General features: G+C 34.6%; 2 protein-coding genes and 3 pseudogenes across 6 annotated transcripts; 2 read left to right on the top strand and 3 right to left on the bottom strand.

Moving 5' to 3' along the window:
* Positions 1-136: 136 nt before the first annotated feature.
* LOC147908793 (uncharacterized) lies at positions 137-1,459 on the bottom strand. Its single transcript, XM_087408757.1, has one exon. It carries the CDS (start codon positions 1,457-1,459, stop codon positions 137-139), a length of 1,323 nt encoding a protein of 440 aa, XP_087264883.1.
* Positions 1,460-48,566: 47,107 nt separating this feature from the next.
* Positions 48,567-49,833, bottom strand: LOC147908792 (uncharacterized; annotated as a pseudogene).
* Positions 49,834-54,141: 4,308 nt separating this feature from the next.
* Positions 54,142-191,989, bottom strand: LOC105152576 (dual specificity calcium/calmodulin-dependent 3',5'-cyclic nucleotide phosphodiesterase 1). 5 transcript variants are annotated; one of them, XM_087409085.1, is made up of 13 exons: positions 191,962-191,989; positions 189,267-189,434; positions 112,298-112,502; positions 111,525-111,638; positions 108,506-108,658; positions 105,960-106,013; positions 102,597-102,846; positions 102,027-102,284; positions 100,091-100,260; positions 99,539-99,784; positions 98,898-99,124; positions 63,640-63,735; positions 54,142-63,429 (listed from the first exon to the last, which is right to left on the bottom strand). In XM_087409085.1, the coding sequence occupies exons 1-13, from the start codon at positions 191,972-191,974 to the stop codon at positions 63,338-63,340; spliced, it is 2,046 nt and encodes a 681-aa protein (XP_087265211.1). In that variant the 5' UTR covers positions 191,975-191,989; the 3' UTR covers positions 54,142-63,337. The 5 variants fall into 5 exon arrangements, with proteins under 5 accessions (XP_087265211.1, XP_011065249.1, XP_087265212.1 ...); XM_011066947.2 differs by lacking the exon at positions 105,960-106,013; XM_087409086.1 differs by lacking the exon at positions 108,506-108,658.
* Positions 180,847-189,247, top strand: LOC147908791 (uncharacterized; annotated as a pseudogene).
* A 37,898-nt stretch (positions 191,990-229,887) lies between the features above and the next one.
* LOC147908790 (uncharacterized) lies at positions 229,888-235,324 on the top strand (annotated as a pseudogene).
* Positions 235,325-258,691: the final 23,367 nt, after the last annotated feature.

Below are 258,691 nucleotides of genomic sequence, written 5' to 3'. Positions count from 1 at the left end.
TTCTTGCGCCAAAATTCCCATGTGACCTTGATCCTCGTATTCCTTCAGGAAGGCGCGGTAGAGATCGCCGAATCGTACGTCTCTCTCACAGCGTCGCTCCATGGCGATTAAGAGTCGTTCAGCAGATCTTCGCGTCTCAACCAGCGTCGTCGGCGGAGATGCAAAAGATAGTCGCTACGTATCGTCCTTCGGCAGTGCGTTGGTGCTGCAGCGCGAAAATGTCTTCGCATTGCTGCTCTTTTGGCGTGAGTGCGACGGGAGCAGGCACCTCTCGTTCCTGCTCCCAGAAGAGGTGCACAAGGTCGGCTAGCTCATGATCTGCGGTGCACTGAAGCGAGTGGCGCTGTGCTGAGTTGGTTACTTGATCGCAACCTCCCGATAAGATCCAGCCGAGCAGTGTCTTTTGAGCGATAGGCGCTTGGGGGCCTCCTTTGCGAAGACCATCCTGGAGAATGATCGAGCATACTTCCGCTCCAAACAGTAGCTCAATAGAGTCGTTTGCTACGTAGTCTGGATCAGCCAATTGGAGCCCCTTTAGATGTGGCCACTCCATTCTGATCCTTGCGTGAGAGCCTTGGTAAAGCGAAAGATGTGGCAGAATGAAGGCTCCGACTGTGAAGTCGGTCCCTGTGGTTAACGAGGTCACCTTGAGCGTCACCTTTCCCCTGCTGGGCCCGGAGCTTTTGCCGCTGATGCCGATGACTTCGATTGCGGATCGAGAACGTGGCAGGCGTAAGCGCTGGACCAGAGCCTCGGAAATCAGAGAAATTTCCGAACCTTGGTCGATGAGCACGCGTGCGGTATGCTGATTGCCGTGACGATCAGCGATGGAAACTCGCGCAGTTGCGAGCAAAATAGCCATGTGGTTGTTGTCGCGGCGCATTGCCGACAGTGAGCTGACCTCTTGAGGTTTCGGTGAAGCGTACGCGTCGTGTAACATTGAGTGGTGACGAGACTTGCACGTGGCACACGTCCTCGTCGAATGGCACTTCGCAAATGTATGAGAGCCGAGGCAGTTGAAGCACAGCTTGTGAGTTTCGGCGACGGCCTTGCGGTCGACCGCGGATTTTTTCTTGAATTCTTCACACACCATCACGTGGTGCTTACCCTTGCATAGGACGCATTGTGAAGATTCGGTGTATTTCTTGACGTAATGCGACTTGGCAGATCGCGACGGGTTGTCGGAGACCTTGAGCGATTTTGATTTGGCGGCTTTGAGAGTTAGCGTTCTCCTTGTGATGAAGTCCAGCAACGTGTCGTGGTTTGGCAAGTCCGTGGAATTGCTCATGTGCGATTCCCACTCGAGACGCGTTTTCGGGTCGAAAAGCTCGATGACTAGGTGATTCAAAAGGTCGAATCCATGTGAGTCAATTGGTCTCTCAATACTTCCTTGGCCGTTCACGACATTGATTGCGGCGTTGTAGATGCGGCTAAGTTCCTCGGCGGTATCGTTTTTCATTTTCTGCACTGAGGTGAACGTGCAAAATTGGAGCGCGACAACTCCCGTTTGTTCTCATAATGCTTGCAGGGCAGCGCCCACGCGCGCGAATAGTTGTCTCCGGTTACGGCCAGCGGGCGTATCAACGCTTCCGCGGCCTTCCAGGCAATGCTTTAAATGGTGAAATCTCTCTACGTTTGAGATAGACGGATTGTTGCCAACGACAGACAAGAAAGAAGAATATCCCGAAACGATGGCCAGTCTTCAAACGCGCCCGAAAACGATCGGATTTTTAAGCGCGGCAGTGCCGACTTGGTAGAACAATCGGTTCCCGATTCACTTGGAGGAGCTGTACTTGATTTCTCAGCTTTGAGCTTTGTCCGGTAATCGTCCAGCAGACTTTGCTGCTGCACGCACGTGTTTTCGGTGGAATCGGCAAATTGAGACATGTTGTACTCACTCTGATTGAAGGCTTCCTTGTAAAGTGCTCTAATAAGCTTGTGTTGCTTTTCGAATTCCACCCACATCTGGTCAAGAAGCGTCGAGCGGATTTCGACAGCGCGGAGGGTGATGTTGGCTATCCCCATTTTCCTTAAATTGGTCACTGACCTGGCCATGCGACCGTGGAGGTCACTCTGGGCAGTCAGCAAGGCGGCTATTTCGTCACTCATGATTTCACTTGCGAATTCTTCTCTCTCTGCTTTTCTTGATAATACGTGCACTGAACGCGATGCCCTCGACACTGCGGATGCCGGCGAGTATTCGGCTCGAAGGACCAGAAAATGTGCGAGAGCGAATCAGAGCGAGAGCGCTGGCGTGAAATTTTTAAAGTGATGCGGCGTTTGTCTAACAATATTTCTCGCTGGTTCAAATCCGGCTCGAAGGACCAGAAAATGTGCGAGAATGCACCGCGCGGAAAGATTCGAGTGAGAGAACGGCACACGGTTGATATGACACACGACAGTAAAGAGAACTCCGTTTCTTTGTAATTTAACAAAAGAATTTTCTTTAATATGCTCAGTTACAAAGTCAGAAAATATAATTAATTAAATATTAGATTAACAGAATATCAAATGCGGTCACCTTTTCCAAATTGTAGTTGGAATCGCGGTGATGGAAAATCTCGGCGATTTTCTCGGCACTTCTCGAAAAGATTCGTTTTATATCGGTTTTCACTAAGCGGTTAGCACAGCGGTTTTACGAAGCGATATAGTAGCGAGACTATGACTCTAAGAACTCTAAGAACTTTTAGAAGTAAGAACTCTAAGAAGTCTAAGAACTCTAAGCGGTGTAAACGGTCTAAGCGGTGTAAACGATCTAAGCAATCTGCCCGGGAGGAACGGCGAGATCGAAGCATTTATTGCTTTCTTCTTGGGAGAAATCCAATGAAATTTTGGCACAATCGTAATTATTACGTAGCATTGGTTGTACAAAATTGATTGGCGCTTTCGATTCTTTTCTAACGACGTTCAACGTAACAGTCATGCGCGACAGAAAATCCGTACGCGGGATTGGTGACAGCGCGTGACGTATTCGTCGGAGCGCGGCGCTCGCGTGCGCGAATTGAATTGTTCTAGAACTTTCGATTGTCCATTGCCGGTGCCTGTTTGCGTGTACCGAATTGTTTTGAAAAGACTAAAGAACGATGAATCCCTGACTTTGACGAGGCTTAATGTCAGGCTCGAGATGAAATCACGAGCTCGCCTTGTGCGTGCGTTCAATAACAATTACTGTCGGTCGATCGAAGGAGCTCTTACTCTTTTTTTTGAATTACCGATCTCAAAAACAGTGTACAATGTATTTACGTACTGACAATACATCCTAAGTTAAAATGGCATTAGGTATACAGAAAAAAGTGCTATTACATTACATATATACATGTGTATACATGTATTACAAATACATGGTTGCATCCGAAGATATATCTAAGTCACAGTCAGAATGTTGATTTAGTAAAAATATACTTATTGTAACTTGCTGTTAGTCAACGTACACATTGACCTATAAGTGTATACATTTGCTAAAACACTTTGAATATGATATACTTATATACATTTCATAAACGTACAGCATCGTACGAAAATTATGCATATGACTATTGATTGTGTAATGTATTATATTCCGGGTGTCTCAGAGCACCCGTACTACCCTTTTAAAAGGTAGGGATGTGTTTGTACAAAAAAATGGTTCAGACAAAATTTGCAGGATTTCGGGAGATCTATCTGATGGTGACCTTGAATTTGACCTTGAGGTCGATCTTGGGCATAACTCAAGGTCAAAGTATCGTTTTACAAATGTAAACCCTTATTCATGACATCACAAATGAAAATAGCGGAAAATTTTACGTCCGAATACGTTATCAAGCCTAGGTCAAAATTACCCTTAGAGGTCATGTGGAGGTCAAGTTACTTTTAGAGCACCCGTCAGTTCAGTTCAGTTTAGTTTAGTTTAGTGTAGTTTAATTCAGTTTAGTCGATTTACTCGAAAACGAACTCCCACGTTTACTTGAAGATATTCCACTTCAACTACGTCTAAATATGTGGTTTCAACAGGATGGATGTCCAGCCCACACGTCTGTCATTGCTCGTCAACAACTGAACCGCATATTTCGCGGCCAATGGATAGGTAAATATGGTCCACATAACTGGCCACCACGATCACCGGATCTTACAATTTTGGATTTTTATTTGTAGGGAAGAATAAAAGACCTCGTATACCGCGAACGACCTACGACTTCAAAAGACATGAAGAACAGAATTCGAGAAGCCATTCAGTCTCTAGATCCTGTCGAAATTCGTCGGGTGACGGATGATTTTTCAACGAAGAATAACAGCCTGCATACATGCACGTGGAGGACACTTCGAAAATCTAGACTGAACACATGCGTACGAACAAAGGTGACGGCAAGGGGAACCACCTTAAAAAAGCACCCCGACGAGGTGTAAGTCCGACCTTGTGACCTCCACGTGGTACATCTTGGGTAACGCTGACACAGGCGGCATCGACTGTTCAAGATCTTGATAATTAGGAATCTTTAAAAATCGATGTACACGACTACAAATGAATCTAAAGGTAGAATTCAAATTCACCAGCAGATGGATGCATCATAGCTATGTAAATACCTAGTATTGTTTGAACTATTTTTTGTACAAACACATCCATATCTTTTAGAAGGTTGGTACGGGCTGCTCTAAAAGTAACTTGATCTCCACATGACCTCTAAGGGTAATTTTGACCTAGGCTTGATAACGTATTCGGACGTAAAATTTTCCGCTATTTTCATTTGTGATGTCATGAATAAGGGTTTACATTTGTAAAACGGTACTTTGACCTTGAGTTATGCCCAAGATCGACCTCAAGGTCAAATTCAAGGTCACCATCAGATAGATCTCCCGAAATCCTGCAAATTTTGTCTGAACCATTTTTTTGTATAAACACATCCCTACCTTTTAAATGGGTGGTACGGGTGCTCTGAGACACCCTGTATATGTATAACATATATATTATATAGGGTGTCCAAAAAGATCCCGGATTTAGGAGCTAAACATAAAGGTGACTATAATCATAAAGGAATGTGAATTGTACTTGTATCGGTATACATAATACGCCAAAATATAATGCGTTGACGTATGACTATGATTCACGTCCTATGATTCAATTATGGCCATCCTTGTGCTATAAGGCCATTACATAACGTTTTTAGAAAAAACGCTACAGACAAAAGTTGTAAGGTTTCAAAGAAACTGTTTACTGATATTCAGTTTTTTTTTTCTTTATTAGTTTCTTTGTTTCGGTCATGTCAAGCAATCAGCTTTTGATTCCATCATGGCAATGTATCTATTCACATTTTTTTAATTGCAGACGCAAAATTCTATAAATTGGTTCCGTAATTGTATGTCATCAAATTTGATAATTGAATGCCTCTGCCAAATTAAAAATAGTCAGCCCATTATGAACGCTTCTGACATTTGTCTATAACTAGCCAAAGCACAATTTACGGCTATGACATTTTGTTATAGCTAGCCAGTTCACAATTAACGCCTCTGGCAGTAAATTAAAAATAGTCAGCCCACGATGAACGCCTCTGACATTGGATCATAATTAGGCAAACCACAATTTATTGTTATAACATTTAACCATATCATTTGTATGATAAATAAAAGTGATATTTTCAGGAATGACATAAAGATGCTAACCTTTCCCCTGGCTTTATAGGGTGTCTTCCAACAAGAAACACACATCACAATAACCAATTTTGGCCTTATAGAGTGCCTTCCAACAAGAGACACAGTGTGATATGGTGCATCATTACAATCTTGTTCGCCAATACAAGGATGAGATAATTACTGTATTGTACTGAGTGAGTCGCTTGTTAGAAAACACCCATAACCTTCTCTTACCAAAGGCAATCAATTTTCTGCACTATATTTTTCCTATTTTGTAGACACAAAACACTATCTATACACACACACACACACACACACACACACACACACACACACACACATATGGTTGTGTGTAAAACACTACTACACTGAATTGATAGTACTGTTGCGCGGCAACGATACTGTGAACGCGGGTCATATGGGTTACAGCTGATTGATTCGTATAACGTCGTTGTTTTCTATACATACAGCGTCACGCAAAACAATATATGTGTGCATATTGATATATACATATACATACAAAAAAATTTTAATTTTTCACTCTAAGAAAAAAGATACATAATCGATATCATGGTCACATTATCTTCTCCTTAGCAACTAATTAAGAAAAGGCATTTATCGTAAATCTAAATCCATATTATTGTAAAAACTGTCTATTATCTTTGAAATTCTATTATTAATATGTCATTTAAGTCCATTCTCCAGGTTTATTCCACAAAAAAAAAATACAAATAGATGACCAGATATATGATGCGATAAAATAAAATTCTATATTACATTCTGCACAAAAACGTGATCAGTAGCTCTTTGAAACTGAATGTATCATAAAAATAATAAAATAATATTTTAAAAGTACATTACATTCAGTAAAATGCATTTAGTTATTAATATGATGTTCAATCACCATTATTAAGAAAATACAATATTATGTAGGAAGGAAAATATTTTCATGATAATTTGCTGGAAGGTATGGTCGTGCGGATCACCTCGACGAACGCGAAGTAGTAAACTATTGTATATTTCGTCAACTATCACGTTTTGAAATCATTTTTGCCATTATACATTAATGAGAAAGGTATATGATTAACTCTTTCACTTACAATATCCTGTGAGACTCGTGGTAAAGAAATAGGATCAAACATAAACAACACGTTTCAGACTGTTAATTATGGCACGCGCCATCGTAACTTAAATCGTAGAGTAAAGGGTTAATATAATTTAATAAAAATTAGATATAGTTTATGATTTTCCGTATATTTTATGTACTATGTTCATAGAGGCGATCCGCAAGAACTCGGCGTGATCTCGGGCATTAAGTGCGAGATCAAAATGTTGAGGATCCTATGTTCGATCCTGCTTTTTCCTTTTTTTCATAATTTTCTTTTAAATAAATAATGTTATTAATGAACATATTACTCCAAATATATTTTTATAAAATTATAGAAATTATATGTGTACTTCAGTGTACTCAGAACTAGTTACACATTTCGAGCCAATTTCTGAAGTGCTGCCTATTTTTCCTTTACAACCGCTCAACGATCGACGACTAAACCGCTGGATCGCGGACGTGCATCTCAGGAGCGTCATAGTATAAGAAACATGCTGCTATCATATCTTCCAGCATGAAAATTATCATGATAACATGACAACGTTTTAGCATGAAATTATTATGAAAATATTTTCCTTCCTACATAATTGTTATTTTCTTATAATAATAGTGATTGAACATCATATTAATATGTAAATATATTTTACTGAATATAATATACTTTTAAAATATTACTTTATTATTTTTATGATACATTTCTTTCAAAGAGCTACTGACCACGCTTATGTGCCACAAAATATAATATCTTTTAATATAGAATACTGATAATATCAATTTAAGGCTAATAAGAGTCGATACAGAACGAGATGCGTAATTTTAAACTGAAATGATGACTTAACTCCAATAATTCCGCGATGTCTTCTTTATTCAACATGTGGATAAAGAAGGCATGTTGAACAAAGAAGACATCACAAAAGACTAAAGAAAATATATGGTTGATAATTTACTGGAAGGTACGGTCGCAGCATATTTCTTGGTGCAACGCTCCTGAGATACACATCCGCGCGCGATCCGGTGCGGCTTAGCCATCGAGCATTGAGCGGCGGCGGCGGGGGAAAGAAGGCGACGCTTCAAAAGTCGGCCCAAAATTTAACACTGTACTCCAATAACTATAGGAAGAATACCGAATCACTTCAATAGATAAATAAAAAATTATTTGTATATTGCATATAAAGGCACATATAAAGGCTTTTTGATTTGTTAATTATAAAATTATATTGACATCATCCTTATAATTATATTAATCATCGCATTTTTGCGATTTGATTGATTATCAAAATTTTCATACATTCGGATGATAGTTATAAAAAAAACATTTCACAGAAAGTACTAATCGACAAACGTAACATTATTACAGAAACATGATTTCTTTTCGGATTTTTTTCTAAAGATAAGCAGATCTCACATATATCTTTACATATAAAAATGGTTTTCTATCTATTCGATGCATACTACGTCGAATTATTTTTTGCTACAATTGTCGGTTTAAAACTTTTAGAAATACACATATAATTTCAATAATTAAATAAAAATAGATTTAGCCTGTAATATGTGTTTATTATTAGGTGTTGGAATTAATTCGTAGCGTTTTTAATGAAAGAATGTTATTTATTTCACATGAGCATTAAAAAATACATTAATGAAAGTACTTCCCATCACTTGTAAAACGCTATGAATTAATTCCAACACCTAATAATAATGTCACTTATTTAAAAAAAAAATTATGAAAAAAGAAAAAAGGAATTTATCATGGGATCTCTAACATTCAGATCTCGCACCTTACGCGCAAGACCATGCCGAGGTCATGCAAATCATTTCTATGAACGTGGTATATAACGCTCATGGAAAATCATGGAAATATCAATATCTCGTAAATTATCGTGTTTTGAAATTATTTTTGCTATTATACATAAATTGGAGGGATATAGGATTAGCATAATTTATTAAAACTTATGTTACGTCCAAACCCTTGAAAATTTGGTCAAGGAGACAATGAGGGAGAATGGAGAGGATATGGAAGGACGGTTAGAATCAATCTCACAGGCATCTCACGCGCGGATGCGAACATTTGTGAGTCGTACGCACCTTTTTAGTCCTGGAATGTGGGTCAACGTCCGAAGGGACGCTATGACACGTGTTCCGCTGGACAGAGCGAACGTCGGTCCTACTATTTGGGTCAAGGAACTTAATCCCTTTGACTCGAGACTGGACCTCGTGCGATTTCAGATATTCGAGGGAAGTGAATGCGACAGGTGATTTTAATAAAAGACAGGGGAATACTTTAGATTACATTTATTAATAAAATGAAAAATAATGAAACAAAAGAATTTTATACATTATAAAACTTCTCTTTATAAAAAAATATGTATATACATTTTATGGATGTATGGTGTGTGTGTGTGTGTGTGTGTGTGTGTGTGTGTGTGTGTGTGTGTGTGTGTAGGGGAGAAAGGCGAGTATGGGCGGCGAGGAAAGTGTTGTAGGAGCATCGGGATGAGGTGCTTATAAAGGACGGTATAAGGTGCGGGATTTCCGAAGATATACACGGTGACTAATCTGTCCCCTTCGTCGGAGGGGGACGTAAAGAACCGGAACATCCGATCCCAGTCGATCGGCTCGGAATTTATTATAATTAAATGGGAGGGGCGGGAGTTGATCTGAAGGAGAAAGAGGGAGTGGGAATTCTTCTTCATGAGGAGGAGAGGCAGGAAATCGTGCCTCGAAAGGAGGAAGGGGAGGGAATTGTTCCTCGAGAGGAGGATGAGGAGGGAATCGTTCCTCGAGAGGAGGAGGGGAATAACTGAGGATTTCTCGGATGGCGGGGTCGACAGGAGGAGAGGTGAGATCTAAAGGTTGTGTCTGTAATGTTGGTGAGTAAGAGATCTCGCTAAATTGCTCGTCGGTCGGTTGAAGCGGCGCGATTGTGAGTGGCCCAAGGGAATGGTTCCGCCTACTCCTCCAGCATAGAGAGTTCTTCGCGTTTTCGAATGATACGCACTATAAACCGAAGGGTTAAAATGACGTGCATGTATATTCTTGGAACGGACGCAAGTGTATATATAAGTATTCACATATATATGTGTTCCCATGAGGGGAAATGAGGGGATCGACTGGAAGGACTTACTGTTAGTTGCCCAAGATATCGAGTAAGTTCTGGTGGGTGACTCGTGGAAGGAGATCCGTCGTTTGCGGAAAGCGTCAGAAGGGCAGTCGCAGTGGCGTACGCCCAATGATTCGGTGCCGATTTGTCCAGAACTTCGCACTCGTATGGAACCACGAACTGGCGTAATTAGCTCGAGTTTTAGTAAGGAGTTCCCGCACTCCCCGCGATAATAGGTCAACTCGTAGACTGCACGTGAACTGACGCGAACCGAGTTAGCTTGATCTTTTTACTGACACTCTGCGCTTCCGCGGGACCTCTATTTATCCGGAAAAAGGGCATTGTGCCCTTTGTCTAGGATGCAAAAGTTAGTTGTAATGTCACGCGAGATTTACGATTTTTATGATGTAAATTTTTTATAACGTTGTTGATCTAGAGTACATCGTTAAAGTAGTTTCGAGAAGAAAAGAAAGTGATTTACGGTTTTCCTTAAAGAGCCAAGATTGCTCCAAGACGGATGACGAATTCTGTTATTTTCGCGGAAAATACGGCTAAATAAACGGATGGTTACCATGCACAAATAGGGCTACCATTGTCAGTTGCGAGTCTGGTTTCAGATAACACTCCTGTTGGAAGTTATTCTATGCGTTTACGATTTTTTTAAGTGCGACGTGGCGCCTGTTTTCTAAGATGAAATTGTTAGTCAGTCTCGGATGACAAAGCCTAGATTTTTACTATTGCGTGACTTCGGTGCATTTATAATGTCTTTTGCAATCTTGTCTCTTTTCGGGCCTATATTAAGGTTGTTATTCTTTCCGGGTTGATTGGCATTTACGAGTTTTCGCTGAGCCTGTCCGGTCCCGCTTTTCAATTCTGTCAGACCGTTATCAGAAGGCGCCGCTCGGATCTCGCAGACGTCAACGATAGTCGCAACGTGGAGCCGAAGAAAAAAAAATCGTGGCGTCTGTAGGACGTAACACTTATATGTTATCTATAATGTTCCTTCTCCTCTTAATTATATATGTTGAGCGGCCGAAATTTCACAGAAAACATTTTCGGTTGCTGAGAGCGAGAGAGAGAGAGAGAGACACTCTGAAGGATAGATTCGCTGTTTCGTTCGACGAGCCCAGCTCTTTCGTGCGGAGCCGATTACAATCGGAATTTCTATCCTTTTTTGTTTTTTCTCTGTCTCACACTGTTGTACTTCTCTTTCAATAATTCGTTCTGCAATTCAAGAATATGATTTCTATCGATTCTGGTTTGGCATCATTGCTGATGCAGTAAGGACGCATGATTCCTTTTCTAAACAATGATCCTGATATATATTTCTATATATACAAAAATATATTATTGTTATAGCGTTTCTAATCGATAATATTATATATTACTGGTTTATACAACGATTCAATCCATTTCTGTAATTAAATAGCGTCCTCTTACTTCGCTTGTGCGCGATAAAAGGAATGGCGCTTCTTACTAACAACATTTCGACATCCGAGTCGAATAAAAAATGTGCTATATACAATAATTTCAGACCTTGCACGTTTAAAAGAAGCTAGCGATTTACAGAAAACAAAGAATAATACTATGCTTGCAGAAACGAGTTATGAGCTTTAATATAAGAGCAATGAGTATTTGAAAATTTTATTGATACGTCTTGTTGTTTCGACATCCGAGCAGAATCGAAGTTCAATCGAAACACACATCGCGTTCTGAGCCATGATATATGTATGTATAAATAATTCAGTAAATAAAAGTTTAGACATGTATATATGTACACACACACATACACACACACACACACACACACACACACACACACACACACATGCGCGCGCGCGCACGTACGTACGCATACGCATACATACGCACACGCATGTGCGTTTATATATATACATATAATGTCTATTATATATATATATATATATATATATATATATATATATATACACAATATATATACGTACATATACGTATATATATATATATATAAATGTGTGTTATTTTATACATATATATCAATAATGTACTAAATAAAATGTATGTAAAAGATAGAACAGTGCAATTAAAATAATTATCTTCATTTGCATTCATATGTAAATAATATGGTATGTTTCTTGTTTAGGAAAAAATTATTTCAACAAAATTGAAATAATTAATATCATATTTATGTTATTATTATTTTTCCTTTCAAAAGAAAAAACTTTGACCAAGGCACATAAGAACATTTATTGATATGGGCCTGAGTAAGTCGATAATTCCGATCATTTCTATGGTTTTATTTCAGCGACGTACTTTTCATGACAGCGCCGCTATCGCGGAACTAAAATACTGCTTGGTCTTCAATACTTTCATGGCTTCACGTCAATTTCACTCGTAATATACAAACGAAATTTTCGGATACTCTTTTCTCTTATACTAAAACTCCTACTTTGTTTCTAAAAGCATAGGATTGTTCGTTTAAGTTTTCCGCAATTCGCTAGCTATTTTTTATGAACGTACAAGATCTGAAACTCTTACATGCAGCACATATTGTATGACGTGTTGACTACAGAAGCCGATAACAAAACTGTAAATCTTCAATTTTCTTTCGTTTTTCGTATTCAAATGTAGCTGGCGTTGTTGTCGATACTTCAGTTGTGGAGAAGGATTTTTCAATCCATAAACACAATTAAGAGAAAAGAGTCTTTAATAATTAATGATAAAACAGGGCATTCCAGCATTCCCTTAAAAACTGATCAGAAACTAGCCATAAATTGCTTTGAAAATGGTCATCAACTGCTTAAAAACTGTTCCTAAAATAAAAAAAATTAGATAGAAACTAGATAGAAACTCTTTAAAAAATAATCAAAAAGTGATGAGATACTAATCAAAATCTTATTACAAATTGATTAGTTTTATTGTCCAATTTGTTAACTTTTAAGCCTATTCTACAATGTACTTTTTTTTTCTTGTTTCTTGTTATTTGTCTCTTGTTTTATTGACCAAAAAGGCAAGAGACAAACAGAGACAAACAGCAAGAAACATGAAACAAAGAGCGCATTGTAGAATTAGCCTAAGCCTCTGAACTAGAGATGGGAGATCCGTATCGATACATTGAAAATCGATTGCATCGATTCGAAATAACCTTCCTTGTTAAAAAAGAAGCATGTACAAGGATATTGGTTTAAATAACTCTTTTTAATTGCAAGAATTGATTTTTCGGCAAAATAAGTTAGGTTAATTAGTAAATGATTATTTAGCATATCGATATATCTATCGTTTATTCTTATCGTAATTGTGAGCCACTCATGTAGCAATGCCTGAGCACTTGAATCAGATGAACGCCGTCACCTTGTAAATCACTTGTACACACCTTTGATGATATTTAATGAACTCTTGAAACGTGCGAAACCGCAGTCACCGAACGAATGGCGGAATGACCCGATTCGTAACCCGATTCGTAAATTTTCGGCAATTCTTGATTGATGACGATCTCAAAACTGCTCGAATTTTATTTTTATCAGCGATCCAAAGAACGCAGGAATCATGAATCTCGCAATATACAAGTATATACGATGTAATGTACCTCGGTCTCGCCGAATTTTCAATCGATTTATGTATGAATGGTCGCGCTCAGCAGAGAACAGATTCAACTGTTGCAAAGCGGATCCCTGAGCGCTCACTGCTATTGATGTATTCTTGTACAGATCATCCAATAACAGCGAGCGCTCATGGATAAGTAACGATAAAATAACGATAAATAAAATAACGATTTGATAAGTAACGATAAAACTTTCACATAGAAGTAGAGCGGACTAAACTGAGTCGAAAAGTTCTCAACCATTTTAAAATTTTCACAATAATTAACAAGATATTAATTACTAAAAATCGCTGAATATTGGTTTTCAATAATTTTTTATTCAGATACTATAAATTTAATAAAAACAGCAAATAACAAAAATTGTTTATTTTCTTCTCCTAGAGTTTTGAGAATTTTTTTCAGAATTTTTTAGTGCCACATTTTCTTATGTTGATAAAAATAATTGCCAATAAGAAAATGCAGTACTAAAAAGTTGATAAAAAATTCTGAAAAAATTCTCAGAACTCTATGAGAAGAAAATAAACAATTTTTGTCTCTTGCTGTTTTTTTATAAAGTTGATAGTAGAAATGATTAAAAACCAATTTATTAATATTCGCTGATTTTTAGTAATTGATATCTCGTTAATTATCGTGAAAATTGCAAAATGATACAAGATTTTTCGATTCAATTTAGTCCGCTTTATCTCTATGCGAGAGTTTTATCGTTACTTATCAAACACTCTGCATTGTGTGTGTGCATGTAAGTTTAAAAAACTATTCTGCATGCTTTATATATTATATAATCAATACGTTATATTTTAAATATTTTTCTATTAATTTCTTTCAATTAAGAAATCTTGTAAGAAAACTGATTTTTTCATGTCAAGAAATTTGTCTAGTGACTGCCTGGTAAATAAGGTGTAGATAAGGTCATAATTACTAGACAGTCATTAGACAGATTTTTCATGTCAAGAAATCTGTCTAGTGGCTGCCTAGTAAATAAAATGTAGGTGTAAGATCATAATTACTAGGCAGTCACTAGACAGATTTTTTCAAGTCAAGAAATCTGTCTAGTGGCTGCCTAGTAAATAAGATGTAGGTGTAACATCGTAATTACTAGGCAGTCATTAGACAGATTTATATTATGAAATATACAGCTAGTGACTACCCAGTGACGAGTAGAAAACTTATCTAGTCGGTACTATCTAGTTACTAAGTATTAAATCATATTTGTGCCGAATAACATATATAGACAATTCAAAACATCTCTATCGAAAAAATAGTAATGAAACAGTACATTAGGTGAGCGACTCAGAAATCTGGACTAGCCTAGACTATGGATGGAATCACGAGTTCAAATCCCATCAGATGTTAAAAGTTTTTTCCTAAGTATTAGTGACCCATTCAGCACTTAAAGAGGACACAACAAAAAATGGAGAGGAAATATAAAAATTATCTCTAGAAATTAGGTACAAAATATAATTTTAAAAAATCTAATTGAAAAAATGTTTTTTTTTCTATTTAGTTGCTGTTCAATGTAGGATAGACAGCTTCTAGATAATTTTTCTTATACAGCTGCTAGGAGAACATTACTATCTAGTAGCTATAATTTTTCACGTCATGACTGTGTAACATTTTATGTCTAATTATTAGTTAATTTTTCTTGTATAGCTACTGGGAGAAGTGAGCATTACATTATTAGTTAGTAGCTAGCTAGAGTTTTCCACGCTATGACTAACAATTTCTGTCTAGCTATTAGCTAATTTTTCTTGTACAGCTACTAGGAGAAGTGAGTGTTAACTAGCTAGTAATTAGCCAGAAATACTAGACAGCAGTTATCTAAGACACAACTTTTCTATCTCATGACTAGCTAGCTATGAGGTTCATTTTCTGTTCGGGTAGACGTAATGAGTAGTATCCTCGGGAAAAATATACGTTCGGAATTGATACTCGTTCAGGATTGATTATTTCAGATTGAACAGTAAATAGTCGTGAGGCCTCGATGTAGCATCGTAGTAGTTCCTCTTCTAGGAATTTTAGATCGTCGAAATAGATCTGACGCACAAAAATAACGAATCTGAGCGCAATCACATGGATTTTTGAAAACGACGATGTAATTTGCATTGAATGATATATCGTACTAACCACGCCCGTGGAAGAGGTTCTGCGAGATGAAAATAATATTGAGATTCTTGTGATGATTACTTTTGGTAAAAAGATCCACGATTGCATTGCACGACGACGATTCTCTCATAAGATCGTCGATTATTACTAATTTTGGAGAAATCGGATCGTTCGAATAATCTTCTGGACGGAGTAAAAAACCCTTGCAAAATTCAATTATATTCTTCTTCTTCTTCTTCGTTACTTTAGTAATGTTGCATTCCCAACTCTGTTCTTCAAGCTCTTTTATATGAGTGTCATATTGTATTATAATTGACGATAGACTTCTTGCCATTCCGCGAAATAAAACAAAACTTTCTCGAAACATACGTCGGACATGAGAAATAAATGCTGGAGAAAATTCTTTACAAAAATCGTTTTCCCACATCTAGTTGGATCGCATACGATCGATGTCCATAGATGTTTCCAGCGTCCATTTTACGAAATGCTACTCGATTAGCGTGTAAGACTTCAAAAGCAAAAAAAAATAAAAGAAAAAATGGCATTTAATATTTTTAAGAATACAGAAGGAAAAAATTTAAGGAAATAAGCTGATCAACGCAGAGGGCCCCACGTGGCGCGTGTACGTTCGTGCCAGTGTATCTCCGCGTAGGTTAGCCAACGAGAGCACTGTTGCCAACAAATAGCTGATCGCGCCAGTGCGAGGAGCTTATCTTCGCGCGAGAATGAGTTTATCTTCGCGCGAAAATAAGCTTATCTTTGTGTGTCGATAGACTCGCGATCGGCTTTCGATTGCAGAGCGTGGCATCGCCATCGATGAGCTTACACGCGATGCCACCGCTGAAAAAAAACTTATATCGAAAAAGGAATGGGATTATATAATATAACACCTTTGTTCGAGATAAAGCCGAGACAGACAGATTTTTGCAAATTCGGTGTACGTGCGACATGCAGATCGGAAGCTTCTAGAAGAATTCCAAACGTCTTTAGAGGTTTCCAAAACACAAACTTCGTCCATAAAGTCGAAAAACCATCACCTCGTCAATAAAGTCGAAAAACATAAGCTAAGCCGCATGTCGTACGTACACAAATTTCAATTGCTATAACGGCAAGCTAACTCAGATCGGTCGCAACGCACGCCCGCTCGCATGACGCGAAACGCGTATACTCCAATCAGGATTCCTGATTTAGCGGGCGCGCATGGCAATAGCGTACCGCTTGGCCATCGCGCTCGAAAATCGCCGTCCGAAATAGGGGGTCACCTCAAATTTTTCAATTTTGCGAGAATCTCATAGGAGATTGTAAAAGGAAGCTTTTGTTCTTCAAAGAGGATAAAAGGCAAAATCGAGCAGCAACGTTCTCTCTTCGCTGTTCTCGGTCAGAGTCAACGCTTCGCTACAAGTGCAATCGCCTGGGAGACGCTCTGCCGCCAGAAAACCGCCGCATTAGATTCGCGATCGAGAATTCGCGTAAATCGAACTTCAGCTAAAACGCCATCTCACTCAAAATTTTCTCTCTGTCGTTCTCGCTTTAACTCGCTCTCGAACACTTTTTTCCGTGTTTCAAGTACAAAATACTTTTATTTTATATTCATTATTTTCAAAAGGAGAAAGAAAAAAAAATATATATATTTCGTTTATAAATCATATTTCGTTATATTTTAATAACAATTTTACATACATTTTAATACAACTTCTTAAACTAATAATTAATTTTATTACACATTCTCTTTTAACTTAACGAGTAAAAGTACAAACTTTTACTAAAATATATTATACATATATTATACAAAATAATAAACGTTTTTATTACATTTTTTTCTAACTTTTAAACTATGAGTATAAGTTGATTTAAATTTTTACAAAAACATTGTATTATATTCCGCAGTTTTTATGTACAAATTCGTCGGGAGGAAAAAATCCGTAACTTATTCTCTAGCTTAAATGAATTATATTACTGTTACGTCCAGATTCTTTTATTTAAAAAATATAATACAGATTTAAGGGGGCTACTTTGGAATTTATATAAAACATGTTGTAATGAAACTTAAAAATCGCCATATGTTCTTAACTGTTTCACGTCTAAGAATGTAATAAACAAGATATTTTTAAGATAAATACTGAAAGGACATATAACGGTGTTGTGTAAGTTGAATCTAAATTTATTTACGTTCATTAAGAATGTCATTATATGTTCGATCTAAACCATCTGTGTCTTTTTGAAGAAGAGACCATTTGTTTGTCGTTTTATATAAATGTCGTTTTAAAACGTGTTTTATATAAATCTTTTTCATTTACTCAATATTGTAACTTAACTGCAGTGTTATACAGGATTAAGGTAAGCACTTGTCTTTGTACAATTTCAATGTTAACTTTACGTAATTTTAACTCTTAACTTTATTAGAACGCAATCACTTAACCAAGAAGACAGGCAACTTCTTTGTACGATGTCTGTGCTCTTCTCACTTTCCGACTGGATAGAAGATATTCTTTGTTAATGTATTAAGTATTTACTGAAGATTCGGCTAAAACCGATAGCCGAAACGTTCAAACTAACATCTTTTAATACACATTATATTAATGATTATATTGTATAACTGTAGATTGCGCACCTCTTACCGCGCTGACTTCAAAGTAGCCCCCTTAAATCTGTATTATATTTTTACGATTATTAGGAGTCCTATTTTATATATATATATATATATATATATTCTTTATTCTAAATTGTTCTTTTATTTCGATGGGAAAAAGGAATTAGGGCCAAGGAAGGACTGATATCGCTCTTGTGATTATCACTCTGAGGCGGGTGCCACAAGTCGGAAGCACTTGATTATGTCTCAGATGTGAGTCAACGTCGATACGCGACGCTATTATCCAATTCGAGATTGTGCATCCATCGATCCCTTTTTAGGTCAAGGAACTTAACCTCTTGATCAGGAATTGGATCTGTATGATCTTTGTTAAAACGCAGCGCATCGGAAGGATGTCAAAATAAAATTTAGGCAATCATTTATATATATATATATATATATATATATATATATATATATATATATATACGTAGGCTGGAAAATACATAATACACAATAATTCTACAATCTAATACTTCCAGTGGCGCCAACGTTCTGCTATTATCATATCCGTAAAATTAGATGTTTTTAACCTATAATTCAGTTGACAGTTGTACCCAAGCCAACTAATTTTGTTTGCATAGTATTTTAAAAGAAGTTATTTTATGAGAAAATGGAAATTTCGCGTGAAAATTTTCGGGCAATAATTTTTTACAATTACAAATGTAATCTAATTCCGAAACAATGCATCGATCGACTTCATTTGGCTTTTGGGGATGAAGCACCATCCAATAGAACTATTTATAATTGGTTTGCCGAATTCCAGCATGGATGTACCTTTCTTTGTGATGAATTCCGTAAATGTTGTCTATCCACGTCTGTTGTTGCTACTAATGTTGATGTTGTGCGTGAAATGATTGAGCGAAACCGGCATATGACGTACCGCGAGATTCAGGCATCCTTAAGCATTGGCATGAAAGCAATACATACGATTTTGCATGATCACTTGAGCGTACGGAAACTTTGCAGTCGTTGGATCCCACACAAATTGACCGAAGCTCCAAAACAGACTCGTATTAAATGGAGCAAAGAAATGCTCAAGAAATTCAACCGAGGTCAGTCAAATTTGGTCTACAACATCGTTACTGGGGACGAAACATGGATTTATTCGTATGAACCCGAAAGTAAACAACAATCCACTTTGGGTATTTCAAAATGAACCGAAACCAACAAAAGTTGTTCGTTCACGCAGTGCTGCTAAGCAAATGATTGCTTGTTTCTTCAGTTATACCGGACATGTGGCAACCGTGGCTTTAGAGGATCGAAGAACTGTAAATACTGATTGGTATACAACAATTTGTTTGTCAGAAGTCATATCATGTATTGCGTAGAACAAACCGAAATCGTCGCATCATCTTTCATCATGACAACGCCAGTTATCACACAGCACGTCAAATCGTTGATTTTTTGTCCAGTAAAAATGTCGAATTGATACGGACTCATTGTCCATATTCACCTGATTTATCACCTAATGACTTCTTTTTGTTCCCAAATATTAAAAAGAAAATGCGTGGTGAGCGATTTGAGTCGCTTGAAGCAGCTGTTGAAACTATTTCGTATATTGATTTCTGAAGTTACAGCCTCAGAGTGGAAAAAATGCTTCGAAAATTGGTTCGAGCGTATGCAAAAATGTGTCGATCTTAAAGACGAATATTTCGAAAAACAATAAAGCCATTTATCGAATTTTACATGTTTTTTTTCATATTGTTTGCAGAAACTTTTCCAGCAGCCTACGTATACATGTTTATTTGATTTAAGTGTATATCGTTATAAACGCTTGTTTAGATATTTGTGTATAAATGTATGTATATATATATATATATATACATACATTTATACACAAATATATATATATATATATATATTAGGTGTACAAATAAGTTTCCGCCGTTTTTTATCAAAAATTAAGCATTTATTGAGAAAGAACGATACATAATGTTTTATTGATGTAAATCAAAATGTAAGTGCAAGTTCTTTTTGCGTTTGGCACGAATCTTCATTCAATAATGCTTCCAATTCCGCGTCTTCATACACTTTCGGCCTTTCGCTACGTTCTTTGTCTTCGACGTCAAATTCACCGTTCTTAAATTTTTGAAACCATTCGCGACAACTTCTTTCACTTAAGGCAGCCTCACCATATGCTTCTACAAGCAATCGATGAGCCTCAGCTGCAGATTTCTTCAAATTAAAGAAGTAAATCAAACGTTCCCGCAAATGACGCTTATTCGGCACAAAACTCGGCATTTTCGCACAAAAAAAATATATGATACTGATACAAAATCGCTAGTATTTCAAGGTTATGTTGTTGACAGGTGCCCAACCTTACGATATAATGTTTTACATCAGACAATTTTAACCATAGATTGCTAATGGTACCGTCTTTTGTCAAACGGCGGAAACTTATTTGTACATCTAATATATATATATATATATATGGCTCCGGATGTACGCTTTACAAGTTGCAATAACTGTGTGTGTGTGTAATACACGTCGTTTTTATAAAAATCGATGCTAGAGAAAAATATAATAGGTTTTTGTGTGGGTGTGTGTGTGAGTTTGTGTATTAAAGGACGAGGAGAGGAACTTTTTATATAGAGGAACTGCAATAATCAACTATTTCTCGTTGAAATCGAATATGGTATTTTTTTCTTGCATGCCATGCAAGAAAACGTTCGCGTTCCTCTGTTTGCATTTCGGATGCATAATAACTAACATGAGGCAGCGGACCAACGTACGTTTGATTATCGCGAGTATTAAATAGATGCGGAAAGATGCCTTTGTCGCAGGTTTCCGGCAACCCGAAGGCCTTCGGTAATTCCGACAATTGCATCAACATATTGGGAGTACAAATTAGTTCGGTCCGTTTTCCAAAAGACTGCTCCAGCTGTTGTGAATGGTTCATAGTGACAGCTGATTTTGGTGTTTTCAAAGAAGTTAGACATCTAATAATATTCAGTTTATATCGCTTCGAGTTTCATACAAAAACCTTGATTTTTACTGTGTTTGAAATGTCGAATTTTATTTTAACCAAGCAGCATTTGCGGGAGATTCTAATTTTCTGCTTTAATTGGAAGAAAAGTACAGCTGAAGCCCATCGAATGCTTGTTGAAGTTTATGGTGACACTGCTCCAACTGATAAATCATGTAGGGAATGGTTTCGACATTTCAAGGATGGAAATTTCAACGTTGAAGACAAGCCTTGCTCTGGACAGCCAAAAAAATTCGAAGACAAAGAATTAGAGGCATTACTTGAAGAAGATCAGAGTCAAACGCAAGAGGAGCTTGCAGAATCATTGGGAGTAACTCAACAAGCCGTTTCTGCATGATTGAGAGCCATGGGAATAATTCAAAAACAAGGAAATTGGATGTCTTATGAACTGAAACCAAGAGACGTTGAAAGACGCGATTTTTTTTTGCAAATAGCTGATTCAAAGACAACAAAGAAAAGGTTTTTTTGCATCGGATTATGATTGGAGATGAGAAGTGGATATTCTACGACAATCCCAAGAAGAAAAAATACTACGCTAAGCTCGGTTAATTGTTGCCATCGACCTCAACATCAACACCAAAGCCAAACATTCATGGTTCGAAGATCATGCTCTCTATCTGGTGGGACCAAAAGGGTGTTGTTTAGGCGATTGGTATCGGCTACAATTGTTTCGTTTGAGCCGTGCATTGCGAGAAAAACGGCCGGAATACGAGCAAAGACATGATAAAGTTATTTTTCTTCATGACAACACTCGGCCTCATGTCGCAAAAGTCGTAAAAAAATATTTGGAAACGCTCAAATGGGATGTTTTACCGCACCCGCCGTATTCTCCGGACATTGCTTCTTCTGATTACTTGTTGCGAAAGATGCAGCACGTCACCGGTTGACTTCTTTCGCAGAAATCGAAAATTGGCTCCAAAATTGGATCGCCTCCAAAGACGAGTCATTTTATCGAGATGGAATTCGAAAATTGCCTGAGAGATGGAAAAAAGTAATAGCCAATACTTTAATTAATCTGTTCATTCATTTTGTTTTGAAATAAATGCATTTTTGAACACAAAAAAAACGGACCGAACTAATTTGTCCTAATATAATTAATACTATCGATAAATTTTGTATGTCCTACTTAAAACGATAATTTTTGTGCTATTTTAAATCATTCGAGGTTCTAATCTAACGGTGATTTTCGACGATGTATTGGAGAATGAACTGTGCGTGAAAGCTTTCGCGTTGTGCGCTATACAAACAATTCGAGTGAAATTTTTCGTGGGGCATGTTACGAATTCAACAAATTCTTTTACAGGATCATGACGAAAAGCAAATTCATGCGTTTCGCACCAACGACAAAGTTGCGATAAATCTAATACTTTCGCGCATGAATCGTAAATTTGTTGAGCGACGTAGAATATTGGGATGTGAATTTTTATGTCAGTATCATTAAGCGAATTATCTTGATGCGTCTCAAAATCATAAAACACGAATGCGGTTCGTCCTTTCTTACGTTTTGTTCGCTTGCATCGGTGTTACTTTGTTCACTCGCGATTACGGAAGAATCTCCATCGTCAACGGAGGATCTACCTTCATGAGAGAGAGGTTGCATGTAACACAAATGGTTACAAATGAATTGCAAATTTTGCAAAAGAAAACATCACATTCGTGTTCTTTCGTTGAATTTATTATATGTTCGCAACCCTCGCAAAATTTAATCACGCTGCAAACACTCCATGCCAGTATGTCATTTTCCTGTCGTAGAATTTTATCGCTCGATGATGTTCGAAACCATGTATTTTCGAAGAACAAACGTTTACATATTTCGCACTTAACAGTATTTAAATCCTACTGTTCGCAGGACGATATATTGTTGCAACGCGGACGCTTATTCGAACAGCGATGTTCCTCTCTCCTCGCGGTAACCGATATTACACGGAATGCAATATTTCCCTCCCCCCACTTCCCGCGGCTGCTTTTAAATTTAAAATCGGCCTATAGTGACGTTCACCCTCGTAATACATAATATAGATCCGATACGAAGACTCACGTCCTAGCGCGGTAAGTACATCAGCTCCGTCGAATAAAGGCCTATATTCTTTCGGACAACGTCCGAAATTATTAAAATCGTAAACTATAATCGCGACATGTGGCGAAAAAAACGGAAACATTCGATTTCTCGAATCCCACAACCCTCCGGTGATATGGTGACACCAGCTCTTCGTGTTAAATCTTGCGTAAAATTTCATTGTAAGACCGAATTTTCTTACCGTTTCCCATCGACGATGAAGTTCCCCCACTTGTAAATTTTCGCGTTTATGGTAAATTTGAGCACATAGAAGAGATCGGGGAAGCATAGATTATCGGAATTGGAGATTGTTAAATCGAACGTTTCCTAACGTCTTCCCGCGTAAGTTTATTCGCAGCATGTCCACGACCTCTCGATACCGTGACATTGAAAACGCATACGTTGAAATTTTGCGCGGTATTGAGACTATCGACACTTTGTGTTACCGAACTTATAAGACGCCAAATGTTTTCGTGAGTGAAGTCGCGTGCCAGATGAAATGATAATTCTGCCAGGTCATGCGTTAAATCCGCCGAATTAAGCGAAAATCCTAGATAATCATCTGGCTCGGAGGTATGTAACGTGTAAGCATGAATTTCGCGAAACGCGTTTTCAAGCCATGAATATCGATACCTTGTGATAACGGACACAAACCTCTGAACGTCGCCTTTCTTTCTAACAGCGCAAAATTTTAAATCAGATGCGAATTTTTTCCAATTAAATGTAAATAATTAAAATCCCCGATCTCATTTTCGTAATTTTCTTGGGGGATGCCTTTCTCCTCTTCCTTAGGGCACCTTCCTCCTCCTCCTCCTTCTCTTCAGGGACATCCTTTTTCGTCGGATTTTCCACGAGTATTTCCTCTTCCTCTTTCTCTGCTAACGATTCCTCTTGAGACTCGTCCACCTCCACATTGTGGCTCCTCGACAATATGCGCTTCTATACAAAGACATAAAAAATAATCGATAAATTTTTTTATTTCATGAAAGAATATAGCAAACTTTCTTTGAATATATTATCCTTGTACTTAATTTAATAGGAGTACAAACGTAATACTTTCCGATAAGGTTACTAACCTTTAATACCCTTCCGTGACGCCGTAAGGAAAGTTTTCTTACCGCTCGCAGAACAGAAGACGAAGGAATTCCTAATAATGATATTCGTTATATATAAATTAAATTAGCATAAGAATTAAGAAATAGTAAAAAACAAAAATAAGGATTATACCTGTAGGAAGAGTTTCTCTTTGAATCTCCTCTTCCTCCCGATTTTGCGTCTCTTCCTCCTGATCTTCGTGCTCTTCCATACATTCTCCTTCTTCTTCTCCCTCTTAGGCTCCTCCCTCCCTTCCTCTCATTCCACCCTCATCCTCCCCTCCCCTCCCCTCTTCAGATATTTGAACTTTTTTTCCTCTTCAATCACCTTACCCTTTCATCTCCAGTCCACCTTATTGCTCCTGCTCTCTCCCTTCCCGAATCTCATTATTTTTGTTTTTTCTCTATTTAGCTTTAATCTCTTCTTTTCAATATATCTCTCTAACTTCTCAATCATACTCCTCATTCTCCCTTCATCCTTCACCAGTAATGCCATATCATCTGCGTAAGCCAAACCGTATACTTTCTCCTAGCTTCACTCCCCCACCTCTATTTAACTTTTCCCATCTCTTCCTCCCTCTGCCGTCAGTATTTTAAATAATAAGGGACTCAACAGATATTCCTGCCTTGCCCCCCTTGCCGTCCAAAAAAGCTTTCTTTTAATCCCCCTCCCCCCAACTCTCACTCTTTGTTTCCCATCATAACATCTCTTCCTTTCAATCACCTTCCCTTACCTTTCTTTGCCTCAATGCCTTTACCAATATTCTCCTATCCACCGAACCAAATGCCGCTTTCAAATTTACAAATAATGCTATTAATTTCATATTCTCCAATTTTATATTCCCATTTAAAATTGATCATTCCTTCTCTCTTAAATCCTACATATTTCCATTCTTGTTTTTCTTTCTGATTAATTTGCTTCCTTTTTTCTTCTCTCTTTCATTCTCTTTCCTTATTCTTCTTCCCTCTCTCCCTGTTCTTGCATTAAAATCTCCTCCTATCACTGTTTTAATTCCCTCTTCTTTTCCTTCCATCAATTCCGCAGGATTCTCCAACTTTTTCCATATCCATGTTAACATACATCCCTACCATCCTTACCCTCTTTCTACTTTCAGTCTTCCCATCATCATCCTCTCTTCTTCTTTCTACCCCTTCTACCCCATTACAAATCCCTTTTAATACTCATCACCAATCCTCCCATTGCTCTTCCTTTTTTCTTTTTTTTTGCACTCTGCATCCTCCATACATATCCATCTGATAATTTCTCTCTTACATAATGCCCTCTCTTCCACTCATGTTTCCATCAATACCTTGGCGTCTCACTTTTTCAAACTTGCCCAAAAGTCCCTACCCACCTCATTTTTCTATCCATCTCATTTTCCTCTCTTATCAAGTCAAATCTTTCTCAATCCATACATTCCTTCCCTTCAGCTTCCATTTATTTCTTATTATATTTCTGTTATCTTCCAAACTCCCCAACGTTACCATCATCCATCCCCTCTCCTGCCTACCCGCCTATATCTTTCTTATCTTCTCTATCTTCACTTCTATTCTTCCCGTTATTTCTTTAATCTTCTCCTCTTTTTCCCTTCTCTTACATTTAACTCTTATAATAATATTTCTTTTTCTTTCAACTCTTTCTCCCTCCATTCACTGCTCACCAATCTTCTTATTTCTTCCATCCATCTTTCATTCCCTTCCCCAATTCTTCACCATTGTCACTCCTTTTTATGTCCCATCCTCTTTCTAGTCTCTTGTCCTTACTTTCACTTTATCCAATTTCCTTTCCAACGTCTTTATCTTCTCCACCATCTCCTCCTTTTCTTTCTTTCATCTTTCCTTCCTCTTCCTCAACTTCTCTTTTATCTTCTCCACTTCCTTTCTAGTAGGTAAACAAGGGGTTTTAACAGGAGGATCTTCGGGGGGAGGGGGGTAGGAGGTACCCGCGGCGTAGAGAGGTCCATGGAGAGGGGAAGGGGGTGATGTCATTAGGCGAGGGAGATAACGTGACAGAGTGGGAGAGGAGGGGTGCATGACGTCACAGTGGAAGGGGAGATGGAAAATGACGCAGGGATGGCGGTGCAGTGGGACGAGGATGTCCAGGAGTACGGGAAATTACGTAACCGGAAATTACATAGCGAGAAATTACGTAGCGGAGGTATGCTGAAACTTGCTTCTGCGTCGCGGGGTCAATGGCCGCCGAGCGCGGACCGACGCCGCTGCCGCCGATCCCCGCCGCCGCCGTCGGACACGGTCCGCCGGTCTTTTCCATCACCAGGAGCGGTCTCCATCGCGCGCTATACTAGGTAAATATACTTTCCATGTATATTTACCTTCTTTCAAGTGTCGCCATCTTTTTCTTACGTAATCTTTCCTTCAGAGTTTATTACATGCAATTATTCAGAAATATTTTTTATTCTGCCGAATTATATTATTATTTTAGAGAGCGCGATGGTACAGTCGCGTGCGATGGTATCGCATGTGATGACGCGCGCGTAATACGATACCACAAAGAAGGACGACTGATTGTAGAGATATTTTTATTTTACATATTTATTCATGCCATATTTACTATTTATATTTACTGTATTTCCTTTACAGCTTCTTAATCATTTCTGGTACGGATCATTTTCACAATTGATTAGATCTAAAGATCTTAAATCTATCGCAGTAACATTATGATACGCACGATGTAACATAATGCCGCTGAGGTTAGAAGAAGGGATGGGAGAAAATGAATAAATATTAAGGTAAATTAATATTTTATATATATATATATATATACAGGGTATAAAAAAAAGTCCTGGATCCCTTAAATGTCTTGAAAAGTAATCATTTTTGAGAAAAATGTTTTATACAAAAGTTGTAAGGTTGAAAATGATCTATTGACTGACCTTATCAATGGCGCCACCAAGGTTAAGTCAAGATCAAATCGATTTTTTTTAAACGATCCTATTTTTGGTTTCAGAATTTAATAGCTGAGGTAGGGAGCTTTCCAAATATATAATACTATAATAAACCCTCTTTTTAATTAGTACTTTTCAAGTTATGAGAGTTGAAAATTATGGAACCGCTGGCATTAGCATTATCTAAGGTATTACGTAGAGATTGTCCGATTGGATTTATGAATCATGTACGTGCCCGCGTATATGTATATCTCTATCTGCTCCTTCCTCCTATCCTTTCCTTCTTCTTCTCCCCTCCCCTTTTCCACCTACTCTTTTCCATCCCTTTTCCTCCTTCTTACCCTTTCAATAAAGCTGGAGACTACATAAGCTAAAGATCTCTCCTGTCAAGTTCACTCTTTCTGTGACCTGCGATTGAGAAGGTATATTTTTTCGCGATACTCCGTTCTGAGATTGCTTATCGCCACATAGTTATCTTTGTTTATAAAGTATTTATTAAAAATATTTTATAATGCTTACTGAACAGCAGCGTATATCCCTTTTAATGATGCGAGGATGGGATGATCGTAGGAAGTCTTATGCACATGTGACAGAACTTTTCAATCAAACTTTTAGGAATGAGGACAATGGTATATCTAAATTGACTCTTATTTGTACTGTACAATGTTTTAAAGAAATGGGTTTTGTAAAAGACCATAATAGACAAGGTAGATCTGCATTAGCGACAAAACCTGATAAAAGATTAAATGTTCTACAGTCTTTTATCGAAGATCCGCGTAATTCAATTCGCAAAATTGCACAACAACACGACATCCTATGCCAGTTCATAAAATTTTAAAAAAGGAGAAATTTCATCCATATAAGATCCATCTGGCGCAGGAACTATGTGAAGATGATTTTGATCGTCGCATTTGAATTTTGTGAAAGTATGATGTTAAATATCGATAGAAATCTTTTATTTGTAGTCAACATTATTTTTCCAGATGAAGCTACTTTTGAGCTAACTGGGAATGTAAATCGACATAATTGCAGATATTGGAATGATGAAAATTCTCATTGGATGTACGAGGAACATACTCAGAATCAGCAAAAAGTCAACGTATGGGCTGGAATTTTAAATGAAGCCATTATTGGGCTTTCTTTATTGAAGGTAATTTAAACGCTGACAATTACTTAGCCATGCTTCAAGATGAAATAGTTCCGACAATCCGAAACATCGCTCGTTAAAACTTTAATGACATTTGGTTCCAGCAAAATGGGACGCCACCTCACTACGGTTTACGAGTACGCTAATATCTAAATGAAGTTTTTTCGAATAGATGGATAGAAAGAAGGGATTACATTGAATAGCCAGCACGATCGCCTGATCTAAATTCACTCGACTATTTTTTGTGGGGATATTTAAAGGGAAAAATTTATAATACTAAACCTCAAAATCTTAATGATTACGTCAACGAATAATAAATGAATTTAGAATCGTGCCGCGAATTCTGTAAAAATGCAGTCTTAAATTTTTATAATCGTCTAGCACATTGTCAGACTGTGGAGGGACGCCAATTTGAATATTTGCTATGTAATATTCTTTTAACCCTAGCTCGCTATATTGAGATAAGACGTATAATGCGATTTTTCACATTGCAATTCGGACTTTAACTTTTTATGATATAATTTAAGAATAAAATATTTTTTGTTTTATCTTTGTTTATTTGTTCTTGTCTTACTCTAGAGATATCAATTTTGCATGTAATAAGTTAAAAATAAATGTTTTCTATTCAGAGATATAATTTGACGAAGTTCCAAATCCCGGTGGGGATTTGGAACTTCTCTAATCGAGAAAACTAAAAACTGGTAGGTAAGGCGAGCTGGGTTAAAGGAATGACAAATGCTCAAACGAATGACAGTTGATTTAGATATACCATTGACTTTATTTCTAAAAGATTGATTGAAAAGTTTTGTCGCTTGCGTAAGACCTCCTGACCACCCCATTAAAAGAGATACGAGCACCTTAGCTTAGGTAATGCCACGTTGGTTCCATAACTTTCAACTCTCCTAACTTGAAAAATATTAATTAAAAAGAAGCTTTATTATATAGTGTTTTGGAATGTTCCCGACCTTAGCTATTAGATTATAAAATCAAAAATAGGATGTTTCGTTTAAAAAAATCGATTTGACCTTGATTTGACCTTGGTGGCGCCATCCAAGAAAATTAAATGAAATGAATCAAATTAATATGATAAGGTCAGTCAATAGATTTTCAACCCTACAACTTTTGTATAAAACATTTTTCTCAAAAATGATTACTTTTCAAGATATTTAAGGGGTCCGGGATTTTTTGCTATACCCTGTATATATTAGACTGATAAGAAAAAAAATTTTTTTTTTAATCGTCCTCTCAGCTCAAAAATTTCCATTTCAGACTAAAAGAACACCCCCAAAATTTTTGTTAAAAAGTATTAAGATTTAGAGGTCGCTAGTGAGTAATTTTTAAATTAAAATTTCGATTTTCTTTAATACATGTTTGATTTGATGCAAAAATGGCTTAATCCGGATTTTAAATATGGTACTATATGTCTTTTTGATCGTAACACGATACAATAATTTATTTAGCTCTATGATGTACTTTAAGAAATACTGTCCGATTAAATGTGAAAAAAATGACCAAATTTCGAGTTCAGTTGATTTTAACAAGGTTCTAAGTGTTCAAATGGATTGTTACTTCTCTTAAATTGTAGGTCTGTTCACCCAGAACAAGATCCAGTTGGAATTTTCCCGGAATCTCCTACAGGGTCTTTAAAAGTTTCATATAACTGGATTATTAATACGTTTTTAAGGATGGAAAAAATTTTTTTACAAGTTTTATTGTATATCACTTTGGTCTTGACATCCTCAAATGAAATGCCTCAATTTGACAACAAAAAATTATTTATTAGAAAATAAAATGAGGTAGTTTATTTCAGTTAATTAAATCATATTTTTATTATTATGTACTCATTCCATTTTCTTACAACAATTTGTTACAATTTTAAAATGTATTTGACTCTTATTTTGCCCTTTATTTATTGTTATTTATTTTGTATATGAAGAGTCCTTCTATTTGTTAAATGATATATTCGAGCGCAGGCTGTAAAAATGCGTAGAGAGAACACATATTTCATATTTCAAGTTTATATCTAAATACTGCGATTTTCATGCGGTTAAATGTCTCAAATTATGAATTAAGTATCACAGAAAAATTATTACGAATTATCTAATAAATATTTTAAATACATTTTCCAAACCACAATTCCTTGCCATCTGTTTTTCACATCATATAGCATTACAATCATCCAGATTAATTAAAGATTCCATGTCTTCGTAAACAGGTCTTCATGTATATGCATCATTTAAGGTCTTGATGTATATGCGTCTTGATGTACATCTCATCCTCTCATCGCAATCCATGGTGATAAGCATTCCATTATGCAATAAATAGCGTTACAACATACATTATTATAATCTGCAGCAGTGTACTCGTCACTGTCTTTGTATTCACCGTATACTGGAATTCGCGCAATCTGCATGGCTACGCAATTATATAGAACTAAATATATAGAACAATTATATAAAAATAAAAAAATTTAGAACTTTGGCCAAAATGATTTTGAAAAAATTTATACAAACTTATGAATAACGCGATATTTGGCAAAACCATGGAGAACGTACGCAATCGCGTCGACATAAAGGTATTAACACAATGGAAAAGCAGATACGGTGCCGAGGCAATGATCGCGAAATCAAATTTACACAGCCGTAACGTCTTTTCAGAGAATCTGGTCACGATAGAACTGCAAATAGCTCGAGGTGAAGTTTGACAAACCGATATATGTGGGTATGTGTATTCTCGACATATCCAAGACATGTTTGTACGAATTTCACCACAAGTACATAGCACCGCTGTTTCGCGAAAAATGCAAAATTATGTATACTGATATTGATAGCCTTATATACCATATAGAATGTGATGATGTCTACGATATCATGAAACGCGATATAAGTAGACACTAGTGATTACTCCAGCGACAATGCGTACAACATTCGGCTCGCAAATAAAAAAGTTCCTGGCCTTATGAAAGACGAGAACAACGGTGCCATCATGACCGAATTCGTTAGGCTTAGATCGAAAATATATGCCTTGTATTTAGAAAAAAAGAAGAATACGAAGAAGGCAAAGGACGCCAAGAGCAACGTTATAGCGAGGTCTAACGTTCGAAGATTACACGCGATGTTCGAATGACGCGATCGAAATGACGTGTAGACAGTCATGCATAAGATCCAATTTGCACGAGGTGTACACGATATCAGAAACAAAAATCGCTCTAAGTCCGCACGATGATAAGCAGTATATCGTACCAGATTCTGACACACTGCCATGGGGGCATTACCGATGTAAATAAAATTACACATTTGTATTATATAGTATGATTAATATGTATTGTGACGTGACGTTTTCCGTCCATCACAAAGGCCGCGCGGCCCGACCAAACAGTGCAGCCTCGCGTTCTGAGTCCTTCCACATTTTAGAGGGCGGACGCATCTGCGCTTTTTCTGCGACATTATTTGCGTGTCTCACGCGTTTCGCGTTACCGTTTTCGTTTCTTTTTTTTGTGAATTTCCGTACCGAGAGTTATAGAGGCTGGCGACTCCCGCGATCTGGACAGATTGACGCCGTCTCATCGGACCGTGAAGAGAGAAGAAGAAAGACGGCCAGGAAGTCGAGTAACGATTCCTGCCGACGGATTCGTCGGGACACACGACACCCTGTCCCCCGGATCGTACGCAGGTGATATCATTCATTATTACGCCCTTTTGCTGTCACAAGGCACCTTCTATTGCATCATCTTCCCAGGCGGAAATGAGGCCCCAGGCGGAATGAGGATTGGAATGGCAGGACGGGGGTGGCCACTCTACGCTCAAGGACGACGAGATCCCCAAGCGAGGCCACGAGGCAGCCCGAAAAGATCCTGCGGCCTCTCGAATTTCGCGCGCCAGAACATGCGACACGGGCATGATGCGGTTCCCGTGATTAGCGGAGCCGCGGAGTCACGCACCAATAAGGCATGATAAGGCTCCCTCGCGGGGATAACAAGCCCTGGGAGGATCAGCGCCCGGCACTTGTGGCCAGCGAAGCGAGGAAGGACGCAGGACATAACGAAGAGATAAGAATCGACCGAGCAAGGAGCGACCAGGACGAGCACCAATGGGAGGTCACGGTGAGACGAACGTCACAAGCTGTAAAGTCGCTGGTTTCCGAATCCGGGAGGCACGATCTTATCGCATTCTTATCGGGCCAATTGTAGGGAATACACGTGGCATTGCAGTGCATTAGATTTCCGTGGAATTCGGGTACACGTGTCGCCTCCCGGGACGGCCAATCATAGTCGAGGAAATTCTATTGCGTCCGCCAAGGCCACAACCTTGTCATTTATTGTAAACTTTTGTCGCGGGTCATGTTTTGAACCGTAACATGTCAAAGTTCCGTACTGTAATATTGGCGCGTATCTTGTCGTTTCGGAAGCTTGTAGTGTAAGATCTGTCTGTCTATTAGAGCGTCGGCACTCTGTGTCATAGCAATTAATAATAATTTATTATAGCAATTAGTAATTGCGCGTATTCTATCGTATCGAGATTGTGTAGTGTCGAGTTTGCGTATATTCTGTCTTTCTCTGAACTTCGGCTGAGCGGCGCGAAGCCCCGCGGGCGCGCACGAGGTCACGCCGTGTCTACGCTACAATCGTTGCCGAATTCCATCGTTTTTTTGAGGCGGCGGAGTCTTGTTCGTATAATTCGCGAGTAGCCCTGTGTGGCGTGAGCCCGTGCCGCGAGAGTCTAACGAAATTTATACGTCTAGCGCAAAGCATCGGGGCTTGTGTGGAGCCGTTATCTCTCGATTAGAGCTTATCGATGCTTTGCACTAGACGTATTTTGTCAGATGTAAATGCAAGAAGACTTATTCAATATTGTTATCTTTGCTATTGTTAATTCGGGTGTGCTTTATTATCGTCCCTGCTCGCTCCTCCAAACGATCCTCGACACGAACCACCCCCTCTGCCATTTCCGAGGCTGAGCTACCGGATGAGAGCCCGTCGACATTCACAGCTTGTTAGAATATTGTAAGTAAATATCGCGTAATTTCGAGAAAGAGTGGCACACTCGCTCGCGCCCAACTACTGTTTTGCGATTGTATGTCGCCTTCAAGAGCGGCCGCGCGAAGATACATTTCTGTCGCGTTTCATTTAACGTCACCCGTTATCCGATTGCATAAGAAAATCTTAGCTGTGAATGCGCGACGAAGTTGCGCCACGCTCGTGAGTGTGTTTATATATAATATGTATAATATGTATATGTATAATATATGTATATATGTATAATATGTAAAATATTGGGTCATCTAAAAAATATCCGCGGTTTTTTGTTCAATTTTTAAATGAAATTTTTCTTTATTGAAAATCAATTTTAATCAAGTATATATTGGCCATTATTATTTATAACCTTTTGCCATTTTTCGGGTAATTTCATAATTCCATCCGTGTAGAACTTTTGTGGTTTATCGGCGAAAAATTTTTTCAAGTGATTTTCGGCAGCTCTTTTGTCGGCCAATGTTTTTCCATCAAGAGAGTTCTGCAAAGATCGAAACAAATGATAGTCGGTGCAAGGTCCGGGCTATACGGTGGATGCATCAAAACTTCCCAACCAAGCTCCCTCAATTTTTGGCGCGTCATCAAAGATGTGTGTGGTCTAGCGTTGTCATGATAGAAGACAACACCTTTTCTGTTAATCAATTATGGTCGTTTTTCCTTAATCGCTTCCTGTAATCTATGCAGTTGTGAACAGTAGAGTTCTGAATTAATCGTTAGGCCATGTGGTAACACCTCATGATGGATGACTCCCTTCCAATCCCACCATACACACAGCATCACCTTATTTGCCATCAATCCAGGCTTTGAAGTCGTTTATGGTGGTTCGCCGCGCTTATTCCATGATCTTTTACGAACAATATTCTTGTATTTCACCCATTTTTCATCGCCTGTGATGATTTGCTTCAGAAATGGGTCGATTTCGTTGCGTTTTAGTAGTGTTTCGCTGATGGAAATTCAATCAATCAAATTTCTTTGCGTTAATTCATGTGGCACCCAAACATCGAGTTTCTTTGCGTAGCCAGCCTTTTTCAAATGATTCCAAACTGTCATATGGTTGATTCTTAGTGCATTGGCTATCTCCTGACAGCTCACATGCCGGTCTTGCTTGACTAGTTGCAAAATTTCATCGACTTTTTCAATGACTGGCCGACCAGAGCGAGATCGATCTTTGACATCAAAATTTCCAGAACGAAATCAAACAAATCACTTCTGCGTCCTGCGTTCACTTACAGCATCCGCGCCGTATCTTCACAAATTTGTGTTGCGTTTTTGCCTTTTTTGTAGTAAAAAAGCATCACATAACGTATTTCTTCAGATATTTTACTCATTTTCAAACCAATATAACTTTTGACACGATTGATGAATCAAATTTTGTTTACAAAAAATGTAACCTAAAATGTTATCTTTCAGACGCGCGTTCGTTTGACACAATCGGAATAGTGTTGCCCGATATATGACCATCAACACCATAGTAGTGACAAAAAACCGCGGATACTTTTTAGATGAGCCAATATAATATGTATAATATAGTATGTATAATATGTAAATACAATATGTATATGATGTTTATAATATGTTTAATAGGTATTTATATTGTAAATATAAATTTTACAACACCTTGTCTTTATGTATCCACGAATTGTGCGAATTATCAAATCCCAATTTTTTCACGTAAACCTCGTTTCCTCTCTTGCGCAACACCTTTTCAACGAGATATATATCGAAGTTAGCGATGTTATGCAATTCATATTCATAGAATCCTCCCTCAATAGACTCTCCGCAAGAATCTTCCAAAAGATACGTCACTGAATTAGGTTGTTGCATTTTGATAATTTTAAACACCTCCGTGCTCCAATTCGGCGTGTAACTTTTATCAAAAACTGTTTTGAATTTGCTCACGCGTATCGATTCAATCACTTTGTATCGCGCGGGTGCTGCAATCTTTACGATAGTAAACTGTGGTTAAAAGCCTGTCGGCTATCGCGAGAGTAACGTCGACGGGACGCGTATCAATATTTCGATGCTTGCGCGCGTTGTAATTTGATACAAGATGCGGTAGAATATTAACTCATTTATAATTTCCATTGTGTAAATTATTTCCACATATCGTTCTTCAACGGTTGAATCGTTTGATGACTGAGGCCTTCATTACGGAATATGTAGAATAATGGTTGATGTTGTGCTTCTTCAAGAGTTTCTGCGCATCCGAGTTGTAAAATTCTTTTCTGCTGTCAGTAAAAATTTTTCGGACATCGTCTTGAATTATCTTTGCAATCGCCTTCATCACCTCATTCCTGCTCTTGGCTTTGAGCGGTTCAGTCCATGCGTGCTTACTCAGTACATCGATAAAAGTGAAAATATAGTAATCTCTGTTGAATCGCGTATAAGGACGCATCTCGACCACATCCGCTTGCCAGGTCATTGTATCCGTGTACTGTGACGTGTCTTCGCAGAAAATTTCTTCTCGCCGGAACGCAATTCATCAACCAGTAGACGTTTCTCAGGCATTGCGGATAATTATTCGGTAGGATGCACTTCTCAAATCATTTTTTCAAGTTCGTTTGCATAACCTGCACATTATTTTGTAAGGTTATAATCTTCCTTTCAATTTCATTCAGACGATCTTTCAAATCTTGAACACTCTGCTACATGTATCGTTTGTTTGCATCATCACCGGTTGCGCTATTCGTCGAATCATGCGCGACTTTGCGTCAAAGTCGACTGAATCTGTGCAAAAAGCGTTATCACGCACGTAATTTCTGAGCAATCCATGCCACTGATAATGCGATTCGCTTCTTCCTCCAAGCGGTAGTCCAAACTTGTTGATTTGCAATGTTGCAGCATTGCAATGTCAACTGAACAACATGTGTAAAACAAGGTTAATTTATAATCAGACCGGTTTCACAAAGCTCTTCGATAATCGATAGAATTTCGTTGTCGCGACAATTGTGACCCGCCTGATGCGAAGCCTCGAGCAATCGCAGACGATCCACAATTTCGTTGGGATCGTCCCAATGGATATAGTCAATCTTATTATCGTTTAGCGTCATCATACGCGGTAAATCCACTCTTTCGTTTATTCCTGTTCCAATTTTTTTACTCGACACCAATGGCGCTATTATGTTCTTATCTGTATCCCTTACCCATTAATTGATTATTCGGGCTATGACTACGCCGGTGAGTATTTGTCGTCAGCAGAATGCTCCTGTAAGTTTGTACGTCGTCATTCGTATAGATACTTTCATTGAAAATTAACTCATACAAGCCCGGTGTTCCATCGTATCTTTTCCCATAATTTCTATAATTATAGATCATTTTTGTGCAAGGTGATACGTTTGTCTTTGCTTTCAGATATTTCTGTTGCAACGGACCATAGTTTGCGTGCAGCTTTTCTTGCCCCTCGGATGTTTGAAGCATGTGTCGAATAAATGTTACGAGCGGTTCATCGGCAACCTCAAAAATTTTTTCGACGGTGGGATTATACGATAAATCGCGCGGTTCGAAACACTTCGTTCAAAGTGGATAGTATGGTTTTCGATTGACGCAACATTGATTTCACAGGCGTGGAAACCTGTATAGGATCGTTGTACAAAGCACTCGATTGTTTTCTTTTCAGTTTTGGTTCGTCGTTTTCTCTCGAAAAGAATGTTTCAGTCATAATAACATCCTTGAAGGATTCAACAGTATTTTCAACAATCTGTTTGGGTCGATAATAGGTTTGCAGTGTCTCTTCAATGCGATATCCATTTTATCAGTCTTCAAAGCACGGTACTTTTTTAAATCGAATCGCTCGTTTTCGCAATCTCCTTAGCTATCTTTTCACGATCTTTGCTGTTGTCTATGTCAATATATCGAGGTCACATCACGGTATTGCAAAGTCATTAAATCTTTTTCTGTATCGTCCATCGGTAAGGGCACTGTCCTTGTTAATCACTAGAAATCCATACTTTTGCTGCCAACATTTATGGCATAAATCGCAGAAATCCTCATAGTACATATTCACGTGATCTTTGTTCGCGTTCCAAATTGATACTATCCTGTTTGAACAGGATCAACAGATTGCATCAATAAAATTTGCATTGTCGCGTATAAGGTACTTCGGTATCTTTGCGTACGTCTGATAGAGATAGAAGTCGATGTCGTCCCATTGCAAAGTATTCTCTCATCGCATCCTGCTTGTCGCATGCCACGTCATCAAAGATAAAGAGAAAATTCGAAAGCGTCATCGCTCGGTGGAATAAGGTCGCTGTTATTGGAGAATGTAAAATAACCGATTTCCTCGATCGGTGCTAATAAATTCGCCAGGTATCGATATTTATTGTTGCAGCGTTTTCGAATACACGTACACCTTCTCGAATCGTACGACGTGCGAACTTTTCAACAGGCTTACCAACACGTTCGTCTTGTCGCAATTTGACAATATTTATTTGTAGACGACAGCACGTATAGATGCCGGTAGCATGTTGCCATTTGTGCATCTTTTTATCGGTTTGCACTTTGCCGTCAAGATTCGTCATTTTGATCGCCCGCGACTGGCGCGAACCGCATATTTTCTCTTTCCACAAAATACTGAAAACGATATCGCGAGCGGACCTATTTATAAAGCTGCGTAGAGCGAAATCGATCAGTAATCAAAATGTTTCTCGTAGTGTCGGATGATCTCTCATAGTTTAACCAAAAGAATTACATACCGAAAATTGTACTGCTGCGAAAGTTTGAAAATTGCATAGATCTATTGTGGGACAGATTACCTGAACATATACGAGCAGATTCAAAGGTACGACGATACCGTCGGTGCCTGAAGCATTACAATTTACCGAGTCATCAACGCATATCGACAATCCAGCGCCATTGATAAAAAATTACAGCGAATGTCGTCGAGAGACTTGTTAAATCGTGCGATAAACATAATGTACTTCCTTTTGAACTACATATTCCTGGATGTCAGTTTCGCGATTTGGGAACGCGATTGGAGAAACGATTGGCTAGAGGTAATCAAGGAATTCATTCATTGGATGCTGCGTGTTGCGAGCACGACATAGCGTATTCGCACAGCAACGAATTACACCTCGCTGAATTACACGCGACTGACAATATACTCGCTGAGAAGATGCGGAACCGTATTACCGCGAGTGATTCGACTCTCAGAGAGAAAGCCGCAGCCACAGCAGTTTGGGCCACTATGAAGGCCAAAATGAAGATTGAGTGTGAAAACAAGAAAGAAGAAGAAGAGCAAGCGGATACTTCCGACAGCGAAACGCGGCGGAATCCTGCCTATTCTATCACTGCTCAGCATTCTCGGGTCATTGGTGATGCTGCAGGAATCACCAAGGCAGTAAATGATAACAAAGCAGCGTCAGCTGAAAGAACTGCAACGTCATAATCGCATCATGGAAGATCGCGGGATTTATCTCACTCGCTAGAAGTGCGGACAAGACGTCGCGCGTAAAAAAAAAATCGATGAAATGATAAAAATGTTGAAGGGAGTAACTACCGATATGCAATTGCAACAACTTGCAAACTATATGTACATTCCATATTATAGAGGCATTTTTATGCGTGCTACATTGTCACATCAAAACGAGAGTGTAAATCTGGATGCCGAGGGACCTGGTACGCATTGAGTAGCGTATGAGAAAAGAGGGAATCGCGTCATGTACTTTGACAATTTTGGCAATCTTCGACCGCCGAAGGAACTTAAACGGTATCTAACAAACAGTGTAATCAAGTACAATTGCACGCTTTATCAATATTACAATCAGAACAATTGCGGACAGCTTTGTCTACAGTTTCTAACGGTTAACAAGCAATTTAAGGATCGACATTGCGCTGTTTAAATCAGTGCTCGTTTGAAACATGTCACTAACGTTTACGCTGATCGGCAAAAGCAGCGTCCTCGCCGTGAGCTACTTTCCAGCGATAGATTTAGGTGACGGCGATTATGAGCTCAATCTGACGGACTTTGAAACGTACTATACTCCAGCCAATGTAAATTCAACAAACAACAAGTTTTACTATGGAGGAAATTCCCGAAGGATCTGCATGATATAGAGCGGTATATGAAGCGTGAAATTTTATGTTCTCACGATGCGAAGGGCAAGGAGGATAAAGAGTTCGCGCTGGTTATTCGCGCCAACAACAATACGATGAGAAGTGAGATCAAATGCGCCTATCGGATAAATTTTGCAAAATCTCACAACATTGGCTCGCTGCTGGGATTTTCGTCGAATCGCGTGCTGGAGCCGCGACAGTGGCACGAATCGAACATGCCGATAAATATCAACGTGAACATCATATGTATCGAGTTCAACGTGACCGCGAGTGCGTACAGCAACAACAGGTGCGTGCACACGATACATGAATTTTCGCCGAGCGTGCCGCCGAGATATCGGAAAGACCAACGCCGATCATTTACCTTCCGACCATTGTACGGAGTATTACGGATCTGACGATTCGCGTGGTGGACCAAGACGGTAGATTGCTTGATTTTCGAAGAGAACAGATAATTAGGTTTCATGTACGGCGGTGCTAACGTGAGTGCTAATGCTTATGTTAAACGAACAGCCGAAACAGACGGAGAAATACACTTTTTATTGTAAAGGCTACATCTGAAAAGAAACTCAGTCAGAAAGAATAATAAAGATAGTATCACTTGGGTTTTATTTTTGATTTTGATAGTAGAATTTAACTTAGCACCGCAGTTGATATCAATTCTTTTATACAAATGATACATATCATTATCTTAAAATTCATTATTTATTTAATTTGGCATGGTATAAAGAAATGGTATTTAACTTTGCGCTAGTTCTTGATCAAATCTTTTAAAGGAATGGTACATATCATTAAAGTTAATATTATTTATATAATTTTTGGTATCCGAATTACATGGAATTTAACTTGGCGCCAATTGTTGATATCAAATCTTTTATACGAATGATACATATAATTAGAGTTAAGTAAATAACAAGAGACAATAGCATTTGTGTTTTACTTTTTAATTTGATAGAATTTAACTTGATTAATATTGGGATTTTTATTGCTGAATAAGATAAAAATACAGAGCTTGGTTTCTGGCGCGTGCGAACAATAATAAAACAAAAGGTTAGGTTGGTACGAGAAGGGTGCTCACGCCATCTGTCAGGTAACTGATATAATAATAAACAAGAACACGTGATATACATATAGTGGGACTAACGGCATACAATCAACAATTAGTTAAGATTGTAGCATCTAGGTTTTAATTTTTCATTTGATATATTAATTTTTTTCGAAGAATAATAATTTTTCAGAGAGAATTAAAGTTGTCATTACTTAGGTTGGAATAAGAAGCCCTTCAATAAAAATATCCTTGAAGAAAAAATCTCAATTGGATGACCCGTCTCTTCCTTGACTTCCTGAATCACTTTCTTGAATTCTTCGACAAGTTCCTTCTTTTTCAGCATAGCAACTTTCTTGTATCCTGAGCTCTCGTCAACAAAGACAGCAAAATATTTGCAACCACCTGCCGATTCAATTGAAACCTTCCCACTAAGGTCGCAGTGAATTTTTGCACTTGGCTTGAAATCCTTATTAACGATTTCCTTGTATGGTCCTTTGGTCATTTTTCCAAAAATACAGGCTTCGCAGAAGAAATCTTCTTTTCCAGTTGCACAATATCCTTTAGATTCTAATAGAGCTTTGACCTTGTTTTTTCCTGCATGTCCAAGTCGACGGTGCCAAGTTTCCCATGATGCGGAGATCTCCTTCTGAGCCGTGCAAACCTTAGCTGGTTTCTCGACTTTGATCAGCATCTGATACGTCGAGTGTCCTTTTTTAATACCACGGACAATCACCTCGCCTTTTGAATTCTTTACAACAACCTCTGACTTACTAAAAAGTACTTCGTAACCAAGGTCAGTCGTGGCTACAATAAAGAAAAGATTGAATGGTCCAAAATCAGGAACTAACCTTACATCCTTGAGACATCTCGGCACCCACTCTTTACCGTTATGGACTGTTACATTTATTTTGCCAATAGCCGTCGCCATTAGAATCCTGCCATCCCCTATTTTCACTTCTTCCGGAGGATCCAATGCCTTTGATTCTACAAACCAATCACTATTACGAGTAATATGGCTGTACGCACCTGAATCACCGATCCACTCATCAATATCTCCTAATTGTTGTTTTGCTGGCATTGCCACACGATTGCTAGACGAACGTCCTTCTGAGCTCGTGTCTTTCTTCTCGGATGGGCAGTCACGAGCAAAATGTCCAAAACCTTTGCAGTTGTGACATTGTAGCTTCTTTCGGTCCTTTTTCCAGCCTGCTTTCTTCTTACCTTTGAAAACTTCTCGATCTTTCTGATCTTTCTGACCAGATAACGCTACACCATGATTTCTGGATGACGTCACGTTAACGTCACGTTCGACATCTAACAATTTTGCTTGTAATTGTTCCACCGTAATGTCCTTCGTAGGACAAATCCGCCATACTTGCTTGAAGTTATCAAACTTTTGCGGTAGACCACGAACAATTTTTGTAATAATCATTTACTTTTCGATGTTTAATTTTTGTGCCTTGAGCTTATTTTCAATGAGCATAAGCCCTGAAATATACGACGTCACAGTCATATCGTCTTTCCAGTGATAGTCGTTGTATGCTTCCAATGCAGCTAGCTTCGTCGTGTTTGAAACCTCGTCATAATGTCCCACGAGAGTCTTTCACATATCAGCGGATGATTTACAGGCGACCACCAAATTAAAATGTGCATCATCGAGAGATTTACTTAACAAAGACCTCGCCAAAGCGTCCTTCTTTTTCCAATCAGCCAGTGTGGCATCCGTTGGTTGCTCTCTCGATCCATCAGCCACATCAAACACATCGTTTGCTTCAAGATGAGCCTGAATTTCAAAACGCCAACGAACGTAACTGCAGTTGCGTAACAGACTTCAAGTTTATTTCCATCCTTGCAGATTCAAGCGATGTTACTTGGACCTCTGTCTTCCTTGCACACTATCACTCTCCTTTTTTTTTATTTATTATTATAGCCGTTCACACTCCTGGGCCCATAACCTATTGGGATTTTTATTGCTGAATAAGATAAAAATACAGAGCTTGGTTTCTGGCGCGTGCGAACAATAATAAAACAAAAGGTTAGGTTAGTACGAGAAGGGTGCTCACGCCATCTGTCAGGTAACTGATATAATAATAAACAAGAACACGTGATATACATATAGTGGGACTAACGGCATACAATCAACAATTAGTTAAGATTGTAGCATCTAGGTTTTAATTTTTCATTTGATATATTAATTTTTTTCGAAGAATAATAATTTTTCAGAGAGAATTAAAGTTGTCATTACTTAGGTTGGAATAAGAAGCCCTTCAATAAAAATATCCTTGAAGAAAAATTAAAACTTCTGTTAATTGAATTGGATACTTAGTATTATATACAAAGAGCCGGTTTCACCTCAATTAAGCCGAATCGGTGATTAACTGTCAATCATAAGTGAACTAAACAGCAAACATAAACACACTTAGTTAGTTTTACGGCCAATTATGTAATTGGCGTTAGTGAAAATCGGCCCAAATGATTCTTCACAAAAAGCATGCATGCTTTGTTTACTTTTTTTTAAAAAGGTAAGTTCGTACAAATAACAAGAAATAGTACCATTTGTGTTTTACTTTTTAACTTGAACTTAACTTGATTAATTAAGGTTATAGCTTGGTTTTAATTTTTCGTTAAATACATTCACTTTTTTTGAAGAGTAATAATTTTTTACAGAGAATTAAAATTGCCATTACTTAAATTGGAATAAGAAGACTTTTAATATAAATATCCTTGGAGAAAAATTAAAACTATTATTAATTAGGTTGGATACTTAAATTTTATTCGAGAAGCATATTTTTAGCGCCTTTTTTTTATCTTTTCTTAAAAAGGTTTTCTGTTACATTAAAAAGTAATTTTATAAAAGAAAGGGAGATATTTGAATATGTATGACATATATCATATATTTATAAATGTTTATAAATATTTATACATATTAATGTGTGAAAAAGTTTTTACTAGATGTTGAAACATGCAACGCAAACCGTGTATAAATATATATGTGTGTGTGTGTGTGCGTGTGCGTGTGTGCGCGCGTGTGTGCGCGCGTGCGTGCGTGTGTGCGTGCGTATGTGTGTGTGTGTGTGTGTGTGTGTGTGTGTGTGTATACATGTATATATATACACATATATATATATATATATAATTTTTATAAATAATAGTATAATAAAAATGTATGGGAACGGATTATACAATATATTAATTCCGAATTCTTCTCAGGCGCATATATTTGCGATTTTATTTCTGTAGAGTTTGTTTCATTGACCTTTTCTATTCTCTGAGTCTTCATTCTATAATTCTATTCTTGCTTTTTTACGCAATGGTCCCTGATTAATTTTACTGATCATTGTGTCGTCTACAGGAACGTTAATTGTAGTTTTAATAGTGAAAATGTCATTTTTATTTTTGTGTAAAATAGGCAGGATAATATTAGCAGAATAATCGATGAACAGGGCTACACCAATTTAAACAAGAAAATTTTTATAATTCAATAAAGAATAACGATTTAAAATTCAGCATTAATGTTCTGGCATTACATCTCAGAGTTCTACTGTTTTAAGAATCTTTGTGATATCGCTGGATTTTATAATTGTATTTAGTACTCAATTTTTTCAATTAATTTGAAAAATTTGGATGATCTAACTTTAGATAGCAGTAAAAGAAACATGAAGCGTGTATATATCTTTTTTACATTGAATTCACTGTATCAATCTATTGTATATTTGAGAAAAAATTCACGGTATGATAGACCTCATATGATTATTATGTGACTTATGAATTCGACTAACATTAAGTTTTGATATGAAGCTGTTTGTATCTAGGCCATTTCCTGCTGCAATTCCTTATGTAATTGTCAACGTGCAAGTACAACATGCGTTTTTTATATTTTAATTTGTGAACATCTTGCATAGTTATTGTAATATTTTTAAATTTATTATTCAACATTGAAAATGATCCAATAGGGGTCGAAACGTCTGTACAAAATTTATAATTAGATTGTTGAAAGTAGTTTTATTCATATAATAACTTGAGTTCATAACCTATATTATATTATTTAAGAAAATTTTTCAATCAAATAACAGAATATTAAATTTCTATAAAATGTCAGTTTGTTTGTAATATGCAAATGCAATAATTAAATATAATATATTTTTCGTACCGTGTTCTACTTTTGGATTGACATTCTCAAAAATTTGATTAACAATATTGATTCTTTTATGTATCATAACCATCAATCTTAACCGATTTCCTAAATCTTGTACTTGAGCAAAAGTTCCAATCAGATAAATCATCTAAGCTTTATTTAAGCTATCATTTAAGCTTTGAATATCAACTCCATTTCTGTATGAATAAATGACATATTAGAACTGAAATAATTTACACTACATATACCATTCACATAATTATTAATTTTGACATTTATGTCAATATAAATTAATGCTAGAGAATGATTTGAGGGAACTTACTCTTCGATTTTTTTCAAGACGACTCTCACATAAGATTGATTTAGTCTCTTATCATGCGACGCTGAAACGCTTGTTTTCTAGCATCAAGAAATATCGAACCTAACTTTGTAATCTGTAGAGAAGAGACAATAGATTTCTGCCATGTATTACTATGTACTACATGTTATTTATTTTGGAATTTAAAATTCAACATATTTAATTATTCACATAATATTATTTAGAATAAAATCTTAATAAAATGTACTCATTCGACGCGTTTTTACTCAACACGAAAGAAGCTGGCAAAAAAAATGCGGCGGTTTGCTTTATACAAATTCACTGCTTTAAAAATAAAAATCTATTGCTTTAAACACACAAATTCTTTGCATTAGCAGTGAATTTGTGTTCCGAAACCCATCGAAGAAAAAATGTTGCGATCTTTCTATGACCAGCTGTACAGTGCGTTACACGAATGCTTGGGGTTTGATTTTAGTCATTTATCCGTATTCATAGTTAGGTCTTATATTTAAGGCTTTCTTAAATTTATCTTCACTGTACGAATTATTCCATTGGCTGTTGAGCATCTAAAAATAAATTTAAGGAAGTACCCAGTAAACGAGAATGGATTCAAATGAATTGATATGGATTTAGATATTCAGAAATATTGATTCATTTAAAATAAATGCTTTTCAGTTCTGAATGCATTTTTATTCATTTATAAGAATTGCATAGAGCATATTTCTATACCTTTCAATCTAAAAATAATATTAGCTTTTTCTGTGGACACAAACACAATTGTGAATACTGTTCAAGTCAAAATTTTGAATAGGAAAGCAGTTTTTCCATCCAATTACATCCAATTGAATCTAATTGAATCCAATTGAATCCAATTAAATAAAGAAAAAAAGTATTCGTTATATACGAGGTCTGTTCAAAAAGTATCGCGAATTTTGAATTTCCGCGGGTTACGTATATTCGATTTTCGATTTTTTTGTGGCGTTATGTTGGTACTCATGTCTCTCACTTATGCCGACAAGTTCGGCCATTTTGAATGTTCAATTAATTTTTGACAGCTGCTTTGCTTGCACGTGTTTTGGCTCGTCTTCGATTTTTGCCTATTCCAAAAAATGGATCAAAGAATCTGTATCAAATTTTGTGTGAAAAACAAAATTAAGTGCGCGGACGCATTCCGAATGTTGACTGTGGCATATGGTGAAGCTACCTTGGACCGAAGCAACGTTTATCGGTGGTACAAAATGTTCTCAGAGGGCCGAGAAGATGTGAACGACGAAGAGCGTGCCGGACGCCCGAGCACGTCAACAATAGACGAAAACATTGATGAAGTGAAGAAAATAGTATTGGCCGTCGAATCACCGTTAGAGAAGTTGCTGAGGACCTAAACATATCGATTGGCTCATGCCATTCGATTTTTACCAATGATTTGTGTATGAGACGGGTCGCCGCGAAATTCGTACCAAAATTGCTCAATTTCGACCAAAAACAGCATTGCATTAACATTGCTAAGGAGCTGTTGGACTCTGTCCGCGACGACCCAAATGTGCTCCAGAGGGTCATAACTGGTGACGAATCATGGGTTTATGGTTATGACGTGGAAACCAAAGCTCAATCATCCCAATAGAAGCTGCCGCACGAGCCAAGACCGAAAAAAGCGCGCCAAGTTCGGTCGAATGTAAAGGTTTTGCTTACAGTTTTCTTCGATTGCAAGAGCGTGGTGCATCATGAGTTCTTGACACAGGGTAGAACGGTCAATAAGGAATATTACCTGCAAGTTATGCGCAATTTGCGCGAAGCAATCCGCCAGAAACGCCCGGATTTGTGGAAGAACAAAAATTGGCTTTTGCACCATGATAACATCGTTGCTTATGCGCGAATTTTTGGCCAAAAACAACACTAATAATGCCGCAGCCACCGTATTCCCCAGATCTGGCCCCCTGTGACTTTTTCTTGTTCCCGAAACTGAAGAGGCCCATGAAAGGACGACGCTACGCTACGATTGAGGAGGTAAAGACGGATATAAGACGGTCGAAGGAGGAGCTGAACAAGATCACAAAAAATAATTTTTTTAAGTGCTTCGAGGATTGGAAAAAACGTTGGCACAAGTGTATAATATCTGATGGGGATTACTTTGAAGGGGAAAATAGATATTCATGAATAAATAAATAATTTTTGAAAAAACACAAAATTCGCGATAGTTTTTGAACAGTTTTTGACCTCGTATATATTTAAAATACGCATTCGGACAGAAAAAAATTTCAATTCATTTTAATCCATTCTCGATTGCTGGGCATCAATTTAATTCTACTGACCTTATTCTTAACATGGTGCCCTGAAATACTTTATGATTAGACATCTGGGATTATTTTTTTGTGCATGTACTCCAATAAACTCCACTTCTCGTCACAAACACTGCGTTGTTAACTATTCTTTCGCTTATATTTTATTGCCTCTGTAAGAAAAACGGACCACAAAGTATATTTTCTTATTGGCATAAATGAATAAAAATGCATTCAGCATTGAAAATTTATTTTAACATTTGTGAATCAATATTTCTGAAAATCTGAATTCATTTTAATTCATTTCAATCTCGTTTGCTGGGAGGAAAGTAAATCATAAGTTGATGTAGGTTTTTCTTATTAACTCGAGACGCATTAGTCCAACACGTAAACAACGTATGGAACAGATTTCGCGACCGATCTGAAATATGCCAGCACCAAGCTCAGTCAATGAAAATCAGATTACAACGGGTGATTGATAACAATGGCTTCTGAATTAATTGTTCTATTGTGTTATAAAGACGTTATGTGTTATATGTGTTATGTTTATTTATGTAAATAAAAATATTATGTGTTATATTACATTTATTACAGGATGTATCTGAAATAATGCCCTAATCATACAGTACTATTCCTAATAAAAAATTGAATTGAAAAGTTCTCTATTATTTTGCAATTTTCGCAATATTTTTTTTAGTTATCCAATGAGCAAAATATCTAAAAATCGTCGTATAAGTCAACTTTAAGACATCTATAAGAGTTCTTTAAGAAACATCTTCAAAATATTTCACAAAGAATACTGAATGATATCTTAAAATTGTCATATATCGATTTTATCCGTTTATTCGACAATCTTTCGAAATTAATATCTCGTTAACTATTGCGAAAATTGCAAAATGGTAGAGGACTTTTCGATTTAGTTTTTTATTAGGAATAGCACTATATGATTAGTGAGTGTTATTTCAGATATACATCCTATATATCATATTATATTATATGAAATTGATTCATATTTTAAATATATCTATCCATCAACTTGTATCTCCAATGTCTGTTATCAAACATATAATATATATAAATATGTATAAATTACATCTTTATACAAATCTTTATTCAGCAATAAGAAAAACCTACGTCGACTTATGATTTACTCTCCTAAGCATCAATTTAATTTAAGAAAACATCAATTTAATTTGAAAATTGATTTATTGTATTCATTAAAAAAGATTTATTTCGATAAGATGATACGAGTACATTTCATATGTAAAAAGGAAAGAGAAAAAAATTAGATATTCTTTAACTTTTCTATTTTCCTTTAAAATATTATATTGTAGTTTATAAAGTTTCTAAAGTTTAAAAAAATGTTATAAAAAAATGTTATAAAGAAACTTGAAAAATATATTATGCATAATATAAAGAAAGTATATAGAATGTTTTATATAATAATAATTACTATCAAAGATTAAGGAACAATGTTTTTATTTCGCTTCGTGTGAATAAAATTTATTATCTTTAATTATTGGTGCAATCAATTACAAGATTTGCAAGAACACAAATAATGTTAAAAATTTCATCGGCTTTACTTATGAGATAGATGCAGGCATTGTAAATCTCCTAAGATTTGAAAGTTTTTAATCTCTGATTGCTCCTTTCAAAGCACTCGTGCTGTTGCAATATTACGGATTAATAATGCATTCGCTTTTAAAAATTGTTTTTGTCTTTTAGAAAAAGAGGTCTGACAAGTTTTATATCATTTAGTTTACAAATATCGTCAATTAAAAACCCTTTATCTGTCATAATTGCAACTGTTTTATTTAATTGTTTAATGATTTTATTTTGCTCGAATATTGATTTATCAGAAGCACGTCCACCACATTTACTCACAAATGAGATCAAACCAGCTGATGTTACACCAGTTATAAATTTAATTGTGTAATTACTTTTGTAACGCGAGAAAGTCTATTTTTAGAGGTTTCCTTGTGCACAGATTTTACAAGAGTTTCAATTATATTGAGCAAATCAAAACTATAAATGCCAGTTAATGTACTTAATTCTTTATCAGAAGTGATAATACTTGAAAATTTTTTTGACAAACATGTGATCACTTTGAACTTATACTTCTACATCCTTTAAATTTATTAAGGAAGTTTTGACACTATTTTCTTCTACTATAACTTCTACAGAACGTTCAGGTTTATCAATTAGTCTAATTACAGGCATTGCTTCTTGTTGTTCTTGGATTTTGATTATCAGTTGTTTTTTCGAAAGCAGTAATCCGCATTGTCATGTCTTTTTTCGATCATGAATTTTTTACTAATAATAGTTTTATACGAGATCTTTTAAGTCATCTTTCTTCTCTGCATTTTGCTTGAATTATTTTTTGCGGACTGACGTCTTTTTTCGTTAATCTAATGAATAGATTAAGCAATGGAATGCTTGTTTTTTTTAAATGATATAAACTTGCATCTTCTAAAAAAATATGTTATAATAAGACTAGTTTTTTAATAATTTAAATACTGAAGAATAATAACGTTACAAAAATGACAATTATAATGATACTTACTTGATGATATAAAGTCTTCTTTCGTAAAATGAAGAGAACACACCTTCCATGAAAATAGAAACTTTTTTTCCTATTTTTAATACTTTGATTCATGTTCGATGATCAATTGCTTCTTCTGTATCAAACTTATTTTAACCTAACGAGATTTTTGTTCTCTTGAGAAAAATGAAAAAACTCTAACAGTGCTATAGAACCGAGACTGATGTAGCCAAAGACACAACAAAAAACTTTACTTGTTCGCGGTGAAAATTTCATGATTTACTCACTTTGCAATTTGTATTGCAATTTTACTAAAATTCAACTAACAAAGTTACCTATCCGCACTAATTTCGATATCTCCCGCCAAGTAGCATAACGACACATCGAATTTTCCAATACTTAGCATTGTTGTATTACAGAAACATGCCAGTTTTTGAGAATGTCTCTCCGTCACAAATCTTAATGAATAGGAAACTAAAGATTACAATTCCTGATAGCGATAAAAACTTAAAATCTAAATTAATAGACAAAAGAAAGTACAATAAAATATTGAGTAAAAAATCAAGAAAGTCAACAACAAATAAAAGAGAAGTAAAGAGGTTGACAGAATTGTAAAATGGCAATACAGTTAAAACCTAAAGGTAATTGGATACTAAGAATTGTAGTACAAAAAATTAGAGATAGGACATATCTTGTAAAAACAGACAGTGAATCTGAGTATGTAAGAAACAGAATATTTATTAAAGCAAATAAGCAGGGTGAAAGCAAAGATACAGAAAAGAAGCACTGTCTATTTCAATAAAAAAGACTGTCTAAATCAATAAAAAAGACAAAGTCGAAATAGAATCTAAAAAATATTATATCTAGAAGAAACAAGAAATGACAAAGTAAATGGGCGATGACTCGGATACAGAATATGATAGAATATATCAGGGGGAGAATCAATGGCTAGTGAAATAGAAGTTAACTTGGAGATAACAGATGTGACCGCGCAAATCCTCATTAAGATAAGAAGTGATAGATCTGTCAAACAATAGGCTGAATTTGTGAGTCAGAATAGAAAAAGGAGGATGTTAGGGAGTATCTATGTAAGTGGAGGTCCCTGTAGGCAATACTCCATCTGGTGTGTGTGTAACTTATGGCGCATAGAAAAAATAAATGAAGTCTCAAAAGCTCACTATACTAATTTATTCGACTCCTCTCCTGTTACAACATCGATACAACTACGATACATAAAAAGTACGCTTAACAGTTGTCACTTTTATAATTGTCATAACTATGAATTTTTCTCTTAGTGCACCTAATATGCATAATTACTCATTTTTTTAACTCATGAATCAATTTTTCTAGTTTGAATAAAGCTCTTCTTTTTTCATTTTTCAGACATTAATAATTCACCTAATTGTTTAAACGAAACGTATAAGGTCTCAAAAGATGTGAAAAAGCAAGATATACGAGGTGTGGCTATTAAACAACGAAACTGTAAAACATTTTATTTTGATTTCATACATATTTACTTATTATCACCTTCAATATACACCCCTCCTCTATCCCTACAACGCTCCATGCGAATCTTCCATTGTTTGAAACAGTGCTGAAAGTCTTCTTCTGTCAGCTCCTTCAGAACGCGTGCCGCTTTCTCTTTCACAGCTTCAACGGACTCAAATCTTGTTCCTTTTAATTTTATGTTATTTTAATTTAATGTTATTATCTTTTCCAATAAGTTGGGGTCATTTTCAATGGCATTCAAAGTGTCAGTACAAAAATTTTTGCGAGCTTCTTGTTGTTCAAACGTGAGAATTTTACCATTTTGACACACACTTTTTTCATGTTAAAATTGTTATGTAAAATTTGCCGTACACATTCTTTGTCAATTCCTATAGTTTCACCAATCGCACGAATACTTAACCTACGGTCGGATTGAACCAGATTACCGATTGTTTCGATATTGTCATCCGTTTTTGACGTGGAAGGGCGACCCGGGCGTGAATCATCTTCAACGTCTTCTCGGCAGTCTTGGAAACGCTTAAACCACTCAAAAACACGTGCACGCGATAAACATTCATGGCCATACACTTCTTTCAATAAATTATAAATTTCAGTAGCGGTTTTTCCAAGTTTCACGTGAAATTTCACAACAATTCGTTGCTCTATTGTTACACTTATCATTTTTCCGGTGAAACAAAAAACAACTCTAATGTGAAAGAAGATTACGGCTATACGGATTTGTTTACAGAAGAGGTACTGCATTCGAAAGAGAAGGCTTCACGCTAAACAGCTGTCGGTCGCTGGCGTTTGGCGCATGCGTACTTCTTCTATAGCAACCTCAGTCTCGTTATTTAATAGCCATACCTCATATTTTAAAAAAAAGTAAGCCGACTTTTGTAAAAAAGAACGCTATAAAAACCAATGCTGATAGTGTAACGACACAAAAATTAAGCCGGGAGCACGAGTTGCCGATATCCGGGTTAAAATTTGAGTTAAAATTTTACAGAAATTATTTTTTTGTCAATTAAAACCATTTTAAGAGGTAAAGAGAAAAAAATTAGAAAAAATTAGAAAAATAAGAACCACTCTGATATACATATAAAAGATTTAATCTGGCAGAATTAACACAGAAGCTTTTGATGATATTGTAATCCCAATAAGGTAAGGAAGCGAGGGGATTGAAACCCTTCGTTATATTGGAATTCAACGAAAGTATAAATAAAGTATGCTGTTTGTTCTCGAAGAACAATTCTACGAGACCTATATTCCTCCTTAATTGATAAAGCTACGCATGACTCGTTGCGTCGTCCCGATAGATTGAGAATTTTCACAACAGAATATCCTTGCTTAGGAATATCTTATAAGATGCATATATTACATATTTTTCTGTCGTTCCGCATTTTGTACAATTCTTAGCAACAAATGGAAGATATTTCTTGACATATGTAAACGTTAAATATACCATTTGATGCAAAACGGTCACGCACTTTGCGTAAAAAATATGCTGGTATTACATCAGCATATTTCACATATAATTTGTTATTTTAAATTATTGCATATCCTATACAATTATTAATACTTTTTCATTTTTGAGCTATAAGGTGAAAAGATGTAATAAATCCCGTTTTCCTAAGTATGATGACTCGCACTTACAATTTGTTAAACAACTAATTGACTATTACACATTCCAAATTTGAGAGACTTTTCATGCTGTACTTTGTTATTATTTTTACAATTACTTGATATTGTTCCAAGAATTCAAAAATTTGCAAAACTGCTAAAAATGATTCGAATTGAGCCAAAACGTTCGGTCATTATATCTATGTAAAAACTGAAACTTTATTGATAATATAATCGATTACTTTAAGGCTTTTAATTGCCCGATTTTTCCTTTTGATGTTGTTTTAACATCTCAAGAATCCAACTCTGTTTATCTCTTTTTTTATAGATTTCCTGCTTTAAAAACAAAAATTTTATTTGAAAACATTATTTTCTTATATAATTTTTGTTTTTATATAAGATGCGATCTCACTTCACGCTGTAAATACTTTGAAGTGATCAATTCTAAAATTCTTTCTGTTTGTTCTTATAGATTGGTCAATGAAGTATTTGCAGCGTTAAGTGGATCACACTCGTAGCAGAGGAGGAGATGGGGTGGAAGTCGCTTCGCATGGACAGTTGTAAAATATATTTTAAAGCAGAAAATTTTTGTTCTATATGGTAAAAAAAGATATAATTTTTCAAGCTTTCCTTCTTAATAATTTTTTAATGAGTAACGAGCGATGGCTAGAACTTGTTAGAAGTTACTTCGGATCATGACCTTGACAACATATATCAAAGTTAAGGTCATTGGAGGGGATTCTCCTACAGATAAACAGGATATTTACCTAAATCTTAATTAATTTCTGCCTAAATTTTAAATATCATCATGTCAAACTAAATATTATCATGTCATCCAATTATAGTTTATTCATTTCAAATGTCAGAAATTATACAGACAATACACGAAGCTATATTTATATGGAAAATAATAAACGACAGAGTAATACGTACGTGCATTTAAAATGACACTTTTTTAGCAGTCACATCTTCTTCTAAAATAAATATAATCAAAAAAAATTCTCATTTTTCATTGCAAATTCTTATAATAAAAACATAAGATAAAAAAATAAAAATTTTTGTCATAAATAAGTTTTTTAACAGCATATGATAACATATTTTATTCATTATAAAAATCGAAAAAAATGCGAGCTAATTAACAGCAGCATTGTAATTTTGATATCGATTAATTACAGTTATGACTTCTGTCAAACCGTATTTGAAAAGTTATAAGCTAAATTAATTGAAAAAAGTTCTCCGTTATAGACTACTTGTAGAAATAAGATGATTTTTGCTTCTGTGTAACAAGTATTAGATTTAATAAATTATAAAAAGTTAATTAAAATCACTTTATTCTTAAACATATATATATATATTCGAATTAAATCGATTATATTTAAGTAATCGATATTTTTATTTCTTTGTAAAGTTACGCAGAGTACAATGCTAATTATACACGTATCTTTGTGGTATAATATATTAATGTCTCATTATACGTTTACATTTCATTACATCACATCGAATGGACATGGTGCTGAAGTTGCTGTTGTTGGTTATGTACACACGCTTGTATTAAATTGTGCTGAGAAATGAACTGAGAATGAATGTACAATCATTATAATATTCGCAATGACACATTTAGAAACGAGCATTTAGCATCAATGTAATGGCACGAACATATCGTTCTGAGATTTATAATAATTATAATCAAGACTAAAAGGATTTATACATAGTATACAGGGACGTACTAATTTGAGAGAAGTAAAGACTGACTTGAGAAAAGAAGATTTACGTATGCATTTTTATCTTAAATGTTAATAATATTGGTCGAGTATTATTGAACCGCCTTGTTATCCCGAGCGATATTGCAAAATTCTCGCTCGTTCTCGTCGAACTATCTGATTATAACTTATTATTTGCTTATACCAAATATATTTGGAAAGTGCTTCATCTCAAGCGTAATATGCTTGCGACACCGTTAAATGTCAACGTTGTTTTATTTATTCTTTCTCTCTCTTCTTTCTTGTGTATGATTTAAATTTTCTTGTATTATCGCATATATCGTATAAGGAAAGGCCAGTATTAAGTTTAAAAGTTTCTAGACGATCAAATGACCAAGTCACGTGAATAAACGTGTGTGTCTAACGTAGAACAGATTTAACCTATGATCTGTCAAGTTTAACGTCTAGCAATGCATTTCATTATTCATTTATTAAGAGCGACGAGTGCCACGCGAATCTAATTAACGTTACATTATAACCGACTAATTTTATTTACGTGACTGGTCAATAATTCTTTTAATCTAATTTGATTTCAATGTATTTTAATTCTATTGCGCGTTTTGGCCCCTCGTCCGCTGCAAAAAAAAATTTATATACTACTGGCATACAGCCCTCGATTAAAGTCTGATTTTATGAAACAATTAAGTCAATTTTACAATGTGTACTTACAATAATATACAACGTGTATTATTTGTATCCTTGTAATAAGAAATAAAGTAAACGGTTTGAATAGAAAACATTTTGCTCATTTAAATTTTGCATAAAAGTATCCAAATAATACCGAAAAAATTGAATTTAAAACAAGATTTAGTCGAGCATAGTTAATTTTTTTGAATCTGCTCGGTTTTTAAGTTAATAATATCTATGCTAAATTTTTAATTTAGCTGATTTGGTCAAACTACATTGCAAGATGATAATAAGAAGAGGATAAACATTATCTATTATATTATGTTAATAGCTTGAAACATCTGCTTCATAGTAATAACGTGAATTCTTAAATGAGGGAAATTAAATAAATACAGGACGGATATGTTCAATCTCGAAATAGTGAGATTATTCTATACTATACATCTATATATTAATATATGTGTATATTAGAGCTCGGAAAAGGAACAGGTAACGTAAAATTCAGGTACCCTCCCGCAGATCCGTTACTCACCCATGTATATGACTCTGGATCAATTCTCGCTAATTCGGATATCCGCAGAACCGCGTACGATGCAAGTACCCGCGGAACTGTTTGCGATACAGGTATCCGCAGAATCATGGGCAATACAGATACTCGTTTCAATACGGATATCCGCTATATGCTACAGATACCTGCATGTAATTTTATCAATTTTAAAGATGTTTTAGAATTGTTTATATTAATTTTCATTTTTTTGTAGTTAAACAGTTTGAATTAAGGATGTACAGTTCCTGCAAAGCAAATTAAATTTGAAACGTGTTTAATATGTAACATCCATAATGCGAAAACAAAATAGTTTATATAGTTTCGGAATATTTAATTACAAACGGAATGAGAATCATTGCAAACAATTGTTAAACACATACCTTTAAAATTGACAAAATTACACGCAAATATTTGTAGCATCATATCACTCACGATTCCTCCACGAGTATCCGTACGGTTCTGCGAATTCGTTTCGTACAAGGTTCTGCAAGTATCCGAATAACCGGTCCAGGACCCCTATTCTTGAAAAGAAACGTATACGAAAGTCTAGAGAAATACTACAATATACATTACGTATATTATAGTATTTTGCTAAAATTTCGCATACATTTCTTTTCAAAAATAGAAGCCCAGATCCGTATATACAGATAACGAATACTCGGATACTTCAGGTATTCCGAGTTCTAATACATATACGTGTGTATATGTGTATATACGTATCATACATACATATTTGCACACACGCACGCACGCACGCACATTTCTCTCTTTAACAATAAAACGTTTCACTCGACAAGTCTGCTAGCTTTGTTCTATTTTACATTTTATATATATATATATATATATATATATATATATATATATATATATATATACATTTACATATACAGGGTATTTCTTTATTTCTTAAGATGAGTCGGGGTCACTTGGAAACGAAGAATGGATCAAAGGGAACAACAAATTCTTATACTATTTTGAGATATTCGCTGTAGTTTTCGAATTTGAAAAGAAAATGTATAAGCCAATATGTGGTTAAGCCGCACCGCACGAATTCGTAGGACGGCCCACACTCGAGTGGCGATGAAGCGTTCCTTGCCTCTCCCTGTGCGCCGCCGCCGCCGCCGCCGCCGCCGCTCGAGTGTCAGCCTACGAATTCGCGCGGCACGGTTTAACCGCATATTGGCTTAGACATTTCCTTTCCTAATTCAAAAACTACAGCGAGTATCTCAAAATGGTATAAAAATTTTTTGTTCCCTTTGATTCATTTTCCACCCCCGACTCATCTTAAGAGACACCCTGTATATATATATATATATATATATATTACATATACACTCGTCAACAAAATTATTGCGTAGGTAAAAATTTCGCATAAATTCATTTCGCGAAAAATGGTTGCACTTAAATGTTTTTTTTTCCATTTTCAAAGGTAAAGTCTGCACTTCATGAAGCTTTTAATGGATTTTGGATCTATTCTTATCTCTACTTGGCATCTTTTCAAAAATAAGGACGTGTTTTTTTTTTAAGAAATTTGTATAGTTTAACACTCTCTACTCTAGGGTGGAGTTTTTGGAGAAATTTTTCACGTAAATGTTATAATAACCGTCATAAAGTATAGACTTTTTTCTTACAAATTAAAAACAAATAAACTTTATATGATTTTTTTTCGAGGACATACAGTGTATCAAACTTACCTATGCATTTTATTCAATTATCGCCAGCATTAGCATTACCCGATACGCACCACGGGAAGATTGCTGGACTAATTTTACATGCACGCGCGCCTGTGTGTGTGTGTGTGTGTGTGTATGTGTGTAGAGGGAGGTGAAGATATGTGGTGGTATATTTGCTCTTTAAAATTATGTATTTCTGCCTCGTCTTCCGATAACCTCTTGTAAACGTGCACTCTCTAATTAAAGCTTGAGAAATTTTTATATTCGATGCAATGGTGCTTCCAGTTGCTGCTCCTCTAATCTTCGTAATTTTCTTCCTACCATATTCCATGTATACTTAATGGGATTCAAATCCGTGCCCATTGGTGCAGGATGTGGTGGCACCTTGATATTTTATCCTGATATAAGACAACGCTTGCTCACATATAGCAAAATTACAATTAACTTCTTCAAAGAAAACAGCATCGAGATGCTATGAAATTCACCAAGTGCAGATTTGAATCCCATTGAACATGTATGGGATATGATGGGAAGAAGACTATGAAGATTAGAAAAATTGCTCACAAATCTGCAGCAAGGAAGCAGCGGGTGTTTTCCAATTGCTTAACACAAACGTACACAGGAATGCACAGAATATAATATTGTCCACGAATTGGAATAGGATGTGTACGCTGTGCGTACACACGGTTGAGATCCGTTTCGGACAGAGTTAGATTAAATGTAGCTTTTTCCACCTATATTAAGTAAAAATGCTGGTCACGTCTTCCAATCTCATTTATATTAATCGCCGCAGTCAGTAACATGTAATCGTCACTAGAAAACACAAGTTTACACAGCACTCGACTGAGTACAGATGTGTAGTGTTGTGTCGACAATAACGGATAATTAGAACGCAACTTGTGTTGCCGTGTGCACAAAAGTGTCTAGGGATATTGCAATTGGAAAGCACTCAGTATTGCATCGAATATAATACGAAATTCCTCAGACTTCGATTAGAGAGCTTGCATGAGTACATGTTTACAAGAGATCATCCGAAGACGAGGAGGAAATACACAATTTTAAAGAGTAATATACTTTCACATATCTCCACCCTCACACACACACGCGCGCATACACAAAATCAGATTAGCAATCTCTGCGTGATGCGCATAGGGTAATGCTAATGCTAGCGGTAATTGAACAAAATGTATAGATAAGTTTGATATATCGTATCTTCTCAAAAAAAATCATACAATATAAAGCTTAATTTTTTTTTAATTTGTAAGAGAAAAATCCGTACTTTATGATGATATCGTGAAATTTACGAGAAAAATTTACTCCACCCCGTAAAATGCATCAAACTATGCAAATTTAAAAAAAAAACACGTCCTTATTTTTGAAAAGATGCCAGATAGAGGCAAGAATAGATTCAAAATCCATTGAAAGCTTCGTAAAGTACAGATTTTACCTTTGAAAATTAAAAAAAAACTTTTTCAAATGCAACCATTTTTCGCGAAGTTATGCTTATTTATGCGAAATTTTGTTATAAATTTATCTATACAATAATTTTGTTGACGAATGATGTGTATGTATGATAATGACTGCATAATCTCTTGTAAGCTAATAGAGCAAACTAAACTGAGTCGAAAAGTCCTCTACCATTTTGCAATTTTCGCAATTTTTTTTAGTTACCTAATAAGCAGAATGTCTAAAATCGACATAAGACAACTTTAAAACATTCTTAAGAGCTCTTAAGAAACATCTTTATGATATTTCAAAAAGAATTCTGAAAAATATCCTAAACTTCTCTTATTATATGCGTCGATTTTATCCTTATTTGATAGTTTTTATAGAAATTAATATCTTATTAATGAAAATTGCAAAAATTGCAAAATAGTAGGAGACTTTTCAATTCAGTTTAATTCACTCTACCTGTCTACAAGAGATTATGTGATTATTACACTGTGTTATAGATATACATATATATAACATGTTTTCTATAGAGTTTTATTTCAAATTATTGCCACGTACACAGAATCAGATTCAATTTCGGTAAATACTTTCATTTCTTTTATCATTTGTTATAAATTTAATAAACAAATAAGAATTATTCAATTAAAACGTTCTCTTGTATAATATAATGATTGTGGAAAAGGTAAATTACTACTTTTTTATTACAAATTACTTAATATAGCACAAATTATTAATAAGGAACACTACCCAATATACACGCTAATTTTGATGAAATTACTATTTGATGAAAAATTACATTTGATGAGATTCTTTTATTAAAATTCTATTACTTGCAAATGATGAATAATAATGAATGTTTTATCAATAATATTTAATAGAGAAAATAGAAATGTTTATGGAAAATTGAAAAAAATATAAAAAATAATGATGCTCTGATGAAGTGAACGATAAAGTTCATAAAACAATGTTGGCAATGTTTGCATTAGCAATGAATCACGACACGGCGATAACTCGTGAATCCTTTGATATTTCTGAAATTATGAAAACATTATAATGTCCAACATTATTTTGCCACATAAGTATAAATGGTCATTTTCGATGTATTTTCAAAAACTTGCGGAATACGAATATGGTGTTCAAATTGGCTATCATATCACAATTTTGAGAAAAACAAACATTAAAGAGATAAAAATGATACCTTTGAAGGTTTTTATGACGTCATATAGCATTGATAAAAACTTTTCTAAATTTTGTTAATGTCACGCGAAAATATCAACTTTTAACTTTAAAATGAATTTTATTTAATTTCGATATAATATTTCATTTTTAAAATATAGCAATTTGAAAATAATTCTCTTCTCTTTTCAAATAATGGAAAGGCTTTTTATTCTATCTTGATCTCAGACAGCATAGAATATTTATGATAAATATTTATTATTATTCATTTTTTGAAATGTTATATAAATATTTTATACATATTTTATATAAAGCTTCATTCGAAATATTATTAAAAGATAGACTTATTATTTAATGTAATATTTATGGCAAGTATAAATAAATATTTCTATTAAATATTTTTTATTTAAATCATAATGGCTTATCAAGTATTTTCATAGAATTCGCTACAAGATTTATATTAAATATTTCATAATATTTATAATAAATGTTTATAATAAATGTTTGATCTATGCTAATCTATCTAAGACTAAACAAAATTATTTACAAATTATTAAAAGTAAGCCTTATAAACATTTATAAATATTTGTAAATATTTTATAAACATTGTGTTGTCTGGGATATTGCGTTATGTGGAAAGTAAGTGCTTTAGTACATGTAAATTAAAAAAGAATATAAAATTTTGACAAAATATAATGATTGTCAAATGAAGATTATGATATTGTTACCATATTGTATTTGTCAATTTCATATTCGTTTTTTATTTAATATAATCCGATTGTAATGTATATATACCCTAGCGGAAAAACTTTTACGAAAAACTACATAGAGATAAGATTTTAGAAATTATTAGTTTTTTTATAAATATTCGTAATGGGTTGAAAAGCCGTGTTGTTTGTTTGAAAAATCTAGAAAATCCTCTGCCCTCAAACAATGCCACTATATGACCCACTACGAATATCTACGAAAAACTAAGAATTTCTAAAACAAACCTCACAGTGTAATTTTCTATTTTTTTATTTTCATCAATTTTCTATAAACATATATATATTCCTTATCAAATATTGACGATTGTCAATAAAATGGGCATTTTGTACTCTAAGCAAAGAAACTTCATTAAAATCAGCGTGTATATATTAGACAATATTTTTTGTAACATGCGAATGTGTTGAAAATAATATATTTATACACATTTATAAATCGTGAAATAAAATTTATAATAGCAGCAATATTTTCTCTGCTTAATAAGAAGTAAAAAAGAGATAAAAAGTTATCAATCTTTTATTGCACCGATGTTTCCAATTCCTTTACGCGTATAACGTAGGATAATGATGCACTGATACAATGGCAACTGTCCATCATTATATCAAGATTTATGCGTTTTATAATGCGCACTCGTTCATGGATTATTAATTACAAACTTAAATACAGACATGTACGTTGCTAATATGCGTTAACATATATATTCTACAATCTCGATATTGCAAGGAGTTCAACAAAATAATCTTTCCTTTTTCCTTTTTTTGTATATATACATAATACATACGTATAATATGTACATATATGTATATATGTACATATATGTATACGGAATATATATCATACGTGTACATTGATAAAATAGTAGCCATATCTTGTTATTTGTTTTTTTTTTATACATTAGATACACATACATTAAAGCAATGAATCAGTATGTGTATACGTGTATATATCTAACAAATGTACAAGAATACTTTGCTCCTCTTTTCGCCGTGAATAATTAATAAACATGTGAGAGGAATCAACGCTTCCAAATCTTCAAGTATCTGTCATAAACAATATTTTGCACTCTACATTTGCAAAGATCGGATTGAAAACTCCATGTTCCATATTATATGCAAAGAATCTCTTTTTTGTTAATAAAAATAAATAGATTATAAGAAAAATAGATTATGAGAAAAATTCAATATCTTGTGTAAAGATGGAGTCGTGTGATTCTATCTTAATATTCATATTTTTGTGTGGCATGTATTAGTAATTAATAGCAAAAAACTGTTACGTTCTGATTTTTATCTAAAATAAATAAATTTTACATCTTGAACCAATATTATAATCACCATCGATTATAATATTGATTAAAAAATATATATAGTATAAATAGAAGTAGGAGAAGATAGATTATGAATTACGATTGTAACATTATACATGTCAAACATTCCATATACTACATCTTTGCCATTAAATTTTTTTTAAGTTTTGAAAAAAAATATTGTTTACTATTTAAACTCCTAAAATAATTTAAATATATTTTTTGCTCTTTAGAAGATACACGATTTAATTATATCATTTGATATCAACAAACTGGACAGCAAATCTCACTCGATTAATTAAATAACATTTACTTACATAGCATTGAAAAAAAGCAAATATGATTTGAAATAGTCTTCTAACAAATAGAATAGAATCTTTAAATTTATTGATATCAACAATTATAAATAAGTTTTTTTCTTTTGACACTCTGCATGCTTGTGTTTTGAGGATGCTCATTCTTTTTAAAAAGTGTACACCTTTTGCAATATACTTGTAAGTATATTGTAGTAACTTTAGATTGTATTATTATATATCAATTCTTGCACCGTATAATTAAAAATAGTGAAACAAATAATTCACATTCTTGTGCAAAATAATTGCAACATAATTTGGGATTTATAGTTTATGTTGTTCTTTTATCGATTTTTCTACCGTATACATATTGTATTATGTATTACATATTTACTTATTTATATTTATTTAAACAATTTAAAATAAGATATTAAATCATTGATATAAAAAATATCTCACTTAAAAATTAGAAACTTTTACAAAAAGTTCTTAAAAACCCTTTAAAATTGACAAGACATGTCTAATCTAATTGCAATAGCGACGATTATCTTGAGGAGCACTGTAACTAATGTATGAGATCAAGCAATATATGAAACTGTAGAAAACAATCAGTTAAAATATATTATCTGAATATTCTACAGAAATAGCGGGATAAATACATAATTTGAGTCTTTGGTATCAATTCAAACAAAGTATTCCCCAACATAACTTGTGTATGTGTATTTTTGTGTACATCGCCATAACCACTCATATTCGTGTATCCATTTGTACTACCGAATGACGCTTGGCTATCATTTGTAAGCGTAATAAGAAGTTCGTAAATTTATGATAGATGCCACCTAATGTGATCACAAACTTCCTCGTAATCTAAAGTTGCAGAGATTCTTAAAAAATATAATTGTCCGGTGTATCTTTCATTCTTCGGCCGCAGATTGTGCTGCCCCACCGTCTTCACGATTGTTGCTAGCCTTTTGTTCTTGTTCTTTTTGTGCTTTGATTTCTGCATCTGCGGATAAAATATTAATCCGTTATATTTCTTATTATTAAAAATCTTATTATTAAAAAATTAATTATATAAATAAACTGCATGTATAATGCTAAAGTATAAACAAAATTTTCATAATTATGTTAAAAATTCTTTGCTAAAAATGATTAACTCTAAGATTACAACTGATTAAATGATCTCAATTTAATTGTGATAACATTTATAACATGCCTCGGACTGCTTGTTCCTTCCAGATTTTTTTATTATCTGCAAGACAGGAAATCCAAGGTTTGCCAATTTTGAATCTTCTATTTTCTCCTCCCGAACCTGCAACATTATTATTGGATAAAGGTTCGTACAAACGAACGACTTTGTAGTGCCACAATTGAAAACGCCAATCCGTTTATACGAAGTTATTTTCTGGTGCTACAGAAAAATGTCATGAATATGTTCATATTGACCAATTCATAGCGTGACAAAACATTATGGATGCGTTCAGATGGGTGAATTTGCAGTGCTTCTTTGTTTACCACTCTAAACGCATCCGCAATGTTTCTTGTCCCGTTATAAATTGACCCATATGAAGATATTCGCGGCTTTTCTGTAGCGCCAGAAATTGTGATATTACAAAGTCGCTCGTCTGTACGAGCCCTAACTGTTAATAAATCCATAAAAAAATAAAAAGGTATAGTTCCGATTGACTTCCGCTCGCGATTGAAATTTTACATATAAGTTGTTTTTGGTGTAAGAAATGAAAAACTTATAGTCTCAATTTCGGGAAATAGAAAAAAGATTTTTTTTATGTGACAATACTTATCGACTAAAATTCGGACTGATTAAGGAAATACGACTTTCCACGCGAAGCAACTCCCACTCCAAGGAGCGTAAGACTTTCCAGACAAAATCACTTCATTCCACCTGCTTAGGGGAGTACAACTTCCACGCGAAGTAATTTCCATCGCATCTCCCTCCTGCTTATGCTTAGTTCAGACTGCTTAGTTCAGACTTCGGACATAGCAAGTATCAAACAGCGGAGCAGCAATCAACTAACGAGCCGATATTTTTTACGCTATAATATCGCTTCGCTGATTGGTCTGAATTAGGCATTAGGGGCTCACAACTTCCACGCGAAGCTATTTCCACCCCATCCCTCCCCTCTCCTGACTAGAGGCGCACGACTTCCATATGAAGCGACTTCCATCTCCTCCCTTCCAAGGAGCACACGACTTTCCACGCAAAGCAAATCTATCTGAATGAAAAGTCATAAAACAAAAAAATTTTTTTTTCATTTCCCGAAGTTAAGACTATGTGTTTTTTATTTCTCATATTGAGTTGAATTTATGCGCGAAATTTCAAGTTAATCGCGAGCGGGGATCATTCGGAATTATATCCAAATAAAATTTCGAAAAACAGTTATTTACAGTAATATAATTAAATTACAAATATACATATATTTATATACATATATAGAGTAGAATCGGGTGTTATGAGCACTTTAAGTAATATGAGCACTTTATATTTCTGTAACGATTGATATTAATAGCGCCAACTGTTGTAAAAAGATCTGTATCTGTTTTCGCGATATTCCAATATGCTACGAAGTTTGATCTACATAAACTTATATACTTGGGATATTTATCATATTAAATAAATAGGTACTATTAAATAAATAGATACTAGAAAGGAACTATTGAGAACTATTGTGTACTATTCAGATTTCTGTGTAGTTACTATTCAATTTCTATAGTTATTTGAATAATAACTATTAGCGAATAGTTCTGAAAAGTAACTATTTGCAACTACGTAATTAAATAGTAACTACGACTATTGGCGAATAGTTTTTAAAAGTAACTATTCGTAATTGAACAAAACGGACCCATGTAATGTTGACCTTACCAAGTTGACATCAATTATTGTGTTTTAATATTTTATATTTAAAAACATTTAAGAATTTTAAGCACGATCGCATGTGTGATACATCAAATACGATAAAGAAAGCCAAAAATGATCAAAGATAGATGTTTCAAATAATACATTATATATTCTTATATTAAATTAATTTATTTCAGATATGATTGAGAGCCGAAAAACTTTCGGTTTCAATACAATCATTCTGAAATGCTAATAACCCCCCTAAATTAGAATAAACAGAAAGAAAGTAAAAAACTTATTGCGAAAAATATTACCTCAGCCAAAATTCGAACCTGGGACTTCTTAACTTTCCGAAAAGAATGTCTTAGCTAGCTCGACTACTGAGGTTTCAAAAATATTCTTCGCAATAATTGATATGTATAGAGAAAACGTATTATATGGCCGCATAAACATTTAAAAATTTTAAACACAATCGTATGTATGAATACATTAAATAAGATAAAGAAAGCGAAGAACGGTCAAAGTTGGATGTTTCAAATAATACATTATATATTCTTATATTAAAGATAAAATATCCAAGATATTCGCGACCTGGTGTATCTCTTGGGAAAATTTATTTTAAAAAACTTAAAAAATTTATTTTAGACTACTTAAAATTTACTGTAGAGAAAGTCTAAGAGATAAAGGTAAATTTGAACACTGTAATCTTTTTTTTAAAGTATAATAACTTTAAAATTAAATTTACTTAAGGACAAAAGAAACTATCGCGCTGTGCCGATTATATTGTATTTAAGTCATCTTTGAAAAACTTAAAAATTTTAGGTTATTTTGGCCTAACCTTTCACACACTTTAAATTAATTAAAAATTTTTTAAGTAAACTCTTAATTACTTTTAAAAACTTTAACTTCGTTAAAAGTAAATTTTCTTAAGGCATCTAATATTACTAAATTTTCATGAAAATCGCTAAGATGTAATCACTACTTGTACTTACTATTTGTTTCAATAGTAAACTATTCATGATTCTAATACGTAATAATGAATGATAAATTCCTGTAGTTACTATTCGCCCAATATAATATATATAATGGTACTTGTTAATAATAATGAATAGTAAATGGATAAATAATTACTATTCGTTTCAACAGTAATGAATAGTGATGTCCCATAATACTACATGACATTACATATATAGTTCTCTGAATAGTTATATTTCACAATAGTCTTCAATAGCTCCTTGAAACTATTGAAAACTATTGAGGTATATAACTAATCAGAACCATTCAAAAATCTATGTATTGACAATAATAGATTGCCAATTTTTTCGAATTGGCTTTATAGATCATCAAATCTTTTTACACAATAAAAGTACACATGAAAAAAACACCGGCCATACTAAATTTGACGAGAAAATCGGGGAAAAAATTAAAAGTTCATTTTATTTCACTTCTCACGGCTGTCACCTCAGGTTATAATGCCTTCAATATAAAAATTCTGTAGGTCGTACATATCAAATGATACTTTTCCTGGAAGCGTATAATAAACAACGCATAAACAATGAATTTGTGATCAAAGGCCTAACAAAAAAGATTTTCCAAAATTAATGTCGTATTTTTTGTATAACAATTACTTTTTTTCTCTTTTACAGATTCGACCCAGTAAGTAAGAAACATTTCAGCAACAGCGCAGCAACGTTGTAACATATACATAGCTGCAATTTACTAAAATGTTTCAAAATGTTTCTTATTTACTGGGGACTTTTCCAGGATTAAAGTATACGCATTAATACGTATCTATGGAGTCAAAAGCAACAGAAAATTTTGAAATTGAATTCTTAAGAAAAGATAAATTTTTTGTCGTTCTCGGCATAAACTCCACTTCACAGACATATAATATTAATGCATATACTTTAATTCTGGAAAGGATTTCCGAATCTGTAAAAGAGGAAAAAGTAATTGTTAAATAAAAATCATGATTAGTTGATAATACAAACGGCTTTAGAATCCTCTTAATATTTGTAAAGTAAACAATATTGTGCTATTCAAATCATAAAGTCCCGAGATCATTATTGATTTATTAGACATGGAAGTTTTTCGGATAGATGTACATGGTCGTTTATAATGAGTCTTCATTATTCCTTATTGTACACTAAAAAAAAAAAGTCTGGCGAGAGGTCAACCGCTATGGCAATCAGTACATTTTTTTTTTAATATATTGCGATAGTACGATAATAAAACAGGCAATATTAGCAGTAGCAGTACTAGCAATACGCTAGCAATATACTAGCAATACATAGTAGTACATAACAATACATTAACAATACTTGTCAATATTGCGCGTAATAGATGGCAATACATAAAATAACATATAATAATATTAATACAATGTATTGTATTAACAATACCATAGTAATGCTATCAATAAAGTGTGTTATATTATCATAATTAACAATTATTGTACATTAGTGCACATTTTTTTAGCAGAGTACAGGTTAACCCTTTTAGATCTTTGGTAGTAACTATTAAATGTAATAATGTCACGATGAAATAATGTCAATCAAATGTTTGATTAATATAACCAAAAATAATATTACTTTTATAAACGTTTAATAAATATTATATTACCAAACTTATTATTTGGTAATACTTATTGTTAAATATTTGTAAAAGTAACATTATTTTTGAATATATTAATCAAATATTTGATGGGAATTTGTTCTAATAAAATGTTTCTTATACATATACTACATGAGCTGAAAAGTCCCGGGATTTTTCAATAGATGGTGCCACTAGAAAATGGACATGATTCATTTCGAGAGATTCATCTGTCACTAGTTTATGTATAAAGTTTCATAACATTTCGTTCATTCGTTCACAAGCTACAGTCGTTTAAGTGGCGTTACTTTCGCCTTCGTAAAAAAAATGGAAAAACAGGAATATCGCATCTTGATCAAACATTGTTTGTTAATGGGAAAAACTTCTGAACAATCATTGAAATGGTTGCAGAAATGTTATCCCACATCTGCTCCTTCGAGAACAACAGTTTATCGGTGGTTTAGTGAATTTAAAATGGGTCGTACAAGCACCGAAGACGCACCTCGCTCTGGAAGGCCAAAAGAGGCTACGAATGCGAAAATCGCAAAGCAAGTGCATCGAATCATTTTGAGTGAAGTTACGCGAGTTAACTGAGGCCGTGGGCATCTCAAAAGAACGGGTGGGATACATTTTGCACGATGTTTTGGAGATGAAAAAGCTATCGGCATGATGGGTGCTGCGTTTGCTGACCAAAAACATCAGCGCGTTGATGATTCAACGGTCGGTTTGGCATTGTTGCAGCGTAATCGAGCGGACTTTTTTCGACGTTTTGTGACGGTGGATGAAACGTGGGTCCATTACCATACGCCTGAGTCCAATAGGCAGTCTGCAGAGTGGCTGAAAAGCCACGAAAGCCGACCAAAGCGGCCAAAAGACCAACGCTCGGCCGGGAAGGTTATGGCCTCCGTTTTTTGGGATGCGCATGGCACAATCTTCATCGATTACCTGCAGAAGGGAAGAACAGTTACGGGAGAGTATTATGCAGCGTTATTGGATAAACTGAACGACGAAATAAAGAAAAAACGGCCCCATATGGCGAAGAAAAAAGTTCTGTACCATCACGATAACGCACCGTCACACACGTCCTTGAAAGCGACGGTCAAATTGGACCAATTACGATTCGAATTGGTTGCTCACCCACCGTATTCTCCAGACTTGGCCCCCAGCAACTATTATCTGTTCTCAAACAGTGGCCTCAAGCGGTGGCTCCAGGGAAAGAGATTCACATCGAATGAGGAAGTCATCGCGGAAACCGAGGCGTATTTCGAAGGTTTGGACGTTTCGTACTACAGAAAGGGCATCGAAATGTTGGAAAATCGCTATACCAAGTGTATCGCCCTCGAAGGCAACTATGTTGAGGAATAAATATAACTTTGCACAAAAAACGCTTGTTTTCATTAAAAATCCCGGGACTTTTCAGCCCATGTAGTATATATTAGGTATACAAATAAGTTTCTGCCGTTTGACAAAAGACGGCGCCACTAGCAAGCTATGATTAAAATTATCTGATGTAAAACATTATATCGTAAAGTTGGACATCTGTCAACAACATAATCTTGAAATACTAGCGATTTTGTATCAGCATCATATATTTTTTTTGTGCGAAAATGCCGAGTTTTGAGCCGAATAAGCGTCATTTGCGGGAACTTTTGATTTACTTCTTTAATTTGAAGAAATCTGTAGCTGAGGCTCATCGATTGCTTGTATAGAAGCATATGGTGAGGCTGCCTTAAGTGAGAGAAGTGTCGTGAATGGTTTTAAAAATTTAAGAACGGTGAATTTGACGTCGAAAACAAAGAACGTAGCGGAAGGCCGAAAGTGTACGAAGACTCGGAATTGGAAGCATTATTGAATGAAGATTCGTGCCAAACGCAAAAAGTAGTGGCTAGCGATGGACAATACTTTCAATAAAACATTATGTATCGTTCTTTCACAATAAATGCTTAATTTTTGATTAAAAACGGCGGAAACTTATTTGTATACATAATATATATATATAGGATGTCTCTTAAGATGGGTCGGGGCTTCATTGGGGGCGGAGAATGAATCAAAAGGAACAAAAAATTCTTATACCATTTTGAGGTATTCGCTGTAGTTTTCGAATTAGAAAAGAAAATGTCTAAGCCAATATGCGGTTAAGTCGCGACGAAGCGGTCTTTCCCCCTTCTTGCGCACCGCCGTCGCCACCACTCGACTGTGAGCCTACGAATTCGCGCGGCGCGGCTTAACCGCATATTGGCTTAGACGTTTCCTTTTTTAATTCGAAAATTACAGCGAGTATCTCAAAATATATACAGGATGCGGCGCCAAAATCCGGACAAATTATACATTTTTTTCTAAACATGTTTTATTGCTACAATGAAAAGGTTTATAAAATTTGTTTACCTCCATTGTTTGTAAGGCCATAAAGAACATATTCACTCAATATATCCCCCGCTTGCTTGAATGACCGCCTCCATTTTCGGTCTGAAGCGTGCGCAGGCACGCTTTAATGAGTCACGGTCCATATCGGTGAATGCCGCTTCAATAGCGGCTCTCAATGATGCGACGTTTGGATGTCTGGACTTGTTCGTGACCCTTTCAACCACGCCCCATACGTAGAAGTCCAAAGGATTCAAATCTGGGCTGTTGGGAGGCTAGAATTCTTTCGACCAAAACATGTCGACGTTGTCCGACAATCAATTTTGCACCAAATGACTTGTGTGGGCGGGTGCACCGTCCTGCTGGAAAACATATGACTTTCCAGACGACACAGTTTCAACAACCGACGACAATTTTCGGATCGACTGCCCTGGATCCTCAAAAATCAGCTCCTGAGCCCGTTGAATGATGTCGGGCGTCCTGACAACGCGCTCCTTCAAGTGGAATTTCCTCGCCGGTGTTGCAGAACCTTCGTTGGACTTCTCCGACTCATGATACTTTGAAGACATCATACACAGTCTCGAATACCCGAAGAACCGAATGATTTCTGTCGCCGGGCGCCCGGCGCGAATACTTTCGATAATCGCGGCTCTTCGGTTATACTCCGCACTTGGTTTCAACATTGCGACTGTTTCGAGGTTATGATGGTTTAGTACATGCGTCAAGCTATTTGAATGCCAATCGCGACATCTATCAACGGTATTGAACGGAGGGAATTTCAATTTGAAATTTGTCCGGATTTTGGCATCGCACCCTGTATATATATGATAGAATGGGATAGGGAATACCTTAAGGAAACATTTTGATATATCTAGCATTGAAGAATAAAAAATCTGATGCATACTATTTAATAGATTTGTTGATGTTTTATGTATATTAGTATTGAAATTATATTCTAATGCAAATGTTGAAATGGTAGCGAATGCTTTTATTATCCGCCCAGTGCTCATATTATCTAAGCAGGCTAATATGAGCATCATTAGGAGTAATATGAACACAGGAAACTTTTTGTAAGGAATTATGCAGAAATAAAATATTGAAATATATATATTGTGACGTGACATTTTCCGACAAGGGTCATATGACCCGAAAAGCGCAACTCTAGCGTCCTGTATCCTTCCATTTTTAGAAGCCATATTTGTGCACCTTTTTTTTAATGTTATTCCGTCTATTTCGCGTCTGTTTCGTGTATTCATGCGTCCCGCAGATTTTTTTGTGTCGGTTTTTGTCATTCTTTTCCGTACGCTATCGTATTGCAAGTTTTTACAGGATAATTGGAGACTCTTTATGATCTTGTGAATTTTGTGTCTCATCGAGTGAAGAGAGAAGATTATAAGGACCGAGATGAAGAAGGAGAGAGATTAAGGACGAACTGGCGGAGGCGCTCAGCATCCTACAAGGAGAGTAGTGTACAGGTGATGTCGCTTCATATTTTAATATGTTTCGCTTTGTTTCGAAACCTGTCCGTTCTATCACCACATTACAGACAAGCATTGCAGAAGAATAACAAGGGCAGGGGATGGCCACTCTGCCAAGAGTGACCCCACAACGGAACTTTTGGAGACCTCCCTTAAGAGGACGGAACTAAGGTTGAAAGTGAAGACACCCGACTACTGATATGCCACAACAGAAATGCAAGTCTCCCGCATAACGAAAACGCGGGAAAGTCTCCTTAGTGGCCGAAAGGAATCCTGCTGCTTGGGTTGAATATCGCGCGTCAGGACACAGGATACATGGATGACATGGCTCGCGTTATTCGCCCGCAGGGCCACGCGCCAATTAAGCGACGATAAGCCTCCCTCCCCCGCCCCTCGGTGGAAATCACGATCACCAGCATGCCCCCCGGAAGGATTAGCACCGGCACTTGTACTGTAGCGAGCGAGCAGAGAGTACGCGCGAGGGACTCAGGATGCCCAAAAAATAGATCACAAAGTATCGTGTCAAGGAATCCAGGAGGCTTATCCTAATAGTGAGACGAGCGTCATTGAACTGTAAGATCGCCAGAGAGGCGATCCAATTCCGTATCAGACAGGCGCGTGTAACTTTTGTCGTCGTATGTAGACGAACATGATGCTGTAATTGTATCAGATTTCTCGCGTTGTGTAATCGCGCTGCCTCCCTCGACAATTCGTTATGATATTCTCGAGATAATAACTTTCCCCGTCCACCAATACCACAACCTGGTCATTTTCGTTGAATATTATCGCGTAATAATTTGTCTCGTCTCTATCGGAATTCTGTATTGTCGGCTTTTTACGTTTTCTGTTACTTTCCGAAATTCTGTAAGATGATTCGAGACCCTCGCGGAGCACGAAGTCACGTGTTTACGGTCACAATAACCATTCTCTTGTCTCGATTATCAAAGTATCGAACTATTACATGCAATATTGCAAGAATTGCTACGTGGCATGAGCTCGTGTTATCGAGAATTAGTGTAATCATTATGCATTATTGAGAGCGTGCATAAGGAAACGTGCGAGGTTAATTTAACGCATTTCTACTAACGTATGCTATTATGGTATTCCTATCGAACGTATACGAATGAGAGTCGGAGATTAATAGAATATATTTGTTATTTTTCTTGTTATTAATTATTGTGTCATTTATTGCAGTCGCCATTCTAAATTATCCTCTATTTTCGGCAACGAACGTCTCCTGTGCCATTACCAGAGCTCAACAGTCAGTTACGAGAGCCGTCAAAGCTCATAGCTCGTAAGAATACAGTTTGAGTAACGTTTCGATTAATTCTAAGAAAGAGGGGCACGCTCACTTGTGCCTGGCGCTTAAATTTGTCTCGCGATCTGAAATTGTGAAACGAAATATTTTCTGCCGCGTCACGTTTGAAACTCAGGCTAATTCTATTCGCGATACCAGAGGATAACGAGAGGATATCAGCTGTGAGCACTCGACGAAGTTACACCATGCTCGTGAGTGCGGTAACAATATCTATTGTGATGTGACGTTTACACCGTCCGTAAGGGACCGTCGTTTGACTTGACCGAAAATAGCACGGCATTTTCTATGCCGTCTCCTCCCATCGAGGAAGGCGAGCGTGCCAACGCTCACGGTTTTTGGGTGATTTTTGCTAGGATGTTTCGTCAGATATTATTTTCTTTTAAGCAATTCTTTAGAATTTTATAATTGGCGGCTATGAAAAACAGTATTATGATGGAGCTGCGTCTCACCATTCCTAGCGGACGTCGAGGAAGAAGACCGGAGACATCAGCGAAAGCACGAGGTCACTACAGAAAGGGAGAATGTGCAGATGACACCGCTTTACTCTTTATCATAAAATTTTGTTGCAAGCGTATGACCCTCTTGACGGATCCTTTCTAGATAACTGTCCTAAAAGGGAACGAGACATGCAGCATGAAGGATGGTACCATCTCTTGCCATTACCCGAGGATGGAGATTCCACTGCCGATGCCGCGAGGAGGACTCTGCAGGACAAGAAAAACTTCCCGCTGCGAAAGAGAGAATCGTACGGCGGAGGATTACATTCGAGACGCCCTTGAGTCCGAATGACGCAGAAGAAGGTCCTGCGAGCAGCCGCAAAAGATGCCTATCATAAGTCATATCCCAGCGCCAAATCCAGGGCGCGCGACACGACAGCGAAAACGTACGAGGGCTCGCAATCAATCAAGCGCGGTAAGACTTATCACGTGAGTCTGTGGGCTTCCAGAAGGATCCCGGGCACTTGTGCTGTAGCAAGCGATAGGAAAAAATAGATGCAAAGCAAGAATAGCCTAAGCCAATAACGACGATGAGCAGAGAGATCGAGAGAGAGCCGCTAAGGAAGAATCCTGTGGTGAGACGAGCGCAGCGTACAGTATTGTAAAGCCGCTGATTTCTCGATCGGAGGGATCACGAATTCACGAATTGATTATTTAATTTCGTTGAGTTTGAGATCGTTGAGAGGGACGGCGCCGCAATAACAGGCGCAGCGCGTGATCGTGCCATCCCGCCCAATACCATTTGGATTTTGTTAATGTCGAATCAGTTTTCTACACGCCCGCCGCGGCAACAGCCAATCATTTCGTATTATTGCGTTATATTTTGTATAACGTTTAAGTGCCGGAATTGCATTAAATTTCGGATAGTATTCTTGCATAGATCGTAGTGTCATACCGTTCGTCGTGCTTTTGTATCACGCTTTATTGTTCCGAGAGTGTGAGATTCCAGATAATATTCGTATACGCTCTGTAATTTCGTCAGTTTCCGTTAGGACAGATATTATCATTTTCGCAGTCGCGCTCGAAGTCAGAATTGTGTACGCGTTAAGCACGGTCAAGCGCCACTGCGATTGTCGTTGCTGGTTATCTTACATCGTCAACGATTCGTAGAGTGATTTTGAAACTTAAAGTTTGCACCGTCAAGACAATTCTTGTATCTAACAATTTCTTGTATCTAACATCGCGAGTCGAGAACGTCGCTTCCGAGGGCAATTCAGCCTCCTTCCCCCCTCGCTTTACGTAATGCATGAGCGACCATTTAACATCTAGCGTGTACGACATCGTATAAACAAGTGACTGAATATATTTGTTATCTTTTATTGTTATAAATTCTGCATATTTTATTATGTATCGCCCGATTTGTTCTCCAAGACATTCTCCATTCCCGTCCACGAAACATCCCTTCCCCCTACCAATCTCTCGCTGAGCAGTCGGTTATTCGAATCGTCCGTGTTCGTGATCTTGTAGAAGTCTTTGCGATTCGAATGAAATCTTCGAGCTAATTCCGAGAAAGAGTGGCACGCTCTCTCATGCCTGGCGCCTAATATTTGGTGTTGAGAATAAGAATAATTGGAATCTATTACATTAATTGATATTACCAACTTTGAGTAGAGAGTGGTGAAACTGTAAAGAATTACGATCCCGAATGCACGATGAAGATTTTGCACCACGTTCATGAGTGCATCGCAAAAATTTGGCGTCTAACGTGCGAGACCCTGACATATTGAAAAATTTCTTTTTCTTTCCTTTTTCCTCTCCCATTAGCGGAGAAGTTGGAGAATGAGAACGACATATTGTGCATGTCATATTAGATTGGTGCGTATGAAATGTCGGATTTTTAAGTGAATATATAAAACTGCATATCTTTTTTCAAAAGCTGTTTATTTAATCAAAATATGCTCCATTTGTTTCAATACACTTTTCCCAACGAGATTTTAATGCATAGATGCCTGTCTTAAAGAAATTCTGATCTTTAGAATCAATAAACTCTGATATGGAATTTTTCAGTCTTCATTTTCTGTCTTCATTTTCATACTGTTTAGCCCGTAAAAACTGTTCTAAATGTTAAAAAAATGAAAGTCGGTTGGCGAAAGATCCGGTGAATAAGCTGGGTGCTGCAAAATTTCATATTTTAATTCATTTAATGTCGCAATTGTTTTGTACGACGTATGCGGCCGAGCATTGTCGTGGAGAAGTATTGGGCTATGCCGATTAATAAGTAATGGGCGTATAATTTTCAATTTTTCATGCATTTCATCAATGTAGTGGCAGTACTTTTCGGCTGTAATTATCTCTCCAGTTCGAAGGAATGAGTAATGAATTATTCCAGTCACATTCCACCAAACTGTTATTAAAATTTTCCGTGGATGAAGTGACCTTGGAGTATGAGCACAAACCTCATTCCTATCAAGCCACCAAGCACACCTTTTCTTATTGTCGTAAAGAACCCATTTTTCGTCACAAGTAATAATCCGATCGAAAAATGGCTCTCGATAAAATCGGATTAGTAATGATGAGCATACGTTCAATCGATCCAGCTTATTTCGCTAGGTTAGTTCATGCGGTACCCATTTATCCATTTTTTTCACCTTGCCAATTTCAGAAAGGTGTCGCAATATCGTTGTATGGTCAACTTTCATTTTGATAGCAAGTTCCCTTGTAGATACAGTTGGATTCGTTTCCACCAATGCTTTCAGAGCATCATTTTTCACAGACGTTTTGAGTCTTCCACGCGGAAATTTTGTAGGGAAAAATCACCAGACCGAAATTTTTTAAACCAATGCTGCACTTTTCGATCGTTAACAGTATTCTCCTCAAATGCCTGGTTTATATTGCGTGCAGCTTTTGCAGCATTATTACCAAGTTTATACTCATATAAAAAAATTACATGAATATCGGTTAAATTCATATCCTTACGAAATTCAAAACAAATAACAAAATGGAACACTTTTGAGAAAATCTTTGTTGAAATGTGACTCTGGCAATGGACAATACGACTATAAACGAGGTTATGCCAAAAACAAAAGCATAACGAAAACAGGGAGACAAACGTTCATATGTAAAGAAAATCCGACATTTCATATGCAACCTAATATTATTGCTTTGCTGTTTGCTATTTGTATTATATCTGTTGTTTTCTATGTCTCCCCCTGCCATTTGGATTTCCTGTGAATATTTATGTGCTAATCCCGTTTCTTTTCAGCAATGTAAATTGTGCGCGGGTAATTAGTGAAAGATGGAAAAATTTTCAGTCAATCCTAAAATTTCGTGCTAACTTTCATATTATATCTCGTATTATATTTTGCGTCGTGGCGTTTAGAATTTTCGCGAGTGTTTCGAGTAGCTATTGTCATTTTTCGAATTTGGGAGGTTTTTTTTTCTGCGTGTCGAGTCCATGGTCTATTGTTTCGTCGACTTACGGGTGACCGTATTTGTTGTTTTCGCTCGGTACGTGCTCGATACGAGCTTCTCAAATATTGTTGTCGCGTATAAATCGTTTCCAGCGATCGCGTTCGATAATAGGCTGTTTCAAGGACCACTCTCGGCGATCGCTTGTTATTGTCTTCCTCTTGCTATTGCATGCCGATAACAAGAGTCGTGAGGGGAAATCCACAACAGGGAAAAACAGTTCGATTTTTGTACGACAAAATTAATGATCTTTTGCCGTTTGTAAACCATCTGATTCTTTCAATTCGATATCATCGTGCTGTACCATCAGATTCCGGGATTAATTGAGAATGTCTGAGAGAGGTTCACGATTTGCATGGATTTATGCGTTATCGGTCGAGTAATTAAAGAACTATCGCGTAGGGGGCAGAGTACAAAGGATGATACCATCAACCTACAGAATCGCTTGCTGCGGTACGAGTTAGGTGCACCGGAAACCGTGGATTCTTCACAACGAGCAGGGGATGCCGCTCTAGTGATTCTGCGTCCTCCATGCAACCTGGGGCCCACTCTGCACGATTATTCGAGAGATCGTTTGGACACTCGCGGACCCTTCTTCTGTCGCATCGTCATCCTTGCGTGTTGCTGGCATACTAGACGCTATGCAGATTTTGATTTTGGAGATTATAAATGCGCTATGTAAATGGCATTTGAGATGCTCGGGCGCGCGGAGCAGAGAAGCGAAAGCTTTCTTGATTCGAATCGAAGAGGGACGTGAGTTATTATTCGTCAGCCATGCAAATCTCTTCTGATGCTTGCCTTTCTTTTTATCGGGTACCGCGCTTTTCTGGTTGCATTTGCAACGTCCAGAATAGTAGACCTGGAACTAATTTGTTATTGCGTGGCGCGAAGTGAGCCACAAGGCTAACACCACGTGTCGAGTTCCGCCCGCATCGGAAAAATCTTTGTTAGCTTTTTAAGCCGGCTTATCGTCCACATAAAGCCAAGCAAGGCAGTCAGATGGGCGCGACCGAGTTTTCGGCTCCGGCGATCGCCGGAGGTAAGAAGACCGCGAATCGCAATCGAGCTAATGCTGCTCCCAAAGGGGGCAGAAACGACTGCGGCGTCAGAGACTCCCGCCCCTTCAACCTCGACGGGAAACTTCTGCGTAGGCAGTTCAGTTAAGTGTGGAACTGTGAAAAAATTGGCCATATTGCGCAAGAATGTGGAGAACGCCGACGCGTGTATTGTTTCCGCTGCGATAAATCGAATATAACAGTAAAAACGTATCCTGCTTGGAAAACGCGAAGGAGGGTCGCTAGGTCAGGTCGAGGCTGCCCCCGCAAAATCGGTTAAGACCCGCGCCGAGTCTTTCTCTCACATAGAAAAACTGAAGTACTTGTCAACTTTCTATGCTTCCGAATTACCCCCACTGCGTTTTTTCCGTCTTAATGTTGGAAGTCATTCGTTAACGGCCTTGGTAGACTTCGGATCGAGCCGGATGATTTTCGGTGACAAGGGGATCGAAATTGTGCAGCAATTAGATTAGTCAACGACCTTCATCCAAAATTTTCATATTCGCACTGCGAACGGACAAATGATGAGAATTCGGGAGGAAATTAATTTACCGTTGCGCTTAGATGGAGTGCAGCGAAAAATCACTGTCTGCTTACTTCCGAATTTTGTTGTTCCGTATATTGTAGATTTTCTGTGCGCATTTGGTATCGGATTAGATTTCGCGAATCGCCTGGGGATGACATTCTTTCGACAGTATTAAGGAAAGTAACCCGAGTACCTGCTGTGAATTCCCTGACCCCCAGGAGAAACGTTTAACGAAATTTTTGGAGAATAAAATATCGGAAACTGTCGAGAATCCTGGTGTCACTTCTCTTACCGAACATAAGATAAATGTGACGCGCCTATTAAGCAGCATTGTTATTTAGTTTCGTCTAAAGTTCAGAAGACGGCGAGGATGTTGACAAAATGTTAATAGCTGCAATAATAGAGCTATCGTTTAGTCAAGACCTATCGTGATGGTGAAGAAATCTGAAAAATATCGGTTTTGCTTAGATTTTCGGAAAGTAAATAGTGTATTGAAAAAGAATGCATATCCGATGCCCAATATGAAAGGTATCTTAGATAAATTACGATCGATGCGATATATTTCAACGATAGATCTGAACCAGGCATACTTTCAAATACTTCTGGCAAAAGATAGTGGCGAGATAACTGTGTTTAACGTCCTGGGTAAAGATCCTTTACCATTTTATGCGAATGTCATAACGGGTTAACGGGAGCGCCCGCGACTTTTAGACAAAATAATCGGGCCAAAGATGAAACCACACGCGTTTGCGTGGACGACATAGTTTTTGTAACGCCTACCTTTGAAGAGCACTTAGAATGAACGTGTTTTAAATAAAATCTTTACTGCTGACCTCACTGTGAATCCCGAAAAATGCGAATTTTATTGTTCGTAAGTTCGTTATTCATACTTGTAGTACAAAGAGGCTTAACCGTTGACCCAAATAAAGCGCAGCCAATTTTAAAAAATATCCCGCTCCGCATAACCTTAAACAATTGCGTAGATTTTTGGGCTGGATGTCGTCCTGGTACCATCACTTTATATCGCAATTCGCTACCGTTAGCGAACCGCTCACGCGACTGTTGAGGAAGAATCATCGTTGAGAATGAAGTGACGAACAGCATCACGCCTTTGAGCAAATTCACGCAAAATTATTGTAGTATCAACTCCTTATTGTGTTCCAATTTCAGTATTCCGCTCATCTTACAGACCGATGCCGATTCCGTTGGCATCGGTGCCGTTTTATCGTAAACTATCGACCGTGTAGAGAATGTTATCGTGTTCGCGATTCAAACCCAGAAAAGAAATACTCAGTTACTGAACAGGAGTGTTTGGGTTGTTTGGGCAATTCAGAAATTTCGACCATACTTGGAGGTTTATAAATTCGCCATGATAACCGATCACAGTAGCTTACGCTGGCTTCACTGTCTGAAAAATCCAATTAGTCGACTAGCGCGTTGAGCCTTAGAATTAGAATACGACTACGAGATAATGCATCGGAAGGATGCCTTGCACTACATATCGGATACGCTGTCGCGTGCATTTGAGAGTAACATTAGTGAGAGTGACAATGTCATTGTCTCTTTGGTAGCCACGGCAGACGCACCTATCGTCGATAATACCGACGATCCGTAATATCGTAAACGTTTTCGGAAGATTGCGGACAAGAAGAAATTATTCACAGATTGAAAGATCGTAGATGGGCAACTATATCTCAAACTGCGAGCCGTGACATCGACGGATCTCGATCGTTGGAAGCTCGTGTTACCGCATGAAATGAAAATAGAAGCCCTAAGCGTCTCACGATGACCCGCAGACGGATCACTTAGGTATCGATAAAACATTTCAGCGTTTATCTGTCGCGTATTACTGGCCAAATATATTTCGTGATGTGATAAAGTGCATTCGCGTGTGCGACATTTATCAGCGCACGAAGATAGGTAGGCGAATCCATGGGCGGGATTCATGAGTCATAGGATAGCGGAGGCTCCGTGGATGGTAGTCGCGATCGATATTATCGGACCTGTTGCTGCGGTAAAACCGGTTTTGCTTACGTCCTGGTAATACAAGATCTATTTATGAAATGGGTAGAGTTGTACGATAAGAGCCGCGAATGGCAAAACGATATGTGAGGCGTTAGAGGAGCTTGATATTTCGCAATGGAGTACATCGAAATTTTTGCTAACGGATAACAGTACGAAGTTTGTCAATAGGACCTTGCGAGCGTTTTACCGAAGAGCAAGGCATCACACACACTACCATTCTGCCGTATCACCCCCAAGTTAACCCCATCGAAAGAGTTAATCGCGTACTTAAAACCATGATTATAGCCTTTCTCGATCATAACTATTGTGAATGAGATGGTCACCTAAAGAATTTTGGTCTACAATACCTCATATCATTCAGTCGGTACCTCACCTACTTTTCTGAATCTAGATCGCAAATTAGAGCTAACGCACTTGCTACGTCGACAGTGTCAGGGAGCGGCCGAAATGAAATCGCGAGACGCGTGATGGGAGGAATGCATGGGGGAATTGCAGTCACTGCATCAGTGGGTTAGAGAGAATTTAAGTCTAGTCCACCAGCAAGCTAAATATTATAATTTCCATAGGCATGGAGATGAGGATCTAAGACGATTTTGAGACGACAGCATATCTTATTATATCGTCTGCGGTTCAGAATGTTGCCGCCAAGCTTTCATCGAAATTCCAGGGATCCTTTAAAGTTAATAGAATTTTTTCTCCCGTAGTATGAGCTTGTGAGTCTCGAATGCCACCTCTGGAAAGACGCACATTAAAGATTTTAAACTCTACCTCCTTCTATAACCCTATCTGATGTGTTGTGCGCTGTTTCTGCTTCTTCGACCGGTGATGGTTCATTTCCGCTTTCTCCCATTCTAGACTGTGAACAGAGTATGACCGACTGTGCGGCGAAAACGTTACGATGTAAAAACAAAAATTTCTTTCCTTTTCGCTATTCCTTTTTTACGTGGATTTTTTTTGAGTTAGCGGTACCGTTTCTCCGACGAAGATTTTGGGAAGGGGGGGACTCTCGGGCAAGTTGCTTATCGGAAGCCAGAATTTTTGTTTAAGTTTGCGAATTTCGTGCGTTGAGAGACCAAAGGATTAGTAGAAAGCCCAAAAAGTTTTTTTTCCTCTCCTTTCATTTTCCTTCTCACTCCCCGTATTGCGTTCAAGAAATCAAGCGACTGGAAAATACGTGAGAGTGCTTTGGCATATTCGAGTATTTTATACTTGAGCGTAAGAGATGCTAGCGCTTATCATGGTTTTTGGGCGATTTTCGCTAGATATATTTTTTTGAGCGTTTTCTTTAGAATTTTATAGTCGACGGCTGCGAAAAACAGTGTTACGATGAAGCTGCGTCTCACTACTCTCGGACGTCGAGGAAGAGGACTAGAGACGCACCTGCAGAGTGCGGGAGGTAACTACAAGAAAAGTGACACCACTATACTCTTTATCATAAAATTCTGTTGCGAGTGTGTGATCTTCTTGTCTCTTGCTTGTCTGATTCTTTCTAGGAAATTGTTCCAAAAGGAAACAAGACATGCGGCATAAGGGGATGATACCCATCCCTTGCCATCAACTGAGTATGGGGACTCCGGTGTCGCGAGGAGGATTTTGCAGGACAAAGACTTCCCGCTGGAAGAGAGAACCGTACGGCGGAGGATTATTGCCATTACATCCGAGAAGTCCTTGAGCTCGGATGACGCAGAGGAAGATCCTGCGAGCAGCCGCAAAAGATGCCCACCATTAGTTTCGCGCGCCGAATCTAAAGCACACGACGCAACAGCGACTCGCGAGGAATCCACGGAAGAGCTCGCAACCAATCAGACGCGATAAGACTTATCACAATAAGACTTATCCTGCGATGCCGAAAGGACCCCGGGCCCGGCATTTGTGCTGTGGCGAGCAACAGGGACAGACATACGAAGCGAGCCAATAACGACGTTAAGCAGAGAGATCGAGAGAGAGAGAGAGAGAGAGAGCCACTAAGGGAAAATGTGATGAAAGCGTAGCATACGGTATTATAAAGCCGCCGATTTCCCGATTGGAGAGATCGCACGAATCCGCGAATAGATTATTATTTAGTTTTATTAAGCTTGAGATCGTTGTGAGGGACGGCGCCGCCATAGCAGACGCAGCGTGTGATCGTCCATCTCGCCCAATACCGTTCGAATTTTATTAATGTCGAGTTAGTTTTCTATACGCCGCGGGCACAGCCAGGTCATTTCGTTTGTATTGTTGCGTCATATTTTGTATCGCGTTTGAGTGCGGAAATTGCATTAAATTTCGGATAGTATTCTCGCGTCATAGTGTCATACCGTCCGTCATGCTTTTGTATCTCGCTTTATTGTTCCGAGAGTGTGAGATTCCAGATAATATTTGTGTACGCTCTTTAATTCTGTCATTTTCCGTCGGATATCATCATTCTCGCGGTCGAGCACGAAGTCAGAATTATGTATGCAATAGACACGGTCAAATGCCACTGCAATTATCGCTGTCTTATTTTATGTCGATTCCTAGAATGATTTGAAAACTTAAAGCTCGCACCGTGACAAGAATTTCTTATATCTAACATCGCGAGATGAAATCCAGAACGCTGTTTACGAAGGCAATTCAGCCACCCCCCCCCCTCCAACGCCTTATGTAATGCATTTAACAACTAGTGTGTACGACATTGTGTAAACAAATGACCGAATATATTTGTTATCTTTTGTTGTTATAAATTCTGCATATTTTGTATATCGCCCGGCTCGTTCTCCAAGACATCTTCCGTTCCCAGTCTCAAAACACTCCTTCTATCAATCTTATGGTTGAGCAGTCGGTTATTCGGACCGTCCGTGTTCTTGTAGAGGTCTTTGCGATTCGAGTAAAATCTTCAAGCTAATTTCGAGAATGAATGATATGCTCTGCTCTCGTGCCTGGCGCCTAATATTTAGTGTTGAGAGTAAGAATAATTGGAATCTGTTGGATTAATTCATATTACCAGTTCTGAGTGGAGAATAGTGAATTCCGGACAAACTGTAAAGAATATGATCACGAATGCGCGACGAATATTTTGTACCACGCTCGTGAGTGTCGCAATATATACAGATTGTCAAGGAAAAGGAACAACGCTTAAGGACAGATTCCTAAGATCATTTTGAGATGAAAATTCTAGTCTCAAAATGTTGGGGCTATAATAATTTTTGAGTTATAAGTGTTTAAAATTAACAAATCATATTGTCTAAAGTTGGCGCTCTCAGGAGTGGCACAATGCAAAAACTTATCACTTCTTTTGTTAATATTGATTTTAGGATTACGTATGTGAATATAAAGTTTTATCTGTTATTTACGCATTGTACAATAACCATTGTGCGACATTTTTTAAAAATAAAAATACGAGGGCAAGTCAATACGTTCTTAGAAAATCAGTCAGTGGGCATTCGCAGTGTCATGTCACATTATTTTTTGAAAAGTAGTATCTTTCAGCTGATTACTGTCAAATTTTGAGCGGAATTCATCGCGTGGTTTCATTTTTGTAGACGATTAAAGCGAACAATCTTTGTATTTTTTGCATAATGGAAAAAAACGAGTTTCGTGCAGTGATCAAATATCTATATATGAAAGATTTAACGCCGAAAGAAATCGAGTTGGATAATGTTCATAGCACATCTGCACCAGGATTTACGAATTGAGTGCTGTATACAATTGCTGTATACAATTGGGTGAATTTAAACGTGGTCGTACATCCACATGTGATGCACCTCGTTCGGGACGTCCAATTGATTTCCTACGCCAGAAATCATCGATAAAGTCCACGATATTGTTTTGACTGATCGATGAATGAAAGTGTGCGAGCTTGTTGAGGCATATCACATGGCACAGTGATTTCAATTTTACACAATTGGGTATGAAAAAGCTATCGGTAAGATGTGCCGCGCTTGCTCACTGTGGACCATAAGCGCGATCGTGTGATGATTTCAAAACAATGTTTGGAGATGTTTCAACGTAATCCAGATGAATTTCTGCGTCGATTCATTACTTTGAACGAAACATGGATCCATTACTTCACACCCGAGACGAAGGAACAGTAAAAACAATGGACTTTACCGAGTGAACCAGCTCCGAAGAAGGCTAAGATCATGAAGTCGGCCGAAAAGGTGATAGCCACAGTTTTTTGGGATGCACACGATATAATTCATATCGATTATCTTCCGTCAAAGCAAACGATCAATGGCGATTACTACGCAGCCTTATTAGATCATCAACAACAGTTTCAACAGTTTTAAAGAAAAAACGTTCCCATTTGGAAGAAGAAAGTACTCTTCCATCAAGACAATTCACACATTTTGCCGTGTCCGGGACTGATGGCCAAATTGAACGAATTCCGCTACGAATTGCTTCCTTATCCAACATATTCGCCAAATTTAGCCCCCTGCGATTACGAGGTGTCTGTTCAAAAACTATCGCGAATTTTGTGTTTTTTCAAAAATTATTTATTTATTCATGAATATTTATTTTGTCCCCTTCAAAGTAATCCCCATCAGATATTATACACTTGTACCAACGTTTTTTCCAATCCTCGAAGCACTTCAAAAAATTATTTTTTGTGATCTTGTTCAGCTCCTCCTTCGATACCGTCTTTATCTCCTCAATCGTAGCGTAGCGTCGTTCTTTCATGGGTCTCTTCAGTTTCGGGAACAAGAAAAAGTCACAGGGGGCCAGATCTGGGGAATACGGTGGCTGCGGCATCATTAGTGTGTTGTTTTTGGCCAAAAATTCGCGCACAAGCAACGATGTGTGAGCAGGGACGTTATCATGGTGCAAAAGCCAATTTTTGTTCTTCCACAAATCCGGGCGTTTCTGGCGGATTGCTTCGCGCAAATTGCGCATAACTTGCAGGTAATATTCCTTATTGACCGTTCTACCCTGTGGCAAGAACTCATGATGCACCACGCCCTTGCAATCGAAGAAAACTGTAAGCAAAACCTTCACATTCGACCGAACTTGGCACACTTTTTTCGGTCTTGACTCGTGCGGCAGCTTCCATTGGGATGATTGAGTTTTGGTTTCCACGTCATAACCATAAACCCATGATTCGTCACCAGTTATGACCTTCTGGAGCACATTTGTTTTTCACACAAAATTTGATACAGATTCTTTGATCCATTTTTTGGAATAGACAAAAATCGAAGACGAGCCAAAACACGTGCAAGCAAAGCAGCTGTCAAAAATTAATTGAACATTCAAAATGGCCGAACTTGTCGGCATAAGTGAGAGACATGAGTACCAACATAACGCCACAAAAAAATCGAAAATCGAATATACATAACCCGCGGAAATTCAAAATTCGCGATACTTTTTGAACAGACCTCGTATTTCCTGTTTCCAAACCTGAAGAAATGGTTCGGAGGAAAGAGATTCACCACCAGAAAACAGCTCATCGTCGAAACAAAGGCTTATTTTGAAGGGTTGGACAAATCGTATTATTCGGACGGCTTGGAAAAAGTTGGAGAATCGTTGGATCAAGTATATTTAAAAGGAGACTATGTTGAGAAATAAAAATAAATCGATTAAAAAAAATGTTTTACTATGTTTTTCTAAAAACTTATTGACTTGCCCTCGTATTTTTTATCTTTACACGCAGAATGCAAGCTGTCAGATAACAATTCTTTGAGCAATCTGCTATCAATTTCATATTTTAATTAATAGAAATTAGTAACTTATGTAGAATTATGTGCTGTTGTAAATATTCAATTAAAACTCATTCAAATATACTTTAAACATTTTATTAAAAGAATCCGGAGAAACTAGAAAATTATATGAATGTTATAAAATCACTATTGGAGTTAAATCGAGCGATCCAATATTGCGGTCCATAGCGTTCTGTCCATTTATTCGGATAAGTTGTATCTAAAAATACATCGAACATTTCTGGATGTGTGCATACGTGCATCATGTTGAAAAATCATATTCCTTCTAAAATGCAGACGGAACATTCTCTAACAGAATCGGTAAATACTTGTTGCAGCATCCACTCACAAAAATTTCTTCTTTGTCCGTAATCCTGCGGCATCAAATGTTGTACTTTTCTTGTGACACGCATGTAATTGGTTTTCCTTTTTCTGCCTCTTCATTATATTACGGACATTAAATCAATCGCATTATTGAAGCAGCAAACGTATCACCCGATAATTAATGCGTAACAAAGTTTATTGAGACGCGCAAGATTGTGCATAGATGTAAATGGAATACAATTCAAACATTTATTATTATGTACATAATTCATTTTGTAAATTAATTGTTCTGTATTAATTAATAATTTATTAATTGTTCTTTATTAATCATAAATTTATTGTTCATAATTAATAATTTTATAATATTTTATGCACATATAAATTTCTAGTTTCTGGAGTCTTTTAATAAAAATGTTTAAAGTGTATTTGAATGAATTTTAATTGAATATTAACAATAGCTCATAATTCTACATAAAAAGTTACTAATTTCTGCTAATTAAAATATGAAATTGATAGCAGATTGCTCAAAGAACTGTTATTTGACATCTTGTGTTATGCGTATCGTGTAAAGGTAAAAAATATTATTATAAAAAGAAAAATGTTGTCGCACAATAGTTATTGTACAATGCGTTTGTAAAAATAATAGATACAAAATCTCATATTCACATACATAATCCTAAAATCAATATTAACAAAAGAAGTGATAAGTTTTCACATTTAGTACTTTGCATTGTGCCGCTCCTGAGCGCGCCAACTTTAGAATATGATTCGTTAATTTTAAACGCTTATAATTCAAAAGTTATTATAGCCTCAACATTTTGATAGGGTAGCTCCAGTATATACGCCGCACCTATCAAAAACTTAATTTATTAAGTATTATTTACTATGTTTAAGATAAACGAATTATATCAGTAAAATTTTTGTACTATCTATTATTATAAAAAAAATATTGGAAATCTGAAATATTTATATTTCATATTAAAAAATAAACTTTTTTAAATCCTTGTATTTTTGCCATATATCTCATAGAGGTAGGATATATGACTACTCATAGGAGAAGGGGGGATGTACGGTTCATGAAAAATTTGAAAATAATGCATATAAATATTGTAAATCATAAAATGACATAATAACTTATAAAATGCGTTTATAAAGTTTTATTAAGGAATAAGAATGATAAATATGTATATGAATAATAATTACGATCCTCCTACATACTATATATTAGGTGTAGTAAAAAGAAATTCATTATTTTTCCAATAGATGGCTTTAGTAATCTGTATCACGCGTAGATGAGATACAGATTACTAAAGCCATCTATTGGAAAAATAATGGATTTCTTTTTACTACACCTAATATTACAAGTGTTATGACATGAGGTACATATTTCATATAATGCATTTAGTGCACTGAATTCAATCTGCGCACTTTGTATGTTTTGAGCATAAATGCTCGTTAACAATGCCATATATCCTAAACAGGTAGGATATACAAAACAACAAACTAAACAAAAAATACGAAAGCAAAGTATTTGTATTTTTACTATATACTACATATATGTATCATGAAATAACCACTAAGTTTTTTACGCCCTACAATAATCATTTTATGTAGATTATAATTTATGATGGTGTTACTTATTACAGACAAATCAATTCAACTCACAATAATTTCATTAATATTAACAGTAAGAAGCTGAAATTATACAATAAGACAATACTAATATAACATAAAAGCATGTAACAGAGTAATTGCAGGAAAATTATCTCTATTCCTTCTATTTTTTCTATTTTTTTTTGCGGCGTAAATTCCAGCGCGGTGTATTTGTCGAAATGACCCTAATCAAAAAATAATGTTACATTTAAAAATATTTAGTAAGTATTACCAAATAATAACAATTTGATAATACTTATTAAATATTTGTAAAAGTAACATTATTTTTGGTTATATTAATAAAATATTTGATTGGTATTATTATGCCGTACATTTAATAGCTATTATCAAATTATAAGAGGGTTGCCTTTTGGGACAACAGTATATATATATATATATATATATAGAGAGAGAGAGAGAGCAATCTGCTCTCTCTCCCCTCCCCTCCCTCTCTCTCTCTCTACTGTTAAAAAAATGTACACTGATGTACAGTGATTGCTAGTTATGGCAATACAACACACTTTATTGCTAGCATTGCTGTTGTATTGTTTTCCTATGTATTGCCATCTATTGCGCGTAATATTGCCAATATTATTAATGTATTGCTATGTACTACTATGTATTGCTAGCATAATAATTGCTAGCGTATTGCTAGTATTGCTACTACTAGCATTGCCTGTTTGATTACTGTACTGCCAGAGTCTGTGTCGCCAGAGCCGGTTTTAGATGCAGCGCATGCGGCCCCGCGTTTTGATCAGCCCCGCGTTTTTTATTTATTGTAACGACATGACAACGAGATAGAGAATAATTGGATCTCTCACTTCCACATGGATAAGATTAGATCTGTTCTTTATTCCTGCACCGTATACACTAATTCAGACAGTGCAGGAATAAAAAAAAGATTATAGGTTAGGAACGCGTGCATGCGTATTGAAGTTTCAAATATTATTTAATGGCTCCTGCACACTGGACGCGGAAATGCTTATCGCGCGACAAAATGTGACGCGGTAGCCAATAAGCTTACAACTCCTAATGGCTCCAGCACACCAGCGCGATTTGCGACGGGATATGCGATATGCGACGCGCGATACCCAATCAACATACTGCTTTTCCAAAAGTACTGTACATTTATTAGATATCGCGCATCGCATATTACATATCGTGTCGCGCATCGCGCTGGTGTACAGGAGCTATAACATGTTCATTGGTTACCACGTATTTTGCCGCGCGGCAAACGTTTCCGCGTCCAGTATGCAGGAGCCAAATGAGGCGAATTTACATGCTATCCGACGCTCTACCGTATAAAGGTGCATTCATATGCAACCGTCAAACGTCAAACAGCGGAAGCAGCAACTAATTAGCGAGGCGATATGAGCAGGCGTAAAAAATATTTTCTTCGCCATTTTAACACTCTGCAATCATAAAACAGGATTTTGTCTCGTATCAACGAACCGTTTGTCATTCGTCATTGTCACAACAATTAGTCTGTTTTCTGTGACTGAACTACATTTTTGGAACTTGAAGTGAGATACGTATATGTTTGATATTTGTTTTGAAAGCGAGAAAGAGAGTTCTAATGCAGTCTAATACAGAAACAGAAAACAGACCGAATGTCAACAATGACAACTGAATATACCAATCAGATGAAAGAATTCACTGAGTGCTTAGTGAGCGATTGTTCTGAATGTACCTAATATGTAATATATGGCTGTGATACTCATCTATGATGAGTAATGATTGTAGTGAAAAAATAAATACTATTTAAAATAGTCTATTTTAAACAGAAGAAAAAGATTCAACATTGTTTATAAGAACAACTAAGGAACAGATCATCATGAGAAAAAGAGATATTGAGAGAAAGAAAATAAGTAAGTGGCGCAGAGAAGGAGAGAAAGCGCAAAACAAATTTATTAATAGCTAAAAAGACTCCATGCATAAATTTCTGAAAAGAGATAATAATACAGAAGAAAACAAGCCTACTCAAGAAACATGTGGTACAGATTTGCAAAATGATAAATTTCTGGAATATACAAATTGGAATAACAATAATGTAAGGTTATTACACTAAAAACAAAAAATAATTTAAAATAATTTAAAAGAATTATAAATAAAGTTATAGTTTTTATATAAAATTTTTAACATTGATAATGGGTCAACATAGGTCGAAACGTTTGTTTAAATGTTTCTTTGATGATTAAATATTTTTGGCTCGTAGCCCTTGAATTTTAATTGATTTCAAAAGAATTTTTTTACAGGATACTCGAAAGAAAGAAAAAAATATTAATTGAATACATAGATGAATATTAAAAACTTGAGGATATAGGCACATGGCCAATAAATCTCATAGTAGCTGAAAAAAATGTTTTAATGGAAAAAGGATCCTGTAAAATTTGTTTAAATTATTATCCAAAAGATCATAAAAATATAAATTTTTCGAAAGTATATTATACAAGGAAAATGAGCAATGGTGAGCTAATTGAATGATAGATAATGATTAGTGTATTCAAAGGAGAAAAATGCTTTCTGTTTTTCTCTGCAAATTGTTTTAAATGGATTAGGCTGTTGAAACACGTGAATTTAATGATTGGCAGCATACATCCGAGAAATTAAAACGACACAAAGGATTCAAAACATACTTTAAAGCAATGGATTGAAGCTCGTTTTAGTGCTACAAATCATTCTAATGTTGTTCATTTGTCTGAAAAACGTTGTATTAAAGAAAAATGTATGTTATATTAAAGAAATGGAGAAATATTTTGGAAAGAATAATAATCATTATTCAATATTTAGCCGAATATAATATGGCATTAAGAAGTTCATCTGATTTGCTGAATATATAAAATAATGGGAATTTTTTAGGCCTTGTAGAACTTATGGCTCTATGATTCTATCTTGGAACTGTGGCGGATTCTATCTTAATAGAACATGTAAGTCGTGTTAAAGTAGCAAGACATGAAGTTACCTATTTAAGCAAAGATATACAAAACGAACTTATATCTCTGATGGGTAATCAAATCAGAAATACTGATCGATCGAATAAAAGCTGCTAAGTACTTTTCTGTTCTTTTGGATTGCACATTTCTCATGAGGAGCAACTTTCCTGCATCATACGACATATACACAACGGTGAAGTACAAATATGTGAAAGTTTTACTGGGTTTTTGGTGGTTATAGATAGCGGATTAGGATTGACTACAATTCTAAAACAACATCTGAATGATTGTGGACTTAATTTTACAAATTGCAGGGGACAAGGATATGATAATGGAACAAACATGAAGGGATTCAAATCCGGTGTGCAAGCCCAACTTTTATAAGAGAACCGAAAAGTTTTTTTTACATCATGTGGCTGTCATAATCTCGTGTCGGCAAATATTGCTAACGTTTCTCCGAAGGCTGTTACATTTTTTTGGTGTAATTCAACGACTTTACACATTTTTGTCAGCTTCTAATTATAGATATGATATAGCCAAGAAACATTTAAAGCTTACACCAAAAACACTATCTGATACTCAATGGGAATGCCGCGTAGAAAGTGTAAAAACTGTAAGTTCTCAATCAAAGAGTTTGTACAAATATTTGATGAAATTTTAATCGAATCTAAAGATGCAAAAGCTTCTACCGAAGCTACTTCTTTATTGAAGGAAATTCAATCTTTTCCATTCATATTATCAACCATTATATGGTATGAATTACTTGTAAAAGTTAACAGAGTAAGTAAAATATTTTAGCAAAAGGATATGCAAATGGATGTAGTTATATCATTTCTTGATAATTTACTCAAAGAATTATCAACTTTTAGAGAAAATGGATATCACGAGTGTATGAGAACTGCGAAAGTTATTGCAGAAAAAAATAATATAATTCCTCATTTCCCTCAAAGATGAGTTACTAGATCGAAACGACAATTTTATTATGAAAGCGTCGATGAATCAATAACAAATAAAGAAAAACAATTCCGCATAGAATATTTTCACCTCGTTATCGACCAAGCCATTGAATCATTTAAGGATCATTTTAAGCTGTATGAAAATGTCAGGAATAATTTTGGATTTTTCTATAATTTAAAAAAAAATTAAAAATTAATTTAAAGAGAACTTGTTAAAAAACTACAATAACTTTCATATTCTTTTACAAGATGGACAGATTTCAGATATAAATGGAACAGATCTATTTGAAGAATTGCTATCTTTTATTCAAGTATTATAGTTCCAGAAAACAATCAAAGTTGTCTTTTAGATATACTGAAATATCTGATTGAATTAACACTAAATCTAGTCTATCCAAATATTTATATTGCAATTAGAATTTTATTAACTCCAGTAACAATTGCTACTGCTGAAAGGAACTTCTCAAAACTAAAACTGATAAAAAACTACTTACGCTCAAATACATCGCAAGTGAGACTAGCGATGATGTCAATAGAAAGAGAAATATCATATGAGACTGATTTTTCCAATGTGATTAACGACTTTGCTTCAGCAAAAGCGAGAAAAGTTTATTTTTAAAATTATTATTTTATCTTCAAAGGTTTTATTATAGAATATTTTATTATAAAAGATTTTATTCTAAATTTTATTATAAAACATAAAACTTTTATATTTATTTTATGTTATTTTATGTTTATTTTATATATTTGAAATAAAATAATTATTATTATTTGAAATAAATTATTCTATTTTCAATTTTTCAAGAATCAGTTTCGCATTTTTATGCATTCAGCCCCGCATTAACTAGAGCCGGTTCTGACTGTCGCAATATACAATATTTCTAAAGAAATGTACATTGATTGCCATAGTAGTTGACGCCTTGCCAGACTCTTTTTTTTCAATATACTATTGTATAAGGAATAATGAAGATGCTCATAATACACGACTACGAATACCTATCCGAAAAACGTTCGTGTCTAATAAATCAATAATGGTCTCGAAACTTTATGAAGTTAGAATGACTTAATATTGTTTACTTTACAAATATTAACATGCAGAATAAAATATCTTATCTGAATGTAGATTGGGGACTTTATGAAGTTAGAGGAAAAACATAAGAAATAAAAAAATAACGTACCTACTTATTTAATATGATAAATACCTGAAGTACATAAATAAATATAAATATAAATATAAGTATAAATTTAGATCAAACATATTGGAATATATATCGCGAAGACAGAGGCATCTTTTTATAATAATTGGCACTACTAGTGCGAACCATTACAAAAATATAAAGGGTGCTTATATTACCTGCAGTGCTCATAATACCCCTACTCAGGGACGGCGGAACACAATAAGCGAATTCAGTACGACGGAGGGGAGCGCCATGTTTTAAGGGCGCCTGATATCATGTATCTGAGATTGAAATACATTTTTTTAATAAATTGCGAAATACATAAAAGTCGTGAACTATGCAGCGTTATAAAGCAAATAGTTATAATTTTTGACCCTTTTATGCATTTCGAAATTCTTAAAAAGATCTCAATTTTAATATATAATAACATCAAGTGTATATCGATATACATCTTTAGATTTTTGCAATTCTTTTTCATAACACTTTTCTTTTTGTCCTTTACATAATATGCCATTATTTTTTAATGATTCTTCCACGAGATTTGGGTAGAGATATAATCTCGAAAAGTCTCGATGAATAGTCGAATGCAACTTTCTTTTTTTTTTGTGTAATTCTTCACATTGAAAATTTAATTTTTCGAAAAATATTTAACAAATATTTTATACAAGTAGAAATTACTGTGTAAAGAAATATATGCAATGTTTGATAACATTTTTGTATCTAGAAAATAAATTTTTTTATTATTATAGATATTGGATCATCATGTCGAATGTTCAAAATAGTGTAAATCCTGTACAACTGTTTTTGAATCGTGAATCACGCGCATAGTCTGACGTACTTTAAAAGTTTTGAACATCTGAACAAAAGAAGACTTAGACTTTATAAGCACGTTATTTTCTCCAAGTACTATCTACATATATAAATCGTATAAAAAAAAAAGTTCTCAGAACATCCGTTAGTTTTGGGTTGTAAATCGTAGGTTTGATAACTAATTAGAAACCTTATATGTTTATAGGCGTTTAAAATTTGCGAGGGAGCGCCAAATACTCTAACGCAGTCCCTGATCTTACCCTCTATATATATATACATATATATATATGTACAGGGTGAATGTTAATGGGTGTCGCAACCATTGACGCAGCTATGATTATTTAAATGGTGGTATAGTCGATAACTCACTTCCCATGATAAAAAATTGGGATATTCATTAACATTCACTCTGTATATATCAGAGTTGATCAATGTGTCAATATGAACTAACACAAAAAGGTATATATGTATATGTTTTATTATCCCTAGCGGAAAAATTTCTATGCTGAAGTACGCTAAAAATTATTCCTAAATATATGGTAACACGAAAGTAGTTGAGCATAGAATTCTACTCCTATGCCAAAGTAAGCCGATTCATGGCTTTGTACCCCAAACAACGCTAAATTGCGGCAAACTGCGCTAGAAAGTACGCCTAATTACTTCATGTAAGAAATGCTGTGCTCCTATATTCTTTCTCAGGTGATTCTTATTTTCAAGTTTATGCATCTCCGCCGTCGGCAGTCCTCTGTCGGCATATTAAGATAATGACGTCATCTTTTTTGACCAATTAATGACGTCATTTATTTATGATGTCTTTATAATGTTATACTTAATGACATCGAATAAATGGTTAATTATCGACGTACTAGTAACATTATTAGTGATCAATTAATAACGTCATACAGTTATTCCTTTAATAACACGAAAATAATGATGCATTTTTTTATGTCAGTTTAAAACATTGTGTGAGTAATAAGAAATATAAGAATTCACGTCATTTTTACAATGTTTGGACGACATTTTAAACATCACATTCGTCATAAGAATGACTAATTAATGACGTTAAATAGACGACATCTTGCTATCTGGGATATTTTCTCCGAATATTTACGAAAAAATAAAAACCAGTTTAGAGAAGTTCTGCACAGAAATGTAGTTCAGAAAGTAATGATCATTAGTTGCGCGTACTTTGACGTACTTTCTGCGCTTAATTAGGTCCAAGTACGCTATTTAACATTTTTCACATAAAAATGCGTAGTTTGCCGTTATTTTTATGCCCAACTATATATCAGATTGTAAAGTGTAATTCCGCACAAAAAAACGTAGAATGGCATACTTTCTTCAAATACTATGAAAGAATAAAAATTAGTTTGGCGTAGTTCGACATAAAAACGAATAATTCAGAAAGTAATGATTAGTTGCGTGTACTTTGACGTACTTTCTGTGCCTAATTAGATCCAAATACGCCATTTTATATTTTTCACATAAAATCGCGTAGCTTGGCGTAATTATGTTTTAACAACGCGATTCTATGTCATGGAAGTAGAAATACGTATTTTTTCGCCAGGGATCTATAAGAATAATCTATATCATTCACAAAAATATATTTCGACCCTTGGTTTCGGATCTTCTTCAATGTAGAGTCCTTCACAAATATTCATCTACTGTAGTATATTATAAAACCGCCATAAAGTTAATTTTTTTAATAGTACAATTAAAAAATATAAACGAACGAGACATTAAATTTTCATAACTCGTCTAAAACCTCATTAAATTATCTGATTTACTATATAAAAAATATAATATCGAATAAATTACGAACATTACGAACATTCATTTATACTTTTCAGTTGTACTATTAAAAAGAATTAACAGCGATTCTATGTCATGGGCAAAAAAGTAGCGACACTTTTTTTTCTACGATTTTCGGAATACTCAAATATTTTCAGAGTCACCATCGAGTCTATCGATGTATGTAACGAACGGTTAGGACAGCAGTTATGTCAAAGTCATACCGAATAGAAATACATGGTAAAGTTAATCCTGGTATAGTATTACTATTTTTGGTTTTTTTCCCGCTAATACTAGGATTTGTGAAACTCTGCAACTTTGTCATGCTATCTTTGGACTGAAATACGTATTTTTTAGCTCAAAATGTGTGAAATTCATACTTTAGAGTCAAACGAAGGTAGATAAATATCAAATAAATATTTTATTTTTAGTTAATTACAATGCTTCAAAAAAATTTTATTGAAAAAATTCACAAAAAATGAATACTTTGAATAAAAAATTCTCAAATTTTTAAATTTAATGTTCAAACAAAAACCAATAGGATTTTTTTAGTTGACTCTTTGGACTATCAAAAAAAAATAGTACGATATGAATCGCTCAAAAAGGTATAACTATTTAAACTATCGAAAATCGACATTTTTGAAAAATCTACATATTATATAACATTACTTTAAATCCGAAGCGCCACTACGGTCTAAGTATTAAGATGTTGAACTAATATATATATTTTTCAAACGAATGAATGAATTTCAGAAATGATAATTACGTGTCGATATGGTTGTCGACATTAACGCAATTGATCTGAAATGTTAATAATCCCCCCTAAAACATATCTACATATTATAATTTTACAATTAATAAATAAAATGTTATTATTTGAACAGTATAAAATGATAGGTAAAGGATTGTACATGTATAAATATTATTATAGTATATATAATTAAGTTTATTAGGATTTAGTTTAGAGGATGATGCATTCACTCTAAAGCAAATCCGCCCCAGCCAAACGATCTCTGAAGTCTGAAATTATAAAATTCTTACTATTTATTATATTGAAATATAATTTTTTTTAGTTCTACATTTTCGTATACTTACTTTTATATTATCCGAAACTCAATAAATGTATATTTAATAAAAAATAAAAAAGTACCCAGAACGCCAAAAACTACAAGCTAATTACATGTTATGGGTCCTCTTTGAACTTTCATTCTCACATTTTTGCATTCTCACATCGAGAATAATGCAAAAAAAAACCTTTGCAGACTTATCATATCTATGAACAATTAAAGTTTTTTTTCAGCCTCAATCGTTCAAATTATATTATAAAAAAGTTACAGCAATGTAAAAAAATCACATAGGGTACGTTGAACCCATACCCATACGATGAATACCATACTAGAGTAGAAACATATCTTGTGCGCTGTGGAAAAATACCAATTGGCAATTGGATATGGTTTAGGAGATATGATATATATAGCAGAAGTAAGACGTTATTTTCGAAACTTTTTTTTGTTCATCACTTTTTAACGAAGGACGACTAAAACTTGTTGGAGATCACTCATGACCTTGATAACATATATCAAACTCAAGGTCATCGAAAAGGGTTCTCCTAAACAGGAATTTTACCATAATTTTTCATGCAAACTGTTTTTAACCGGGATTCTAAATACAAAATATTTTCATTTTAAGGACATTTTTGTAGAGGTGGCTACTCAGTTGAGTTTTATCCTGATTTGCAGTCTTGTCATAAATCTTCCTGTTTTAAAATATTCGCGTCTAAATCCATCTCAAGCGTATTTATACTTAAATATATATTAATATAATAATTATAATTAATAAAAACATTATTGATTAAATAAAGATAATCATAGGGGCTACAATCCAAATTTTTTGTATTTCGAATTCTTAGAATGTTTCAACCTTATTATTAGATTATCCTCAGTGTATGTGTAAAGAAATATAAATTTAACAAAATTAATAAAACGGTTAAGTACAATTTATAGTTACGCAAAGTTGGTAGTATTACTTCGTAACTTTATCTTCCGCAACAATGCAATACTACTTGTATTTAGTCTGATAATATTATCGGTTATATTTTTTGAAACGTATGTTCTAAGAATTTGAAATACATAAAAATTCATTTGTAACCATTTCTTGTTATTTATGTTTGATTATATGATACTGATTAATATAAAATTTAAACTAGAAAAATTATAATATTAACGTATAATTTAAGTATAAATACGCTTGATTAAGTATAAATACGCTTGAGATAGATTTATACATGAGCATTTAAAAACAGGAAGATTTATGACAAAGCTGCAAATTAGGTTGAAATGTTGCCAAGTAGTCGTCTCTATATATTATCCGCAAAAATGTTCTGAAAATGAAAATACTATTCTATATTCAGAATCCCAAACAGTTATCTTTTGCATAAAAAATTATTAAAATTATTATATTTATTACGTATTATAATTTCATTTTTTATATGTTATCTTATATTAATTTTTAATGTTAAACTCGCGTAAAAGATGCAAATAAATTTACAAAATAAATTTATCTAATTGGTTTTACTCTTTACGCTGATCTTGCGATATTCAAATATTTTATTGCGGCGCATAAGATACGTTTCTTAAGTTCACCATGTATACTTTGATTTTGTATGACTTTGACAGTTGTCATATAATCGCTCGTCACACGCATCGATAGATAGTAAATCGCATTCTGAAAATTTTTGCGTATTCCAAAAATCATCGAAAAAAAAGTGTCGCTACTTTTCAGTCCATAATTGTACAGTAGATAAATACTTGTAAAGAAATTTACACTGAAGAGGATCCGAATGAAGAATCGAAACGTTTGTGAGTGAGACATAGATTATTCCCAATAATTAATAAAGTATATACACATCAACTTCCCGTATCGCGTGGTTTATATTGGCATGTTCCAATTTTGATTTAATTCATCTGAGCTTGAAAAATTCTTAATATATATATATATATATATATATATATATATATATTATATATATATATTTATGTATATAACTAAAGAGAAGTTTTACCATTGTTAGGTTCATCCGTAGTGTCCTTGACATTGAGTGGCGCAAGAATGGTTTCCAGCATGTCACTACATACTTGCATACTAGGCTCGACAATGAATTCTATGAATCCTATTTGAGATTCAGCTACCAACGTATTATTGCGATCGCATAGAGGAGAAAATGGCAATCCAAGCTTTCTCTCTTTATCACCTTGTCTGAAAAACTCTTCAAGAAGTTGCATTGTCCATCTGTATGAATTGAAAATTACAAATATTATTTTAATATATCGCTTTATTTCTGTTTTTATTAGAATATAAATTAATAAAAGAGAAATCTTTATTACAATTTATCAGTTTACTAGCAAGAAATCTTTTTTCCAACTTTTCTTTTATCTTTTTACTTAGCTTTAAAAATATATGTAAAAATTTTGTAAAAATTATTACTTTCTAATATTAGGTGTTGGAATTAATTCGTAGCGTTTTACAAGTGATGGGAAGTACTTTCATTAATGTATTTTTTAATGCTCATGTGAAATAAATAACATTCTTTCATTAAAAAACGCTACGAATTAATTCCAACACCTAATAATTTCTAACAGGCCATATTGTATCAAATTAAAAGAGAAAAAATATTAACATTCTCTCTGAGCAATAAAGCTTCACCTATTATGAAGATCCCATCTTTTGGCAGGATGCGAGATATCGCAACAATGGAGGACCAAGCTAACGGCTTTGCTCTTATCCACGCTTGGCTCTGCCAAACTTAGTAAATTTTTCATATTTTTTAGCTGTTGAAAATGAAAACTCATGTCGGTGGCAAGAACCATGTCAATCACAAGTGATCGAAATTCTCGAAATTCCTCTCTTGACAAGTTCTGTAGTATGTTACAATCATCTTCTCTCAGTATCCTAAAACATGCAATTTTATGAGATATTAATGTAATCTCTATAATGATAATATCTAAATATCTAAATAATGATAATATTATTTTGTTCTATAAAGCTATAATATTTAAATAAAAATAGATTTTGAAAAAAGAAAGAAAAACGAAAAGAAAAAAATTAAATATTGATCGATATTACAAAATATTTAAAGATATTTAAAATTTTACTTTAACATTTGTATAAACTAATTTTTAAAGATTACTTAAAATCCGTTAAACTGCGAACTGTTCGAGACTGCAATAATTATCGCAAAATAGAATTTGTATATACCGAAAGCTGGCCGAAATGTGATGATTTTCTAGCACAGCTCGGTCGTTATATAGGAGTGCTGTATCACTACCGGACATTACGTGGAAATTGTTTGTGGTCCCAGTATGCTCGTAATCATGAATAATCGCTGCCACAAGGGTAGCGAAAATCTCGAGATCGGTCAACCAATTCTGCAACGAATAATATCAACCTGAAGCTATCTCGTGTACAATGCATATCGAACAAAGAATCATCAAAGAAATGGCAGGCTCAAACTGAATAGAAGGGATCCTTTCTTTTTATCAAACTCATCAACAATTCGAACCAATAAAACTTTTTTTTATTATTTGCAGTTATCTTATACCTATGATTTCTTTCCTTTTTTTTCGATATAAAGAAAAATATATAAAGAAGATTATATTAACTCTTTTTTTCAAAAGTATATATTTATACACGCTAATAGTCTAGATTATATATTTATTAGGTGATAAACTTAATTCCTGCCGCTCGCTACTAGAGGGTGCTGGCTCCAACACTGGCGAATTTCGAGTCGAAACTTTCGACGGTGAAGTCGCAATTCGTCTTTTGTATAGTTCAGACATTGTTGAAAGTAGACCTGTTCTTTTTGACTGAATTTTTGCACAAGTTCATTTTTTTTCTGCAAGAGGAAAGAAGAGGAAGAAAGATGAACTGGTACAAAAATTCAATCAAAAAGAAACAGGTCTATTGATTCAGTCTTCACAAGCAATGTTGCAGTTTTTTGGTGATTTTTCATTAATTTAATGATTTTTAAGGTCTTTTGGTGGATTTAGTAAACTTTCTTTATTTAGTGAATTTTTATATCAGCGTCCTCTACTCTTCTTGTTTTCAGTTCCTCATTGGATCTAAATTATTGATCCATATTAACATAAACTAACCAAGAATCTTAAAGTTGCGTTTTCTAGTTAAACGCAGTCAATTTAGTCATATGATTTATAGGTTTCATTTTAAATTTCACAGACTAAAGTATAATGAGTTGTTTTGTCAATGATTCTATAATTGATTTATTATAGTTATTTTTTAAAAAATATAGTCGATAATGGTACATGGAGAAAGATTGTTATAATCTTATTATATATTAAGACCGGTTGTTCCACTTCTTTTGGCAAATTTTACGCATTAAGTAAATAACAAAATCATTCAATCGCATTTCTAGAGACTTATCTAATACGTGAAATTTACCGAAAGATGGTAACTTTTGAGATCTTTTAGTGACTTTTGAAGCAGGGACTTAGTGAAATTATTTTTTGATCCGCGGTAACACTGCTCACAGGTTAGATTTCTCGATACTAAAGAGATTTTCCAATCGACTGAAAATGAAGCGCGATAAGCTGTTTTTCCAACATATGCTTCTTCACTATTTCGACCTTAAGAAAATCGCAGCTGAAACATCACTTATTATCCGAAGTGTATAAAACTTCTTCCAAAAGAACATGTAGAGTTCAGTTTGAACGCTAAAACAGTGATTTTGTCGTGAGAAATAAAGAATATTCAGACAGCCAAAAAATTTAAAGATGTGCTGCAAGAATTGCTCGATGAGAATCCAGTTCAAATGCTTTGTATTCATTTATTTTAGGTATTCATTCACCTTCCCTTTGAAACAAATCAATTTTGGAGACGGCAGGAATTAAGTTTACTACTTAATATGTATCCTAATATGTTAAATACAAATACATATATGCTAATAATAATGAGAATTCAACAAAACTCATGAAAATAAATTATTAATTAATTAAGTACTAGCTCGTTATATAATCAAGAAATATCTTTATTGTTTTTTTAATTTTACCACAAGTAAATAAATACAAAGTAAGTCATAAAAGTACTATGTACATATTTTCCTCTTCCTCTCTTCTACCCTCTTTTTTTCTCCCTCCCCCCCCCCCTCTCTCTCTCTCTCTCTTAGAAAAGTACTCACCATCAAACCAGTTTGACACAAGATGTAATGCATCGTTTGCGCAACATCAGCAGCGTGGAGGTTGTTGTGATATGGGTTTCGATGCCTGCAATAACCCTCTTCAACTCTTCCGAGGAAGCACTCCAAAACTGCAGGAGGTACTTTAAACTTGTGAATCATACCATATCGATTGAGCAGGTCATAGCCCAGATATTTCACTGGCGTCCCCAGAGCGGCTTCGTTCAAAGAAAATACATCGAACGACCAATCATCTAAAGTCTTGAACGATAAAGAAAGCAATTTGAACACTTAAAATTTCAAGAATTCTCGAGCTTAATAATAGCCTGATCGATCTTTCGATTAAAAATTTGTTTTGTTGATTAATAGTCAATAGTAGACAAGTAATTTTTGATTGAAAACGAAGATATATAAATTAAAGTTTCCAAAGTATAAAAAACGCATGTAAGTTGTAGCTAGACGTGTGTTCTGAATCTTTCTGAGTGTAATATTTATGCTTACGCCATAATATATTTATTGTTAAATCACATCATATAAAGATACACATATTTTCTTAGCTGCGCGACAGATTACCTTAAGTACTTTCACGACTTCCGGCGGAAATTGCATGAGGGCGGTGTTTGTAACTCTCCTATAGATTCGATCGACGAATATGCCTGCCCTGATAGCATGAGCGACCGAGCGGAATTTTGGTTTCTCATCAGCTTTCCGTCTAGTGGTGGCGAGTTGCCTAGTGAAAGTCGATGCCAGCCATTCACGCACTTCTGGTGGTACCGCATCTGGCTGCACCTCTGATAGCTCGTCATCTTCATCCGCTAGTCGTCTATAGGCGAAAATTGGAAAGTGACGTTATAGATCACTGACGAACTAACTCAGTTCGTCGTTGATACATGAACAAAACGCCTACCTTTGCTATACATGATCGAGTATCAAGATACTTGGTGTTTTCAAAAATCATTGATCATTGTACTGACTTGTTTAAAATCCGTATTTGGGTTTGCTTCACATCATTATGACCGAGAAGGAAAGACTGATGTATTCTTTCATATTGGCTTATGTTATTTGACTTAATGTATTGGATTGGAGGAAAAAAAGGTTCTGTGGTATTTTGTTAACTCACAAAATTATATATACAATATTTTCATTAAAAATAATAAAAATTTAAAAAAAGGGTTTTAAGCTTAAAATCTCTACTTTTGAATGATTACTATATTTTTTTTAATTATATGAGTTTTATAATTTTTATATATAAAAAACTATAAGAAAAAAAGGGAAATTTTTCTTCTCACTTTGTGGATCTGTCACATGCCAAAAAAATTTGCGAAAATTTTCGACTATCTAGGTATATCGTGAAAGTTTGGAGTTTTCCTTACAAAATCATTTTTAAAAACGTTTCTACAAAATGATTTTTGTTCTTGGGTTATTTGCGAGTTAAGTGAAAAAGAGTATTCTGACTTTGATTGCTCATAACTTTATTAAAAATCTATACTATCTATACTATCTAAAATATACTATCTATACTATCTATACTATCTAAATCTATACTATCATCAACACTGCAATTAAAAAAGATTCTTAAAACTGAACGTTACTCTATCTAATAATATCATGCTAATTTTTTTAAGTATAAAATACATAGAAATTTGAGTTAAAAATGTGATATTACTATCCTTAGTAATATCACATTTTTGTCTCAAATGTGCATATATTCTACTTTTAAAAAAATTTTTTTAACAATTACATCACTTGATAGAGCAACGTTTCAGCTTTAAAAATCTGTTTTATTAATTACAGTACAATGATTTTTAACGGAGTAATGAGCAATCACAATGTTCTTTCATTTTATCCGCATATAACTTAGTAACAAAAAGTCGTAAAAACATTTTTTAAAAACAAGCATTTAGGAAAAATTTTAAGCTTTTACGTCAGATAGTCGAAAATTTTGCAACAAATATATTCTGTATATAATTTTGAGCTAACAAAATTCCGCAGAACTTTTTCTCCAACCCAATAATTTGCGTTATCTAGCTATTTAAGTTCTTTTTACGTTATAAATGTCGTGAATTGATAGATAGCCAGAAATGTAATTTGTTTAAAAGATTATCATGTTATGACTCGTAAATCAATTCTGTATATGTGATAAAATAATTTTTTATTGTTCGCGAATCATAAAAACAAATTATAATAAATTGCGATATACATCCGGAAAGTAATCGATATTCTATTATATTCTACATTATATTGTACATATTACACTCTATAAGAGTATAATATATAATATATTTACAGTTACAAAAAAAAATTTTAAGAGCAAATTTTCTAATATACATATTATTAAAGTATTTTTTTACTGTTTCATATATAAACCATCTTATATCGAATTTTCTAAACGTATCAAAATTCTATATATTCTATTCTATTATATAATCCTAACTCACTCACTAAAATTAATACCTTAATTAAATTAATGTTAAAGTATTATATCGACAAATTTTTAATTAAGTTATTAATATTTTAATATACTTTATACAATTTCATCATTTCACTGAGGAAGTTAAGTGTGCGAGTTATAAGTGTGCGAATTGGAGAGGAATATTGCATTAAGAAAAGCGAATTGTGATGGGAATGAGGATGTGTAAGAACTAAAATTTAAATAAACCACTGTGATCTTTCAAGCATGTTTTATGTCTTCTTGATCTCAAACCTGATTCGATGCACAGATCGCAGCAGTGATTTGATAATACAATAGATTTGACCAAAACTCTACAACAATTAAGTCAATTATCTTGCCAAATAATTTTGAAAGTGTTCCTCAGTGCCAACATTAATGTGACTGCAATAACGATGTTGCAATAATACTGCAATACGTGAAATATATTGTATTGAAATGTATTGTATAAAAGTACATTTTCGACGTATATATTGATCTTAGGTGTGAATTATAAAAATATAGAATACTTTGTAGAAATTATCGCCAGTGATCAGGTGTAGAAATTTGGATTGATTGGTGTTACTAAATGAAAATAACAAATAATTAAAAACAAAAAAATACAATTACGTAAAATGTATCATAATTGTATATAAAGTTAACTAATTATAATAAATAATATAATTAAAATTTCAGACTAAGTATTAAGTAACTAATAGATTTCAGTTATATGCAAAAAAGCTTTGTGTTTGCATGCGCATCATACGCTATTAAAAGTTGTGTTGGGTGTAAAATTTCAGAACCAATGTAAACAATACATACATAACACACACCCACACACTCAAATAAGTTTTTTCTATTCACAAATTTCATAACTTTCAAATGAATTTTCCCTTAATACATGTACACTACTTTGCGGAAAATGAACATTAGTCATTTTTAATGTATTAAGAAATATCTATAATATAGTAATATATATTTAAATATATCTAAATATATATATACATAAATCTTGATATAATATTTAAATCTTGAATATCAACTCTTAAATATCAATTCTTAAATTTAATCAAGTAAATCTGCGTTAAACTTAAAACATTGCCATGTAATATCTTTCTTATTTATTAAATTTTAGAGATGCTTAATTAATAAAAATTTTTTAATTTCAATTAAAAACTTTTAAAAATTTTTAATTTCAGTTAAAAACTCTGCTCTACTTTAATACTTTTTTATTGATCATCAAAATAATCATCTTAGCCTATCCTGTAATAATATTCATAACATGAAAGAATATAGGTTTCTAGAACATCTATGTAGTACGTATACGTATATATACATATACAAAGATAGCATCGTTGTATATAGTGAGAGTTAAAGTGTGCACTAGCGATTTTTCATGCAAAAAGAGCTTGATGGCGCCAAGCTCAAAATGTGAAATGTAAAAAATGTATCCTCGTACGCATTTTCGTAATTCGTGTTCGAAAATGGAAATTTTAGGAGAAACGAACCTATGGTGTATACTTGGACGACACGTGATGGTTGATTCCATATGCTCGGCATCTCTATAATATGAAATACGAAGGGAAAACATGTATCACATTAAAAGGTTTCACATTGATCTATACGCCTTGCTACATCCAAGCAAACATCCCTGCATGCCAGCAGTGCGTGGGATGATTTGAAAATATTTCTTCTTTTTTTTTGCTCGCCCTTCAGTAAGGTAAGTTTCTCTAGCTGAACGTTTCTCTAGCTGAAAATAATTTCGAGCCATTCTTGTAATCATTCTCGCAGCTTTTTCGAATCTTTTATATGCACAGTTATACATATCCACATATACACAAATTCCACACGACGCGATAAATTTATAGGGGATGCTTGAGGACCACCCGGCGATAAACGTCCTACATATATGTATACATGCACTTTTCTCGGGCAAGAATAGTGCCAGTAGGAAACGGTCGATTATCATGAGAACGATGCATGTTGCACGGCAGGCAGATACGTCCAACAAATTGAGCAAGTTACACCTAGAAGGAATCTAGAAAAGATGTAAACTAGAAACAAAAACAGTGTGAGAGAGACAGAGAGAGAGAGAGAGAGAGAGAGAGAGAGAGAGCGAGAGAAAGAGAAGACAAGAAAAACATTTCCATGCTGTGTTAAAAAATGTCATTTAATCCTCATAGTCGATCAATCCTTATCGATTTAGCCTCTTAGCAAGACTCAACGATCGTATATGAGATGCAGAAATAAAAATAAATAAATTGATAAACGTAATTCGGTAACTATGGTTATAGGATTGATTTTTCTTGTTATATTGTGTGTATCCAATTATTCGTTACATGTTGCGAAACAAATGTTTTCGTAGTAAATACTTTCATGGTAAAAATGCAAAACAATTAAATATAATTGTCTCTGTATTTATTCATATGTAACATACGCAAAGTTCTTTGATTAAATATTAACAATACTGTAATAATATACATCAATAATCCTAAAAAACTGACAAATGTCTGTGTAATCTTTAATAATATTGTTTAAGAAAATCGTCTACTCACAACAATTTATATAAACATGCGAATTTTATATTGTGAGACTATCAGATATAAAATAATTAAAATAATAATAAGTTCTTGAACTACGAAGATGCTTATTAAAGAACTAATTAAAGTCACTAGCATGACTATTTTATGTGTTTCAGTTTTTGTGCTAACATCAACTAATCTAGAAACGTTCGAAAGAACTACCAATTAAAAGATCAAGAAATGTTAACGCGTTCCACTTAGTAATCGATATTTTTACAGGGGAGAGCGACATCTTGAATTCTTCACAAAAAATATCTTAAAATATCGGCCTAAAAAAGAAAATGTAAGATAAGATATTATAAAGATTATGCGTTTCGCAGGTTTTCTCTGTGTCCAGATTCATTCTTAGAATGCCAACATAAAATAAGATATTTTTATATAACTTGTTAAAACAATTTGTTTAATAAAAATCTATCAATTATTATAATTTTAATTACATTTTTTTATTTGATTTAGCCCGAAGAAAAGATATAACTCGAAATGTAATATCTTGAAAATCATCGCCACTTCTCTATGACACTGATTAATTGTTAATCGTGTGTGAACAAAATTCATGCCAATGATGAATATTGGCAGATTGACATTCAGCGGTTAATTGAATACTGAGAACGATCGATAAAGAGCAAATAAAATGTTATATAAAATATTAAATGTGATGTAAAATAAAATATTGGAAATAACAAATAGAAGATTTTTATTACAGTGAATAATAAAATATGTATGTATCGAACTTGTTTTTGTTTTAATTCTCTGTATATTCTCAAAGTTTTATAATCAATTCGCTATAGATTATAGATAACAAAAAATTTAATTACTGAATTATAATATAATAAATTGTTCGTTTTTCCAAGTTTAAGAATTTTTACCCGCTATCAATATTCAGTATTAACATTTTGATATTTAAATAATCTTTGATATCTGCAAACATTTCAAAATTACTTAAAAATATCACTTGTAATAATAATAATAGAAACAGAATCGTGTAATTTTATTTACGCTTGTAATAAAAATTGTATTAATTAATTATCATTTATATCACTAATGATCGTCCATATCGCTGCTTTAAATGATTAAAGGGAAGAAAATATCCATTAGATGCTAAAAATAACATTCCTAATATACAAAAAGTATTTAAAAATTTGGCACTTATGTTGTTCATTGATTTTAAATGTTATAAATATTATAGAACAATTATCTCAATATTACATATTTCTATATTACATAGACAAAATTCATGATTGTCGCTCGCCGCCGTGATTACCAACGTTTATTCTCAAGAAAGAGAACATCTAACTTCTTAAGACAAAAATCTATCGTTCGAAAAAGAGGACGACAAAGAGCGGCACGGTACGGTGCGAACTGTGGGAAAATCGACAAATAGGGCAAATAGAAAACGAAGAAGAATCAGAGGATCGTATTGTATGGAATCGAACATGGATCGTAAAGGGTTGGAAATGTGAATGTTTCGCAACCTTGCCCATACGGGGGTGCGAAGTTTCCGTTTCTGGGTTACCACCGCATGGCCCTGTGGTCCATCTGGGTCCAAGCCGCCCCCTAGGGATGAAGACGTCAGGCCCGCCCCCCTACGTGATGACCGAGCGCACTCATTCCCGCCTGAACTCACCCTGCGGTAGTGCTTGTTAGTTCATGTGTAAAAAAGATTAGAATAATACAAAATTACAGTGTTTTAATTTTTTTTACTTTCTTTTTCTCATTTATTTCATGTGTTTTTTTTTATATTATGCTACGGCATCGCACTGCTGCATTCTCATCGATTCTTGTCTTTTATGTTGTAATAAATTTAGGAATTTGTTGCAATAAAGCTAGTTAGAATAAAATAAGATATTACTCGATGCGTCGTGCTTCATGGCTGGATAGTATCGTTGCTGAAAATAAAGGATATGCGAGATATATAAGCGAACTAATCACTTTTTTTTTGTATGTACACATTGTCGCAATTGTGTGAGCAAAAAATTAGAAAAAAGATCAAGCATTTAGCTTCAATTTCGAAATCTTCAACTCGAAGATTTCTTCATAATCTTCGAGACGGAGAGATGTATATAAAGATGCAAGTACATCACGCATTTGATGTATGTACATATCGCACATATCTTGTACAATAGGCATCATTGATGCCTTCCGGCTTGAAATTGATAATTTCCTCCGATCATACATATCATATACTATTAAAATAAAAAAAGAGTGATGGCGTGTTTTTTCGCCCATTTTTTGGATCTCGAATTTCAAACTTTTTTTTATGCCAAATAGTACTTCATGATGTAATATTAATCCTAGAGAAATTTTAAGATGAGCATAGGCACGGTTCCGGAGATATGAAGGGATGAAAGTGATGGTTTCTCATAACCCATGAAAGTACACGAAACTCTTCAAGTGTCCATACCAAGGAATAAATAAAATATATATTTAATGAAGTGAACATATCATTTTTTATAGATTTTTTTTATACCGGATTCAAATATGACCTTAGTTTTCGTCTCGAAAATTTCCTGAGATAGATGAAGTTGAAAAGTGACACTTGACGTAGCCTCTCACAAATCGGAATGCTTTTTTAATGTGAGTCCCCTTGTCTCTCGCTATGCAACTATTGTTTTGTAAATCGTGATAGATACATTGCATATTTCAGAATTGGGTATTTTTATCCCATAGTATTGAGCAAATCCAAGGAATCACAATTGTTATTACATGACTGCAATAATCCGAGCACTACTTTCACAAGCATAATAGTACTCACGAATAGAATCCCGTTCAATTTTTGCTTTATCTATCAAAACAAGTATGTAGTGATATTTACTATCATGGTAACGAGCTTTCATATGCGCCTTAATTAATATAGGTTCTTTAACGGAAATGCCATACTTCTCATAGTTGAAAGCTGCTGACGGGTGCTTCAGCTTTGGATTGAACTTTTGCATCAAAAATGATCCATTCGACAGAATATTATCAATAAATTTCAGCCACACATTCTTCCTTATGTCCTGACTAGAAATCATCACTTTCGCCCCCTTGTATCTCCGGAACCGTACCTATGCTCATCTTTAAATTTTACTGGGATTAATGTGTTTCATCTAATAATACTATTTACCATAAAAAAAATTTGAAATTCGAAGTCCAAAAAAAATAGACAAAATTTGCCACCACTCTTTGTTTCCTTTATATAATGGAAGTAAATTTCTTTTTTTTTTAATAGATATGTGTACGATCGGAGAAAACTATAAATTTTAAGCCGGAAGACATCAATGACGCTTACTATACAATGCGTGACGCTTAAAACAAATAACATATCATAGATAGAAATTTTTCAAGCATGTTAGAAAAATGAAATAAAACTGTGTGTTCATTTAGACAAATATAATTTTAAGCATAAAAACGCGCATCTTAATTGAAATTATTAGGCAAATTTGTAGAAATTTTAAAATCATGCGATTCAGCCGTACAAATAACAAAGTAAGAGGTCGAAATGACAAATCATCAAAAGTAGTGAGTACAGTGCGCTTAATTCAGACTCTATGAAATGCATAAAACGAGCTGTAATAACACGTAAAACTGTAGTAGAAGAAAATTTATTTGTGAAGAGTGAACTTACAACCCCTGATTTACAAGATCAGTGATTTACCATGAGCTTACTAAAGAGGCAATTTTTCTTAGGCGAATCTACAGGAGGGATCCGAGGAAGAATTCTGATGGATAATATTACGTGCGATTTGTCGAAGCTAAAAAACACATGGACTCTCTAATATCGCATTCGAAGATTTACCGCTTATATGCCTTATACAATTGATCCCTCAGGGAAATAGCTTTTGATCTTTATGGTTAGCTAAATCTTTGGTCGTTCAATAATTGAACAGGGGTTGTGAGTTTCATCTGACACGACGCATCGCGAAAACAAAAAGTTCTCAATGTTTTCATTACGAAATTAACATGAAACATTGAATTTCAGTTGTACCTAGCAAATGGGAAGAAATAGTGTCGTGTTGAAGGTCATGACTCCATAATAAATAACGAAATAGACCGATAATTAATATAGTCAACTCCGCTGCAAACATGTTTCGTGAAATCGAATCAATCAACAATTACTAATCGCGTAAAATGCGAAAACAGTTGACTATACATATGCGTTCATGTATCGACATCCAAATGCTACCGCATTAATAAATTATATTATTTAATATAACAATATATTATACTAATCAACTACAATATATTATACTAATAAATTAATATATATTAATCTTATTTTTGTCAGATATTCAACAACTATGGTATAGACAATGTTGTCTACAAAAGAGATTTATTATTAATCGCAAGATTTAGGATAGTGAAATCATTATGTAGAATGCTGTCAGTGCCTGCAAATTTTGGTAAAAAAGCAGGAATACTTGAAATAATTACAGATTATGATTAGTACAGAGACTATTGCTTTCCATTCGCGTACATGAGAGGTTTGAAATTCTCACTCGAAAAGAAACTTACTTGGTCTCATCGATAAAAACAGCTTCGAGTACGCGAGCTGCGTAGTGCAAATTTCGTTGAAGTAATTCAGCGGATATCTCCCCATGTTGTAATTGCCTCAATAAACACCTCAATCTACAAAAGAGAGATATCACGGAGTCGTTTCCTGTGCATCAATAGCGTGTCTTTTAAACTAAACGTTATTTCCATCGCTTTTCAATAATTACACGACAAATCGGGATTGCGAATGCAATTATGTAAGTCTATTTAATCCTTAGAGGAGGAATTAAAGGAATATTTTCTTTGACGTGCGAGTCTAATCTTACATTAAATACAAAATATTTAGCGCGCGATAGTTACAAAACGTTATAAATATATCTTGCAAAAAAATCATAATTAACATGCAATTGATAATTAAAATTATACATGATTAAATTTAATAAGCTAACAATAAATAGTTATCATATTATTTATATAATTTATAAATCACAATTGCTAATAATTGCGATATATTAGCGCTCGAATATTGTAAAAATGTGCTCTAATTATGATTATTCAATACGAAACATTGATATATAAATTACAATCGCGTAAAGGAGCACGGCAGTATCTCGCGCTTCGTTTATTTTAGCGCCATTATCATGTCTCCAGATATTCTGTGCATTAATGATCAGAAAATTGCGGATTATCTATATCCAAAATTAATAAATCTCTATCCCTAGATCTAAAATATTAAACATTAGCAAAACTATTAATATTAGCATAACATTACATTATATTTTATAATAGAATACCTAAGGGCAGCTTTATCGCATGCATCGGGTGTGTCAACCGCAGGAAGAGAATCCGTCGTGAGATCGACGTTATCGAGAATCTCTTCAAGATCGACAGATTGGCTCGATAAATACGAAGTATCAGGATTGTGCGGTGGTGAATTTTCGAAATTCCCGCTTTTGCTTTTGCTGGAACTTCGACGTACTATCGTCAAGGTGCCCTGTTCTGAAATAAAATAATCGTAATCGCTTCTATTAATGCGATAGAAAGTGGAAGGATATATTGAATCATTAAAAAAAACCTTAAAAAAATCTGACATATTATAAAAAATGATTATGACTATTTTAAAAAATAAAACAGGAAAAAGTTTATAATTACTTATCTTAACTGTATAATAATATAATATATAACAAATAATATAATATATACACAAATACAAAATATTCAAAAAAGTCGGGACCCTGGATTTATTCGGGAGGATGACGTTTTTGAAAGAAATGTTTCAGACAAAAGTTGTAAGGTATAAAAAGATTTATTTACAAATCTTATCAGTTTGATCTTGGGCGTCGTCAAGGTCAAGTCAAGATCAATCGATTTTTTTTAATCGAGGACACTCTATTTGTCCACTCAAGTGTCCGTATGTGTGAAATTCCACGGACGATATTCGTTAGGATATCCGAGGAACTCCATGAAATATCATAAATATATACGTATATATATGTATAATTATATATATATATATATATATATATATATATTTACATACATATACATATATATGTAATAAAATTGTTTATTTTCTTCTGAAAGAGCTGTAAAAATCTAGAAGTTTTTCAGAATTTTTTAATACCGTATTTTCTCTGTTGGTAAAAATAAGAAAATGCAGTACTAAAAAGTTGATAAAAAGTTCTAAAAAAATACTTAGAGCTCTATCAGAAGGAAATAATTTTTGTCTCTTGCAGTTTTTTTGTAAAGTTGATAGTATTTGAGTTAAAAAAGTTATTGAAGCCAATTTTCAGCCATTTTTAGCAATTAATATTTTGTTAACTATTGCGAAAATTACAAAATAGAGGATTTTTCTTCTCAATTTAGTCCATTCTACTCCTTTGCAAAAGATTTATCATTATTTTTAGAACACCCTATATATTACTCAAAAAAATTATGACAGAAAAATTTTGGGCCAAAATTGATTAACTTTGATTGACAATAACTTCGCGAAAAATTATCGTAGAATAATGATTTTTCCTTCTATTTCATTATCACGGGAGGGTGTATTCCGTCAAATTTTGCAATTTTCAATATGACAAGCACACCCTCAGAGTTACAGTGGTAGGGGTACGTTAAACTTAAAATCTGGCTATAGCGTCTTAAAGAAAATTTCAAGCTTCAATTAAAAAGAGAACCTTATTCTACGATAATTTATCACAAAGTTATCGTCAGTCAAAGTTGATCAATTTACGTATTAATTTTTCTATGTCATAATTGTTTTGAGCAGTATATATTGTATGCCCACCTACAGGGTTGGCCATATTCGTCGGAAAGATCTGGCAACACTGTAACTTTTGACAGAGATGTTAGATCGAGTAACGACGTTTCCCATGATTGAAAAAAAAAACATCTTTCCGTCGAATATGACCAACCCTGTATATGTAAGGGAAAATCCTGTACTATCGATCACCTTAAGTTTTTAAAATATCTTAGGCTGAACTTAACGAAAATTAAAACAAAATTATTTGTAGTTCTTAAGGACGAAAACGTGCTTAAAGGACGAAAGTCATTTTATCAAAATGTGGATAATAATTAGCAAAAAGGAAAAGGTTAGAATATGAAGTTGGAGAAAAATCGTTCTGTAATATCGACCAGCTATAAGTTTAGTTCATTTTTAGGTGAAAATGTCTAATAATGTAACGAAAAGTTCATTTGAATTGTAGAATTGTAGATAAAAGTTAAATGAACATATTTTATTTTAATTTTAATTACTAATAGATAAATCCTTAAACTATAACGTCGATCTCATAGATCGATGTTAAAACTTAACTTGTAAACAACTTCCTTGACATATAATACGAAGGAAAAAAGAAGAAAATAAACTGAGAAGAACATGAAAAAGGATGTAAAACAACAAACTGATAAGAAAATAATACAAAAACGGTATAACAAAAACGAATAGCTACTGCTATTTACATTTTAAGTCTTATTTACTGGTGTGCTGTTATATTCTGAGATTAAAGTGTTATGTCATGCCCTCCGTAGAAATATAATTTTACTTTCTTTTTTTTGTCTTTTCGTTTCGCGTTGAATTATTTTTCATTATTTAATCTCACATCGTCTATCTAAAGTATTTCTATTAATTAATTGCGGATATTCCTAGCAAGAAACTTATTCGGCGTGGTATGATTTTGTCATGCCGACACCACGTGACACATGTGTCGCAATCAAAGCACCCCAGAAGCGCATGCCGCGTGCTGATGTATTGCGACGAAATTCCAGACAGAATAACTCCACGCGGAGCTAAGGAATCATTTCCATATATTGGGATTGTCATTATTATCCTGCGAGGTTTAAGAAAAATTAATCCGATCGAAATCTCGACGCTTAATCTCTCAGAATAAGAATAAGCTATTGCATATCAATCACGGCCCGCGACGCGCGTATCGCTCGTCATTCCAAATTCTTTGTGGAATTTCAGCCGCTCTGGCTAAGAATACTGTTAATTTCGAAGTCTCGCGTTATATTTAATACATTTTTTGTGTGTTGTTTGATTTACTATCTTTTGGCCATAGTGACCGCCTTAATTAGCCTTAAACAGATAAGTAAACGCGAATTTGTGAGCGCCAACCAATCGAGAGTCAGGGAAAGAGCAGCGCAGATCATTTTGGGCCTTCACGAAGAAGGCCCAAAATTTAATTCGTTAATTACTTTAAAATTCCATCAATTAACGCGAACCTAATTTGATCCTTCAGTTCTAAATTGAATTCGTGGCAACCGTACCGAATTTCAGCCTAATGTAACTAATATTTCCATATGAAAAATCATTTTCCAAATTTGGCACGTATTATCAATTTCGGAAAATTCGAGCTCCCCGTTCCTCTCGACTTGCAAGCGCCATTGACTGGCGTCTATATAAACGGGGCAAAAATCGAACCCGCGGTCATTTTTGATCAGATTAATCTGATGAATAGATCAGAATCACAAGCGGAATATCTCTCAATATATCAAAAAAAAAAGAAGAAAGTACGCATGTTTATTTCTTTCAAGCAATTCCTTTTCCCTTACCCCTCGGGCTGGCCGCGCTTGTAGAAGCTGCTCAGTTCTTCCCTCTTTTCCTGGACTAATCGCGCTTGTAAGAACTGCTTACTCTACCCTCTCCTCTCGGAATTGACCACGTTTATAGGAGCTGTTCAATTCTTCCTTTCACTACTATCTGCTTCCTCTACAATTAATTTCTAATTCTGCTTCTTTAATGCAATTATTCAACTAACTGTCGGTAATGTAATAAAAACACTTCCCACAGAATGACTAAAAGAGGAAACACGCGTCCTGTGATTGTCGCTAAACAGGTCCCGAATACTCACGGGCCACCGTGCTGCCCCCTGATCGTCTCCGATGTCCCGGTACAATTTAATTCATTCGGAGTCAACTTGATATCTCATCAATAAAAACATAAATACTTATTTAGCGTTATATTCTGTCTTACTCAATTCTTCCCCTTATTCCTTACTTAAAGGGTATGAAACAATGGAAAGATCTGAATTACTCGGATCTATTATTAATTTCTTTGCTAAATGAATACTAATCAATTTGACCTTTTGTTACTATTACAATTATTTATTGAACACTAGCAATAATGATATAATTTGAAGCATATTTTCTAAATTATTAAATTAATAATTCACTTCCTCATTGATAAAGAATAGTGCCGAATTCCAATTATTAATCTAAAATTCTAAATCGATTATAATAGATCAATCATTATAGAGGACTCTCTTGTAGCATGCGATACGCCGGCGCTAGAAATCTTATGGTTTCCCGCTCGACCTGAGACTCACTCTGATCATATCTCCCCTACTCTAATAAACACTCCGCCACTCTTTCAATCCTATGTCCTATCTCGCGCGCCGCGTTGGATCTCTCTCTCTCTCTCTCTCTCTCTCTTTCTCTCTCTCTCTCTCTCTCTCTCTCTCTCTCTCTCTCTCTCTCTCTCTCTTCCCCCTCCGCGCTCGGCAGCGACGCGATTCACAATATGACATAAGAATTTTACACCAAACCGCAGATCATAAGATAAATAGGCATCTCGCGAGTGCGAAAGGTAATTCATAAACGCAAAAATATTCAATCCGTGCTATTATAATAGTGTGCAATCTACACTATTAGTCATTCTTAACATAAGAATACGTAACATCTCTGGTGACAGCGATGGGATAGTAACAAGAACCGCTACATCCTAACACAATAGTTCATAAACGCAAAAATATTTAAATTTGTTACAGTTCATAACGTAACAAGAGAAAAGATTTTATGATTCAATTTTATTTTATTAGTAATTTTATGGCAACTCGACAACTGCGTCTAAGAAATTACAAAGAACCTGACAAAATAAATTTTTGCATAAAAAATGCTTTAGCTGACATTTCTGAAGATGAGGGCTATACATATACTATATGTGCATGCATGCATATATGCATACATATGTACATATATACGTACGTGATTTTTCGAATGTTACAGTTCAAGGGTTAAAAACTTTATTTACATATTGGTCAGTACTACGCAACAGTAAATCGGTGCTACAGGAAAAACAACACAAAACATTTTTGTCTATTTTGCGATGTTGTATAAAGAAAATGGTTATATTAATGGTCATATTATTTTCTTACAGCTAATAGTCTAACTATAATGCACGCAATGCAACAAAATCATTTTTAATTGAATCGTTTAACTTGAAAAACAAGAAATTAGCTCTGAAAGATAAATTTTTCAGCGTTCATTAGACACGCTGTCCCAACATTCCCTACGATGTAGTAATACGCATACAACGGATAAAACAATAGGATGCATCCTCTCATGCACATATAACGCTATTATCTAACGGGATAAGTGAAAATTAGTTTTGGTCGATACTAGGAGCTGGTCATTTTACTACAGAACTTTCTTCTATATGTGATTATCTAAAATAAAAGGGGGAAGTTTTAGAATGGAAGCAAGAAATATGTTATTGTTCAGTTATTATATAATAAACTAAATGATTAATTTGAAATAATATACAGTGTATCTCAAAATGACTGTCAAATATTTCATGTGCTGATAAAATGAACTAGACTAAGTCGAAAAGTCCTCTAACATTTTGCAATTTTGTAATAATTAACAAGATATTAATTATGCCCTATGTTGTCTCATCTGGATGGACACAACTGTGTAGTCGTGCTCCTGCAACTTCGCAACAGAATTTGAAAAAACCGCCAAAATCAAAAGACTGATTCGTGCGCTATGCGCACCATTATTTGCGTATCGTTCTGCCTCGTGCGCTCACCAGCGCTCTCGGACGCCACTAGCGCGTCGCCATGTCATTGTGTTCTGTTCGCTCGCCTAAGCAACAGTGTTTCACTCAGTGTTCAGTTTAGTATTGTATCATGCTACATAAACATAAGAAAAGTGATATTCTCAAGAACGTCGCCGGCACACCGAGAATCACATCCAGAGATCGCTTGCAAGAGCATTCGCGAAGCCGGCATCGGGAAAAAAGATTGCCAGTTTCTCGCTTATCAGGGGTACAAAGCCCATCGAGGAGACGAGACTCGTCGCGGGAATGACGCCTGGCAAGAGATTCCCTAGCTCGTCACTCTCGATCCAACGAGAAATTCATCGATTTCTTAGACCAGGTTCGTGAACTGTTTGTCCGTCAGATTCGCGAACATAACCATGCCTCCCAGCAACTAAAAGATTAAAGTTCCTAGCAACCGAGAGATAGAAGGTAATGCGCAGATGGACGATATGTCCTCACCAGCATCCCTGGCTACTCTCTCAGCCTCAAATCAGGCAAATAAAGGACCGGCGGTCGCTAGATTCGACCAAGGCTCTTCGACCAGATGCGTCCTTTCAGCAACTCAGCTTTGTTTCTGGCATAGAGAGGCGTATCCGACGGTCTCTTCACTCCTAATTCCTTCCGTTTTTCTTTAGTCACGGCGGATGTAGCTGCAGACGATGAAGGCCTCGAATCGACATCTCCTCAGGACCCGACACTTTACCGAGACACTTGCCACCGAGCATGCCCCTCAGGACTCAAATCTCAGTTCAGAGTCACAGTTTCTAACCTGCGAACTGTTTGGGAGAGCTCAAATATTATATCTTCGGTTTCATCTAGTTGGAATAACATAATGCTAAGTTCGATTCAGGCTGAGTCTCGAAGCGGTATGAGTAAAGAGGCCCGCACTCGTTTTCTTTCAAAATTCGAGCCTAAGGGGGATCTGCAATTTTTAGCCCCGCCTAAATTTAATAAGGAACTGGCCGCATTGCTAACCCCGTCACTAAGCGTGATGAGTATCAAGCGCTTCTGTAGATTCAGGTAGAAGCGTGTCTCAACGCTCTTAACTCAGGTATGTCCATCCTATTAAATCCAAAAATCCTACAAATTCTTAACGAAGAAACAAGATCGACTCTAACATTTTTTGCAGAGAGTATACACCTTCTCTCTGATCCGAGTTTCTGTTCAATCAAAATTTTGCCAAAACCCTCAAAGCAATATAGATTTGCGAGAAAACTGGTCGCGAGGTTTCCAAATCAACAGTACAGATGGAGAAAAAATCTCTACAGCCAATTTGACTGGGATTACAGCAACAAAATCAACCTCGGATGTCTAGATTATCATTGTCGGAAAATCGGAGAGCTTCTACCCGAACGTCGGTGGCTCGCCGGTCGGGAGCCTCATCGCAGCCGCTATAGTCGATTCCACTCACGATTACGGACTCGACATCGCCATTAAACAGGATAAGAACCACAAGCCGCCTGTACACTTTTTATGAAAATTGATTAGATATTACTTCCGATCCCTCAGTTTTGGAGGCTATTCTTATAGGGGTTATTGCATTTCCTTTTCCTGCAGCATTCCTTCGAGATTCACACACCCCGAACCGGTATTTTCACAGTCTAACACGCTTTTATGCGATAGAGAATTAGAACGCTTACAGCTAAGGGAGCTATCGTCCCTGCAAAGCCTTGTAAGGAACAATTTTTATCTTCATTTTTTTTATAGATAAATCATCCGGAGGTAAACAATTCATTCTAAACCTGTGATATTTAAATCAGTATATTGAATCATCACACTTTAAGCTTGAAGATTAGCGGATCATCATCCGTTTGATGCTCCTTGAAATGAGAATGATCACCCTGGATTTAGAGGACGTCTACTTACTGGTCCTCAATTTAAAGGACACAGAAAGTTCTTACATTTTCAGTGGCGCGAAGTCACTTACGAATTCACAATACCTTTCGGTCTGTCTACAGACATACATCCTTACATCTTCATAAAGATTCTCAGGCCAGTGGTCATATATCTGCGTAACAGGGAGTATCAATCAGTTATATATTTACATAATTTCCTTCTCCTGGAATTTTCAACGAGTGCCGTGCGAATCTCCGTTACTATATAGCTCTTCTGCAATCTCTTGGTTTCCTTGTCAATTATTCGAAGCCTCACTTGGAACCCTCCTCTAAATGTAAATATTTAGGTTTCCTATTTGAGTAGAACAATCTATTTCAATTCCTCCACAACGATGAGAGAAACTGTTACGCCTAATATCTACAATGGCTACCAAAGAAAGCTGCTCTGCCAGAACTTTGCCAATTTTATCGATTCACTCGTTTTGGTCCAGCAGTTTAATATGACCTTCTTTATTCCAAATTCTTTGAGAGAGAACAATTTTTAACTCGATCTAAAAATAACGATGATTACTCAACAATTATGACAATTCCCTCGCATCTTCATGAAGATTTTAAATGGTGGATATAAAATTTTTTCGAATTCTTACCAATCCAATAGGATTCAGGATACTTTGTTAGGGAAATCTTTACAGACTCTGAACGATTGGGGGGGGCATCTTGAGCAGAATCACGCACCCATGGTTGGTGGTCGAAAGATCTTTCATATTAAACGTTTTAGAGCTTAAAGCAGTCTTCAATGGCCTCCATTGCTATGCTGCAGATCTTCGAGATTGTGACATTTTACTTCGTGATACGACAGCTTTAAGTTATATTAACAAATTCGGCTCCATACAATTCCCTCACCTTTTGGCTATCTTAGCACAAATCTGGCGTTGGTGTGAGGCTCGTAACATCTTCGTATTCGCCTCTTACATTTCATCTATACAAATTGTAATTGCAAATGCAGAATCCAGAATAGCAAATCCTGATACAGAATGGTCACTTTCTCACAAAGCTTTCTGCAAGGTATTCGAAATCTTTGGATCCTTTAAGGTAGATTTAGTCGCCTCTATAAGTAATAATAAATGCAAATCCTATGTATCATGGTTCTCTGACCTAGGTGCGAGATAGCAGTAGACGCTTTCACCCTTTTCTGGAGGGATTTAAATTTTTATGCTTTTCCTCTTTTCTTTCATTTTATTACCGCGGGTTCTGAAAAAAATAGTGAATGACAAAGCAAAGGGCACAATAGTAGTGGCTTTCCCAAGCCTGGTTTCCATTATTCTATTGTCTAGTGCCATCAAAATCATTATTTCTCCTTCCTAATCGTTCACTTCTATTCTCCTTTCAGGAATCAACATCCGGCGTGGAGATCGCTTTCTCTGGGGGTTGCGAAGTTATCATGGAAGCGTTTAAGGAACGCCTAGTATCTCAGGCAGCTATCCCAGCTCTCTCGCTTTTTTATTAGAATCTACATTAAGAGATTAAATAATATTCATATTCTCTTCACGCTTGGCGGAATTTCTGCCAATGCCACGGTGTACTCCCGTTCTCTCCGTCGGCCACCTAGACGCTAGAATTCCTAGCTCAGGAATTAACACTTCTTCATATTCCAGCTTGAATATCATAAAATCGGCGATCTCCCCTGTAATGAAATCATCTTATATAATCAGACGCTTTTGTAAGGGCGTCGCAGCTCTTAGCCGAGTCCGCGATATGATTATGTGTGAGATCCAGCTCCGGTGATAACCAAACTAGCCTCTCTCTACCCTTACGAGGGTATTCCTTTAAAAAGCATCACTAAAAAGCTAATGCTTCTCCTTGCGCTCGGTACAAGACATCGCGCTCAAACTCTCAATTCTCTTAGATTATCACAAATTTCAATTGGCGAAAAATTGATGATTCGGGTACCGCACCAGCTAAAAACATTAGCCCGGATCGTTTCCAACTTTTTTTCTGTTTCTCTCGTTTCGGGAACCACAAAAATCTCTGCATAGTACACCTGATTGAACCTTATATGAACGAAGGAGCTGCGTCCATCTTCTTGTAACTTCTTTTTCATCTCCCTCTCTAAACCAATCAAAGCAGTCACGGCTCAAATACTAGTGCCGCTGGATCAAACAGGGTCTACAAGATTGTGGAGTTAACGTAGCCAAATTTTCGGCTCACAGCACTAATCAGCCTCACAAGCAGCAGAGAGAGGAGTCATTTCAGAACTTATCAAAAGAGCAGCAGGTTGGACAGGAGAATCCCGCATCTTTGCTATTCTATTTCTTTGCTATCTTCTACAAGAGACCGATCATCAACTTAGAAAATTTCAGTAATGCTGTTCTCCTATCTTAATTACTACCATAAAAAGCAAAGGACCCCGCACAATATTATAGGATTTTGGCCCTCGGTGAAATTGGCTGAAATTTTAGTATGTTATAGTTCTTGACTCACTGATCAAAAGTGTTCATAACTTGAAAATGACTAATTTTTTTGTTAGAGCCATTTAAAATTTTATTTTATTAATGTCTTACAAAAACAAGTTTCTGTAATAAATCAAGAGATTAACAATATGCTAATCACTCTCACCATCCTTACTCCCACCACCACCCCCACTCCCCACTCCTATTCCCACACACATACTCCCGCGCGCGCATTTTTATATGAAAAAGATGCATAAAAATCGAAGTTTCATATGTGCGTGCGTGCGCGCGCGCGTGTGTGCGTGCGCGCGTACTATCTATGTATGCATCAATGATACATTTATGATTTTAGATTTTTGCTCATTCTCAGAATTACCCGGAATAAACAACGTGGACGTGATGGGCATTTCATTCCTTTAGAGTGCTTGATTTTCGTGAGTCCCCTTGCCTCTCACGTTTGGGGTGTTTAATTTTCGTGAGTCCCCTTGCTTCTCACGAATTTGAACTTTTATTTTAGTAATCTATAACCTCCACCTTATTATTGAGATCTTCTTGGTCTACTCTATGGACTACATCCATTGTTGTATGCAAACTTCTATCGGGATATTTAATATGTGGTTGATGGCGTGCATACCCCAGATACCACAAAATACTTGCAACGTGTGCACATGTACAAAACGTTCTTGATCCAGACTGACATGTACAATAATTTCCGCTCATAATATTAATATCTTGTTCTGTAATAAATAACAATAAATAAAGGGCAAAATAAGAGTCAAACACATTTTAAAATTACACAATTAAATAGAATATATTACAAATAAAGAAAAATAAAAATTAAAACAGTTTAAAATACAAATTACAAGTTTCGGCTACTGGATTGAGCCGTTTTCAGACATTTACATTTCACAAAAATTGCTGTACAAAATTAATTCTTAAAAATAATCTCATATTACTTAAATTAATAGCTCGAGTGAGTCTTGATATATAACTCGACATTATTCGCATACTTTTGGACAATCAAAAGTGTTTTATGTCTCTTGGAAAAAGATCTAATGGGTGAAAAAGATTTTTAAAAAAATTTTTCTTAAAAACTACTGAACCAAATCAAACCAGATCAAAGTAACATCCTAATAAATTCTAATAAATAAAAACTCAGCAAAAACATGTGTAAATTATTCAAGCAAGTACGTCCATACAAGTATCAAAATCCAATCAACATGTATGCAGTTTAATGGAACACAGTTATATAAGACGGACATAGTGTGTCAATTACAATGTACACTCGCTGATATAGATCAACACAAACTGAGAGAGGAGACGGACTGTCAGTATCGAAGAGTCAAATTTTATTTACAATAGGTGTATATGCCTTATGAAAACCTTCAGTGTCAGTTTGTAAATTTAGACTATTTTTCTGCTTTTTAATATTGAGCATCTCAGAAATTAAGTGTTTCCTATAGCAAGGTTCTTCATTCAAGATTTTAACGTTCCCATTGGAAATCATGATCATACTGTAGCCTATGCTCTGTGATGACAGAACGGACAGAAGTGTTATGTCTAATATGATTACGACGTTCTGTAATTCTGGTTTTCAATTGTCTGCCCGTCTGTCCAACGATGCATCACAATTATTATACGAGATCTTATAAACTATATTGCTCTTAGATGTATGGGGACAAATATCCTTTTGTATATCCTTTTATATATACAAATATACTTTTATATATTTCCCCATTTTATTAGGACTATGAAAAGACACCCTGATGTAATGTCTTTTTGGTTAATGTAGGCTATAAAAACCTGATGTTTTGTAGCATTACGAAATCTCAAATAAATCCTAATTCTGACATTATTTTCATTTAATAATGTATCATTTGAAGTTCATCATCTCCGTCTCTTTGCAATTTATCTTGGATATATTATGGCGATAGATTAACCTAATAAATACCTATTGTTATATTTCACAAGTAATCGACATCAAGCTGTGGAAAATCAGGTACTTGATTGTTTAACTTTTGCCATTGAGCATGTCTATTACGCAAATTATCAATTTCTATTCGTGTTTGTATTACGTTTGTGCCCGTTGCAACATTTCTCTAGCAATTTCAATAGTTGCTTCCTGCATATGTATAAGAGGATGATATCTATTATAATTGCTCCAGCAATTTTATAGTAATCACCAATATGCTTTGTATTTCGAATATTGAATGTGTGTTCGAATATTTTAAAAATTGTTCTAAGATGCCTATTTCTCGTTTCAATTAACTATTTGGTTTTTGTAATTAAGCATGTGTCGTTTGCAGTTTCTGTTGCAAGCTGTTGCTGTCCACGTTCAAGTAATGTTGATGTTTTAATACCTAAGTGTTGAAGAAGTGGTATAATATTCCTCTATCCACTAAAAATATATCTCTTTTGAAATCAGTTAGTTAAAGTCTGAACATCCTTTTCAAATTCATTTTGAGGTATCGCAGTATCATTATTCCGAGAATCCGAAAAATATGGCCCTAATATAGATAAAATATATCCATCTATGGCAACAATTAATGTTGACTTCAATAAATGTCTACCTTTATGTATGGAATAAGACTGTCTTAATACACGAAAATTACTACTCTTGTATAGGTAAGTAGCGTCACATATGGCGATAACTCTTAGTATATTAGATTGTTCATTGTACAGTTCGTTAGCGAATGACATAACATGCTGATTTATAAATTCTTGTCTACTGATAGCCTCCATGCCTATATTTTCGCGTAAAAACCTCGTTGATAATGACTTTTGTCACCGAACTAATTGTCATATTTACAACTTGTCTGCTAGAATAATTAAAAAGAATCTTTAAGAATTCTGCTAACCCTTGTCTGATTTTACATAAAAATGTCATTAGATCTTTTCTACTAACATACTTTATGCTATATTGTTCAAAAATTGGTTCACAAAATGTTAAAATATCTTCGAATTGCTGTTAGCTTACTGGAAATAGACATTTAAATTCTTCATCAGTTAACGTGTCAGCCTCTTCCAATCTGGGACGTGCTCGAGCCATGTTCCTAAGTTATTCTAAAAACATTTGTAATTGTAATCCACGGATAACGTAAGGTTTATTAGTATAACGTAATTCAGATATCAATTCTGTAATAATTAAGCCATTTCGATCTAAATGATGAGCATATGATCTGATATTTTCAGGAACATAAATATTACTTTGTACGAAAATATGAACTCTGCATTCCGTGGATATTCTATAAACATCATTTATAGCATTACAAATTATACAAGCATGGCTTCCTCGTTGAGGAAGCCATGCTTGTATAATTTGTATATACTTAAGACGTTCAACCTGAGACATGTTGGATCTGCTGATGGATCTGTGAATTGCAACTATTTCATTTTGAATAGATTGATTACAATTAAAACAAAGTCTGATATCATTTTCGATATTCATGTTTGGTAAATTATTAGCACAGCGTCTACTTAATGCAATTTATTGTTTATCTTCATCTTCATCAATCCGGGGCATTTTGCTGTGCGCAGCCTTCTACATTATAAACATAGTATCTCAATTGTCTTCTGAAAGCCATTGTATGACTTGGAATAAATATTTAACAATATTATTGATATAAAAATATTTATCTATAAACTGTTAATTAAAAACAGTAAAGAAAGATTATCGAAACTGTACTAATATTTAAAATGCGTAATAGTATATGAAAAATTATAAGCTTATAGTTTGGAAAATGATTATTAGGGCCCGAACGTTCGCGTTTATGCTCTTGAAGCACCACCGCATATGAATGTAAACAAATCGAAGAGGAAAAGAATTTTCTATCCTATATTGCTATCGCACTTTAGAAAGTATCCGATATTTTTTGCACATGGAGCTTCACATACGGAAACAAACATTCAAGTCGTGATAATAAAGCACTTCGCACATGAAAGATAAATGGACTCACATATTTCAAATAATATACGTTAGAGAAGTCGTAAAAATCTAGTAAAATCTAAATACAATATATAATATAAATGCGCACGCGGGCGTATGTGTGTAAGAATAGGGATGGGAGTGGAGTGAGGGTGGTAATGGGAGTGAGGGTGGTGAGAGTGGTTAGCATATTGTTTAAAATCTCTTGATTTATTACAGAAACTTGCTTTTGAGACATTAATAAAATAAAACTTTAAACGGCTATAACAAAAAAACTAGTCATTTTCAAACTTTGTGCTTATGGATACTTTTGATCAGTGAGTCAAGCACTATAATATATTAAAATTTCAGCCAATTTCACTGAGGGCCAAAATTCTATGATATTATTCTATATTATATTAGGTGTATAACTTTGCTTCCGCCGTTTTCTTATAGATAGCTTTAGCGGTAAGTGGTGGTCGAAATAAATAGATCATAGACGTCATACAATAAACTTGGGCATCTGTCAACATAACCCCATAGAAACATTAGTCGATTTGTGTCGATTTGTATCATAAAGTTATTCTCGATTGAAAATGTCAGTTTACGAATCAAATTCTCGTCATTTGCGGGAGGTTTTAATTTTCTGCTTCAATATGAAGAAATCTGCGGCTGAGGGTCATCGAATGGTCTCAAATACTTATGGTGAGGCCGCTATTAGTGAAAGAACGTGTCGTGAATGGTTTCAACGGTTCAAGAACAGTGATTTTGACATCGAAGACCGGCACAGCGGTGGAAGAGAGAAGGTTTTCAAAGATACAGAATCGGAGGCATTACTTGATCAAGACTCGTGTCAAAATCAAAAAGAATTGGCACGATCATTGGGAGTGATTCAACCAGCCATTTTAAAACGCCTCAAAGCCATGGGAATGATTCAGAAGCAAAAAAATTGGGTGCCGTACGAGTTGAAGCCGAGAGATGTTGAACAGCGTTTGTTTGCTTGTGAACAGCTGCTTGAAAGGCAAAGACGGAAGGGATTTCTGCATCGCATTGTGACTGGGGACGAAAAATGGGTCATTACAATAACCCCAAGCGCAAAAAATTATCAAATTAAGTCATGCTCTGTATTTGGTGGGACCAGCTCGGCGTAGTGTATTATGAGCTGTTAAAACCGACTGAAACAATCACAGGCGATTGGTATCGAACGCAATTGATGCATTTGAACCGAGCATTGAAAGACAAACAGTCGCAATACAACGAGAGACACGGTAAATTTGCAGCATGACAATGCTCAACCCCATGTTGCGAAAGTGGTCAAGACATATTTGGAAACGTTGAAATGGGAAGTCCTACCCCACCCGCCGTATTCTCCAGACGTTGCTCCCTTTGACTATCACTTGTTTCGATCAATGGCCTGGCTGACCAACACTTCCGGTCTTACGAAGAAGTAAAAAATTGGATCAATTCGTGGATCGCCTCAAAAAATGACCAGTTTTTTCGACGCAGGATTCGTACGCTGCCCGAAAGATGGGAGAAAGTAGTGGCCAGCGATGGACAATACTTTGAATTATAAATGTATAACTAGTTTTTTACAATAAAGCCTCGAATTTCGGAAAAAAAACGGCGGAAGAAAAGTTATACACCTAATATATATATATATTAGGTGTTGGAATTAATTCGTAGCGTTTTACAAGTGATGGGAAGTACTTTCATTAATGTATTTTTTAATGCTCATGTGAAATAAATAACATTCTTTCATTAAAAACGCTACGAATTAATTCCAACACCTAATATATATATAAATATATAAAGGACTCCGCATATCATAAAATTATGTTTGTTTATATATATATATATATATATATATATATATACATATATATATATATATATATATATATATATATAAAATGTCGAAGAAAAAGATAAGGGAAGTTTATATTATATAATTAAACAAGTTTATATTTCAGTTCCTAGCAAATCACATCTTTGAACATCTACACAATTGTGTCCATCCGGACGAGACAACATAGGGCATAATTGTGAGATTGCCTGGGAAGTTCAATCCTGATTATGCCCATGGTCTCGTCCACATGGACACAATTGTGTAGTCATGTTCCTGCACTTTCGCAACAGAATTTGAAAAAAACCACCAAAATCAAAAGACTGATTCGCGCGCCGTGCGCGCCATTATTCGCGCATCGTCTTGCCTTGCGCATTCACCAGCGCTCTTGGACGCCGCCAGCGCATTGTTATGACATACATCCCCCTCCCCCCAAGTATTTGAAGTAAATTGCCACCTCTAGGGTGAGAAGGAATAGATAAAGGGTGGGTGGTCCAATCGGATGAAACCACTTGCCAGGTAAATTCGTTTAATCTCACAATTATTAAAAAATCACCAATATTTAACATTTCGGGACATTAGCCGATGTCTGAAATTTCAGTGATTTGACATTTCGAGACATTATTGAATGTTTTAATTTTTAATAATTTGATATTTCGGGACATATGTCTTTTCGGGATTATGATTCTTCAAGACCACCTGGACATGCAATGTTCTGTAAACAAACATGCCAAAACTTAAAAAAATGAGACAATATCCCGAAACGTCAAATTACCGAAATTTAAGATGTGCGACAATATTCCGAAATGCTGAATTGCCGAAATTTAAAACGAGAATATATCTCAAAAAATTATCAAATGAATAAAGAAAAACCTATAAGAGTCGACACAGGTTTTTCGGGAATAAAAAATATGTTTATTAATAAACAATATATAAAATATCTAGACGTTTCGACCACATTATTTTGGTCATCTTTAGTAATTGACGCAATATGAACTGTACACTATTAAAATGAGTCGCTTGATAAATTTATAAAAATTTATAAATAATAAAAATTTACAAATAATAAAAATGTGTCTAAATTTAAAATGTTTAAAATGTCATAGTATTTGTGTGAATACTGTATACGTGAGTCAATCGATAATGATACTATTACTGTAATAATAAAAAAATTCTAATAAGCAATAGTCAATTTTAATCAAATGTGAACTTATACATATCGGTTGTACATACCTTATTATGAAACTAATGTGTGCATTACGAAGGTCCATTATCAGTTACAAATAAGAAAATAATATATATATGTGTATATATATATATATAATATATATATATAGGATGTCTCTTAAGATGAGTCGGAGTCACATTGGGGACGGACAAAGGAAACAAAAAATTCTTATACATTTTGAGATACTCGCTGTAGTTTTGAATTAGAAAAGAAAATGTCTAAGTCAATATGCAGTTAAGCTGCGCCGCGCGAATTCGTAAGACGGCTCACACTTGAACAGCGACGAAGCGCTTTTTCCCTCTCTCTGCGCGCCGCCGCCGCTGCCGCTCGAGTATGGGCCGTTCTACGAATTCGCGCGGCGCGGCTTAACCGCATATTGGCTTAGACATTTCTTTTTTTAATTCGAAAACTACAGCGAGTATTTCAAAATGGTATAAGAATTTTTTATTCCCTTTGATCCAGTGGTCCCGACCTATCTTGAGAGATACCCAGTATATATATATACATATATTAACAGATAACCTTAGAATGGCAGAAGATTTTAAAGATTTTGAAAAAAAGTCACGATAAATAGGGTTTAATAAATCCATCTTTCTATAAATTTAAGTCTTAAAAATTATCTCGGAAATCAATCTCTTACTTAACAATTTTTTTCATCTAATATCTTAATTCTTAATCCAAATTTAAAATTGCGAACAAGAATGGTTTTTGTAATAAGATATTCCTTCTTTTCCAATCTTTGGTTAATATCAGTGAGATAAAAAACAATAAAACAAATATAAACGATATGATCTCTAAATTTGTATTAGCCACTAAAAAATTACTTAAAAATAATCCAGATATTTTGGCCATATTTTTTCTCACTATATAAGGGTAACATTGTTGTCGCCCTAGACAAATTTGTGAATAGATTGAAATTAATATTGTCGGATGCAGACACTTATACATTATTGAAAAAGAATCCAGCAAATAAGTTAGTTAACGATTTTAAATTCATATTAAAGAGGTGAAAGGATTTGTGTCTAACTTTACGTATAATTTTTTTAAATTCATCTAACTCAACGCTACCGAGGATACGGATTACCAAAATAAATCAGGAAATCCATTATGCATTATTATCTATTGGTAATCGTCTTCATAATCTTACAATTTACTTACATAGAATTTTTATTTCAAATTTAGAACATCCAAATAGCCATGTTAAGAACAGTTTTACGTTAGTAAAAGAAAATTAGAAATTCTGGAAGGTTTTGTTTAACTTATTTCACTGAATGCCTCTTAATTTCACTGCGTTCATTAACATCCCGATCGATTTAGTTATTAAAAGTATTCAAGAAAGATGGGAGCTAATCCAAAAAAAATACCACTTTAAGACAGTCAGAATTTATTGAGGTCTTGAAAATGGTTTTGAATTCCATATATTTCACATTCAACAATAAAATATATAGCAATTTTATTCCATTTTAAGATCTCCATTATCACCTCCGTTATTGTTACAGATTTAGTTTTACAAGATCTGAAAACTTCTTCGTTAAAAGAATTGCCTTTTTCGATTGGTTGTTATTATAGATATATGGATGACATATTTATTCGTCAAACATGGATTTTATAATGAAAGTTTTTAATGAGTATCGTTTAAGATTGAAATTTACAATTAAATTAGGTGGTAATATACTTAATTTTCTCAATGTTAAAATTATAAAAAAAGATAATTATTTAACTTATGATCTTTACCACAAACCCATTTTTTCCTTTAGACATCTGAATTTTTATTCATGCTATTTAATGTGCCAAAAAATTGATGTAACTATTGATCTGATAAATAGAGTATTGTTTCTGTCCCATCCCAAATTTCAAGAAAAAAATTTTAATTTATTATTAATATTCTTCTCTCTAACGGATATCCTTTAGATTTAATTTTTAATTGTATTAAGAAAAGGCTGAAAATTTTGAGCAATTAAATAATAATAAGGTAAAAAAATTAGAAAAACCAATCAGAGGTTGTAATATCAAACTAAATAATTATTTTATAATTTCATATATTCCTATAATTTCTAAGAAAATTAAGAAATTATTTAAAAACACTCCGCTAATAAAATTTGCATACAAAAACACAATAATTTGAACATCTTTATTAAAGTACATAAGAATAAGTTGCCAGCATTAACACATTCAAATGTGGTCTATAAAATTAACTGTGCCCAAAATGCGAGGCGTCTTATGTTGATCAAACGGAGAGATTACTAAAAACTAGAATCAGTGAACATCGCAACCACATTAATAGAAACAGCTCCCAACTTTCGGTTATAACTGAATAGAGTGAACACAGAACATAATTTTGATTCGAACGGAGTTAAGATGAAATTAGATGAAGAAAAATCGTTAAGTAAGAGATTGATTTCCAAGATGATTTTTATTCATAAACAAAAATAAGGCTTAAACATACAGAAAGACACGGATCTGGAGAGACGATAGTGTCTCGACGTTAAGACAAGCGTTATGGTGCGAGACACTGCCGTGCTTCTTTACGCGAGCCGGCGAGTTGCAGCAGATCTGGAGACATAATTCTCAATAATGGCTAAACTGATCAATTGATTGGCACCAGTCAGCTATTTAACTGATATGGGATTATATGGGAGAATGGTGGATCTCTTCACGATTCATGCTAATTTATATCATCGTTTTTTTTTATATAATATGATATTGAAGATGGCTAAAATATTAGCCGGAACGTCTACATATATACACACACATATATATATATATACATACATATATATATATATATATATATATATAATAATAATATATGTATACACATATATATACATACACACACACATATGTTTATATATGTTTATATATATGTTTGTAATATTGAATTCATGTAATAATAGCGTAATTAATACAGCGCCAATTCCCATTAGCCCTTTGTTTTTATTTATTTGCATTTTAAATGATGAAGTTTATATACGCTTTATCGATAGCTACTGTTTAAGTTGTATAATGAAAATGTATTTTTTTTTCTACGTATCCTACGAGCAAAGTTATTGCGACGCAAATCTCTGAATTTCTAAATTTTATCATATTTTAAAAAACGTCGTCATTATATTTATTATTGTCGACCGCTCGGAACGTATGGTTGCACCGTCTGGCGCTAGACGGCGCTAAGAATAAAGTCACCAGATTTATAAAATATCGCAAACTCGCATCCATTTTGCACGTAGTGCGACGCAAAACGTAATCATTTCAAATTTGTATACGTATAGGAGAAGCCCGGGCAAAAATGGACGCCCTGGGTAAAGCGAATACCTTTTATTTTCGCTTATCTATCTGAGATGGCGCTATGAGTCTCTAGCAGTTGAAGAAATGACCGACCAGTGACGTATGACGTATGAAAGTACGACACAACATATGATTGCGTTCGTTTGTAATCAATAGAGACAAATAGAAATTTGAGTATTTTCTTATGATTTTTGCTATGGTAATGCCTAGTAATTAATGAAAAAGTACACAGTGCGACAAATACGTGTATGGTTTGAATCGTTTCTCTACTGATATTTAAAGCCTCCTCCATCATTTTTAGTGATACATTGCGATCGTTTGCAACAAAATCACATACTTTTTCGATCATTTCGGGTGTTCGAACTAAAATTGGCCGTCCTGATTTTGTGTCATCTTCAAGGGTCTCTCTGCCTTCCAAAAAACGCTTATGCCACTCAAAAACAGCTGTACGACCTAGACATTGACTGCCGTAAACTTGTTGCATGGATCGGAATGTTTCTGATGCACTTTTATCAAGTTTTGCGTTAAATTTAATCACTGCTCTTTGTTCCATATATTAAAATTTCTACCTCGACCAAAATCTTGTTTAACATGAACTGTCATATCTTCGTTATATGTTAACCAAAATGAATGAAACTTTGACAGATGATAGCAAAATCTTGTGTTCAACCTTTAAAATGCATGTTTGAACGCACAGATGTCGCCACTGGTTGCTGACATGTGATTCATGTCCGGGAACATATTTGTCGCACTGTGTATATATATATATATATATATATATATATATATATATATATATATATATATATACATACATATATATATATACACACATATATATATATATATATATACATATATATATATACATATATTGTATATATATAATTCATATTGAATTATTTAAGCATTAAAATATCAGCATGTATTATATATATTGTATATTATATATTATATATTATATATTATATTATATATGTACATATATATATGCATATATATCATATTTATAGTCATTCGAACTGCGCGCAGAATTGATTTTTGTACTAAACAGTTCATCTCGTGTAAGCATTTTAAAATTAAACCATTAAATAATTAACATTTTATTGTGCTATGTGTTTTTCATATCTACGTAATAAAGATGAAATATTTGGTTTTTATCGATATTCTAATAAATAAAATAAAATATTTTTTTAATATGATTGGTAGAGATAGATTTGAACAAAACAAATGGAACATCTTAGAACATTTCAGTCGCGACTGTCGCGAGCTACGTGAGCTCTCATAAAGCCGATGGCACATAACAAAAACGTAAGACAGTAAGACATAGGCTAATATAAGGATAATTTTTGTACGTTTTTGTAGGAATGATAAATTTTTTAAGTCTGTTGATTGATATGGGATAGAGAGATCCAAGAACCTCTCTGTTCTGTATACATTTATCGTACGACAAAAACACACACATAAAATAGCATCTTATTACTTTACTTATCATGAGCGCCGTCCGCGATTATTGCATTAACGTATCCACGATTACTGCATTAATGTATCCGCAATTCACATATGTAGTTCTCCATCTAATTACTCGCGCCACGACTCTAGCGTCGCGGGTGTTCTCACTATTATTCGTTATCTTATCGTATTTAAGCTAGCGTACATGTAATAAAGTTACGAGAAGACAATTCACACATTTACTTCAATCCGATTATAAGACGACCGAGTCGCAATATTGGTCCTTCGAGCCTGATCCTGAAGTTTATGTGCAATTATTATATCCTGTACACGACCAGAATAGGTGAAACAAGACGGACCAAGTACTAGAATAATAGAAATACGGCCATTATTCCCGCCAGCTACGGATCTTCCAGGTCAAGTGCGGCATTAGTTTTGCTAGTTCTCAATTGAAGAATTAGCACGCAAGTAAGTTTTCACTACTTTTCATACAAAACGACGCAACGCTTTATATCTACGCGCATGCGAATCGCCATTACTTGCGCGTCGTAGCAACAGACGCCATTATCTCGATACGCATGCCGTCCATTTCGCAGCTACACAAATTACAAGTAATAGGCATCTTTTTCACATATAAGCGAGTCACCTTCGGACAGCTCTTCATACCAAAGTGGCAAACAATATCTCACATCTGAAAAAGCCATCACAGGATCTTTCCGAGGAATCAACGCATAGCTTCCTTGTCAGATTGTCTATACCATTGATGCATCCCGACAGCTTCTTTCCTTCCTTCTCGTCACATCATGGCAGCATTGGACAATGGCCAGAAAAACACTTTCAGCATCGATTTATTGTCACAGTCTTTAATTACTTGCCTATGCTCGTGTCCGATTTGTAAGTAATACGCAATGTATACGAATAAATTAGTTAATAGACGGCATTCTCATTTTTATTCACGTATGACTAGCACATGTTCTTATTGCATATTTGCATAAAATCATACGTTAATTCATATAATACGTATAATTCGTATAATAATAGAGTTTCCCAAAATCAACGCTTCTGTCGCCGTTCTTTTCTTCGCTGTTGAAAACCTGCTCGGAGAGGCTCGTTCGTGTAGAAAAGAATAATCATACGCTATCATTATAATGGATTTATCACTTCTAATTAAGAACCGCGTTAGAGTAAAGGCAAAACTTACATAATTAGCCTTCGATAATTATATTAATTGCGTTTAGATTGATAAAAGAAAGATGAATTACCATTGTGAATTGTAAAGGCTAGTGATCTTTTAACAGAATTTGATACGATTCAAAGTGAAATAGAAAATATAGATGAAACAGAGGCGCAAACTATAGAGCGGTAACAATTTGAGGATAGGTAATATAGGTAATAACAGCGGCGCGAAAGCTACAAGTAAGCGAACATATATATTATATTGTTTATTTACGTCATCTAAAGAGACATTGTTCCTTCATATGCCAATTATTGTGAAGAACATTACTAAGGCCTTGGTAGTTTAAAGGCTTAGGACGTTCGCACGGAATGCAAGAGATCCGGGTTCGATTCCCGGCCGAGGTAATATTTTTCGCAATAAGAATTAATTATTTACATATAATATTTTAATACGTTATTCAATATTATTAAGATCGTTTCGAAGATGCAAATAAGCATCAAAAATTTGTTAAATTGCTAATCAATTTAACTCGTGATATTACTGCGGTAATTTAGTAGAGTTAACGTTTTCAAGACCGAAAAATTTCGGTGAGCATTTCCGGGGACTACGTAGTATATAAATTCGTACAAGAATCATATAAGCATTTAAGATTCAGTTAGACCGTTTAAGACTTTGATTTTTATAGTTTGTATTATCACACATATACGGTTTTATAATATATTATATTGTTTTTCTTGATAATGTCATGTAAAAAAAGAGAAAAATTATACAGTGGGCTATTGACGATACTATCATTTGTAATGATAGTAATCTAATTATAGTAAGGGTAATTTTCTTTATGAATTTTTGTAACACGTAAGATCTAGATATACTGCGATCCGATTTAAGAGTCCTCTATAAGTAAAATCTTCTATTAGTTTATTGTTTTTCCATCTTACGAGGGGTCTTAAATCACCTATCAGTTTTTTAGTAGGATTCTCGTCAATTATCTGATATGTTTTTATCAGACAATAAAACTTCTACTTTCTCTATATAGTTATAACGTTCCGAAACAACTATGACATTCTCCTTATCAGCTGTAGTAATTAATAAATCCAGATGATTTGTTATAGAACCTTTTATAATATTCATACATTTAATTATATTATATATTTTTCTTGAAAATTATAACAAGGATCGTTTTGAACAAACCTATTAATGATGGAGACTGATTTCGAACTTTACTAACAATTTGTTTCCAATATCCTGTATCAATATTTGTTTTTTTCTATATGTTTAATGAATTCTATTGCAGTTTTTTCTTTTTTCTGTTCATTAATCGATAGACCAAGTAATAGACCAAATATCAGACCGGATGACATATGATTTTAAATGGAATGATGTTGAAATTCTAGATAATAAATCTTCATAACAAAAGATCGATTTTAGAGATGGTATATATTGAAAAACAGAAAAATAGATTGAACAAGCAAAGCGACACATAATCTCTTTCTAATTTCTATCTTCCAATTATACAATTATAATATTATCCCCTTCCTAATGATTTCCCTTTCATCTTGTTTTTCTCCTACCACTTCATAATATTTCCCTTCTATATACCTTCCCTTAGATTTTAACTCTCTTCACTCTGACTATATCTTTGTTCGGATTCATATATTATAGCATTCTGTAAATTGTAAACAAATTGGAATAAAAGAATAATAGGAGAAAAATAATTATTAATCTTGACTGCTGTTTAAAATATTGTTCGAAGACCCATTGTAATCGAATGGGAATTTTAGAGGTACAATAGAACAATAATTTTTTTTCATGTTTAAATTATTATTTTTAATATTTATTTTTTATTTATTTTTAATTATTTAATTATTTATTACTTTTTTTACCTTAATTACTTCTTAAATTAATTATTTAATTATTACAACAAATTTCGATCCGCGGCAAACAGAAATGGCAAACATTCATAATAAACTCAATAAATGAATAGAACATTTATCTTAAGATATTAAGCAATTATCTATATTGGACAATATTACTATGAATGATCGTTATTGGACAATAACGGAATGGAAGCTATCACAAACAAAGAGAAAAGTGGTTCGAAATTTTGTAACTCATTATCTATAATTTAAATTTTATTGGTAACCAACTTTTAGATATACTTTATTTGCATTCGCGAAACGAGAGAGAACTTGGATGAGTTCTTTCATCCAAGTGAGTGTGTCCTTTTCTAAATGGGGAGTACCTCTATTTCTCGAATGCGCAGATTAGAGATGCTATGTCTATGTCACGACTCAAGAGTCACAGGTGTTTTTGCCATTAGGGAATATTTATATTGGCCGTATGCCGTAATCTGTAAAAATTGACCAATCACCTTCCTTTCATAATGTCAAGTGAGAGGAGAATGACTGTGATTAGTCAATTAACAGATTATGACATATGGTATATACGATAACAACCAATATAAACGCTCTCTTATTCGTTATTCATTAGGTCCTGCGCAATAGCAGGAATAAAAAATTAAGCATAAAGAATAAACGATTTCAATCTACCAGAAATCGTGTATTCCAATGTATCTGATTTCTGATAGGTTAAAATCGTTTATTTTTCATTCCTAATTCCTTATTTTTTCTATTGTGCGCAGAACCTTATCTTGTCCACCGACAAGATACTCTTAAAGACTATCAACCCTAGATAAATTTTCGGCGGTATAAAAACGACCCTAAAGGCCTGAAGGTTATTGAAGAACGCTGATATTATCTACAATTGATATAAATTTGCTATTATTAACATAAATATTTGGCTAATACATTATTAAATAATAATAATAAATTATATTAAATTTATGATTTTTTATTACATAAATGTTCCATAAATAAATATCCATATTTATAAAGCTATAATATTCTATACATTGCCGAAAAATTACAATTTTTTCTCTATAGTCATCTCTGTTGATGATTACCGTCAAACTTTGACGGTAACACTGAAATCACAATTTTAATGAAAAATCGAGTATTATTGATCCAGCAAATGAAAATGAATTGAAATGGAAATTTTCAATCCGAATTCGTATTTTAAATAAAAATGAATTGGGCTCCATGGAAAAAATGAATGCATTTCTATTCGATAAATGAATAGAAATATTTTTAAAGGCATTAAAATAAATGCTGTAACTGTGCTCGCGAGCAACGGCACAACTTCGTTACATGCTCTCCTCTTACGTAAAAGTACCTTTTCTCACTCGATAGGGTAATATCTCGACAACTAGGATTTTCTCTAGCAAATCTCTTAGCTTTTCACTAAGTATTATAAATTGGGCGCTAGGCACGAGAGAACGTGCCACTCTTTCCGATAGTTTCTTCAACTTTTATTCATATTAAATTCGCGATGGCAGGAGTTAAAGGTGGGAAAGTTGTCAGAGAGCGAAAGAAATAGGCTATAAGAATCACACCTGAGATAGTAAATAAATAAAGAACAGTTGTATTTAACGAATCGGTTACATGCAATCTTTAGAGCCTCGCTTCCTCCGCTGGACTCAATATAATCAACTTTCACGAAAGACAATGACGACTTATTTTTAACGCTGGACGACCTTGTACGCTAGACTGCTAGCTCTGACTTCTGCTCGCGCCTTTGCAGGTGATTGATAAACGACGACCGATTATGAACCAGACCTCTCGACAGCGCGCCAAAATTTGCACTCGAAGCAACGCACGTTACCCGAGAGAGTGACGCCGACGCGAAGCCGAAAGCACGACACGATCGCAATAATCGCTCCGACGCTACCCAAACGACACAAAACAAAACAAAAACCTAAAATGACTCGACTGTGGCAAGAGAGGCGAGCGCAAATCATTCAACTCGGCAATGCATAATTCATTTAATCATGGTACTTGGCAAGTATCTCGCTATTGCACGACTCTACACGACGGTCATTAAGCTGGCCGCTTTCCATGACGTGAGCTTTTCTTCCACCCAATCCACCCAAACGAACCCGGATCGGCAGTTTTACAGCAGCGACGGCGACGCTCGTCTCACCCTCATGGTCCTGCTTCTTCCACTCTTCTCCTCGGCAATCTCGCTCACAGCAGCGATTCTCGAAAATTTTCTCATCAGCGGCGATTCCGCACGTCCTTTACAAATTGTCGGCTCAGCCACAGCACGAGTGAGACTCCTAGCAGCTCCCCCCCCCCTTCTTTAGGAGCCGTCACGCCGATTAGCTCCTACTTATCACGCTGTCTGCGCGTGCTGCACCGGTCTTCGCGGTCGTAAGTCCTTGCTTTTAAGAGCACGTAATATAATTTCCTTCCAAGGCTGCTTTTCTGCCTGACTTCCTAGACTAGCGAGGGATGTCCTGGCAGCTCCTTTTTCAGTTCCCGACATATGCTCTCGACGAATGTCCGTACGGTCCCTTAGGTGGCCGGGAATTCTCGCCTCCGATCGTACTCTGTAAGGGGTGCACGACGTAAGAAGGTTTTAGGGCGACAGCGGATTACAAGCAATTATTCAAAACAATACGATCTGCGTGTCCAGGCTCTCATGTGGGCGACTTTCCAACATAGCGTCGTTACTTTTTTCTTTCTTCCGATGTAGTCTTTCTTTCCCCGCTTGCAGGTGAGACGGCATAATTACAGAATAACAAAGCAGCTGCCGAATGCGATTCTAACTTTAATTGTGAGACCAATCACTAAGAAAAATAAAGTCTTAACGAAAAGAGAAAAATTGTTAAACAAAAACAAACGATTATGGGGTTAGCGCACGTTCGCAGTTGTGCTCGCATGCGCACATGCGCAGTTGCGCTCGTTCTCCGAGCCAGGAGAACGCGCGATTTCACCGCTGACGATTCTCGACCGTGACGGACAAAAAATGTCACGTCACAATATACTATAATAATATTTATACATGTACAATCCTTTATCTACCATTTTATATTGTTCAAATAATAAAATTTTATTTATTAATTGTAAACTAATAATATGTAGATTTTTTTAAAATGTTGATTTTCGATAATTCAAATAGTTATACTTTTTGAGCGATTCGTATACTATTTTTTTTTTAATCCAAAGGGTCAACTAAAAAAATCCTACGGGTTTTTGGTTGAACATCAAATTAAAAAATTTAAAAATTTTTTATTCATAGTAGTCATTTTTTGCGAATTTTTCCAATAAAATTTCTATGAAGAATTGTAATTAACTAAAAATAAAATATTATTTATTTGATTCATATTTATTTATCTTCGTCTCTAAAGTATAAATTTCACACGTTTTGAACTAAAAAATACATATTCAGTCCAGAGATATAGCATGACAAAGTTGCAGAATTTCACAAACCTGGTATGACCGGAAAGGTATCCAAAAATAATAATAACCTGCTAGGGTTAAAAAACTGCAATTCTTATTCAGAATTTTAAATTAAGCAATATTTACGATGCACAGAAATGGCTCATATTATTTTTAAATTCAACTGGATTGAAAAATTGTATTTCTTTCACAATTTTGAATTGAATAGTATTCACATAAAATACTATATTATTTTTAGATTGAAAAGCATAGAAATGTACTCCATTGCTATTCCTGTGAATGAATAAAAATGTACTCAGGATTAAAAAAGATTCATTTTAACATTCATGAATCCGTATTTCTGAAAATCTGAATCCATTCTTGTTTGCTGAGAAGTTTTAAATGCATATACACCGATAAACATCTCTACTAAACTAATAAATCATAAAATTAGTATCTTATCAGTTTCTTAATTACTTCAATATTAATAAGGACGCGAATTCCCATAAGTATGTCATCTTTAATAATATCTCGTCGTTGCCTTGTCGTATCTGAACTAGCGTGCATTCAATAAAGTTACGAGAAGACAATATTTTCACACATTTATTTTAACCTATCCAATTAATAAGATGACTGAATATGGTCTCAACACACTCTTACATATATCCGTTTTTTTTGTCGTACAATAAATTTTTTTGAGCCTGTTGACTGGCTATAGTACGAAGAGGTTCTCTTCGAGTTTCTCTCGATTCTTTTCTGTCCGAGATCCTCCCTGTCTTGTAGTCAATTAACACGCTTGAAAAATTTGTCATACGGATGTATGTAATGGCTACGTTTACACCGAGAAACTATACGCGGCCTATAATGCGATCTAAAATAAGTCTAAGTTAGAAATGAAAATGACCAAATTTTACGATAATTTACTCGGTAATTTATGGTAAATTAGTCAGGCAGGTAAAATGATAATTTAAAAAAATTATAAAGATAAAATAATTTGATTTAAAAGTATTTAGTCATTAAGTTAAAAAGTTGAAAAACATTTTATTAAATTTATATTTTCATTTCAATACTACATAATTACATATTGATAGAATAATTAAGAAACTATATAGGTATGTAACTAAAGAAACTTCAAATAAATTTTTTATTTAAATTTTTTAAATAAAAAGTGTGACAGGTACAGTAGTCTTTAAAAGTTAACAAGTTAACTATATTTTTCATACCTTCTAAACTTGTAGCGTAGAAAAACTTTAAATAAATTTTTTCATTTTGAAAACAAAAAGTGTGTGTGCGGGAATGCACCGCGCGGAAAGATTCGAGTGAGAAAACGGCACAAGGTTGATATGATAAGCGACAATAAAGAGAACTCCGTTTCTTTGTAATTTAACAAAAGAATTTTCTTTAATATGCACAGTTACAAATTCAGAAAATATAATTAAATATTAGATTAACAGAATATTAAATGCGGTCACCTTTTCCAAATTGTATTTGGAATCGCGGTGATGGAAAATCTCGGCGATGTTCGCGGCACTTCTCGAAAAGATTCGTTTTATAGCGGTTTTCACTAAACGGTTAGCACGGCGGTTTTAGGAAGCGAGACTATGACTCTGAGATCTCTGAGAACTTTTTTGACTCTAAGAACTTTAAGAAATCTAAGAAATCTAAGAAGGAGGCCGGCGAGATCGAAGCATTTATTACTTTCGGCCTGAGCTTTCTTCTTGGGAAAAATCCAATAAAATTTTGTCACAATCGTAATTATTACGTGTATAAAATTAGGTGTATAAAATTGATTGGCGCTTTGGATTCTTTTCTAACGACGTTCAACGTAACAGTCATGCGCGACAGAAAATCCGTACGTGGGATTGGTGACAGCGCGTGACGTATTCGTCGGAGCGCGGCGCTCGCGTGCGCGAATTGAATTGTTCTAGAACTTTCGAGTGTCCGTTACCGGTGCCTGTTTGCGTGTACCGAATTGTTTTAAAAGAACAAAGAACGCCAAATCGCTGATTTTTAACGAGGATTAAGATCATGCTCGAGATGAAATCACGAGCTCACTTTATGCGTGCGTTCAATGACAATTACTGTCGGTTGACTGAAAGAATTCTTGCTTTTCTTTCGAATTACCGATCTCAAACAGTGTGACAGGTACATAATCTTGTATTATATTTTTCATACTTTATAAACTTATTATAATACTTTTATTTGCTTGCTATTTTACTTTTTAGCGACTGTCAAGTTTTTACTAGAGTAAAAATAATATAATCACATATTAAATAAGTGATAATGATCATGTACAGCCGGTACAGCATACAGCCGGTACAGCAATTGATAACGTTTAGTAAGCTTTGTTTAGTAAGCTTTGATTATATCCTACTGAAAAAGGTCACGTAATTTGAAAACTCACAAGATATTAAAAATAATTTTATTTATTATATGATTTTAATTTCATAGTTATTAAATTTTAAATTTTAAATAAATTAAATAATTAATTAATTAAATGATAGAAATAGAAGAAAAAATATATATCGTCTAATTTTAAAATTTTATACATAAGAACGAAAATATAGTCTATTTGTGCATAAAATTGAAAGAAACAAATCATTTTATCAAAATTACCAATAAATTATCATTTTACCGTAATTTTATCGTAAATAATTGTAACACGAACTCCTGAACATGAACTCCTTGAACTTTTTGAACACGACCCTTTAAATATTTTTTAAACTTTTTTATTTACGCCCAATAAACACGAATGGATTAAAATTTTTTTAATGTGTACTTTAAATCTATGAAAACGAATTGAATGGATTGAAATGAATTTGATCCGAGCTGATATTAGTTTAATATTCGAAAAAAAAAAATATTCATATTTAAGGGTTACAAATTTTATTTCTAAGACATTTATAATAATTATGAAATTAACTACTTCAAATTAGTATTAAAAAACGCGCCTTATTTGAATCTGAGACCTCTACTACATGGGCTGAAAAGTCCCGGGATTTTTAATGGAAACAAGCGTTTTTTGTGCAAAGTTATATTTATTCCTCAACATAGTTGCCTTCGAGGGCGATACACTTGGTATAGCGATTTTCCAACATTTCGATGCCCTTTCTGTAGTACGAAACGTCCAAGCCTTCAAAATATGCCTCGGTTTCGCGATGACTTCCTCATTCGATGTGAATCTCTTTCCCTGGAGCCACCGCTTGAGATTTGGGAACAGATAATAGTTGCTGGGGGCCAAGTCTGGAGAATACGGTGGGTGAGCAACCAATTCGAATCGTAATTGGTCCAATTTGACCATCGCTTTCAAGGACGTGTGTGACGGTGCGTTATCGTGATGGTACAGAACTTTTTTCTTCGCCATATGGGGCCGTTTTTTTTTTATTTCGTCATTCAGTTTGTCCAATAACGCTGCATAATACTCTCCCGTAATTGTTCTTCCCTTCTACAGGTAATCGATGAAGATTATGCCATGCGCATCTCAAAAAACGGAGACCATAACCTTCCCGGCCGAGCATTGGTCTTTTGGCCGCTTTGGTCGGCTTTCGTGGCTTTTCAGCCACTCTGCAGACTGCCTATTGGACTCAGGCGTATGGTAATGGACCCACGTTTCATTCATCGTCACAAAACGTCGAAAAAAGTCCGCTCGATTACGCTGCAACAATGCCAAACCGACCGTTGAATCATCAACGCGCTGCTGTTTTTGGTTGATGGTCAGCAAACGCGGCACCCATCGTGCCGATAGCTTTTTCATCTCCAAAACATCGTGCAAAATGTATCCCGCCCGTTCTTTTGAGTTGCTTATGGCCTCAGTTAACTCGCGCAACTTCACTTTACGATCACTCAAAACGATTCGATGCACTTGCTTTGTGATTTTCGCATTCGTAGCCTCTTTTGACCTTCCAGAGCGAGGTGCGTCTTCGGTGCTTGTACGACCCATTTTAAATTCACTAAACCACCGATAAACTGTTGTTCTCAAAGGAGCAGATGTGGGATAACATTTCTGCAACCATTTCAATGATTGTTCAGAAGTTTTTCCCATCAAAAAACAATGTTTGATCAAGATGCGATATTCCTGTTTTTCGATTTTTTTTACGAAGGCGAAAGTAACGCCACTTAAACGACTGTAGCTTGTAAACGAATGAACGAAATGTCATGAAACTTCTTAAACTAGTGACAGATGAATCTCTCGAAATGAATCATGTTCATTTTCTAGTGGCACCATCTATTGAAAAATCCCGGGACTTTTCAGCCCATGTAGTAGATTATGAATCTTTTATGTTACCCGCTACACCACTTTTTCAATTGATAAATATGTTATTCATTCACTACTTCAATTAGAACTAGCTAAAGTAGTGCACGAAATTATATAGATATAATAATAATAATATCATCATTTAACAGATATAATAAAATATAAACAATTTACATTACTACAGACAAAATTGGATATAACAGGGCAATAGAAATCAAGCACAGTAATTCTTGTGCAAATCAATACGGTTAATAAAACAATTTTATTAATAATTAATTCGCTTACATATTTCGGCTTACTTTTGAGCCTCAGAGATAATATAATGTTGTAATAACAAAAAATTTTTTTACAAACTAATTTATTTTAGAGCCATCTATTAAACTATAATATAAAAACGAACTAAAATGTATTAAAATTATTAAAAAATAAATTTATTGGAAGCGAAAACTATTTATTGTAAAATAATGGAAGGTAGCTTACTAAAACAAAAATTCACCATATCACACTTAAATTCTATAGATTTAGTCAAAAACCAGTCTTTGAGCATTCGACGAATTAGTGTCTATTATGTTGAAATTAATGAAGAACTTTTAATACATCTAAAACGTTAATCGCAAAGAAAAAGAAAAAATTCTGACATTAATTGTAGTCCAGACGGACAACAAAACTGAATCTTTAATAACTCAATCTTAATGTAACAAAGAATGTATACTGATCAGCTGGCAATAACAATGCATTCTATTTATAGTCCGTCTACAATTGGAAAGTACGTATAGGTCTTGGGGAGCCCCTCCAAGTCTGTCTGCAGGTTGAGGTCACGTGTCTCCTAATGTGTAGCATCTCTGACACGTGTGTGAAAGTCAGAAAAAACTGAATGTACAGCGTTAAAAATTTATCTATTCGCATCGATTGCGAATTGTATTTTAATAATCTGTGTTTGATATTATTAAATTCAGATTCAACTGCAGATGAACTTGCATTTACTTTGCCAAATCCAAATTTTGGTATCATTACTCCAGAATATAATGGAAAATATGGTAACAAATTCTTAACTTTTTGCTGGACAATAATATGGATTTATGTCTACCCTCAACAGCATTACGCGATTCATTAACGCAACTATCGAAGAATGTATGAACCCAGATAATCATTGCATTCTTATCTGAATAAAGTTTCTCGTTATTTTGACATGTATCTCCTAGATTAATATCTGTCAATAATAAATCCGATTTGTCTACGTCGCGACTGATCTCAGTTTCCCGATGGGCAATTTTATTTGTATGAGGAACTTCTTTGATTTTATTACATAATAAAATTCTAGATATTTCAGCTAAAGTATCATGCTGATTTTTTTTGACTTTTCCAACATTTTCACTGGAACAGAGAATAATCGTGCTCCGCACGATTTGTTGTAAGTCAGTGAAATTTGTTGTTCTTGTTAATAAACACATTACCATTATGTAAAATGTCTTAACTTTGGATGGACAGATAAAAATTGTCCATCTACTTACAAAGTTAACATAATGCGAAATATCTAAACGCAAGAAACATGTTGGCATTTTATCGGACTTATTTGAAATTAACAACAAACATATTGATAAATATTTCTTTAGACTATTGTTACCAAATGCTCTCACAATAGCACCCATTAATGCTCTATCAAAGTCACAACTATCTGTTGTGGATGTGAAAAATTTGTTTTGCGCAAACTACAGATTCGACGATTTCTAATAGCCAATAAAGAATCGCATTTGTGTGCAGCGCTCAACATTTGAAAAACTGGCATTTTTGCAGTTGGTGTTTCGCATACAATTTGATACAAGTATATATGACTTGATAATTCTCCATTTGGCAATTTTAATTCTTTACTAAGGATTTAGTGGCATCTATTGAAATATAACTTGGATATTGTATATAGATTGCTATTTGTTCTAAAGTCCAATAATAGACAAAAACGGGTCTAATGAGACAGAATGTATTGTACCCGCATGTAATTCATATTTCATTTTAAGAAAATTTTTTACGGAATCTATTTCGTGATTTGCGCCTAATAAATTAATATCTTGTCTCTCTTGTTTAGCTTTCCGCGAAACGCTTAGTAGGTAAATGTGGAGATTTTCGATTACCTAAATCCATAAGTTTGTCTGCTTCTGCTCTGCGCCACTGACAAGGTAATTTATGATCATTTCTGTCAGTAATTTGGATATCTCTATTCTCTTCTGTCCTTTGAGCTAATGTTTTTTTTTTTCATGTCTTACGGATTCATCAAAATAATAGCATTCCATAACAACATCGGCTTTAGGCGAAGCTCATATCATAAATGGTATATGTAAATCATAAATGTATATTAAGATTTTAAAGATACTGAGCTTATTTTTCACGTGCAATCAACGAACAAATATTTTCTTACAATACATAAACTAGCTACTGCAACAAGTATTACCGCAGTCCCAGTGATCGAATAGGAAGACACCCAAAACTCAAAAGATCCACATTCAAAGCCAGTTTGAGCTTACATTTTTCGAAACAAATCAATACTTTTAAGATAATTAATATACTTATCCCTCTAATATGACTAGTAGCAACAATATTATTAAACGACAATTTAATGTTAATGTTTGTAAATGTAATCTTTGATATTATTAGATTTATTCTGTTTATGAATGCATTTTAAAATTGTAAATTTATTTCGGCGTGCAGTTTGCGGAATCTGTTATGTACATATAATGCAATTCGAATTATTCAAGTATTCAGATACTTAGCTCAGACGCACTGTATAGGTTATCGTTTCTCAACAGCGTAATTACATTATAGTTACAAAGACTCTCCGTTTAAATATACCATATACAAAGCATTCTACTTTTAAATTAATACTTTATTTTATATTGATCCAATACTTACAAAACATTGATAAATGAGAGAGTGGGTGATAAAATAACTGATACGAGAGGCTTATTGTACACAGCAGATGATTCTATTAAGCTACCAGTGTATTAAAAGAAACCGTATTTTTTGAATTTTCAAAAAACCGACAGAGATAGAAGATTCATACTGCAGAATTATATTTAAAATAACTCAGAACAGAAAATTCTAGACTGAAACATAAAAGAAAATGTATTTTTACTCTTGATGTAGCAATTAAATAATCAATTTTTTTTAATTTTTGAAAGAACTGATAGCGATAGAAGATTCATACTCGAGAACAGTGTATTGGCTTAGAACAGCTCAGAACAAAAAGTTCTCAAAAGAATGGAATACGAAAGGAAGCGCACATTTACTCTTGATGGTACATGCAAAAAGATGGATTTTTCTTGATTTTGGAAGAATCAGTAGCGATGGATGATTTATGATGCAGAACTATGTTTCGCAGGACTAGAACAACTCAGAACAAAAAATTCTCGATTGGAATACGAAAAGAAGTGTACGTTTACTCTTGTTGCTATAGTTAGTGGGATAAATTTTTCCAATTTTTGGAAGAACCGATAGCGGTGCTAGATTCACTGCAGAATTATCTTTTATAGGACAACTAAAAATATAAAATTTTGCGTTGGAATAAGGAGACTTTTACTTTTAGTCGGAGCGTTCGTTTGTTGAAAAATGTTTTTTTTATTTTTCTCGATTTCCGTTCCGACTTACGGAATTGTCCTTTTGGAATAATGTTTAGAACAATCTATGGCGATAATGAATTGTTCGATTATTAAAAAAAGGTGTGCGAGAGCGCACCGCGCGGAAAGATTCGAGTAAGAAAACGGCACAAGGTTGATATGATGCACGACAGTAAAGAGAACTCCGTTTCTTTGTAATTTAACAAAAGAATTTTCTTTAATATGCTTAATTACAACGTCAAAAAATATAATTAATTAAATATTAGATTAACAGAATATTAAATGCGGTTACCTTTTCCAAATGATATGTTTGGAATCGCGGTAATGGAAAATCTCGGCGATTTTCTCGGCACTTTTCGAAAGATTCGTTTATAGCGATTTCATTAAGCGGTTAGCACGGCGATTTTACGAAGCGAGATTATGATTCTAAGAACTCTGAGAACTGTTAGACTCTAAGAACTTTTACAAGTAAGTAGGAGGACGGCGAGATCGAAGCATTTATTGCTTTCGGCCGGAGCTTTCTTTTTCGGGAAAAATCCAATAAAAATTTGCCACAATCGTAATTATTACGTGGCATTAGGTGTACAAAATTGATTGGCGCTTTGGATTCTTTTCTAACGACGTTCAACGTAACAGTCATGAGCGACAGAAAATCCGTGCGTGGGATTGGTGACAACGTGTGACGTATTCGTCGGAGCGCGGCGCTCGCGTGCGCGAATTGAATCATTCTAGAACTTTCGATTGTCCGTTGCCGGTAACGACAACTTGTTTGCGTGTAACGAATTGTTTTTAAAAAGAACAAAGAACGACGAATCGATGATTTTAACGAGGATTAAGATCATGCTTGAGATGGAATCACGAGCTCAATTTATGCATGCGTTCAATGACAATTAATGTCGGTCGACTGAAAGAATTCTTGCTTTTCTTTCGAATTACCGATCTCAAACAAAAGGGGTGCCGGATAAGAAAATGTTTTTTTATTTTTTGCTATTTCCGTTCGTCATACGGAATTGTTCTTTTAGAACAATGTTTAGAACAACTAGAACAATCTAGCGAGAAGGAATTATTTAATTTTTCAAAAAAGGGGAACTAGCAAAAAAAATCATTTTTTTCATTTTATTGGAAAATGATTTGGAATAAGATAATATCGCTTTGGAACAATATAGAACAAACTCAGAGCAACCTGGAACAATTGTCAAAATTTTAATTTTCAAAAAAAGGGGGGGCTAACTTCATACACATATCTCTGACAGCAATCTTTTACTGGAATTCCTCATCCAAAATTATAATATTTTCGTATTGAACTTGTGATCCTTTCCATTCGGTCACAGTTATGACCGAATATGATTTCTGTGCTCAGCTATTCTCGTCTTCAGCTATCTTTCTGTTTGTCTCACGTAGCTCGGATCGCAATCTTTGCAACAGATCTTGTACATTAGATTTCAAATAATTAAATTTCAGAATAAAAATTGAGCTCTCGAAATTAACAAATAAATATTAAAAACAAGTAATTGAGAACAGACAGTAAGTTAAGGCAGTTATTCCGGCGTTACACAATGTATTTAAAAGTTCGTACAACTAAAATGGTGAGATCGGATGTTTCGGCTCAGTTCGATGAGCCATCCTCAGCAATGTCAAAAAACATTACAAGTTATCAAAGAAAAGATCTAAGAATGCAACTAAAGGAACTTCTTCAATTTCAAACTTGAGAAGCCATATTGTCAAATTAATTGAATAGCAAACTGAGTTCTAAAAAAAAGTCAAATTAATAATACAACAATGCTAAAATCAAGTATAAAATGATCTAAGAACTCACCCGCTGCATTCCGTGATCAATATATCAAAGAGTTAATAATCACATGAATAGAGATATGTCGTTAAGAGAACCGAATCAAATAACAGTAACGTATCATAAACTATATCAAGTTGAGCATTGTAACATAAACAAAAATATTGTATTATTAGAGCCAAGAATCATAAATTATATAAAAAACGTCAACTAATGTAACATATAATAATTCCCATCATACATCAAATCTTGTTTACAATGTTCGAATAAGCATAGTGTAGAAACTCCTGTCAGATTTTTAATTTCGACTATTCTCTTGTGACTTAATGTGGAGCATTTTAGACACGAGTCTTTTTCCAAAATATCTCTGCCTATTCAAGATGTTTACATTTTCCCAATTGAAATCATGTCCGTACTCTAATTTATGTTCTGTGATTACCGATAGATTACCGGTTTTTTTATTTATATTATTACGATGTTCAGCAATCCTAGTTTTAAGTTTTCGTCCCGTCTGTCCTACATACGAAGCATTACAGTCCCTACAGCAAATCATATATATCACATTCTTATTACAGTTATGTGACAGGACATCCTTTTGAGATTTGATGATCCTATCAAGTTTATTCGTAATAAACCATGCAAATTTCCCATATAGATGTGGAAGAAACGGAATTATAAATTTAGTTTTCTTCTCATTCTTTGTCGGAATCTACTTGCTTGAATGTCTTATATTTCAGCAGAGATCATAACTGAAAATTTATCGTGTCAAAAATAAACTTCATGGGATAATCATTTTCTAAAAAAGTGTTAACAATAAAATTTAAATTCTTTTTACTTCGGATGTGACAATAGTACTGCTCTATCTACAACGCTCATTAGAATACCTCTCTTTTGTGAAAGCGAGTGGAAAGATAAAAAAACTGAGATACTTTCCAGAAAAGTTGGTTTATGGTAATATTAAATTTTATTGTACCATTAATATTAAGGATTGTGACATCCAGAAAATTTAACCTATCTCCTTCAATCTTCAAAGTAAATTGTAACCTAAGATGTTAAGCGTTTAAAGCTTCAACAAATTTATCGATAAGATTGTGAGGTACCGCAGTAACAATGTCTTCTGTCAAAAAAGAAGGGTAGCTCAGTTCCAAACCTCTCAAACGAATTCATCTCAAGATCTTGCACTAAATCTGATAGGAGAAAGCGAAACCCATGGGTGTTCCAAAATTCTTGCCATCAAAGGTGAAAAAAGTTGATTTCAACACTAATTTTAACGCAATTAGAAATTCTCCTTTGAGGACGCTGCAATTTCGTGAAATAAATTGCCATCTATCAGAGACACTCTTTAACAGATCTAATGGTGTTTACAAACAAAGATATCACATCTAAAGAAATTAGCGAATAATTATTGTTAAGTTTAAAGCCATTGAGTTTTTGTATTAGTTGTGTTATTACAACGAAACCTTCAGTTTATGGATTTTTTAAAATTCTTAGGCAATACCCCAACGACAATACCCCATCACTGCAGAATGTCCTCTTATAGGTCGCTGAGTCAATATATCCTTTTTTTAGCCAATTTATCAATAGAGTGCGGACAGAGGTAGTAAAGTTTCTTGTTGGATCCCTGTCAACGAGCCTTTCATCATTTAATATATTATTCATTTTCGATTTATATTCGTCAAGATCCACTGTGACATTGTCCTTGTCTTCCATTGTAAACATAATTTTTTAATTATTTTTTATGAACCTTTTGATTGATTTTAGTAATGCTATTAATTTTTTATTAATAGAATTATTGGATGGCTTCCAAGACATGAGAATTTCAATGACAATTTTCAATGAAAATTGAACGATTTCTAACTTTCAACAACGCTACATTCCCCAATTCTTTTATGTTATTCTCAATATTTTTTATAAACTCAAAGTACTCAACAAATGAGAATGGACTGAAAATAAATTGAAATGGATTCAGATTTTCAGAAATATTGATTCACGAATGTTAAAATGAATGCTTTTCAATGCTGAATGCATTTTTATTTATTTATAATTGCATGAAGGATATCTCTATGTCTTTCAATCTATGCCTATCAAAAATAATTAGCTTTTTCTGTGCAAACACACACATTGTAAATACTGTTTAATTCAAAATTTTGAATAGGAAATGCAATTTTTCAATCCAATTGCATCCAATTGAATCTAATTGAATCCAATTGAATCCAATTAAATCCAAAAAAAGTATTCGCTATTTATAAAATACGCATTCGGATAGAAAAAAATTTCAATTCATTTTAATCCATTCTCGTTTGCTAGGCAGTTCTTGGTGTTATACGAAGGAAATGAAAATTTGCTGTCAAGTTGTAGTAAGCATTGAATGTTTTTGAATAATATTATTTGAGAGGTTGATAAACTATTTATTTGTACTTGAGTCTAAAGAAGAAGCTTTTCCTATTGAGAGAACGTAGAGAACTTGATTAATATTAAAAACCTCGTTATTAGTAGAAGTTAAAAGTGAGATATAAGACAAAGGAAGAAAATTATTATTCGAATGAGAACAAGAGTATTGAATAGGTTTAATTTTAGCAATGTGATCCTTATAATTTATGTTTAGAAACCATCCATTTCATCTTCTTTTCAAGATTTTTATCTAAAATTTTCACTAATATAAATCGATTTCTTTTCATGCGGAAGGGGATCCTTATGTATCTTGATGAATGCAATTTATTAATACAAAATATTCTAATATCCTCGCTTTAATCTATTGAATTTCTCGGAAAACATCGGAACGTAAGGAACAGTCAAATCATGAAGGCCCCTCGCTTTCGATATTATCATTATCTTTCTCTTAAAATTAATAATGTTTTTCAATTGTTTATTAATACTATCAAAAATGAGTTCTAATCAGATAATCATTCTCCAACAAGGTTTTAATCACAAAACAAAAATTATCAAGATAAAATTTAGGATTCGAAAGTAATATCACTCTATCTACCAAACCGGCAATCGTGCCCCTTTGAGAAATCGGGTGGTGAGACAAAAAATTCAAATACCCCCCCGAAAATACCTCCCCGAAAATTTATGTTACCAATCAAATTTGATTTTATTATTATTATTAATTACAGTAACATCCAAAAAGTTTAACCTATCGTCATCGACCTCCATGATAAATTGAATTCTCGGATGCTGAGAGTTAAAAATGTCGAAAACCGAATTAATCAAAGTGGTAGATACCGCCATAATTATATCGTCTACATATCTGTAATAAAAGGGTAGTGGTGATCGAATCAAAGACGAAGCTCTACTTTTCAAAATAAGTAAAAGTAAAAAGGGCTACGAGCCTAAAACATAAATTGACAAACTGTATGAGTAGTTAAAAAAGTTTTTTTGAAATAAAACTATGTCATAAATTAAAAACGTAAAATATAATTTGACAATCAGAAGTTGAACAAACGTTTCGATCCTGGTTGGATCATTTTCAATGTGACAAATAAATTAGTGTGACAAAATAAATTAACAACGGTAATTAACAATAGAGTATATTATAACGTAAATAAAAAACATATAAAAGATCAAGTAAAATTCGCATTCGGACGCAAATTAACTATAAAACTCGCTCCAAATTGAGAGGAAATCAAATAAACGATTATAGTTGACAAAATGTGCTCCTCCGAACCGTATGTGTGTATAAGGACGAACATGTTTCTGTTAGCAAGTATAAATTGTAATAATAAATTAACGGTAGAAGTAAATAAAAATAAAAATAAAAATAATAAGAACAATAAGAAAAGTACGAATCGAGTCGCAAACAGTAAAAAGGAAAGTACAAATAAGTCGTAAATAATAAGTCAAATTTAAAGATAGAGGCAAAAATTATCTTTGATATTATAAGGCAAGCACATAAGAAAAAAGAGTGAAATCGCCAACATGCATTGCATATGTATGATAAGTTTAGAACAAATAAATTCACAATAAATACCTTATGTGTGTGTCGAAATGATGTATTATAGATTAGGCAATGCGAATGGAATCGAAATTGATCGTCTCTCTGAGAAGCTAAGATATAAAGTACGACATATAAAGACAAGAAGGTTGAAATGGAAAACTAGAAAGGGAAGGGGGAAAAAAATAATAAGAAGGAAAGAATAAAGTAGAAGGGAGAGAAAGTAGGGAGAGAAGAGAAGGATGAGGAAGGGAAAGCAATCAAGAGGGAGAAAGAGACTGGATAATCTGTGAATAAGTATCGGGTAAAGATTCGGTATCGTTCTGTCTATTAAGGCCTTGTTTCTGTCTTTTAATATGAATCATTTCAGATACCAATCTCTTATTGTAAGAAGATTCGCAGTCCAAAATTCTCACATCGTTCCATTTGAAATTATGATCAAAATTGATTCGATGATCAGCTATGACAGTAGGAGAACCTGTATTCTTTTTGATGTCAGAGATATGTTCGTGTAGTCTCGTGCTCAATTTTCTCTTTGTCTGACCAACATAACTCGCCTCACAATCATCACATGAGATCTTGTAGACAACATTCTGACTGGATAGGAGGCTAAGTTCGTCCTTTCCTCTCTTTATGAAGCTTTTTAACGTGTTGGGAATAGAAAAGGCCAATTTACAATGAAACATACTAGAGATTGGAAGGAAACTTTCGGAAATGGATTTAACATAAGGAATCGTATAATATTTGTCTTTATTGCGTGAACAGTGTGTAGTATCTTTGTTGTATTTATGAAACTTTAATCTGCGTTCTATTGTAGAAAAAATAAAGGGAAGAGGATAACAGTTATTTAAGAAAATATGAATAGCATCTATCAAATTTTTTTGTTGGAATCGTGGATGTGATAATAAGATGATTTTGTCAATAAAACTGATGATGGTGCCTTTTTTATGGCACAAAGGATGATTTGAGTGGAAATTAAGGAACCTTCCAGAAAATGTCTTTTTATGATAAATGTCGAATATAATTTTTTGGTTGTCTATAATCAGTATTGTATCGAGAAAACTCAATCTGCCATTTGCACCAACCTCCAAGGTGAATTGTAATCTCGTATGTAAGGAATTGAAAATGTTCAAAGTGTCATTGACAATGTCAGATGGAAGCGCGAGCAAAATATCATCAACGTATCTAAAATAGAACAAGGGTTGTGTTGACAGTTTTTCCAGTGCTACTTTTTCTAAATCCTGCATTACAATGTCCGCGATTATTGGAGATAAAGGTGAACCCCCATTGGAGTGCCGAACACCTGTCTGTAAGTTTTATTGTTAAAAGTAAAAAAGGTTGAATTTAAAATGAATCTGACAGCCATGATGAACTCATTTTTTGATATGCTTGTCTTCGCCGAGATGTAATCCCATCTCCTGTCGATGCTATTTAATGCTAGTTCAACAGGAATGTTAGTAAAAAGGGATATTACATCCAACGAAGCCAAAACATAAGAATTAGAATCAAACACAGAACCATTTAACTGCTCAACTAAATGGAAACTGTCTTTAATATAGCTAGGAGCTTTTGGAATACTGTCACTGATTATATTGTGTAAAAAAAGTGAAAAGTTATATAATGGACTGTTAATACAAGAAACAATAACTCTCAATGGGTAATCTTCTTTATGTATCTTAGTTAGGCCGTACGCTCTAGGTGTAACACCATCAGAAGTAAGCAGTCTACGGTATGTCAACTCGTCGATAAATTGATCCCGCCTCCATCCCACTAAAAAAGCGCGTAAGTCTCGCGTTAATTTCTTACTGGGATCTTTATCCACTAAGGCGTAGGTATTCGTGTCCGAGAGAATCTCCTCCATCCTCGAAACGTAGGAGTCTTTGTTCAGAGCAACAGTGACGTTACCCTTATCGGCGTAAGTAATTAGTATATTGGGGTGGTCATTAATAAACCTCTTTGTAGTGCGCAACCAGTTCAAAATTAATTTGTCAGTGGATGTAGGAGAAGGAAAATTATTTTGGAATCTATTAAGGATTGGAAGGGAATTATGTCTGACAGAATTAATAATGTTATTCGGACGACCAGTGATATTACTTTCTATATATTTGATAAATTCAATTAAGGTACTGTCTTTGTTGTACTTGTTGATAGGAAGTCCGAATTTTTCGCCCAGTTGCAAGAGGTAACGAACCTCTAAGGGAACGTCAATGTCGCTCAAATTGACAAACCATTTTTCTCGTAACGAGTCTAAAGGAGAAGCCCCATCAAAAACATCGGGAGCAATATTAATTCTCTCGGAAATGGATTGTTCATTGTACGATCGCCCATCAACAACAAGTTGAACACTATGAGGATAATTAGTGTCTTCGGTAACGTTGTAAGAAATAGGTTTAATTTTTGAGTTTAATGATTTTAATTTTTTCTGTCCTAGCCAATTTATTTTTTTATTTATTTTAAACATTTGTTTAGAAAAATGGAAACCGTTAATTTTATCTAAATATTTAAAAAATTGACCAGATACAAGGAATGGTAAGTTATGGAAAATTGTGTTGTAAAGTAAAAAGATAATATAATAATTGCGCAATTATGCAATCTCGTCAAATTGAGTGTAAATATTGAGACTCGTATAAAATTTATTAATTCATGCTTGAAATTAGAGTTAATTCCGCCGCATCTATATAAGTTTTCCAAATCCAATGGAATTTTGTTACACAACAATACTTGTTACAAAAGACTCGAAAGGATACAACGTAGCAATGTAAAGGCAATCATGCGATTGGAGTTGAGGGACGCTTACTGCCATTTGCACTCAACTAGAAATAACATCTTTTTACTTTACAACACAATTTTCCATAACTTACCATTCCTTGTATCTGGTCAATTTTTTAAATATTTAGATAAAATTAACGGTTTCCATTTTTCTAAACAAATGTTTAAAATAAATAAAAAAATTAATTGGCTAGGACAGAAAAAATTAAAATCATTAAACTCAAAAATTAAACCTATTTCTTACAACGTTACCGAAGACACTAATTATCCTCATAGTGTTCAACTTGTTGTTGATGGGCGATCGTACAATGAACAATCCATTTCCGAGAGAATTAATATTGCTCCCGATGTTTTTGATGGGGCTTCTCCTTTAGACTCGTTACGAGAAAAATGGTTTGTCAATTTGAGCGACATTGACGTTCCCTTAGAGGTTCGTTACCTCTTGCAACTGGGCGAAAAATTCGGACTTCCTATCAACAAGTACAACAAAGACAGTACCTTAATTGAATTTATCAAATATATAGAAAGTAATATCACTGGTCGTCCGAATAACATTATTAATTCTGTCAGACATAATTCCCTTCCAATCCTTAATAGATTCCAAAATAATTTTCCTTCTCCTACATCCACTGACAAATTAATTTTGAACTGGTTGCGCACTACAAAGAGGTTTATTAATGACCACCCCAATATACTAATTACTTACGCCGATAAGGGTAACGTCACTGTTGCTCTGAACAAAGACTCCTACGTTTCGAGGATGGAGGAGATTCTCTCGGACACGAATACCTACGCCTTAGTGGATAAAGATCCCAGTAAGAAATTAACGCGAGACTTACGCGCTTTTTTAGTGGGATGGAGGCGGGATCAATTTATCGACGAGTTGACATACCGTAGACTGCTTACTTCTGATGGTGTTACACCTAGAGCGTACGGCCTAACTAAGATACATAAAGAAGATTACCCATTGAGAGTTATTGTTTCTTGTATTAACAGTCCATTATATAACTTTTCACTTTTTTTACACAATATAATCAGTGACAGTATTCCAAAAGCTCCTAGCTATATTAAAGACAGTTTCCATTTAGTTGAGCAGTTAAATGGTTCTGTGTTTGATTCTAATTCTTATGTTTTGGCTTCGTTGGATGTAATATCCCTTTTTACTAACATTCCTGTTGAACTAGCATTAAATAGCATCGACAGGAGATGGGATTACATCTCGGCGAAGACAAGCATATCAAAAAATGAGTTCATCATGGCTGTCAGATTCATTTTAAATTCAACCTTTTTTACTTTTAACAATAAAACTTACAGACAGGTGTTCGGCACTCCAATGGGGGTTCACCTTTATCTCCAATAATCGCGGACATTGTAATGCAGGATTTAGAAAAAGTAGCACTGGAAAAACTGTCAACACAACCCTTGTTCTATTTTAGATACGTTGATGATATTTTGCTCGCGCTTCCATCTGACATTGTCAATGACACTTTGAACATTTTCAATTCCTTACATACGAGATTACAATTCACCTTGGAGGTTGGTGCAAATGGCAGATTGAGTTTTCTCGATACAATACTGATTATAGACAACCAAAAAATTATATTCGACATTTATCATAAAAAGACATTTTCTGGAAGGTTCCTTAATTTCCACTCAAATCATCCTTTGTGCCATAAAAAAGGCACCATCATCAGTTTTATTGACAAAATCATCTTATTATCACATCCACGATTCCAACAAAAAAATTTGATAGATGCTATTCATATTTTCTTAAATAACTGTTATCCTCTTCCCTTTATTTTTTCTACAATAGAACGCAGATTAAAGTTTCATAAATACAACAAAGATACTACACACTGTTCACGCAATAAAGACAAATATTATACGATTCCTTATGTTAAATCCATTTCCGAAAGTTTCCTTCCAATCTCTAGTATGTTTCATTGTAAATTGGCCTTTTCTATTCCCAACACGTTAAAAAGCTTCATAAAGAGAGGAAAGGACGAACTTAGCCTCCTATCCAGTCAGAATGTTGTCTACAAGATCTCATGTGATGATTGTGAGGCGAGTTATGTTGGTCAGACAAAGAGAAAATTGAGCACGAGACTACACGAACATATCTCTGACATCAAAAAGAATACAGGTTCTCCTACTGTCATAGCTGATCATCGAATCAATTTTGATCATAATTTCAAATGGAACGATGTGAGAATTTTGGACTGCGAATCTTCTTACAATAAGAGATTGGTATCTGAAATGATTCATATTAAAAGACAGAAACAAGGCCTTAATAGACAGAACGATACCGAATCTTTACCCGATACTTATTCACAGATTATCCAGTCTCTTTCTCCCTCTTGATTGCTTTCCCTTCCTCATCCTTCTCTTCTCTCCCTACTTTCTCTCCCTTCCACTTTATTCTTTCCTTCTTATTATTTTTTTCCCCCTTCCCTTTCTAGTTTTCCATTTCAACCTTCTTGTCTTTATATGTCGTACTTTATATCTTAGCTTCTCAGAGAGACGATCAATTTCGATTCCATTCGCATTGCCTAATCTATAATACATCATTTCGACACACACATAAGGTATTTATTGTGAATTTATTTGTTCTAAACTTATCATACATATGCAATGCATGTTGGCGATTTCACTCTTTTTTCTTATGTGCTTGCCTTATTGTGCCGAGAGCGAACCAGAGCGAGAGCGCTGATCGTGAAATTTTTAAAGTGATGCGGCGTTTATCTTACTGTCTTTCTCGCTAGTTTAAATCCGGCTCGAAGGACCAGAAAATGTGCGAGAATGCACCGCGCGGAAAGATTCGAGTGAGAGAACGGCACAAGGTGATGTGATGCACGACAGTGAAGAGAACTCCGTTTCGTTTAATTTAACAAAAGAATTTTCTTTAATATAATCAGTTACAGAGTCAAAAAATATAATTAATTAAATATTAGATTAACAAAATATCAAATGCAGCCACCGTTTCCAAAATTGTATTCGTAATCGCGGTGATGGAAAATCTCGGCGATTTTCTCGGAAAGATTCGTTTTATCGCGATTTCACTAAGCGGTTAGCACGGCGATTTAACGAAGCGGTATAGTAGCGAGACTATGATTCTAAGAACTCGAAGAACTTTTAGAAGTAAGAACTCTGAGAGGTCTAAGAACTGTAAGCGGTGTAGACGGTATAAGCGGTGTAACTATTTAAGCAATCTGCCCAATCTGCTCAATCTGCTCAATCTGCTCAATCTGAGCTGAGGACCGGCGAGATCGAAGCATTTATTACTTCCGGTCCGGGCTTTCTTCTTGGGAGAAATCCAATTAAATTTAGCCACAATCGTAATTATCACGTGGCATTGGTTGTACAAAATTGATTGGCGCTTTCGATTCTTTTCTAGCGACGTTCAACGTAACAGTCATGCGCGACAGAAAATCCGTACGCGGGATTGGTGACAGCGCGTGACGTATTCGTCGGAGCGCGGCGCTCGCGTGCGCGAATCGAATTGTTCTAGAACTTTCGATGTTCCGTTGCCGGTGCCTGTTTGCGTGTACCGAATTGTTTTGAAAAGGCTAAAGAACAATGAATCCCTGACTTTGACGAGGCTTAATGTCAGGCTCGAGATGAAATCACGAGCTCGCCTTGTGCGTGCGTTCAATAACAATTACTGTCGGTCGACCGAAGGAATTCTTACCTTTTTTTTGACTTACCGATCTCGAACACTTATAATATCAAAGATAATTTTTGCCTCTATCTTTAAATTTGACTTATTATTTACGACTTATTTGTACTTTCCTTTTTACTGTTTGCGACTCGATTCGTACTTTTCTTATTGTTCTTATTATTTTTATTTTTATTTTTATTTACTTCTACCGTTAATTTATTATTACAATTTATACTTGCTAACAGAAACATGTTCGTCCTTATACACACATACGGTTCGGAGGAGCACATTTTGTCAACTATAATCGTTTATTTGATTTCCTCTCAATTTGGAGCGAGTTTTATAGTTAATTTGCGTCCGAATGCGAATTTTACTTGATCTTTTATATGTTTTTTATTTACGTTATAACTCTATTGTTAATTACCGTTGTTAATTTATTTTGTCACACTAATTTATTTGTCACATTGAAAATGATCCAACCAGGATCGAAACGTTTGTTCAACTTCTGATTGTCAAATTATATTTTACGTTTTTAATTTATGACATAGTTTTATTTCAAAAAAACTTTTTTAACTACTCATACAGTTTGTCAATTTATGTTTTAGGCTCGTAGCCCTTTTTACTTTTACTTATTTTGATTTATTGAGCCTTATTATTTTATAATCTACTTTTCAAATTTCGCATGACCAGATCAGCAACGACGGGAGATAACGGAAAGCCCATGGAAATGTCATAGAGTTTTGCTTATATAACATTATTAAAGGTAAAAAACGTGGAGTTTATAACAAATTCAACAGCTTTAATAAATTTGTCTTTCGGTAAACAATAATTCCTATAAATATACTGCCATTAATACAATCGATTGCATAATCAATTAACATATTAGTAAAAAGACTAACCACATTCAATGAAATCAAGATATGTTCATTATTAAAATGAGAGTCATTAAGCTTCTCAACAATTTGGAAACTATTCTCTATATGACTGTTCGCTTTAGGAATATTTTTTAATTATGCTGTGTAGAGAAATCGCTAACTGGTAAAGAGGACTATTCAATGAGGAAATTAACAAATGAAAAAGACAATTCTGTTTATGTATCTTTGACAAGTCTGGCTCTCAGAAGTATCCCATCATTGCAAAGTAATATCCTGTATTTTGATATATAATCCGCATCCCACTTCACAAGCATTCTCCGCAAACTTATAATAACTTTTGTAGGATCTCTCTTAATGACTTCATACGTTTCTGTATTCTGGGGCATCTTAGTTACTTTTGATACATACATTTTATCATCCAAAGCCACGGTGACATTGCCTTATCACTACGAGATAACATGAGGTGTCGGATAATTTAATTTCGCTTAGCCGATGTCACGCGCCGTGATCAGTGTAATATTCGGGCTGTGTTCGACTTGATTTGCGAGTGTTTACATTGATCACTTATTTTATTTCTAATTAAAGAGAAACAAAAGAAAATAACTCAATTATTTTTACGTTACAACTTTTGTTAACATAGTTGGATTAAAACGAAAAATTTTCTACTTATAATTTTAAATAATTTAAGTAGCTTTTATGATCCATTTTTAAATAAAAACTTTTTTTATTCAATTAGATTGAAAAACTGCATTTCATATTCAGATTATTGAATTGAATAGTATTCACGTTACACAGAAATAGCTGATATTATTTTTAAATTTAACTGAATTAAAAAAACTGTACTTCCTATTTACAATTCTGAATTGAGTAGTATTCACGGTGCACAAAAAATGCTAATATTATTTTCAGATTGAAAGGCATAGAGATATGGTCCATGCAATTCCTATAAATGAATAAAAATGCATTCAAGATTGAAAAAACACAAACATTTGCTTTATGCAATTTCTATAAATGAATAAAAATGCATTTTGGATGCAGTTTTCAGGATTGAAAAGGATTCATTTTATCATTTTATCATATGAATCCGTATTTCTGAAAATCTGAATCCATTTTAATTCATTTCAATCCATTCTCTTCTTTACTAGGCGAGATATGATATATAACCAATGACATGACATATGTCAATTTGAAATTAACAAACGATGGTAGGACTTATAGATGGCCTAATTCAGATCAAGTCATAAAAAATCAAAATCTGACCTACAACCAGGTTAGATCATCTCTCAAATGTTTACAGCAAGGGAAATAATTTAGGTCGAATTTGGGGTATAGACCGTGGCCTAAATTCACGGTATAAACGTAACCAATATTGGTCATAAGTAGTAAGGAAATATAATCATAACATTATTTGTCTGGTTTACACTCTACATTTAGGCCGCTACATATATTCTGAATCTAACATAAATACGATAGATCGTGATGGTGTAAATAGCTGTAACCTCGCTTAGGTGAGGGATCTTTTTCTAAATCCTTGATCTTTCTTAGGTCTTTCCGTATGACCTAATCAGCTTTGACTGTACACGTAAAACATGTAAACACAGGCAAACGACCTAAAGATGTAAAGTGACACATAGTGTGATTCTTGCGAGTCTTGCGCCCAACGTGTGCTATTAAGCTTCTAGCAACTGTAAAGTTGTTTTTCTGGTTCTTTCTAAAAGTCTCTAAATCAACAAGCGCTCCTATAATAGTTACATCTTAGAGTGCGATGGTTCTTAGATTGCGGTTCAGTATTTTAAATATAACGTTTCTATCTCTTGTTTATTTTCTCATGTTTTCTTTTATAATGGCACCAAAAGGCATATATATTTAAATGTGTTGAGTGGGGTTCTTGTGAAACTACTAGACTCTTGTTCTAAGAAATCTAGCACTTCCCCAGCCAATAAATGTTTATGTAACTGGTTTTTTATAAATATTTTCCACATTGCCCACAATGAATCTTACGATCAGTAGCTGCTTCGGGGTGACCCCAAGGCTGATTTATCCCGATTAGTACATTCACCGTTTGTCCATCTTCTCCCCCAGGGTGAACTCCAGGGGCATCGCCGTCGTTACAAGCAAATCCAAATTTCTATGACATGATGGTATGAATCATAACCAGGGATTTAGCTGGATTAATGAACTGGATTAATTACCAAATATATTTTAGATATTACTTCAATGTCTTTCGTACCGCCGTCACCACAGGGAAGTGCCCTGGACGCAGAGAAATTGGATAAAACTAGTGATATATGGTCATAATAACGAAATTTGGATAGTTCTAGCACTCAGGAAATCTCTCCTATAAAGTTGGATTTATGGAATTTTTAATTCTCTTTTGATACCTTAAAATTTTAGGCTCAAAGTTATTCATCCGGGGCCCAAATTCCCCTATAAAACTAGGCATAGTCCTTTATGCTATATAGAAGAAACATTATTCAAGGAATTCCTTCAGATATAAAAATAGATGAGCTGATAGAGAAAATTAACTATTATGACAATAAATGGAAAGTAGCTTTGGCGTTTAGATTAAAAAAAAAAGATAGAAAGACAGGTAAAAAATGAGAGTATTCTTTGCTTCGATTTCAAGGGATATCTTTCTCTATCCTAAGAATATATCATTCTTTGGAGAACGCTACTATGTGTCTCGATTTACAATACGTTCCTGAAATTAGATGGTGTTCAAATATGACAAGCTAGGTCACATTAATAAAATATGCGACAAGGAGGAATGTTTAAATTACATCGGAAATCATAAAATAGTAAAGGATTCTCCTTGTAAAAAAATTAATCAATGCGTGAATTGTAATGTTGCCCACAATACAATAGACAGGTCGTGCTCTGCATATAAAAAAACAGCGGAGATCATGTGGCATATGAAAGTATGACGTACCCGGAAGCAGGTGGATAAAGAAAGACAGATAGATAAAGCACGGGTCAAATCTCAAGAATCTTATTTGCGGAATCTAAACGGAAATGTGGAAAAGGAATCCTATTTCTCAATTCTTCTGAAGAAGTGCCCGGCTCTTCAGGATGGCGGGCAGGCGATAGGAAAGGATACAACAGATAAAGAATCCAATAAATAAACTCGTTCCAAGTTCTTTCGATCCGAAATCAAAACTGAGAAAACTAGTGGACGCGATAGACTCCATCCTGGACGCGAACTGATTGATAAAAATACGGTGGAACTACATGTATCTTCATCAAAAACTCTAAGTCATACTTATGTAATGGTTTTTAAAGTCTTTCAATGGAATGTTAAAAGTCTCAAACACAAAGTTAATAAGATTAAAGTTATTAATGAGATTAATCATTATATGATCGCGTCCTAGACTATAATTGCTTTTTGTTTGCAGAAACTTGGCTGTTTCCCAACTGATAAAGTTCTAATCAAATGAACGGACTTAATACGAAGAAATAGAGCAGATCAAGTTATTGAATGGTTATTGAATGAAATCCTCCGTTAAATACGAGATGATTCCAAATTTATATAATTGTGACGGAGCATTGGAAGCGTATTAGAGTATTACAAGAGATGATACATTGGTGATAGTGTCCTGTTACCGACCCCCCCTCCCCCCGAGGTGTTACAATTAGCGTAAACTCATGGACAAGTTTCTATCATAGTTTAGTGGAAAGATAGCGCTGTTACCAAAAAGCTAGATAGCCCACTGGTCGAAGTATGGGGATGGCCGAATCTGGAGTCGCGGGATAAGGTCGATAAGTATATTACACTCGCTAACATAACTATGCTCTTTAATAATAACCAAATTTTTGTCTTTCAGGTACTCGCAGGTATTTTTAATTTTATTTTGATTCATAATCATTAAGAGTTCTTAATTTCTATTTTTCAACTTTTAATATATTTAATATATTTAATATATTTAATATATTTAATATATTTTTTAAAAATATATAAATATCTAGAAAAGGAGAGTCATCTCAATGACCTTGACTTTAATATATGTTGTCAAAATCATGATCTTGAGTGATCTCCAACATGTTTTAGGTGGCGGTTACTGTTCATTAAAAAGTTATGAACAAAAAAGTTTAAGAAATAGCGTCACATTTCCGCACGACATCCACACGAAGCTTCCAACCTATCTCTCCCCTGCTTGAGGGCAGAGGACGACTTCCACGCGAAGCGACTCCCATCCCATCTCTTTACTGCTTGGGAGTGCACAACTTCGATGCGAAGCGACTTCATCCTACCTCCACCTTCCGCAATTTAATCTGAATTTTAAACTGAGTAAAAATAAATTTACTGTTAATTTTTTTTTTATTTTCATAATGCATGTCTTACAAATATAGTTCATTTATCCTAGCTTAAACCTTAGCTTGCACAACTTTTGTAATTTATATGACTGTATGATATAATTACATATATTCATGATAGATACTTTCATTCTCATGGGAATGTTTCTTATTTTTCTTATTCTAAATATTACGTTCATGTTTTTAATACTATATTATATTGTGATCTAGCACCAAATATTTACTTTTTTAATTTTTTAGTAATACTTGAATGGAAGTAATACAAGGTAACGCAATTTTTGTGATAACGCTTTGAATAATGTTTTAAAAGAGAAATAAATAATTATTACTTTTGTTGGAAAGGAAAATGTTTTTGAATGAATTGTGATATAAAAAATTCATATAAGAAGAATTAAAGTCATTCGGATCGGAATAGAAAAATCCTTTATTAGGAATACAAAGATATGTACTTAGGTTTCATTATACAAAAGTTAAAGATAGTACCACTTGGATTATATTCTTTATTTGTGGGTATTATGGTTGGTATAAGATTTAACTTAACGCCAATTGTGGATACCAAATATTTTATACGAATAATACATATCATTAAAGTTAATATTATTTATTTAATTTGGTATGGGATTTAATTTGGCTCCAATTGTTGATAACAAATCTTTTATACAAATGATACATATAATTAAAATTAAGTAAATAACAAAGATAGTACCACTTGTGCTTTATTTTTTAATTGATAGAATTTAACTAATTAAAACTGTATTTTGGTTTTAATTTTTAATTATAATAGTACAATAGTTTTTTTCAAGGAGTAATAGTTTTTGACAAAGCTTCACTTAGGTTAGAATAAGGGAATTTTCAATAAGAATATCTTTGAAGAAGAATTAAAATTACTGTTACTTGGGTTAGAATAATAAAAAGATTCGTAACGTAATCACTTAAGTTCTATTCGAAAAACATATTCTTTTTTAACTCCTTTTTTTACCTTTTTTTAAAAAGGTGATCTTTTATACAAATTTATTAAACCCAATATATCATGACCTTTTTTCAAAATCTTGATTCTTCCATCTCTAAGCTTATCTAAGTATTCATCTCTCTCTCTCTCTCTCTCTCTCTCTCTCTCTCTCTCTCTCTCTCTCCTCTGTATACGTCTATGTACGAGGGCAAGTCAATAAGTTCTTAGAAAATCTGTTAGAGGACACTCGCAATGTCACATTACTTTTTGACAAGTAATATCTTTCAGTTGATGACTGTCAAATTTTGACCTGAATTCATCACGTGGTTTCATTTCTGTTAAGACGATTAAAGCGAACAACCTTTGTATTTTTTGCAAAATGGAAAAAAACGAGTTTTGATGTAGTCGATCAAACATCTACATATGAAAGGTTTAATACCGAAAGAAATCAAAGAGTTGGATAATGTTCATAGCTCATCTGCACCAGCGTTTGCGACTGTATACAATTGGATGAACGAATTTAAACGTGATCATACATTTATATGTGATGCACCTTATTCGGGACGTCTAATTTAGGCTGCTACGCCAGAAATCATCAATAAAGTCCAGATATTGTTTTGACTGATCGACGAGTGAAAGTGCGCGAGCTTGTTGAGGCCACAGGCATATCACATGGCACAGTGATATCAATTTTGCACGAACAATTGGGTATAAAAAAGCTATCGGTAAGATGGGTGCCACGTTTGCTCACTGTGGATCATAAACGCGATGATTTCCGTGTGATTTCAAAACAATGTTTGGAGATGTTTCAACGTAATCCAGATGAATTTCTGCGTCGATTCATTACTGTGGACGAAACATGGCTCCATTACTTCACACTCGAGACGAAGGAACAATGTACTTCACCGAGTGAACCAGCTCCAAAAAAGACGAAGATCGTGAAGTCAGCCGGAAAGATGATGGCCACATTTTTTATATGCACGCGGTATAATTCATATCGATTACCTTCCGTCGAAGCAAACGATCAATGGCGATTATACGTAGCTTTATTGGACCGTTTCAACAATATTTTAAAGAAAAAATGTTCCCATTTGGCGAAGAAGAAAGTGCTCTTCCATCAAGATAATGCACGGGTTCACACGTGCCCGACACCGATGCCAAATTCAACGAATTCCGCTACGAATTACTTCCTCATCCAGCATATTCGTCAGTTAGTCCTCTGCGACTATTTCCTGTTTCCAAACCTGAAGAAATGGTTCGGAGGAAAGAGATTCACTATCAGAGAGCAGCTCATCGCCGCAGACGAAACAGAGGCTTATTTTAAAGGGTTGGACAAATCATATTATTCGGACGGTCTGAAAAAGTTGGAGAATCATTGGATCAAGTATATCGAGCTGAAAGGAGACTATGTTGAGAAATAAAAATGAATCGATAAAAAAAATGTGTTTTACTATGTTTTTTTAAAAACTTATTGACTTGCCCTCGTATTATTATTTTCTCATTTGTTCTTGTACAATGACTGGTAACGGACCTTCGTAATGTCACGTATTATTCTCATACTAAAGTATGCGCAACCAATATGTAAATTAAACTTAATATTAGTTAAACTTATATGTGAAACCTAAATTCACATTTAATTATAATATATTGTTAAGATTAACTATACCTTATTAAATTTTTTTTATTATTACAATAATAGTATCATTTTATTGGTTGATTCATGTACACAGTATTCAGACAAATAGTATGACGTTAAAAGATGACCAAAATAATGTAGTCGAAACGTTCAGATATTTATTAATAAACATATTTTTTACATATGAAAAACTTGTGTCACTCTTGTAAAATTTTCTTTAGATTCATTAGATTGTATATCACTCAAATCTTTAAACTTTTTGTATCGAAAAATTATAATTTCAAAAATTAGAGCATAACCAATATCGAAAAACATAAATTTTGTGAAATACCTAATTTTGAATCTGCACACAAGAGAATCATATCAATCTAATATAATTATCTAATTAATTATATTCTTGAGACTTCCACGGATACTTTCTATGTAACTGTTGTATGTTTCGCGGGTTTTCTCCGTGTCTAAATTCATTCTTGGAATGCCAACGTTTCATGAACCTTGCAGTCCACTTCATCAGAGCGAGGAGCAGCCTGATACTGAGCTGTTCCTTCGGACTGTTTCTTTTATATTATGCTACTTGTTGGCATAATATATTGTGGTGGGGGAAAAGAAGGGAATTGTGGGAGCGGAATTGGTTAGTCTTCAATAACCGGGAAAATGGTTTTCCATATTTTATTTATGTTGTAGTCATTATCTCTATTTAGATTGTTAGGGTGTTTTTGTATCTCTGGCTTCTTTATACTTTCGTGAAAAATATGTAATGTTGGCTATTATGATCAAGAATATTATCAAATACCTCTACAGGGAGAGTATTCTTGCTAAAGTAAACAATTTTAGCAAACTCAGGTCTTTCCTAGCCAAGAAACTTGGCATTCCTAACACGCTGCAGGAATAATAACATTATCCCAAAGTTCCTACAATTCAAGATCAGCTATGAACTCACAAATCCAAAAACATTCTTCATAAAACCAGCCTCATTCTTATCAAAGAACGCATCCACTTCACTAAGTCACGAATAGCCCAGATCTCCCATAAAACCTTTAAACTCCATTTGTTCCTATTTGCCATGTTGCGGCATGATATCTGACAAACCCTAGATCGTATTACACGATCAAGCCATGAAGATCCACACACAATCCTCTGAAAGACAGAAATACATGAATCTTGTCCCTCACAAAAATCCATAACCCTCTCTACTTAACGTCAAGTACCTATCCAACAAAGACCTGTCTCAAGACATTATATCTACACTTGCTAAAAGCCTTAACTTCGCAATAGCACGTAGAAAGATTCCAAAGGAAGAGATTATCAGCCAAATAGAGTCAACCATCCACCGACTCCCATCAGAACAAGCAGATAATATTCGCAGACAGATAACAATTAGGTATACAAATAAGTTTCCGCTGTTTTTAATCAAAAATTAAACATTTATTGTGAAAGAACGATACATAATGTTTTATTGAAAATATTGTCTATCGCTAGCCACTACTTTTTCCCATCTTTCTGGTAGCATACGGATACCGCGTTGGAAGAACGCTTCATCTTTTGAGGCTATCCAATTATCGATCCAATTTTTGATATCTTCATATGATGTGAAGTGCTGCTCAGACAGGCCATGCGCCATCGATCGAAATAGATGGTAATCGGAAGGGGCAATGTCTGGTGAATACGGTGGGTGGGGTAGAACTTCCCAATTGAGTGTTTCCATGTAGGTTTTGACCGGCGCCGCAACATGTAGTCGAACATTATCATGCAGGAGAATAATTTTGTCATGCCTGGAGTAGTAGTGGGCGCGTTTTTCCTTGAGTACTCGGCTCAATCTCATCAATTGTATTCGGTAGAGAGCCCCAATAACGGTTTCGTTCAGTTTGAGCAACTCATAATACACGACACCAAGCTGATCCCACCAAATACACAACATGAGTTTTTTTCCATGAATATTCGGTTTGGCTGTCGATGTTGAAGCATGGCCAGGTGATCCCCATGATTTCCTCTTCTTTGAGTTATCGTAGTGGATCCATTTTTCATTACCAGTGACTATACGATGTAAAAAATTTTCCTTTCGTTTATGCCTGACAAGCAGCATTTCACATATGGAAAATCGGCGTTCAATGTTTCTCGGCTTCAGTTCATATGGAACCCAATTCCCTTGCTTTTGAATCATTCCCAATGATTTCAAACGATGTGAAATTGCTTGTTGAGTCTCTCCTAATGTAAGTACAAGTTCTTTTGCGTTTGGCACGAATCTTCATTCAATAATGCTTCCAATTCCGCGTCTTCGTACACTTTCGGCCTTCCGCTACGTTCTTTGTCTTCGACGTCAAATTCACATCAGTTCTTAAATTTTTGAAACCATTCACGACAACTTCTCTCACTTAAGGCAGCCTCACCATATGCTTCTACAAGCAATCGATGAGCCTCAGCTGCAGATTTCTTCAAATTAAAGAAGTAAATCAAAAGTTCCCGCAAATGACGCTTATTCGGCTCAAAATTCGGCATTTTCGCACTAAAAAAAAATATATGATGCTGATACAAAATCGCTAGTATTTCAAGATTATGTTGTTGACAGATGTCCAACCTTACAATATAATGTTTTACATCAGACAATTTTAACCATAGCTTGCTAGTGGAGCCGTCTTTTGTCAAACGGCGGAAACTTATTTGTACACCTAATATTAGGGGATTGCATTAAAAGTTATTGTTTTTCTTTGTATTTGAGCACTTATTTCAATAGCAAAATATATGAATACCTCAATCAAAGTATTTTCCCTCGGAAGCTATGACTTTTTGCCACTTTTCAGGCAGAAGTTGAATTCCACGATGAAAGAATGGTCTGTCTTTTGAATCAATCCATTCATCAACTCAATTTTTGACTTCGCTATAATTATGGAAGTGTGTATCTCCCAGAGCATGTTGCATCGATCGGAACAGATGATAATCGCTTGGTGCTAAGTCCGGAGAATACGCTGGGTGCGGGAGAACCTCCCATTCGAGATCCATCAGTGTTTGTTTCACGATTATAGCAACATGCGGCCGAGCGTTATCATGGAGTAAAATCACCTTTCGACGATTTAATGCAATTGATCGTCGTTTTTGCATCAAATTATCATTCAAACGTTCCAATTGTTGTAACGCTCGGAGGTGATTGTTTCGTTCGGTTTAAGCAGCTCATAATACACGACACCCTCCATATCCTACCAAATACAGAGCATTGCTTTGTTTGTCGTGAACGTCACAATCACGACTTTTGAATCATCGAAACCAGTTTCTACATACTGTTTCCGATGGAGCAGATTCACCATAAATTTCCGCAAGCAATCGATGAGTTTCAGCTGCACTTTTTTTCAAATCAAAATAGTGTAGAAGTACACATCGGAAAAACAACTTATCACGTTCTATTTTAATTCAGTTATAAAAAAGCACATATATAACCAAGGATGACGTCTGAATTTTAATAGGAAATGTTCACACTTCAAAATGATATAAGTAGCAGATGTCTCTGACTATAGCATACGCAGCTACTGTCATCTAAACGTGAACAGTAACTTTTAATGCAAACCCCTAATAATATCCTTTTCAAAGCCAAATCCTCTCCACCAAACATTACTAGACAAGAGCGATTGACCCTCCAAGACCTGAACAGGGACACAGACATCATCCTCGGACAAAGCATACAAAAAACTTGACAACGATCCAACTAATACAATCGCACAGAACACTAAGATCTTGATGGAAAAAAGCAACATTCCCAGTAAAACCAAATCAACATTAAAACCTACAAATCCTTTTCCATCAAGATTATACGGACTACCAAAAGTATACGAACCAAACATCCCCCTCAGACCGATTGTTAGCGCCATATACTCCCCCACATACAACTTATCCCGCTTTCTAGCACAAACACTACAACTCCTCACTAGAAAATCCGAATCACACTTAATCAATTCAACTTCATACAAAAGATCCAAAAAATCCGATTACGTCCCACAGATCTGCTTGTAAGTCGACGTAGAATTCCTTTTCACATAAGTCCTAATAAAAAACACATTAAACATAATAAAAGTCTCACACAAAGTTCCCTTCGATCTCATCCCGCTAATAGAGCACTGCTTAACAACCATTTATTTCTCTTATAACAATCAATTTAAGAACAAACTTCAGGAGCGGCAATGGCCTCTCCTATTTCTCCTGTAATCGCTAACATCTTCATGGAGCATTTTAAGAAAGAGACCCGCAGAAAAACACCCAAAAAACCAGAAATTTGGTTCCGTTACATAGATGACACATTTATGATATGGAGACACAGCAAAATCGAACTCCGAATTCCTTATTTTCCTCAATAATTAACATCCAAATATCCACTTCAGTACAGACATAGAAGAAAATGGAGAACTCCTTTTCCTAGATGTTCTTGTCCCTAAGAAAGCTGATGGTGCTTTAGGCCATCATATGTAAAAACCAGAACATCAACACACACAGATAGATACCTATATGCCAAGTCGCATCACCACCCAGCACAAAAACAATCTGCAATTAACTCACTTGCACATAGAGTTTTCACCATCTCTAACAAAAAACATCTATAGACAGAACTCAACCACTTAAAACTAGCCTTACAGAAAAACGGACACGACAAAAAAGACATAATCAAAATAATCGATAAACATGCAAACAAGACAATGGTCTCTGACACACAGACGAAAGGATTCTATCTATTCTTCCATATGTCAAAGAAACAGATCGGATTGGTAAGATATTAAACAAACACAATATCCAAACTATCTTTAAAACACTCAAAAAGATAGGACATATCTTAAGAAATTCTAAAAATCAAAAACCTCCACTCGGCTCCGCAGAAGTATACAAAATATCTTGTTCCTGCGGACAAGCATATATTGAAGAAACCGGGAAAATGATTAATCTACGGATAAAAAAATACCAATGATGTCAAGCTAAAACACGTCACGCAATCAACATTATTAGAACGCAACATCGAAACAGGATATCAAATACTGTTTGACAAAACGACCATAATAGTCAACATTACATCATACTTTGTAAGAAAGTATAGAGAAGCCATAGAGATATAAAAACACCCTAATAATCTAAATAGAGATAATGGCAACAACATAAATAAAATATGGAAAACCAGTTCTTCCAGTTATTAAAGACCGATCAATTTTTCCCATCTCTCCTCCCTCCCTCCCCCCTACCCACAATTCTCTTCGTTCCCCCCATCATTCCAACAAGTAGCATAATAAAAAAAGAACGGCTCGGAGGAACAACTTAGTATCAGGCTGCTCCTCGCGTTGATGAAATGGACTGCAACGTTCACGAAACGCATTCCAAGAATGGATCTGTACACGGAGGAAATCCGCGAAACGTATAATCTTTATTTAATTAATTATTATTTATTATTAGAGCCCACATTTCCGGATATTTATGGGATGTACATGCAAGTATCCACGTGAGTGAGATGTCTTAGACGACATCCATAGGACATCCAAGAATATCACATCCGTGATATCCATGAGATATCACGTATTAGAAGTGTGATTTAGTTTTGCGATTTTTTCTCAAAGATTTTTATTAAACAACATATCACGTAAACGTTTAATAACTGTACGATCAACATTTAATTCTCTGGCAAATTCTGACGTGAATTGTGCTGGATTTTCGTTCAAAAATGCAAATTTGTATTTTCCAGCTTTTGTCGTTGACATTGAAATCACTTTTGAATCGATAGAATCATTATTAATAATATTCTTAATTGATGGAGCAATATCATCATAAGAGTTTTATGACCTTTAGCCGCTATTTTCCTCTGATTAAAAGATAAAAGTAATGCATGTTAAAAATGCTCTTTAGGAAGCTCTATTTTTAAAATGGTATAAATCATGTTTACGCTTATTATTAGTAAACAATTAAATATCATGGAATAATATTAAAGCATTAAGAAATAATAGCTATGATCGGAATGTCTTTAACAACATTAACATTAATGCCATCTCCCGAGCAGAAATTGAACCTTATGCCTATGTAGTCATGAGATAGAAAAGTTGTGTCTTAGATAGCTACTATCTACTTCTGGTTAACTAATAATGTAACGCTCACTTTTCCCAGTAGCTGTACAAAGAAAATTAGCTAATAACTAAACATAAAATATTACACAATTATGACGTGGAAAATTATAGCTAGCTGTATATTTCATAATTTCAATAAATCTGCCTAGTAACTGCCTAGTAATTATAATGTTACACTTACATCCTTATAAATATGTAATACTCCTATATTGCTAACGGAGTTAGCAATCTCTTTTAGGAGTGAGGGTTGTGCCAAAATAGTGAGATAGAAAATCGACTTCTCGCTTCTACAACTCGTGTACTTTCGCAATGCGCATACGCGCATTCTTAACCCATTTCATCATATTTTATTACGTTAATTGTGCCCGTACGTTCAATAGTGAAATCACAGTGGAGTTGAGTCTGCTTTTGGCTTATGTAAACATATTAGAGAAAGTGCCGATACCGACTTTGTTTTTAGATAATATTTTTAAACAAAAGTTAAAAATAAAACTTTAAATATATAAATACAAACTAAAAAGTGTCTTCTATCAGATAATATAAGCAGTTTTTATAATACTGTAACTTGAAAGTTATAGCTGGCATTAGCATTACGCAAGGTGTCCTACTGACGATTAAAGATTCGTCTACACGATGTAAAGGTGCAAGAGCGCAGGCGTAGACGCAGGGAGTCTGTGTCATTTCTACACAGGAACGCGCAATGTAAGCGTAAAACAAGCGCAAGAGTGAATATTGAACATTTAAATGAAATAATATAGTTGTTAATACAAACAGGTGATGAAAAATAAACTACTGATTTTTTATATCTGATAGCTGTTTTAACATATAGCTGTGTATTGGGATACACAAAGTTAATGAATGTATGGATATACAGGTGTTATATACAGGATGTCTCAGATCACCTATCTATCCTTTTTATCTCCGCAGGATAAGAACCAGTCAAAAATATGTTCAAACCAAAGTTGTGAGATTTAAAAAGATCTATTTATTGATCATATCAATTTGACCTTGAGTGGCTTTGCCAAAGTCAGGGTGAGTGTCGAGTTCATTTGCTGATATTAAAAGTTTGTGGAGACAGCATTTTCCTAATCGGATTCCTCACTCGCGGAAAGTCTTTTCATTCACGTACGCACGCACGCATGCACGCCGCGTTCGATTCATGATCAAGAAGTCGCGTAAGTCGAACTATAATTCAAACCCCTTTTCGCTCAAAGTTTTCTCACCGTCGTTTTCACTTTAACTCGCTCTCGAACAATAAGCAAAAAATTTTTTTCATAATTTTCGAGATTTCAAGATCATCGCGATTTTTTAAATAAAATAGCATATTTTCATTAATGTAGTAATGTAGTTCATAAAAAAACAAATTCAACCATATATGATATTTGTCCTTCAGATGACTTTGGAAAAAAATCACATTTATATGAACAAAAGAAGAGTTAACACATTTAACTATTTTCAATGAAGATATTTATTTACTTTAGTTTAGAAAATGTTCGAAATGATTGCCATTCGAATGCGATAAATAAATGATTGTTTCACATTTTCAACGATTCTGATTGAGGTCGATACATGCACGTCGAATTCTTTTTTGTATGTTTCCCGGTATTGTGGGAATATCACAATAAACTTGACTTTTTTTCCCATAGAAAAAAGTCAAGTGGCATAAGGTCTGGCAACCGAGTCAGCCAACAAATTCGTCTATCACGCCCAATCCAGCGATCGGGAAACATTCTGTTAAGCACATTGCGTGCGATAAGTGCATTATGTGCTGGACAACTATCCTGCTATAATTACATTCTCATACGATGGTTCAATGGAACTTTATCTAATAATATTTTAATAATACAAAAATTTGCATAATTTTGTCCATTTATATTTCCTTTCAAAAAATGGACCAATGACGCAATTTCCAATAATACAACACCAGACATTTACATTCCATGGATGTTGATGTTGTACTTGTCGAAGCCAATGTGAATTGTCGACGGTCCAATAATGCATATTATGTGTATTTAATTGTCTATGATTTATAAAAGATGACTCGTCTGTACACATAATCGAAGAATTGTTGATCAATCTCTAACTGGTGTAGAACCCATTCACAGAATCTTTACCTATTTTTAAAATCGTTATCACCAAGAGATTGATGTAAGCATGCGATAAAGATGAAAATTATGGCGTTTCAATACTTTCCAAACACTTTTAGCAGATAAATCACATCATTCATTGAAAAACGATTTGCCGACAACTAATATGTGCGAAACAATCATTTATTTATCGTATTCGAAAATGTATGAAAGTTAATAGCAATCACTTCGGATATCTTTTAAAATAAATGAATATCTTGATTGAAAATACTTAAGTATGTTAACTTTTCTTTTTCCCATATAAATGTGATTTTTTCGTGTTCAAATCATTTGAAGGACAACATAGCATATATGGTTAAATTTTTTTTTTATGAATTACATTACTACATTAATGAAAATATGCTATTCCATTTTTAAAAAATCGCGATGATCTTGAAATCTCAAAATGATCTTGAGAAAAATTTTTTGCTCATCATAATATGTGTCCCTTCCAATCAAACAACTTTTCCCTATAGTATATTTTCCCATATCATAAAAACAACGAAGACATTTTGAATAATCAAATTAGAAGAAACACCCTATATATTACACGTTCTTCAGACAAATTATTCCTATTGATTCATTATTATCAGGAGAGACGATAGTATCTCGATACGAGATAATAATTTTCCTTGTCTATGTTTTTAAGAACCCAAACCGTGTAATCGTATAATACACGTATAATATAACTGCGACAGCGAAAAGGATCGGCGTAACATTGGGTGCAGGCGTTGGAAATAAAATTAATTTATTTCCGTTGCGCTGTTGCATGCCGCTACGACTAAAAACAATTGCGCCTACGCCTGCGCCCTTACGTCTGTTACGCTTTGTCGTGTAGATGAGCCTTAAAATCTCCTGAATGTTATTCAAAATCATGTCCTGGATAATATTTGTCAAAATCGAGGTCAATAAATATTATACTTCTTATTTTCATTTACGTAAAGATGAATTTTTAATGCAAAAATGAAAATAAAAAGAATAATCTCCAATTGGCCTTAATTTTAATAAATGTTACCTAGGTCATGATTTTGAACATTCAAGAGATTTTAACTGTCGGACAGCTTGCTATGCTTGTAATGCTAATGCAGTGCTATAACTTTCAAGTCTCATAACTCGAAAAGTATTTCATGAAAAATAATTTTATTGTAGTGTTTTGAAAAGTTCTTGATACTATAGCTATTAGATTCTGGAATAGAATCAAAATAGGGTGTGTCATTAAAAAAAATTGATGTGACCTTGATCTGACCTTAAATAGATTATTAAAACTTTTAATTAATAACTGTGTGTGTTTTCTCCACACCAATTGATTCATCTTATTATTCTGTGTATAAAAATATTAGGGTGCCAAAAAATTAATAATTTACGAGATATTTTGTTTTATGTTAAAATGTATCAGAATAAAATGTGAAACACCTCGTAAACTATTGATTTTTTGATATCTCTATTTTAATATTTATAGATATAGAATAATTAGAAGAATCATATTATGTAAATAAAAATCACATAATTTAAAAAAGTGAACCTTCATATCTTTTTGAAGGCTCCATCTAAAAGAAAAAAACAACATGGCCAAAATACGTCCCCCTTGAAACCGTTCCAATTTTATTTGAAACATTTTTTATATCATTAAAAATAAATGAAATACATAAGATGATCGATTTAAGTGGATCATCCTGTATACAGTGTCCCATTTTTATCGATTATCTCAAATATCTCTTGAATAGTGCATTTTAAGGAAAAATGTTTCAGATAAAAATTTTGGAACTCCGAGCGGAACATAAGTGATGCCATTTGTTTGATTTTAGATGGCGTAATCAAGGTCAGGGCAAGTCATTTTGAATTTTTTAAATAGAACCCTCCATTTTTTATTACATATTATCTCGAGAGCTTTTCAAAACACTATAATAAAATATTTTTTTATTAAGTACTTTTCGAGTTATAAGACTTACAGTATAAAGTTACAGTACCGTCGGCATTAGCATTGCCCAAGGTGTCCGACCGACAGTTAAAATCTCTTGAATATTGTTACGCTCTAAATAAATGAGAATACAAATTAGTTCTGTCCGTTTTTTTGTGTTCAAAAATGCATTTATTTAACAAAAAAATCAATGATTAATTAAAGTATTGTCCATCGCTGGCTACTACTTTTTCCCATCTCTCAGGCAATTTTCGAATTCCATCTCGAAAAAATGACTCGTCTTTGGAAGTGATCCAATTTTAGAGCCAATTTTTGATTTCTGCGAAAGAAGTGAACCGGTGACTTGCCAAAGTGTTGCATCCTTCGGAACAACCAGTAATTAAGAAGGAGCAATATCCGGAGAATACGGCGGGTGCGGTAAAATATCCCATTTGAGCGTTTCCAAATATTTTTTTACGACTTTTGCGACATGAGGCCGAGCGTTGTCATGAAGAAAAATACTTTATCATGTCTTTACTCGTATTCCAGCCGTTTTTCTCGCAATGCACGGCTCAAACAAATCAATTGTAGCCGATACCAATCGTCCGTAATGGAATCGCCAGGTTTCAGCAGCTCATAGTAAACAACACCCTTTTGGTCCCACCAGATACAGAGCATGATCTTTGAACCATGAATGTTCGGCTTTGGTGTTGATGTTGAGATCGATTGACCGGGCTTAGCGTAGTATTTTTTCTTGGGATTGTCGTAGAATATCCACTTCTCACCTCCAGTCACAATCCGATGCAAATAACCTTTTCTTTGTTGTCTTTGAATCAGCTGTGAAAAACGCAAGTGAAAAATCGCCTTTCAACGTCTCTCGGTTTTAGTTCATAAGACACCCAATTTCCTTGTTTTTGAATTATTCCCATGGCTCTTAATCGTGAAACGACTTCTTGAGTTACTCCCAATGATTCTGCAAGTTCCTCTTGCGTTTGACTCTGATCTTCTTCGAGTAATGCCTCTAATTCTTTGTCTTCGAATTTTTTTGGCTGTCCAGAATGAGGCTTGTCTTCAAAGCTGAAATCTCCATCCTTGGAACGTCGAAATCATTCCCTACATGATTTATTAGTTGGAGCAGTGTCACCATAAACTTCGAACAAGCATTCGATGGGCTTCAGCTGCACTTTTCTTCCAATTAAAGCAGAAAATTAGAACCTCCCGCAAACGCTAGTTGGTTAACACAAAATTCGACATTTCAAACACAGTAAAAATCAAGATTTTTGTAATTCAAAGCGACATAAACTGAATATTATTAGCAGATGTCTAACCTCTCTGAAAACGCCAAAATCAGCTGTCACTATGAAACCATTCACAACAGCTGGAGCCATCTTTTGAAAAACGGACCGAACTAATTTGTACTTCCAATATTTGTCAAGATCAAGGCCACATTGAAGGTTGTACCTCCTATTTTCATTTTTATGTAGAAATGAATTTTTCGCAAAAATGAAAATAAGAGGAATAATCTCTAATAACTTTAGTCTTGACAAATTATCTAGGTGATCTTGAATAACAGGAGATTTTAAAAAAGAGATTTTAATCGTCGGTCGGATACTTTGGGTAATGCTAATGCCTGCCGTACTGTAATTTGCAAGCCTTATAACTCGAAAACTACTTAATGAATAAATTTAACTGTAGAGTACTATCGAAATTTCGGTTTTGATTTCAGTTTCGATAAAAAGTCAGAGTTTTGGTTTCGGTCGAAATTAAGAGAAAATTTCGATATGTAAACCGAAATTGTACAAATTGCAACGTGCCAGTGAGCGTTCAAAAAAAACAACCGTTCGATTTTAATTATTAATAATTAATTGATTAAGCTTGAAACCATTTGAGTATAAACTTTGATGTGATCCTAATAACTGTGATTTGATTTCTTTAAAAATTGAGGATAATATCATTATATTATTATAATCAAATATTTTAATAAAACGTTGTTGGAGAGTAAAAGACCTCACATAAAATCATAGGATTATGGCTCTGGATGAAATTGGCTGAAACTTTAATTGTAGTTCCTGACTCACAACATGATCAAAAATGTCCATAGGTACAAAGCTTAAAAATAACTAGTTTTTTTGTTATAACCGTTTAAAATTTTATTTTATTAATATTTCAAAATCAAGTTTTTGTAATAAATCATGAGCTTTTAGACAATATGCGAACCACTCTCACCTTCATTCTCTCTCACCCCCACATACATACATCTGCACGCGCATTTTTATAAAAAATACATAAAAATAGAAATAAATTTTTATTATTACATTTTTGTGCGAGCGTGCGTACATGCGTGCGCAACATATAATATATATATATATATATATATATATATATATATATATATATATACTAGAATTATATGTATTCTGGAAAGTTTTTAGAAAATTCCTGAAATTTCAGGGCTGGCCTGGAATTTATCATTTTTTCATTCTAAAAAAAAGTCGAAGTGAAAAAAAAAGAAATAAAAAGGAAAAGTTGTGTTTAGGTATAAATCTTCTCTTAAAAAGCATTTCAGCGATAGCAACCCAATATTTTTGAACACGGTTCTTTACGTGGGGAAACAAGCATTCAGATAATCAAGCATCTCCCACGTGAGAGATAAAGGAATTCACGCATTTCAAATAATACGCGTGAGAGAAGTCGTAAAAGTCTAGCAAACTCTAAATACATGATTATAAAATTCTAAGTTGGATCTATTTTTATACTGCTGTGTTCCGCTTTTGTGCTTTTATAACTGTAACTCTCTCTTTCTAATAAGCGTTAGAACAATAGATTTTACTAGTATCTCATTATTTTGTTATCGGAACACTTAACTTTTTTCGCTTAACTCTGTAGTCGCTATTTATATTTTGTAATCGATAAATTAAATTAAAAAATTTATTTCAATTTTTATGCATCTTTTCGATATAAAAATGCGCGCACGAGCCGTTGTGTGAGGGGGATGGTAAGGGAGTGAGAAGGGGGGGGGTGAGTGAAAGTGAGGATAATGAGAGTGGTTTGCATATTGTTATCTAAAATCTCTTGAGGTATTGCAGATTTATTGAATTATTATTACAGAAACTTGATTTTGAGGCATTATTAAAATAAAACTTTAAATGGCTATAACAAAAAAAATTTTCAAGCTTTATGCCTATGGACACTTTTTGAGTGAGTCAAGAATTATAATATACTAAGGTTTCAGCCAATTTCACCGAGAATCAAAATCTTATGATTTTATGCAGGGTCCTTTCCGAAGAATACATTTACATAGAAAATTTTCCTATTAAGCCATGCGAATTGTTCCAACATTCACTCTGTTCTGTTTCGAAAATTTTAATAGGCTAATAATTAAAAATGAAGAGCAATTTCAATGCTTACTTCATAATATATAACCATCAGATTTTTCTTATCGTGTTCAAAATATTTGTATTATTATCAAAATTTTCAATAATTATTATGAATTACCAAAAAGTTGAATCACCAATTATGATTCCATTGAAATTCTATTCCTGTTTTTGTCTTTATTTGATATATGTATTTATTTTAATTAATTAAATTATCTTTTTTTTATATTGTCTACTCATTTCATTTTCTAAAAAAAAGTTTTTTAATGTTAATTTGAGGATGTTAAAATCACAAAGCGATATACTTTAAAACTAATAAAAAAATTTTTTATTCTTAAAAACGTTTCATAATCCAATTAAATGCCACTTTTAAAGATCCTGTAGAAGGTCCTGAGAAAATTACAATTGGATCTTTTTCTGGGTGAACAGATCTGTAATTTGAGAAGAGTAACGATCCATTTGACGCTTGAAACCTTGCTAAAATCGACCTTGAATTCGAAATTTGATCATTTTTTCACATTAATCGGGCTGTATTTCTTGAGGTGTATATCATAGAATTAAATGAATTATTGTATCGTATTCAGTAATCAAAAAAACATATAGTATCACATTTAAAATCCGAATTAAGCCATTTTTGCATCAAATCGAAACATATATATTAGGTCATTTAAAAAGTATCCGCGGTTTTTTGTTCAATTTTTGAATGAAAAAACCGCGGATTTTAAATGACCCAATATTAAGAAAAATCGAAATTTTGATTTAAAAATCATTTATTAGCGACTTCTAAATCTTAATATTTTTTTTTTCCTTGTCAGTCTAATAGAAGTTGATCGGTTCAGCCTTATTGAGTTCCAATAACCTCAATCTGACGCAACTCACCGGTTCGCATAAAGGAGGCACGTCCGTGTCTCGCGCCACAGTTTAGCGCCGAGACACTATCAGTGTTTCCAGATGTACGTATATATTATAATATACATATATAGTGCGACTCACGAGCAGGGTTCGATAATATTTAAAATAGTTCCATTTTAAATATATATTTAAAATGGAAATGGCATTTTGCATTTTAAATAGTTTTTTTAGAAAATCATTTCCATTTTACATTTAAAATGAAATCATGTCTATCATTTAATCATTTATATAATAGGTAAATGGTTTTTCTATGTGTTCATAAATTTTCTCTGGAATCATTAACGTATAAGAAGAACCAAGTTCCGTGATTGGCCAAAACACAGTTTCTTCTATGGCGATGTTGAACTTAATGTTCGCGACCAGTTTGACCCCAGGCGCCACAGAAAATCCGCCTCTCCACTTTTGTTTCACCAACTGACGCTGCACTCGCCGCTACTTGTAGCCAGCGCCGCCGAGCACCAATTGACAAAAGTAGAAGGATTTTCTGCGGCGCTGGCGGCTGAGATCAAATAGAAAGCCAAATATCGTTTACATTATCGTTCGCGACATCATTTGTGTATTTTTACTTCCGCGACGATGTTACGTAATCTATAATATATTACGGCTAGTAAATAGTGTGGACATAATCTTATTTTTATTGTATTTGCACCAAATCTTGAGAGATCGATGTCATATATAATATCTCATTAATTATTAAAGAAGAAAAGAAGAAGTTCTTATTGTATTGTATCGGTTGTGTACTTGTGTACTTGTGTACTGTGTAGTTAGTAGAGTGTAGTGTGGTGTATCCGCACTTTTTTAGTTTCGCAGTTAAAAATGAACAAAATGATAAGCAATCAAGAGAATGAAGAAGAAAAAAACGAAAAAAAAGAAAATGAAAATATGTATGTTAATTTAAATAATAAAACGATACCTCTAATATTAGACGGGAAACTTTTCAAGATTATTCGGATCGATGAAAGTGGTGAAAATATACAAGAAGAATGTACAATATGTAAGCACAAGATAAAAGATCGAATTGCAACCACGAATTTTTTGAGCTACTTGAAGGTATATAAGCATTATTTAGTATCATTTTTAATATCATTAATATTTTATATAGGATATCTCAAAATTTGTAACTTAAAATACTATAGATATATAGATAAATAGATAGATAGATAGACAGATAAATAGATAGATAAATAGATAGACATAGAGATTAGTCTGGTATATATAAATAAATTTATATATTGATCTAATACAAAATGTATATTGATCTATGAGTTTATTATTATAATTATTAAGAGTAAAAATTTATTTTTTGTATGCAGACGAAAAGTCACTCTATAGAAGAATATAAGGAATATAAAAGTAAGCAGTTCAAAAATCCATGGAAAAGGTCTTGCAGTATCAATAATAACAATGTGCAATCTGAAATACCTAACATTACAATGCAAAAGAAGCAGCGGCTTTTTAAAAGTTACAATACATTTTCTCGCAAAAGTTAACAACTTATGAGATGATCTCATCATTTCCTTCGTTGTAAAGACAATGTCTCCAATGGATATTGTAGAACATCAGGCGTTCAAAAATCTTACATGTGGTAATATACATGCTTAATGATTATTTATTATTTATTAATACATTCTACATTCATTAATTTATTCATTTGTTCATTTTTTAATAATGAATTAATCTAATTTGTATTTAACTGTTATGTGTTTCGATAAGTATCAAGTTGCTCCTCGCTCTGATGAAGTGAACTGCAAGGCTCACGAAACGTTGACATTCCAAAAATGGATCTAGACACGGAGAAAACTCGTGAAACACACAATAGTTATATAGAAAGCATCCGTGGAAGTCTCAAGAATATCTAATTTGTATTGTTGTTTAGGTATATATTATTATTTTTATTAATATTGTTGATGAATTAACTTCTTAGGTGTCAATAAGCTGACAAATTCTGTCATCATAATGACAAGAAAAACATTACGGTTACAAATAAATACCGAATTCACAGCCATGCTACAGTATCTTACAGTATCTTACAGAAATTTTGGAAGGAACTAAGTACGTGTGTATTACAATTGATATTTGGTCATCATCGAAAAGAAATTTTCTTGGGATAACTGTTCATTGGGTATTTTTATACTAATTATTTTTATTTTTAATAGCTATAATGATACATAATGCATACTGAAAATTACATTTTGATTTATCATGTTGAGAGTAATGATTTTTTCATGAAGTTTTTTATATGAAATTTATTGTATTGATAGTTATTTGGCAATATTTCGATTTGTTATATTCACATTTTAATTGAAAATGAAATGTTATTAGAAATAATATTTATCATTTTGTATAATTATATAATTTTTTAAATCAGATTCAGAGGAAAACAATTACAAATTTTTTCGTGAATTTTTATTAATTCATTAATAACTTTGTATTTAAATGTATATGTGTTTTTTTTTCATAGATAAATGCAAGTTTTCAGAGGGAAAGTGCGGCTGTAGCTTGTCGCAGGTTTAAAGATAGACATTATTATAACAAGATTGCTGAAATGATTCATGATATACACTGCGAATTTTTAAACTTGACGCAAAAAAAGTTGTAAAAGTAACAACAAAAATGCATCAAACATGATGAAAGCCTTTTTGATATTCAGTCAGAACAATCAAATCGATTTGGATAATAACGATAATGATGATTCAGATGATGATTTTATTATACAAAACATAACTGAGAGAATTACGAGTAACGTCAATTTTATGTCCAACATATTTTTACCTGTACATCGGCGCTGTACAAGTCATACAATAAATGTTAATCACAGTTGATATCAAAGCCGCATTAACAGGGCCTTTATCTGGAGGGAACTATAGTTGTTCCTATCATTCTACTTTTGGAAAATGCTCTGCCATGGAATTTAACATCCCGCTCTCCTAAAGCTACGGAGACATGTCGATATTACAGGAAAGGCCTCATCATCACCCTGTGTCACTCGTTGGAATTCGACCTTCGATTGTTTAAATGACAGTCAAACAATTCCTTGGTAATTTTTGCGACTGTTTGAACTTGATCTATCAAAATTTAAATAAACTGATTTTGAATTTTTAGCAGAATACACTGAATGCGTCAAACCAATTGCGGAAACTTTAGATAAGTTACAAGACGAGAAAAATTGTTTTTATGACGAATTTTTACTCATTTTATTGCAAACGCAAAAAAGTTTGCAAAAATTACAATATCAACATTTGAAATACTGTGCGAAATTAGTAATTGTGTTGTTAGAAGGCTTGTATAAAAGATTTAGTAATTTTGATTTTTCCTCACGAGTAAATGATACTATTTTAGCTGTTAGTCATCCGTTCCTTAAGTTACGATGGATATCAAAAAAAAGAAAAAAAATGATAAAGAATTGCTTATTAATGAAACTGAATATTTACTAAATTCTGTGTCAAAAACTCGAAATTTGATGAATACATCCGAAATCACAAGCACATTTTTTTCTTTTGAAGGAGGATCATCTTCGGATGAAAGTGTTACAAATACCTCTGTTAAAAATACTGTTGAACTGCAATGCTTGCAGTATTTGCAAGATGAAGATACATGTTTGGACATACTTAATAAATTTCCTATTGTTAAAGAAGTTTTTATAAAATATAATATTGCACTTCTATCATCTGCGCCAATAGAACGTTTATTGTATGGAGGTATGATTATGCGTCCTAATCATCGAAGTATGCACGATGATATATTTGAAAAGCAATTGCTATTCAAAGCAAACAATGTGTTTATCAAATAAAAATAGATCTGTATTACTGTAAAATGTATTAATTTTTTATGAATATCCAAATAAATTACAAATTAAACTATAAAGAAGAAATTAATTCCAGATCCATAAATATCGATTTTAATAAAAAAAATGAACGTTCCAGCATTATGCAAAGTAATTTCAAACGTAAAATACTTAAAAATATGTATACTAAGAAAAACTATTTTACATTTGAAAACCATTTAAAATACCTATTTATCCATTTTACATTTAAAATGGATTCGAAAAATCTATTTTATATTTTGCATTTTAAATACACTTTTTAAAAGTATTTTATATTTAGTATTTTAAATGGAATTCGAAAGGCATTTTACCCAGCCCTGCTCACGAGTGTGATGCAACTTCGTCATGCGTCTGCAATTAATATTTTTACAGGATGTCCAGAAAATTGCCCACAATACTTTAGGAAGTGATTCCAAAAAGAAGGAAAAAGAACTGTTTGTTTCCGAATCACTTTCCGAAGTATTGCGGACAATTTTCCAAACACCCTGTAGTATATACAGGGTTGGCCATATTCGACGGAAAGATGTTTTTTTTTTCAATCATGGGAAACGTCGTTACTCGATCTAACATCTCTTTCCCATGATTGAAAAAAAAACATCTTTCCGTCGAATATGGCCAACCCTGTATACACTATATATATATATATATATATACACTCAACAAAATTATCGCAACAAAAATTTATATCAAAATTTCGCATATAAATAAGTGTAACTTCGCGAAAAATGATTGTATTTAAAAGTTTTTTTTTTCATTTTTAAAATGAAACATTCATAGATTTTGAATCTATTTGTACTCTACCTGACTTTTTTTTTAATAAAGACGTGTTTTTTTTTTAATTTGCATAGTTTGACGCACTCCACGAGGTAGAAAAAATTTTTTTCGTAATTATTATGATAACCATCGTAAAATATGAACTTTTCTTTTATAAGAATGATTTTACAAGAATGATCATGTGAATCAGTCAAATAAAAAAAAACTGGATTGTTACAATTCTTGGTGCAAAATTGATTTCGGTATATATATATATATATATATATATATATAGCGTGACGCAGCTTCATCGCACATTGGATTAGACGGTTCCTTTTTTCATAATTGAAAATTACAGCAAATTCAAAATCATATAAAACTATTTTGTTCTCCTTGATCCATTCTACGCCTCCTGCGACTTCTACCCTATTTTTGAGATATACCTTGTACTCATATATATTAGGTGTTGGAATTAATTCGTAGCGTTTTTAATGAAAGAATGTTATTTATTTCACATGAGCATTAAAAAATACATTAATGAAAGTACTTCCCATCACTTGTAAAACGCTACGAATTAATTCCAACACCTAATATATATATATATATATATACACACACACACACGCATACAGTATGTCTGAAAAGTTTCCGGACTGATTTTTTTCTTATGAAACAAATCGTCCCATCTAACGGTCGACGTTAGAAATAATTTCTAAGAAGCTTCATGCAGAACATGTGCGAATTATATTAATATCAATTGAATACTTGACAAGTGAGGACGTGTTCTGATTTATATGTTTAAGCGTGTCATTCAATTTTTACGATGGAGCAACGAGCATCAAATTTTGTTTCAAACTTGGCAAAACTGCAATAAAAACTCACAAAATAATGAAAACAGTGTTCGGAGAGGATGCACTGTCATGTACAATAACATTCGACTGATTTAAACGTTTTAAGGAAGACTGGTAATCTTCCTGGATGATGACGCGAGAAGTGGTCGACCATAAACAGCTCGAAATAAGGAAGCTGTGGAAGCTATGCGTTCTTTACTAACCGAGTACCCTCGTTGGATACTTCGTGTGATATCTAAACAATTAAAAATCGGTGAAGACACTGTTTCTACCAAACAATCATAGGGATTTGAACCGTAGAAAAATTTGTGCGCGCTTTGTTCCACATTTTTTAACTCCAGAACAGAAAGAAATGCGTGTGAATTGTTGTCGTGATTTTGTTGAAACGGCAGACAAGGATCCAGATTTCATAAAAACTATCGTCTGGTGATGAGACATGATATTTCATGTATGATCCGCAAACAAACAGACAGTCGTTTGCATAGGTAGCCCCTAATGAAGCGAGATCAATGAAAGTTCGCCAACAGAAATAAAAAATGAAGACAATACTCATCGCATTTTTTGATTCTGCAGGATTGATTTATCATGATTTTATGCCATTTGGCCAAACCATTAATTCAATGTTTTATTTAGAGATTTTGAAACGCCTTCTGAATCGAATGAGACGTGTCAGATGAGATTTTATTGCCTCTGGGAATTGAACACCTTCACGACAACGCGCCAGCTCATTCTGTTTTAATTGTGTTACGGTTTTTGACCAAACCAAGTCACAGTGATAAATCACTCTCCGTATTTTTCCGATCTCGCACCGGCAAATTTCTTTTTGTTCCCCAAAATAAAAATGCTTTTAAAAGGATAGTTTTTTGAGGACATATCAACCATTCAAGCGAACGTAATACATGAACTGAAGGCGATTCCGAAAGAGGACTATTAACTCCAACCGTTATATCTTCCATCTAAAACGGTGTGTATTGAAAGAGGAGAAGATTATGTAGAAGCCTAAATAAAAAGAAAAGATGAAACCTTAAATCTCTGATTTTTTATAACCTCAATCCGAACTTTTCAGATATACTGTGTATATATTGTATATATTCGAAATCAATTTTACACAAAGAATTGTGACACATTCAATTTTTTTTCTGACTTATTCACATGATCATTCTACCAAATAGTTTATATATGTACAACTTTCTATACAACAACGCGAATATCGAAGAATTTTGTAGCAGGTTGAAAAAATATTTTGTATTTAGAAGAAACGTGTATGGATATATTTACGGATACAATCGCGCAGTAACTAATACACAGAGATATGTTTGTGTGGGCGTGTAAGTAGATGAAATCTAATTGTCGAAGTGTATCTTGACCATTTCAGGGGTAATACCTCGAAAACTTACTGGAGAGTTGGCCATTTCGACCGGGAGAAGAAGAAGGATTGCGCGATTTCGAAGATGTCGCACTGCTTACACTGCTGCAGCTAGTAGCAGCTGCGTTGTTCACCGCTACACCAGCCGGGGCTACCCCAATATCGTCTCGTGTAACTCGTCTATCGGGCGGAGATGCAACTGCAATTTCAAAAACGAGAATAATAAAACAACAACATATAAACAATAATAAACGATTTATTAGGACCGTATTATGTGAACACACAATAAAGTAAGAAGCTATACCGGTTGAAGCTGAATCTTGAGCGTTTTAAATAACTTCATGTGAATTTATATACCATGTTTATAGTCTCTCGAATTATGCGCCATGATTTTTCGGATTTAGAAACACAACTGAACTACCATAGTAATATCATAAATTAACTTTTTAAAAGAAGGTAAAAAAGGCGCTAAGTATTCCTTTTAGAAAAAATCGTTATGTAAATTATTATATATACTTGTATGTGCTTCTTGATGAAAAAAAGTAACTTTTTATTCCAAATCTATTTTCCAAGCTGTAAAAGTAATAATTTTTTCAAAAATGTGTGAAATCTTTAAATTGCGCCAATTATAAACAAAAAATATATTTCGTTGAAACACTAATGCTATAACTTTTAAACTAAAATGAAAATAAGAGCAACTAATTGAAATAAAAAAATTTTAATATATAAATACTTACCGCCGCTAACAAACTTGACTGGTCTAGCGGCGCCAATTTTTTTGTATTTGAATAAATTTTCACCGTTTTGTTTTTTGAAATTTTAAACATTTGCTAACATTTGATTAATCAATTAATCGAACATTTAATGCCTCTAACAATTTTTTCAGCTTTTGACATGAATCTTCATTAAGTAAGGTTCCAGTTTTTCATCTTTCAATTTTTTGGTCAACTTTCACATTCTTTATCTTTTATTGAAATCATCATTCCGCGTTGAAACTCTTTCGAATGGAATATGTTCCCTATACATCTCCACAAGCGAACTTTCAAGTGCACTTTTCTTAACAATAAATGCAGTAAAACTTCTTGCAAATGTTGTTTTGTTGGTACAAAAGTCGACATTTTCAATGGAATGACAAATATGTTGTTTACACGTCCATCAAATATCATATACTCAATATGAAAGTTGTGTATAGTATTCTCAAATACAACCAATGAAATTCTATGTATGTAGTATTCATGACGACGTCTTTTAGAAAACGGCGGAAACTTATTCAAACACTTAATATTAAAATTTTTTTATTTCAATCAGATGCACCTTATTTCCATGTATTTTTGTTTCAAAGTAATTATATAACATTAGTGTTTTACCAAAATATACTTATAATTGGCACAATTTAAAAATTTCACATATTTAAAAAAAAATTATTATTATATAAGGTGTCTCGGAACAAACATTTGTCCTTAAAATGACGTACTCCTGATATAATACTAAAACAATTTTTCCTTTGCCAAAATTTTATTCGTAGCTTAATTTTTGAATTATAAACAAAAATAATGATTGTGTACAGAAAGTAGGCAGGGGCGCAATGCACCATCCAACGCGGGCGCTCAGTTGCGATCAGATGCTTGCCATGCATGAAACGCGTGACGCAATGATATGTTCATGTACACATTTCTTTCCCCCTCCCCTTTCTCTCTCTCTCTCCCCTCTCTCTCTCTCTCTCTCTCTCTCTCCTTCTCCCTCTCCTATAAATCATCGATCGACATAATTAATATTTCGATGAATCATTTTCAGCAGCTTAATTGCTTCTTGTCTCATTCGATAATGATGCATTGATTGCATCCAAACTCGATATTATATAATTTTTTTATTTCATATTTAAAATAAATATAAAACTTATGGTATATTCGGTAGACTGCACTAGTGCGCACTAAGTGCGAATTTCTTCGGTGCCACGCATTTGGGTTTTCAGTGCGTTGAAGTTGCCGTATTCGGCAAATTGAAAACTGATCCTGTATAGTGCTGAATTTGTATTCGGACCAACCGAATGAACCGAACGAGTTCGAGAAATGTTGCAATAACATTTTTGTCAATGCAATTTGGTGTTCGAACAAACAAAACTAGTTAGGCAGCAAAAAATTACAAAATGGTGGATAAAGAAAAACTAAAATTATTTATTATAAATGAATTATTAAAAACAAATAGTAGCAATGATGAAATAGAAGACATGTTATATGTAATAAAAGAAGAAAGACCAAAAGATAAAAATTATGTGGACATCGTGAATGAATACTCGGATAAAGAAGCATATAATTATATATGATAAAAAACAAATACTTTTGATAATGAAAATATTTGTGTTTACTATCATTAATTGTAATATAGTTATTAAAGTTTCAAACTTAATTCTGCACCAGATCACATCAATCCAGTATATATAGTTCTGCACTTGCATCGTGTCAGGACAGCACCATGGCAAGGCAGCATTAGAACCGTATTAGTGGATATGTACCGAATGTGCTAACGAAATGGCCGTTAAATAATAGATTGATAAATTTTTTATTTTTATATAAAAATTGATTATATTAATTATCATATCATAAAAATGACTGTCAAACTAAAAGACTGTACTACATAAATATTGTAAAAAATTATATTTTTATATTATTATTATTGTAACAATTAAAGAATTAATGTTTTTGGAATATTACAGGCATATTACTAACATTTTGCAGGCATATTGTTAATTTCTGTGATATCTCTGCAATGTTACATTGCAATCTGCAATATTGTAACATTGTAACAATATTGCTTCAATCTTCTGTGCTGTATGGGTTATAGCGTTTCACGCACATTTGATCGATTTACGAACGAATTTATCAGTTCATTATTATTATATACTATCGATTAATTATTTAGTGACTGAGAATTAAATCCAAGAAAGAAACATATACAGTAACTAATATTCAGAAGTTTTCCTTCTTTTATAAATTTCATCATTTATCAATATATTCACGGATTTATCCACGTACTTCATTGATTGTTGACAAACAAATCTATTAGCTCATTACTATTAATCACTACCAATTAATCATTCGGCAATTGAGAATTACTACAAAGAAGGGAATATTGCACACGATAATCACAATCAAATTCCATCAATTCGCAAATCAATGCAGCCACTGATTTACACAAGTAGTTGAACAACAAAATCAGGAATTTATTAACTTTATTACTAACTTTATTAATCACAATAAAGTACTACCGATTAATTATTCGACGAGTTAAAATTACTTAAGCGCGTTATCTGGAGATACTGTAGTGTCTCGGCGCTAAGCTACGTGTAGCACACTGCCGTGACTATTTTACGCCAGTCGGCAAGTTGTACATATGTTACTCGACACGGAAGCTCAATGTAAACAAGTCAATGTATTGAGTTGATATTATAAATGCTTTAGTTATTAGTAAGAAAGATAAATAACGCTTACAGCGCGCGTTATGATCGCGAACACGAACGCAGTTCGTGCAAATGATACGTGGCTCGCAAACTATTAGCTTATATATATATATATATGTATGTATAATATGTATGTATATGTATGTATATATGCCATGCCAATCTAGATGGCCATATTGAATATTAATTCCGCATTTCCGGGTGTCATATAACGGCGGCACCATTAATGGTAGTAACACCGGAACAAGAAGAGAAATTGGAAACTCTACACACAATACGAGTGCCGGCCGGAATTTTTCCGTGAATCCATGAGGCTATTCGGCTCCCTTCTAATCGGGGCCTTGTCACGCGCTGATTAGTTCTTATCAGTCACGCTGCCCCGTGAATCACACAGGTCCTCACGAGTCTTTGTAGTAATTCTCAGTTGCCAAATGATTAATCAGCAGTGATAAATAGTAGTGAGCCAATAGATTCGTTTGTAAATATCAATCAAGTGCATGGATAAATCTGTGTACGTATTAATATGTAATGTAACTTATAAAAGAAGGAAAATTTCTGATTACACAGGCCCATAAAAGAAAGTACCCTGTGCTGAGGTGGAGAACTAGCTATTCTTATGTATTTTGAGTTATTAAATACGAATCTGACATCAAAATAAGACTATTCAGGGTAAATTTTCAATCTAGAGCGAAAAAATGATTTTTTTTCCATTTTTGAGCCATTTTTTCGCTCTATATTGAAAATTTGCGTCGGAAAAAGTGCGTTGCGCCGCCCTTGCCTACCTTCCGTATACGACTTATAATTCGCTCACTATTTTTGCTTATAATTCAAAAATTAAGTTACGGATAAAATTTTAGCAAAGGAAAAATTGTCTTAGATTTTTGTCAGAAATACGTCATTTTAAAGACAAACGTTTGTCCTGAAATATTTATACATAAAATTTGAATATAAAATAAATTAAATAAATTGCGCTCTCTCTCTTCCTTTCCCTCCTTCCCTCCCTCCCTTCCCTTTCTCCCCCTCCCTCCCACCCTCCCCTCTCTCTCTCACACAATATTATTGATATAATCCATTATCAATGGAGTACAGTAGGTAATACTATGGATAACATCGCTGCTATTGTTCAGCGCTGCTATCGGTCAATAATACACTCGGCTAGCGACGCTAGCACTCGTCTTATCTCAGTTTGCGAGGTGTGAGGAAATTCTGTTCAATGATAATCGCAATTTTGGTCGTTATAGTCGTGATCAATGATGCACATTGGGATCCGAGCATGATATAAATATAAGGATATGTTTCGTTGTAAAATCGAATGTATTGGGTCATCTAAAAAGTATCCGCGTTGATGGTCAACACATCTAGTGACAAAAAACCACGGATACTTTTTAGATGACCCAATATTATTTATCAGTATACTTACAGCGCTTCTTGCAATACGCTTCCACAAATACTAAAGATTTTAAACAAAATGAATATTTAAGAACAATATTATAAATAAATAAGAAAAAGTACATTGGCGATAAGAGTCAAGCGCAATAATTAGAACGCAACAAAATTATCAATGATTTATTAATCAATAAATAACAAACATTTTGGCATCATTCCGAGCCATCATCAATGGATAATTTTATTGCTTCAATTACTGCGCTTGATTCTTATTGTCTGTATACTTTTCCTTATTTATTTTTAATACTAGAAAATCTTATTTCGTCACTTCTTACGCTTCAATATTATATTATAAATACAAAAATATTATAATTTATAAAAAGGAATATTAAAAATAAGAATATATAATATATTTCAAAAATTTATTTAACCCTCAAGTTTTAAAGTTGGTCCATGAGACTATGCGAAAGAAAAAACGCTATATCTGTATTTGTACGCTCTATGATATGTCAGTTTGATTAAAAAATAAATTTATAAAATTGCTATTGTCAATGTTTCATACCAACCTTAGTAAAAATCGTTATTTTATCTTAGTGCTTAAGGATTAAAGTATTAAATGAAAAGTAGATTTCAAAAATGTATTTAATGAATATTTTTTATTACTTGGCTAGCTCTCTAGTTGTGAAAATTATATTATTTTTTCAAAAGTATTTTCCTCATAATTTATTCCAAGAATCGAAAACTTATATGCATTATATGCATTTTGTAATTTGATTAATTATTATTTTATTATACAGAGTGTCTCGCAACTCATTTCCTCTTAAAAACTCTTATTCTTGAGGTAATTTTGAGACCAAAATCCTAATACAAAAATGTCGAGGCTATAATAGTTTTTGAATTATAATTGGCTAAAGATAGTGTGTAATTTGAAAATTATTATAGTCTTGATGTTTTCATCTTAAAATTAGGATTTTTGACTTAAAATGTTCAAAAAAATCCAGAAATAATAATAGAAGTTATAAAAGTAAAATTATTTTTTTATTTATAAACATTTAAAGTTAGCTTATTTGTTATAAGAACCTATAATTTTATTTACTTATTATTATATTTTATTTAGCAAATACTTATTTTCCGTAAATAAATGAGTAACTTATATTAGTACTATTCAATTATTTATTAAAATTTAGTACATTTTTCTTTCAATATATTAATTAACATGCTCACAGCCGCAATTTGCTCATATTGCATGAACCCGTACCACTCCGGAATTAATTAAAATCACTCGAGGCTGACGACGTAACTTGATGACGCTCACGTATTACCCCCTCTTTTCTATGTGTCTGCAATGGGATACTAACGGACGAGTATACCCTTGTCTTTATATCATGAGTTCAAACACGCTGCGTTTGACACAATTCGGCTCAGCGCGACAGCGATATATATCCATTCTTCTTACATTTGGTAACTTTCGGTTGCATCAAGCGAGACGAAGAAATACGTCCGTTCTTCTCGCTGATCACTTATTTTATTTCTCGTTATTATCTTTTACAGGATACGTATTGTTATCCTCGACGCCATAGATCGCTCGCGAAGTTCCGAAGATTGCATTGCCCAGCAACGAGCCGCTCTGTTATTAAACAAGATTGGCAGATTTGAATGTGAAAACTAATGGAAATAAATTTAAAAGATTTCCTAGGAATAAAAATTTTGAGAGAAAAAGAAATAATAAAGAATGTTGGGAATGTGGAAAAGAGGGACATTTCTGTTCTGGTAAAGCGGGAAACAAGGAATAGTTGAGCTTTGCGGGGAAGGCTTGATTAAAATGAAAGAATTCCCGAAAAATATTTATCATTTGAATGATTTATGCTTTAGTGACTAAAGATAAGCCATGTATTTGCTATGATAATTGTTGTGCTAATTTACATTCTTTCAGAAAGTATTCTTATTCTATTGAAAATAAACAATGCTTTAATAACCGATGTATTAATCTTTGTCCTTATAATTGTTGTATTAATCAATGTTCTTTCAGGAAAAATAGAATTAAAAATAACGTGAAAGATTTTTTATGAAGGCAAAGTTAATGATAAACCTTGTCTTGAATTGATACGGGTTCCGATATTTCAATTATAATATTCAATTATAATAAATAGTAAAGTTGAATCGTGTAAACCGAAAATTATAATCGACAACTGTAATGTTAAAGATCCCACGGAGGAACAATTAGATACAAAACCATAATAAAAATTCGACTTGCAAAATATGTCTTAAGATATCAATGTTAATAGAAATAAATGATATTGGGAGTACAAATTAGTTCTGTCCGTTTTTTTGTGTTCAAAAATACATTTATTTCAAAACAAAATGAATGAACAAATTAATTAAAGTATTGTCCATCGCTGGCTATTACTTTTTCCCATCTCTCAGGCAATTTTCGAATTCCATCTTGAAAAAAATGACTCGTCTTTGGAGGCGATCCAATTTTGGAGCCAATTTTCGATTTCTGCGAAAGAAGTGAACCGATGACTTGCCAAATCCTTCGAAACAACCAGTAATCAGAAGGAGCAATGTCCGGAGAATACGGCGGGTGCGGTAAAACAACCCATTTGAGTGTTTCCAAATATTTTTTTACGACTTTTGCGACATGAGGCCGAGCATTGTCATGAAGAAAAATAACTTTATCATGTCTTTACTCGTATTCCAGCCGTTTTTCTCGCAATGCACGGCTCAAACAAATCAATTGTAGCCGATACCAATCGTCCGTAATGGAATCGCCAGGTTTCAGCAGCTCATAGTAAACAACACCCTTTTGGTCCCACCAGATACAGAGCATGATCTTCAAACCATGAATGTTCGGCTTTGGTGTTGATGTTGAGCTCAATGGCAACGATTGACCGGGCTTAGCATAGTATTCTTTCTTCTTGGGGTTGTCGTAGAATATCCACTTCTCATCTCCAGTCACAATCCGATGCAAAAAAATCTTTTCTTTGTTGTCTTTGAATCAGTTGTTCGCAAGTGAAAAATCGCTTTTCAATGCCTCTCGGTTTCAGTTCATGAGGCATACAATTTCCTTGTTTTTGAATTATTCCCATGGCTCTCAATCATGCAGAAACTTGTTGAGTTACTCTGAATGATTCTGCAAGCTCCTCTTGCGTTTAACTCTGATCTTCTTCGAGTAATGCCTCTAATTCTTTGTCTACAAATTTTTTTGGCTGTCCAGAGCGAGGCTTGTCTTCAACGTTGAAATCTCCATCCTTGAAATGTCGAAACTATTCCCTACATGATTTATCAGTTGGAGCAGTGTCACCATAAACTTCGACAAGCATTCGATGGGCTTCAGCTGCACTTTTCTTCCAACTAAAGCAGAAAATTAGAACCTCCCGCAAATGCTGCTTGGTTAACACAAAATTCGACATTTCAAACACAGTAAAAAATCAAGGTTTTTGTATGAAACGCAAAGCGATATAAACTGAATATTATTGAGATGTCTAACCTCTCTGAAAACGCCAAAATCAATTGTCACTATGAACCATTCACAACAGCCGGAGCAATCTTTTGGAAAACGGACCGAACTAATTTGTACTTCCAATAATTGTATTTTGGGTGTCGATTTTTTTAAATTACTTAATTTACAAAATATTTTTGATTGCATTTTTCTCGGATCTGTTTCTGATATTGACACTGATTTTAAATGCGCTCGCGTAGAAAGTATTGCGGTTGCTAGAGTTCCGTCGAATTTGGTGATGCTTTTTGAGAAGAGCTCGCGTTGTTTGGGAAACTTCAAAAAAGAGAATTTTGCCAGTTTTCTGAACAAATTTTATGATGTATTCTCTCATGATGTTATTGTGAGGAATCGTAAATTTGAAGAACATGTTATAAATGTGAAAGATTCTTCCCCCATCAAGCAGATATCTCGTCATATCCCTTTACAAATGAGAAAAGAAGTGAATAAAATTATTGTGGAAATGGAAAGACAAGAGGTAATAGAGGAATCCACCAGTCCATGGACCTCGCCAGTGGTATTAATTAAAAAGAAGGACGGTACAATTAGATTCTATGTGGATTACCGCACAATTATAATAAAAGACTCTTACTCCTTATCAAGAATAGATGATATACTCGACCAATTATTAGGTAATAATTAATTTTTTATCTTGGATTTAAAAAGTGGATACTGGCAGATTAAAGTTCGTTCAGAGGATAAAGAGAAGACAGCTTTTTCGATTGGTAATGGATTGTGACAGTTTAACCTCTTAGGCACGGCTGAATTTTGCGCGAGGCTGTTTCTCTGTACGGCAGAGTTCAACGCGAATTACGCGTAAACGATACAGCATTGCAACGTGTGACGGACAATGCTGTTCTCTATGCGAGCACATTAGAAGTTTTTGATGATTAAATTATAATTTTTCTTAAAGATATGATACACATACTTTAACATTAACAATTTACTTTAATAATTAATAATACAATTGAGTATGATATATTTTAAAGCACGGTACGACACATAGACCCACGTCACAATCTTCACACTCATAGCGCGATCTTCGTTTTTTATATTCTTTTTACCACGCATGTTTTTGTTTATATCATTTTCGATTTCCGAGTCTGTTCTTGAATTGTAACAAATTGCTCTTCGTTTTCTATTTATTTAAATGAAAAGCAACAATTCATACTTGACATTGGCGTATAAAAAGCAAAGACTGTATATTCTGTTTGTATATTCTTAACACTGTTATAAAATGTTGTGAAAGTAAAAAAAGTGTGAAACAAAACATATGAAAACGATCATTTAATTCAAACGGTGAGTGAGTGAGCCACTAGAGTGAGCCACTATAGTAGCGCGTCGTTCAGAAAGATGATATCCGCGAAAGCCACTATAGTGGCGCGTCGTTCAAAAAGATGACATCCGCGAAAGCCACTATAGTGGCGCATCGTGAGATGCCTAAGAGGTTAAAGTCATCACACCTTCGGTCTTTGTAATGCTCCCGCTACATTTGAACGTACAATAGAGAAAATTTTGAAAGATTTTACCTTTTCAAAATTTGCTTAGTTTATCTCTGTGATTATTGTTGGTAAAAGTTTTGAAGAAATGTTGTCAAACCTAGAAAAGATTTTCCATCGTTTGAGGGAAGCAAACTTGAAAATTAATCCACAAAAATGTGTTTTCTTTAATAAAAAAATTTAATATTTAGGTCACATCATATCAGCAGAGGGCTTTGCTACAGACCCAAAGAAAAGTGCTGTAAGGGACTGACCAATCCCTCAAAATAAAAAACATTTAAGGAGTTTTTTTAGCTTTTGCTCATATTACCGTAAAAAATCAAACTAAGTTCATTTGAGAAAAGAAACACCAAACAATTCTTTTAACGATTTAAAACGAGCTTTAACTTCTCCGCTGATATTAGCATTCCCTGAGACGGAAGGGGAATTTATTCTAGATTCAGACGTCAAATGAGGAAATTGGCACGGTTCTATCACAGAAGCAGAACGGTATAGAAAGAATGATTGCATATTTCAATCAAACATTGAGTAAAGAAATTATTACGTCACGCGGCGTGAACATTTAGCCATAGTTCGATCAGTGAAATCTTTCCATCGATATTTGTATGGATGTAAGTTTCTAATTCGGACGAATCACATTTCGCTTAAATGACTGCTATCGTTTAAAGACCTAGAGAGACAGCTGGCGTTGGATGGAAAGACCACAACAATACGATTTCGAGATTGATTATCGTAAAGGTCTTTCTTATAAAAACGCGGACGGATTGTCGAGGCAGCCGTGCGCGAGTGCCACTATTGTGCTAACGTGGAACTAAAAGAAGCCGCAAAGCAAAGTTAGAAGAATGATTTTTGCAGAAGACAACTGCGAAAATTGGCGTAAGGAGCAAATGGAAGATCTCTACATTTGCTTATTTTTATCAAAAAAAAGAAGCAAGCGTGGGACGTCTTTCAGGGCAAGAAGTGGCGGCAAGTGATGTTTCTATCAAGGTATATTGGTCCTATTGGGATTCTCTCGAAATTAAGGACGGATGTGTACTCTACAAGAAATGGAAAGCCCCTAATCTGAAAAAAATGATCTTCCAATTAATTGTGCCCAGAAAGCTCATAACGCCCAAATAACGCTCATAAAGCTCAAATTTTGGAAGAGCTACATAATTCCTGCAGGTGGGCATTTTGGCATCAATAAAACTCTTGACAAAATACGGAGGCGATTTTATTGGGCGACATGTAAACAGAATGTGGAAGAATGGTGCAAAACGTGCAAGATCTGTTTAACTAAAAAAGGTCTTTTTTATAAAGGAAAATCTCCTTTACAGAATATAATGTGGGAACCCCATTCGAAAGAGTTCAATTAGACATTCTCGGCCCTCTACCAATAACTTCTGCTAGAAATAGATGTTATTTGCTCGTCGCTGTCGACTGTTTTACTAAATGGGTAAAAGTTTTATCGCTAAAGAATGTCAGATCTAAAACTAAGCAAAAACATTTCTAATCAAATTATTTCCAGGCACGGAGTACCTCTAGAAGTTCGTGATCACGGGAGGAACTTCAAATCGAGAATTTTTCGCGAACTGTCACGTTTACTAGAGATGAAGAAAACGAGGACGACCGCTTTACCACAGTCGGATGGACAGGTAGAACGTCAGCATCAAATCATCTTGAACTATTTGGCAAAATTTATCTCCGAAAATCAAAAAGACTGGGATCGATGGATTCCTTTATATCTACTGGCGTACAGATCATCCAAACACGAAATTACTGGAATGACTCCAAGTTTATTTTGTTCTCCCTCTACCGATTTGTTACGCGGTAATCCATCAAAAACTAAGGAGGTTGGTTCTCCAGAAGATTACGTAGGAAAAGTGAAAAGGAAGCTGGAAGAAATTCATAAAGAAGTAAGGAAACAAATAGATATCAAATCTTCACGAACAAAAACCTGATATGATCTTAAAACCAGACAGATTTTGAGGAGAAACAGAAAGTGTGATTATATAATCCCCAAAGAAAGAAGGGAAGAACTCCCAAGTTGCAGAGCAATTGGGAAGGATCATATTTTGTAGTTAAGAAACTTAGCGATGTTGTATACTGTATCTGCAAGTCGAACAAGCATAAAAATAAAATTGTACATTCGGATAGGGCGCCTTATTTAGAAAGACACCTTATTTAAGAGAAACGAGTTGAAAAGGTTAATTAATCAGAGCCCTACCACTTAAAAAGAAATATATATATTATAATTTTATGGTGTAAGCTGCGCGAATTATTTTTCTTTCTTAGTTGCAGGGTTCATGTTCGCGCAGCATATAACCCGGTTTTGGATGAAGAGGATCTCCCTAGGAGCTTTGTTGGAAGCCTTACTTTTTTTAAAGAAGACCGCCTCGCCCGCAGTTTTTTCGTGGGATGGAGGGAGAATACCGAGGCGGGGATTGGGGGCAGAAGTACTGCGGTATGTCATTTTTGTACTCCCTCCCCCCTTTCCGAAAAGAGAAGAATGAAGAGCTCAAGGCCTTAAGAGAAGAGACAAGAGGATCCTGGCGTTCCCTTCATAAAGATGGGGGGATGTCCAAATAGGTTTCGTCCTACGGGAGAGAAGTCACCCCCCCGGGAAGAAACTGAAGAGGGATCCTGCCCGGAAGGGAAGAAGGCCTCAAGAATAAATCTTGAGAGGAAAGTCGGACCTCAAAGAAACCAAAGCTCAAGAAAACTATTGCAGCACAGTAGGGAGCACGAAATTGGTCAGGAGGGAGCTCCGAATTCCTTAGAGAGTTCTTGAAAGGACCATAATTGTCGGGACAATTTAAGAGAAGGGGGCAGTGTTACGCCCGTACCGTGCCGACACTGTAATTCATCGCTCGCGAAGTTCCGAAGATCGTGTCGTCTCGTCTACGCGTGATACAGATTACTAAAGCCATCTATTGGAAAAATAATGGATTTCTTTTTACTATACCTAATATATATAAAATATGTCCATATATAATACAATTATAGAAAATTAGACGAATCTTACAATATTTTATAATTCGCATATTAAAAAATTTTGAATTTTTTTAAATTTCTATATCATTTTATAACTGTTTAGAAAATATCTTAAATTTTTTTATACGAATCATACAATATTTTAGATCTTCTCATATTTACGAAAAATTCATATTTGTGAAAAATTCTAAAAAAAGGTATAGATTTTGAGTATATATTTCTGAAATGTGTTTCAATTCTTATTATAGCTCCTACTCACTCCAACGAGCGCATTTAAATGAGTAAGAATTATGGTAGGAGCATGCGACGCGAACAAACATTGGTGATACTAGATAGTATATGATAAAAAGAAACCAAATCTATGTAAATGATGTGTGTGCGACAAAGACAACAACTAAAGTTAACCAAATTGGGATCTGAGCAGTCATCGAACAAGCGAGAGACTCCAGAATCTGGAAAAAGATTGAAATAGATTTGTTTAGTCATTGTTAAATCAAAATTCTTGATTTTTTAAATTCATTTCAATCCAATTCAAATATTAGGTGTACAAATAAGTTTCCGCCGTTTTTTATCAAAAATTAAGCATTTATTGTGAAAGAACGATACATAATGTTTTATTGATGTAAGTCAAAATGTAAATGCAAGTTCTTTTTGCGTTTGGCACGAATCTTCATTCAATAATTTCAATTCCGCGTCTTAATACACTTTTAGCCTTCCGCTACGTTCTTTGTTTTCGACATCAAATTCACCGTTCTTAAATTTTTGAAATCATTCACGACAACTTCTCTCACTTAAGGCAGCCTCACCATATGCTTCTACAAGCAATCGATGAATCTCAGCTACAGATTTCTTCAAATTAAAGAAGTAAATCAAAAGTTCGCAAATGATGCTTATTCGGCTCAAAACTCGACATTTTCGCACAAAAAAAAAATATATGATGCTGATACAAAAGCGCTAGTATTTCAAGGTTATGTTGTTGACAGAACTAACCTTACGATATAATGTTTTACATCAGACAATTTTAATCATAGCTTGCTAACCATAGCTGGCACCGTCTTTTGTCAAACGGTGGAAACTTATTTGTACATCTATTATAATACAAACAATGTTTGAATCTATTTCAATCCATGGCGTAGGATTGAAACTACAGGATTCTTTCAATCAAAAAAAAGTTTTGCGAAAAAAATATGCAACGCAATTTATTTTAATCCATGATATGGGCTTGAATTTACAGGATCTGTATTCCTTTCAATCGAAAATAATTTTATCGGAAAAAATAAGTCGTGCAATTCATTTTAATCTATGACATAGAATTGAAATGATGTAATTCTTATTTTTTCAATGCAGGTCTGAGAGCTTCAATTTCATTTTTATCCATAATACGAGATTAAAAAAAAAGTGAGTCTTATTCTTTCCAATAAAAAAAAAATGTTTATGATGAGCATCTTTTGCAGCTGCTCGCAGGGCCTTCCTCTGCATCATCCGGACTCAAGAGCCTCTCGGCTGTAATGGCAATAATCCTCCGCTGTACGGTTCCCTTTTCCGCAGCGGGGAATCTTTGTTCTGCAGAGTCCTCCTTACGTTACCGGCAGCGAAGTCCTCATGCTTGATAGCAAGAAGTGGTACCATCCCCTTATGCCGAATGTCTCGTTTCCTTTTTGGACAGTTACCTAGAAAGAATCCGGCAAGAGGATCACACGCTCGCAACAAAATTATGGAGTGAAAGCGATGTCACCTGTGCGTTATCCCTTCCTGTCGTGACCCCGTGCCTCCGGCACGTGCGTCTCCGGTCCTCTTCCTCGACTTTTGCTAGGATGGTGAGACGCAGCTTGATCGTGACACTTTTTCGTAGCCACTGACTATAAAATTCTAAAGAAACGTTCAAAAAGAAAATAATATCTGGCGAAACGCCATAACAAAAGTCGCCTAAAAATCGTGATAAGCGCTGGTACACCCGTCCTCCGCGACGAGAGGATACAGGACGAAAATGCCGCGCTATATTCGGTCAGATCAAACGACTCTTGTGACGGACAGTGTAAACGTCATGTCACAATATTTAAATATCATTTTTGTAATACTAGAAATGGATGAAACCTCTTTGGTAATATTTCAAAAAGATTGCAGATTCTTTCTATGACATTTCATCAACCTTTTTACAAGATGTCATGTGCAAGTATCGCGGACATTTTGCTATTTCAGAGCTATCTCAGAAATGTTGCAGACATATATCGCAATTTTTATGTTTCACTTTTCAGTTGAAATATATCTGAGATATTTTTGAAAACTTGGTGCTGTATGAGGTGTGATCAAATATACAACAAATATAAACTACACGATATAAACTAAATAATGCCTAAACTGTTTTTTATATTTAATTGACTACATTTCCTTTTTTTTATTAAGAGAAATATTGTTCAGGCATTATTTGGGCATTGCTATGCATTAGCGAGCATTACTGGGCATTAGCGGGCATTACTAGGGCATTAGTGGGCATTACTAGGCATTAGTGGGCATTAGGTAAAAAATTTGACAGTAATGCTCAGAAATTTACATTGGTGTACAGAATTTTGGTCAGTGATTTACTCCTTGAATGGAAATAATAGTCATTCATAGTAATTATTAAGTGTCCTGGGTGGATTTCGTTCTTTATATAAGTTTTGCTAATTAAAAATGTTTATTAAGATAATATCTCATAACGTAATAGTAATTATAATAATATTGTGTATAACAATATATTCTATTATAAATTAATTGCAATTAAAATACAAGAAGTATACAAATATGTACCTTAATTGATTTGAATCAAAAGTAAATTTAGTCAAACAGTAAAACGCAGTCAAAATTTAGCAGAAAAAATATAAAAGAAGCAATGCGAAAGAGTTTAGAGTGTAAAACTATTTTAAATAAATAAATCAAGAGACGTTGTTTATTTAAAGCACTCAAAATCCTTCTTTGACTGGTATAGGCATTGCTTCTTAATGTGAAACAATATGACTTCTTAATGTGTAACAATATGATTCACAATTGCCGATCGGTTAACTTCGTTTCACAACTACGCGCTAACAAAGCATATACTGTACGCCAAAGTATACACAGAGATACGCATTAATCATGATTAATCATGATTAATCAATCAACACGTAAATTCGAAAATTATTATATAAAAAATTATTATAAAATATACACACGAACAATATACTATTTATTTTATAATAGTATTCTGAATAGTTAATTATTTTTTAATCTGTTTCTATCTGTGATTTTATGATCCTATTCAAGCATATAAGAAAAAAGATTATGTAAAGACAAAAATTTAGATATCACAGAGTGAGCATCCACGAATAACATATACAAATAGATAGATACATATATTCAGAACATATATCTGCAGAAATTCTTTATGACATAAATAAAATGTTATTGAAATTCGTATATTAATTATAAGTCTCACATAAATCTGAAAAAATAAATAATAAAATTTTAAGATCTTGACAAATCGAACGTTTTACATATTAAAATGTTTCGTATTTCCAATGTTTTATATGTTTTGCTTTAACGCCGATAGACTTTCAAGACACAAAATGTAATTAACACATTTATTATCATTTTGCATTAATGATCATTGTATCGCAAATGCTCATCACGAATCAAACGTACATTACCATAATTAATTTAACAAATGTAATGTTACAAAAACACTGCAGTGATACCGCGGCGGCAGAGTAGCATCAACTATCGATCGGTAACACCTGTCTATAATCCGCGAATTAATCTCACAGCCGATCGCATACGAGTTACTAATGGTCCCATTATGCTAATCAAGTTGAAGTGTTTCTAAACGTCAAATATCATTTATCACGAGAAATTTAACGAAAGTAAAAAACATAAGCATTCAAATTAAAGATCGCAAAAACAAATCCCGTTGTCAAACATTTAAAAAATTAATTATTTTTTGTGTTACTCTCTCTCAAAAATAATATAATATTAAATCAAATAAGATATGCAATAATAATTTAACAGCGAACATACAAAGGACAAATATATATATATATATATATATATATATATATATTTATTATATATATAATATATATATATATATACATATATAATATATATATTTATTTTCAAACATGATTCAGAAAATGAAAAAAAAACACAAAATAAAAAAGTAGGAGTATAATTACAATTCAGATGAGATTAAAAAATGAATTTAGCGAAATTAAGCCGCCTTCATTTCTTAATAAAACAAAATCAAAATTAATAAAATAATATAACTCAGCAGTTAAAATTATTGCACGACATAATAATGTGTTTTCATGTGTTTCCATTTCTCTTACGTGGTAAATCCGTCGAATCTCTGAACCCAAACATAATTACATGCACAATTATGTTTAGGAATCAATCAAACAGACATTGTTCGCAACACTGTCAATCACATGTATTGCATCGCTATTTAAAATAGTTTATCTACAATTCTTTACATTTTTCTTGCCGATAGAAATATTCAAAATGTAATAAATTAAAAATACTATATCAATTTATTTTGTTACTGTTAATTCATTATAACTTAATTATTTACTATACAAGGTGCGTCCCAAAATTTTCCGAACTTTTGAAATAAAACAACAACGGTTTACTTTTTTTTTTAAATTCAAATTGTTTATTCAAAGTAGTCCCCGTCGGACTCAATACAACGTTTGGCACAATCTAAAAGCATTTCAAATGAGTGTTTTATGTCGTTCAAAGGCACGTCCTTCAGAATAGTGGTACAAGCCCTTTGGATGTTTTCTACGTCCACATACCGCTTTTCTTTCATGGACAAATGCATTTTGCCGAATAGGTAGAAGTCACAAGGTGCCATATCAGGCGAATACGGGGAATGGTTGATTGTTAAAATGTGATTTTTAGTCAAAAAATCAGTGACAAGTGTCGAACGGTGAGATGGCGCATTATCGTGTAACAAGCGCCAACTTCCTCCTTCGCGATATTCTGGCCGAATGCGGTGCACCAAACGCTTCAAAACGCTTACATAGAATACAGCATTAACTGTTTGGCCTGCTGGAACGAATTCTTTGTGCACAATACCCTTGGAATCATAAAAACTTCGATGGAATTTTCGTTAATTGTCGATTTTGGGCGACCTGTATGTGCGTCGTCATTTATGTCCTCACGACCGTTCTTGAATCGCGTATACCACTCATAAACACTGGCACGGGCTACACAATTATCACCATAAACTTGTTTCATCAAATTATGGGTTTCGGTAAATGTTTTATCAAGTTTAAAACAAAACTTAATATTGGCTCTTTGTTCGAAGTTCATTCTCGTACCGCTGTATACAACATACTGACACTTGAGACGCCATAACTTCGTTTCCACTGAACCAAATGTCATGAAATTTTTACTGGAAGTCAGCTAGGGATGTACCTTTCAAACGCGCAATCGAACACACGGATGGCGCCACCTGACCTATCCCTATTGAAAAAGTTTGGAAAATTTTGGGACGCTCCTTGTATTACATGCAGTTCTTAGTCGACGTATTTATAACATTAGCTGGAAGTAATTTTTAAAATAAAAATGTTATCAAATGATACGATGTAGCGTCGCCACAAAAATATGAAACGGACTGCTTAACTACTTGATGCGTTATTTTGTATGTGTTCATGCCGCTGTCAAATTCGCGTTATCACTAGATACACATGCTTCTTCTAGAGTTTTCGCATCGACAAACTTTCAATTAAAATTACTCAAAAACTAAAACCGCAATAAAAATCTTACAGTACTTTTATTATATAATATCAATGCGATCTTTCGATTGTGACCAATCCAAATGGTACAGTCGATACTGGGATCTGGAGATCGAGTCCCGAAGAGGAACCATTTCACATTTTCATTTCAGTCACACGTAAACATAACACCAAAATTACTTTTTTTTATAAAAAGATAAAAGAAAGGCACTAAGTGTACGCAATTGTATGTGCTCCTTGAAAAAAAAATGAATTTTTATTCCAAACCTATTCCAATTAACGGTACTGCAACAGTATGTTTTCTTACTGTAAAAATTGTTTACTTGAAAAAAATACTGGCGATGAAAAGTGGATACACTATGATAACTCTAAGCGTAGAAGTGGGGTAAGCCCGACCATGCATCAACATCGTCGGCAAAGCCAAATATCCATGGTTCGAAGCTTCTGCTCTACATTTGATAGGATCAACTGGGTGTAGTTTGTTATGAGTTGTTCAAATGAAACCATCACGGAAGTTCGCTATCGACTACAATTGATGCGTTTGAGCCGAGCATTGAAGGAAAAACAGCCATTATACGAGCAGAGACACGACAAAGTGATTTTGCAACATGACAACGCTCGGCTACATGTTGCACAACCGGTGAAATTTGGAAACTTAAATGGGAAGTCCTATCCCGCCGTATTTACCAGACATTGCCTCTTCCGATTATCACCTGTTCCGATCGATAGCACATGGGCTGGCTAATTAAGCTAGAAATCCGGAGCGGAGATGTATCATCAAAGCTCGCCAGTATTACCAAATCGATTTAAAGGAAACATTGATTACATTAGGCTATGCCCAGCATAGTGATAAGTGCACTTACCCTTCTTTATAATAATAAGAGTAAAATGGGCACTTACCCTTCCTTATAATAATAAGAGTAAAAATACATACATACAGGTGTCATGAATATACAGTCCCACTCGTCCCGAGCAGGTAAAGTGGACTAAACTGAGTAGAAAAGTCCTCTACCATTTTGCTCGCACCGGATCTATTATTGCCGAAGGTACGGCCCACCGAGCGCATGGCGCGCGGGCCGCGAGGAGCAGGGATAGCCTAGCAGGCGCGCCGTGCCGTTCGAGAGGCTCACAGCGGTAAGCGGAGCGCACCTACTAGGCCATTCCCACTCCTTGCGGATCGCGCGCTCGGTGGGCCATATCTTCGGCAATAGTAGGTCGAGTGGATGCGCGTATTCGGCTATCTTTAAATGTTAATATCTCGTTAATTATTGCAAACATTGCAAAATGGTTGAGGACTTTTTTACTCAGTTTAGTCCGATCTACCTGCTCAAGATGAGTGGGGCCGTATATTCATGATACCCTATATATATATATATATATATATATATATATATATATATATATATATATATAAGAAAAAATATATAAAAAAAGAAAATATAATAAAAAAAATATAATAATAAAAATATTAAAAAATTATAATAGTAATAAATATATATAGTATGAAATATATATAGTATAATAAAGGATGTTTGTTTTTGGAGTAAAATTTTTCAAGAATCACTATGCTAGGCAAGAACTTTATAATTGATATAACAAAAGATTTATAATTGATTCTCGTTAGAATAAGATTAATTCAGAACACTATCATTTCTTTATTCTTAGGCAAAATCCTATTTTCCTCTTCTCTCTTAAAAGGATTTTCTTTGTCATTTTCCTTATGTACGTAAAGCTTGATCGTCAATCACAGTATATAACTTGTCAATGTACTACCGCTATCTCCAGATCACTAGATCGTATAAAGATTTTCATACGCCAATTAAATCGAAAGATTGAGTTGATAGTTTTCGATATTTGATTGAAATACAGTCTTTATGTAATTGTTTAAAAATGAATGTTAAACAATTACATAAGACGGTGATACATACGTTAAAGAGAATGTTAACAATTAATCGTTAGTTAAGAATTTAAAATAATAAAATTATATTCGCTTATAGAAGAAAACAGTTATTGCGATGTAAAATCTTTATTACTTGAGACTTTGCACTTCGTATGAAAAACACGGAATTTCCAGATTCACGTATTTCTTGATTTCAATCTTTACAAGTCTTATAAAAACTTCTCGATATAAATTTATAACAATTGTTGAACAGTTTCTGGTAGGTAAGAATTATTATGATAAAATTGAAAAATATTCTTTAATAACGTAAAGTACGACCTCCACATGTTTGAGCTACAGAGACGCTTCTGAGCCAAAGCGTCACCTGAACTCAGCTATTGAGCTTTGAGATTTGTTCGCATACTCCAACATGCTTCAACATGTTCCTACCATAGCTCCTATTCACTCTAACGAATGAGTAGGAGCTACAGTTAGAGGAAGTAGGAACATGTTGAGCATGCGACGCGAATAAACCTTCGAGCGGTAATGGGGATAGCGCGTCGAAATCGGTCCGAAATGTACATCTAATGCCGAGCACTGGTATAACGCATAACGCATAAGTAAATCAAGCAATCAAAATTCTTTCTTTCTTTCTATGGGATCTACAATAACAATTGTAGCGATTGTAGGGTCTTGAATCATAGAAAACGAATAGTCGATTATTCTTCTCATATTCGACTGTGATTGGTTAATTTTCTACTACTTATGACCCTACGATTTCTATTCTAAATACACGTCCTTTTTTATGAAAAAGAGAAATTTTGATTTTCTTATGCACTATGCATTGTGGGTTATACAAAAAGTCTGTTCTGCGGCCATTATGGTAACGATATATTTTCACAAAGCGATGTCACGAATGACAGCAATCCAAATATATCGATACAGAGCTCGTGAAACCGTAGGCACAGGATAAGTAAGAAATTAACAGTAATTTCATTCAGCCAAAAATAGAAGCAATTTTCAACATAGCACTGTGGGGGATAAAGATCAAAGATGCCAACACAGAGACTATTGTTCTTACTTTACATACTAGCCGTAGGTAAGTAGTGTCATTATAGTGGAAAAAGACAGAGGAAACAACGGCAATTCGGAGCAATCAGCACATCCCTCAAGTTGTCACACAACGATCAAAAGACTTAGCAAGATAAGTGTGTGTGTATGCTGCCACGGATTTATCTGGTCAAAATTTTTACCACAAGTTAGCAGCGCTGCAAGAATGAATTTTTCAAAATAATGACGAAACAAATTGTTTCTTTAATGGATGAACCAATTTCAATGAAAAAAAATGTTATAGGGTTTAATGGTGCGATGTTTAAAAAAAATTATGAAAATTTTTTTTTAAACCAGTTGAAAAAGGTTTCCAAAATTCTAAATATTTTTTTTTAATAGAATTTAATTGAAACATTACTACCATTTTTTATTAAAATGATCTTCGACTTATCTAGTATATTTAATTTTTAAAATGGAAAGATACTACATAGCTTAAAAAAAAAATGATGAGTTTGAGCATGCGGCATACGATTAACCGGATGTTGCATAAGATTCGGCTATGCATATTACACTAAGTATTATATAAATTCAGCTATGTATGCTTATGTGAAAAAACGAAAAAACTGCAAACGGTCTCCCACGTCTTTAATTTTTTTGATAGCGAATCCTCTATCCTATTGTTTACGTTTACATGAGATATTTCCACATTCATAGCAGACATATTTTAGTCTTTCGCGCTTCGTGTCGCTTTGAATCACCGTTTGATTATCTAAAGACACTGGTAGTGTCTCGGCGCTAAGCCAAGCGCAGTGAACACTGTCATAGCTACTTTACGCGAACCGGCGAGTTATAAGGACTTGAGATTATCGGATCTCAATAAGGGCTAAATCGACGGTTTAAGTGTGCTCAATCGATTGCATTCACTTGGAATATATTAGGTGTTGGAATTAATTCGTAGCGTTTTTTAATGAAAGAATGTTATTTATTTCACATGAGCATTAAAAAATACATTAATGAAAGTACTTCCCATCACTTGTAAAACGCTACGAATTAATTCCAACACCTAATACATATAATGAAAGTGTTTTTATTTTTTCTCTATGTGCCCTATGAGCGGAGATATTGCGATGCAAAATCTAAATCTTTGATATTTTTTTATTATCGTCGATCAAAAGAGAAATACGGTTGCATCGTCTGGCATTAGATGACGGTAGAGGCGCTCGGATGCTTGCTCATTCCAGTTATGATGTTTGGTGGATCACGGCGATGTACGGAGTGCGGGTACTTGCCTGGCAGTCCTCACTCCCCACACATCAAACTACCAATGGCGGATATTCAATTTTTTTAGAAATTAATATTTTGATTGCGAATAATGGGAATAGTCGAGAATTTTTCGAAAACTAGAAAATGATAATAAAAGTGAATTTGTTCGTTATTGAACTCTATTTATTTATAACTTAATACATAACAAAAGGAAATCGGATGGATACGAAATTATACGCTGGTAATTGTTAACTAAGCTAGGAAATGGTAATGAAAAAGCAATTTATCTCTATTTGTTTATAAATAATATTTAACAAAAAGAAATCGAACAAAAATGAAATTATACATTGGTGTCTGTTAACTAAGTTAGGAAATGATAATGCAAAAGAGACTTATTTCTGTTTGTTTATAATATTTAACAAAAAGGGATCAGATAAAAACGAAATTATATGCTGGTATTCGTTAAACTAAGAAATGAAAAAGGGATTTATCTTTATTCGTTTAATATTTAACAAAAGGAGATGAAAACGAAATTTTACGCTGGTATTTGTTAACTAAGCTAGAAAATGATTTTGAAGAAGCAATTTATTCAACCTCGATCTCTATTTGTTTATGACTTAATATTTAACAAAAGGAGATCAAATGAAAACAAAATTATACGCTGGCAATTGTTAACTAAGCTAAGAAATAATAATGAAACGATTTATCTCTATTTGTTTATAATTTAAAATAATGAATACTTAAAATTCGATGCAAACAAAGATATACATAAAATTTGATATATATATATATATATATATATATATATAATATATATTGTATACATATATATTAGGTGTACAATTTTGCTTCCGCCGTTTTCTTAGAGATGGCTTTAGCTGTAAGTGGTCGAAATAAATAGATCATAGACGTCATATAATAAACTTGGGCATCTGTCAACATAACCCCATAGAAACATTAGTCGATTTGTATCTGCATCATAAAGTTATTCTCGATTGAAAATGTCAGTTTACGAGCCAAATTCTCGTCATTTGCGGGAGGTTTTAATTTTCTTCAATATGAAGAAATCTACGGTTCATCGAATGCTCTCAAATACTTATGGTGAGACCGATATTAGTGAAAGAACGTGTCGTGAGTGGTTTCAACGCTTCAAAAACGGTGATGTTGACATCGAAGACCGGCATAGTGGTAGAAGAGAGAAGATTTTCAAAGATGCAGAATTGGAGGCATTACTTGATCAAGTGACTCGTGTCAAAATCAAGAAGAATTGGCACGATTATTGGGAATGACTCAACAAGCCATTTCAAAACGCCTCAAAGTCATGGAAATGATTCAGAAGCAAGGAAATTGGGTGCCGTACGAGTTGAAGCCGAGAGATGTTGAACGGCGTTTGTTTGCTTGTGAACAGCTGCTTGAAAGGCAAAGACGGAAGGGATTTCTGCATCGCATTGCGACTGGGGACGAAAAATGGGTTCATTACGATAACCCCAAGCGCAGAAAATCATGGGGAGTTCCTGGCCATGCTTCCACGTCGACGAACCGAATATTCACGGCTCCAAGGTCATGCTCTGTATTTGGTGGGACCAACTCGGCGTAGTGTATTATGAGCTGTTAAAACCGACTGAAACAATCACAGGCGATCAGTATCGAACGCAATTGATGCGTTTGAGCCGAACATTGAAAGACAAACGGCCGCAATACAACAAGAGTCACGATAAAGTAATTTTGCAGCATGACAATGCTCGACCCCATGTTGCGAAAGTGGTCAAGACATATTTGGAAACGTTGAAATGAGAAGTCCTACTCCACCCGCCGTATTCTCCAGATGTTGCTCCCTCTGACTATCACTTGTTTCGATCAATGGCACACGGCCTGGCTGACCAGCACTTCCGGTCTTATGAAGAAGTAAAAAATTGGATCGATTCATGGATCGCCTCAAAAGATGACCAGCTTTTTCGACGCGGGATTCGTACGCTGCCCGAAAGATGGGAGAAAGTAGTGACCAGCGATGGACAATACTTTGAATCATAAATGTATGACCAGTTTTTTAAAATAAAACCTCGAATTTCGGAAAAAACGGCGGAAGCAAAGTTGTACACTTAATATATATATATATATACACAATATATATATATTGTATATATATATATATATATTGTATATATATATATATATATATATCAAATTTTATGTATATCTTTGTTTCCATTTTAAATATTCATTATTTTAAATTATAAACAAATAGAGATAAATCGTTTCATTATTATTTCTTAGCTTAGTTAACAATTACCAACGTATAATTTTATTTTTATATAATCTCCTTTTGTTAAATATTAAGTCATAAACAAATGGAGATCGAGGTTGAATAAATTGCTTCTTCATTATCATTTCCTAGCTTAGTTAACAAATACCAGCGTATAATTTCGTTTTCATCTGATCTCCTTTTTTTAAATATTAAACGAATAGAGATAAATCCCTTTTTGATTTCCTAGCTTAACGAAATATATATATATACGAAATATATATATATACGAAATATATATATATACGAAATATATATATATACGAAATATATATATATATATATATATATATATATAGAATAATATATATATATATATAGAAATTGTACACTAGTATTTAATTATTATCTTCGAAAAATACAGATGATCGCCTTGACGTTTTTACTAACTCAAGTAATTATATCTCTAATTCTCCTTTAGAAATTATTATATAAAAATTTATTATATAAAAACTACAAAGAGAAAGAGTCAATTTTGGTCTTCTTCAAATATAATACAAACATATGAAAATCTATTTCTTGTAATCAATTATAAGATAAATTGTTTATAAAAACGTTCGTCAATACAAAATGCGTGATATCAGTTACAAACTTACCTTTTTAAAAAAGGTAAAAAAAGGCGCTAAAAAAAATACGTTTTTCTTATATAAAACCTAAATATCTAACCTAATTAATAATAATTTTAATTTTTCTTTAAGGATAATCTTCTTATTGAAGATCTTCTTATTCTATTCCAAGTAATGGCAAGTTTAATTCTCTGTCAAAAATTATTATTTTTTGTAAAAAAAAATTAATGTATTAAATGAAAAATTAAAACCCATGATACAATCTGAATTAAGCAAGTTAAATTCTATCAAATTAAAAAGTAAAACACAAACGTACTGTTTCTTGTTATTTACTTAATTCTAATAATATGTATCATTCGTATAAAATAATTGATATCAACAATTGGCGTCAAGTTAAATTCCATGTAATTCGGATATCAAATTAAATAAATAATATTAACTGTAAATGTACATGAATGGTACATGATATGTATCATTCTTATAAAAGATTTGATATCAAGAATTGGCACCAAATTAAATCCCATTTCTTTATACCATGCCAAATTAAATAAATAATGAATATTAATCTAATAATATATATTATTATTAATAATGAGGATTAATCTAATGATATGTATCGTTTGTACAAATGATTTGATATCAACAACTGTGACACCAAGTTAAATTTTACTATCAAAGTTAAAAATAAAGCGCAAGTGATACTGTTTTTATTAATTACTTAATCCAAATGATATTTAATTCTCCTTCAAAACATTATTACAAAATTGCGTTACTTTGCTCAATTTAAGTGTTACCACAAAAAATTAAAAAATTAATCGTATGAAAAAATTTAATTTAAATAGAAAGATGTTTTATATCAAAATACTTGATGCTGTTAGATTGAATAAGAAAAATTACGATAATAATTTAAAATTAGAATAGTAAATAATAAAAGGTAATTATAATTTAAAAGTAATAATAAAGATAATAATAAATTTAATCTGAACTTTAACTGAATAATAATAAGATTTACTATTTATTTATCTTTCATAATGCTTACAAATCTAAATTTATTTTTCTTGAACTTAAACTCAATAGCATTCACAACGTTCATAATTTACACGACTATATATAACTCAATCGCACACGCACACACACACACACACACACACACACACACACACACACACACACACACACACACACATATATACACGCTAAATACTTTAACTCTCATTGGGAATGCTTATTATTTTTCTTATTTTTCTAAGTATCCATATTTTTTAATATGATTCTAATTTTGCTTATTAATATGCTTCTTATTTATGTTATTTTTCTAAATATTACATTTATGTTTTATTACTATGTTTTATTACTGTGTTGTATATCAAGATCTAGCAGCGCCAAGTGTTTTTACATGAAAATTTTTTCTATTTAAATTATTTTTTATTTTATACGGTTAATTCTTTAATTTTTTGTGGTAACAGTTAAATTGAACAAGGTAACGCAATTTTGTGATGTTTTGTTTAATGTTTTGAAGGAGAATTAAATACCATTTGTATTATCCATTAAATAAATAATAAAAGTAGTATCACTTGAGTTTTACTTTTTATATTGATAGTAAAATTCAACGTGTCAATTTTGTTGATATCAAATCTTTTGTACGAATGATACATCATTAGAGTTAAGTAAATAACAAGTGATAGTACTATTTGTCTTTTAGTTTTTAATTTGATATAATTTAACTTGATTAGTTAAGATTGTAACATCTGGGTTTTAATTTTTCATTTCATACATTAATTTTTTTCGAAGAGTAATAATTTTTGTCAGAGAATTAAAGTTGCCATTACTTGGATTGAAATAAGAATAAACAATATTTATAAATTTACCTTACAATTGACTTCAAGAATATTATTTATACGAAGGATCGGTTTCACCAACTTAATTAAGCCGAATCGGTGATTAACCATAAGTGGTTAATTCTATTAAACAGTAAATATGAGTCAATTCCATTAATATTAACACGGTTATTATTATTTAATTTGATCCCTTGATGAACTATTTCAGTAGGCCCACTTACAATGCGTTTTTATACAGGTAATATTTATCTGAAAATACTTGCTATATTGATTCTTTTTTGCTATTTTGTTTTTTTTGTATTTGTTTTGACTTTGTAATAGAAAATCTTCTTGAATCTTCTTATGTTGGCCAAACAAAAAGAAAATTAAAAACTCGTATAAAAGAACATAAGGCTGACATAAGAAAATCCACTTCCGAGATGTCAGTGGTTTCACGTCACCAGTTGAATGAGATGCATGAATTGTATTGAATATAACATAAGAATTTTAGACACAGAACAATCATTAATAAAAAGAATTTCTGAAATGATATACATAAAAGGCCAAATAAGTGGTATCAATAAGCAAAGTGACACTGAAGGTTTGCCTGATGTTTATCTCCTCTTCTTAAGAAAGATCTCTCTCATACTTAATAAATAATTCTAGAACTTTCTAAACTTTTGACTCATATATATAAATAGTGGTAAAATATATGATATGACAAATAACAACACACAATGTCATGATAAATTTCCATCTGTACAAAGGATGTACTTGAGATCCATCATTATATTTTTTTGCTGTAAAACAGGTAATGATTCTATTCTTACACATTTCGATTTAGAAGATATTAATGATACGCAAATTTGTTAAATTAGAATCTGAAAATTCTCGTTCTACACTTTTCGTGATATGACAATTGGCGGTGTAACATTATTGTACGAAGCATCTTCACGTATGAAAGAACACGTTTATATAATTATATCATACGACAGTTGAATTTAATGTCAGTTATATGTAACTCTGCATTTTAAGAATATTGTGAATTTACTAAGGATGGCCAGATTGTGGCCGAAACGTCTAATGTTTTAATTAATGTAATGATGATTAAATCTCACAAACTATAACTTGTGTGGTGGTTTTTTTATGCTCTTCTTTTCATTTTGAATTATAACCGTTCGTTTTTATGATGTATTGAAATAATAATAGAAAATGTCTACGTCATTGAGGAATCATAAATGCGCTAGATGCGATAAGTTTTAAAGTACTTTAATACAAGAGGGAAAGATTGTGAAATGTAAAAGAGAAAAAGTGAGAGTAAGAAAAGAATGAGAAAAAGCAAGAGAGTGGAGGCAAGAGAGGACAGGAAAAGATGAGGAAGCACGAGGAAAAGAAGGAAAGAAAGGGTGAAAGAGAAAAGGACAATTAATTTTTGTATTTTTATATATTATTAACCTAATTATCATTAAATGTAGATTATTATTATTATTATTATTTCTTCATTTTTAAAAGATTTCTAAATTCTATACTATTACGATTTCAAAAATTTACAAAAACAATGAAATTCCTAAAAAAACCTTTTTCAAAAAACAAAAAATGTATGTCAAGTCTATAAAAAAGGTATTAAAAAGGTATTCGAATATTACATTCTTCTTAAAAAAAAACGGAAATAAATGCAATTAGCTAATTATTTCATCACACAAGACACATAAGATGAATTGAAAGTGAATAAAATGATCAACTGAATTATAATGAAGAAAAAACTTAGCATGCATTAAAACGCATTATTCTAAGATCAATATGTTTTCATAGTAAGGAAATTATTTGCAATACGAATTAATAAAAAGGTTATTACATACAATTATCTCTGCAGATATACACAATACATAGAAACAATGATTCAACAAGGAAGAGATGTTAATAATTGCTTATTGATATTATAAAGTCATTATCTAGAATGTTTCTATATCTAAATATTACCAATATTATATAATTACATATTATTTTTTCATATAAATTTATATTACATCTATTATTTATGAATTTTTTATGTCCCATTGCATAAATTATATCACTTTATATTTATATATTATATCTATATACACATATGTTTATTATTTTTATGTTTTCATAATGCAAATACTGTGTTGAGATAATATATTCACTGAAGCAATTAATGTAATCCAGGCATGTCAAGTTTTTTCTTCGCTTTAATTCGATTTATTATTTTAGTCCCTTTCAGTCTATCTTATGTGTTTTGTGTGATGAAATACTTGGTTAATTGCATTTATTTCGTGTCCGCTTTTTATTAAGAAAAAAATCATAATATTCTTATACTTTTTTCTATGCACTTGGCATATATATTTTCTTTTTTTAAAAAGATTTTTTTTAGATATGCATATGCAAGTTTATAAACTTTAATAACTTTAATAACAGAATGGGCGCATTAACCTATTACTTTTTTGTGACCATTAAAATCGTAATTTTTTAAATTATTATAAATTATTATAAATTATTATATTTCTCGTTTTTGAGAAAAGTTTATGGTAAGATTTGTGTAGTTAGTCAAAGAAACGTCTGCGAGCCTTATCTGTCACTAACAATAAGTTATACGTGAAAAGTTACATTTTCAACTTTTTTTCTCTTTTATTTCATCATTAACTTACCGATAGAATTTTGCACACGTCCATTTTGGTACTTCAACTTCATTATACAAGATGTTTCCTCCTTAGCTTAACTACCTAAAATATCTCCATTGTTTTTAATGGTATGAGAAAATAAGGCGAAAGTTATTCGATTCAAAGGGGCATATATTATGACGAGTAAAAAATTGTTTGTTTTCTAAAAGTTAAATTTTTGAGATTTCAAAGTCATCTCCATTTTTTTAAATTGTATAATTTTTTACACAATATGATTCCTCTAATTATTCTGCATATAAAAGTATTAATGTAGTGATATCAAAAAACCATAGTTTACGAGATATTTTGTACTTTATTGTGGCACATATTGACATAAAATGTTAAATACCTCGTAAACTATTAATTTTTTTATAATCGTATCTTGATACTTTTATGAACAGAATAATGAGATGAATCAACTGGTGTAAAGAAAACACATAGTTGCTTTTAAAAAATGTACCTATGCAAATGATGGATAATTTTTTAAATAAGTAACTATGTGTTTTCTTTCCACAAGTTTTATTCATCTCATTATTCTATTCATAAAAGTATTAAGATACGATTATAAAAAAATTAATAGTTTATGAGGTATTTAACATTTTATGTCAATATGTGCCACAATAAAGTATAAAATATCTCGTAAACTATTAGTTTTTTATATCACTATTTTAATACTTTTATGTGCAGAATAATTAAAGGAATCATATCATGTAAAAAAAATCATACAATTTATTTTAAAAAAGTGAAGGTGACCTTAAAATTTCAAAAAATATGACTTTGAGAAAAATTTTTGTTCATGATAATGTGTGCCCCTTCGAATGAAACAACTTTTTCCTTTGACATTTTCTCGTTAAATTAAAAACAATGGAGATATTTTAAATAATCAAATTAGATAGTACACTCTGTATAAAAAAATTAGATATTTAATGATAACTCGATTTACTAAAGAATCACCTTAAATGTCAATTGTCAATGCAAGAGTTGGAAATTGGCCACACCTCAAGGCTGAAACTGAAAAGATAATAGCCGTCCACCAAACTTTAAACCAAAATAACTTGTATAAATTGTAAAATAATTTGGTTATATCATACATTGTTGTACTCGTTAGAACGGATGCTTTTATTATATCAAAATATTTTATTTATTGTGCAAAAATTATATATATCTCTCCGTTTTATAACATAAATAATTTTTTTCAGTACTCACAATAAAGTTTAGTTAGAGCTGTTCAATTTAAGGCCATATTTATTAGGTTTATCTCCGTTAGTTTACGAATTAAAAAGGGATGGCTACTTATACGGTAACAGTCTGTTTATGGTGGGTGCGTGCATGTGTGCGTACATACGTGCGAGAACTATTTAGATAAAATATCGATTTTGGAAAAATTTGTTATCTTTGTATCTTTGTGACAAATATGGATTCAAAGGCATTTTGGCCAAAAATAATTGATTATGTGTACAATACAAGACTCAATTTCGCATGCATATGTAGTTTGTATATACTATAGAATTTCATAAATAAATGTGCGTATTATATTTATCTATAAAAGTAAAGTATGAATATCGATTATCTTTGGAGAATATTTTCCTAAGAATTCACGTTATGTGCAATAAGTGTTTGATGCCTTCTCGTTTGAAATTAGTTTCCTCTGATCGTCATATCTAGATATTCATTCATCATGACTGTCAGGTTCGTCAACGTCAGAGCTGTAACAGAAAGGCTGACTAATCTTAAGACAGTCTTATAAATTAAGTCTTATGTCTTATGAAGTGCCCTTAAAACATAAGGCAGTTCTTGTGCGTTACTAAAGATATAAGATTTAAGCCATAAGACATCTTAAGATTACACAGTACAACACACATTCCCTCCCGTAAAAAAATCAAAAAGATTTTGAAAATAGATGTAAAAAATATTACCAGTGTCTCGGCGTTTTACCAGATCAAGTCGTTAACGTTTTTTATGTAGCCATTTATCGTATTTATTTCATATTGACTTTTTACAATTGTTTCAAAATATAATAATTTTTTAAAATAAATAATTAATGTTTTTACATGAGAAATTATGCAATGAATCCGAATACAAAAAAAAACAGAGAATTATTTTTTCATATATTTTGAAATTTTGGTATAATAATAATAATACAATTATAATTATAATAAGAATCTTGGTCGATTGATTTACCGTTTGTATGATTCCGGTTTTGTATCACGAACAGTATTCACCAAGCATGTATCTGATGTTTTTTTCCTTTGAAGCGTTTCTCAATCGGCGGATTCTATATCGGCGTAATCAATTTTTTCACGAATACTGTATCGGAAACCAGAAGTTTTCAATTTTGTTGCGCAAAAATAGCATAATTCAGGTACGTGTTCGGTACGTCATAGCCAAATTGTCGATGCAACGAATTTAATTTTATGGAATTTATTTTCCCATCCGAGCAAACAACAATAACAATAATCGCACACAACTTCTGGCACGTACCACAAATTCGGTATATACGTCACATGAAAATAGGCTTCAAATGCTACCACAATATTTTTTATTGTACTTCGCATATGGCTTAGAAGTGCAATCCACACACATAACAATAATTATTCAATTTGGACATTGCATTATTGCATTATTTATTTTAATATTTCCTTCACTCTCAATTTCGTTTTAAATATAGTTGAAATTTCATCAATTAAATCCGCGGTTGCGATTGTTCGAACTGAGCAAGAACAGAGAATGAGCTAGTTTGTGATTGCTGCTTGTTTATGTCGTTTTGTTTAGACTGTGACACTATCGAAGTAAGTCAGTATCGAGACACAGGTATGCTTTCCTAACATTTACTTTTAGAATCTCTTTGAATTTTTTATAGGAGGAAACTGTGCTGTACAGTATTATAAAAAGACATTTTTTTTAATAATACTTAACGTTAACGTTTGATCTGGTAAAATGCCAAGACATGGGTATTTTTTTTATATCTACTTTCAGAATGAAAGTTTCTCTTTGATTTTTTCATGGGAGGAAAAAAATCGATTTTTGTCATACTGTGTTATAAGTCATCTTTCTGCTAAGGTCTTTACTTCTAAACTGCATGTGACGTATATGTAGTCAAAAATAAATTATTATTAGTACAGCACAGAATTTGTAGCAAAATCTCAGCAATATTGCTGCAACATACAGTATTGCTGCAATGTTGCGGCGGTGTTGCTACAACTTTTGTGCAACTTTGTGCTGTAGGACTGCTAATATAACTTATATGATATCATTAATATTTTCTATTAGAGCATAGAAAGATTGCAAAATGGTTACAGATGTATCTCATCGTAATGTTGTAATATTGCAAATAGATTGCGCAATGTATTTGCAACGCTGTTGCAATGTCAGAGAATCATAAAAATGTTCAACAAGATTGCACTGTAATCTCGTTATAATGTTGCAGCGCAACGTATTTGCAACTATTATTAAAAATAGCTCTTTTATTATTACTGAATATAATTTAAAATATAATTTGAGACATAAATAAAAAATACCGAAAAAGAACTAATCAATATATATTTTATATTATATATAACTTTATATATAATTTTATACAATTTTACATACAATCCCATACAACACAAAATGATTGCTGCAATGTTGCAGCAATATTTCTTTGCAAAGTTGCAACATTGCAGCAACAATAAAATGTCCTCTTTTAGAAATATTGCGATGCAATATTGCAGCAATATTACAATATAATATATTTAACAATACGTAATGGTGTAATAATTGATATTTTTCAATTATATATGAACAATTTGTGGGACATATATACAAGTGCTAAACATTGCAAAAATAATTATATAAATAATTACAATGCATCACTATAATAATGAATATTATTTTCTAATACATATTATATAGAATATACTATTACATAAAATATGTACTATATATACAGTGTTATTAATAACGCAGTTACGAATTTATATTATTTTCTTATTGTTTGACATTTATATAAAATCTCATAGATTATTCATGATTTAAATAATGTACGTTTTAATTTTTAGAGTGCCTTATAAATAATATTAAAATATTTCCTTTTATATTGCGTGCAAAATTAGTTTAAAACTAAAAATTATTTATTTTAAAAAATACTTTAAAATAAGTATTTCTATAATTAAAAAAATTTTTTAAACTAAAATACAAAATTAAAATTTTTAATTTTAATATTAAAAGTTACAGTTAGTGAATATATCAATATCATAAGTTAAACTTAATAACTTGATTTGTATTTTAGTTTAAAAAATTTTTTTAATTATAAAATACTTATTTTAAAGTATTTTTTAAAATAAATAATTTTTAGTTTTAAACTAATTTTGCACGCAATATAAAAGGAAATATTTTAGAACAAGTAATAATACATATATGTAGTATTATATATATATATATATATATATATATATATATATTTCTAAATTTTGTAAAACACTATTATATACGTAACGTACGTAAATTGCGTCAGATTAAAAAATATATATATAAAGAAAACTTAATAAATCCTATTTCAACATAAAATTATATATTACGTTATATAATATATTATAATGCGAATTTAATATTATAATAATAATTAATAATAATAGAATAATAATAGAATTGGCAATTTTACATGTAATACAACTCTTGTATTCAAAGAGGTTGTATATATAGAATATACAAGGCATAGGGCCTCCTGTACATGGAAATATTAAACAGTGGAAAAGGAAAGAATACGAGATCGCCAGAGAGAATCAAAGGAGAATGGAGCGGATAGTGTTTCTCTTTTCTGATTGGTTCCGCCATTTATAGCTCAACTTCCGCAATGTGTATGTGTGCATGTACATACACACAATATTAGTGCGATACAATACTAGTGTGTGCACCGTATGTTCTATTACGCTTATACCATATCTTGTATTCCCTCTAACAAATGGCGGCTTCCGGCTGAATCCACTCCACTTTCCCTTGATTCTCTCTAGCCATCTCATTTTCTGTTTCTTTCTATTCGCTCACGCATTCTCACCTGGCTCTCCTACTTTATATATACAATCTCTTTGTTGTATTATATTTAAAATCACTGCGTGCTTGTATAGAAAAAAATTGATTGATACTTAATAAAACTAGACTTGATTATAAAATGTATATATATACACAAGCATAAAATCTATTGTTTGCAGAATTTTTTTTAAATATTGCTGCAACATTATTAAAATCATTTTACATTTCTACATTTTAACAATGTTTCTGAAACATTGCATTGCAATATGCAATGTTGCAACGTTGTAACAATATTGCTACAAACATCTGTATGGGATTTTATATATTGTATAATTTAATATAATTATTATATTTTATACTTAACTGCAAATTTTATATGCAGATATATACAGAGTATCTTAGAAATAAGGTAGGAGTCGCATTGGGGACATAAAATGGATGAACAAAAAAGTCTGATACCATTTTGAGATATTCGCTGTAGTTTTCGAATTAAAAAAGAAAATATATAAGCCAGTGTGCGATGATGCCACGCCGTGTGAATTCGTAGCACGGCCCATCGTGCCTCACTCAACAGCGGCGGTGGCGGCGGCGGATTTTTTATTCTCCTTGACCTATTCTGCACCCCCAATGCGGCTCCTACCTTATTTCTGAGACACCCTGTATATATATATATATATTATATATATATTTTTTTTTAAATTTATGTATGTGGACATATATTATACATTTTTTCGCAAATATATATTTTACACTTTATGCAGGTACGCCTATTTTGTACATATTTTTAACTGGTAAACTGGAAATAATAAGAAACTCTACGTATCCTATTTCATTTTCTTTGCAATATCCAAAAAATTTTTTTAATTCAAATATTTCAAAGTTATAATAATTCATTATAAAGTTTGAAAAATCTTGTCGCACTGCAGAAATGTTTCAACGAGCACTATTATTCGATATCGCGTATTCAGAAATTATGCTGGGCAAGAAGAAATAACGCAACTCACACGAGTGACAGAAAGTCAATACATTTAGTGTAATAAACACGTACAAACATTAATAACATGAACTCAACTATTGAAAGAAATTGTATATATATCAATATAACAAGATTCGATTAGTGAAACTGGACTCAATTACTGAAATAACAAATAAGAATACTTATTTCTAAATGAAATTTAATATCAAAGAATCAAATCAAATAGTTTTAACGTTTCGAATAATTGTGAATGTAAGGACTGATCACGTCTGAAGAAAACGTCTTGACTGACGCGAATAAACTAATAAGGAATAATTAATTATAAAGTGAATGAATATAATAGCTACGAATAAGCAACCAATTAATTAACTTAAATAGCTGATAATTAAATTGCTGAGAATAATAAGTTCGATTTGGCTCTAATTCACAAAACATAAGTAGGTTTATAATGGTAGTATAAGAAATAATAATATATTACAAATACAAACAAATATTATCAGCCGTTGTTGACAACAACATCCGACTGACAATACAGTTTACAAAATGAAATAATACAATAACTAAAAATGGATTATATCAACGGAACTCAAGATAAAATAAACAATAAAGACCATACATCTTTCAACGCAAAAAATACATGAAATTACGGCATGCCCGTAATGACGTCCCGTGGATACTGGCTAGGAATCTGCAAAACGTTCAAGCAACCGGCAAAAGAACTCACCGTCTCTATCCCGTGAAATGCAACTTTGCTTATAACTTTCCAGCAAAAGCAGGAACTTTCCAGCATAAAGCAAATTTCCCGGTATGTGCATGCATCACAACAACCAATATGAAGAATGAAAAACAAAAGACCGAAAGGACGCTGCGCACAAGGATGAGAGAAGGGGCAACTGCCATCGAACTCGTAACATTCATAGAAGACGCTATCAAACTCGTAATAACTATAATTCCTAAAATTAATAAAAATAATTAACAATCATTGACATATGTTTCCGTATGTACAATCCATTACTCAAAAGCTAAAATATTTTAATGTCTCTGTAACAATTTGTAAAATTTTGCACTGTAATATGTATTTAATTCTATGTCAAAAATTATTACTCTTCAAAAAAAATTAATGTATTGAATAAAAAATTAAAACTCAGATGCTACAATCTTAACTAATGAAGTTAAACTCTATTAAATTAAAAGGTAAAACACAAATGGTACTATTTCTTATTTATATATATCTCTTGTTTTATGTATTTACTTAACTCTAATGATATGTATCATTTGTATAAAAGATTTGATATCAACAAAAATGGCGCCAAGTAAAATTCCTCAAAATTTTATGTATTGTATTATTCGTAAAAAAGATTTGATATCAATAATTGGCGCCAAGTTAAATTCCATGTAATTCGGACACTAAATTATATAAATAATATTAATTTTAATGATATACCTATAAAAGATTTGATATTAAGAACTGGCGCAAAATTAAATCCCATTTCTTTATACCATGTTAAATAAATATTGAATATTAATCTAATTGTTACGTCTTACAAACGCCACGATTCTTTTCTTCGGCTTCATATCACGACTATAGTTGGCGTCTGCGAGACTCAAGGGGAACCTTTTAATAACGGACAGAATTAAAAAGAGAGACCAGACAAGCTCCGCGAAAACCCATAAACGCCAATCAACCCGGAAGGAATAACAATCTTAATGCAGGCCTGAAAAAAGATAAGATTGCAAAAGACATTATAAATGCATTGAAGTCACGCAATAGTAAAAATCTAAGCCTTGTCGTCCCTCAGACTGACCAACAATTTTATCTTAGGAAAACAGACGCCACGTCGCTTAAAAAATCATAAAACGCATGGGATAATTTTCCACAGTAGCGTTATCAATCGATCGCTACCCGAGATCTCATGGACCCGCCAGCTAACCAGTAAGTCGCCCTGCCATCAGTTAGAAAACAGAGACGAACCCCTTACGTCCGGAAGAGTAGGCGGAACCGTCCAGATGGCCAAACTACAATCGTGCCGCCACAACTGACTGACGACCGCTTTCTTGAGGTCTTCTCGCCAGTATCAGATCAGACACAACCGTTAGACCTCACCTCTCCCCCTATCATCGATCCCGTCATCCGAAAAATCTTAAATTATTTCCCTCCTCCTCGAGGAACGATTCCCTCTCTCTTCTTCTCTCGAAGAAGGATTTCCTCTCCCTCCTCTTTTAAATCACTTCCCAACTCCTCCTTCTCAATCGGATCCCGAACCGATCGACTGGGATCGGCTATTTAGACTGTACTCGTCCCCCCTTCAACAAAGGGGATAGAATAATTATGATCTACATCCTAGATAATCCTTTTTTTTTTTTATAACGAAGGGGAAATGCCTGACGCATACCCCGGGCCTCCCGGGGAGAACCCGGGATTATGTGGGGCTTGCACCCACTAAAACCCCTCCTGGTGTCCTTACCAAGCCATAGCTGAGGGGCTCCCAGGACGCGTGCAGCATACTTCTGGGAGGTCCCAGGTAATCCTACCCCTTACACCGTCTTATACAAACTTCATCCCGATGTGCTCCTGCACCACTTTCCTCGCTTCCAATACCCAATAACTTTTTCCTTTTCTCATATATACATACATACACGCACATCTCCGTAACTTATTTTCTTACTCAACCACATTACACAAAAATCGATTGTAATTACACGTATAAGTTTTCTATTTTTATGTAAATAAAATATATGTATAAATATAGATGAAGAAGTTGAGATACAAGTACCAACCTTGCGTCTCAAATCCCTGAATGAATTATTTAACAACGATAACGCAAGCATTGAAATACGTGATAATCAAAACAAAATTGCAAATGCACAAAGTTCCAAGGGATATCCAAATCCATTTCAAAGACTTTAGTAACGATGTCAGTTCAAATAATGACGGAATTACGAACGGAGGCATAGTCGTTATGACAGGAGACAAGAGTAATAGAAAAATAAATGAAAATTTTGAGGTATTTGATGAGAATAAATTAATTGAGAAGAATTAAAAAATCAAGAAAAAATTCTATTCGAAATATTCGAGGAGAATATTTCTATATCTACTTTACTTTATCTCTTAGCTTCCTAGAGAGATGATCATTTTCAATTCTCATCGCATTGTCTAATCAATAACACATCATTTTGACACACATAATAAGGTATTTATTCTTAACTTATCTGTACTAAACTCAATATATATATATATATATATATATAATGAATGACGACACTTTACACTTTCTCTATCGATATTAATAACTTATGTACATATAATATCACAGACTTATGTCTTATAATATCAAAAATAATTTTTGCCTTTTTCTTTTAATTTTAATTTTATTGCGACTTGTTTTGTACCTTCCTTTTTATTATTTGCGACTCGATTTCTACTTTTCTTATTATTTTTATTTTTATTCCTGTCGTAATTTATTATTACATTTTGTACTTGCTAAGAAACATGTTCGTCCTTATTCTACATACACTATCCGGAGGAACACATTGTTGTCAACTACAACTTTTGTATAATTTTCAATTTATTTTGGAGCGAGATTTATAGCTGATACTGTCCGAGAGCGAATTAATTTTTAATTAATTTTTATATATTTTATCTATGTAACATTTCTATTGTTATTTTTGCGTCACATTGAAAATGATCCAACAGAGATCGAAACGTTTGTGTTGTTTTTTACTTGACGGTCAAATTAAATTTCATATTTTTAAATTCATGACATGTTTTATTTTATTTTTTAACTATTTAATACAAATTTGTTAATTTATGATGATTGTTTTAGGCTCGTAGCCCATTGTCTTTTTATTTATTTTAATTTATTGAGCCTTATTACTTTTATAATTTCTATATCTCTTCTGAACCCGAAATCCTAGAATCCAAAATCCTTGGAGAGAGAAAACCTCTCCTAAAAATTTAAATATTAGGTGTTGGAATTAATTCGTAGCGTTTTTTAATGAAAGAATGTTATTTATTTCACATGAGCATTAAAAAATACATTAATGAAAGTACTTCCCATCACTTGTAAAACGCTACGAATTAATTCCAACACCTAATAATATATATATATATATATCCAGAAAATTTTGGAGAGAGAAGTTACCAAACCTCTTCTGAAAATTTAAGTAATCCAGAAAATTTTGGAGAAGGAAGTTATCAAATCTCTTCTGAAAATTTAAATAATTCAGAAAATTTTGGAGAGGGAAGTTATCAAACCTCTCCTGAAAATTTAAATAATTCAAAAAATTTTGGACAGGGAAGTTACCAAATTTCTTCTGAAAATTTAAACAATCCAGAAAATTTTGGAGAGGAAAGTTACCAAATTTCTGCTGAAGAATTAAATAATTCTAAAATCGCAGAAGAAAGTTTCCATACTTCCCTGTTAAATTCTACTCTTGTCGATTGCAAGGAGGTAAATAACCAAATCTCGCTATGCAATGTAATTCTGTCAAAGAGAGCCAAAGGAAAAGAGCTCCACTCTAAAAAAAAAATTAAATTACCAAGGGTTGGAATGTCCGCAAAAAATGATAATCATCAAAGTGATTCCTCTCATATTACTATCGACGAACTTCTAGAAAGAATACAATCATGTAATCCTTATATAAATGTTCATAATTCAAAGGGAAATAAATCATCTTCAAAAATTCTAGTGTCTACACAAAATCAATCTCAAGAAATGATAGACAAATTCATACGCAAATGTAAGTCAAAACATAAGGAAAGAACTGAACAGGAACGTCAAAACGAACCTACGAAAAATATTCCACGCGAATGCTTAGTTGTATCGGAAAAAATCGGAAAGGATAAACTCACAGAAATTACAGAACTATTGCGTTTGGAGCATTTGAGTTTCCAGGAAAAACAAATGTAATGAAATTTATAAACTGACAGCCAGGACAGATTTCACATCTCTGGAGAAAAGTTGTCAGCAACGAATATATTACAACACCAAATATCTACAACGGATGATCTATCTATAAATATGCGACCTATAAATTAACCAAACTCAGCAATTTGTTAAAAAATGATACTAAATTTGAATGAACAATAGAAAAGTCCTTCCAAACATAAAAACAGAAATTGTGCGAAAAATTTGTCTTACAATATTCTGATTTTTCCAAATCTTTTATATTAACTACTGATGCTTCCGGAATAGCACAATTGGAGGCATCCTATCACAAGGAGAGATAAATAAAGATCGATAGCATATACTTCGCGAACTCTAACGAAAATGAAATAAAATACGACATTTATGAAGCTTTAGCCATAGTGTATTGTGTCAAGCATTTTAGACCATATCTATATGGACAGAAATTTACTTTAGTAATTAAAGTAAAGTAACGGACCACAAAAATCTCTTCTCTGGTTTAAAAATGCATAGGACGCCAACATGCGAATACTATAATGGAGATTAAAATTAGCTGAATACGATTACGATGTGATATATAAAACAGATAAAATTAATGTAAATGCCAATACATTATTACAAAATCCGGTAGACCTTGAAGAAGCGAACTGCAGTATAATTAATCATCACAAGCTTTTGAACCTTAATAATTCAAAAGATGCAGAAACAATTTCTAAAATGCTAAAGGAATCAGATGAGGAGGACGAGGATTTTAAATTATATTCGACTGATGACGAACCATTTGAAGACTTATTACGAGACGATAATCCACCTGAAGAGGGTACGAATTCAATATCTATTACACAAAAGGAGACAGAAAAGTCACAATAGCTACAAACTATAGAAAAGGCTACAACGCGCAATACTCCTCGAAATAATAAAATGCAAATTCGAAGCCAAACAACAAAAAATAGGGACGCCCAGCAAGATAAGCTATCCAGAGATTTCCCACAACAAGAGAATGAAACGAAAAGAATAAAAGACAGAAATGACTCATTGGACGGAAAAGGCGATGCAAAAAGCGACAATGAAGAGGAAAATCAAGAAAAAGAAGAATTTGAGGAAGGACATAAAATCCAGAAATTAAAAGAAAAAACGGAGGCTATTATTGTTAACGACCAAATAATCAAAAACAATACTCTCGAGTCTCGCGAGCTATTATTTTTGCAAAAGGATAACGTTGCATATTTTGTCGACACCGTTGGACTCAGGTCACAAAATCTATTTGAAAGAAATGAGATCCCTCGCTTAGGAGATCTCGCTCTAGGTAAAGCCAAAGTCGTAAAATACAAAAAACACTACTATTTAGCCTTGCCTATCAGCGTGAGGGACCAACGATAACTCTCACCTAGATTTCCGCCGTAATAAATTTACCGTTTATCACTGAAAACTTAAAATTAGAGACTGTTAGCATTGTTAAAACCGATTATATTAACAACGTGCCATGGAGCAGTATCAAAACCGCATTAGTTTGCAATTAGTTTTTGTGGATTCAACAACCAAATTAATTATGCAATATTTAATAGTTAAATATCCACCTAAAGATTTCGATCTACGAATATCAAAGAAATGCCCTATGGGAGAACACCGAGGTGTCACAAAGACATATAACAGAGTAAAACATAAATACATTGGAAAATCTAAAGTCCGATGTTCAATGATACATACAACAATGTTTACAATGTCAGTTAAAAAAAATTAGTTCGAGTAAAAACCAAACAACTTATGACAATCACCGATACATCAGAATCGTCTTTTGACAAAGTAGTCATGGATATCGTAGGATATTTATCTAAAATTGAAAGAGGAATGAATATATCTTAACCCTGCAAGACCAGTTAATTAAATTTTACATGGGAATACCTTTGCCGGATCAGACATCAGAAACAATAGCAGAAGCCTTTGTCGACAGATTTATTTGCGTATTAGGAGCGCCTAAAGCTATATTAACAAGGGAGAAATTTTATCAGTGAATTAATGAAGAAAATAGCAAAAATATTCAGAATCCGTAAATTCCGTACAATTGTTTCCCTCAGTCAAATGGATCCCTAGAACGATCACATCACGCATTAGGAGAATACTTGAAACAATACGCAAACGAGCAAAAACAATAGGACAGATGGATCAGCTTAGCCATGTTTAATTTTACAACACTTGCGTCCATGAGGCTATGAAACATACTCCCTACGAATTAGTGTTTCGGTCAAATAACAAGAGTACCGTCAAATGAGCTCTTAAACTCTGAAAACAAATTAGCTAATTACGATGATTATCTAATAAATTTAGTTACACAACTCCATGCAATCCAACCAAATGCTCGTGAAAACATCATAGAAGCTAAAGTTAAATAAAAAAATATTACGACAAGAAAATTAATCCACAAAAATTCAAATCTGGAGATCATGTATTTTTATTAAAGGGACCAAAACCCGGAAAATGTGAAGATCAATATACTGGACGTCATGAAGTCTTGGAAATTTTAAATAAAAATAATGTTAAAATTAAGATAAAGAAAAATAGTCGCATTGTTCACCCTAACCGCTTGCGAATTTCTCACATTAAACCAGATTATAATAATTAAACAAATCAAATCGACATTTCAGATCCTATTATTCCGTAAGTTCTTTGAGTCCACATTAATATAAATACGACGGTTATTTCTTTGATGCAACAATCTATCATCTGAAATGTCGATTAAATTTGTTTAATTATTATGAACTAGTTTAATGTGAGAAATTTAACTACATTATCATTAATAAACATCGAAGAGTGCGATATTCGCCCACAGAATGTAAACTCTAGCAAAGTCTATATACAAGTACTTCAACTCAACGATTTTAAATCTGTGAAAATAATACAATGTAAAATCGAAATAGATCGTACAGTAAAAAGAAGCGGAATGTTTTCACATACGATGGACGTATATAACGGACAAATCTCATACATAGCCGATATATCTCTAGATGCATGTCGACGCATGTATACGTATGGAAACTTCGAAATAACTGGAACTCACAGGGTGCTTTCTAATCAGGCTGCATTACGTCCAATAATTTTGGCCGGGTATGTTGACAATGACGGCGCATGTACCGGCAGTACTTATTCCGATTCTTGTGGAAATTGGGAAAATGTTATTGTATTAGGCACCCTCAAAATTACCTTACAAGATTACATTACTGACGTTCGGATAAACACAAACCGTATACACCTCAGGTCAGGAGTAACCTGTGAACTAAGTTTCACTCATTGCACTGACATAGAGGGAGGGAATATCTTTTGGAATCCCGTACCTGTCGATCATTGCAGAGGTACCGATTATGGCGTACTATACAATGGATACGCTAATAAAACTTGACGCTACCAATGAGCGATCTCAAACAGTCTACTCAATAACCACGATCAATATTCTGTCTTTAACTAGCACTGGAACATATACCACCTGTGGACATATGGACCTATGGACTTACCAGAACCGAACATCCAAAATTAATAATACGTTTTCCAAACGACGTTTGGTGCTCAAGTTTTTAAAAGCTCTGGCTTTGTAGCAGTAAATATCAATATCTTCACATACGTAAATTCAAAATTCGTATATGTAGAAAGACATGTTCGCATTCAAATTAATCAACTATACAGAAATATACTATATTATTGCAATAATGTCAACTTGAATATCGTATGATGCAGAATGCGTCATTCAAAGCCGCTAAATCACCTGACGTTTTCGCGTATCATTTTATAAAAGGATCTGGATATATTTTGGCACTTTTGGCAGAAGTAATTCACATGATAAAATGTGTACCGAGCGAAGTAAAATTAGCTCGAACCACAGAATGTTACGAGCAGCTTCCAGTAATACGAGGAAACGAGATATATTTTCTAACCCCGCAAACGCATGTATTAACACGTCACGGAACTCAGATTCCTGTAATTCTTTTGCATCTATTCTTTTGGGAGACTCATAGTATAAAATTATGCCTAAACCGGAGACATTACCACCCACCATTATGAAGCCTTCAACTAAACCGTCATGGAAATGCATCAGTCCAGGAGCACTAGCGACCAATGGAATATATTCACAAAGTGATTTGGAAGAACTCAAGGCTCACATAATGTTCCCCGCGGAGCGACCTGCAATCCTCAATACCATGGCAAGAGGCATACAGGGTTACTCAACCGTAATAAATGGAGGACTTATTTATTTATATGTATAAATATTTAAATAAATAAATAAATAAATAAAATTCATATTTACATATATATAATTCATATTTACATATGGATAATTAAGATAGCATGCGGTGCTATGCGGGCATTTTAAATACTACGGGAACTTTCTTATAGATGGTATAGAAATCGAATGCTTTAATACCAAACTATTGGCGCGAAGTTCGATGGCAGTGAAAGTCGTAAAAGTGGACTCACCTATGTTCTGGGTCCAATTGAAGACCGGCAGCGAAGACTTTCAGGACTTGCTTGAGGAACTAACCCGGAGGATGACATGAAAGGGACACATGTTGCGCCATCGTCAGAGAAGTAGCCATTCGTGAAAACCGAGGATAGCAACACGGAATTAACAGACGTCAACGAAGACGAAACGGTCGCGATTTCTCTACGAGACTGGGGCCATAACGTGGAACGCCATCTATTTGAGGTGCACCTTCTGGAAGACAGATTTTGCCAGCTAAAATAGCAAGAGATTCCCTGTGGATTGGCTCACACCGCTTCCTTCTCCGGCTCTTGGCCAAGAAAGGCAAGGGACCTGACCAGATTCCTCATAAATCAACAAGAGGGACGGATGTCCATTTTGGGAATTATAAAAAATGAAGCCGCGCTAATTAAGCTAGAAATCCGTAGCGGAGGTGATGCTCGCGAATATCATTAAATCGATTTAAAGGAAACATTGATTACTTTAGGTTACGTCCAACATAGTGATAAGTTGAGAGCGGGCACGAACCCTTCTATATAATAATAAGAATAAAAATATATATATGTATATATAATATACACACACACACACACACACGCGCGCGCGCGCGCACGCACACACACATACAAAAAGAGAAAAATAATAACAAAAAAATTAGAAGAAATAAATAATAATAAAATAAATAATAATTAAAAAAATAGTGATAAATATATATATGGCCTGATTGTGACCGAAACGTCTAATGTTTTTATTAATGTAATGATAATTAAATATCACAAACTATAACTTGTGCGGTGGTTTTTTTATGTTCTTCTTTTCATACGTGATAAATATATATTATATATATATATATATATATTATAAAGGTTTTATATGCATATATATATAAATATATATTTTTATATACATATATATATATAAAAATATTATATATATATATATATATATATATATATATATATATATATATATATATATACAGGATGGTATGAATATACGGCCCCACTCGTCCCGAACAGGTAGAGTGGACTAAACTGAATAGAAAAGTCCTGTACCATTTTGCAAGCAATGTTCGCAATAATTAACGAGATTAATGTTTAAAGATAGCCGAATACACGCGTGCGCCCAACTTATTATTGTCGAAAGTACAGCCGACCGAGCGCACGGCGCGCGGGTCACGAGGAGCGAGAATGGCCAGGCGCGCCACGCCGTTCGAGCTTAGAGGCTCGCTAAGCCCTGCTCCTCGCGGCCTGCGCGTTCGGTGGCCGTACTTTCGGCAATAATAGGTCAGGAGAACGTGCGTTATTTTTAAACGTTAATATCTCGTTAATAGATCATATAAAGATTTTTATACTTCAATTAAATGGAAGTTATATCACTGAAAGGACACTGTCTGCTAAAGCATCTCGATAAAAATCTGCGGCCACGCAGAAATCTCAAATAAAGGATGCTACACGGCCCTTGCCTCGTCCATAGAGTCTGTGGACGACTGCAAAAACTGTTCGACCTGCGGTAAAACGACAATAAATGTCAAGCCGCGGAGGAATAAGTATTGAAGCCGCATCAAAAGATTTCGGCACACCGATAAGACACTTTAGACCGGAGATGGGGAGTACCTTTGATCATTGCACGGATCGATGCAATAAATCTTTTTTTGGGGGGGGGAGGGTTGATGACTTTCAGGTAGTCATTCTATTAAATATTCCAACATTCACTTACCAATACTAAAGGAAAAAAAAGGGAAAAAATAATATATATTTCACATTAAAATATACATATATACATATATGTATAGAGTTAAACAAATTTTCCAGCAAAAATTGGCAAATCTTAGCGTAAATTGTATGCGCAAGAGTATCCTTCAATGAGCACCTTAGTATAGATATTTATATGCATTGTAAGTAGGCATAACAAGGAGCACGAAATAATTCCGAAAAGAACCCTATCTTTCTTCTCTACTTCTTAATGACAGTTACAAACTTACTGACGGATATCAAAATGCTAATCCTCTTTATATATAATACGCATATATGTATACCAGGATATTGACATTTACTTGTAAAATGGAAAGACGAAAGAACTGAAGAGGCGAATTTTAGAAACGTCCTATTCTTTCCTGCTTCTCTAATAAACCAAACAGGTAAGAAATAGCACTTAAATGTGGATCCGACGTTATCAGTCAAACCCATTAAGTTGTCGAAAGAAAAGAATCGATATCTTTTTTTTTGCATTCTCACACCTTAACATTTGTCTAAGGCTGTTACATCCTACAGATACCACAATTCTTTTCTTCTGCTGCAATTATGATTGGCATGGTCAGCTTCTGCGAGACTTGAACGGAGCCATCTGATAACGGTCTAACAGAACTGAAAAGAGGGATCGGACAAGCTCCGCGAAAACTCGTATCGTCCGCATGGCCAAGCCACAACTGTGCCACCACAACTAACCGGCGATCGCTTTCTTGAGGTCCTCTTCTATTCGCCAGTATCAAATCAGACACAACGGTTAGACCTCACCTCTCCCCCTGTCATCGATCCCGCCATCCGAGAAATCTTAAATTATTCCCCTCCTCCTCTCGAGGAACGATTCCCTCTCCCTTCTTCTCTCGAAGAAGGATTTCCTCTCACTCCTCTTTTAAATCAGCTTCCAACTTCTCAATTGGATCCCGAGCCGATCGACTGGGATCGGCTATTTAGAGACAGGCTATATCTGTGAGATTGAATCTAGCCGTCCTTCCATACCCTCTCTATTTCTCTCATTATCTCCTTCACCGAATCTCTAAGGGTTTGTACGTAACATAATGATATGTATCATTTGTATAAAAGAATTGATATCAACAACTGTGGCGCCAAGTTAAATTCTACTATCGAAATCAAAAGTAAAACCCAAGTGATACTTTCTTTATTCTTATTTATTTAATCCAAATGGTACTATCTTTAATTTTTATGAAATGAAATTTAAATATACGTATACAAGTATATCTTATTGAAGGATCTTCCTATTCAAATCCAAATGGTTTAAATTCGTCTTTTTCTCTTCCAACTGGAGTAGTAGTTATTTAAATCTCCTTCAAAATATTATATTAAATTATTATATTATCACAAAATTGCGTTACCTTGCTCAATTTAAGTGTTATCACAAAGAATTAAAGAGTTAACCGTATAAAACGAAAAAATTTAATTTAAATAGAAAAATTTTTCATGTAAAAACAGTTCTTCTTTCCATGGAATGGAAGGAAAGGAAAGATTCTGATTAATTGATTCGCTGATGCTCTATGCATCATGCAAAAGTCTGCGACCTTATTTCTTTTGCAGATTGCTTGCGTGTAGAGCCGGTCACAGAAAGGTTGCAACATTTTTTTTTCGATAGGTTTCGGAATGCAGCTTACTCACCGAGCGATTGGTTCTTATTTATAGATCCATGAGTAAGAACCAATCACTCAAAGAGCAAGCTGCGTTTCGAAACTCATTGAAGAAAAAGTGTTGCCACCTTTCTGTGACCAGCTGTACATGTACAACATATACTCATAAGAACTAATCTCGTTAAGTTGATTTAAACGGAGAAAACTATCTCTTATTCAATTTCCTATCAGAAATTGGATACATCGGAATACACGGTTTCAGATAGGTTGAAATCGTTTATTCCTAATTCCTTATTCCTTCTATTATGCGCAGAGCCTTAATCAACATGCTGAAGCATGCTCGGATTCCCACCTGAGTGTTTTCCGAGTGTTATGACATTCTTATTTAACATTCGGTAATAACAAAAATAGAGTGATACCTGAGTAGTACTCGGGTGAGAATCCAAACATAATCCTAAAGGTAATTAATTAAGTCTCCAGATAAATACGGAGATCAATATGATCAGAATATGAATATCGTATATATATATAGAAAGGCGAAAATGCAAATCAAAATTAAAATGAGTACATAAAACACAATCGGCAATGTCCCTGTATGTATATGTGATTTCCGATCCAAAGGAATTCATTTTCCTATTTGCTGGATTCACACTGGATCTGTCGTGCATCGTACGATGTTCTGCAACCAATTAGAAAGTAGAATTTTATTTCGTGTCGATGATACGAAGTAAATCCTGTTTTCTGATTGGTTGCAGTGCATCGTACGATACATGTCGGATCCAGTGTGAATCCAGCAATTGATCCGAAGGAATTCATTTTCCCATGTCCCATTGAATTTGCGGATGCGGAACCAATGTTAGCCGCTCTTCCGATAGATCTAAATAAAGCAGAGGAATGAAAATTTTACTGCAGTGTCTGCAGTGTATACTTGTAATATTTCACAATATTTCGTTGGTGTGATCAACTTTTTAACTTTAATAATCATCGATTTCAATGACTAATCACAGTTCATGAGGCAGAGCGACACTTTTTTTTGTCAAACTTTTACTTATTTTTATACAAAAAAAACTTATTTTTATACAAAATGCATCGATTAGATATTTTCATCACTGTTATTAAACCCGATTAAGGGTGTCGTACAAATGTGCTTACAGTTCCTCAACGATAATCTCGATATTATTTGGATAACCTAGACATTTAATTACGCAAAAATACATCGACTAAAAGTATTTTTATCAATATTTGAGGTATCCGGAATCCAATATTATATATTATATAATATAACTTTAGCCACAATTGCACTCATTCAACTCCTCCGCGATCGCGTTACCGTAAAATAACAATAACGTCAATAACTTTAACTTATAATCTTTGTAGAATGTAGAATGTGTAAAATGTGCAGAACCGTCGCTTGCAACGCTCGCTGACCATGTGTGATGTGATCATGCATTGCTAGCGCCACATTTGCCTCTTGCGCCAAAAATTCCAAAAGGACATTTTCCCTCCTCCGTAGCGGCGACGACGATGACGTTTCTTAATTTTTTCTTAATAAAAATTTCAGATTCGTATTTTGCGTCGCAATATCTCCACTCGTAGAGCACGTAGAAAAAAAATAAAAACACTTTCATTATATATACATATCGCTGCGCGTAGCTTAGTGCTATACTCTAGTGTCTCCAAATTAGGTATATATTACAAATTAGGTATATATTACAATTCCTAATACCTGCAATATTGTAGCGATATTACAACGCAATCTACAATATTGCAACGTTTCTGCAATATTACTGCAAGTTTCTGTGCTGTAGGAATATTAACATTACATGATATCAAATTTAATATTACACATTAAAATCAATATGTAATATAAAATTTTTACAAATAGCATTATTTATTAAAATTATAATAAAGCTATTGTAATAAAGCTACTTATTCATAATATTATTTCTTATTGGTTTTATTGTAATTATTTTTTTGAAATTATTTTTCATTGCTCATTACCAACAATATTTATCAATATTTTATTAAATTGTTATAAGTAATTAAATTTAATTTTGAAATATATGAAATAGTAAAATGTTTCAATATTAAGTTATAGTAATATTTATATTTTTCAAAACTAAAAAATGCAAAACTAAACAGTAATATAAGAATTTATAAGATAATAATATTAAAATTTCTGAAATAACAAATAAAAAATATAAACAAATGGACAATTGGGAATTAATACAGTGAATGGTGCGTAATTTAGTTTTAAAAATGCTTTATCTTACATAATAAAATTGTACATGTTTCAGCTGAATAAATAATACTTTAATCGTAATATTATTAATAATATTATTTTTGACACTACACATGCATACATTAAATAAACAATTTATAATAAAGATTTATTTATGTAATTTAAATTAATATTTATATGCTATTTAAGTTAACTTATTATGTCATTTAAATTAATTTCAATGCAAGTTCAACATATTTAACTTATAATACTAACTTGTATTGAAATTAACTTAAATAATATACTAATATTAATTTAAATTACATAAATAAATCTTTACTATAAATATAAGTTTATTTAACTCTTCGTTAGCAAGGTAGACTTTTAAAACGTATCTAGTAAGGTAAGGTCGATTCGACTCCATGCTAATTTTTCTAATTCCAGTCATATTATAATATTTTTCTCTTTCTCTTCTCCCCCCCCCTCTCTCTCTAATCTAATTAATGTACAAAATGAGTGAAAGAAGTAAATAGTAACATCAAACTTTATTCTCTGTTTATTTATAGATAATATTTATAAAAATACAGTTTTATACGTTTATACTTTATATATTTTAAATTAAACAAAAACCTTTGACTAGTGGAGTAATATTTAACCCAACCTTACCAACAGAAAATTAAAATTATAATTAAGCTTTCTGCCAAGGCCCTTAATATTGAAATTTTATATTTCAAAATTGAATTTTAATTACTTAAAAGCATTTGATAAAATATTTCTAAATATTGTTGATAATTTAACAAAATTGTTGAAAAATTGTTGAAAAATAATTTTTTAAAAATAATAAAAAAATAATGTTAAAAATAAATACTCTATACACCGAAAGTTTTCAAAAATATCTCAGAAATATTTCAACTGAAAAGTGAAACTTTTCATAAAAATTGCGAAATACTTCTGGAACAGCTGTGGAATAGCAAAATAGCTACGATTCTTGCATATGAAACCTTGTTGAAAGATTCAAATATCAAATATAAAGATTCAAATTTGTAATCAAATATTACAAAAAGAATCTGCAATCTTTTTAAAATATTACCAAAAAGATTTCAACTATTTTTATATAGTACTACAAAAATGATATCTGGAAACACTGATAAAGTTTCATCGCTAAGCTACATGCGTATGTGCTACTAAGCTATCCGTGGATACAATACTTTACGCGATCCGATGAGTTGCCAGAGTTTGAGATTATTGGATCTCAATGAGGGCTGAACTGATCAGATTCTAGTGTGCTCAATCGATTGCATCCGGTCATAATATGTAATGAAAGTGCTTTTATTTTTTCTCTTCGTGCCCTACGAGCGGAGATATTGCGATGCAAAATCTGAAATATTTGATTTTATTTATTATTAACGTCATCGATCAGAGGAAAAATGTATCGTTGTACCGTTAGTATTAGATGACGGTAGAGGCGCTCGGATGCTTACACATTCATAATTGTGATGTTTAAAGGCTCGCGACGGGGTGCGAGGTGCGGAGCACTTGCCAGGCAGTCCCCACTCCCCACACACCAAGCTATCGATGGCGGATATTCAGCGCTTTAGAAATTAATATTTTGATTGTGAAAATTGGGAAATAGTCGAGAATTTTTCGAGAAGTATGTTAGGAAATGATAATAATAAAGCAATTTATTCATTATTAAACTCTATTTATAAAATAATACATAACAAAAGGAAATCGGATAGAAACGAAATTATACTCTGATAATTGTTAAATAAACAGATTAAGCTAGAAAATGATAATGAAAAAGCGATTTATGCGGTTTATTTGTCATTCATCATCACTCTCTATCTGTTTATGACTTGATACATAACGAAAGCAAATCGATTGGAAACGTAATTACTACATTTGTTAACTAAACTAGATGATGATAATGATTTATTCGATTTCAATTTCGATATATAGCAAAAGGAGATCGGATGGAAACGAAATTTTATATAATACTTCGATTTGATCAGGATAAGTAAGAAAAAGACGTAAACTGTGAGATATTAGATAATTATTAAAGCTGACTATTTAGGTTAGTTTAAAATGACCAGAGTAAGAGGAAATGTGCGCGGAACGCAGTATATGGAAAAACTTTTATTTTAGTTAGGCTAATCGCGAATAAATAAATAAAAAATCTTAAATCTTAAATTATTCGATTTAAGATTTTTTATTTATTTATTCGCGATTAGCCTAACTAAAATAAAAGTTTTTCCATATACTGCGTTCCGCGCACATTTTGCATTGAGTAGACTTGTAAAATATAATAAAAAGATTACAATGAATTTGAATTTAAATATCTTAATGTAAATAAGTAATAAAAAATGATAGCATGAAAAAATAAAATGATTGACTATACAATGTTTGATAATCTGCTGACAACATTCGTAGATAAATAGAGCAGATTAAACTGAGTCAACGGTTCTATCATTTTGCAATTTTCGCAATAGTTAACAACATAATTACTAAAAATCGCCGAATATTGGTTTTCAATAATTTTTTACTATTATCAACTTTATACAGAAATACAGCGAGATAAAAATTGTTCATTTTCTTTTCATAGAGTTCTAAGAATTTTTTCAGTTTTTTATCAACTTTTTAATACTGCATTTTCTTATTAGCAACTATTTTCATCAACATAAGAAAATTCTGAAAAAATTCTCAGAACTTTATGAGCAAAAAATAAACAATTTTTGTCACTTGCTGTTTTTCTGTAAAGTTGACAGTATTTGAGTAAAGAATTATTAAATACTAATATTTTGGCAGTTTTTAGTAATATTTTGTTAACTATTACGGAAGTTGCAAAATGATAGAGAACTTTTCGACTCAATTTAGTCTGCTCTATCTGTCCACGAGCGTTGCCGGCAGAATTATCAAACACCGTGTACATTTTACTTGAATGATATGTATCAACTGTAAAACATATAAAACTTAAATACTAAAATTTAAATGATACGTGTATGTTTAAATGATACGATATATATAGATAACCGTCGTTTTGATATATGGGATTTTTTAAATTATATACAAACTTATCATTTTAATTTAAAAAAGAAGTAAAGAAAGGTTAATACTGATGAAGTTAAACTCCGCAACATTTGATGTTATTTGTACAATTAAAAAAAGATAAAAAAAGATGCAAACAGTGTGTGCTACTCCCCCTCGTGGGTTGCCACCTCGTGGTGAGGGGGCTCCCCCGGGTCGCTTCGCGGCTCGTGGGAGTCTAAGAGCAACCTGTACAGACTCCTCCGCGACGGGAGGAGTCTGTACGCCGGGTCCGGCACTCCAAGGGGGTCTCTCTCTCTTCGAGAGTGGAACTCCTGGGGGTCTCGCCTTCGGGACGGGTCCCCAATGTGTCGTTAGCGGCCCTGACTTCAATCGCCCGGTGGCACGGCACCATTAGGGGGAATTATTCCCTGCGGGTGTGGGCATCGACCTCCACTGCGCCCGGAATCCCCTGGGGGGTGGGGTAATTTCCTCAGGTTCTCGGGCGTGGAACGTGTCGAGCGGGTGCTCCCGCAAGGTGGGTCGACCCGTATGCTGGGTGCTCCCGGCTGCGGGCTGGCTCATGCCACTGGGGGGGAGGGGTCCCCGAGAGCTTCGACTCACTGCACCGGGGCTCCTCCCGCCTCGGGAGGTGCGGACTTTGTCCGTAGGGGAGGACGGGGCCGCGCGGACCTCTCGGTCCGTCGCGGGGCCCCCCGTTTCTCCCGGAGTAGAGAGACCGTGCGGCCGCTCGGACGTATTCCGAGGCAGGGTGCGCAGTCTCCGCCCCTCCGGGCCGCTCGGACGTATTTCGAAGCCGGGGGAGCCGCTGAGAAGTAGTAGCCCGATGTTTCCGCGACGGCGTCGCTTCCGAAACGACGAGAACCGGAGGATCTAGCGGGTCCTCGAGCGGCTCCTGCCTCGCCTCATGGGGGAGATAGGAGTGGCCCCGATGACGGCGCGGTCCCAAAATGGATCCTCCAGGAGAAAGGAGCGACCACCCGTCAAACGGGGCGGCCAGCCTCCCGCTCAACTGGTGAAGGAGGGGGCCACCGCAAAGGTCGCCCCCAAGGCGAAGGGGAGCACGTCCAACGTGCCCCCTTCCGCTGTGAGGAGGGACTTGTCGCCCCCCGCGACTAAGGTCTCCCAACCAGCCGGGGACGAAACACGCGCGGCGGAAAATGGCAACGAGGCGACTTGGACACAGGTCGTCTCAAGGGCAGCCACCAAGGCGAGAAAAGCCGAGATGGCACCGCCCCGGCCGCCTAAAAGTGCAAAACCCGGGGCCTCCGCTCCCACCAAGACCGGGAGCGGAGCAAAAACGGGCGGAGGAACGAAGAAGGGGAGCACCGCCGGAGGCCCCAAAGCCTCCGACAAGAGGTCTCCCCTTCTGAAACTCAGGCCGCCCAATTCGACGGCAATCACCCTGACGTGCGTCGATCCAACTAAGTACCAGGAGGTAGTGGGCCCACCTCCATGGAGGTGGCCGAAGAGCTCGCGGGGGCCTATGTCGCGGGAATTCAGAGTGGGGGATGTCAGTAGGGCCCCCAACGGTTTGGAATGCTGGGCGAGGTGTCCTATAGAGGCGGCCAAAAAACTATTGGCCGCCTCCCGTGTCAGGGTAGGGTGGTCGAGTTGCAAGGTGGCTCTATTGCCAGCCCGGAGCCTACAGTGCTACAGATGCCTGGAAACCGGGCACGTGCAGTAGAGGTGCATCAGCACCGTGGACCGCTCCGGGTGTTGTTACCGGTGCGGGGGCATCAGTCATGTGGCGCGAGAGTGCCGTGTAAAGGTCGATTGTCCCGCGTGCCTTGGACTCGGCCGCCTCTCGGGGCATCGCATCGGCGGCGGCGGATGCGCCGCCCCAAAGACGAAAGGGAAGAGGGGAGGGATCAGAAGCCCAGCGGCCCCCCCCGTCGCGGGGCAGATCTTCGCGGCGGCGATGGTGGCGGCAGTGTCGACGTCGAGATGGCCATCGTGCCGGGTACAATCACGATGGCCGATGAGACCGACAAGATGAATGTCGGGTGGGGGGGGGCGAGGAGCGAGGGACCAAATAATGTCCTGCGCCCTCGCCCAGATCAACCTCAACCACTCGGTCGGGGCACAAAGCATGCTCATACAGTGCTCGCCGAGTGGGGGGGAGAGCTGGCCATCGCCGCTGACCCCTATTGAATTCTAGAGAGTCACCCCAACTGGGCGGGGGATTCTCTGGGTGGCGATGGTCAGCCTGTACGCGCGCGACACTGATTCCCATATCGGCGAGGAAGAGGTTCACATTAGTAGAATGGGGGCCCATCGACGTTTCATCTTTTGTCGGCGGCGTCTACATGACACCTCCGCGGGGGTGAACACCAGCTCCATTCGGATCAGTCGGTGATCCGACAACTCCCTCAGGGAGCCGGCGTCCACGTGCCATCCCCTGATTTTGATGGCCGCCGCGGAAGTTACCCACGTCAGGTCGACGATGGCGAAAGCTGGACCCCGGTGCTCTCGAGGTGCCTCCTCTCCTCTACCTGGCCGGAACGAAACCCGGCCAACACGGTGGAGGAGGAGGCTGAATGGCTCGGGGACGCCATGTCGCGCGCGTGCGATGCGTCGATGCAACGCTGCCGTCCAATGGCGAGGAGGGCAGCCTACTGGTGGGCCGAGGAGCTGGCCGAGCTGCGTGCCACCGTGTCGGGCCACCGTGGCTATCAGGAAGATGTATACACGCCGCAGGCGGCGGAGAGAAGAAGGAAACGGCCGCCGGGGTGCTCCGAGACGCAAGGAGTGTCCTTAGAGCGGCCATAAGAAAGGCGAAGGCCGACGCCTGGCGGGAGCTCGTCTCCTTCCTGGACAGGGACCCGTGGCGGAGGCCCTATAAGATCGTGACGAAGAAGCTTCGTCCGTGGGCCCCCCCGATACCGAAAACCCTGGACGCTCGGTTCTTGGAGAATGTGGTGGCCGCCCTCTTTTCCACCAGGGAAAGAGACATCCCGGAAAGGGCTGGTCCCCCGTCTGGATGAACGGAGGAACTGAGCGTCACAGGGGAGGAGATGGGGAAGACTTTCGCCCGCTTAAGGGGAAGGCCACGGGCGCCCGGACCCGACGGCATTCACGGTAGGGGCTGGCTCGCCGCGACCCCCATCATGGGTGAACGTTTGAGGCAGCTCTACACGAGCTGCCTCAAAGAGGGAAGCTTTCCCTGGTCGTGGAAGAGGGCTCGGCTTGTTCTTCTACACAAGGAGAGCAGGCCGGCGGAGAGTCCCTCCGCGTACAGGCCTATATGCCTGCTGGACGATGCGGGAAAATTGTTGGAGTGCATCGTCACCGTCCGCATCGTCCGGCCTGCTCTCGGAATGGTCCTAAGCTCCTGTCCCCGCGGCTTCCGAGGGGTTATCCACGGTAGATGCCATTAGGCAAGTCCGTACCCTCTCGGAGCGAATGACCGCGGACGGGGAGGTGGCGTTGGCGGTGTTTCTCGACATCGACGCCTTCAACAGTGTGCCGTGGGACCAGGTAGTGAGGGCAATGAGAGAATACCTCCTGCCCTCCTACCTGGTAGCCATCGTAGAGTACTACTTCCAGGATAGGCAGCTGGAGTTCCACAACAAAGGACTTCAGCAGCGGAGGGACACGTCATGCGGCGTTCCACAAGGGTCCGTGCTGGGCCCCCTACTCTGGAACGTCGCATACGACTCTGTTCTCCGCGCGGTCCTCGGCTGTCACGTCGTCTCCTATGCAGACGACACGCTGGTGGTCGATCTGGGAAAGAGCCGTGTGTGCGGCGAACGTCGCAGTGGTCGCGTGCGTGGTCGGCTCCATAAGGGAGTTAGGCCTAAGGGTGGCCCCCGCTAAAACGGAAGCCATTTTCTTCCATGATGGGAAGAGCGGGGTGCCCCCTCGGGCACATATTGTGGTGGATGAAGTCCGCATCCCGGTGGGACTTACCATCAAGTATTTGGGCCTCACCTTGGATGGTCGCTGGGGCTTTGTCGAGCATTTCGATAGGCTAGCCCCGCGGGCCGCCAGATGCTCTGCTCGGCCTTATCCCCTTCGCGGTCCGAATGCATCGGTCAGGCTGGCGTATATGCACGCCGTCCTGTCCAGGGTCTTTTACGGGGCCCCGGTATGGGATGAGAGGGCTGGCCAGCCGCAATACAAGGTAGATTGCACAGCGTGCAACGGCGGCTGGCCCTTAGGATCTGTAGGGCCTATAGGACGCCATACGCGGCTGCCATGGTCCTCGCGGGGATCCCTCCTGCCGAGTATGTGGCCGACGCCCTGGCGGAGACCTACGCCAGGGTGAAGGCCATTCGGCTTCGGGGGAGGGGGGGAAGCGTAACCCCGGGGATCATTGACCGACAGAGAGGGAACGCCCGTCGGTGAGTCTTTAGAGAGTACCACTCTCGAGAATAACCCGCCGACCATGGGCGTCCGGACCGTGGAGACCATCTTCCCCTGCCTAGAAGAATGAGTAGGCAGGGGATGGGGCGGACTATCATTCCACATGACGCAGATGCTCATCAGACACGGATGTTTTGGGGAGTACCTGTGTCGCATAGGAAAGGAGCCGATAGCGCGCTGTCACCATTGCGACGGGGACTGGAACACCGTGCAACATACGCTTGAGGCTTGCCCGGCCTGGGCAGGCGAGCGCGGTGTCCTGATCCGTGAAATAGAGGGCGACCTCTCCCTGCCGGCTGTCGTTAGAGCGATAGTCGGTGGGGAGAGCGCCTGGAAGACATTCTCCTCCTTCTGCGACAGATTTTGTCGCAGAAGGAGGAGGCCGAAAGAGAGAGGGAGCGAGCCCCGGGCGGCCGTGGCCCTTCTCCTTGTCAGCTCTCTAATACGTATTGTATACCTACAATAAACGATGTTCTTTTTATCATATCCAGCTTCGTTCATCATTCAGTTCCTTCGATTTAGGAAACCTTATTAAGTTATGAGCCCAGGACTTACGAGAAGAACGAGTGAGTAAGCAATGTGTACGTATCTTTGTAAACATTTGAGGTTACTTCACGCATCTCGACACGCGATGAATTCCAATGAGAATCAAAACTCTCAGCAAAGATTCGAAATATGGAAGTTGCAAATACAAGCGCTAATAATTACAAACGATGCTTGGATATATGTTAGCGGGAAAATTCCGAAACCCGCACTCGTCACTTCTCAATCAGAAGTCGATACGTGGGTGAGGAATAACAATAAGGCAAAATCAGACATCATTTTATCGATAAGCTCGTCGGAACTGAAGCAAATTAAGGGCTGCGAGACCTCACGTGAGTTTTGGTTAAAGTTAGAGCGCATCAGTCGAGAGGGCCGGCACGGAAAACGACGCTCTTAAAACAACTCGCATTACAACGAATGGAAGAAAGCGACAACATCCGCAAACATATTCGAAAGTTCTTCGACGCGGTGGACAAACTCGGCAAGATGGACGTAGATATCAATTCAGATTTGCTAGCGATTATGCTGTTATACAGCCTATCCTCGAGCTTTGAAAATTTTCGCAATCGAATCATGCAACGAGCCATCGACGGAAGCGCTACGTATCAAGATCGTCGAAGAAAGCGACGTCCCCAAGAACGATGCACGCGTCGATACGCAAAACGCCTTACTAATAAATAAAGACAAACGTTGGAATCCAAGGAAAAAGACGGCGAGAAGTGACAAATCCAACAACAAAGAAGAATTCAAGTTCCAGTATCACCGTTGCAGAAAGTATGGATATAAAGCATAGAGTGCAGGCAAGAACGCAATATCGCACAGTCGCCATGAAGAAAGCGGAAGACGTCAGTCTATATATCGATTACGAATCGCGCGATCAGAACGCTATGTGTGAACGAACCGAACGCATGAAGTTGCTTAGATAGCGGTGTGAAATCACACATGTGCAGAGAACTAAGTGAGTTCGTGAATACGTAAACGGTAATCACGGACGATTAAATTTAGCAAACGACGCGTCCACACAAATCGCGGCGAAAGGAACGGTTTCATTCCGACAGATGCACGATGAGGGACAAAAAAATTTATCTGAAAAATACTCTATACGTTCCGGATCTCTGTATGAATTTCATGTCGGTAGCGCGGATTACGGGTAACGATTTTTAAATAGTTTTTAGTAACGCCAAAGTAATCGACGACGACGGAAACATAAAATTAACGGCAAATCGAGTCGATAATCTTTATTATTATATATGCGCGAAAATTCATGCGAACATTGCAAAACCGCTACAGATACCGAATCAACCTCCCCCAATACAAGGAACATTCATGTTATGGCATTCTATTCGGACACGTTAACTTTAAGGACTTTCTGGACGCCGAACGTAGCGGAACTATATCCGGAATCAAGATCGGAAAACGCTCAAGCACACAATGCAATATTTGCATTCAAAAAATGCCAAAGAAAAATGACAAGGACATCCTTTTCAAAGGAATCGAATCGGAAAATGGAGCTAGATGTTATACACTCCGACGTATGTGGCCCGATCAGAACCGAATCTAATGGCAAGGCGAAATACTTCGTGACTTTTATCGACGATAGCTCAAGATGGTGCGAGATTCGCTTCTAAAAATCTAAACATGAAATATTCGAGCATTTTAAGGAGTTTAAGCAACTCGAGAATAAAAAAGGAAGAAAAGTAAAATGTCTGCAGTCTGATAACAGAGGCGAATATACGAGCGAAGACTTTGACAAATATCTGAAGGAGCATGGCATCACTAGAAGGTTGTCCATCTCACGTAATCCCGAACAAAATGGCGTAGCAGAACGAAGAAATCGCATTATTTTAGATGTCTTTTGGCTTAATCGGGTCAATCTACCTCTAAGCTTTTGGGCAGAAGCGGTGAATACCGCGAACTATCTTAGAAATAGAGGAGTCTCGACGGTATGATACGCCACGAGGTCTGGACTGGCAACAAGTCGCGAAGCATCTCCGAGACTTTGATTCCAGAGTCCTCTAAATTCCTCTTAATTCAGATCCCACCAAAGGCAAACTTGCATCACGCAGCAAGGAAGGTATTTTCCTAGAATACTCGGAACAATCCAAGAATTATCGAATATGGTTACCTAAGGAGCAAAGAGTCGAAATATCAGACATTAAGTTTCTGGAAAACGAGGAAAAAGGATCGAAAGGAAACGGAACACTCATTCCAGAAATCCATTCAGAAGAGGAGAATAAAATCTCATGAAACGGAAATCGACTTAAACACCTCGAAGGAGAACGCAGAACTTCAGAAATGACAGAACAGCACCTCGAAAATAACCGATCACGATTCGGATAAATCAGACGAGGATTCCCCAGAAGTCACGGATGAGGAATCGACGGACGAGAGGCTGACAACTCTGAAAAGAAAGAACCCCGGAAAGCCCAAAATAAACCGAACCGGACAAAGAGGAAGGCCACGAAAACTATTCCACAAACTTCCTCAGCCCGCTAATATCGTGGAAGAACACACTACGCCTTTCTATCAGAAGTTCCTCTAAAATAAGCAATAGCAGATCCGCGTGCAGAGGAGTGGACGCAAGCAATGGCATCGGAAGTAAAATCCATCATTCGAAACAATACGTGGGAAATCGTACCACGCCTACAGACCGCCGATATTATCGGAAATCGAATAATTTTGAGAAACAAGTATCACCCTGACGATTCATCCGTCCAAAGAAAAAAAGCCCGTTTGGTAGCTCAAGGATTTGCACTCGGGAATACATTTCAACCAGACTTTCGCTCCTGGCTAGGATAGGCTCTATGAGAATAATAGTCGCCTTGGCCGCTCGCTACGGAATAAATATACAGTAACTGGATGTGACGACTCTCTCTCTCTCTCTCTCTCTCTCTCTCTCTCTCTCTCTCTCTCTCTCTCTCTCTCTCTCTCTCTCTCTCTCTCTCTCTCTCTCTCTCCTCCCCCCTCTCCCTCCCTATACCTAGACCTCCGCTATATCTTTATATCATTCTTCCATTCTCAAAAACTACAACTCATCAATCCTCTCTGCAGAACCTCCCTCATCCCCTCTTATTCTCTTTCCTCTGTCTCCCCCATCCTTCACCGTCCCTGCCCTTATTCCTTAACTCCCTCTCCTTCACTTTCTTCCTTTCTTCTTCCACCTCTCTCATCCATCCCTCACCCTTTCCTTCTTCCTCCAAAATTCTATCTACAACCTCTTGCCAGCTTCCTTCATACCCTACACTCTAACTCCTATACTCTTCCCTTACATGCTCCCATGATTTCACCCCACTCCCACATAGCCTACACTTTCTTTCCTCCTTTCTTTCCCAATATCTCCTTTCTTTTATCTCATTCCCTAATCTAAATCTAGTTATCCTCCTACATCTTCTCTCTCCCCATCCTTTCCTTAAATATGTCGTAATTCCCTCTTCCTTTATCTATCCATACTATCTATTATACTTCATTTTCTTTATCTTTTCCCATCTTTCCTCTTTCTGCATTTACCTATATCTTTTTTCCAGCTCTTCGAACTTAAATCCTCCCTCCATCTCCAGGCTTTGCCAGCTTTCCAACTCCAGCCCCCTGCCCTCGAAATTTTGTCCCTTTTCTTTCTCCCAACCTTTATACTTCCTTCTATTTCTTGCATTATCCCTTATCTCCTCCAAACATAACTGCACCAAAAAACTACCTCCTCCCCTCTTCAATCTCTCTTCAAATGCCCAAGCCCTTTTTCCCGCCCTTCTTTTTCCCTTTGTATTTCCTTCCTTATCATGTAGCTTGGCATCTTTCCTCCACTCCTAATACCCATCTTAAATATCTATTCTGCAACATCCACCCCTTCCCTCTCTTTCCAGCCCCAGATTTTCACTTCATAACTCAACGTAGCCCATATCAATGCGTCAAATAATTATATCCTTCTCTTCCAATCATTGCCAAATCTCTTTTTCCCAATCCTTCATATCTGTTCCATCACTGCCATCGCCTTCGCTATCCTTTCCTTTACGTGCTCCTCTTGCCCCTCATTCCTTTGCAACATATATCCCAGATATTTAAACTTGTTTACCTCTTCTATCACTTTATTCTTTTATCTCCAGTCCACCTTATTGTCCCTCTCCCTTCCTGAATCTCATTATTTTAGTTTTCTCCCTATTTAGCTCCAATCCCTTACTTTCAATATACTCCTCTAACTTCTCTATTATACTCGTCATGCCCCCTTCATCCTTTGCCAGTAAAATCATATCATCTATATAAGCCAAACCATATACCTTCTTGTCTCTTAGCTTCACTCCCCCCCTCCCATTTAACTTTTCCCATCTCTTCCTCCAGTCTTCTGCCGTCAGTATATTAAACAACAACAGACTCAACGGACACTCCTGCCTTATCTTCCTCACCGTCCAACAATTTTTTGCTAATTGCCTCCCAACTCTCATTATATTCTTTGTTTCTCACAACATTTCTTCCATTCTTTCTATTAACCCATCCCTTATCTCCCTCTGTCTCAAAGGATCCACCAGTATTCCGCTATCCATCGAATCAAACGCCGCTTTGAAATCTACAAATAATGCTTTAGTTTTCCCGCTTTTTTTCTTAATTGCTTATTTATTAAAAAACTCAACACATATATTATCTGTTCCCATCTCTTTCCTGAAGCCCGCTTGATTCGATGGAACCGACAACATCTTCCCTTCCACATCCTCTCTCAATTTTTCCGCCAACGGCGCCATATGCACCTTATATAATATCGGCATTATCGATACTCCCCCCTATAGTCCCTTACATTTTCTCCCTGCCCTTTTTTCATTACCGGCACTACCACTCTCTCTTTCTATTCCTCTGACCATCTTCCACCTTCCCATACTTCATTACATATTCTCCAGACGCATTCCTCATACTTTCACACATACCGTTCATTTCCATTGCCTTTCCGTTTTTTAATTTTCTAATCACCTTTCTTACTTACTAGAAAATATAGTTCTTCAATTCATTTTAATGGATTGATTTTTTTTGATTACTGGGAACTTAGACTTGTAACACTATTGTAAATACAAATAAAGTAAAACAATATTTATTTATACGTTTCATACATTACATACGTTTTATACATTACATACGTTTTATACATTACATACTTTTACTTTTAAAAATAATCCAAAATATAATTAGATAATATCAAAGCGATGTCAAAGCGCGAATGGCTAGATGTGATGACGGACGAGGTATTATTCATCATTAAAAACAATACTTAGGAACTCGTGAGACGTCCCGAGAACAAAATTGTAATCGTATTTTTCTTCATAAAACAAATTAAATCCAGATGGATCAATCCTGAAGAGGGAAGCAGTCTAATTGCGCAAAGCAATTTCTTACAAAAGCAAGGGTTTTATTTCAAAAGGAAACTTTTTCCCGTGTAACCAGACTAAGTTCAGTAAGAATTATTGTTGCTGCGGCTATTAAACTGAATATGAAGATTCGCCAATTCGATATGTCAACGGCGTATTTGAACAGAGAATTCCAGGGAGAACTGTATATAGAACCACCAAGACATCTGGAACTGATATTGAAACGCATCTGTCAGAAAAAGATTGATCACAGCTTACAGCACATGGCAAAGAAGATACTAGAAGAGTTAAAGTCCGGAAAACTGAGTTTTCATTTTAAAGAAGGTCTTCTACGGACTCAGACAGGCTGGTAGAGCCTGAAATACGAAGCTCAATGTGGTATTCAAAGAGATCAGAGCTCATCTCCGATCCGTACGTATACAAAATCAAATGGAATGAAGCCAATTTTTGATTACGTATGTCGACATTTTCGTCGCGTTTGATTCCGATAATTTGACTAACAAAATTAAACAGAAACTCAACACTTCGATTTAAGGGATCTAGGCGAACTATTAGGCGTACAAAAAAGTTCTGAGCTTTAGATTTGATACAACCGAAATAACAATTTAAATTTTATATATAATATCTTCCCGCCCTTTTGCGGTTTTAAAGCGTTAACATTTGGCCTTCTAAAATGCCATACGGTTTGGCGTTTGATGCACATAATCTCAAAAATCAGTAGTGTTCACGATGGCAATAACAAAAGAGCATATTCGATTTTCCATCCACTTCGCGTTTCATCTGAAGAAAAATGCTGCTGAAGCCACTGCAATGATTTGTGCTGCATATGGAGAGAAGGCTGTAAGTCATGCTACATGTAAAAGACGGTATCAAAAGTTTCGGCAAGGAGATTTCAGTCTTAAAGATGAATCGCGTGCTGGACGCCCTGAAAGGTTGAAACGGACGAATTGCAAGCACTGCTGGATATAAACTCTGCGCAAACTGAAAAGGAGCTTGCAGAACAGCTTGGCGTTACGCAGCAAGCCATTTCCGTACGATTACATACGATGGGAAAGGTTCAGAAGGAACGCAGATGGGTTCCGCATGAATTGTCCGAAGACAACAAAAATCGACGGCGTGACACTGCACTCACTTTACTTTCAAAGTTCCGGAAAAAAGATTTTCTGCACAAAATCATTACAGGCGATGAAAAGTGGATTCTTTATGATAACCCTAAACGTAGAAAATCATGATCCTGGTCAACCTTCGACATCGACGCCAAAGCCCAATATCCACGCCAAGAAGGTTTTGCTCTGTATCTGGTGGGATTGGAAGGGTGTGTTGTACTACGAGTTGTTACAACCGGGTGAAACAGTCACGGCAGACCGCTACCAACAACAATTGACCAATTTGAGCGATGCATTAGAAGAAAAGAAGCCATTTACTGGCCAAGGACGTCGTAAAGTGATCTTGCTTCATGACAATGCTCGACCTCATGTTGCGAAAGCGACTCAGGATCATATCTTTGCGTTAGGCTGGGAACTTCTTCCGCACGCGGCGTATAGCCCAGACATGGCGTCTTCCGATTATTACCTATTCCGGTCGCTGCAGCATCATTTGGCTGATACACATTTCGTGAGATTAGAAGAGATACGAAAATGCATTGATGACTTTATCGCTTCGAAGCCGGTGAGTTTCTATCGTCAAGGAATTCGCAAGCTCCCCGAAATATGGCAAAAGGTCGTTGATGCAAACGGAGAATATTTCGCTGATTAATATTTTTTCGTTTGTTTTTGAATAAAGATTGAATTTTACAAAAAAAAGCTCAGAACTTTTTTGTACACCTAACATTGTCTGAGATTGGAATTTCACCGAAATGAAGACGATATTTATATAAGTCAGAGAAGTTACATCAATGAATTGCTGAAAAAATTTGACATGTGTGATTGCGCTACATCCCTCTCGATCCAGATGTTAAATTGACCTTTTGCAACATAGTGGCATTGTGAAATGTCATCTTTTCCATAACCATTTTCTTCTTCAGAGTAAGTTTTCCTTGAAATAGTTTTCACTCAATTTTTGAACTTTTTTGTATTTTGGTATAAGTTATACATTCAAGAATAAGAATCGATGTGTAATAATTCGAGGTCATTGGTGATTATGTTTATATAAATAAACGAAAAATTACAATTTTTCTGGAGAAAATTCATTATCTCCAAAAGTTCTTAAAGTTCCTAAACGCTAAAATTTATTAATCATTCAAAGGTTTGGGGTTGCTGATTAGGAATCTGACGTCAGATTTTTGAAATTCAAAATGGTGGATCCAAGATGGCGGACCGATTTACAAAAAGTGATCTGATCAGCATGAAATCGGGTAAGAAGTTTTCGAGGTCGCTGATTACGAATCTGATCGACGAATCTGAATATGGCGGACCAAGTTGCGAAAAGTGATTTGATATGAACGGAAAATAGGTACTCGTCAGTTTTTAAAATCATTGATTACAAATCTGGATCAGAAATTGCAAATTCTAGAATTGCAACCAGCGACTTAAAATCTAGTTTCATCAAGATCACTTTTTGCAAATCGATCCGCCATTTTGGATCCGCCATTTTGAATTTCGAAAATCTGAGTTCAGATTCGTAATCAGCGACTTCGAAAATCTCCTAGTACCTGATTTTATCCTGATCAAATCATTTCTTCAAATTGTTCCGCCATTTTAAATCAGCCATTTAGAATTTTGAAAATCTGACAGATTCGTAATCAGCAACCCCGAAAACCCCCAGATAACAAATTTCAACTCAATCCTACGTAAAAATGTGTGCTTCAAAGGGTTAAACAAACCGAAAGAACGACGTCGAAGTTAATAAACCATACAGAGCTAATAAACGCTCTCAACTACTTGGCCGTTGCCAATTCAATTCGACATCAACTTTACTTATAGTTATTAGGCCAATTCAATAATTGCTATGCCCTGAGTGTCAGCGAAACGCTTATTAAGATACCACGGAGGGCACATCAGACGTTGATTTATTTTATGACATATCCCTTCTGGTTTCATGGACACTAATTGGGGAGGAAATCTACAGGGTGCGTCACCAAAATCCGGATAAATTTTAATTTAAATTTTTCGCTATATTGTGTTTCCATCAGAGATTGTTGGCATTCAAGAAAGCCTAATGCTTCTAATAAACATCATATTCTCAAAATGACCGCGATGTTCAAACCAAGTGCGGAGTATAATTAAAAAGTTGCAATCATTCACGGGAGGCGCTCAGCAACGGAAATAATTTGATTTTTTTGGATACTTGAGATCAACCGTTTATGACGTTGTAGCAAAATATACGGCTTTAGAACAGTCCAACGAAGGTTCCAGTATGCCAGCGAGGAAGAGTTACTCGAAAGAACGCACCGCGAGGACTCTCACAGTCGTTGAAAGGGCTCAAGCGCTGTTTTCGGATGACCCAGAACAATCATTGCGAAAATTAGCATCGATTGTTGGTGTAAGCGAGCCAACAATGCATCAAATTGCCGAGGAGGACTTTCGATACAAATCGTACACATTAAAGATATGACAGATACTCTCTGAGATTGTCGGGACAAGCCGAGTTGCTCGCCTCAGCTCCCATTCTGGCCTCCCAACAGCCCAGATTTAAGTCCCTTGGGTTACTACATATGGAGCATAATTGAAAGGATCACAAACAAGTCTCGACATCCCAATATGATTAAGGACCATTATTGAAGCAGCATTCGTCAACATGAAGCACAGCGCTACATTACAGCATGTGTGCGAACGCTTCAGACCGAAAATAGAGACCGACATTCAAGTTAATGGGGGATATCGAATAATTGTGCTCTACAGGAATCCCCCTATGTAGAAGGACTTTTTGTAATATTTAATTTTTCATTATAAACATTTTGTTTAAAGAAATTGTTCGATTTGTCCGGATTTTGGTGACGCATTCTATAATAGACCGGAAATCCCATACCGACACTTGTTTTATTTGGATACTTGGCTCAAGGAAGCAACGAAATATTGCATTGTCATCACGAATTAGAGTATATAAGACTCTTGGATTAAAAAAAGCTATACATTCGGGGATTCCTCAATAAACTCGGAATAAACGTGCCTGATCTTATTCCGATCTTCAATGACAACCAGAGCGCAAACAAGTTGACTGAGAACCTCATATATCATGCGCAAAGCAAACACATTGACAGGTATCATTTTGTGCGCGAATCTTTACTAAACGATTTGCTTTCAGTTAACTATCTCCTCACTGATCGAAAGCTAGCCGACATCCACACGAACAGAGTCTGCAAGATTAAGGGGATGCTGGAGTGTCCTGTTTTATCATTAAATTTTAAAAACGCCTTTCTCGTAACTGTGTTTATGGATTGAAAAATCCTTCTCCACAATTAAAGTATCGACAACAACGCAAGTCGCCAACTACATTTGAATACGAAAAACGAAAGAAAATTAAAGACTTACAGTTTTGTTATCGGCTTCTGTAGTCAACACATCACAATATGTGTTGCATATAAGAGTTTCAGATCTTGCACGTTCATGAAAAGTAGCTGGCGAATTGCGGAAAACCTAAATGAACAATCCTATGCTTTTAGAAACGCGATAGGAGTTTTAGTATAAGAGAAAGGTGTATACAAAAATTTCGTTTGTATATTACGAGTGAAATTGACGTGTAGCCATGAAACTGAGCAGTATTTTAGTTCCACGATATTCCGACAAGCGGCGCTGTCATGAAAAGTGCGTCGCTGAACCACAGAAATGATCTGAATTATCGACTTACTCAGGCCCATATCAATAAACGTGCCCTGGTCAAAGTTTTTTCTTTTGAGAGGAAAAATAATAAAATAAATATGATATTAGTTATTTCAATTTTGTTGAAATAATTTCTTCCTAAACAAGAAACATACCATATTATTTACATATGAATACAAATAAAGATAATTATTTTAATTACACTGTTCTGTCTTTTACATACATTTTATTTAGTAAATTATTGATGCATATACAGGGTTGGCCATATTCGACGGAAAGATCTGGCAACACTGTAACTTTTGACAGAGATGTTAGATCGAGTAACGACGTTTCCCATGATTG

The sequence above is a fragment of the Acromyrmex echinatior genome, chromosome 8, assembly GCF_024713525.1.
Source record: "Acromyrmex echinatior isolate Ae372 chromosome 8, ASM2471352v2, whole genome shotgun sequence".
Lineage (NCBI taxonomy): Eukaryota > Metazoa > Arthropoda > Insecta > Hymenoptera > Formicidae > Acromyrmex > Acromyrmex echinatior.
The sequence above is the reverse complement of the archived record's forward strand: the minus strand, read 5'-3'. Positions and strand labels throughout refer to the sequence as shown.

Bases quoted from the DNA above. Each gene is read 5' to 3' on its own strand.
- LOC147908793 (XM_087408757.1), bottom strand. From the start codon at position 1,459: ATGAAAAACGATACCGCCGAGGAACTTAGCCGCATCTACAACGCCGCA.
- LOC105152576 (XM_087409085.1), bottom strand. The intron at 106,014-108,505 runs GTTGCGAAACAT...TTCATATTATAG, and splicing joins CGCACCCCCGTATGGGCAAG to AGATGCCGAGCATATGGAAT. The intron at 102,285-102,596 runs GTAATCTGTCGC...TTATCGTTCAAG, and splicing joins AAGTCGTGAAAGTACTTAAG to ACTTTAGATGATTGGTCGTT.